The sequence below is a fragment of the Paroedura picta genome, chromosome 2 (genome assembly GCF_049243985.1).
Source record: "Paroedura picta isolate Pp20150507F chromosome 2, Ppicta_v3.0, whole genome shotgun sequence".
Taxonomy (NCBI): domain Eukaryota; kingdom Metazoa; phylum Chordata; class Lepidosauria; order Squamata; family Gekkonidae; genus Paroedura; species Paroedura picta.
The window spans coordinates 149,815,352-150,103,709 of record NC_135370.1 but is presented as its reverse complement, the minus strand read 5'-3'; the positions used below and the strand labels follow the sequence as shown (position 1 = coordinate 150,103,709).

The 288,358-nt window shown below is 44.5% G+C and overlaps 1 protein-coding gene and 1 long non-coding RNA gene across 10 annotated transcripts; one reads left to right on the top strand and one right to left on the bottom strand.

The window, feature by feature from the left end:
• Nucleotides 1-7,383: 7,383 nt before the first annotated feature.
• LOC143828822 (uncharacterized) lies at nucleotides 7,384-37,495 on the top strand. 2 transcript variants are annotated; one of them, XR_013227905.1, is made up of 3 exons: nucleotides 7,384-7,432; nucleotides 35,332-35,541; nucleotides 36,418-37,495. It is a non-coding gene; the product is annotated as an uncharacterized LOC143828822 (long non-coding RNA). The 2 variants fall into 2 exon arrangements; XR_013227906.1 differs by lacking the exon at nucleotides 7,384-7,432 and adding an exon at nucleotides 7,465-7,611.
• Nucleotides 37,496-54,767: 17,272 nt separating this feature from the next.
• ESRRB (estrogen related receptor beta) lies at nucleotides 54,768-271,577 on the bottom strand. 8 transcript variants are annotated; one of them, XM_077323305.1, is made up of 8 exons: nucleotides 271,287-271,577; nucleotides 262,082-262,653; nucleotides 113,136-113,545; nucleotides 94,842-94,958; nucleotides 75,710-75,820; nucleotides 72,990-73,151; nucleotides 61,643-61,912; nucleotides 54,768-59,282 (listed from the first exon to the last, which is right to left on the bottom strand). In XM_077323305.1, coding segments are annotated over exons 2-8 (1,317 nt in total). In that variant the 5' UTR covers nucleotides 262,084-262,653; nucleotides 271,287-271,577; the 3' UTR covers nucleotides 54,768-59,037. The 8 variants fall into 8 exon arrangements, with proteins under 8 accessions (XP_077179420.1, XP_077179419.1, XP_077179415.1 ...); XM_077323304.1 differs by lacking the exon at nucleotides 271,287-271,577 and adding an exon at nucleotides 266,136-266,191; XM_077323300.1 differs by lacking the exons at nucleotides 262,082-262,653; nucleotides 271,287-271,577 and adding exons at nucleotides 187,385-187,447; nucleotides 193,315-193,629.
• Nucleotides 271,578-288,358: the final 16,781 nt, after the last annotated feature.

The following is a 288,358-nucleotide window of genomic DNA, read 5'->3' as shown; positions in this document are numbered from 1 at the left end:
CAGTGTTAATGGCTGCTGTGCTTTTGGGTAGGGAGGAGTCATATGGCAGGGGTCTAGGGTAGGCCATGTCCCACCAGGGGTAGGGAACTCCTGTCCCAGCTCTCATTTCCTGCCACTGCTGCAACTGTCCCCAGAAAAAAATAATTTTTAAAAATTGCCATTGGGCCAAAGCACAATGTCACTTCTTGTTAAAACTCAGAAGTAGTGTCAATCCTTTCTAGAAATCACCATGAACACTCAGGTTTTACTATAGAGTTTCTGGCAATTCCTAGAGAGGTGTGGCATCATTTCAGGGTTTTGCTATTGCCTGTAATACTGGGACAACTTTAGATCATTTTTCCTAAATGATCTTTGGCAGGAGTCAGTTTCATAGCTGCTAGCCAAGGCTTTGTATGTAGAATGGTTTGAGCTTCTTTTACATTGAGTTCAGCAAACACTTGCTGCTGTTGCTTCTGGAAGGAGGCTTCATGATAAACTGGTTTCCTCTGCTCAGTTCTGTCCTTCTGATTTGACATGCCATTGCTCTTGCATCGTATTTCTCTTTGGTACTTCGGTACACAGAACAGCCATGGCTCAATCGCAGAGCATCTGTTTTGCATGCAGAAGATCCCCAGTTCAGTCCCCAGCATCTCCATTTGAAAGGATCAGGTAGAAGGTGATGTGAAAGACCACTGCTGAAGGCCCCACAGGGCACCTGACACTCACAGCACAGAATCCTAGAATCATAGAGTTGGAAGGGGCCACACAGGCCATCTAGTCCAACCCCCTGCTCTATGCAGGATCAGCCCTAAGCATCCTAAAGCATCCAAGAAAAGTGTGTATCCAACCTTTGTCTGAAGACCGCCAGTGAGGGGGAGCTCACCACCTCCTTAGGCAGCCTATTCCACTGCTGAACTACTCTGACTGTGAAAATCTTTTCCTGATATCTAGCCTATATCGTTGTACTTGTAATTTAAGCCCATTACTGCACGTTCTTTCCTCTGCAGCCAACGGAAATAGCATCCTGCCCTCCTCCAAGTGACAACCTTTCAAATACTTAAAGAGGGCTATCATGTCCCCTCTCCGCAGATCATATTGGCCTTGATTGGCCAGTGCTTGGATTCAGTACACAACAGCTTCAGGTGCTTATGAGTAGCCAAAAGGTCTGTCTGGGTTGTTAGCTAAGAAATCTAACTATTGTTTTTGTGATTCCGCTCTGGAGATGGAAACTTACCTGCCTCTAAATAGCACCTGTTCCAGGCACCATAGGGTGGGGAGGCAGCCTCTCCTGAGGGGAGAAGCCCTTACAAGCTGAAAATGTTGCTCATTGTGCTGCAAGGATGCTGGTCAAGATGACAACCAGCCTACGTCTGGCAACATGGAAAGGGGGTCGTGGAGGGAGGGGTCATTGGGCACTGTAAATTCCCTCTCCTTTCTAGCTGAGACCACAGCGGGAGCTAAGGCAGGGCCTTGCCACAGAAGAGACAAGCTCAAGGGTACCAGCAGCCCAAATACCAATAATTCTATCACTTGTGCTACTTCCTCATGCAGGTCTATAGAACTCCCCAATTCTACTGCTGACCCAAGCGTATCTTGTTCCATGTTGGCATGTTGGGATCCAGCCTCATAAGTTGCCTTTCCTCGTCTGCTGCCACCATGAAGCTCAGTTCCAGACACTGGAATCCCCCTCTTAAAATTAAAATGGCTTACCAAGGAACTGAAATTTCTCCACACTGTACAAGGCCTTCCACAAAGAAACAGCTCTCTTCATAAGAAATGTGCAGTGTACAGAGGAGATCTAAGATATGCCTAAATGCCACCTTTGTTTTGAGACTACATCAATGCACCCATCACCTTTTATGTACAAAGAATGTGCTTGCGAGTTTTAACATCAAATGGATCCATGCAAGCAAGACATCTGGAAGCAAGACATCCATGCAAGCAAGACATACACGATGGTTTCCTGAGTGCAAGGGATGCCGATGCACAATGCTGTCTGTGCGGCACCCATTCCCCACTTTGCGTTCTCTCAGTTGCTGCTGCGCCATGCAATATGGAGAAAAGGGGACATATTCTATTTTCCTTCCGGTTTGTATAATTATTGCCTTATCAGTCTTGAGTCCCCAAAGTCACCGATTCTAGTTTCATGGTACTCTAATAGTTCGAGACTATGTACAGACTGCAGAGAAAGGAAAACAGAGAGAAAAGAAGGGAGCTTGGGTGTGAAGCAAAACTGATAAATAAGGAAGTGGTTAAAGCAGAGAGATTCTCCCCTGATTAGAATTCATGAACTCCATTCTTACATTAAGTCTATGTATGACACCTGGCCTTTAATGTGAAGCTGCCTGGGAACATTAAAAATTAAAAGCAGAAGGTAGGATCCATCCATCTCGAGCGGCGCTGCTCCCCTCCTATCTGAGCTCTGCACAAAGCTATTACACATTGATAAATTATTTTGGGTAATAGCTGAGATATTACATTGTTTCTGAGTGAAGGTAAAATCTCTCCATGACATGGGCATTTATCAGCAGTGCATTTCATGCTATTTATTATGGCCGAGACGAGATCACAGCTATGGGCAGAGCTGGCACATCGGGCCGAACCCCTCCTCCGATGCCTCCCTTCCCTCTGTCAGCCGGATGATGGGATATTGATGGAGCTCATGACAACTTAATTATTAACTAAAGATATGCAGTTCACCTTTGCCAGGGGAGGGGGAAGGAAGAGGAGCACCGAATGTACTTTAAATATATGTATGCATGTGCCGCACACCATTCGGGGGTTTTCCTCCTTCAGCTCCTGCCCAACACTACTTGGGTATGCACTTCCCCGCATCCAGGACCTCAGGCTAACGTGGGTGTTAGGTATGTGTGCAAAGAACATGTTTTCCTTCTCACTTTCTGCAGTGCATCAGCTGAAGGCTAAAGAACTATTCTCAAGGCCTTTCTCTAGTCTAGGGGCATGCCCAACCACGCTGCCCCACCTCATTGAGAGTACAGGTCATGTACCTGAGTAAAGCACAAAGGCTCCCTAACCGATCCCCAGTGTTCATTAGGGAAGGAAGCCCCAAAGCAATAAGGATCTCAGTCTGAGCCCCTGGCCAGAAGGATTTGGGATGGAGACTAACCCTTCTGCTGGTGCCTCTCAGGGATTCGCCAGGGTGTTCCAAAGATGCTCTGACATATCCAGAGAGATGCCAGAAAACCCTGCAGGGGCCACACTGGTGCAACCACTGTGCAGGCATACAACTGGGCAGAATCTGGGGCATGCTGTGGGCAGAGGAGGATGGAGTTGGCTTTCTAATCCCCTCCGTATATTCCAGATGCCAGCAAAATGTTTGGCATTCTGTTTTGGCTTTTGAGCCATCAAGTCACAGCTGACTTCTGGCAACCCCATGAGGTTTCCAAGGCATGAGAGATGTTCAGGGGGAGTTTGCAAATGCCATTGCCTGCCTCTGCATCACAGCTCTGGCATTCCTTGGTGGTCTCTCATCCAGACCCTGATTGGGGCTGAGCCTCCTTAGTTCCCAAGCTCTACTAAAGAACATTTACAATTGGTGATGCTAAGATTTGTAGACCTCAGTATAGTGGATACTATACAAACATTTGCAGATTAAACTACATATTGCCATAGGATCAAGATTAGATCCGTCTGAAATATGATAAGAATGCATTTAAAGAGGACCTATTATTAAAGGTTAAAGTGTCTCTCCAGACATCCATGGACTACATGTTCTGGCAGGGGCTCATGGGAATTGTAGTTCATAGGTGTCTGTAGAGCCACCGTTTGGCCACCCCTGCTATATAGCCTAACGGCCACTAATTATCTGTACCCATGGAGAAACATTTCCTGCTAATATTCTGCTTGCCTGAATCTTTTAAATTCCACCTATACCTCTTCAGTGCTTTTTGCCATAACTGTTCATGCTTTTCCAAATCTTGCTAGCTATTGTCAAAAAAGTACTGGGAATGTGGTAGATAATAGGATAATATTTATCAGGAATCTGTCATCTTCTTAAGCAGTGAGACTCCAATAGGTAATTTGTGAGCTCCTGGGAGCTCACCAGTTGTATCAGAGTAGCTTGTATAAGTGTGCAGGCAAAGCCAAAAATTATTTTTCCCCAAAGTTGTCACACAAAGCATGCCTCTCTGAAGTCCCTCCCCCCAAAAAATCAAGAAAAAGATTGTTTTCTAAAGTAACAAGACTCGTGAGTACATAAGGATGGCAATAAAAAAGGCACTGTGCATCTATGATTAGATGCATAGAATACTTCAACGAAGTATTGAATAAAAAAAATTAGCAGGTTTCACGGGCCCTTTAAAACACTGAGAAAGGGGATTGGTTGCCAGGACTGATTGACAGGTGGAAGAGAGTTGCATGTAAAGCATGTTGCTCCCATCCACCATTTCCAGCAGGCAATGTGAAGTGTAAGAAGTGCAAAAAGGCAGCAGATGGAAGCTGGCATAATGCTATTTTTTTTATGTGCAGAAATGCCCCTAATTTAACCACTGAGTCAACATTTAACTATTCACCAGCTTTTGTCTGTAAGGATAACATTGCCAACACACACACACAAAAGGAAACAAGCCCATGCCATATATGATTAGAAAGTCAGGACAATATATTACTATTTATTTTCTACTTTTCTTCCATCATAATATTTCAGATGGTTTCTGATGGCTTTTAGGAAGTCTCCATATCCAGATAATGATTCAAAACTGCTGTACTAAGAATCCAGTCCTAAGAAACATTTTTCCTGGGAGTAAGGCTGCACTGAAGGAGGCCAGTGGGTGACATGATAGCTTTGTTTACTTACATAACAGGTAGACATGTTGAAGAGGGGGCCAACTTGTTTACTGCAGCTTTAGAGACAAGAACTAGGAGCAGTGGGCTCAAATTATGGGAAAGGAGGTTCCCCTTGAATAACAGAAAGCATTTTCTGATGGTGAGGGATGTTCGTAGATGGAATACACTGACTCATAGGGTGGTAGAGTCTCCTGCGTTGGGAGTTCTTAGGAGGAGATCGCATGAGCACCTGCCAGGACAGTTGTTGTTTTTTGAATACCCCAAAGGGGGGGGGGGCTGGACTGGATAGCCCTCTGTGATCTATTCCAGGTCTGGGTGATTCTGATTCTGAATATAATGTGGGGTGAATACTGCCAAAACAAAGCAAATAGGGGTAGTTGTGCATATCCAAGTGAACATGACTCAGTAGGGCTTCCTGCAGCACCTTTCCAAAGCAGCGTTATTTGCCCTGTCCTTGACCTGTGTCATGTGAAGAAAGAAACAGCAGTGCACATGCCCACCCATACACAGCCACACTCACCCAGTTAGGAGGGCTGAGGAGAAAGAATTAATGTCATGCACTCAGAGCTTATTTATTTATACCCCAATTTTCCTCTTAGACTCAGAAAGGTTGAGCAGCTTCCACCACTGCTAAGTAGAACCTGGTTCATATGGTTATCAGTAGTCAAGTGAGGGCAGTCTGTCCTTCCAGGGGAAGATCAAAATGGAGGAGGGTGATTCCTGGAGTGAGAAGGAGCTCCTTACGCTGGATTTCCTGGAAGCTCCATGGGAAAGAACCCAGCAGCAGCCTGAACTTCCAAGGGTCTGGAAAGATGGACTGATGCCCCCACCTCGCTGCCTCCTTCTGCTGCTACAACTGATTTATGGTATTACTCCAATAGTTTTAATTGTGAGTTGCTTTAATTTGATTAATGGCAAAATACCGAGGGAGTCATTTGTGGCGCAAAGACAGAATTAGAATATAAGAAACCAACAAATAAAAAGTGGGAAACTGGCAGGAAAGGCAATTCCATTTTTGGCTGTATCCACTGAAGCATTCATGCAAGAGTCAAATAAAATAGCCCCCTCCCACAACCTTTTTACTGTAATGATGGTGCCAGCCCTTTTCATCCACCCACCCTCCTTCCGATTCTGAATATATGTTGTGTGTGTGTGTGTTAACAGTGTGAGCAAGTCCCATGGGACACCCATCGAACATGGGGAGAAATGGACACGTTTAGTCTCTCAGAGAGCACAGCAGCAGTGAACACAGCAGAGGGTCCTGGGTCAAAAACCACCATAAATGCTTCCAAGGAAGTGTTTGGGGGGAAATGAGGGAGAGCCAACAGGATGTCAACAATTAAGCTATGCCAGGCTAGAAGACAATGATGCCACTTCCTGCGTGGCCTTTTCCATGATATGCAATGGCTGACCAGTAACACGATTCGAATGCACAGTGACCTGTAACAGTCGAATCTTCCCATTGTCCCTAAAGGTCCTGCTGAATATAATACTCTGATTTGTGTCTCCAGTTTAGTAAACCTGAGTTAAAATTCAATTAATTTCCCTTTCTTTCACCCTTCCTGGCACCACTTAATCAGTAGGCTTTTCTTCTAACAGGTTGCCCATCTCTCAAGTATTCCTTTATCCTCTATCCCTTCTTGAAAAGAACCCATTTTATGCTATCGGCCCCAAATAGTATAGCTGCCCTGGCTTTTGAGCCAGTAATGGGAGTCTCATTCTGGATACCAACTGAACTGCAACAAACTCCCAGCCCCCACTGGATCCCTCCTTCTTCCATCTGCTTTTTTTGCAGAATAGAAAGGGTCGTCTTTGCTCTCCCACTTGATCTGTCCATCCCTTAGCTTCCAAGCCTCCCTTGCACCACACAGAGAACTGGCACTTTGCTCCTCTCCGCTGTTTAAGAACTCACATCAAAAAGCCTGGACATATCTGTCCCAACAGAGTTCACTTCCCCTGTTCCCCCACATTCCTCCTTGGGGCTCAAAGAGTAACGTCTGTTCCAATTTGGAGCAGCTCCGCTGACAGCTTGATTGTTGTTGCTGCCTTAACTAGGATAAGGACAACAAAATAAAATAAAAGTCCAGTGGCACCTTTAAGACCAACAAAGCTCACGCCTTGAATAAATCCTTGTTGGTCTTAAAGGTGCCACTGGACTCTGATTTTGTTTTGTTGCGCTGCTTCAGACCAACACGGCTACCCACTTGAATCTCTCCCTAGGATAAGGACTGTTTCAGTGCTTTGGTTTAGTGCCGCTCACATTTGTTTAGGAGAAGTTTCTCCACCACCACTCTTATACCAAAATCCTCAATAAACTCTATATTCCTTTTAAATCAGGTCTCTTATTATCCTTTTCCTACTGAAAACTAGCTACACTTAGTCAGCTCTTGAAGTAAAAGATCCTGGTATTCTGCACTCTACATAAAAATGCAAACTAATTCCTCATAGGATAGGAATTGCCTGAAACACTAGAATACCAGAAACTCTATGGTAAAACTATAATTTACTGGAGTGAGTTTTAAAAAAATGTTTCTCCTGCCGGCTGCTTGATTGCCAATGAGCAAGGCCTGCTGGGAGCAAGAGATCTCCCCTCCTTAACAGGCACATGGCATCCCTAGATAAGGCCACCTTGCTGAACTCACTGCTGGTAAGACCCTGTGCATCCCTTGGATATTGGTGGCTTCACACTAGAAGGATTTAGATAAGTAATAATGGCTTCAGGTGGGAGAGTGCTACACGGTTGTGTTAAATGTTGGTCCACAAGGGGCTATCTGACTTCAGGGGTCTTCTGCCTTTTTACTAGACCTGGATTTGTGTACAAGCTAAGTAAGCTGTCGTTTATTTATTTTTTTAATTTATATATAATTTCCAGACTGCCCCTATTGGTGCAGCCATCTTGGGGTGGTTTACAACACTGTTAAAAACACAATATTTTACAATAGGGATGATGAGGGAGGCTGCTAAATATATTTTAACTGAATTTCAAGTTGTACACTCCTTTTTTGGTTGTCCTATGCAGCCTGTTAAACATAGACAAGTGATGTAGTTTAATTTGGCCCCGAGCACCTGTCTCTGCATTCCATTATAAAACAACAAATATTTTAAATAAATACACAGTGTGCCGCTTTGTTGCATCACAATGGGGGGGGGGCAGACTCCATTGAAACTCTGGTGTTTTGCTAAGAGATTCAAAAACAGTGAAGCTTACTGTAATGGTACGAAAGAAGAAGGGAGGGCTTTGCAAGGGAAGCTGAGGAGTTTCCATAAAGCCATTGCCTCAGCTCAGGGAGCCTGCTAAGGGGCAGTGGTCAGAGAGAAACAGAGGGAGAGAGAGAGATATCAAGTGTAGTAATCAGAATGAAAAATGGAGCTCCGGTTACTTTAAACAAGAGCTAATTTATCACAAGAACGAGTGGATAAGTAGCTGAGTTTCAGGCGTTCAGTAAGTTCCTCGTTCTGCTCCAAAAATTATTCCACCCCTGTCTCCATGCGCCCATAAATCATCCCCTTCTTCACTTCTGCTCCGATTACCAATTACGCCTGCCTACGACACGCTTTCCTCTGCCCAACACAATCTGATGGGGCCCCGCTTTTTAATTTTACAAATGCTTTCTGTTTCCCCTCCCCCAGTGTTCTTCTCGCCTTCTATTCTCAGCCCCTCCTCTTTTCTATTTCTATTTGGAGAAACAGAGGGCAATTTCCCCCAGTTCCTCCTATCCACTGAGAGCCAGTTACTTCCCCTCAATCTGGATTCCTTGGCTCCAAACTGGGCTAGATCTGAACGGTTTGTTGATGAAGGTTTGCTTCCTTCCTTACAAAGATGGGGCTTGTGCGGAAAAGCGAGCTAGAACAGCATATCGTATTGTTACTGAATGCTGTAATTACTTGGTTTATATATTTGCCCTGTTTCTAATGCTCGACTGAAATATAATTGCCATTTCTCCTAGAAGACTCTAAGAGCATAGGTGTGTTATTTTCTGCCCCCCTGACAATTCAGTGAGAGCATCAGGTCTCCTAGGAACTACATGATCCAGAATTCCTTGCTCCTGAGAGGCTCTTGTGAGCATATAAGTTTCATACATGTAAGGGACCTTGAGAATATAGCTTCCAAGGTGCCTAATAGCCTACTATCCTGGGACTTTGTCATTCTTGTGGTCCAGGAACCAGGTACGAATGGAGACTTCATTTAAAAGGTCCCTGCCACAGCCAAACTATTTCTGAAAGTAAGGCAAAGCTTATAGGAACATGGGGTGTGTGGACCTTGAGAGCTTGCTTTTAAGCCCCAGAATAATACTCCAGCCTGCAGCCCGGCATGAAACCTCCAGTGCATAAATGGTCTTTGACTCAAGCCAGTGATGGAGTGGTGTTCTAATTGATCATACAGTTATTGGAAATTGGCTTTAGTTCCAATATGCATTAAGAATGCTACTTGCTATGTTATCTACAGTGGAATACAGAATAGCTTGACTAGATAAACTAAAGGATTGTGCCAGAAGCAGCCTGCAGATAGCCCTGGTATACTTAGATTAAGATTCTGGGTCACTGTAACTTTACATCTTTGGTAGAATTAGGCTTGGGACAGGCTAGCACTAGAAGTAGAGGGTTGTTTAGAAGAAGAGTTGATTCTTATATGCCGCTTTTCTCTACTAGGAGTCTCAAAGCAGCTTACAGTCGCCTTCCCTTTCCTCTCCCCACAACAGACACCCTGTGAGGAAGTGAAGCTGAAAGAGCCCTGATATTACTGCTCGGTCAGAACAGTTTTATCAGTGCCGTGGCGAGCCCAAGGTCACCCAGCTGGCTGCATGTGAGGGAGAGCAGAATCAAACATGGCATGCCAGATTAGAAGTCCTCACTCCTAACCACTACACCAAGCTGCTATATATTTAGTATAAACTTGAAGGATGAGTCCTGACCTGGTGATACTGCCATGTCAGAGGTATATGATCAGGGCTCCAAGGCTGGCCTGGAGGAGTGGCATTATTGCATTAGTGCAGGTCTCTGAGTAATCCTATGAGGTAGACGTATACAATTTTATGCGAGCCTCTGTTCTGCACACAGGTTTTGATGGACATGAGTACCCTGTGACTTTTGTTTTTTTCTGGGGGTTTTAAAATAAGTTTTTCCAATCTGGCATTTGGATTTGGCTCAAATTGATTCTGATCAAATCCAAAAAATTTTGCATTTTTCCTCTGCACGTGCCTAGCTGACACCAGGGCAAATTTGTTCACTGCTAATTGTTTGTGCTATTTGTCTAAACAAAAACATTATTTTATATCTACTCTTTTGTATCATATGGTATAGTATAGTATGGTAAAGGAAGGTGTTTGTTTAATGCCTTTGGATGGTGCACAGCTGCCTACTCCAAGCCCCTAAAGCAAGGGTAGTCAAACTGCGGCCCTCCAGATGTCCATGGACTACAATTCTCATGGGAAGTGTAGTCCATGGACATCTGGAGGGCCGCAGTTTGACTACCCCTGCCCTAAAGTATACAGCAAGATCCATCTTTCTGAGTGAGAACTGAAGAAAAGTACTATGCAGTTTGATTACAACCAGATAATGAAAAATGCAATCAGAAACTTCAGTAAACTCTATGATGTATTAAGAAGAAGGAAAGGCTATGACAGTCCCTGTTCTAATAGCAAGAACGTCATTCTTCTCTTGGGATTGCTATAGCAAGAATCATCATTCAATCTGCCTCAATTTATTTCCAGGTAGGCAGAAATACAAAGCCACAGAGATGCCGTCAACTTAGAAAGACAAGCAAATATTGTTTTAGTGTGCTGGCATGGCCACAAGCATGGGCTGGATTGCGTGGGTTTGAAGATTAGAAGGTCAGAGTAGAAGAGTATAGGCCGAAAAGTACTCGAATTAACGTTGATTCAGCTTATCTGAACCAAACTGCCAATTCCCTGTGACTGAACAGACCAAATCAGGGTGGCTGAATCACAATTTGGCCATGATTTGGGCATTGAAATGCTCCCCAAGGCAGCCTTCAGCAATTGACTGGCTGTTGTACTGAGTGCTTGAATTTGTTGTTGTTGATCTTAATGCTGATGGTTTTATTATGAGAATCACTTTGAGAGTATGACAGAATAGCAGTGTCATGGCCCCGTCTCCAGAGGGTGCCTCTGCACCATTGCCTGAGCTCATTCTGCCAGCTCCCTCGGAGGAAGAAGCGGAGGAGCTGGAGCAAAGCAGCAGGGTGCTCTTAGAGAGGCAAGTCCCGATAGGGAGCCACAACCAGGTCCCAGCCAGACAAGCACCATGTCTGTAATGCACCAGCATTTCCTCAGCCTGCAACAACACCCCTGAACAGCCCAGACTCATCTCCATAGCGCAGGAGGGAATGCAGAAGGACAATATTGGCAACACTCAGGCAAAGTGCTCGGCTTAGACTACAGCAACAGGCTAGGTTGGGCTCAGGTAGGGCTCATTCATTGGAGGAAGGCTGAGTGCCAGGTGCAGCCACTTGGTGTGACAGCTCAGCTTGTTCTTAAGCACAGCAGATGTGCTTCCCAGTGTGGCTGCAACTTTGTGCACATGTCCACCCGTTGCCTTGACTGGTTTCCTGCTCCCTGACGCTTCGACGAAGCTCTGTTTGACTGATTCCCGGCTTGACCTTGGTAAAGATAAATGACAACTCTTTCAGTTCTCCTTTGGACTTTGTCAGCTAACAATTCCTGATAAGACCCGGACTGGACTTTTGACTACTCTCTGGTATGCGCTTTGAACTTGCTTGACTTGGTAACCGTGCTTGCTCTTGTACTAACCCTGCGTGTGCCCGGCTAGGGCAGCACAAGCAGCCTATGCATATCCTAAACACTATTTCGCTCCCTTATACATTTGGGAAACAGCCTCCTGGGAGGAGACTATCCAGAGCCCTGTCCATCGAGGTCCACCCTGATTGGCCCTCTCCCTCCAGCTCCCACCCTTGCCTGCTAGAAGTCTTGTGGATGCGGCCTCCATTGTCACTCACTAGGAGAGAGGCAGTGACAGGGCTCTGAGGCCCGTAGGTACGCTCCTGCTGGGAGGGAGCTTGGAGGGGAGGAACTTTGCAGCCTCCCTGTGGACCGCAAAGCCCTGTTGCTGCCGCCGGGGGGGGGGGGAGCTTCCCACTCTCTTTAGCACTGGAAGTGCTCTTGCCATGGTGAGAGTGCTTGCCGGGCCAAAGGGAGCCTCTCATGGCAGTGCCGCCAGCGGGGGGGGGGTTGCAGTCCCTTTTGCCCACAAAGCAGGCAAAGCGGTCACGGCCACCCTCTCACACCCTCCTGCCTGCCGCCCCTTTCAAAGCTTTTAGACTAGTTTTTAAAAATGGGCTTTTAGACTAGTTTTAATTTAATAGCATATAGATCTACCCATGGAAAAGATAGTATAAATGGTGCAGTCGTATTTCCAGTTCTAAATTTTAAAAAGTAAAATATTTATTTGCACACACAAAACAGATGCCAACTAGAAAACATAACCAAACCAAACCGTCTATAACCTCATCTTCGATATAAGAGATGATATGATAATATTATGGTAATATTGCAACCAGAAAAACAAAACAAAGAAAATACATAAACAAGCACAAGAAAAGGCATGAATAGATAAAAAGGAAGAAAAAAGGGGAGGAGGAATGTTCTTCCATCCAAGTTGGCTGAGACATTACACAACTTTAATTGGTTCTGTTTCTGAGAAATATTAACCTCTCTGCTTTATTCAAATTTTCAGGTAGAATAATAAAATCACAGAGTTGGAAGGAGCAATAAGGCCATCTAGTCCAAACCCCTGCTCAATGCAGGATCAGCCCTAAGCATCCACTGTATGTATCTGCTGCACTACTGTGAAAATCCCCCCCCACCGATATCTAGCCAGTCCCATTCTACACATAGTTTAAACCCAATATTGCAGGTCCTGTCTTCTGCTGCCAACAGGAATTGCTCCCTGCTCTCCTCCAAGTGACGAATACTTTCAAATACTTAAAGAGAGCAATCATGTCCCCTCTCAGCCTCCTCTTCTTCAGGCTGAACATTCCCCAGTCCCTGAGCCTTTCCTCATAGGGCTTGGTCCCCAGGCCCCGGATCATTCTTGTAGGTCTTCTCTGAACTCTCCCAATTTTGTCCATACCTCTCTTGAAGTGAGGGTTCCAGAATTGCACACAGTACTCCAGGTGGGGTCTGATCAATGCAGTATACAGTGGGACCATGATATCTTATGATATCGTGATGCCTGTTGATATAGCCCAAGACTGCATTTGCCTTTTTTACTGGCCACCACACTGTGTGCTCACATTAAGCTTACAGTCCACAAGTACCCCAAGATCTCATTCACACACACAGCTATCCAAAAGTGTATCATAAACAAAGAGGTTGTGGGGTGGAGGACTATCAAAATAGAAGGGAACTTCTGAATTTGACAAAAAATACTTGCAGTGATTATGTGGCTCTAGAAGAAGAGTTATTATTATTATTTATTATTATTTATTTGATTTTTATACTTCTGCTCCCATTAACTGGTTCAGGGCAGTTAACAAATAGCAAAATCCATACAATTTAAAATCTCCATAAACAGTTAAAACAATTTACAACATATAACAAATAGCAAATAGCAAATGGCGGCAACCTAATATGATCATCCCCCTATTCTGGACATCAGTCAGTGTAGATGAAATAATAACTGAAAACATAATATAAAATGGAATAAACTGAGCTGGAAGATGAAATTAGACCTCACTGCAGTTCAATAGGGCCTTAAGAGGTGGGGGGACCTGATGGGGCTCCTACCTGGCCTCAACCAAATGCCTGGTGGAAGAGCTCCATTTTGCAGGCCCTGAGGAACTCATAGAGTCCCAACAGGGCCCACAGCTCATTTGGAAGCTCATTCCAAAAGGCCATGACTGAAAAGGCCCTGGCCCTGGCCCTGGCCCTGGCCCTGGCCCTGGCCCTGGCCCTGGCCCTGGCCCTGGCCCTGGCCCTGGCCCTGGCCCTGGCCCTGGCCCTGGCCCTGGCCCTGGCCCTGGCCCTGGCCCTGGCCCTGGCCCTGGCCCTGGCCAAGGCCAGGCGGGCTTCCTGAGGCCCCAGGACCTTCAGCAGATTCATACCTGCAGAGCGAAGTGCTCTGCAGGGGGCATAAGGAGGCCATTGGTCCCAAAAATAAGCAGGGCCCAAGCCGCATAAAGCCTGAAAGGTCAAAACCAGAACCTTGAACTTGATCCGGGAGCAAATTAGCAGCCAATGAAGTTGTTTCAATAGTGGCTGCACATGAGCCCTGCAGGGAGACCTGCTAAGGACCCGTGCAGCCGCATTCTGCACCAATTGCAATTTCCGGGTCAGAGACAAGGGTAGACCCACATAGAGAGAGTTGCAGAAATCTAGCCTGGAAGTGACGGCTGCATGGATCACAGTGGCCAGGTGTTCTGGGGACAAATAGGGCGCTAGTAGCCGGGCTTGGTGTAGATGGAAAAACGCTGTCTGAGCTACCTTAGTGATCTGAGCCTTCATAGATAGGGAGGCGTCAAAGATCACACCCAAATTCCTGGCTTGAGGTACAGATGATAGTTGTACCCCATCCAGGCAGGGTTCTTATATGCCACTTTTCTCTACCCAAAGGAGACTCAAAGCAGCTTCCCTTTCCTCTCCCCACAACAGACACCCTGTGAGGTGGGTGAGGCTGAGAGAGCCCTGATATTACTGCTTAGTCAGAACAGCTTTATCAGGACTGTGGTGAGCCCAAGGTCACCCAGCCGGCTGCATGTGGTGGAAGAGCAGGGAATCAAACCCGGCTCACCAGATTAGAAGCCGCCACTCTTAACCACTACACCAAGTTGGTGCACAATTCTGGATTGCAGCCAATGGAGGTGACACTATTTATTCCCAAACACATCCCACTGATTTTTCCTTAAGTGCTACCATGGCAATTGGTAAGACACTACTAACTAACTCTGTACTTTCTGTAAACAAGCACTTAATATCCGTAATTAAAAGTTTGGCATTTGTCCCAGGGTTGAATTGCTAGGAGTTAATTCTCTTTCCCCCTTTCCTCACTCACCCAGGCAATTCTTCGGTTCTTTGTCTGGCTCGCCAAGCTTTGTTTACTGCTAATAACTGGAATAAACTAAATTAAGGAGGCGAGAGAGCAAAGAAGAAGAATTGGTTGGGCCCTGCTGAGGTGACCCACTACTGGCGATATCATCACAGCGAGAGACGAGCCCTTTCCATATCAAGAGATCTCCAGGCTGCGGTAATGTTTCTGCCACGTTTATTCTGTGTCTTGAAAACAAATCTCTGTAGGGAAGGTTATCTCAGGGGCTCTTTAACCAATCCCCTCATGTGTCCATCACAGCAGGAAACCAATTAGGCTGCCCCCTTTGCCTGCCTGAGCCTTGTTTGGAAGGGGAAAGAATCTGCTGCTGCATTTGGGTTGCGTACAGATGAGCCAAGCAAGATGCTTTTGAAGGAGACTCTGAAAGGATGACGCTGTTGTCTGGCCAACAGTGAGCAAAATCTGACACAAGCAATAAATACAGCATAAGATGGTGGACCCATCAGGAAGGTCTGAAGCAGCATCCTGGTTCTTGAAATGCCAGGGAATGATATAGCCATAGGGCAGGGGTAGTCAACATGTGGTCCTCCAGATGTCCATGGACTACAATTCCCATGTGCCCCTGCCTGTGTTTTCTGGCAGGGGCTCATGGGAATTGTAGTCCCTGTGAATTGTAGTCCATAGACATCTGGAGGACCACAGGTTGACTACCCCTGCCATAGGGGAATTTTTTTTTAAACTGATAGAATTCAGTAGACAAAATGATTGATAAATATGCTCCAGTTTCCCTGATCCTGCTGAAATCCATGCAACAAAAGTGAATATTCTTAGGAATGCTGAAGCAGCCATTGGATTGGCTCATGTCAGACTCAGTGGTTGCAAGCATGGAGCTGTTACTGAATGAGTTCAGCGTGTCTGTTTCATATGATCATGCCATTTTCTCCCACAATTATGTACCTGCCACTCAGCCCATCATCTGCCATCTCCAATTTCACAAGAGGCATAATTTAAAAAGTGGGGGAAAAATACATTTGAATTGAGACTTACTACTTAGATGTCTCTGGGCAGTTCTTGGTATTCTGGCATGTTCTGAAGAGCAGAGCTCAAACAGTCAACTTAAGTCCATGCAGCTTTTTAAAACTAGAGCTATTACACAGTTTATACTATTGGGTAATATTCTTAGTGTTGTTGCATAATAGCTCTAATGGGATTAAATTAAAAAGTATGCAGATCTCCTTTTCTGCTTCATTTAAAAGGAGAGAAGCAATATGAAACTGATTTCAGTAATTTCCTCTCCCAAGTTGGCTCCATAAAATAAGCTGTCACAGTGTAGGCACAAAGCTGATCAACATGATCTTCAAGGGCAATCAAAGTGATCCAATCACGTTATGTTTAATAAATAGGGTTAAACAAGGTGTGTTTGCTTGGTGATCATTTTGTCTTGAATTGCACAGAATGCCTAATTACTTGGGGATAGTGGTGGTTTTTGTTGTTGTAAAAGACCCTACAATATATGATGCTAAACCAACTTTTTTGACCTGTTGGATGACCTATAATGGTCTAGCAATAAGGGGAGTGGTTTCCTGTTGATTCTTTTGCACCACTCAGTAGACCATGTTATTCTTCTGGGTAGCCGTGTCTTAACGGAACAGTGTTAAAATATCTCTAGTACTTTCTCTAGGGTATATCTAAGTGCTAGAAAACATGGAAGTGATTATCAATATGGTGATTGTTTCCATGGCACCCAACAATGTCTGTCCTGGTGCTCACTTTTTACCCAAAGGGCTGTGATTTTCATCTACTTTTTAAGAATAGAGATATTAGATTTGTGTCTGCAGGGAGTGCCCATTCAGAAGCAGCTGCTTGTGTCATAAGAAGATGCTTGGTATAGAACCTTGTGACATTTCCTAGAACCTTCCAACAATCTATGATTAGACCCAGACCTCCATTCTAGCCATTTTTCATTGATTGCATCCATCTTGGTAGCCAGTTTATCATAGAGCCCATTGCTTGTTCTCAAAACTCCAGAATGGTCCATGTTCAACAAGGCTGAGGATTCCTGGCCTATGGGGTTCCTCAAAGTCCCATCTTGTCCTCATCAATATGAAATTGGGATAAGTTGGGATCACTCCTCTATTTCTCCTTTCTGTCTAATTCAGTACTAAACCAGGAGAGAAATGCTTTCTGAAGCTGTCTGTCCATGAGGTTGGGAGTTCGATCCCAGCAGCCGGCTCAAGGTTGACTCAGCCTTCCATCCTTCCGAGGTTGGTAAAATGAGTAGCCAGATTTCTGGGGAGTAAAACGGTAATGACTGGGGAAGGAAATGGCAAACCACCCTGTATTGAGTCTGCCATGAAAACGCTGGAGGGCGTCACCCCAAGGGTCAGACATGACCCGGTGCGTGCACAGGGGATACCTTTACCTTTAAGACTGGATGAGGTTGAACAAACAGAAACATAATCCAGCCAGAACAGATGTGGAACAGACTTGGAAGTACAGATTCCTGAAGCCCTGGAATATGACTTCTTGTGGTTAGGCTACATCTGAGAGAGCAAGCTCATATTTAGGGAATGCTTCTAGAATTGTCTCCGTCCCATAGGTTTCTGGAACCTGGACCTGAAATTCCAGAGGAGGGGGAAATCATCAGAGTCCCCTCCCTTTCATCTCAACAAGGATCCTCCTTGCAGGTTGCAGTAGCTGCATGAGACAGATATGGAGCAATCTATATATGAGTTAACATTGATCATGGGAATTAGGGTTGACCCCATCATACCTCCTGAAGCTCTCCCCCTCTTCCAGGATCTGCTCCCTGTGCTCACTGCTAATATTCCAAGGCACAGTAGGTGGCATACTCAAGAAAAAGCAAAAAGTAGAAGGTAGAATACTTGCTTGGCAACACAAGGCTCCCCTTTCTCTAGTCCTACGCAGGAGAAAGGATCCTGGACTTGACTGGTAACACCAAGATCAAATTTGCTAACGAGACAAGAAGAGGGGGAGGTTCTGGGTTAGCTGCAAATTCTTTGCTAGTGGCTTGGCGTGGACCCTGCCGCAGCAACATCTCCCGAAAGCAGATCTTTGTAGAATTGGCTGTCTAGCTGGACAGCTCCCTATCCTGAGCCTCGCTGGACAGCTCCTGTTCTTTAAGTGGTCCCTGCCCCTTTCATCAGACAGAGACTGGGAAGAAGACAAGGACCTGTCCACTGTCACATATGACTTGTTAACAGGAGAGTAGGTTGCTGTGACAATGTTTTTTTTATAAAGCTGCCTCTGAAGACATTTCAGGAGGTACAGTTGATTCAAAATACAGCAGTAAAAACATCTTTATCCACTGCACTGGCTTCCACATTACTTGGAAGCTCAATGGCAAGTGCTAGTTTTAAATGTTGAAGCTCTTATCTCTTTGGGTCCAAGAAATGACCACCTCAACCTCTGTGCTCCTGTCTCTTAGCCAAAATCATCAAAGAAGGTGTCGCTGTGGGAATTCTCACAGTCACAAATATGTTTAGTGGGGGCCCAGACAGAGATTGCTCCCTCCAGACTGTGGGATGACTTCCCCAGGAGAATCCTTAAGCTGCCTCATTGCATAGCCCACTCCAATATCTACCAAATATCTCTGTTTCAGAGGGCCCATTTTGTGGGCATTGTATCATTTTACCCATCAATTTAGTGATGGGAATAGCCCAGAGATTAATGGAGATTTTGTTAGCTGTATTAGATTTTGTTAGCTGTATTAGCTAGTTAGCTTGTTCCAGACTCAACTCAAAGCCCTGGTGGAAGAATGCCATTTTACAGGCCTTGCAGAACTTTAGTAGTTCTGTCAGGGCCTGGGTCTCAAGTGGCAGCTTGTTCCACCAGGTTGGGGCTATGGCCAAAAGAAGCCCTGGACCTGGTTGAGGCCAGATGCACTTCATTTGGGCTGGGGGACCACATGCTAGCATTTGAAGATCTTAAAGTTCTTCAGGGGGCATACTGGAAAAGGTGGCCCCTTAGATATGCAGGGCCCACCTCACATATGATCCCGAAGGTTAAAACCAAAGCCTTAAACTTGATCTGGAATTCAACTGGCAACCAATGCAGCTACTGGAGGGTGGGTCATATATGGGTCCTCCATGATGTCCTAGCTAAGACCCAGGCAGCTGCATTCTGTACCAGCTGCAGTTTCTGGGTCAAGGCTGAGGGTAGACCCATGTAGAACAACTTACAATAATTTAACCTTCACATGGATGACTGTGGCTAGGTTTTCCAGGGTCAGACAGGGCACTAGTAGCTTTGCCTGGTGAAGATGGAAGAATACCTGGCATACTACATTCATTTTCTGAGCCTCAATTTTAAGGGGGCATCACTCTCACATTCCTGATGGAGCACAAAGTTGTCAACTGCATTTTGTCAGGACAGGGGAGACACGCTTCCTCTTCTGGCCCTTTCCTCCATAGCCACAGAACCTCTGTCTTCTTGGGGTTGAGTTTCAGTTAGCTCTGCTAGAGCTATTCTGTCACAGCCTCCAGGCACCTGGTCAATGCATCTAGGGGTGTATCTGGCTGGCCACTCATTAGCAGGTGGATCTGAGTGTCATCCGCATACTGGTGACACCTGAGTCCATGCCTCCAGATCAGCTGAGCAAGAGGGTGCATGAAGATACTAAATAACAATGTGGAGAGAACCACACCCTGAGGCCTCCCACAAAGAAGCTCACAACAAAGTGATTGTTCCTCCCCAACTGCTACCCTCTGTCCTCAACCTTGGAGGAAGGAAACCAGTCACTGTAAGACTGTTTCCTGTATCCCCACATCAATGAGTAAATGAGCTAACAACACATGGTCAGTTATGTCCAATGCTGCCATGAAGTCTAACATGAGTGGCACTGACCCACCTCAGTTCAGATGTCTCTGGAGGTCATCCACCAGGGCAACCAAAGCCATTTCCACCCTGTAGCCAGGCCAAAATCTGGGTTGAGTCCAGAAGTGATGCTTCATCCAGGCATGCTTGTAGCTGATTCTCTTCTTTGTGTTCATTGTTGTGGTTTTATGGTGACCACACTTTCTGTATGCCATTTTATGTGACTGCAGAGAGAAAAGTATCACTTAACAATTCTGAATTCCATGAATTTATGGAGACAGTTTCAAGATGATAATGTGTGGAAGTGTGCAGTGCTTCTGTGGCAGAAAACTGACTTTGAAAAACGGAGTGCTTCTTCTTATCAGATTTCCTCCTGCACGTCACAGAATATCTGCCAGCATGAGTGAAAAAGAAATATTCACAAAGTTTTATTTAGGACTCTGATAAACTTGGAGCAGCTCAAATGTGTTTTGCAAAACTTTGAACTTACATTTGGCTAACCTGAGTGATTCTCCAGGAGTCTGAAATATGGGACGTTCTGTATTTGGATGTTTCAGATGACATGTGACACAATGCACTTCTGTGGATACTGTGGCTGGAGGGCACCATCAGGACTGCATGTTTTCAGTAATGGAACCAAAATATACTCAAGGAAACAAATTTGTGGGCATGGAGTTGGCATCCAAAGGACAATACGCCTGTTTTGAGTGTCTAAATAGGCTTTGGGCTTCCTATCAATACCATATTTCCTTAGCACTCAGGATATTTTCAAAGATGTTTGAGAGATCATTTGTGTGGGCATGTGTGTTTGTGCGTAACGCTCAATGTCCAGAATTCAGTCCTTGGCATCTGTAGTTAAAAGGGGATCAGAAAGCCAGTGATCTGGAAGACCTCTGCCTGAGACCCTGGAAAGCCAGTGCCAGGGTACACAATACTCTAGTGATCTTGATCGTTCAGTGGTCTGGCTCTGTATCAGGAAACCTCACTTTTCATGCAAGCCAGGGGCTGTGGTGCTAAAGTACAATGTCTCTCCTAAACACAAGAAAATGCCAGAAGTCCGAATTTTCTGTGGCACAGGGCTGCATGTGACACTGTCAAGCATGCTAAGATTATGGGGATCTCAGCAACCACACAGCACCATAAGGCCATTCTTGGCACATCCTGGAGCAGTTCATAGCTCAGTGCACCAGCAAGGCAACAGATCCCATGGCCGAGTGCCACTGAAGGGGAAGGAGGATTAGCCCTTTTGTTGGAGAGGATTGGGAAGTGGCAAGAGAGGCCTCGGTGCTGCTCCCACAGCATCCTGGTGGCACATGTCTGCTAAGTGGCCAGCAGCATTAGGCACTGAGCGACCTCATCATATATATGCCACCATGGTCTTTTGGCCCTAGAATCCTTGGTGCGCATCTGTCTATCAATGCCTCCTATAAAGGCCTGAGAGGGAATTATTTGGCTTTTTCCCTATGTATTACAGAATACTTTTTTCATTTTTTCTCATGAGAAAAAAATGAATGTTTGGGGAACACCAAAAGAAGAGCCTCCAATTAAACTCATTTTGGAATGAGTGAAATGCTCTTTAAGGCAAGGTTTTACTCATGCAAAAAGTTGGCTGTGAAGATTTTTATCTAAGACAATCTACAGAATAGATGCAGAATTTCCAACGCAGTGTCCGTTAAGCAGGTGGGACCAGTAGAGCTTCTGATTGACCATTTGAGACCCGCAGAGACTTCTAGGTATGCATACAGGTTAGGTATGCATAAAGTATTTTTAGACAGTACGTCATTTTTAAAAGCACCCTGTTGGGAGGGGGAGGTGGGATATAAATAAGGATCAAGACTTGAGACAGGGATAGACTGTCCATTCCTTCTTCTTTTCCTTGATTTTCCTTGAATGAAGGAATATAATGTGTGATCCAGGCAACTGTGGATATCCTGACCAACAAACTTAATGATGATGACAACTGAAAACAGTTTCCACCATCCAGAGAAGTTGCTGCTGTTCACATCTGGGACCATCCAGATCATACGTTGCATTTGTTTACCTGGGCATGTTTGTGGGGAGAGCCAGGGTGTGATCAGAAATGTTCTCTTTCCAGAAAGGAAGGGTTGTCTTTTTTATTGATGCTCTTTATTATTAATAGTACAAATTCTGGGAGGGTTTTTAAATCTAATTACATATGCCTGCTGTAAGTTTTTAAAATGAGATGCATTGTATAAATTAAAACATAAATCTTTATTTCTGACACGCAATGCTTTTGCAAAGAAGAAATAATTTGTTGGTGTGGTTTACCAACAAATCTCACAAATTAAATTTAATAGCCCATATTTATATTGGGTTTCTCTTTCAGGTTAAAGAAGACATAGAAATCAATTTTTTTTAAAGGCATTGCATCATTTTGTGCTCTAAAGTGAAACTCCCCAAACTAACTTTTGTTTAAGAGCAGCTTAACTGGGGCTCAGAAAAATGCCCTTTCTCGACTTGCCACACACAGTGTTTGGAGAGCAGGGGCTATGGTTCAGTGGCAGAGCACATTCCTTGCATGTAGAAAGACGGTCCCAATATCAATCCTTGGCCTTACCAGCTTAAAGGCTTTGGAAAAGACTGTTCTTTTCTTGAGCCCCTCGAGAGCTGCTGCCAATCAGAACAGACAGTACTCTCTATATAAGGCAGCTTCAGGTATTCATATATGTGCATGAATGCTTCTTTGTGGTCAGGGCTTCTTCTCCCTTTCTTCGCAATACCAGTGTAAGAGCAGCGGTCTTACTTTGCTGTGGGATGCTCATGCCCTTTCATTAGGAATTGTGAGCAGCACACTTAAATATTTGGAAAATATTTTTGCTGGTTTTGAGCGTTGGGAATTCTATTGCAACTATTTGGGGCCTGTGTATTCTAACACTGCTGCCACATTAACTGGTATTAGTATTAGTATTAGTATTAGTATTAGTATTAGTATTAGTATTAGTATTAGTATTAGTATTAGTATTAGTATTAGTATTAGTATTAGTATTAGTATTAGTATTAGTATTAGTATTAGTATTAGTATTAGTATTAGTATTAGTATTAGTATTAGTATTAGTATTAGAGAGCTAGTTTGGTGTAGTGGTTAGGAGTGCGGACTTCTAATCTGGCATGCCAGGTTCGATTCTGCGCTCCCTCACATGCAGCCAGCTGGGTGAACTTGGGCTCGCCACGGCACTGATAAAGCTGTTCTGACCGGGCAGGAATATCAGAGCTCTCTCAACCACCCACCACACAGGGTGTCTGTTGTGTGGAGAGGAATGGGAAGGCGACTGTAAGCCGCTTTGAGCCTCCTTCGGGTAGGGAAAAGCGGCATATAAGAACCAACTCTTCTTCTTCTTCTTCTATTAGTATTTATTGCCCAACACTCTCAGCAGAGCCAGCTTGTGGTGGGTTGCAAGATAAAAATTGACAAATACAATCCACTAAAAATCTAATTCAAAATAATAAAGTAGAATAAAATGACATACTTCCATTCAGCTGGGATGGGTAGGGAAAGCTGTATGACTTCCCTCTAGATTCCAACCTTCCTCTAAGTTGTATAATTTGCCTCTCTAACTAACCATCCTGGCTGATTTAGCCTGCCTGCCTACCCAACATCCAGATTTGAGCATGCTCACTAATACTACATGTACTACTTATTTATTTATCACACGGCATGTGTGGAGTGTAGCCAGGGGATCCTTAGTATGTCTGGCTGCCAGGCAAGAGACATTTGGAAGTGGTTTGCCATTGCCTGCCTCTGCGTCATGACCCTAGTGATCCATCCAAATACCAGCCAGGGTGAACCTTGCTTAGCTTCTTATGCAAACTGTATGGGCCATTGCACTGACCCTTGGGAACTGTAGTCCAGCAATTGGGGATTGGGGAATCAAACCTGGCTCACCAGATTAGACGTCCACACTCCTAACCTCTACACCAAGCAGGCAGTGAGATCATCCAAAATTAGATCTATAACAAATGTCTACCCCACCTTTCTCAAAGTGCATTTCTTCATTTCTTTCCTTTTATCCTCACAACCCATCTGTCTGAGTGGGTGTGGCTAACCCAAGACTAGCCAGCAAGTTACAGTGTCAGATTGGGGATTTGAACTTGGCTATTCCAGATCCTAATTGGACACTTGAACCGCTATACCACACAGGCTCCAATGGGCCAGAAAACCCCGTTGGTTTGAACACAGGAGAGGTTTTCTACTCTTTCTATCTGTGCAGCCTGCCCTCCCAGCTTCTTGTGAGTAAACGGTGGCAAATAGTAGAGACCAGTTCAAAAGCTAACCCGTGCTGAGAATCTGAATCAATACCCTTTATTTCTGGCACTTTTTGACCGGTGGCCACTTTTCAAGCACCTGCCTTTATTTTCTGATGAGTTATGCCTACCACAAACGAATCACCTTGGCTTCCATTGCAAAAACCATGGAGGCGGATGGTTTCTTGAAATAACATTGGCTAGGATGTTGCAATTCCATTCATTTTTAGCACTCTGAGTCCCAAAAGCTTCCTGGATAGGGAGGCCAAGGACGAGACCTCTCGTTTTATTTTCTGCTGTTATGCCTGCCACAACCAACCAACCTTAGGTTCCATTGCAAAGAGCATCTGAAGCTAATGTAGGCCAGGAGTTTCTGATTCTCTTCAGTTGTAGCCCTGCAACTTCCCAGTGTTGGTCCCAAAGCCTGAGGGGAAGTTTTGAGGCTCACAGCTTTATCTTCTGCTGAATTATGCATGCTATGAACAGGCCAGAAATGGAGGAAGGCATAGATCCAGAAGGTAGATCTCCCCTATCATGGTGGCACGGTAATGGTAAAAGGTATACCTGTTGAGTTTTTGCCTCTTCTGCAATCCTACAGGTACAGACCTTCTGTCTGGTAACAAGATGGCTCTAGAAGACCAGCATCGCAGGAAGGACAGATGGCTTAGCTCTGAGATGGCACTCTCCTCCTTCTGCTTTCCCTGTGATTTGTGCCTCCTGGGCCTTCTTGCAGGGCCTTGGACAGGCCACAGTTTCAGTGCTCTCCATCAGTAAAAGGGAGGGAACCTGTCGAGGCATTTCCCAGCTTGACTGGGAGTGTTAATTCATTCATGATCCCCCCTCAAGCCAATTCTGAGCAATGAATGATTCCATGGTGCTGCCAGACAGGAAGCTGAGTGTGGGGAAAGCAAGGGGTGAAGAAGGGGGCTTGCGCCTCTTTCCCATTTCCATCCGGCTGAGCCTTCTGCTCTGAATTCTACCAGCTCTGGTTCTGAAAACTCCTCAGACCCCCTTATCAGAATTCAGCATTGCAAGAGGCTGTTTTAATCCTCCCCATATCTCCCTTATTTTTCCCCCTTGCCAAGCTCGCTGGGCTGTAATGTTTCCCTCCACGTAATCCATCACAGACACAATGTCGCTTGTGCAAATTAAAATGCACCTCTGAATAATAAAAAGGGGGCCTCCCCCCCTCCCTTCCCAGCAGCAGTACCTAAACACAATCCATTTGTCTCAGGGCAGGCATTCCAAGAAGTTAACCCTGTGTGTGTTTCTCAGGAAGTGAGCCCTATGTTTTCTGTGGGATCAGTCATTGTTGACAGGAGATCTGGCCTGATGGGAGCAAATAATGCCCACCGCTCTTGCTCTCCCGGTCAGCTGAGTGATGTTGCTCCCATGTTGGTCACTTTGCCTTGGAGAGGGCTGCAGGTGTCTTGGCCATCTCTTCATTTCAGTAGATCTGTTAGCCCAAAACCAACACACCCGGTATCCTATGCAGACCTTCAGCCTGGATTTAGATGAAAAGTCTGGATACCTTCTAGCGCTGTAAAGGCCGATTCTGATGTCTGAAAGGTTTCATAGTGCTAAGCAGTTATATTTAGCTGATGAGTCACTTATTGGCTGCTAATAAAAGGTACAGTTATCACAGAACAAACAGTACAGGCTGTGTTGGCCAATATTCAGACCAGACACAGGAGAGAACAAGAGTACAGGGATTTTAAGAGTGATATCCATGGCATTTGGGGTGGATTAGCTTGGAGGAAAAAACTACAACTGCTGGAGGTCTGAAAGACATTAGAGTCAAACCTCCCTCTCCATAGCATCATTTGCATTCCATAATGTCCATAAATTTGGACATTTTAGGAAATCTGTTGCAAAACTTGTATATTTTTGTTCAATTTTACTCCGGTACTCGAAAGTGACTAGGACTCTTAATAGTGCTAGTTTTATTTATCAAACTTTTTTATGCACCTGCTTTTCTTCTGGACTTCCTAAGACCCAAGAGGGATGGAACTGTGGTTGCAAGAGGAAGGTACACTGGGGAATCCCTGGACAGCCAGGCAACTAATAAAGGAAACTCTTTTGTTCCCTGGAAACTGTGGTTCCTTGCCACCTGCTTCTAGTCCACTGCAGCAACCGGGCAAACAGTTACTTGAACCCTGCAGCCACCTCTCTCTATTCTGGGCACCGCTGAGCTGTGATACAGAAGATGTGTATCCATCACATTAAAGAAGGAAGGGGGTGATGAGAAACCTGGGTCTGCTCTTACCTTGCGTAGAGCAGGGGGTTGGACTAGATGGCCTGTATGGCCCCTTCCAACTCTATGATTCTAGGATTCTAGGATTCTAGGATTCTAGGATTCTAGGATTCTAATCTGGCGAGCCAGGTTTGATTCCCTGCTCCATCTTCACATGGAACCAGCTGGGTGACTTTGGGCTCACCACGGCACTGATAGAGCTGTTCTGATGGAACAGTAATATCAGGGCTCTCTCAGCCTCACCTCACAGCATGTCTGTTGTGGGGAGAGGAAAGTGAAGGGAAATGTAAGCCACTTTGAGACTCCCTGGTGGAGAAAAGCAGCATATAAAAACCAACTGTTGTTGTTGTTGTTGTTATTATTATTATTATTTTATTATATTAGCCACCCAAACCCAATTAAGTATAATCTGCACATTTGATCAACGTATCATCTCATCCAAATCATTAATTAAAATGTTAAACAAGATGAAGGTGAGCCATGGATTCTCCTGACAGGTTCCCTTTGGGTCCTATCAGCCAGCCAATTACAAATCCATTTGATTGTTTTATCCATCCCTTTTATCCATCCCTTTTTTATCCATCCCTTTTTTTTACTATCTCATACGAATATCATGGGGGATCTTATCAAAGGCCTTACTAAAATAAAGGTATACTATAGCCACTGCATTTCCTCCATCTACTGGACTAGTCTATCATTTTTAGAAAGTAGAGAGAAACCTAACTGTTAACTTTTGTCTGCAGTCATTCTGCTGTTCTGGAGTCAAACAGGAAGGAAGTGTACTCAAAGCAGTAGAAAGTGTCCAGTGAGCAAACCGGACATGGGAGGAGACTATTTGAAACCTTCCAGGAATTTCCTAATCTATCTATGCATATCTTGTCCAATGTCCTCTGCCGGATATTCTTTCCTATGTTGTTGAATCATGCACACTGCAGATCTAAAGGTGCCAGTTTCCATGTGCGACTTTGGAATCCCCTGAAATTACAACTCATCTCTGGGCAACAAAGATCAGTTCCCCTGGTGAAAATGTCCACGTAGAAGGTGGACTGCATGGAATTTTACCCCACTGAAGTTCACCCCCTCCCAAAATCCAGTTTTTTCCCAATCTGAAGCTGGCAACCCTATTTCCAAAGTTAGTCAGGGATGTTGCAAACTTTGAATTGAACTTACTGCTATACTGCTATACTGGGAAAGTTCTGTTCTAGTTTTGGAAAGTGGAATGCAGTTATAAATTCATAAAGAAGATTTTAATTATTCAGTACCAACCTGCAATAATATGGCATGGTATTGTTGAAATCCTGACTGTCCCAGGCACGGCCTGAGACAAGGGAAATGGAACGATGGAAAATGGAGAACTCTTGAGGCTTCTTTAAAGGTACTGGTGAGTTCCTCCAGCATCAGGGGTGGAGTGTGGCCATGGCCCAAGCTGTTCATCAGGGGAGTTTTGCTGGTATGACCATGAATGGGAAGAGCAAAAGACCAAGACCAGTGTAGTTTCCCATTATTCTTAATCATTAATGGAAATATAGAAATAGTGCAATTATTTCCAGAATTCTAATTAAGACTAATGAAGAGTAATGGATTTCTGTTCTATATGTCCAGCTGAAGGAAAATACACAGCTCTTTAATTTGCATTGGAAGTGGCGTTTGAGAGAGGCATAGTTCTACTCTGGAAACATTTCCTTGGATGTGTGGCTGCATTCTGCCGGTAGGCCCTTCTCTTGAGCTGCACAGCTCCTGGGGATCGTGTCCTTCTCCGTTCAGGGGACTGAAGCACCATGAGTCTGACTTCTGCAGTTGCAGCTTCTCATGGGCCCAGAGTAATATTAGGCTCTCTGGCCTCTCATCCTAATGGATTTCATTTTCAGAGAAATGAGATTTAAAATTTGGCTTACAAATAACAATATACCTTACTGAGGTCTTTGACATTGGAATGCATGATGGGGTATGGAAAACCCAATTAAAAACAAATCTTAAATACAATAGCAAAAAGTTGATGTTTGTTTTTTACAGAAAGATGTGAACATAAAATGTTTGGGGGAGAATTGGAAATCATTTTTGGATTTCTGATTTCCAAAGTGGGGGTGGGGAGCTGATGACGGTCTGGGCCATTGTGCTGGGGAAGGCAGATTTAACTCTTAGCCCACCCTGCATTGGTTCCTCAGCTGCTGTGGTAGCTCAGGAGCCAGACAGGCAACATAGAGGTCCCTGTTTCCCCACCCCATCCCATGGAACTTAAATGGGGAAGGATGTGTTGAATTGGGGAAAAGCTACTGGAAGAAGATTCAGCACCAGGGCAGCTGCTAAGAAGAGCCAAAAAGCACTTTGGGAGCTCATTAGCTGACCTTGGACCAGTCACACTAAGCTCGGCCTAAACTATTTGTTTCTTTAGACAATGTCAATATCTCCTCTCTAGGAAGCCAACTGGTCGCATGGTTTTTGCTGGGATAATTTGAAAGAAAGAAAGCACCTTGAACTCCTTGGAAAGACAAGATTTTTAAAAATGTAATAAACAGAAAGACCGCAAATGTTGTCAAGTGCTGTTCGGAGCTTTTCCAGCCTGGATTTTAGTCTTCTCCATCCATCTTCTCCAGGCAGCTATGAAAGGCTCCACTTGGCCCAAATCTGCATTTCCTACTGAAGAGAACCTATTCCAGTCAAAAAGAAGTCTCTGCACAGAGCATCTCTCTCTCCTTTTACATTCATAGGACTTCTGATGTGGAACACCTTGTGCAGACTACACGGGAAGGACTGTAAACACACGCCCTGAGCTGGACAGCCCCGGCAAGCCTGTCAGATTTCAGAAGCTCAGCAGGACTGACCCTTGCTAGTATTTGGATGGAAGACCTCCAAGGGTTTGGATGGAGGTCCTCCAAGGAATGCTTGGAGAGGCAGGAAATAGCAAGCCACCTCCAAACGTCCCTTGCCTGGCTGCCAGACAATCCTTGGCTCCCCTAGCTACACTACACACGTCATATGATAAATTAAAAAAATTATATTGTGAGCACTGTAGACTATTGACTGGAATATGTAGACACAGTGTGGCATACACCAAAGCAACAAATACAACAACCCTGGCTGTATCCATGAATGGCTAGATATGGTGTTATTGTTGCACCAAAGCCCAATTATTCTTGTGCAGTCCACATGGCATACTTGAATTGTAAATGATTGATACCATGCAATGGTAACACAGTGTCCAAAGCTGTGTGGATGCTCACACAGCATCTTAAAATGCCTTCTGAAATGAATGACTTCTGGATCACCTTCCTGTCCATCTGCTCTAGAGCCCTTCCTCTTGTACCCTGTTTATGCACAAGCTATCAGCCCAGCTCTGATTTGGCCCCTTGACTCCTATCCATCTCTCAGTCCACTGGCTTTATCATTCCAGCCCAATCCCATTGACAACAGGATTCCTGAGCAAGCAGCAGACCATATCTGATGAGTACAATAACCATCCAACTAGATGGGGATGATAAGACTGGGAGTCCAGCAGGTGCCTTCCTGGATCCCTGTTCCAATGGACTTCCAAAATTATTCATGGCTTTGGCTGATTTTTCCATGAATCACATCTTTGGCTTTCCATTGTGTAGAAGAAGATTTCTTTTTCTCTGAAATGGTCCTTCATTTTGTGCCATTTAACAACTGGGTTTTTTTTTTTTGCTGCCTCTCAAAGCCTATTTTCATTTAATATTCATGAGCTCTCCCATTTCATGCAAGCAGAGCAAGCTTTTAGTCTTGATATTCTATCCTCTCTTGTCTCCCCCATGTGCCTCCAAACCCCTCGCAGTAGGAAAGGAGGCAGACAGTGATCTCTTGATGGCCTTGGGTACAGGAGGGCCCCATAGCTAGGATCATTCCAGTCTTCTGCATATTTTTTTTTCCAGACCATGATACAACAGGCTCAAAAGTCTGCAATTTCCTAGAGTTTTTCTGGCCATCAGTTCTCTGCATGGATATTCCACAAACATTATGTCGTCTGTCCTAGCTGTGTAAGTAGAAATATATTTTAAAATAAATGGACAGACCCTTCTAAAGAGATAAAATCATAGAATCATAGAGTTGGAAGGGACCTCATGGGTCATCTAATCCAACCCCCTGCACTTTGCAGGACTCTCACAACCCTATCACTCATCCACTGTAACCTGCCACCCCCTTGAACCTTCACAGAATCAGCCTCTGTGTCAGATGGCTATCCAGCCTCTGTTTAAAAATTTCCCAAGATAGAGAACCCACCACCTCCCGAGGAAGCCTGTTCCGCTGAGAAACCGTTCTTCTGGCTGTTTAGACTAAATTTCTTTTGCATTAATTTCATCCCATTGGTTCTGGTCTGTCCCTCTGGGGCAAGAGAGAACAACTCTGCTCCATCCTCTACATCAGTGGTCCCCAACCCCTGGTCCGGGGACCAGTCCTGGTCCATAGATCAGTCGGTACCGGGCCGTGGCTCCTCCTCGTCCTCCTCCCCGGCTGCTGCCTCGGGGGCTGCCCTGCCACTCTGCTGCTGGCTCACCTTTGGTGCTCTCCAGTGGCCGCCATGGCTGGGGCTCCCCCTCGGCACGGCACTGAGCAGTTGCTCCTGGCAGTGCCCCCCAGCAGGCGGCAGGAAGTCAGGCACCACTGGGAAAGCAAGTGGAGCAGGGGCTCAGGCGGTGGCAATGGCAACGTCCCTCAGCAAAAGACTAACCCCCCTCCCCCCGGGCCTCGGTAAAATTGACAAGCGTTGACTGGTCCCCGGTGATAACAAGGTTGGGGGCCACTGCTCTACATGGCAGCCTTTTAAATCCTTGAAGATAGTTATCAGATCTCCTCTCCAGGCTAAAGAGACCAAGCTCCCCCAGCCTTTCCTCATACGTCTTGGTCTCCAAACCCCTCACCATCTTTGTTGCCCTCCTCTGGACACGCTCCAGTTTGTCTACATCCCTTTTCAACTGTGGTGCCCAAAACTGAACACAGTACTCCAAGTGAGGTCAAACCAGAGCAAACCTCCTGCGATCTGGACACTGTAGTTGTGTTTGCCACCCCTCCCAGTTTAGTATTGTCTGCAAATTTAATAAGTACCCCCTCTAATCCCTCATCCAAATCATTTATAAATATCTTGAACAACACAAGCCCCAGGACAGATCCTTGGAGCACTCTACTTGTCACTCTTCTCCAAGAAGATGCTGAAGCATTTACAAGTACCCTCTGGGTACTTGTCTGTCAACCAGTTATCCATCCACTTAACAGAATTAGGATCCATACTGCATTTTACCAACTTGTCAACAAGAATATCATGTGGAACCTTATCAAAAGCTTTACTGAAATCCAGATAAACTATATCCACAGCATTCCCCTGATTCAGCAAGGTAGTCACTTTCTCAAAAAAAGAGATAACTTTGGCTGATGTGGCTTGTTCTTGAGAAACCCACACTGAGTCTTAGAAATCACAGCTCTCAGTTTCAGCTGCTCAAGGACCAACTGTTTGATTATTTGTTCCAATATTTTTCCAGCTACTGATGTCAGGCTGATGGGTCAGTAGTTATCCGGATTTGAGGAGACCCCTAAGTAAAGAAGAAAGCGGTGCAATCTTACTACAGGGTTTACCTGTCAATGTCCTCTTCCTCTTGGTGGCCAACCAGATGCCTCCAAGGCATGAACAGCAATACTTACTGTTCCCCCTCCTGTGATATTCAGAGGGATGTTGTCTCTGAATCTAGAGATTCTGCTTCACCATTGTGGATAGGAATATGTTATCTCCCACCCAACTGCACCAACAGTCTGGCTAACTCTGATTCCCCAACACCTCAATAGCCTTTTCCCATGCTTTAAAAAAATCTGGCAATGTCTTTGGTCACCTCTACTTGCTTTGTGCTCACTTTCAAGAGCAAAAATAAAAACTGGACAAAAAAGGAAACAAAAAAAAACATGCTTCCCCTCCAATCACATTACAGACCAGCTTACCTTGTACATGTCCTTTATGCTAGAAATTCTAGAAGAATTTGACTCAGACTGCAAACAGAAGCTAATAGTTATCAAGGCGTAAGTACCACATATCCCAAGCCTGTGTATGTGGTAGCTGCATGTAAACTGTATGTGGGGCACATGCAGCCAGTCATATGTAATGTTCAGCCCACATCATGTGATGTATTTAACCACATCTGTGCCACCTGACATTGGTTGATGCTGCAGATCTGCCATGTGGATCTCTACTGGGTCCACACTGGAACATCTTGGAGGGCCCACATCCAGCCGGTGCTGAGGCAGCTGCATTGGCTGCCAATTGCTGCCTGGATCCAGTTCAAGGTTTTGGTTTTAACCTTCAAGGCCATACGCGGGTTGGGACCCACATACCTGAGGGACCGCCTACCGCTCTATGCCTTACGCTCTGCGGGTGAGAACCTGTTGGTTGTCCCCAGCCCGAAGGAAGCGTGCCTAGCCTCGACCAGGGCCAGGGCTTTTTCAGTCCTGGCCCCTACCTGGTGGAATGAGCTCCCGGGTGATCTGCGGGCCCTGCGGGATTTATCAGCTTTCCGCAGGGCCTGTAAAACGGAGCTCTTCCACCAGGTCTATGGTTGAGGATGGGGTCAGTGAATCAGGGACATCGCTCCCCGCCTAGGAGTTGGAGTGTACGCTACTCCCCTATCCTTTCCTCTTCACCTCTTTAATAATTGCGGGAGGGATGGGATTTTTAGCCGTCATGTTAGTAGATTGATGTTTTAATGGGAATTTTAATGGGGTTAGTTGTTGTGACCCGCCTCGAGCCTGTCGGGAGAGGCAGGAAATAAATCTAAAAATAATAATAAAATAATAATAATAATACTGGTTTGCCAGGCTTTGCTGTGTGGTGAGTTTCCCAGTGACAGGGTCATTTGTGTCTACTAGCCCATGAACACCATGGCAGAGTCATTGGCTTGTGGGTTGTGACCCAAAGTGACTTGACTTCTGAGCTGAAATGCAGCACTACCCTGGACCCATATCCCGTTATGTGCCAGCTTCATTGCTCTGACAGCATGAAGAATGCTGAGCTTTGTTCCTATTGCTGTTGCCATTCATCACCCTCTTGTAAAGCGAAAACCTTCTGCCTGCTCTCCCACTGGTTCAATGCTTTCTTCCCCTCACTCTGCCATTGAGGTGTTTCATTTCCACAAAGCAAATGTCCCTCCCCAATAGTTCCAAAGTGACTCGGAAGGGACCACTGCCCATTCTGCTTCGTGTGTGTCAATAACAGCAAAACCAGAACCCAGAATCCCAGAGATGTTCTGATGATTGTTCTTCTGTGCCAAAGCTTCATGAAACAGTTTTACCTGCACCCCCTGTTGCACTCGCTGCTCTGTCCCTCTCTTGCCCCCTTTTCCTTAAGAAAAGAGTCTTCAGCAATCCAATCAAAGTCTATTCTGTTGCATACAGATGCCCACTTGGCAAGCCTGGGACCACTACACATCAGGGAGCTCCCAACAGGAAGACCCAACACTGACATTGGTCCTCCTATACTGCTGAACTGAACACGCCTACAGTCATGTTATCAGTCTTTCAAGTTCATCATGGTCTGACTAGCAGCGACTTTTCAGGGTGGCCCATAGAGATCTCTGCAACTGGATCCATCCAAATGGGAGATGCTGGGGTGTGGCCCTGGGCTCCTCTGCAAGCAAAGCAGGTCCTCTATTGGAGAACCCCAGGCTCTCTTCAAGAGATAAATCCCAGAGAGTCAGGGTCATGTGTTCCTTCAAAGGCCCAGTTGTCCTCATCTTGAGTATCATGCCTCAGGCCACTCAACCATCTGTACTGCTACAAGGTGCTTCTCACAACCTGTTCGTTTCATTGATCAAGGTTCGGGGTTGAGTGCAGCCAGGAATTCTGCCAGTTAGTTGCGTCTTCCATTCCCCCAACCTGCCCTTCACTCCTGGGTCACTTCCTTTGAGAACCTCAAGTCAGTTCAGGCCCACGAGTCTCATCTTCTTGCTATTGTCATTCAGTTGCTGGCTGCAAAAGCCAGATGCATCTCTCAGATGGCCCATTAGTTCCTGGGGTATTTATTTGGATACAAGGGCCTTGTTTTAGTAAATAACTCTGCTTGGCATCATGGCCTTCCTTACATGGGAGGGCCCACTTTGTCACTTGGTTGCATGTAGCCATCACTCTATGAGACACATGAGAATATACTCAGGCTACGAGAGGGCTTCAATAAGGGTGGTACTTAGAAGGATAAATATAAAAATTGGGGGGCTCCAAGAGAGATATACTTGGGTATATTTTATAAATGTGGGAGCCTCCTCATTTATATTTTTACCACCTTTATAGCTCCCATTATTACATCATATGAGTATATTTAAATATTAGACCACCGAAGAAGACCCCAAGAGAGGTTGAAACACATTTGGGTTTTTGTCATTTGTCCATGTATCAATGTGCTTTGGATTTGCGCAGTACTGTGTGACTAATGTAGATGTTTTAAAATTGTATATGTGCACATGAATTAAAATAGATATTTGTATTTATATTATAAAATTATATATATATATATATATATATATATATATATGTATATGTATATGTATATGTATATGTATATGTATATGTATATGTATATGTATATGTATATGTATATGTATATGTATATGTATATGTATATGTATATGTATATATAATTTTATAATATAAAATAATATATAATGCTGCTCAGCCTTTTAGGTTCACAGCTTGTGTTATGCAGGTTGGGTGACTTTATTCCCTCTTTTGTTGTTCATTACTTGCTTGCATGTATTCATAAGTTTTGCATTTTTTCTTGCCATGAAGACTCTCCTCCTTGACTTGTCATTGCTTTTATTTATTTGGGTTATTTGTGTGGCCTCTTTGGCGGCCCACCAGAGGTGGCTTACAATGGAAACGATATAACAACATAAAAACAAGCCATCAAATGTAAGCCATGGTTTCCCTCTGATGGAGTCTGATGGTCCTGCTTTTCAGTTCTCTCAAAGCATCTACCAAAGAAAACGTGAAAGCCAGTAAACTCCTTTATGTGTGTACCTGCACTGAACTTTGAACATTAACACTGTTCCTTGGACATATCAGTCATGCAACACCATGATTTCCTATTGGCTGCTGCTACAGCAGGGTCATAAAACGGGTTTTCCCACAGTGGCAGCTGCTTGAAGACCTGTCTGTCTGATAACCATTTTATTCCACCTCTCAAGGCAGCCCTCAAGTCCCAAGAAGCACCAGGAATGTTTGTGATTGATTTCCAAGGATTAAATACCCTGGGCAAAAAGTGGATGCAGAGACGTACAGCGGGACAGAATTAGCCTGTCTTCATTGCAAGTGCCAGTTGAAAAAGTGTCTTTTGAAAGCATCTTTTGTCTTCTGAACCAGATGCCAACATCTCTCCTTTGCTTCTGGGGCTGCTGGTAACTGATTCTTATTACCCTTATTTATAGGATGCCGTAAACATTCTGAGCACTTTACAGACACATAAAAGACAAGATTCCTGCTCTCAAAGGAGATGACAGTGTAACTCAGACATATGAGATACATGCTGGACCATAATTCAAAGTGATGGGGGTTGATGGGGAATTCGTTGAATGGTGCCTCTGAATCCCACTGCATCTATGAAAGAGAGGAAACCAGGAACAATCCTATGAAAACCTGGAACAATCCCGACAAATGAATGTGTAGGCCAAAAGACAGGAAGCATCAAAAGCAATAAAGAATCAGTACAATAAAATTATTTTTAGGGCCTATTCTGGGTGAAAACGTAAGGAGGAGGAAAAGGGAACACACATGTAATAATAAACACATCCAGATGCTTGGATACCTTTGGGGATGTGTAGCAATTGTTGTCAATAGAGGGGAGTTTAGGATTAATAAAGATCAAGAGAACTTGAATTCAGTGAGATATGGTGGGCACTTGGCTGTATTCTTTTTATATATCTATAAATTTTAGGAAACTGTAATAGAATAGAGCAGGGATAGTCAAGCTGGGGTCCTCCAGATGTCCATGGACTACAATTCCCATGATCCCCTGCCATAATATGCTGGCAGGGGCTCATGGGAATTGTAGTCCATGGACATCTGGAGGACCCCAGCTTGACTACCCCTAGAATAGAGGGGATACAAAAAGGAGAAGGGGATTATAATGTCTACATATCAAGGATAAATATATATTGCAGTGTATATAAAACAGAAAAAAATATTTCTCCTCAACATCCCCTTCATTATTATTTTTAAGCCCTTATCTGTAAAATGCAATAGTCCTGAGTTCTATTGGTGTTGTATTTTTCAAGGTTATGGATTCAGTCTCTCTTGGTCAAAGGACATGTCTGCTGCCTGTTGCTAAACAGGAGCTACCTCCACACATCATTGGAGATTTCACTACGCCTTCATTGTGGGGACCCTTTGCAACTGAGCTGGCTCATCCACACAGGAAGATTCTGTTGTAAATGCTGTATCCAGTGATGCAACCATGGACTTCTTCAGCTCAAGAATGGTGAACCTGACAGAAAATGCTGGCAGTCATTGACAACATACGTCTGAAGCAAATTAGAAAGATCAGTTCCAACTTGGACTGCCCCAGTCTAGAAAGGGAGGTTTGTATGCAGAATGAGGCACATGATGTTGATGCAACACGGTGTGTGTGCATTACCATCACAATGTCTTTTTCAGCCCCACTAAGTTGGTGGGATGTGTCTCTGGTCCCCATCCAGGACCATTTGAGGTTGTGCTGGGCCTTCTCAGTATAACTAGAGCTGAACCAGAGCCAGTACTTAGAGGACACAAGACATAATGAAGAGGTATCAGTGTACACTGTAAAAACAATCAGCAGGATGCAGAGGCATTTAAAAGGCTGCCAGATAAGGAGTATCATGACTTTTCCTTCCCTTGTGATACAATTACGGCAGTGTGGAATGACTGTGTGAACAGCAGCCGACAGGGGTACCCCTGATGCTTTTAACCAGAAACTCCACCCCCCCACACCTTCCATGACCTTGTAAAATGTGTTTGCTGGGAGCAGGGGGAGGAATAAAGAAGCAGTGTGATCCTAAGCAGTAAGACCCTTCCATTGAAGTCAATAGGTCTAGAAAGGTGTAAGCTTTCCTAGAATGGCACTGGGAATTCACACAGTGGGGATTCCTTCAGAAGCAAAACATCTGAAGAGTTCCAGTAAGTCTAGTGGCATTTCTCAGAAGACAGGGTGGTGTTCTGGACAACTCTGGAGTTATATTAAGGCCAAATTTGGACTGAACTCAGGTTCACTTAAAGTAAACTAATCCAAAGAATTGCAGAGAAAATCCAAGACATTCTGATGACATTTTTCAGGGGTTACACACGTTTCTGGGGACCTATTTGGGTGGAAAGGCAAGTGTGGGAACATTTAAATAAAACATTGTCTTTAAAATGTTTCAAATGTCCTTGCAAGCTGTTTGCTTCCCTGACATACAATGCCACCTGCTCCTTCAGCATCATTTCTTTAACATTTGGGAACAGCAGTAACCTCGCTGCTCTTCTCCTGAATCACTGGACAATGGGTTTTGTGTTACTGGTCGGACAGGAATGCCACATGCTGGATTATGACATAATGATTAAGTACAGCTGGAGCACATTTTTCTCATTTGTACAGAAGGACCAGAATTATGAGTGATGTCAAAGCAGTGTGTGCGTGTGCATGTTTAAATACAGGATTCCTGCCTGCAGAGCAGAGGCTTTTTATTTCTCCCCTCCCACAACAGTAAAAAATGCCACCCAGAACTCCTGTTCTGGATAGCTCAGATCCTAACCATTTCCTCTGCTTCTGCAGCATGTCTTCCTGCCCAGTGCATATGTGGTGCTCTGTCCCCCAGTCCTCTTCTCTCATTGTGTGAGCAGAAAACACCTAGCATTGGATGAAGAAAGAGGCTCTGCAACAAAGCGCTACCGATGCAACAGAGAGCACATGATCATAGAATCATAGAGTTGGAAGGGGCCATAGAGGCCATCTAGTCCAACCCCTGCTCAACGCAGGATCAGCCCTAAGCATCCTAAAGCATCCAAGAAAAGTGTGTATCCAACCTTTGTGATAACTACTACTCAGGGTTGGAATGCAAGCCCATGTCTTCCAAGACTGTTAAAAGAAATCAAAGGTTGAATGAAAATGGCTCTTTCCATAAAAAAAGAAAAGAAAACATTTTATAATAGTTTAGAGTAATAAAGGACTGGAAAGGATGGTTGCCAAGCTGAAATTGCAGAACTAGAGTGAGACACACAGTTTGTGGAATTGGGTACATGGAAGAGGTGGCTTTATTAAGAGAATATTGATTAGCTCAGCAAATTGCAACCACATTCTTCCTTTCATTGGGAAACAAATTTGGTTGTCAGTTTCATTGTCACATGTGAGAGTTGCCTCTTATTTTTAAAGTTAATATTGTAACAAAGTGAATACATGTTTTTCAGTTGGGGGGGGGGAGTTCAGAACAAACTTTATCTGAAAGTGAAATGCTTTCATTGCATTTTTTAGGGCTGATTGGTCCTGATACAGAAAGAACCAAGAAGGACCACTGTAAGTCAATAGCACCGGCCTCCTTGCATTCAGGTTCTTTATTCTTCAAGCTCAGAAGTTGTGCCCCAAGACCTGTAATGGTTCCCCTTCCATGGAATGGAGAGACATAATAAACACAATATGAGGGAAGACCCAGAAGTTCAGCTCTGCTGTACCACCCAGAGCTCCCATCTTCAACTTCCCATCTTCCCCAGAATCAAAAGTATCACCTCAGCATTAAGGATGTTCTCAGTCGCTGACATTAACTGGATTAGGACAGCTAGGAGTGACTTACAAGGAAATCTCTTCCTAACCATAGGCATTTGCATGTAGTGATTGATGCCCATGTGTCCTCTAAACACATCTGCATTTTGCATTTTAAACAAAGCTATTGTAGCAGAACTTCTCCCTGTCAATCAGGGGAACAGACTCTGACTTTACATCTGCCTACCTTTCTGAAGGGATCTTCCTTCCCCTCCAAAAGAGACTGGATCAATTGTTTACTAGTGTAAAGGCTCAGAAGGAAGATGAAAGAAAATTGGTTTGAGGGGTTTCGTGGTTTAAATAAGATCCTGCAATATAAGTTTATGTGTGATCCATTTCTTGACCTGTTGGGCACTCACAGATGCATCTAGGGAAGGAGCATAAATATTTGACTTGGACATGATTAGATTACATGTTGGGTGGCAGTGGAAGAATACAAATGGCCTAATGGTGGTATGTCATTGCACAAAGTATGGTTTTTTTCAATAGGTAAATTTAGATCTTATAAACTTTTGCAGATCTTATAAACTTTTCTTTCTTAACAAAAACAGAAATAGAACCCAGAAACTCTTCATAATAAGACAACATTTCTGAGAACTCTGAAAAACCAATACCCCTTTACTTCCTTAAATTACAATCCAGAATTATTGTACTCCCCCAATGGACACATCTGAGGATCAGGAACTTTGGTTCTTTGGTATACTGAATGAGGTGCCATAGACATACCTACCTCCAGCTGAGCAGGAACTGTTCTTTCATTAGGTGATCTCATGCAGCTGGAGTCTCCAGGTACCAAGAGGACAAACGGGAGAACAAAAAGCCCTGGAATCACAGCCAAAACTTGTCAGCCCCATCTTAATAGTGAAGCCCTGATTCAGTTTAGAAGGGTGTAACTCTGCTTGGGACTGCATTTTAAGTCATTCAACTGCAATCCCCAGTCATGGGAGAATGACTTATGGAAGAAGTCAGGGGCACATTTCAAGGTCACCTGTGAAGAGGGAGAGTCAGGAGGAGGAGGAGGAGAAGGAAGAGGAGGAAGAAGAAGAGGAAGAAGAAGGTTGAGTTTTATACCCTGCTTTTCACTACCCGAAGGAGTCTCAAAGCAGCCTACAATCACCTACCCTTTCTCTCCTCAGAACAGGCACCCTGTTGGGTCTGAGAGAGCTCTGAGTACTGGGACTAGCCCAACGTCACCCAGTTGGCTTCATGTAGAGGATAAATTGGCTTCATGTAGAGGATAAATGCTCTTAACCGCTGTACCAAGCTGGAAGTATTATTCTCTGGGGTTTTTAACTATTATTCTGTGGGGTTTTTAAAAAATAATTTTCCAAAGTTGTCTTCTTAAAAAATGAGTGCGTACCTGGGCAGCATCACCCATCAAGGTGCCATGGCAGAATAGGGATTTGAACCTGAGACTTGCAGAGCCACCCTAACCACATTGGCTCTCAGCTCTACCTCTCCTTAAAAAATTCAGCAACAGCTGCAAATAAATTGTTTTCAAACTCTGGCCAAACACTGTGCAGAGAGGTTGTGAGCTACTTGGTAAAATGTGTGGGAATAGAGAACAGGTCTGTCGAAAGGCTTCTGTCTCTCAAGAATGGTGAATGCTGACAGGGCTAAATAATGATAATAGTAATTTGTATTGCATTATCCACAAAGCCGCACAGTGACAAAGCTCCAATAAAGGATGTGTCATGTCAAGCGACATTTATCATTTGTCCCTGATAGGCATTCCACTCACACATGATTCTTTGCCATGAAGCCAGAGTTTAATTTCCCCTGATGAAATTCACTGAGAGTTACTGGTGGAAGCCTCCCAGAAGCATTCCCTCTTCTCTTCATCGTTCCTCGCTTTGTCTGCCCAGTGGTGCCATCAGGGCTGGGCTTCAGGGCAGACACCTTGACTGAGCTCAAACCAGGGTGCAACTTCATGCTGGAAGTGCACATCATCAATATATTTTATTCTTTATATGGCCCAATCTGTGAAAATGTCAGTTCAGAAAATGAAGCCATGGATGACAGGTCTTTCTACCAATCTAAGAAAAGACAAAGCAGAAAAGTCTGAAAGTGAAACAAACAAACAAAATTGTTCAGTTAAAACTGAAACCATGGCTGATCTGTAGACTTTGGGGGTTGTCCTGGAGATGACGCTGAAGGAGTGAAATTATTGTATTCATCCAGGCATCTGAGCCAGCCCTGTGAGGTAGATGTATAAAACCCTATAGAATCATAGAGTTGGAAGGGGCCACACAGGCCATCTAATCCAACCCCCTGCTCAACGTAGGATCAGCCCAAAGCATCCTAAAGCGTCCAAGAAAAGTGTGTATCCAATCTTTGTTTGAAGACTGCCAGTAAGGGGGCCTGAAAGGCAACAGAAAACCTTCACCATGAACTCATCTCTGGAATGGAAGTGACAGCTTCATACCAGGATTAAAAGTATTGCTTTGTTCCAGTTCCACAATGTGCCCTGCACCTATAATCACTGTGCTGAGGTTTCCTTGTTTTCCTAGTCACTTTGGAAAGGATACAAGACTGTATTAAATAGAATCAGAATCACAGAATCATAGAGTTGGAAGGGGCCATACAGGCCATCTAATCCAACCCCCTGCTCAGCGCAGGATCAGCCCTAAGCATCCTAAAGCATCCAAGAAAAGTGTGTATCCAACCTTTGCTTGAAGACAGCCAGTGAGGGGGAGCTCACCATCTCCTTAGGCAGCCTATGTAACCCTTTAAACTTTGCATAGGAGCTTTGGACAGTTAGCCCTCCTGTGAATTTTTCTTTTTGCTGCAGCTAAAAAAAGAAATTAAACTGAGAAAAAGATTTTCTACCCTGGCGTGTTTTGGGGTAACGTCACGCTAGGCACGAATGGACCCTGTCTCAGCTGCAGGGCCATCAGTACTACCCTTCCACACGTACCCCTCTGCTGGAGGCCCTGTTTACAAGTACAGAGACTCCTATACTCTGTATCACTCTCTCCTGTCTCAGGCACATCTGGTAGGGAAGCAAACTCCTTCATGAAGGGCAACCAGACAGGACTGCTCAGCCCACTCACTGCTGCGGCTTCCTCAAGCGAGCCCCTCGGATCCTGCTCAGCCCAGTCCTATCTTATCAGCATCTGTTCCATCGGCACAAATAGTCAAGGCTATTGCTCTTCTGCTTCCCTCTCACCTTTGACAAGAATATTCTAAATCTGCCGGATAATCTTTTGTCACCAAGGACACAGCACCGAAAGAGAACTCCTGATGAATGACCAGGGGCAACGGGCAGGAAGAAGAGCCAGCCACCAGCACCTTACAGGGAGAGCATCTGGATCCCTTCTTCTGGTGTAGATGGTTTTATTAATCACACACAGGCCAGAGCCCTTAGGAGATTATTTTACTGGAAATTCAGAATCAAGGTAACTAATCAAACATCTATAACTATTCCTCTCCCCCCCCCCATTCTCAGAATTGATACCAGACAAGACTTGCTTCTTACGTAATCCCAGTCTGTGTGCTTGAAAGAAGCCTTTGACATCATCTGCAGAGGGAAGCATGCTTTGTCAAGGGAGAATGTGAGCTATTGACCGTATCATCCTATGCAGTGTCTTTGTATGGAAAGTAATGGTCTCAGAAGGATAAAACTATACTTAGGATTGCAGTGTAAGGCAGATCGAGCCTTCCATTGAAAGAAAACCTTCCCAATCTTCATAGTGTGTTGGGGGAGGAGAGTCGTCCTAGAAACCAAAAGCTTTTTTTTTTCCTAAGTGAAAGTTTCTGCATCCTATGGAATGTGTGCACATGCTGCTAGGCCCAGAGACGGACCATTTCAGTCAGATGATCGCAAATGTTAGCTTTGATGTCTGGGAAGAATTCTGAGGGAAGCTGGTGTGAAACGACCCTGCAATGAGCCACACTGCATTGCCCACTGTGCCGAATAACTTTTTTAAACGCCCTGCCCCCCCAAGGACTGTTGTCACTGGCCTCCGTGTGTGGCAGAGTTTTCCCATTTTCCAGTCAAGACTTGCAATGGCCCTCTGCCTTGGGCTCTGCAACATTCTGCGGTTTCAAAGACCAAGGATGGGGTAGCAGTTAAACTATGAGACAAGGATCTGGGAAACCCCAGTTCAAATAGCCTGCCATGGACGCTTGCTGGGTAACCTTGGGCCAGCCTTATACTCTCAGCCTGACTTGCCTTGCAGAGTTGTTGTGAGGATTAAACGAAGGAGAGGAAAACGATGTCAGCTGTTTTGAGTCCCCCACTGGGGAGAAAGGCAGGACAGAAATAAAAGTCAATAAATCAGCGCTCTTTCCCATTCTTCCTTAGGACCTCGGCCTTGCTAAGGTGCCCTTCGGGAACCTCCATCCTCTGTTCTCTTCACTATGGTGGGAAATAGTTACAGGATCCTGTACAAACTCACTGAGGCCCATTATGTACGGAGGGGAAGGTCCGCATTTGGGGTGGAATGGCGTTGCCTAAAATCCCCGATAACACACAGCACCGGCTGCAACCAGACACAGATTCGGTGCATGCCGCCGAAAAAGCCGCGTTAGCGAAACGTGCAAGAAAGCGCAGCTTCCGGGTGACCGGGGCGCAACCAGAAGCGGCGCTGGGGTCGCCACGTGCATAATCGGTTACTCTGAGTTTTGCCACCGTTGCGTCCCATCCCATGCATAAGTGGTTTGCTTCACGTCTTCCCCCTCCGCATTTTTCATGTGACCCAAAATCGCCGTTTTGGCGGCCGTGCATAATGGGCTTATAAGGGTATGATCATATTAGGAACATGCAGGTGGAAACTATTGATTTCTTGCCCCCCCCCCAAACGACTTATCATGTGAATTAATGCATGTTGGTGTTCCTTCCTCTATCTTGTCCCACATTCCTGAGGATGCTTTAATCGTGCTCATGCAGGTGGTTCCAGCTTGTTCCCAATCATTTGCTTCTATGTCATCCTGCAGAGGGAAAGTCCTTGAAGCAGCCTGCAATTACTAAACAATTCTCAGCCTGGAACTCCAGGGTCATAACCAGGTATACTGTCAGAATGAGCACCCGACTCTTCGCGCTTCCCAGGTTCCTTCTGAAAACTTTTCTTGGGTGCCACATTGCACAGTAGGTGGTCCATTGCCTCTATGAAGCCAAAGCGTAATGGAAACAAGACGGAAATGTGAAGAGCCATTTGAAAGCCTCGTATATTTTTCAATGAACTCATCAGTTCTCCCCTGCCGCTGTGACAGTTCTGACAGCATACATTACGCATAGCCATTCTGCCTCCCGACACACCAGCAGCCTGCTCTCCATTCTTCAGAAGCACCTGGAGTGAGCTACATCCCCTCTCATTGCTTACAGGATGACACTGAACCGAGACCTGAAAGGAACCAGAGACCACCCCGGATGGACCATCCGGTGCTGGGTGCAAGAAGCAGAACAAACAACCATGATGCACACTGCTACAGTGTGACCATAAACAGGGTTCCTCCACTACAAGCCCTTTGACTTCCCAAGGTTTAACTCTCCTTACAGCTGCTCTGTCCAAACCAGGATGGCCTTTGAACCTTCCATTGATAACTTGAAAGACTTCTCAGACTGCCAGCATTGGCTGCTTTGATTCTTTCCAGAATCAGCACTGTGGATGGAAACACAAGTTGCTTCCACAGGGATCTCCTCATGCCTGTGGGCTGCTTGGTCTAACTCCATCAGGGCTACCTCTATACCAAGGATTCTCCATATTTCAGCTACCAAACTGGGGCCTTTTTCATGTTTCCACATGACATGGCTGCCATTTGCACACAGATCATGAACAGCCTGTTCCTTCCACAAATGTAATGCTTTATTTTAATCTTACAAAAAACAAACAAACAAACAAACACACACACACACACACACAACAACAACAACCTGGTGTTTCCTGGGCAGGACGCTATGAACATCTTGTGACTGAAACGGCAGAATCATGAAAATGCTAGCCAGTTACTCTAGGGAATTGCCTGCTTTTTAAACTTAGGTTGTCAAGTTACCCAGAGTAACTTGTGTGTGAATACCCAGAGTTATTCATACTTGTGTTTTGTTTTGTTGTGTTTGTTTTTTAAAGAGAACCAACTACAGCCTGCCTTTTAGAAAAGGGTGGGGAGGGGATCTTGCAAATACATTTTTAAAAGATATTGTGTTATTTTTGTGCAGTGTTACTTTCAGTTTCACCTATATTCCCAAAAAGGAACTCCTAGGACCCCATGGGGTCACATGAGAAAACAGCAGAGAAAGGCTTTAATGCACATCAGTTGTGAAAAGACACCCACAACTACAAAGGGAGAGAAAACTGATTACTCCAGGTGGTGTAAAATCTTCATTGAAAGGGCAATTCCACACAGAACTGCATGAGCAACCAGACAACCAGGAACAATCATCCATGTCCACTGGTTAGAATGTCTGAATGCAAGCACTTGACCTGACTTGGGTTTGTCCAACTTTAAGGCATTTTGAATTTTTACCGCTTTTTGTCATTGTGTTCTTTGTGCTTTAGGTTACTGCTGGCTGCTGGTTTAGAGTATTTTTTGAAATGCGTATCCTTTAACATTCTTATGCCATTTGCTTGTTGTTTTGCTAATTTAGTGATATATAGGGCACCTTGAACATTATTTACAACAGAAAGGCAGGTTATAAATCTTCTAAATAAAAACGAAATCAATACGGTGTGTTTCTTTCCTAGTAACTGGGACTCTAAACTACGTTTAAATCCTGGGGGAGGAAAGGAGTGCAAAAATCTGAGAATATGCCAGCTTCTTGTTCACCACAAATAAACTCTGCTGTCTCCATTTGTTCTGTGTAGTATAAGGGAATAGGGCCTTCCATGCATATTAATGAGGCAGTTTGCATGTTGGGGCCTTCCCCCTCTGATAGCCACTCATGTTGTATTTCTGCTCTTGTCCCTCTTATGTCAGCAGCAGATGCCCTGCCAAGGCCACCCCTCTGCTCAGTCATTGAACTTCTTCCTTCTGCATCCCACCCTGGACAGAGGGGAATCACCACAGGGATTGACCAAGCATGGCCATGTGACCTCTCTATCAATAGGCCCCGACCAATAGGAAGTGGTCTGGGACCTGCCCAGAGTAGGTGATTTTGGGGGACAGGGAGAGACATTTTGTGCTAGCAGATTGCATTCTGTCTGTTGATGAGACTTCCAAGTCATTCCTGAATTGTTGGGAGAAAAGATGTTTGTGCAAGCGGGAAAGAGTGTTAAAACTGGAGAATACTTCTGTGGGGTTCTTTTATGTGGGCACATATCTAAACAGTTGATCTATGTGGCCTTGGGAGTTCACTGAAGAAGCAAGAATTCGGCAAAATGAAGTTTCAATCAGGTCTTCATGTGGACAATAGTGTGACATCTGAAATAAGAAATGTACAGCAATTTTGTAAAATGTACCTATTTTTCCTAAGCATTTGAATATTATATTTTAATAACATTTTTTATTTTTAATTTTGAGTTCATTATACAAAGCTTTTCTGGTTTGTTGTGCCCTTGTTGATTCCCTGCTCCCACCTGGGGACTGGCTCCCCTAGAGAACATACACCTTTTCTAATGTAGCTCCCATTCTGTGGCACAAGGTCCTTGAGCAGGCAAATGGGGCCCCTGGAAATCTTCATGTGGTGCTAACAAGACCATTTCATTTGCCAACACTTGGAACAGGATAAAGGCAGAAGGTACGTTATGGGGAGGCCATTTGGACTAAGCCAGTTAGGTAGATGGTTGGGGTGAAGGATACATCCGCCAAGCTTCACGCCAACTACCTCTGTTTCAATGTAAATTAAGACCCTCATCCCTCAGACCTTGTTGGACATTCATAACCCAGCTGTGAGCACCCTGAAGTGCTGATAATAGCTGCCAGTTGGTCAGAAGCCAATTGAAGGAATTCACCAGGGGATTCTTTCCTACCCAGTGAAATAGCTGCACACTGAAATTTCCAAAGGAGGAGAAGAAATTGTTTCTCTTTCCTCCCCTTGAAGCTGGGTGGGGGCAGAAGCAAAGCTTTTGATCTAGCCTGCATGAGAAAAGGTAGAGGAGAAACAGCTCCTTTCTGTCCTGCTGCTCTCTGCAGCCCAAGCCAATGGTTTGGGAAGCTACTCATTTTGCTGCTTTACATCAGCAACATTTGCAGGATGGGAAATCAGAACAACCTCCTTCCAGCTGATCACCTCAAAGTCAGCCTCTGATCCCACCCCTGGAAGAAATACTGCTGGGTACAGACCCCAAATCCCCCAGCAGGCAATCAGACACTGACTCTCAGCTGATTCCTCATAAGTTGGCAGTTGGTTTCAGATGCCTGCGAGTAGCTTGTTCCTGCCAGTGCACACAAACAGGTTGCAAACAGTCAAACAGCCCACTGATTTAACTGGCTGCCTGATCACCACTGGAAAACAGGAAGCATCACTAAGAGTCGGGATCTCCTGGAATTACAGCTCACTCCAAAGGTCAGTTCCCCTGGAGAAAATGGATGCTTTGGAGGGTAGATTTAGCAGGGCATTGTAGCCCATTAAGGTCTCTGTCCTCCGTAAGGTCCATCCCCTAATCGCCAGGAGTTTCCCACCCTGGATCTGGCAACCTTGCCCTGCCATCTCCAGCTGGTTGCTTGGAGGAGGGGGTGGCAACCCTAGCTAGGACAGACTGACCCTTTTGAGTTACCAGGGGACAGCTGCTCTGGAGGTGAACCTATGGCCACTGTCCTCACAGCCACAGCTTGTTTTAATGTGTTATAACATCCCGTGCACAGAATCACGTTTAGTGCAGGACAGATATTAAAATAATTCATTTGGAAAGCATTTTATTTGACGGTTTCCAGTTTTCTTTGTATGGATAGTCTGGAACATTCATGTTAGCACTGTTGCTGAAAATGAAACGAACTCTCTCAGAGGAGAAGCGGCCCGGGAGACAGCAAATGAAGTTAGGAGAATGAAAACATGTGGATGGGATGGTGAGCAGAGAGGAACAGCATGAACTGACATCCAGCAGGGCTTCATTTTGTACAAGAATTTGGTTTCTGGTTGGTACACCATGCATGCAAATTGGACTAAGAGTACGGGTAAGCTGAGGAGAAATGGCTGTGGGATAGCTCCACTACAATGGGCATGTGTGTTTGTGGGTAAGAGAGAGGGGGTTCATATCCTTTAGCGAAGCCTACTGGAAACCTGAAGGGTCCCTCAGAGCAGGGGTAGTCAACCTGTGGTCCACCAGATCTTCATGGACTACAATTCCCATGAGCCCCTGCCAGCACATTTGCTGGCAGGGGCTCATGGGAATTGTAGTCCATGGACATCTGGAGGACCACAGGTTCACTACCCCTGCCTCAGAGAATATTGGCAGGTGGTGTAGAGAGGCCTGTTGCCTCTGTTGAGGAAGATGTTTTCAGCTTTCAGCTTGATCTTGGTGAGTGAGACATCTTAAATTCTTGGGGAAAAAGCAGCTACACATGTTTTGATAAATAAATCTAGGTAGCAGCAGCTGTTTACTCATGGCATAACTGCTGGAGTCTCTTTGGATTATTCTCTTTACAAAGCTCCAAAGTCTTGGGCAGAGTCTGCACTTACTTTCTTTATTCCATTGTCAATCCTGTTGAATTCAGATCACTTTGAACTCGGGTCTTCCTCTCCCCCCCCCCTCCCCATTGAAACAGGATAGTGTTCTGCACGTGGTTAGGGTAGTTCAGAAGGGGGGGAGCCAAGCCTCTTTCTTTTTCTTGAAGGGTGGGAGGAGAGGAGCCAGGAAGGGAGCCTCTTTCTTTTCTTGGAGGGGTGGGGGGAGAAGATCGAAAAAGGCAGAGGAGGGAGGAAAAATCCAGGACCGACAGAAGTTGAGAGAAATTAGGGGCTTCCCCTTTAAGGCAAATTTGTCACATGACCAGGTGTAGCCTATCAGAGGTTCTCTACCATGGAGCTTGGTTTCCCAATCCGGATATTGAGCATTAAAAGCACTCTAAGATATCGCACAATAAAGGTAGGGTCACTCCGGATCAATCCTTCTTGCTGCAGAAGAAAAATTTAAATTGCCAAAAATCCAAACAGAAATCGCATTCTGTGTAGAGGGCAGGGACTGAATTGATATGGGGTTGGAATAAAAGCTCCGTGCGGTTTACACCTTGGACTAGACTGAAAAGTTCTGAAGAAGGCAGGAAAGGGAATAAAGTTTTCCAGGCTTAGCTCTGGGTGCTTGCTGTTCTCTGCCAGTTGTCTCATCCTATAATGCTCAGGAAACGCATAGGTGAATGAACAATTTCAAAATCATTTCCTAGGAATCATTTCACAATGGTTTTTCACCCTGCTACACATGGTCATACTTTCAATGGAATAGTTTGCATGTAAGTGGCTTTTATGCATGTTATTATATTTGGGCTAATGTGTGTGGTTTTAATCATATAAATGGTAATAACTGTTATTTGCAGAATTGACTGGCTTCAGTATGAAAATCAAAGTGAATTTACAACACTGGAAATTGAATTGTAGGAGGTGATATAATCTAGCATTAGATCATTTTTTCTGTCCAAAAGTAACATTCTTCATCCCAATATGATTATTAATAACCCACTCGTTTTAATTGACAGGCTGCGTAAATTATCGCACACACCACCAATCTCCTCATGAAAACAACGTCGATGTGATTTGGTTTTTAACTGGCCTGTTAAATATAGGAATTATTTAAGATCAGGCCCTGCCTTCTTTTAGCTGAAATACTTTTTCTCCGGCTCCCCTTCTCCTTATCTGACCACAGCTCTGCCCCTAGGATTCCATATTGGGGTCAGGTTTGAGAGTTATGATAAAGCTATTGAAAAAGCCGTGATCATTTCCTGAAATCAATGGTAGAAATGAATCTTAAGATGTGAAATAGAGTGATTGTGTTCAGCAATATCATCAGGGCCAGAAGGCCAGGGTCCACAGAGCAGAGGCTACAGTGGTGGGGGTAGAAAGTATCATGAAGTTGCAGTCAGCAAGACCAACAGAGGTGTTTTGCTATTGCCCCAGTCTTCCTTGGTAGTCTCCCAAGGACTAACTAGGGCCAACCTTGGCTTGCTCCCAAGAATTGGTGTATTTGGGCTAGCCAGGACTCAGAAGGGGCCCCAAAAGCAGGATATGGCTTTGCTTGAGGGGGAGGAGTAAATTGTTCAGCTCAGAGATGAAAATTACCTAACTGTACTGCAGTCTGGTGTTTGGCCTAAGGAAAATTTAAATAATAATAATATATTGTTATTGTTGTTTTTAAGATTTATTGCCCATCATATCCCCACAATAAAATCCCCATAACCATTACCGCCCTCATGGTGGCAAAAAATAACTGTAACTCCCACCCGCTCCCTTACCTCAGCTCAACACCCCCCCAACCGGTGCCTCGGCAGGAGGCTGTTAGTGTTGAGTTAGCCTGATCTGCCCTGGACGCAACCAAACACCTAGTGGAAGAGCTCTGTCTTGCAGGCCTCATGAAACTGTGAAAGCTCCAACAGGGCCCTCATCTCTTCCAGGACCAAAAAGAGGCAGGGGCCAGGACCAAAAAGACCCTGGCCCTAGTCAAGGTCAGGCGCACTTCCCACAGGCCAAGAATCACCAAAAGATTTGTACCCACAGAGCACAGGGCCCTGTGTGGGTCATAATGCAATAGGGGTCCCTCAGATATGTACGGCCCAGACCGCAGATGGCCTTAAAGGTCAATACTAAAACCTTGAACTGGACCCAGAACACAACTGGCAACCAATGCAGCTGCCTCAACACTGGCTGGATATGGGTCTTCCAAGGTGTTCTTGTGAGGACCCTCACAGCTGCATTCTGAACCAGGCACAATTTCCAGGTCAGTACAGGAGTAATGTTTCTTTTTGCTCTTCTCAGGCAGGATCTACCCACAAATCGCCAGCACCTTCCTAACCTATAGTTGGCAATCCTAGCTAGTAGTAACAACAGAATGTCAACCAACATGTAAATGTCTGTATCTGGAAAAGCAGGCTTCTGTTTCTGTCATGGTGGAGCCAGGTTCTTTGACAGAATGACAGGTGGGATGTAAAATTCAAAAAGCTGAGGATCACTGCCCTTGAAGATCCACACAAAGAACAGAAAAGTATCCTCTGTAGGTTTAAAAGAATGATTGTTTCAAAATATTTTTTTCTGAGCTCTTAGTTGATTTTTTCATTTCCAGGACAGAACAAAAGTTGGTAACATGCTGGGATGGGGTGATATGTTTGGGATAACTTTCGTTATTTAGAATAACTTTTATTTCTTAAAAGACTGGCAACCCCTGTTGGGAGTCAGTATTTAATTTTTAAAGTGAGAGAAGAAGAAGAAGAGTTGTTTCTTATATGCTGCTTTTCTCTACCCAAAGGAGTCTGAAAGCAGCTTACAATCACCTTCTCTTTCCTCTCCCCACAACAGACACCCTGTGAGGTAGGTGAGGCCCGAGAGAGTCCTGATATTACAGAACAGCTCTTTCAGTGCTGTGATGACCTCCTGATCACCCAGCTGGCTGCATGTGAAGGGACGGGGAATCAAATCCAGCTCACCAAATTAGAAGTTGTTGCTCTTAACTACAACATCAAACTGTCTGTGCTAGGATCAAGAGCTGCTTGAATCAAACTTAACAAAACCCACCTTCAGGAAAACCTGCCCCTAATGCCTCGGTGTAATGGTTAGGACTGGTGAGCTGGGTTTGAGTCCTCACTCCTCCACATGTAGCCAGTTGGGTAACCTTGGGCTAGTCAGAGTCCTGATAATGCTGTTCTCACATAGCAGTCCTGTCAGAGCTCTCTCAGCCTCACCTCACAGGGTGTTTATTGTGGGGAGAGGAAAGCAATTGTAAGCTGCTTTGAGATTCCTTCAAGTAGTGGGGTATAAAAAGTGGGGTATAAAAAGCAACTCTTCTTTCTGTGGGATGGGTGTCTGATACGCCACATCTGTTCAAAGATTTCTCTCCTTTTCTTCTTTTTAAAATTACACTTCTTAGAGAAGAAGAGTTCTGGTATTAAAATTAAACTCTTTGTCTAGTTTGAATTAAGCCATGTGGTTATAAGATTAATTGATAAAAGCAGTATAATTTCTCCAAGCAGTAAAATTAGGACTGAGCTAGGATAAAAGGGAAGAAAATTTCATGATGCATAATGACTTTAGACATTATTTTTACAACTATTGAGTTGTGAATGGTTTTGTGAAGACTTCATGTTCCTCTGGTTTTTCCTTTACTTGTAGGTATGGTTTCTTATGTTAAAATATTTCGGTCTTGTAGACTTAGCTTTGCTGTTACTCAAGAGGCTTCAACTGTTTATGGTTAAAACAGCTAATCAAGAAAAACGAAGAGCAAGTGCACAAAAAGGAAACCCACTTAACAAAATAGCCAGAAAATCCAGTGGTAGGTTGTCATAAGATTCAAAACCATTAAGTCATCCATCACAAAAACCAATGGAAAGACAAAATGAAAGATAACTTATGATATGGGATAAGAAAGTACATAGATCAACAAAATGTTCCTAAAAGTTCCAATTGATTCAAAGTATAAAATTTTTTTTTTGCTTGTCACCTAAATAAAGACCGTTTCTGCACAAGGAATCTGCTCCTGAACAGCCTCTGGTTGCTGGCAGGTTTTAGAGCCCCTTCCACATGACATTGCCTGCATCTGAAGGCTGTTCAGGACCTGGCTTGCATTTTGCCCAGATTTGCCTCAGGATGATGGAAACCACAAAAAGTGGATTTGCCACTTTATATCTCACATCCCATTGGTGAGCATGCAGTGAGCAATCAGAGGCAAGCCTGTATGGGGGGGGGGGGAAAGGCACAATAATCTCTGCAGCTTTGTCCCGCCCTCCCCTCTCCATTTCCTGTTCTGAGTAACTTTTTCTTTTAAATAGTGCAGTCTGCATTGCAGCACAACCACAAAGCTACATTGTCAAAGGGAAAATAAAATCTTCTGCAAAGTGTCCACAGTCTTTTAGGGATCAGGCAAAGCTCAGGCAAAACACAATCCTGTTTCTGTTTTTTGGAGGTGGGGACTGAGCTGGGAAGGGGGGGGGGAGCGGATAATCAAGCAGTGTTCTCTCAATCTTCCAGGTCTGAGCACTTTGTTTTTATGCCACCATTTACACAAAATGACTTTTTGGGCTCCAGGGACAATGTTCAGCATCTCAGAAATCCACCCAGATATAAATAAAGTCGAAAAGAACATGATTCCCAAAAAAGGGGAGAGATGCTGTATCATCCTGGCATTTCTCCATAGCAACATGGCAGTGTTGATTTTTATTAAAAATACATCTGTGTTGTGGCATTACCACATAGCAATGCAGAAGTGCCTTAAAAATAATTTTGGGGCTTGGGGGGGTGGGAATTTTCAGGTCACAAGATAACTGCTGTGCTGTGATTGGTGGCTTGGTGTGATTGACAAGCCAAGGAGCAGAAGGAGAAGTTGGTTTCACTTTCCCTTTCAGCTTTATCAAGAGGCAAAAAGCAGTGACAGGGCAGAGGGAAAATGCAGGAGGGCTCTCCTGTGAGGTTTACCATCTTGCATTTGTGGAAACAGTCAAAATGCCACCTAAATAAAGTCCTTTGAAACAGAGGAACTGGTTGAAACTAACTTGCTTTCAGTGGGACTTTGTCATGACTGTCTTTGCTGTATGCTGGGTGAGATGTCCAATGGAAGATCAGCTCCATTCTCCCGAAATGAAGCAACAAATCTATGGCAAAGAATATTGTGGCCTATAAGCAAAGCAAAATAAGACTGTTCTTGCCACTAAAAGAGGCTTTTAAAAGCTTGTCCAGTGCTCAGACACTACACATGAGCAGAAATTATTCTAGACAGAAAAAAGGACTGACAGATTATAGGGTTTCTTCCCAGAGATTTGGTACAAATGAAGGCAAAGGGTTCCAGCAAGCCTGAGATCATAATTTGTGGCAAAGTATCCCCAAAGTAACAAAGATTGACTCCAATTCTGAGCATATTCATGAAGAAAATGTTCAGAATAATGACAAATAATCATCATTTGCAGACATTAGCGATTAATAATTTACTCCCTGTGCAGTAAATTACTTGAGTAAACAATCTAGAGCTTCTGTACAACTTCCCCTTTTCTGTTTATAATTCTGCTGAATTTTGGCACGTCTAACAGCAGCAAAACATCCCTCCATTCCTCCCAATCTGGTTAGTGAGGGGTCTTCACTGACTCCTGTAGCATAGTCCATTAGTGAATGTTTATTTTTTAAAAGCAGCCCCAAGAAGAGTTCCAGCTGCAGGAAAAACAGCAGCACGTGCATCCACATGATACATATGCACACACACAAAAATGGAGATGGCCAATTTTGTCGTTTTCCAAAGGAGATCTTTCCTCAACTACCAAATTCACACAATGCTCCGCAAAGTTTGAAAAAGACAATGGTCTTCGATTCAGCTGATCTGCAGGAAACTTAAAAGATGCAGAAGCTTGGAAACCGCTCTCTGGGCAGCTTTTCCACTGAGGGTAGGGTCTGTCTCAGGGATCATCAAAGAGCTTTTGTCCATATTTGCAGACTAGAGCAAGCTGAAGATACACAGAAGTGCATCTCCAAACAACATCAAAGCATGGATTTGTCAGTTTTCCATTGCACACAAGGAAGGTCAGGTGTAAAGACAAAACATGAACTCTTTGTTTCCATGACAGGACAAGGACCCAATATTGCCGTGTTAACAAATCCATACTTTGAGTGGATACAAAGCATACTGGGTGAGGAACGATAGCAGATGTTTCGGGTGCCATGAGAAATGTTTGTGTTTAATCCAGCACTTTTGCTACTCATCGTGCACAGTAAAACGGACTTTACAATGTAAAGCAATGTGGGGAAAGATGCTTCAGAACCCCGAATAAATGTCAGCTCAACCAGTTTTGTTTTACATTGGTTTTATTTCTCATTTTGTTCGAAATGACCTGTACCACAAGAATACGATTTATTTAATTAGTTATGTAACAGTGTTTTGTTTCTTTTCAGGAGCGGATAATAGTTGAGTAGATACTGTTTACTTCACTCTCAGACTCTGGTATCCTGCATAGCTTGCACAGACTTTCCCAATCTTGTTGGCTTCCCTTGAAAACCATCAGCCCACAGGAACTGGGTGGGGAGCTTTGACCACTTCACTGGCTACAGCCTGTAGCTGCAGAGGAGTGCTTCTCTCACAGCTCTAGGCTAGCAGAATGGTCGGCTACTGACATTCTTAGGCCTTTCTCCTTTCGACGGCTTGCTGTGGCATGGTTTCAACATATGGTTTTTAGGAGATCCAGAAGACTAGTTATGAAAAGAAACTAACACTCCCCCTATTTGGCATGAACAATACTATTTGGTTGTGGTTTTACAGTTTCTTCACTTTGTTTTGAAATTGCAAAATAATGCCCAGTTTTCTCAGATACAACTGGGATGGACATCCCACCATGGAGCTGAGCTGATTCCCATCACCTTTTTTGTTTCTTTGCTTGTTTGGGGACTAAAGGCCAGAGGGTTCTGTTCCCAGTTAATAGGAGCAGCATCTGTTGTAACACGTGGAAGGGTTGCATTGTTAGACCACAGCCTTGGGTATGTATATGCAAAGCTTTGGGAGGAAGAAGGTACACTGTGGGTTACAAGCCCCCTTGAGAGGAGTGGGTTGATTCCCCTCATGCTTACATTCTAATAAAGGTGCATTACCTGCATGCCATGTTCTAAGCTCACCCTGGGGTTAGTTAATGTATAGGGGCTGGCCATGGAAGCTACAATTGTATGAGAACTTGCAGTACTCAGAAGCATTGTTGAGCTAGGAGTTTACTCCTTGCAAAGTCTTTGATCATTTTTTCTCTTTGATCATGTATTATTTATTATTGATCATTTCTACAATCATGTAATTGTTGCACAGCAAGAAAAAAAATTCTTTGCATACACAAGCAGACAAATATAACCTTCCAGTTCCAAATGCATGGAACTACAGCTGTTCCCAACTCATTAAACTGTTGCTAATCAGTGGCATCCCCTCAGCCTATAAATAATTGTCAAGTTTCTGCATTGGCAGATTGTTCTAAACCTCCCTAGGTATGTGTTCTAACAAGTTAATTCCAGACTTGCAATTCCCTTCACTGCCTCTACATGACAAGAGAGTATAACCCCCCCCTCCAAAAAAAAACAACCCCACAATTCTGGTCATCCTCAAATTCACTGAGGTTTATATGACCTAGACCCATTTGTTCCATTTGTTGGAGTGGTCCTGAAAGAGAGACAGGGACTGTTCCCCTCGACAGAACAGTGATACATGTAGTCATTTCAAAAAGCATCGTTGTCTGTGCAAAATAAATACCTTGATCTCTTGCTGAGGTGGGCCATCACCAGGTGAAACCTACCCCTATTGATCCTTGCTTCTGAGTTTCAAAGACTATCCACTAGTGGAGAAGATGAACTTTGGTCTGATCCAGCAGGGCAGCTCCTAGTATTAGTATTATTTTACAATCACAGACTCTTTTCAAAAACAAGTAAGAAGCTTCATGAAAGTGAGAATCAAACTATCAGTTTCTGTATCAGCCCCCGTTCCCTCCTGCTTACTACAACATTACCTTTCTTTTTGTTCCAAGGTGGTAAAGAAGGACAACTCGTTTCTGTAAATGCAAATAAGTTTGCTTCTCCCGAGAGGCTCCTGAAACTGCAGGCGTCCGCTCTTTCTTAGACCAGAGACAATTTGGCTTTGCAAAAGGATATCTGCCTATCATGCAGAGAACACTGCTGCGAGTAGGATAGGGAAGGGCATGCAAGATGTTTAGCCTGATAAAAAGTGAGTCTGCCAAAGTAAAGGGGGAACAGATCAGTATTTCCCCTCCATATGTGGGCAAGCAACAGAATGGGAGAAATTATAGGAAAGAGCTGGAGGGTTAAACAAACAAACAAACAAACAGAAGGGGAACTTATTACAGGTAACTGCCTAACCTCTAATTTAGACCCCAAATAGCTGCCGATGCCCAAGATGGCTACACAGTTAACAACCAGCATCTATTTCCATCCCATACCCCCCCCCCGCCCCCACCCAGAGAAGTGATTTATTCAGACAGGTGAGTCATGCTGTTTTTGGACTGGAGTTTGGAAAGAACAGCACAAGAAATGAGCTGAGACTGAAAGGGTGAGTTGCTGTTCACACTGACCCTGGGAAGGAAATGGGACAGAACACAGACCTCACGTATTCACCTATTCACCTGTGCTTTTTATTGCTTTGGCTCTGCTGGTTCTCTGTTGCCATGCCGTTTGACTTTCTAGGAGGAATTCATCTTGGCCAACACTTCCTCCACTTCAGGCCCCCCTTGGGTGCTGGGCAGTCCCAGGCTGTAAGTTCATTACCCTATCTGATCTCTATGACACTGCAAAAACAAAATACAGACATTTATTCCATGAATCATGTGACTGTGTGCATGGAGTGTTATCGGGGAGAGTGAACTGCCTTTGTCTCCTTTTTCTCCTTAAGCACTTTCAATGCACTTTCATTCCAAGTCAGTGTACTTTGGAGATCAGTTGCAAGTTGGTTTGCTGCTTCACAGTAAAATCCAATTGTAAAGTGAACTGAAAGTACATTATTCAGCACTGTGAAAGCACCCCTTGCCTATACAACAGACCTATGTTATGAGCTTGAACTATGCACAGAGAAATGATGCTTGAGCTCTAGTGGCAGTGGTGGAGTCCATAAGCCTTCCTGGAGGTCATATCCCATGACCTGGAAACACTATCTGCTGAGTTCAGCTCCAAGGGGAAGTGGAGTTCTAGCCGGGGAATGAATTCAGACTGCTGAGCAAGTGTGGCAGGATCGAAGTGAACGCATTTGACCATTCTCCTCTGTTGTGAGGGAAATGTTCTATGAGTTCTCTGAGGCATTCTCCTGTTTCCCATTTCTTGTGCCTTTGGGGCTAAAGCCTGGCATTCAGAGCTCAAATGAAGCCCTGGCTGGGGCTAGATCCAAGCAAATTACCCCCATATGAGAGCTGTTGACTCAGGAGAGGAAAGAAGAGGTGTTTAGGAAGCAATGATCCAATATCACCCCAAGTGGTGGGAGTGGGTGGGGTTGGTTCTTTTGATATGATACAAGCCCAACAGTCTTCTGAGGTGATTCTCTCCCGCACTCCCAAATCATTTAATATAAACAATATCTGGATTTAGATCTCGACACCCATTTGTTCCAGAAAGACTGGGAAATGGCCTCCTTTGGGGGTACCTTCTTGTTTGAACCCCTTCATGCCATGCAAGTTCTGCGACAAGTGGGAAAAGAAGGAAGGAGGTAGAGGGGTTTTAAATAGCACCACATATAGGAGGATGAGGGGATTATCAGGCAAACAGGACCCTTGGACAAAAATGTCAGCCTACCCACTCCCCTCTGCATGCTGTGTAGCAACCAGGCCTGCCTCCCAAGGATATAACTTCAGTTTCTGTAGCAGCCATTGGGAATGTTGTGATTGCACATGGGTGGGGGAATGGGGAAGCCAGGGGCAAAGACACTGTACAAGATCACAGGATATCATACATGGTTAGACCTGTCTTTCTCAATATGAAGCAGGCTCTCATTATGTACATGTTTCAAGAATGGTTTAAGCATAAGGGGCAGCCATTTTGGACTTAAAGAGATTCCACGATGTGCCTCTCCAGACCAGCAACCATCTCAAAGGCTTGCAGTTCACAGAGTGGTATGAAGCCCCAGAACCACTGACGCCTCTGTTTTATCTCCCCCCTCCAGCACCCCCATCCCATGAACACAATCAATTCTTATTTTTCACCATTTCCTGCTTGTCCCAGCTCCTCTAGGAAAAAGAAGGTAGGAAGAGAGAGGAATCAGCTGCCCTGGATAGTGCAATGAGCATCACTGTCCTGGGGCTCCAAATTTCCTTTGGCTCCCTCTACAAGTGCAAGAGCTTGTTCTGAAATTTTCCACAAAAAAGAAAAGAAAAAAGAGAGAGCAAGAGAGAAAGAGAGAGTGATGTTGATTAAAAGAGTTTCCCCTTCTGTACACAATAATCTTCAGACGGATGTACAGGCTGGCAGGCCACCAGATGGACGTTAAATAATTCTTCTGTAATAAATGATTGGAGATAAAAGCCAGCTGCCACCCCGGTTTGGTTTCCTCCACGGCTGCATCGCTGTTCTCAGTTTGCTTCCCGGGCCGTGTGGGCAGGGCTGGGCCTGTCAGACCTTGGCCTCCAGCATTTCTAGGAAGAGTTTGTGCATGGGGACCTTGCCCTGCAGTTTGATGCTGTAGAAATGCTGCACGGCCTTAGCAGCCGTCTGCCGCAAAAGGGGCAGGGTCAGCAGCAGCTTGCCCGCACGACGTGGCTCCTCATGACGTTGACTCAACTCATAATCCTGAAGAGCTTCATGGAGAAGGTCCTGGAGCTTCTGCACTGCCTCCATGTCTTCTATGTGCATTGAGTCTGCCCAAGGAGAAACAGAAGTAAGGAGCGTCCAGCAGGCAGGGAAATGAACACAGTGGGCGGGAACGCCATACTTTGTGAGCAGGGTCTTTTGTTTGCTCACAGCGCAGATTTATTCCAGACTAAAACCATTTAACTCAGTAGAAATAAGTGTGTAGAGCACTGTACTGTCAGTATTAATTTAGAGTCCCATGGCACCTTTTAAGATCAACAAAGTTTCATTTAAGGTATGAGCTTTTGTGTGCACGCACGCTTCCTCAATACAAGCGCGTATACCTCTGTTGGTTTTAAAGGTACCACTGGACTCTAAATTTGTTCTGCTGCTTAAGAACAGCACGGCTACCCACTTGAATCTATCTCTATGAACAAAAGACATTTAGGAAAAAATGGATATGTTATTCAGGGAATATGTTTTTGCATATTTTGGATGTAACAAAATCACTCACGGTGCAATTTGTGAGTTGTCCTATTCATCTTATTCTACTGCTAGATGAATGAATATTTACCCTTCATGCGGCCAAGTAGTAGAGCAAAGAGATCTTTGTTTTCTATATATTCTAAACCAAAGACCCATAGACCACATGCCATATTCTGGTGGACATGGATTGCCACTCCATGACCTATATGTGTTTTTATACACACTTGGGCATCCTTGAGAATTAAAAACATCATAAGTTTGGCTAAGTAGTGTTGGCTTATCTTTTCCTGGCGGACACATAATGCGTACCCTACCACATGGCTCCACATAGTCCTCTGTTCCTCTGCAATTTTGAAGGTCAAACGTGTGTAAAACTGCAAATGCAAGAGGTATGGTTCTTGGAGCCATTAGCTGGATGGCCCAGGCTAGCTTGAACCTGTTAGGTCTCAGAACCAGGTCAGCTCTGGTTAGTATTTGTAGGGGAGGCCAGTGTCACTAGGCAGAGGCAGGAAATGGGAAGCCACTTCTGAACACCTCTTTTCTATTTTGCAGAATGCAAGGGAGCTTTTAATGTAAATAAACAGCAATTATTTAAAAAAAACAGAAGACTACAAATTAAAATCAATTAGGGCTGCCGATACATTTTTTTAAACCCCCAAATTAATCAAATACAGTCCTAAATATAACAGTCTTCAACTACCTCACAAAAACTGAAAATGAGGGGGGCAGGCACACTTCCAGGGGGTGGGGGGTGGGCTGTTCCTTAATAAGCTGGGGAGGCTGCTATCAGAAAGGCTCTCTCTTGTGTACCCACCAAATGAACGTTTTGGGTCAATTGGCTAGTCCCTGTGCTCTTAATTCCCAGGCAGAAACACAGGAGAAGAGAGTCCTTCAGATATCCATGTAGGATTTTAAAAGACAAAGCAAAGAATCAGGGGAGGGGGCAGGGGTGCTTCAGAGCCCCATGTCTCAAACGCCAATGTTTACAGTTGTGCCCCTTAAATCTGGAATTTGTCTGCTTTGCAGATGGGGACGTGGCAATGGAAAGTGAAGCATACATCACTGTCCAATGCCTTTCCCAGCTTATTTCTGCACAGGGAAGATGCAGAACAACTCTTTATAGCAAAAGGCAGGATCCTAGGGACTCCCTTTCCCCCATGCTCTCTCACCGAGAATCGAGCCCCTTGATTTCTCAAGTAGTCAGAGGGATCTGAATTGTGGAAACTCTGTACAAAAACACACATCACTATGGGATTAATTTTGCTGTAATCCATCAGGGAGCTGGTGTCAATGGCATTGATAAATTGTTAATTACAAAATCAATGACTATGAATTTTTACAGCTGTTGGGAAGCCTCAGCTATAAAATTGAATCTAGGTGGCCCCTAGAGACTGTGAGTGATAGGAAGCAGGAGGATTTCTTTGCAAAGTAACCCTGTATTCTTCAAAAGCCTTCAGGATCAGACCCCAAATACAGCTTAGATTAAGGTCACTCCTCTTTTCCAAAAACTCTCTTGCAAAAAAAGGCTTTGTACATTCTAGAATAACTACCGCAAAGGTCTCACTACTGTTTCCCAAGTAGCATGATGCATAATCAGTACTCTGCAGTTTGGACCTCTGGAATATGGTGGATGAAGGATTCCAAACACTGTCACAGCAAGTGCCAGGTGAGGGCAGTGTTTGGGGAACAAACACATGATGCCACGTCTGAGTAATATTCTGCCTCCTCCAGTCCCTGGTCTTTACCCTGATTTACATCTGTGAAATGAATAGGGATTGGAATACAATAAAAAAAAGCTTTCCTCTTATTGTAATTATAATATATTGAGCTTTAAAAAAAATTCACGACAATATGTATAGTCATGTATTGTCTTTCTTACATCATTGGCTTTCTTGCCTATATTGCTTCATTATTGGTGCAGGCTCTGTCCCCCCCCCCTTACCTGAATTGGCAAGAGCCAAGGCCTTGAGTGTGACAAATTCTTCCTTCTCCACCTTCAGCTTCTTGTACCTGCGCACCAACTGCAGGATGGCCAGATAGAGCTCCAGCAGCCCTGTCAAACGAGAGTGTTCCTCATCCATGATGTAATCTTCAGCATACACCAATTTATCTTCATAGGGTAACGACCGGTACACAATACCCAGGATGAGGATCTCCATCCAGGCACTCTGCAACAGGCTCATCTGGTCCCCCAAGGAAAGATTAGAAAAACCTGGACGGACAAGAAAAGAGCAGATAAGTTTATATACCCAAGGAGAGGGGGTTGACACTGCCATCCCCAGATGTTGATGCTTAGAAAGATGGCAGAGACTGATGTTGGCACATTCTGTTATGGCAGGGATTCCCAACCAGAGTTCCAGGGAACCTGGGGTTATGTGAGAGCTCCCCAGGGGTTATGTGGCCTTTCCCAGATGTTTGGATGGCTGCTGGCATCACTAGATGTCACTGGAACCCACTTCCCCAGTTGCTCTACAGGCCTAGTGTCTTTCTCCACAATGGAAAAACAGTAAATGATTGCTCAGTTGATTGGCTGGCTCCCACATCTTATTTCTGTGCTCCCTTCTCTGAAGGGGCATGTCAACACTTGGGGGGGGGGGAGGTCCTCAAAGCCTGAAAAATATTCCAGGGATTCCTTCACAGTCAAAACATTGGAAAAGGCTGAGTTATGGCAATAATCTACCATGTTGAGACCTAGGTGTAAACTGCACGGAGCTTTTATTCCAACCCCAGATCGATTCAGCCCCTGCTCTCTACACAGAATGCGATTTCCGCTTGGATTTTGGACGATTTAAATTTTCCTTCTGCAGCAAGAAGGATTGATCCGAGTGACCCTACCTTTATTGTGCAATATCTCAGAGTGCTGTTAATCCTGAATATTCAGACTGGGAAAGAAAGCTCCGTGGTAGAGAACCTCCGATAGGCTACACCTGGTCATGTGACATGCTTGCCTTAAAGGAGAAGCCCCTAATTTCTCTCGACTTCTGTCAGTCCTGGATTTTTCCTCCCTCCTCTGCCTTTTTCGATCCTCTTCCCCTCCCCTCCAAGAAAAGAAAGAGGCTCCCTGCCTGGCTCCTCTCCCCCCACCCTTCAAGAAAAGAAAGAAAGAGGCTTGGCTCCCCCCCCCCCCCACCTTCTGAGCCTCCCTAACCACATGCAGAAGATTTTCCTGTTTCAATGGGGAGGAGGGGGGGGAGAGAAAGATCCGAGTTCAAAGCGATCTGAATTCAACAGGATTGACAATGGAATAAAGAAAGTAAGTGCAGACTCTGCCCTACTGACATAACCCAGTAAGCACAAACTGCAGATAAAACTGTTTCTCAAAAGACTCGCTGAAAAGCTTGGAAGGGCTTTTCAGCTACCTGACCCGAAGGCCAAGCAATATTTGGGTAAATGAGGCCACTATAAATATAGACACCCTGATCTCATCAGTATATTGTTAACATTTCATATCTCATCGATATCATTAATATCTCATATATTTCTGAATACAGTATTATTCACACCAATACCAGAAACAAAGAACTTGCAGAACTCAAGGCAGATTTGTGACTTGCTCAAAGGCAATATGCAGTAATCCCCTTGTCAGAGTAATATCAACATTTGGTGAAACTGAAATATGAAGTTACTAAACCTCATTCGCAACAAGCTGTATTCAACCTGAATTGCATAAAGGGGTCTTTTGGGGAGGTATCCTCTTGCAGGGTCATGCAAGGATTTTTCATTGCTTCCTACCAAGGAACGGCTAAAAGCCATTTTAGGCTTATGCGTATTTCATGCTAATTAGCATCCCGCAGCATTTCATTTGAGCTGTCCATTTACTTTATCTCTGCATTAACCATGTCTTGTGCCTCTAAACTGTGCTCGATGAGCCCCCGCCATCATCCCAGCAGTATTTTGCATCAGGGAGTCAAAAGGCAGCCTCATTTGATATATCAGCCATACCCAGCAGAGTTCTGCTACTGTAATTTTCGTTCCCATTGGACAAAGAAGACCCACCCCAACAGCAAGAGTGTGCCTTGCAGCAGCAGTCCTATGAATGATAATTGAGACTTGAGATGCTTTGTGAAAATTACCAAGAATCACAACATTCCTCAGGAGGGTAGCTGTGTTGGACTGAAGCAGCAGGACAAAGTTTGAGTCCTTTAGGACCAAAAGTTTTATTCAAGCTGTAAGCGTCCAGGGCATTGTTTTACAAAATTCCCCATGTAAGGGGGAAAAAAAGGAAGAACTGTCCACAATGAGAGAGAGAGAGAGAGAGAGAGAGAGAGAGAGAGAGAGAGAGAGAGAGAGAGAGAGAGAGAGAGAGAGAGAGAGAGAGAGAGAGAGCGTGTACACAGAAATGCCATTTGGAAAATGTGGTTAGTCCCAGGATTGTCCTAGGCTGTTGCAGTTCATAGAAATATTAGGGATCAAAGCCTAAATGCATGGGTTGGGATGTAGACTGAACATGCTGCAAGAGCCCCTTCTGCTTCCACTAGGCCTGACTCACTGTCTGGTATATGCAAACAAGGGAGAAACCTGAAATCTCTTGCTATAATGATGTCTTAAGAGATCCTTTGCCCTTTTTCTTCTTTGTGCTTGGTGGCTTCACCATTGCCCCGCAGTGCAGTCTAAGCTCATTAACCTTTGCCTCAAAGATGCTTCTGTCCCCCTAGCTGTGATTTATGCTCAATAGGATGCCTTTATTCCCAGAATCCTCTCTGTTGGCGTATGCTTACGCCTGCATCTGGGCCAAGGAAAACCAGCCTCTGCAAGGATCATTTGATTCCTCTTGTTATCAACTCAGCAATTAACAAAAGAGCCAGTGATTGCTGTATTGACTGCTTGGGAGTTCTATTTTTCTATCTGGGCTATCTCAGCCCAAGGAGGTGAGGGCAGAGGGATGGGTTAGTGGTATTTATTTATCACTACACCATGTTTTGTGTTTGTGTTGCCAGAGGAGGTAAGGGATGATAATGGCATGGCAGTCCTTGGACATCCAATTTCCCTTATCAGGCCACTGAATAGAAAAGAGGCCGCAGGCCACATTAATTAACAGATACCAATCAGCCATCATGTGTTGTGTGTGCGTGTGTGAGGTCTGATGGGTAGGAGGGAGGGATCGATAAAGCTTTGGGGAGGAGTGCCAGGAGAAATAAGAAGACAGCCAAAGAGGAGCTTTGGCCACTAGGGAGACAAAATCCACACTGGTTATGGCCAGCCTGCAAGTGGAAAGCAGCTAGTCTGGAAGCCACTCATCTCTAGTCTGTGGGCAACAAATTAAGGCTTGGCCCACCATAGGTTGGAACAACATTGACCTGCTATGCCTCTGTTACCTTGCAATTGTGACTTTGTATTTCTTTATCCATACGTTTACACTCAAAAAGACTGGGCTCTACTAAACTCAAGCCAATTCGTCTGAGCTTTAGAGTCTGCCATAGCAGAGAAAGGAGTCTCTCTTCTTCCCACACCATTTACTTCAGAACTGTTAGAAGCTGCATCCAAAAGAATCCAATACAGTTCAAACCAGGCATGCGTGTATAATTTGGAGCATGAAATCTAACACAGTGGGGTCTCCTCACATATTATGCTTTTCTAAGTGAACACCCAAGAATCTCAAGCTTACAGCCAAAAATGTACAAGGTGAATGCGTTAAACGCATACTTTGAGAACATGAACACTGTAGGGGAACATTCATCACAACTGGGGCCAGCTGCAGCTCCTTGGCAAGTTCACATGCAACAGCAAACCTGAGTTGGCAGACATGTAAGTTGAGAAGCAACCCACTGTCTGGTCCACAACCACGAAGGGTTCTGGTGTTTGTCAACTGCAGGTTACTTTCCTGCCGGTCCTATTTGGGAGGCGGCAGCAAACCTCTTTGTCAGAGTCAGTCTTGGCAACACCACATCCCTGGCATCCAACAAGCTACGATAAAGGGATTCTAAATGGGGTTGCCACTGCAAACAGTTTTTGCAGTGTGAGGAAATACACAATGGGTAACGATCTGTACTGAGATCATTTCTATTTAATTTAGTAATAAATTATCGGATGTTGCTAGAGACTAGTGAAGGAAGCCAAGCTTATGGCTGACACCCAGTTATTCAGGAAGGATAAAACCCAACGGAGGCTGTGAAGAACTCTGGAACCACAGTTACTTATGCAGAGGCTGTCATCACCAGGGGCAGAGGGGGGGGCACCTTGTGTTTTAGTTGTAAGCTGACAAAAAAGTGTCTATTCAGTATGCTGCAGCAGAAAAGGAGGCAAACTGAGGGAGCTTATGGTTATTGGTTCTTCTTTTCAAGAAATCCAAAAGTTGACCTGGGTCTCATGGGGAAAGGAGAATAAACCTTCTAGCCTCACAGAGTTTTGCTAACTGAAATACACAAAGGGCTTTCCCAGACATTTTTATTTATTTATTTTATATCCTGCCACTCTCAAGATTTGTCTCATGGAGGGTTGCAATAAGATTATAAAAACCCCACAAGATGAAAATGAAAACAATTTAAACCCCACAATTACTAAAAGAAATTCCCAGTGGCAGAAAAGACCCACAAGACCCTCCCTTCCCGCTCAATCCCCCCTCCCCAACAGCGCCTCAGGGAGGAATACTAAGGGTGCCTGTCTTATCAGATGGAACATAGATGCCATAACTATAGGAATATATATATAAATATATGTATATATGTATGGAGGGGAACTTTCTAAGCAGTTGATACACAAGCAATGGAATCAGTTTTGGACACAGTTTGTCTGCATGCCTGCCTTCCCTCTGTATTTTAATAGTTATGGAATCAGTTTATGCTTTCAGTAATGAGGATTCTTAAGGGAGAGTGAGGTTGAGGGTATTGTTGGTGGGGTCACAGTCCCCCCTCCCTGAAAATACTAACATATCAATATATAGCTAGAGGATTGTAACAATGCACTTATCAGCTTCTCTGAAGTGCCAGCTTTCATTTCTTTTAAAGTAAGTCTCTAATCCATTCTCTCAGGGAGATACATTTTTTTTTCTTATATCATCTCAGTGAGGGGAGGACATAAAGACTTACTTTTTAAAAATGTCAACTGGGAATACAGGGGACCTCCTAAACTCATTGTTACAATGCTCTAGGGATATTTCAATGCTGTTTTAAAAAATAAAAAGTAACTTCTCTTCAGGGTGGGGGGAGAGGAACCACCAGAGTCCAATACTCAAGAAGTGGGCTGGAGGGGTGTGGGAGTGGGTGGGATGAAGAAAACCAACAGAAACATTCTGCACAAGGTTAAAGCTGACTCATAACTGGCTTCCAGAAAAAGATCAGACTAAACATATGTCAAAAGAACCGGGGAATTGCTCGAGGGAAAGGGGGGGAAAACATAAGTGAAAGCCAAAGGTACAAAAATCATGGGATAAGCTGAAGTAAAATGGAGGCAGAAGTGATGCAGAAACCTCAAGCAGAAAAGACCAGAGAGAGAGACAGGTCTGTGCAGTTAGTAGTGCTTTGAAAGGGGGGAAAAGATTGGGTACCTTTCCAGTTAATGAAACTGCATTGGGTTCTAGTGTGACTTTTACTGTGGAGAATTATTTGGAACTTAAAACTACAGTGACAGGAACTGAAGTGCAACTATCTAAATCTGTGGCTGATCTCCTCAAAGAGAGCTGAAGAATGCGTAGAACAAAGCCACTACAATGACCAGGGAATACAACTTGCCATAAAGAATACTTATGAGACTAAATCTATTACATTTAAGGGGGTATTGCAACAAAGGGAGAACATGGCAGAGGGTTATAAAATGATGAAAGATGTTGAATGTAGATAGAGACGAAATAGTCTCCAGCTTGGTTCCAGTGATGTGTGAGCAGAAACACACACAGACTTTTAAGATCTTTTGCACTGTTAATGCTTCCCTTTATTTTATAGCACCCAGAAATGGCTTGCAAAATGTCTTGCACATGAGCAAATAGGGTCATAGAATCATAGACCCCAACCACCTGCTCAATGAAGGATCAGCCTAAAGCATCCAGGATCAGTATCTGTCCAGCTACTACTTAAAGACTGTCAGTGAGGGGGAGCTCACCACCTCCTTAAGCACTGCTGAACTACTCTGATTGTGAAAAAAAAAATCCTGCTATCTAGCCAGTACCGTTATATACATAGTTTAAACCCATCACTGCAGGTCCTATTCGGTGCAGCCAACAGGAACCGCTCCTGCCTACCTCTATGTGATAACCTTTCAAATACTTAAAGAAAGCTCACCACCTCTTCTTCTCCAGGCTGAACATGCCCAAGTCCCTCAGCCTTTGTTATAGGGCTTGGTCCCCAGGCCCCGGATCATCCTCATTGCTCTCCTCTGCACCCTCGCAATTTTGTCCAGCATTTTTTAAAAATGATGCCTCCTGAACTGCACACAGGACTCCAGGTGTGGTCTGACCAACACAGTATACAGTAACATCTTGTGATTTTGATGTAATGCCTCCGTTGATACACCTCAAGACCGCATTTGCCTTCTTTACTGCCACATGACACTGTCTGCTCATATTTAGCTTACAGTCCACATTTATACCAAGATTTCATTCACACACACTGCTACACAGATGTTTATCTGATCACTAACTATGACAAATTTTACTTTTCATCCAAGAGAAAGCTGTAGGTTCAGAACAAGCAATATGCACAGTTTGTGGCCACTCGCTTAAGTGGCTTTTTTACAAAGATTAAACAAACTGAAGATCAATCAATGGATGATTTCAGCCATAATCGCTAAAACTGTAGCTTCAACATGCAGAGACAGTATACTAGTAATGGGAGAAGCCTGGGTCAATTAAATAATAGGAGTTGGCTGTCCTTATCAGGCCCTATTTATGTGGGCAGCCTATGGTCATCCAATATGGTTGCTGGAGACAATAGCCTCAATTAGACTGACCTTTGGTTGAATTCAGAAAGACAGCTCTAATTGTTCTATGATTGGCAGGGCTATGTACAGAAACATTCTTAGTGGCTTCTAATCTGGCAGGCCGGGTTTGATTTCCCACTCTCCCACACACAGTCAGCTGAGTGACCCTGAGCTTACCAGAGCACTGATAAAGCTGTTCTGACTAAGCAGTAATATCACGGTGGGCACAAACCTGAAAAATGGAGGTTTGTGGGGGTTTCTGGGACAGGGGATGTCATGAACTTTGAACCCCAAACTTACACAACCCCCCCCCCTCCATGTTTGCAGGTCGGGCCGGTTTGCTGGGTTCGCCATGCAGTAGGCACTCTCCTGGTGTGCTAGAGATGCAAAATTCACTGTGACCCCCCCCCCCATGAATGCATCACCTCATTGTGGACATGCTTTCTGGATGTGAGACGCCCCTCTCTGATTTGCCCATGGGAGGTGGTCACCCACCTCCCCACCTCACACCTTTAGAGGGGGGTGGTCACCCACAGACCTTTCAAGAGCCAGGTTTGAGCCACCACTACTCCTCCATGTGCAGGCAGCTGGGGGCCTGGAGATTTTCAAGAATAAAAACTAACCCCAGGGGTGATGGGCACTCCTAACTCTCCTTTGCAGCCCCCTCAGTTGACAACTGTACTAGATTGAGAGCCAGTGTGGCATGCCATGGAAGCTTGCTGGGTGACACTCTTAGTTTAACCTGTGTCACAGCACAGTTTAAGAGAGGAGGGCAGAAATGATGTGATAATCTGCTTTGGGTCCCCATTGGGGAAGACCCATTTCACATTTGATGAGAGGCATTTTTTCCCTTCATGTTGTTGGCAACCCTACCTACGTGAGAGGACACGCAGTAATGGGTTTAAACTTCAAGTACAACGATATAGGCTAGATATCAGGAAAAAGTTTTTCACAGTCAGAGTAGTTCAGCAGTGGAATAGGCTGCCTAAGGAGGTGGTGAGCTCCCCCTCACTGGAAGTCTTCAAGCAAAGGTTGGATACACACTTATCTTGGATGCTTTAGGATGCTTTGGGCTGATCCTGCGTTGAGCAGGGGGTTGGACTAGATGGCCTGTATGGCCCCTTCCAACTCTATGATTCTATGATTCTATGGTACCCTCAAGCACATTCTTTGAGCTCCCCCACCACGCCCACAGAGACACAGAATAACATATGAGCTTCTCCTGGCAGGCTGTAAGCACTCCCTCGGAAATTGGTGGTATTTGTACCCCTGGATGAAGTGACTTCCTACTCTTTTTCAGACATTTGGCCGTAGGAGCTTCCAGGAGAGAGAGAGAGAGAGAGAGAGAGAGAGAGAGAGAGAGAGAGAGAGAGAGAGAGAGAGAGAGAACACACATAATTTGTGGCAAGTGGAGTTCATAATCGGTTAATTTATTATCATTTCTGCCATCCTGGAGGGCCATTAGCAGCGGTAATAAAGAGAGATGTAATTATAGGATCTGAGGCCACTCTAGATACAGCTGCTGTCACTCCACCGGCCATATTTCATCTTGTGTTGAGCTTTTCGTCTTCCCAGCAAGAAGTGCAGCTAAACAGCCACTCTGGGAGAGCCCCTGTCAACACCCCTCAACAGAAGTTTTCCTGAGAGAAGGCCTGGGAAGGTGGAAGCAAGGCACCCGTGATTAATGGACGGGGTGGGTGAGAAGGGTGAAGGAAACACTCTTATCCAGGATTGCAATCTAGCCAGGGAGGATATTAGGGGAATAATATTTGCTGAATGCACTATTAAAGCACTCTACTCCCAATTACAGGAGAGAAGCTTTAAGCTTTAATTTGCAGGCATATGCAACTGAGAGGGAAGGACCTGCCTTAGAACAAGGACCCTGCAAAGTTATCATTTTCATGTCTGAAGCTAATATCTAAATGTTGCAATTTTTATGCATTTACCCAACTCCATTCAGTACGTGGGACACACATATATTTGAGACCACAAACCATTTCTGAGTTAGCTAAGTTGCCCTTCATTACAGGTTTCCAAATAAATGGGTGATCAGAATTGCTGCATTAAGTCAACCAAACCTACAAGCTTATCCTCCAGATGCCATTAACAGAATGAACTGAACAATTTGGGTAAAATTTCAATTGTTTCCCAGATTTCATGAAAATAGAAGGAGAATGATGATGATGATGTATGAGAAGAGGCTGTATCTGAATATATACAAGTGAAAAGAAGTAGAAGGTGGGGAAAGACAGCACAATGGCACAAACCTACCATTTGCCAGTAGAAACTCAGCTCAAAGTACAATTCCAAGCAGAGTTCTACTCTTCTAAGCTCATGGGCACAACTATGTTTACTATAACATTGCCAAATAACCTCTTTTTCACAAGCTATCAGCAGAGTTGGTCCATCCATTACGTGCACCTAAGTTGCCTAGAATGTTAAGGATGAAGTGGTGCCAAAAACAAAACTATCTTTATCACATTTACTTGTGGTCTCAGGTATGCTGCTGCAAGTGGTAACCCTGGGTGGCATCCCTGACCTCTGGGGATGGCCTCCAGTGAACTTGGTCCTTCCCTCCCTTTCTCCCTGCATGCATTCATTCATTCATTCATTCATTCATTCATTCATTCATTCAGGGCCTGCATTAATTAATTAATAAATTAATTTATATTCCACTATTTCTCCAGAGGACTCATGGCGGTTACAAGATAAAACCATAAAACCCCGTAAAAGCCCATCTGATAACAATGCCTAAACATATTTTGGGCTCCCAACCCACACCTGGTGGGAGGTGTGGCATCATGAAAGACCACAATGAGACTGGCATGATAGGCAGCAGCTTCCCTGAAGCATAAGTGTGGAGCAGAGCAGGTAATGGTATTTCCATAGAGCAGGAGACAGCACAGTCATTCATGTAAGATGCCAAAAATATTTGAGCTGACCCATTAGAAGATGTAGTAAGTTCATTTCCATATTTGTCTTTCTGCTATAGGAGTCTAAAGGACAATGTTCTTTGTATAACTTATGTGGGCCAAACTGCATGGTACATTTTTAACAAGTATGGTCAAGGTGCACATTCAGGCCTTCAGTGAAGCAAAAAGTGTCCCCAGGATCTATTTAGTTCAGGAAAATGGAAAATGGATAGGTGCTCCTTCCTTAGCACTGCATTCTTGATCCTTGCTGAAACTGGAAAGAAAGTCACCCACAGCTGCCATGCAGCTGCAATGAAAGGGACCCAACCCGACTCATTAAAAACTTTATCATGAAATACTAGTTATGCTATAACTGACCTGGACTGAACTTGCACATACAAACCCAGTTCAATGGGATGCAAGAACACCTCAAGGGTTATATCACTCCAGTGTTGAAAGGTTGACATGTAACAATTTTCAAGCAGAAAAAATGTAATAGTCACCAGTCTTCCAAATATGATGTTGTGTTCTCTATGAGTAGTCTTGGCACCAGATTTAGAAACAAACAAACTGTGTATCTGAAGATTCATATTATCAGTCTCAATGATTAAATGATTACAGTATCAGCACTTCTGAATGATGCACAAATAGGGTAATGGGCTGTGTGGAAGAAAATTATCTCATATGAAATTGTTTGAATGTATTAGATGGGCATGAGAGCATGGAATCTCCACACAACCAAAAATGAAAAAGAAAAGGGAACGTGTGGTTGCACACTACAAATAAGTAACAAATGCATACAAAATGTTAGTGCTGAAAGGGCATCATCAAAATGGATATGACGGTACTTGTTGACTCTCCCCACAATCTAGTTCCCTGAATTGGCCACGTGGCACTAACTGTGTCCCCAATGAGTGAGGTAAGCCCTGATCAACCAGCCTTCTTTGAGAAGAGCACCGCCAAGACAAAGACGGGTGGAGAATTAGTATCTGAAGGCTGACCACCTTGTTGAACCATCTGCTTGACTGAATTTTTTCAAATAAAAACTGAAGCTACAACACAATCACAATAATCTCAGGATTCAGCCATTTACACAAACAAAATCAACAACATTGCTGGAATTCAGATGGAAAGCAAGCAATCCATGGAATGCTAGCACAAGTTCTCTTGTAACCTACATTTTTTATTGAAATCAGGGTCTCCTTGGGACCATTCTGTACATTTAAAAAGGCAGAAGGCAGCTTCTGTTCCTGATGCTTCTTGTAATGTATGAAAAGTCAACCCTTGCATTGGGAGGGGGGGAAAAGTGTGCAAATTCCCTTTACACGCTTCACAATCTGCATCAGAAAGCTGTAGTAAAAGCACACTTGCCCACCTACTTTGCTTCCGCAGAGACCCAGCATCCCTCAGGCAAGTATTCTCCAATACATTTCCATTAGTTTCCCTACCCCAAAACCCCCAGAGCCCATGGAAGCAAATTAATATAGCCGTCATCTTTGGCCAACATTACGACTGGTCCCTTCTTACCTGGAATGTGCTTTGCCCAGCCAATGATCACAACCAGCTCTCTGTCTGCCAAATCACAAAGCGTGGTCAGTGCTTTGATGTCACTCTCCGGCATAGTAGGATCTGGCATAGCATAAATCTTCTCTGGCTCTGCCACCAGCAAGTGGGAGACAATCTTAGTCACTGTGAATTCAAAAGCAGGAGTCAGTATGTACTTGCAATGAATCTGCGTGCTTGTAAAGTTACTTGGAACTTGTCCTTTGGAAACAATGGCCCTTTCTACTTAGATAATCTTTGTTCTCCTGCTTGCTTGCGGATCCTATCGCACATATTTGCGTGTGTTAATTACTGATGGACCTAGGTATCCGGTGCCAAGATATAAGTTTCCTATCTTGAAATTCTGCATATTGTAATTAATAATTGTTCTACAGGCTAATTAATACTGGTAGGAAGATCACATCTGGGTTCTTTCTGGATGAAATGAATGGAGCTCTCCTGGCGCTGGAGGGGAAAGCAGAAGAAAGAACGGCTAAAGCTCACACACACCCATGAGGAAATGCAGACGAATGAAGATGGATCTCATTCCCATTGTAAAGACTTCCCCAACTGCTTGAGTAAAATAGCTATTGTAGCATGTGAAATGACTCTGGGTGAACTTGCTCACTGCCACAGTCTGCCTTCGTCCCTCCCAGTCTGTCCACACAGTGGAAACTGTTCATCACTGGACAGGGATGGTCTGTGCACTCTGCACAAAGGGGATGGTCCTTCTGGAAAAGGTGCTCAGCTTTTCCAGGTATATCTCCTGCAACACTGGTTATCAAAGCAAGAAGAAGAAACCAGCTGGATCAGACCACAAGTTCCTCTAGCCCAGCATTCTGTGTCACACAGTGGCTTTCCAGTTTGTTTTGAGGACCAACCAAAACAGGGCAAAGAGGCCAAGGCCTTCCTCTGAATTTGACTCCTGATGTGGAAGTTCCCTTTAGTCATCCTAGCTAGTGCCACCAGGTGGACTGATCCTCCATCACAAAGTCTGAGTCCAGTGGCAACTTTAAAGCCAACAAAGTTTAAAGGTATAAGCTTTTGTGTCATGCACATTTCTTCAGATACACAAAAGCTTATACCTTGAATAAAACCGTGTTGGTCTTTAAGGTGTCACGGGACTCTAACTTTGTTCTGCTGCTTCAGACCAATACAGTTACCCTCCTGAATCTGAATCCATAAGAAGCAGCTTCCAGGTACATATCAGAATTAGGATTCACAAGTCCTAAATCAAGTTCTTTCAAAGAACAACTAAGAGCACATATTGAATTTTTAGGTGTACGTCTGTTCAGGGTAACGTATGAATGCAATGAACAGGTGTACCATATGCGTACAATATTCAGGGAGCCAGCGTTGACGGCAGCTCCTTTCTGAATTTGAATATGGTAGCAGGCCCACCTTGGTCTCTGAATAATATGCAGAATAACTTTCTAGTAGACAGATGGAGCAAGCAACATATGGGGAGGTGAGAACCTTTGATCACAAATAAAAGGCAGTTTGGTTCTCCCTGTGTAAAGTACACTGGATTCCAGGGGATTGTTTGGCTGTTTTGACAAAGGATTATCATTGGCTGTATTTGGTTGTGACACAGTCTACTGATGTAACAGAATTGATTTTTGCTATATATTCTCTGTCATGTAAGAAGATCATAGTCTGTGGAAGAGTGCTTGCACTCGAAAGCTTATGCCCTTAATAAATCTTTGCTGGCCTTAAAGGTGCTACTGGATGGGGTTGAGAGAACTTTGACAGAACTGCTATGTGAGAACAGCTCTAACAGGACTGTGATTAGACCAAGGTCACCCAGCTGGCTGTATGTGGAGGAATGGGGAATCAAGCCTGGCTTGCCAAATTAGAAACTGCATTCTTAATTATACACCAAGCTGGGGTATAATGCCTTCTAAGCCACCATTTTCTCCAGGGGAACTGATCTCTGTTGCCTGGAGATGAGCTGTAATTCCAGGGGATACCCAGATCCCACCTGGAGACTGGCATCCCTACCCTGCAAATATAATTATTTGCGCATCCATTGTTTTCTTATATTCTTTAAGATAATTTCTGCTGAAATTGTTACTTGGTTTCTCTGAAAATCTTTTTACAGAGGGGAGCGGGGAGGGGCTGTTAAGCACTACTCTCCTAGACAAGCCCCACCTAAGAGAGATTGGTCTCCTCTGTAGCTATTTGGAGAGAGAGGGAAATGCAGCACTGGGATAAAGGTCTCATCAATTTGGAGAAAGAGGGAGATACAGCAGCGTCATAAAGGACTTAACTTGGAGAGAGAGAGATGCAGTAGGGCAAAGGTCTTAATATACAGGAGCCGGGGTGCAGAGGACTAGAACTGGTCTGTTGGTGGTAGCAGGTATCTTTAAGGAACTGAGGAATGGCAGAAGAAGACCCTTGGTGTGGTCCAGTGGCTGCAGACTGACTGAACTTCCCCATTCTCCCACAGTAAGGTCTTACTACAGCACCCATAAACTATATATATGAACTTTTCCCTTTTTCCTCCCAACTTTTCCTTTCCTTGGGAGAATGTTTTTGAGGATAAACAGTTTAACCTCAGGAAACAATGTTCAAGCCATGCTGTATTAGTTAAGGCAGTTGAAAGTGTAATATATATTTTTTTCTCCTCCCAGGAGGCATATCAGGGGAAAGTACAACCCCAGCATGCTACAGGAAACAGAGCTTGCCCCAGCGCTGACACCTACATGGCTTTTTGGCTGGAGGGGGAATCTGTAAGCTCAGGTAAGTGCTGCTCTCAGAGTCCAGTCGTCTTTTGTACTTCTGTCGGCCCCCACGGACCCGATCCAGGCGGACCCCTGTAGGCAGAAGGAAAAGGAGATCCTAAGGAATTTGCATGTGTCCTTCGAAAAAAAATAATGTTGTGGTTATAATGGCTACAAACTAGGGTAGATGGAAACATTGCTATGCCACAGGAAGAAAAATAAACAGGTAAGAACTCCAGTTTCTGACAGCTCAGCCATGCAGCTGTGTCTGTAAATATGCGTGTGTGTGTATACACGCATGTATATACACATTCACATAAAATACACGTGTATACACATGGAACGGTTAAAGCACAGAAAGGAAGAAACAAAAGCAATCTGTTTAAACATTAACATTGCTTCATAACTTTCTGTTTTTATATTGTTTGTCGGGAAGGTCAATATATAAATCTAATGAATATTGTTAACAATAAATATTGTTAAGGATTTATTGATGAACAAGAGAGCACTCACACATAACAATCTAATACCCAGATAGACAGGCAAGCAGGCAGGCCTTCGGTAGTACTGAATAACAGACAAGTGCCCTCTAGTAGCCAATGTTATTAGAATAACCATAATCCCCCATGACTCTAAGGTCAGCCGTAAGATTCCTCTCTCTCTCTCCCCCCTTCCCTCTCTTGACTGAAGGCTTCAGCATCCACTGCCCTCTGGAATTACCGCCCCCCCGCCCCCTTTAACAGGAAACTCTTAAGAAAATGTTATTCAAGCTTACAGAAACATACCAAAGCCTCTTCAAAAAACCCCAAACATTTAGTCAGTCTGTTTCTAAAACAAACACTTACATGCTCAGAGCCTTTTGTCCATTAATACTTTAAGACTGCTCAAAGCAAACAGATTGCAAGTAGAGTAAAGATACTCCAGCTCTTTTCAGTGAATTAAATATAAACTGAAACAGCGCATTTGCCGTAAAAAGGCAGAAATAAAACTGAACAGGGATTGTGGTTGTAGTCCCAGAGCCTCATGGTCACAAATCCTACAGAGGTATGCTTAAGTTCAGAGAAGTCTGCGGGTTTAAGCATGCATTGCTGAGGTCTGGGTCATGGCCTGTGTGTTCAATGGAACATTCTTCATGATGCTCCAGCTTGCAGAGGAAGGGTAGTATTTGCCCCAAGAGGGGGGCTGCACATGTAGCCCATCAATATATATGCAGTACCTCCAGTGGGGAAAACAGTGCCCTGTAGCAATTGCATGTCAAAAACAACAGCACGGGGGCCATGCTAAAGCATCTCCTCCCCTTACAATGTGGTATTGATCCTAATTTAAGGTCCAGGCACTTGAAAAATTAAATTCTCCCATTCCTGACTTCTTGGCTGTTGGCATCAATGTCAGATCATGGGTACCCCCATCCTACACATTACAATTTGTAACCTATCATTTGGGTCTAAACAGGCTTGTGAATACAAATCATTCTGCTAGCATAATGTCAATGTAATGCTTCATTTAGATCAGGTTTTGTGCTTCTATGCTACAGCAACTGTTGGTATAATGATCATATGTATTTACAAACCTCTGCAGTGTATGTTCTAATGGGGGGTGGGGGGGATGGAAGGTGATTGGCTAGCTGCTGGATAGACAGGCAAGCCAGTTGGAGGAGGAGGAGGCATTCAGGGGCGGGACAGCTACCCTAAGTGGGTGTTAAGCACTGAGTGGCATTAATCCATGAGACGTGCTCCTCCTCCAAGGTCTTACCAGAAATATATTATGTGGAACAGATATGTGAATACATATAGAATGAAAGGTGGACCTATCCTGATCGTGTGAATACGGAACCTATGACAAAGTCTCATGGCTTCAAACAGTATTTCCTTCCAAAACTATACTTAGAACCTCCACTGTGCTGTGGTTACAGAGACCCAGCATTTATGACTGTACATCAAATTTCTGTGCCTTCCCAAAGGGGCAAGGATAGACCAATGACAGAACATCTGCTTTGAATATGCAGAATATCCCAGCAGGTAAGACATTGTAGGGTTGCTGCAATTTATAGTGGGCAGTACTAATCTTGGTAGACCAATGGTCTTCAGCAGCATAAGGCAGCTTTATATGTTTAAACCAATGGGACGGGTACTGATTTGCAACACAAGGTAGCCATTTATTATGAGAACCTGCAGGGAATGTTACATCCACACTGGTCAAGGCTGCAGTCAAGTGTTATATTATTTGCCATTATGACACATCCCAGGGAAATATTTATCAAATCCCCTGTCCTAAATCCCAAATTTGCAGTCCCAGGGCATTCGGATGGAGCAAAAGGAGAGTGGGAGGTGGGGAAGCTTGGAGGAAGGATTTTTGTTTTGATCAAAAGGACTTGAGCACTGTCCTCAGATCTTGGCTGGAAAGGTGGCTGCACAGGTATTAGGCCTCCTCAATCAGATTAGAGAAACACAAAGGACTTAAGTACATTGAGAGAGATAAACAAGAGAGAGAGAAGGAGAATCGCCCTCCATCCCTCTTTTCCTCGCTGAGTGGAAAGGACTGTTCGCCCAAGGACGTTAGCTTGTTAATTTCAAGCAAGATTCCGTTCTCCTCTTCGCCCTGTGTCCTGTATGACACTCCTTGAGGCAAGCACTTTAAATAAGGTCACCGTTGTTGTTTCACGAAGCGCTGCCATCATCAGTGCCTGAGATAAAGAGACAACACACAGACGGCCCCACCTGAAGAACATCCCACCCAACTGTGCAGTTGCTAATTTTAGAGCAATCACTGGGTGCTACAGAAGCACCTCTCGTCATTTGCCATTTATATGCTTAACGGCAGGACTTAAAAGAGACATCAAGGCATGTCCAAAAGAGTTTACAATCCAAGTACAAATGGCCAGATGTGGGATAAGGAACAACACGCAGTACATCCAGATAGCTGAGCAGAGACCTTCAGCTGACTCCTGAATTATTTCTTAAATATTGCTCCCCCTTTTTTTTTTGTAAAAGAATCATAAGAGAGAATACGAAAAATATGTTTATAGTATCAGCCTTTAAGAAAAGTGCTGCTCGGAACTGCAAGAATCCTACAAAGATACGTCTACAATTCCCGAGAACTTGGCTAGATCTTGAATTGCAAAACAGCATTCTACCAGTCAAATATTGCAGCTGGGAAGACCATAGCCTTGACCTCTCAGCAGCGTTCGACACAGTTGATCATGAGCTTTTAGCTCGCCGCCTCATCGATGCTGGAATACGAGGGACAGCCCTTCAATGGCTGATCTCCTTCCTCCAGGATCGTGGACAGAGGGTTGCAATAGGAGAGAAAACATCAGACCGCCAGCAACTTACCTCTCCCCTATCCTATTCAACATCTTCATGCGCCCTCTCGCACAACTGGTACGGAAGTTTGGGCTGGGTTGCCATCAATATGCAGATGACACCCAGCTCTTCCTCCTGATGGATGGCCGCCCTGACTCTCCCCCAGAAGCATTAGCCAGCTGCCTGGAAGCAGTGACGAGATGGCTCAAGCAGAGTCGCCTGAAGCTCAATCCTTCAAAGACGGAGGTCCTGTGGCTAGGTAGGAAGGGCCCATGCGAGGAAGCGTGCCTGCCTACCCTGGATGGCGTGCAGCTCTCTACGGCTCACTCCGCCAGGAACCTAGGCGTGATTCTGGACACCTCCCTCACAATGGAGGCCCAGATCACAAAGGTAGCACGGCTGGCATTCTACCATCTCCGCCAAGCCAAACTACTAGCGCCCTACCTGGCCCCGGAACACCTAGCCACAGTGATCCATGCGACGGTCACCTCTAGACTGGACTTTTGTAACTCGCTCTACGCAGGCCTGCCCTTAGCCCTGACCCGGAAACTACAACTAGTTCAAAATGCAGCAGCCAGGATCCTCACAGCAACACCGTGGAGGTCTCATATCCGGCCTATTCTCCATCAGCTGCAATGGTTACCAGTTGAATTCCGGATCAGACTAAAGGTTCTGGTAATTACCTTCAAGGCCATACACGGTCAGGGCCCAGTGTACCTGAGGGACCGCCTCCCCGCCTATGCCCCCAAAAGAGCTCTGCGCTCTACTGCCTCCAATCAGCTAAGGATCCCTGGCCCTAAAGAAGTCCGCCTGGTCTCGACCAGGGCCAGAGCATTCTCTGTTCTGGCCCCCACCTGGTGGAATGAGCTCCCAGAGGAGATCAGGGCCCTGACGGAGCTTAAACAGTTCCGCAGGGCCTGCAAAAAGGAGCTCCTCCACCAGGCATTTGGCCGAGACCAGACGTAATCAATCAGCGACCAAGGGCCCCTGCTCCCCCCCTCAGAATCCCATCAATAAGCCCTGGACCTGTTTGTATTACTATATTGTTTACTGTTATACTGTGTTGTTATTTGGTTACAATTATTAGTTATCAGTTATATATGTTCTACAGACTGTTTTATGTATTGTTTTCTGTTATAATGTAAACCGCCCTGAGCCTCCGGGGAGGGCGGTATAGAAGTATGATAAATAAATAAATAAATAAATAAATAAATAAATAAATAAATAAATAAATAAATAAATAAATAAATAAATAAATAAATAAATAAATAAATAAATAAATAAATGCAATTTTGTTGGCAGGGTCTCTGCTTTTTAGGATGCTTTTTAGGATGCTGTCTAGATTTGCCATAGCTTTCCTCCCCAGGAGCGTCTTTTAATTTCTTTGCTGCAGTCCCCATCTGCAGTGATCTTGGAGCCCAGGAAAATAAAATCTGTCACTATCTCCATTTCTTCCCCATCTATTTGCCAGGAATTGAGAGGGCCAGATGCCATGATCTTAGTTTTCTTGATGTTGATTTTCAAGCCAACTTTTACACTCTCCTCCTTCACCCGCATCAAGAGGTTCTTCAATCATATTTGGGTCTAAAAAGGACGTAATCTCAGTTTTGTTCACTATGCCAGAATTTCTGAACCAGCTGACAGAAATATAGTGCCCCTTTCTGCGTTAGGCTTATGGTTTTGCCTCAGAGGTTAAGAAACTGAACTTTATTAAATAGATGGATGTTATTAAATAAATGAAGTTTCAACAGATTAATGATAAGCAGGCTTTGTTACAGAGAGAGTTGTACTTTTTTCCTCTGGGAAAGCTTCATAGCCTTGAAGCAATCCCCTCGGGTGAATACAGTTGCCCTCAAGGCTAGAGAATGGTCCTCTCATTGACACGCCTCTCTTCCTTAGCCCAAATTCCCTCAGTTCTTGTGTACCACACTTCATTTCAGAGCTCCCCTGAATTCAGTCGCTACACCTGGGCACACCTAAGGATATGAAGGCTACCCCATGATGAAGCACAGCAGATGGTCCTCTGTCACCATCCTGTTTCTAGGGTTTAGAATCTGCAGCCTGCAGCCCTATCAGAGCTGCTCTCAAATAAGGACACTGGGTCACACATGTGCAGTGCAATACTCTCACCCCTGTGTGGACGGTAGGCCTGAGAGGCAGTGTTACTTACGCTGGTGCTAACGTTCTACCTCGCTTGCTGACCTTACCAGAGGGAGCAGAAATTACAATCATCACCTCTGTTTATTTTTCCTGTGGAAAATAAATTAGTCTTCATTTCAAGCCTGCCATATCCTCCTCTCTTGAATAAGGCTGTCAGTTTTCTAACCATCCTGCTGGTGCCACTCATGTTCCAGAAGTCCTTCAGAGAGGGCTGAGCCAAAACTGAGAGCACTTCACTTCCGCTGATCTGTTCGGAGCTCTCTGCATTTCTCCACTGTGGCCCTGCCAAGAGACATCTGTCCAACAAGCCTGAGATCAGATGTCCCTTCCCTGGCTTGATAACATCAGCCTCTGGGAGGTTTTTTCTTAATGGAAGTAAAATAATTCCAGCATTTTTTTTTAAATGCTGGATACAGGCCCAGTCTGTCGGAAGCAAAAATAGCCGCGTGTGCAGAGGAGGCAGTGCAAGCAATCAAGTTTCATTTCTTTTTTTCCTTTTCTGGAGGCTAAAAATATCTTTAAAAGCTCTGTGCAGCAAAGTCCTGGGCAGTAGGAAATGCATGCTGGTGTTGGCTGTCATACTGAATTTACTAGCTGAGCATCTTTTTTCTGTAGAATAGGACACCTGTCCTATTGTAAAAGGTAAAGGTATCCCCTGTGCAAGCACCGAGTCATGTCTGACCCTTGGGGTGACGCCCTCCAGCGTTTTCATGGCAGACTCAATACGGGGTGGTTTGCCAGTGCCTTCCCCAGTCATTACCATTTACCCCCCAGCAAGGAGGGTACTCATTTTACCGACATCGGAAGGATGGAAGGCTGAGTCAATCTTGAGCCGGCTGCTGGGATCAAACTCCCAGCCTCATGGACAGACAGTTTCAAACAGCATTTCTGCCGCTTACCACTCTGCGCCACAAAAGACTCTTGTCCTGTTGTACTATATGTGAACTCTGGGACACTGTGCTTCTTACATGTATGAATTTCTATGTGCATGCACTGTGTACGTGTGCCTGTGTTTTAGAGTTTTGTTCTGCATGATCCATTTAAGTGTTTCTCATCATGCTTCTCCCACTCACCCAGCCTCTACAGTAGCAGTTTGGGCTGCAGTTTATGACATCCTGAATATCTACATCCATGTCATAAAAAGAGAGAGAGAGCAGTGGTTTGTTGCTTCCACTACAAGGACATAATCCGAAAGCTACCTTCTCCCATACTTGATAATCCACTCGCAGTGCACTGTAGCATAGGAAAATCCAGTCGCAAGTTATTGTTACAGGGCACCGTAATGCATTAGCCAATGATGTCCAGAAGCAGCTACTAGTTTTATTACAGGGATGAATTGCTATGAATAGTTTCACAGGTCCAACTGCTTGGTTCTGCTGTCTTAGGAAAAACCTCCTGCTTGACTGTCCCTCTCTTGCCATCCCTCCAGATGTCCGTAGAGACACACACATAGAGGGAGAAATGTGTCAACGTTTGCTGTCTGCCTCCCACTGCATCACTTATTCTCACCATAGAGCCAGCTCTGTTATATCCTCAAGGTCCCATTCTGCTCCTACAGTCAGAAGCCTCAGTGCTATGCAGAGCTCTAGGAAAGCATTCTTCAGGAATCAGACTGGCTATTTCATTCATTCATTCATTCATTCATTCATTCATTCATCCATCCATCCATCCATTCATTCATTCATTCATTCATTCATTCATTCACACACCAAAAGAGAAAGAAGAGATGGGATTCCAGCTAGATCTCCCTACCAAAATGAAGAGGCCATGACACACATGAACACTTTTGAGCTCAGTCCCCAGCATCTCCAACCTAAAGGATCCTATGTTGAGAAAGACCTTGCTCTCTCTGCCTGAGACCTTGAAGACCTGCTGCCAGTCCAAGGAGACAATACAGGACAAGGCGGGCCAATGGCCACACTCAGAATAAGGCAGCTTGGAATGTCCATCACTTCTAGGTAGGATGCCAGTCTCCAGGTGGGGCCTGCAGTTTTCCCAGAATTACAACTCATCTGCACACAACAGAGATCATTTCCCCTGGGGGAAAACAGCTGCTTTGGAGGTGAACTTTATGGCATCACAACCCGGCTGAGACCACTTTCCTCCCCAAACCCCCTCTTCTAACCCAGTATCTCCAATTTCTCAATCTGGAGTTAGTAATCTTACTTCCAGGATTCACAAAACCTATCTGGAATGCTCTAAATTAAACACAGAGAACTGGGGGAAGACGCAGTGCAGCAACTCCGATGCTCAGCAGCACCAAAGATATGGTAATATGGGATCATTGTGGTCCAGTTCATGCACCACTATCATTTTTAAAGCAGTTTGTTTTTAAAAATACATGTGCATTTTAGTGAGAAATCTACCCCCATCCCCCTTTGTTCATGTCAATGCTGTGAAAAGTGATATTTCTGGCACGGGCTAGAGGCAGAATGCTCTATAAATACAAAGCCATTAAACCCCATGCAGCAGCAACCTAATCAGGGCCGCCTTTTAATTTCCTGACATGAGCTGGCCACTAACCCAATTACCCAGAATCCCTGGAGGAGTCCTCATCCTTCCCAGGAAGCACAAAGAGAAAGTGCAAGCATTTTGCATGGATGTCAGCAGAGCGTTCGCTGAAATCAAATATCTTTCAGAGAATACATGGAAGGAAAGCTGAGGAAGGGGGCAAGGGCGGTTGGAAAACGCTGGGGGAGGGGGTAGTTCCAGAATGGCTGTGCTCTGTTTGAAGACAGAAGAGAAAATTAAGGCAATTTTGGTTGTTCAGATGAATTATTTACTGTTTTAGTTCCTACGATCCTAGTTGGATCTGAGTGCTATCAAAGACAACTGGGTCTAGATTACTGCCTTGGCAATCCCCAGCTACGTGCTAAGAGCTCAGGGTGCCAGTTTTTTCTAGCAGTGCTCTTCCTCCTCTAACAGCAGGCAGTTATTAACCAGCAGAATATCTTCCTGGCATGGAGATGCATCTGCACTTGCCTAAATTCTGTTCATTAGGCAGGTATAAAAGACAGAGGAGGGTGGTCATCGGAAAGTGTGGACAATCATAATGGTGCCATTCTCTTCTCATAACAAAAGGCAAACGCTATACAAGGTTGAAAAGAGGAAGACACTTCTTTTAAACTATCATTCTTGCAGATGTGGTCCAGAATCCAAAAATGGAATAATATCTTACCATAATTTTGGGGAAATACTGGAAATCTACATTGTCTAATTTTGAAATCCAGAATTTATCACCACCTCTTTTTAAAAAAATTATAAAATCAGTAGGTGGCATATTGTCCTCCTTTCTCACAGAAACACTTCCTTTTATCACCAAAGCATGCAAGCAGAACATTCAGTCCTACAAACTCACATTCATATTACGTCTGAGTCTGACTACAACATTAAACATTAAAGAACCTGAGGATGTTCTGACATCAATTGGTATATAATACGATAAAAAGAGAAAACTGAATTTCTAGGAAGTTTTACATGTACTTCTTCAGAGCGTTAAAGTTCCACATGCTACACAGTTACCCCAATGAGAATTAGATATTCTATCAGGACCTCACAGATCACCCTGTTGACAAACTTTTACTTTTTGCCAAGGGAAAATATCACTAGGATAGTAAGAATGAAAAGCAAAGAAACAAGAGAATCTCATCTTGGTGTAGTGAGGAGTGCGTACTTCTAATCTGGCAAGCCGGGTTTGAGTCCATGCTCCCCCACATGCAGCCAGCTGGGTGACCTTGAGCTTGCCACAGCACTGATAAAGCTGTTCGAGCAGTAATATCAGGGCTTTCTCAGCCTCACCCCACAGGGTGTCTGTTGTGGGGAGAGGAAAGGGAAGGCGACTGCAAGCCACTTTGAGACTCCTTCGGGTAGAGAAAAGTGGCATATAAGAATCACTCTTCTTCAAAATGTGTGCCACCAGAGATTTCATATCCTTCAATATTTCACAGATGAAAATAGGAATTACCCCTGAACATGAATACCTATGTAGATCCAAAGGAGGAAATGACAGGAAGACTTGTAGGCAGAAACATATCAAGTGCAGCCAGACAAAAAAGAAAGAGACTGAATATTTGCAGTAGAGTATCTTTCCCAAAAAGAAGCAGTGCAGGATCGAAAGACGTGGAGACAGCTGAGCCACAGGATCGCCAAGAGTTGGACAGGACCGAATGGCTAACATCTTCTCAGCTGCTGCTTATCCCCGCCTCCTACCTTCTCTCATGCCCTGACCTTGACAAATTATGGTGCTCTGATATTCTGCTGATGAATATGGTTGAGACAGATCACATTGGGCAGGGAGGAAGCGAAGACTATGAGAAAATATACTGGGACAGAAATGTACTTATATTCCTACTCCATGATGCTTCCAACAATACTGTAGAAAGGGCTTGCATATATAATATAATAAATCCAAGCCAGGTCTTGGCAAGCCAGGAATGTTGCAAGTGAGAATGTTTTAGCTAATGGCAATATCTCCTTTGCTTTCAGCACTTTGTGTTCTGCATTCCTTGAAAAAGGCTCTTTTTATTTTTGCAGATTTCCCTGGGGTCATGCTATTATTCCCCAAGTTTGTACCTTCTTATCTTTCTGATCTTTGTCCTAAATATGAAATACTTCTAAAGACAACACAGTCTCCTCCTCCTCCCCCTCCCCCTCCAGCTCTTCACCACCTAATTCTGGTTCCCCCCCAAATTCTAGAAATGCAATACATGCTGACAAGGGGAGGGGGAGTCTTGCAGCACCTTACCAACTACCAAGTGGTTTCCTGAGCATGTTTGCCAGCTGACACTTCCATGGTAACCAGTCCCGCTTCATTAGATACGCAGAAGCCCTGACCCGCATAGCCCAGGCAAGCCTGATCCAGTCAGATCTTAGAAGTAGGGCTGACTCTAATATCTGGATAGGAGGGCCTCCAAGGATTTGAATGGAGTTCCTCCAAGGAATGCTATGGACCATGATACAGAGGCAGGCAATAACAAACCACCTCCAAACGTCCCTTGCCTGGCTGCCAGACAATCCTAGGATCTCCTGGCTACACTACACATGCCATACGATCAATAGAAATAGATTCATGAAGTGTGTTTTCAGCTGGAGATCCAATGAAGCAACTGGAAAGAGCACAGATGTTTCTGCCAGTGTTGTAAAGAAGCTCCTCCCTTATCAGTGATGGCGCTCAGAGGACCAAAGATGGGCAGGTCTTTAGGTTTGTGGGCAACATAAGAGCCTCACAGAGCCAGGGAGAGGGAATTTGTAGGCTCCCTCTCTCTACAAAGTGCAGTGAGGCTGCTCCTGGGGCAACAAACCACTGTATCCCCTTTCCATTTTGTTTACTACCCTTGTACACATATGTAGCCGTGCAGTTGCTTATGGGGCTGAAGGATCTGACAGGATCCTAAATTCTAATTCTAAATTCTTCTTTTAGAATTGCTGATGGTGGCTCTCCTAACTGAATTCCAGAAGACATGGACAATGTGTGGCTCAGGGAAAATGAAAAGAGTTCCCCTTTCAAAACAGAAAATGGCTGGCTACGTTTAGCCTTGGTGCAATGCCCAAAGTGTAGTGAACTGCAGCTGGACAGAGAAAGCAGGGGGAAAGTCCCACCTACTTCAAGAACAAAGCAATTTTATTTCAGCGCTATTGTTTGATCTACTGACATGGGTCCATGGGGTGCTATAAACACCCACCCAAAGAGGAAGGAAAGGCCAAAGTCCCCTGGCCCCCTTTATTTAGTTATCAAAAAACTACTCTAGAATTTCCTTCATGAACTCTCTTCTCTCTCTGCTTCCCCCGCCCTCCTAGTAATTTACTCATAGGTCCTTGCAAAACAGGTTCCCCCATGCAGCCCTCCTCAAAGAAAAGTCAATACCACAAAGCATCTCACACATTGCCACCTGCCTCTGTGCTTGCAAACTGCTCAAATTATCAAGGCGGCTAAGAAATTTTATTTGTTTGTTTATTTCTTGCCACTCCCCAAAGGCTCGTGGCAGGTTACAAATGTCAGCTAAAACCTAAAAATCCCATTAAAACCCCTGACATAAAATACAGCAATATCAACAGTATGCAATAAAAATACAGTGGAAATATCGTCCCATCCCTAACATCCCCAGCATTACCTTGGGGGGGAGGGGGGGAGAAGGGTGAGGGGGGAGCAGATGGAACTCACAAGCCACCACTCCTATAGGGGGGCCATGATCGTCCTTGCCGCCCAGCCTCAACCATAGACTTGGAGGAAGAGCTCCATTTTGCAGGCCCTGTGGAACGCTGAAAGCTCCTGCAGCTCCCCTGGGAGCTCATTCCATCAGGTCAGGGCCAGGACGGAATAGGCCCTGGCCCTGGTCAAGCCTAGGCGTGCTTCCCTGGGGATGGGAATGACCAACAAGTTAGAACCCGCAGAGCGCAAGGCCCTGCATGGGGAATAAGGTGTAGCAAGTTTCCTTTGCATTGGGCTACTTCAGAGGAAATGGACAAAACGATACTTTTCTGCACTGCTCTGTAAGGTCATAATTATAACAGACTGACCTCAGTCAGAGTATCATCAGAAATATGCAGAAATCAAGCAAAGTATTTACATTTAAAATGTGATCCCGCACATTATAGTTCCCAGTTGCACTTGACATTTCTTGACAGATAAAATGCTACTAAAATATGAAAGGACTGGATTACTCTATTCCCTCCTAACATGCATATGTTCCAGTACTGTCCAAGGTCAAATTCTCCTGGTCAAAGGATGGGACAAACTCTTTCCTTCTGAATGACTTTAGTTTCAGAATTATGAGCTATATAGTCTGTAAATCGGATAGTGGAATTATTCCTAGTCTGGGAAGACTGATTACATTTTTTAAACACCCTGTTTTAAAAAAAAACTCTGTATGCATATTGATAAAACATTACATCAGGTGTAGTGTTTAAGATTGTGGACTTCTAATCTGGCATGCCAGGGTCCATTCTGCACTCCCCCACATGCAGCCAGCTGGGTGACCTTGGGCTCGCCACGGCGCTGATAAAACTGTTCTGACTGAGCAGTGATATCAGCGCTCTCTCAGCCTCACCCACCCCACAGGGTGTCTGTTATGGGGAGAGGAAAGGGAAGGCGACTGTAAGCCGCTTTGAGCCTCCTTCGGGTAAAAAAAAGCGGCATATAAGAACCAACCCTTCTTCTTCTTCTAGATTCCAGGGTGAAAAGTACTCTGCCACATGGCAAGGATGAAAGTGTGCACATGTTTCTAGAAACTAGAGAATTCAGATTATTCCTAGCTCAATATTTTTTTTAACCCATTGGTACATAGAAGAAAAGTAGGTTTTTATATGCTGCCTTTTCTCTACCAAGAGGAGTCTAAAAGTGGCTTACAATCGTCTTCCCTTTCCTCTCCCTACAACAGACACTCTGTGAGGTGGGTGAGGCAGAGAGCCCTGATATCACTGATCGATCAGAACAGCTCTTAACAGGACTGTGACTAGCCCAAGGTCACTCAGCTGGCTGCATGTGGGGAAGTGGGGAATCAAATCCGGCTCACCAAATTAGAAGTCTGTGCTCCTAACCACTACCCCAAGCTGGCTCTCCTTTTGGGACAATAGTATCTTATGTCACAAAGGCAAATATGAATATCACTTTGTGATGATAAAGGTGATGGCCAACACAGAACTAGTATGATGCAACCTAAAATGGCCAGTGCAGACAGAAATATCAGACTTTTTATGTAGAGCTTTCCATTCACCTCATTCCTGGCCTCTTTCTTACGACAAAGAATGAGGATGTCAAAGCAACCAACTTGCAATAAGTCAGTGTTTGGTGGTGGGGAGGCGTAAATTCCAGTATGAAACCAATGCAATGAATTCGTATGCTCTCGGCCTACCCGGGGAGCAGCTCTTGGCTTTGCCTAGGTAGTTTTCCATGCTGTGTTCTATCCACATGTTGTAGTTTATCCCAGTGAGTTTCCACTCTGCAGTGTCACGACAGAAGAAACTGAGATGGCCCACTAGAGCACATGCATTCCCTTAGTTGCTCTCCATTGATCAGGGCTCTCTTAAGCAAAGTGGCCAGGATATCTGAGAAACCTATTGATTGCTTGCTCTGCTCCCTTCCTGCCTCTGTTTTTCATTCACTTTCTGCATTGCCATAACAAAACCCCCACTGCCGTGTGCATCACAGAGATAGTCTTTCATAGCCTTAAAGTATCCCTTTGGAGCCTGACTTTTTTCCCTTCAGTTCACCTGATGCATAAGCATCAACTGTCCTCATTTACCAAGGACAATCCCTATTCTCTGAGATGTCGCTGGTAAAGCACGATCCCTATTTTGCTTTTTGTGAGCTCTCGGGACATCTTTTTGAGTAGAAAGTTATGCAAATATTATAATTTGTTTTTCTTCCCTATCCTTTCCACCCTGCCCACCTTTACTGCAGACCTTGCTGGATCTGTTTGAGTTTCTCCTGTTCTATGGTGTCGGCCCCTATGGAATGGCAGACCGTCATTGGTCATTCTGTGAATAAATCTCACTCTCACTCCTCCATCTTCTGAACTTTACCTATAAAAATGTGTTTCGCCTTGTGAGACACAGCCTATTAAACATTAATTTCTTAAGGAAATTGTTATGTGCAGGTTATTAATGAGCCCTGCTTCAGAAACACATGCAGGAAAGACAATTGTAGTGTAAATGAATGTGCAACCCTCTAAACCAGGGGTAGTCGAACTGCAGCCCTCCAGATGTCATAGACTACAATTCCCGTCAGCCCCTGCCAGAATCTGCTGGCAGGGGCTCATGGGAATTGTAGTCCATGGACATTTGGAGGGCCGCAGTTTGACTACCCCTGCAGTCTAAGCCAATGGAGATCAGTGTTTCTGGCAAGCATAAATACCCAGATAAGGTGCAAGTAGTGTGCATAGGGAGTTTGTTTGTTTGTTTGTTTTGCTCTAACCTTCAGTGCGCAGGAAGAAGCATCTGTGCAGAACTGCACAGGCAGGAAGAAATCTAGCCTGAGTTTATATCACAGCCAAACCAATCGGATCTTTGCTGTCTCTACAAGTGTGTCACAAATTCCAGGTGATGCACCAGCAGTGGCACTCCTACCAGAGGCTAGGTCAGGTTCCGTGGCACTTCTCCCAAGATAGGCAAACTCAAATTCCTGGGTAAAAACTTGAAAGTTTCTTCAGGAGAGTACAAACAGTTACACAAGACAGAGCATAGCAGGGCCAGCCCATCCCATAGGCACTCTTAGGGGGTTGCCCAGGGCACTAGAGGTGGAGGGGGGGCATCAAACCAGCCCTGTTGCTGCTCCGCTCACCTGCAGTATTGGGGTCTGCTGCAGCAAGGCTTCTCCTTTCCCTCTTCCTCCACTGGAGGTGCAGGTAGGGTTGCCAATCTGCAGGTGGTGGCTGGAGAGTTTCTACTATTACAATTAAACTCCAGGCAACAGAGATCGTTTGGAGAAGTTGAATGCTTAGGAGGGTAGACTGTGAGGCATTGTAGACTTTGGAAGTCCCTCCTCTTCCCAAACCCTGCCCTCCCCAGGATCCACTCCCCCAACATCTCCAGCTATTTCTCAACAGGCAACTGGCAACCCTAGGGAAAGGGCCACTTCCTCCTTCCCTCCTCCCTCATTTGGGAGGGAAGAGCCATGGGCGGGCAGGGAGGCCCATTTCCAGTGCTTTTTCTGCCTCCCAATCTGCCCCAGTTAAGGCGCATGCAAGATTTTTCAAGGATGCCCAAAATCCTTGAGCTGGCCCTCAAGCTGGTGTTTCCTCTTGGATCCATGCCCTAAGGCCAAAGCCCATTTAGTCCTCTTTCAAGCAGCAGAAAATTGAAGAGCAAGAGAAAGAGAATGGAATGAGGAACTGCACTTCCTTCCATGGCCAGGTCTATCCAATATGTCTGTGCGAGTGGATGTGCATGCATACTCCTAGGAGAATGCGTGGAGATGGTAGGTGCCAGGGGGGATCTCCTTGCTCTCTTCCACAGATCCCTATTTTTACATAAGACTTGCCCGCTAGTTTTCTCCCCAGCATAATTAGGAGACACAGAAACCAATGGGCTGGAGGAATTGCTTTCTAATACATGGACTGAAAGCCTCATCTGCTTCAGCTGTGGCACCTCACCTGTGTTCTCGTTACATGGTGGTCTTCAGAGCCAGGTTAAAGGGAGTAGCATAATGAATAGTAGGCCAGTGTCAGCAGATGTGCATTATTTACTTTCTTATACAGTACAGAAAGAAGCCCTGGAGAACACCACTGGCCCAAATGCAGACATGGCATTTTTAGTTTCATGCTTTGCATTTTTGGCCATTGTTCTAATTTCTCAGCCTTTGGAGACAGAGTTCACACCTTGCAGACTTTGAAAGCAACAAGGAGAGGAAATTCACTGGGATGGCAAGAGATGGCTATGTGGTATGATGCAGTTTGAATATTAAGATTTTCAACTTAACAATTAATATGTAGTGATCCCTCCCAAAGAAAGATCTTCATTTGGATCTTCTGAAACTGACCTGGATATAGAACCAGAAAATGTGGAAGTGTGAACAATTCTTCACTGACTAGGTGATGAAGTAGATGAGCCAACAGAAATCACAGGAACCAGCAGTAGCAACCCCCTTATAAGTGAAAATCCCCAGTCGATTCTGCACTTTTGTGCAGAAAGTCAATTATAGATTTGTTCTTCAGAGGAACTGCTGACTCCTTGGAGACCAAACACTATAAAACTATTTTTTCTGCAATTTCCTAGATTTCATTGGGAGGAGGGGGGGGGGCAGCCATATTGATTAGATTCACATTGTTATTAAATTATTACTGCTATTCTTCTTGTTATTACTCTAGTAGTCTTTCTAACAGTAACAACAATTCTCAACTGTGGGGATAATTTTTGCAGCTTATTGTTAGCTAGAAGTTCTGGTGCATGCAAGGGTGCTCCCAAAATCAACAACTCCACCTCTCTGCCTCTCCCCAGTAATACCTCAGATGTGATGACAGCATGCCTGCTCTAATACATTGGCTGCCACTTGGGGGAAGGGGGAGGGTAGACATGGGCTGCAATCCAGTTCAGGATACAGTGTGGGGGGAGGGGAGCAGGGACAACACTCCGGATCAACAATGAAAATCAGGCATCCAGGTAAGAGGTATCTATTTACTAGACTAGGGAACTTTCTTCTGCCATTCTGGTACAAACCAGGGCACTGTACATTCAGTTGCAATGACTAGCACACAGAGCAGTTTAAAATGCAGATATCTTGAAGCAGAGATATGCATTCCGATATTTTCAAACCAAAATTATCTCAAAAATTTCATATTTTATTTTGGCTTGGAAATATCCAAAATAGAAGAGCTCCCAAATGTTTTGTGATTCCAAAATTCGCTCTCTACTGGTCTTATTAGAGGAAAGGGGAACTAGATTCCCTGAAATTTTGGTGCCAATTGATTAAACCACTCTGGAAAGCCAAATTAATTTCCCCATAGGAAATGATGGGCCAAAATTTCCCCCAAACCCAAAGGGACCCAAAATGATATCAACACTCTCCAAATTTTAGAAAAGGGATGATCATGTATCTTCTTAAACTGCAAACCCTATTCTGAAACCTAACAGCAAAATTTGCCTCGAATCAAAGGATCAAGACCTGGATCCTATCTTGTGGTTTGGTGATAAACTGGGGAAAGGGGAAAAAAGACTAAGAAATATAAAAGAATCTAAGGGCCCTGGGGGGATTCCAGGCTGTCTGCCCCTGGTCTGCAAAGGACAACACATCAGTAGATGACTGTTCCACCATCAAAGCAGGCTAGCATCTCTCACTAAATGTGTCATCAGTCTAATCTAAAGTAAGGTCATGGAGGGTCACAGGGCTGACCTCTCCAAGGTCAGGAGAGCTGCCACTGAGAAAGAAAGATTTAACCTCAGATAGGATCTGTCAATCAAAGGGCAAAGCAGGCTTTAGAATCCACAAGATGAACAGCACCAGTTCACAGCGCCTCAGAGGAAAAGCACTCTGTGCAGCTTCCAGTTCGCTTCTGGCTTTCACAGTGGCAGTCTGCCTGCTCTGGCTGGACTGCTCGGCAGTTTTTGTTTTCAGGGGATTAGATGGAGGCAGCTGTGCTTCCCAGAGTACATCGATGCAGAAAGTTACACGTGCTCCCTTCACTCCCCACCCATCCATTCCCTTCCTTCCAGTCTGGAGGAAACCTGCGGGAATGAAGCTCTGAAGCCAATCCATGAGAATGGGTTTAATTGACATCAAATTCTCAATGGCACACCTTGGATGGAAGAAAAGGGAGAAGAAGCAGGGGTAGTCAACCTGTGGTCCTCCAGATGTACTTGGACTACAATTCCATGAGCTGGCAATTGCTAGCAGGGGCTCATGGGAATTGTAGTCCATGTACATCTGGAGGACCACAGGTTGACTACACCTGAGCTAGAGCACAAGCCAAGCCCTGCTCAGACAACACAGAAGAGATCAATTGGTCGAGTGGGACAGGAGGCTGAGCGCCTGCCCAGGGAGAAAGGTTCTTTCCCACCAGACATTTATCTGACCACAGAACAATCAGACTAGGATCAAACTTCCTTTGCACTTGTGGCATGGCTAAGGCAATCGTCAACACTTCTGTGAACAAACCACACAATGTTCAGTGTACAGGTCTGGATCACCTTTTGTTGTGCGTGTGAGAATGCAGAACCTGTAGCGTATATTCTTTATAAAAGTGTTTATAAAATTAAATGTTCAGAATGCAGGGAAGGGAATCTGGGATTGTTTAATAAAACACCTTTTTAAAAAGCTGACTTTTGGGGAATGATGGGGTAGATGCCTTAAATAAAGCCAGTGACTGCAAGAAATAATGCTATTTCTTTTTCCTGTACAGAAATAATCTATGTGTAGGAAGAGGCCTGGTGTGGGGAAAAAGAGCTTTCCTGTGATCTGAGATGTTCAGAAGACTCAGCTTTTTAACATGCATCCCTGCAGTGAAGCATTTATGCATTTTTTCAGAATACAAGTTGCATGCCAGTTCCTGTAGGAGAAGAGTCTTGCATACAGCTGCCAAGAAAGAACTTTGGTTGCAGGGGAACTGGGCTACAAGAGCTCATCTACAATGCATATACCGTCTGGAGTTCTTCCTCCTCTGTGTACAAGCAGGGGGAACAAGGTCACAGTTCAGTAGTGACGCCCAGTATTACACTTTTGGGTTTCCCCTCTCAAATTAGTGTTTTGGCCAAATCCAGTGGCTTTAGCATTAACTTCTACACTGGCTTGTTATGTCTTGAACTCAAGAGAGTAAACGGTCATAAATGTACACTGCCAAGGCACTTTGCACAGAAAATTGTGAAGATATGCTGAACCGAATGAGCATGTGGTCCTTGGGAATCTTTCTAAGACTTGAATTTCCCAGCTTGACCAAAACATCATACCTGCCCAAAGAATCACAGGGTTCAACCTGGGCATGTCTCTTAGTGCAAATGGTGGGGAAACCATGGCTGATGATAATTCGTTTTGCCCACTTCATCATTTTTGTTTAAACTTGAAAGCGAATTGCACTTTAACATCAGATTGAGTGCCACTGTGCCATGCAAAACCCTTCTAGGACCTCTTCTTCCCCTTGAAGTATAATCTGGCCCTGGTCAAAAGTTTTGGGATTTTTAATCAGCTGTGGCCAAGTGACCAGAGGACATTGTCTGTCTCTCCTTACCTTCTTTCAGCATCCCCACTTTGAGGCATTTCATAAAGCGACATGCTTGACAGGACTTGCGCCTCCGTTTTGTGATTTCACACTCATTGGTAGCTGGACAGCTGTATTCAATGTTCCCTGCAAACACAAAGAACAGTAGTCACAAAGTCTTGCAACAAATAGAAGCAAGGACTGCCCCAGTGTGCTCAGAAGCCTACCTCTTGGATTCACAGAATACACCTGAAGCACTATCTACAAGCATGCTGTAGGCTTATTTACATTTTTGTCATGGAAATAAACAGAGCAACTGGGAAGCCCCATGAACTGCAACCAATGTGTTGGAACATCAAGTTGTAAACAAAAAAATATTTCTTATTTATTTATTTATGGCTGTATCCCACCAGGAAGCTCATGGTGGCCTACTCCCCTCCCTTTATTCTCACAACAGCTCCACCATACAAGTTAGGATGATGGATCATCTGAGATTTGGCTTCTGATCTCCTGCTGGGCTTCTGATCTCCCAGTCAGGTAGCCACTTGATCACAGACTTGTTGAGAAGCAGCAGATGGGGACGGGGAGTAATCAGAAGCCCAGCTGATTTCTCTTCTTTTCTCCCCACCCCTAGCCGTTGGCTTGGTCTGCAGAGTTAAAGGAGAGAAACATATCTACATTTCTCCTCTCCCTTTTGCAAGGGGGAGCTCAGAAGTATTGCTTCTGTCCACAGTTAGCTTGGAGGCAGTGAGGAGAGAAAAAAGCTCTTTCTACTACCCCTTTTGCTGTTTCAATGTGTAGCTAGTATACTGAGGGGGTGGGTTGAGAACCAAACTCTTCAATGATTCCCCTAATAAACTGAGAATTGGCTTCTGTCTATCAGGCACCAGTAAAATTTCTCAGCAGCTTTGAATTGCTCAGTTAATTTTTAAGTGTCAAAAAGGAAGTTCAGGTTAGCTGATGAAATTATGACTTACTTTATCTTAGTATCTAACCACTATAACTTGTTTTTTGAGTATGATAAGATGTGGGATCCACTGAGCTAGGATGAGAATTTGAATCTCCTTAGTTTCATAATTTTTGGTTATACCACAGTGGTTTGCAATGAAAACAAGATGGGAGTGTGCAAGCATCAAAAAGCTGCTCCTGGCCAGGAGGAAATGCCTCCAGCTTTAAAGACCAAGACAGGTAATTAATACATTAATTGATTTCTTTCAAGTTTCTCTGTCCTTCCCAGTCCCTAAGGCAAGCAGTGGGTGACATCACAGATATGCAGAAGACAGAGAGCACAGCCCAAACACCTACTTTAAAAGAACAAAAGGATGTAAGAACCTGCTTTAAAACAATCTGGTCTAGTTTAAATCTCATCACCCCCATACAAGGAAGTCTTCCAGGAGTTCTGTAACAGGAAGGCAATTATGTGGTAGTCAGAAATTGAACCCCTCTGCTTTAATACTACGATATTACCTCCCAATTATTACCTAAAATGCAAGTAAAGAAAGAGTCATGCTACGGAGAACCAACCTGAAGTTGGGAAAGCTGGAAGGTGCTTTCCCTTTGGTCCCCTGAGATGGCTTCTTTTGGTTTTTCTGGCTCTTGTGCAAGCTTTAATTACCATTTTAGGCTCAAATGCTAAAAGTTCATTCCTTCAAGATCTCCAAATTAATGCTATATTTGTTAAAAACCACTGAAAACTGAAACATGTAATGCCTGAAAATATGTGCAGATACTAAAATCCTCCCTAAACCTGGGCTGCCTTCCTTCCAGATCAGTTCTGTTTCCTTCCAGATCCATTGTTATTCCTGAAGGTCAGCAACCCAGCTGGCTGCATGGGAAGGAGGTCAGGAACCAACCCCACCTCTTGAGATCAGAGTCTACTACTCTCTAACCATTTCATCACACTGGATATTGGGGGGGGGGGGAGCCAGAACTCAGAAAGGTCACAGTGCAGGTGTATGTGCTAGCATCCATTGTATTCCTGTGTGAAACAGGCTTTGCCTCAAGTAAATACATAATGCATAAATAAGTGATCTGTGTAGTCTGGTGATCAGTTGGAATTCCAGGAGATCTCCAGCCCCTATTCAGAGGTCGGCAAACCTGATTTTGGGTCAGGAAACTGACGCAGAGAAAGGGTTAACCTCTCCCTCTCCTTTCTTCAAGCTGTAGCCCTGATTCGGATCCCCATATGTCTGCCATTTAAAAAGAGCCACTGGGAGCTCCTTGCAGGTATCCAGTTTTGCTTTAAGATACTGGCCTACAGACTGGGAAATCTCTGCTTTCGAGCTCTACAGTGCCAGGTACTCAGGAAACTGCCTGAGGCAAGCTCTATGACATTGCCAATACTGGGATGATAATACTGATTTCCTTTACAAGTCTGTTGTAAGCCCTAAAGGAAAACAATGTGTATTATTTATGTATACTTTAAAAACTTCACAAGCAATATAGAAACACTAAGTATTGTTGTTTTGAATAGAACACATTCCAAATGCCAGAGTCAGAGCCAGTTTGCTGAGGTTAATCTGGTGAGTGAAGTTTGATTCCCCACTTCTCCACGTGCAGTCAGCTGTGTGATCTTGGGCTATTCACAGTCCTGATAGTGCTGTTCTCATAGATCAGTCCTGTCAGAGATCTCTCAGCCCCACCAACCTCACAGGATGTCTGATATGGGGAGAGGAAGGAAAAGTGATTATAAACTGCTTTGACACTCCTTTGGACAGTTTAAAGTGAGGTATAAAACCAATTCTTCTTCAAATGCCACCCAAATGCATCTGTTTTATTTATTATTTAAATGTATATCCCACGTTTTTGAAAACTTTCAGTGGGCATATGCAGAGGAATGGATTGCCAAGGAATAGAGCATCTGTCTGATGGCAACAGAAGATTACACGGAGCAGCTGCAGTTTCCGTAATAGACCTCAAGGCTGCTTCTTGTGTGACTTTTTAAAAGATGCATGCACACTCCTGAGAGTCACACTAAAGTCTAAAGTTAAATGATGTCTACCATTTAATACTTACTTAGCACCAGCAGAGTGTTAAGATACTGCCTGGAACTGTCACATGATCCAGCCTTCCCAGAGCCAGGTGGACACACACCTGCTGTTTAGACTCAGATGTGCAATGATAAAGTAAATGCACCTAACAGATAACCGAGAGCTCCTCATTTGAATTGCAGCCATGGGCCAATTCCCCTTTGGGGAATTCAACCTGTTCCAGGACATGGAGGGTTACAAAAGTGCATCAATATAGCAGAAGCAGACAAAGCAAGTCCACCTTCCTGGCGGGGGTCAGGACAGATACCTTTTTAAAAAGACTTTGGGGGAAGGGATTAGCAGTGCAATTCTAAGCAAAGTTACACCCTTCTGAGCTAACTGTCAGTCAATGAGCTTGGAAGGTACAATTCTGTTTAGATGTAAGCTGTCAATATTCAACAGAATGCAGAAATCTCTCATTGAAAGATCTGATAGAAGCCTTTCTACTACACACACGTGAACATTTAAAAATGTAATACGTATTTTTTCTAAAACACCCCCTAGCCAGATGTTGCTTGCTAAGGTAGGTAAAACCTTTGGTTAGGTTACCAACAGGACTGGAACAGCAGCATCTATGTGTTGTTAGAGTTCGAGGTCATCTCTCTGTTTCTTTTTACCATTAAATCACGGCTGACTCCTTGTCGGGAACCCGCTTGCTAACTGAAAAACAGGGTGCCCCTTTGAAGAAAACGTCACGCCAGGCCTGGTGAACGATACAACAGGAACAAGCTTTATTTCAGCAACGTGGAGTCCGCTGGTATGGAGTAAGAGCTTCCACCGAACTCCAGGTGGAAGCTCCCTTTTATACAAAACCCACCTCCTTAGGCTGTATTGCCCCACCCAGTACTTGCGGAGGGAACATGCTGATACAATCATGACTCATGCACATATGCGAGGTTTTCCGGGGTTCCTGATGGCCCATTTTCCTGGAACAAAGGGCCATCTCCGGGCCCTTGTCAAAAGGTGGAGGGGGACATTGAGGTTCTTTAGCGGCCATTGCCACCTCAACGATCGGGTGGGGCGCCCAGCTGCCGGCTTGCCTATGATCACCATGCCCTACCTCCGTGATCGCGGGCGCCTCTGATGGCGGGGTTCGGTCCCGTTCCCAAACCACCAAGGACCGAACCACGACATTCTGCCCCCCCAAAGGTCCATTCTCCAACCCCCCGGGGCGGCCAGGATACCGCTTGTGGAAACGTTCAGTGAGTCGGGGCGCAAGGACGTCCGCTGCCCAGACCCATTCCCGGTCCCCCAAAGCGAAGTCCTTCCATTCCACGAGGTACTGCAACTTCCCCCTGTGGAGTCTAGAGTCCAGGATATCCGCCACCTCGTGGTGCTCCCCCCCCGGCAGGACCTCGGGCGCTGGCGGGGAAAACACGGGGTGCCAAACGTCACCGTCCGGAGTTTTTTTTAGAAGGCTCACGTGAAAGACGGGATGGATGTGCCGGAGGTTCTTGGGGAGCTTGAGCTTGACCGAAACTTCGTTGATCGGGGCCAAGACCTCGAAAGGCCCCAAAAACCGAGGGCCTAGCTTCTTGCTGGGCAAATTCAACCGTAGGTTCCGGGTGGAAAGGTAAACTCGATCCCCCGGTCGGATCTCCTCAGCTGGTCGTCTCTTCCGGTCGGCGTCCTCTTTCTGCGCTGCCTTGACTTTGTGGAGCTGCTCCTGCAGCGACTTCCAGCAGCTCCCGGCACGCTTCCCCCACTCGCGAAGGTCGGCCGATTCCCGGGCGGGGACCTCTCCAAGCTCCGGGAAGTGTCTCAGGTCTGTCCCGTAGACGACGGCAAAAGGCGACATCTCCGTGCTGCTGTGGTCTGCGTTGTTGTACGCGAACTCGGCCAGGGGGAGCAGGGGCACCCAGGTGTCTTGATGATAGGAACCGAAACACCGCAAGTACTGCTCCAGTACTTGATTAACCCGCTCGGTCTGCCCGTCCGTCTGGGGGTGGTAAGCGGAGCTCAGCCCTTGCTCGATGTCTAACAGGCGCAGGAAAGCTTGCCAAAACCGGGACACGAATTGTGAGCCCCGATCGGAAATCACCTTGTCCGGCAGCCCGTGCAGTCGGAACACGTGATCCAGGAACATCCGAGCCAACTGTGAAGCACTGGGGACACTGGCGCAAGGAATGAAATGGGCCTGTTTGGAAAATAGATCTACCACCACCCAGATCACCGTTTTCCCCTTGCTGGGAGGCAAGTCTGTTATAAAGTCCATGGAGATCACTGACCACGGCCGGGTCGGGACCTCGAGCGGGTGCAGCAGACCTTTCGGCTTGCCAACCCCCGGCTTGCAGGTCAGGCAGACAGGACAACCACTGACGTAAGCTTTTGTGTCCCGCCGCAGACTGGGCCACCAAAACCGCCGCCGGGCCAACTTCCAGGATTTTACGAAACCGAAGTGCCCGGCGGTCTTAGCATCGTGGCAGAGGCTGAGGGCTTCCCGTCGTAGCCCTTCCGGGACGTAGACAGCCTCCCCCCTCCGCCAGAGACCGGAGTCCAAAATCAAAGAGTCCCGGAGCTCAGCCAGCTCCTCGTCTGCCCCATGGGCTGCCACTAGGCGGTCTCGGAGCGGGGCGGTCGCCGGGTCGGGCTCCCATTCCTCCCTGGCCCGCCGCCTAGTGACGACCCCCCGTCCCAGCTGCTCCTCGCCAAACACGGACCTGGTGCAGGGAGCGTACCCCTCCCCATAATGCGGCAGACGGGAGAGGGCGTCCGCGAGGAAATTCTCTTTGCCGGGGATGTGACCAAGCTTGAAATTGTACCGCGAAAAGAACTCCGCCCACCTCATCTGCTTGGCGTTCAGGGATCGCGGTTGCCGGAGCGCCTCCAGATTCTTGTGATCTGTCCAGACCTCGAACGGCTCCTCTGTTTCCTCCAGCCAATGCCGCCATTCGGTGAGGGCGAACTTAATCGCAAACGCCTCCTTCTCCCAGGTAGACCAGTTCCGCTCCGTTTCGGCGAATTTTCGTGAGAGGTAGGCCGCCGGCCTCAGCTGTCCCGCCTTGTCTCGCTGCAGGAGAACCGCCCCGGCTGCTGCGTCGCTGGCGTCGACTTGTACCACCATCGGCTGGGTTGGGTCGACGTGCAGTAGCGTGGGCTCAGACGCGAAAGCTTGCTTGAGGGCCAGGAACGCTGCCTCCGATTTCTCATTCCAGCCGAGCGCTGCGCTGGGCCGCGTGGCGCGAGGACCTCTCCCCTTGGTACCTAGCAAGTCCGTGAGGGGAGCCACTACGGAGGAGTATCTGGGGATGAAGCCTCTAAAAAAGTTAGCAAACCCCAGGAAGCTTTGTAGCTGTTTCCGGGTGCGGGGCCTTTCCCAGGCCAGCACCGCCTGCACCTTCTCGGGGTCCATAGCTATGCCCTGGGCTGAGATGCGGTAGCCCAAATAGTCCAGGGAGGGACGGTGGAATTCGCACTTAGCCAGCTTCACGTATAGGTGGTTTGCCAGCAGGCGCTTTAACACCTCCCTCACCAGGGTCACGTGCTCTTGGGGATCTTGGCTGTAGATCAGGACGTCATCCAAATAAACCACCACCCCCTGAAACAGAAGGTCCTGCAACACCTCATTAATTAGACTCATGAAAACCCCAGGTGCCCCGCTTAAGCCGAACGGCATCACTTTAAATTCGAATTGTCCCAATTGACAGTTAAACGCTGTTTTCCACTCATCCCCCTCCCGGATGCGTACCCGGTAGTACGCCTCCCTTAGGTCCAGTTTAGTGAACAGAGTCCCTTTGCCCAGCCGGGCCAGCAAATCCGGGATCAGCGGGAGGGGGTAAGCGTTCCCCGCTGCGATGGCGTTGAGGCCCCGGTAGTCCTGGCACAGCCGTCGGGACCCATCCTTTTTCCGGACGAACAAGACTGGAGCTCCCATGGGACTGGAAGCGGGCCGGATGAAACCTCGGGCCAGATTTTTATCCAAAAACTCCCGGAAGTCCTTGAGCTCACCCTCACTCATCTTGTAGATGCGCCCTTTGGGTAGTACCGCCCCCTCTGGGATGTTGATAGCGCAGTCCGTGCGGCGGTGTGGGGGTAGCTCGTCCGCTTCCCGCTCGCTGAAAACGGCTGCGAGGTCTCGGTACTCTGGCGGGACCTCGGGCTCTGGTTTCTCCTGCTGCGCCGCCGCCGCTCCCCTGGGACGCGCCGCCGTCCTCTTGTGGCTGGAATTCTCGTGGGGGACCCGATGCCGTGCACCCACCGTCAAGTCGAACTTCAGGGTCCCCGCCCGCCAGTCCACCACGGGGTTGTGTTCCTTCAGCCAATCCAGGCCCAACACCGCCCGATATCCCGCTACGGGGACCTGGATCAGCCACCGCAGCTCTTGGTGGTCCCCTATGTGGATGGCGATAGGACCCACCTCTTCCCCGAAAGGTCCCCCCTGAATCGGGCTGCCGTCCATCTGGACGAAGACCAGGGGAACCTTCCGAATGCGCTTCGGTAGCCCCAAAGCCCGGGCTATCTGGGGGTGGACCATGCTGTGGTCGCATCCAGAGTCCAAAAGAGCCTCCCCCACCCAACTTAGTCCGTTCTCCGGGTTCCGGAGCTCTAAAATTACCACGTTCGGAGGTCGCGCCTCATGCTGCAGGGGTTTTCCCTCGCACCGCGGGACCTGCTGCCCGGCGCCGTCTACAGCAGGTCCTGGCCGTTTCCCGTCGCCTGGGCGCTTCCCGGTTCGTTGCGGAGGTCCTCCGCCCGGCGTGCCTGCTGGGGGCGTGTCGCACCTCCCCCCTGGGAGAGCCCGCGGTCCTCCCCCCCTTGCCGTTGGCACGCTGCTGCGAAATGTCCTGACCCCCCGCATTTCAGGCACAGACCTTCCCGGCGTCTCCTTTCCCGCTCGGGGTTCGGGGGTCGTTTGGGGCGAGAGTTGTCGGGGCCCGGTCTCGGCGCCTCGGCTGACCCGCCTCTGGCCTCCCGGGGGGGGTGCGGCGGCCCAACCCAGGCTGGCTTCCAGCTTGGCGACCACAAAACACCACCCCTCCAGTGTAGACAGATCTTCTTCCGTCCCCTTGATCACGGCCCATTCCCTGAGCTTCGGGTTAAGGCCCTCCCGGAAGTACTCGATTTGGGTCTCCTCGTTCCAGGAGAACACCTTGCCTGCTTCCCTCCGGAAAATGTCTATATAGTCCATAACCCCCCTAGTACCCTGTCGAAGTCCCTTGATCCGACTCTTTGCCTTGTCCTCAGCCTGGGGGTCCTGGAATCGTCGGCGGAGCGCGACCACGAAGTCCTGCAGGCCCCGAGTTGCCGGGTCGCCGCGCTCGGCCAACCCTAGGTACCACTGACCCGCCTTGCCCTGGAGACACGATGCCACCCCCCAGACCAAGTCCTCGGAGTCCTCATACCGGTCTCCATACCTCCGGGCATGCGTCAGCGCGTGGAGGAGGAACTGCGGGAGGTCGTCCGGCGTCCCGTCGAAACGCGCCTTAAGCTCTGGGGGGGAACGTTTTGGAGAGTAGTCCGACCCCCTCCGGATCCGGGATTCTCGGCGTCCGCCGTCTCGTCCTGCTCCGCTCCACCGGCTACCAACTTGCCCAACGACGCCGTGCCGCTCCCTGCCTTGCACGTCGCTCCTGCGTTGGTCCGGCTCTCGCCGCCCCGTCGGCTCACCCGCTCCCCCGAGATCCTCTGCTATCTCGCCTCTCCGCTGGCCGTCTCGCCTACTCGGGACTGAAAACTGCTCCGGGTCGGGGTCTGGGGCCCGCTCACCAGTACCGGGCTCGTCCTCGTCGCTGGAGACGTCCTCACTCGACGCGATCCCCTCCGCCGTTGTATTACCAGTCCCCCCGGGCCCGGCCCGAGCTTGCTCACGGGCTTCAGCTGCCTGCAAGCGCCTGGCCAAGTCCGCCATGGCCCGCCGCAGGTCCTCTAGGGATTCCTCAGGTCCTACCGGGCGAAGCGCCTGCCTCAGCTGGGTGTCCCAGGTTGGGGCCAACCCCCCAGACCTCGGCGCGCTCCCCGCCGTGCTTGGGAAACCCATGGCCCGGCGCCTTCCCTTGGCCGCCGCTGCCGAGGGTCTCGGGGTCCCGGACAGCTGCTCCTGGCCCCCCGATTTTCGGAGGAAATCTCCCGGGGACATTAAACTCATGTTCCCGGGGTTCGTGGGGGTCGAGACCGCCCCGTTGCTTGAAAACGCCATCTCTGGATCCGTCCCGATAAGCGCTCGGATGCGATGCCGACACTGGAGTTCGGTGGAAGCTCTTACGATGTCGGGAACCCGCTTGCTAACTGAAAAACAGGGTGCCCCTTTGAAGAAAACGTCACGCCAGGCCTGGTGAACGATACAACAGGAACAAGCTTTATTTCAGCAACGTGGAGTCCGCTGGTATGGAGTAAGAGCTTCCACCGAACTCCAGGTGGAAGCTCCCTTTTATACAAAACCCACCTCCTTAGGCTGTATTGCCCCACCCAGTACTTGCGGAGGGAACATGCTGATACAATCATGACTCATGCACATATGCGAGGTTTTCCGGGGTTCCTGATGGCCCATTTTCCTGGAACAAAGGGCCATCTCCGGGCCCTTGTCAAAAGGTGGAGGGGGACATTGAGGTTCTTTAGCGGCCATTGCCACCTCAACGATCGGGTGGGGCGCCCAGCTGCCGGCTTGCCTATGATCACCATGCCCTACCTCCGTGATCGCGGGCGCCTCTGATGGCGGGGTTCGGTCCCGTTCCCAAGCCACCAAGGACCGAACCACGACACTCCTGGGGTTTTGAAGGCAAGAGGCATTCAGAGGTGGTTTGCCATTGCCTGGGTCCACGTCACAACTCTGGTATTCCCATCCAAATACTGACCCTGCTTAGCTTCCAAGATCTGACGAGATGAAGCTAGTCTTGGCTATCCACATAGGGGGATTGTCTTCACAGGCAGGAGGTGTGCTAGGGAGTTCTCAGAGCCACTCTTGGCACTGGGAGCAGACTGGGAAGCTAAAATGACCAGGGTGAAAAAGCCAAGCTGAGGGGGTCCCTGCATCACCACACGCCATGCCGGAAGGAGCCTCTCAGCTCAAGCCCAGCAGCACCAGGTTGCAAGAGGGGGCACCAGGTGAGCTGGCACCAATCCTTGTTCCTGCTGAAAGGTATGAGTCAAGTGGCCCTGTGCCTCCAGACTGTACCCTTCTTGTGACAAGAACACATACACAACATGGTCTCTGCCCAGGGAGCCACAAGCTACATTGGACAAATAAGGAAGGGGAGGGAAAGTTGGCCAGGAACTTGTGAGGAGTCAGGTGGAAGAAGAAGCAAGGTCAGGAGAAGTTCCATCACAAAAATAATTCTGACATTGTGTGTTAACATGAACTGAAGGTACCACATAATACATTAGTGACTCTGTTTTAAGTGCAGATTGGGGGAAAGCTTGAATTGACCTGGCACTAGCAAGAGCCAAACTGGAGCGGGTCTTGCCAAGAGGCTGAATTCCAGCTAGGGATGCCAGTCCCCAGAAGAACTGGGGGATCTCCCAGAATTATAGGTCAACTCTGGCTAAAAGATTTGAGTGCCCTTGGGACAAAATGGCTGCTTTGGGAAGTGGACTCCGTGGTATTCTACAACACTCCCTGCCCCAAACCCCACCCACTCCTGGATCCATCCCCAAAGTCTCCAGGTATTCCCCACCCAGAGCTGGCAACCCTGATTCCAGCACTTCCCACTAGGAGACAGAGGAGCCCTCAAAACATGTGCTTTCTGTCTAGCTCCTTTTTATCCCACCCTCCTCCGCTCAGGGTGGCACGAATGGTTCTCTTCTCCCCACGTTTACCCCCTGCAATAGCCCTGTGAGGCAGATTAGGCCAAGAAAGACTGGCTGGTCCAAAAAAATCAGAGTCCAGTAACACTCAAAAGCTCACACCTTGAATAAATCTTTGTTGGTCTTAAAGGTGCTACTGGACTCTGATTTTATTGTGCTACTTCAGACCAACACGGCTGCTCATTTGAATCTGGCTGGTCCAAAGTCACACAGCAAGTTTCATGGAAAAGTGAAGACTTAAGCCTGGAGTCTTCCCTAGCCTAGAGCCACAGCTCTCGTACACACTCACTTTCATATCCCTCTGGGTACAAGGATGTTGCCTTTTAAAAAGCCACCCTTGTCTTTAAAAGAAAAGGAGATCACAGTGGTCTAGGTAGGAGATTTGGACTTGAATGTGGGTTAACCATTAGCGTCCAAAAGCTTACTAGAATGCCTTGAACAAATGACTCTATCCAGGATGGCCAACTTGCACACTGCAGAGCACATAGGTTGGATCAGGGGCCTTGACCCTGAATGACGGTGAGATGCAGATTCCTCTCATTTCCCACATTTGCAGAGCCCAATCCAGATAAGGAGCACAGTACACAAGGGGCTTCAGACTCCCTGCTACCCGTGCTATTTTCTCCCTATACCTGGTGGCTTAAAGTCAACATGTGACATCATTATGGTCTGCTCTTCCAGTCACTCTGCCATGCTGGCTGCTGCTGGAAGGGGCTGAGTTGGCACTCCCTGCAAGACACCCCCCCCCTCCATTAGACCCTCATCGCCAATGGGGCAGTTATCTTTCTTCACTGCCCTTTGGAATGAACGCAGCACCCCCCCACCCCACCCCCCCACGTGCTCTGATTCGAGACACCGGCAGTGTGCAGAAGCTCAGAGAGCCATACCAGCTGCTTCCATCCAGTAGACACCCTGGCACTGCACAACACCTGAATTTCAATAGCCGGGGAAGTATCAAATATCTCTAAAAGCTGGAAATTGAAATTGAAGCTTGATCTCTAGTTAATAAATGAACTGCAACTGCAGGGCATGTTCATCCTGCCAGCCAGATAACAAGGATCCCTCCCTTCTGAGTGGTGCATTCACAAGGCATGGGGTGTGTGTAAAATGACAGTATATTTGTTTATAAAGCTTCCTGCCTTTTTAGTTTTGATTCCTCACTTTCAAGGACTCAAATGCTAGGATGAAAAATCCATTGACCAGAGTGTTTCTGCAGATACAGAAGGATTTCTGTCCAGGGAGCAAAACCTCCTCACCTCTCTACTATACTGCAGCCCAAAATACCTCTCTTTGTGCTGTTTATGGGCAAATCCCCTGCATTTGAGGCAGCAAGAGATGGAAAGAGGTGAGAAAATCCCACCCTGCAGTCAGAGATCTCTTCATCCACAGAAACATTCTGCTGGAACCCAACAATGGTTTCAGACAACCTCAGATTTTAAAAAATCAGGTACAAATAATCAACCAGTGACATGATCTGATTTGCACATTGTTCTATTATCTTTTGCATCAAGTCACATTTGCTCCACAAGGATAATCAAACCCTGAGTAAAACAAACACTGTCATGAAGCATAACAAAAATAGAGTCCAGTAGCACCTTTAAGACCATCAAAGATTTATTTAAGGCGTGAGCTTTCAAACACTCCTGGTTTAAAGGTGTAGTCACTCAGGAAGGAATTGAGAACTATCCAGACTTCTAAAATCCTAATGCATCAGTTACTGGATGCCCCATTGTGTTGATTGTACTGTCTCACTGTGTGCAATCTGTCCTGATTCCCTGTGAGAAAGGCACACTATAAATATTGTAAATAAATAAATACAAGAGAGCAAAGGCAACATGACCAGATAGCATGGCATCTTGTGCTGCTGCATGATAGCGAGGGCAAAAACAACGCAATGGGTGCCAAGTAACCTTCATCTGCAAGGATGTCAAATTCAAGGACAAAGCATATAGAAAAAAAATGACCCAGTGCACCTCCATCAAGCAAGCAGCACTGCAAGATGGGCTACAGTCTTCAGAACTTCAGTGAAGTTCTCTGCTTGTGTTTGGGGTTTGCTTGTTTTTTCCTCCCCCCCCCCATCTCTCAATTTTGTTTATGGGTCCTGAGGCTGGCTGCCAGCAGAGCTGAGCCACTCACACAGCCTTGCAATTCCTGTAAGTGCCCTGTGATAAAGTGATGAGATTAACTCATCGGGATTCCAGCAGCCTTCCACCGGCTGGCAATCATGCTGCCGCTTGAGTCAACATGGACGAGAGGGGATCTGGCAGAGAGGGCTTGAAGAGCTCTGGGGCATCTCCCACAGCCAGAGGAAGGAGCTGCGCATGTCAATGAGCACCTGCAGCTGCATCCATGCATGCATGCATTCACATTCAGCCAAGTGCATGAAAATAAGCTTTGACATGGTATGCGTATTAAGTAGTCCCACTGGATTATGCAAGATGGAGCAAAATTATTGCTTCAATGAGTCTGCTGGGAGACTGAGCCAGGAGCCATGTGATTTGAGGCTGGGACGTAACCTAGAAAGTTATCCAAGACTATAAGCACAGAAGAGAACTGCAACATCAGCTCTAGAAACTGGCAAGCAGTATGAGACTGGAGCAAATAAGAAGAGGAAGAGATTGTTTTTATACCCCGCTTTTCACTGCCCAAAGGAGTCTCAGAGTGGCTTACAATCGCCCTCTCTTCCTCTCCCCACAACAGACACCCAAAGAAGTAAATGAGGCCGAGAGAGCTCTGAGAGAACTGTAACTGGCCAAGGTCACCCAGCTGGCTGCATGTGGAGGAGTGGGGAATCAAACCTGGTTCTCCAGATTAGAGACCATCGCTCATAACCATTACCCCAAGCTGGCTCCTTGGTCTTTTGTCAGATCAGCAAAGTGGAACTCCTGCCTGCTTCTCTGGCCCCAGAGCGCAGGGACCTGGGGTTCAAATGGAAACTCTGGGGATGTCCAGCACTGACCTTTTAAACAAGCTCCCCACCACTCCTGACGGCAGCTTGTTGCATGTAACCAAGCGCTATGGATGCATTCCTTTTATATCAGAAGCCAAGCCTATGGATTTAATTACTGGTGCTGTGAGGCTGCTGTTTGGGAATGTGCTGTCTTTTAGTAATTTTGAGTTGACAGTTCTTGATGCCTGCTATTGTTAGCCAGCTTGAGCACTTGGGTAGGTACAAGAGATGTGCACACAGTTTAAATAGACCCATGAGCCATCCACAAGAACTGCTCAGTCTACATGTCTTGGGGTATGTTACAGTCATTCACCATTGTGCAGTCTGTCACTGAATGGCATCTACACTTTAATCTTATTCTGTTAGGAACTGTAAAGGTGCATCTCATGTAAGAGGCTTCCTATCAATCACATCTGTGATCTGCTTTCCCAGGTTAGTGCTCCAATTCATGGCGGAAAGCGAGGGGGGTGTATAAAAGCTGGTACTTCTGTAAAGAGTTACAAATCTTCCTGAAATTAATATTTCAATGCCAAAGACTTTCTTCTTGGGTTAAGAAAAAACTAAAGTGATTTTGCACAAATACGTCCATTTATCATAAACAACTGAACCCTTTTTTCCTGCTAAATAAATCCAACTTTTCATGAGGCTGTTTTTGAACGTCTACAAACTTCATGACCTCCTCTTCCTCCCCCTCCTTTTACAAGAGCAACTAATATTTTTGAGAGTCTTTTGAGTGTTGGTTTTTACTAGCATTCAAACTTCGTAACATACCCAGTCTCACAAATGCATGGGTGCAGTTGTCTAAATGCAACAAGCATTGTGCAGGGCGCTGGAGTAGATGTCCTGTATGGCCTCTTCAAACTCTATGATCCTTTAAAAGCAGGCTTCAATAGTGAAGGAGAAATAGCCAGAAAGCAGCACAGAGCTGTAACCACTGCTCAGAATAAGTGCATCTCTTTGATTAACTGCATGATTTCTCATGAGAAAACCAGCAAGGGCAGCTCAGAGACAGTTCACAGGACAAGGTGCGGACTGTTCCTCTCCTCGCCCAAATTCAGCAGGGTACTGCATGAAAAACTGCTGGTGCAGACGCTGCCTAAGAACCTCCTTGTGTCTCCAAGGCAGGCTTTTTGAACTTGTAAATATAGTTAATGCACCATGCAATGTGGGTAACGGCTGTTTTAACTTGAATGATGGTCCCTACAAACGTGGCGATTTAATTTAGATGGCTTGGTGGATGCACACTTTGCTGTTCCCATGAACAGGTGCAGCGCTTAAGAGATGCAGCGATCCATCGCAAGCACAGAGCAGCAGTAGCACCCAAGCTCCCCTCCTCGGTGGTTGGGCACCTCCAGTGGGAGGACCTTTAGGCACGTGAAAAAGGCTAACCGGCAGATAGCAGGTCGAATGCCATTGTCGTGCAGACAGGTCAAATGAAAACCATTTCCCACAAAACTTATTTAGGGGCATTGACTGAATCCAAGTCGACTCCTTGGAAGAGGTTCTTACAGCGCAATCCTAAAAACTTCCAACTAGTCCTGAGACGAGAAGCTTTGTAGGGTCAGGACTGAGCAAAGGCTGCTGGACAACCACTAGCTAGGCTCAAGGAGCACGTCTAAAAAGATTTTGGATACTGCAGCAAGCGCCATCAGATCGTGGATGGCCCAAATATACTGTAGCTGTAAGAGGTGAGCAAAAGAGGGATCTTTTGCAACTGCAGAACTATTGCATTGCTAAAAGTCCAGGTGTCATGAAGAAGACAATCCATGCAGTGTGTCCCATCAGCTCTCCATGATGGGAAAATTAGTTTCAAAGAATAAACGTTTTATGCAGAACAACACATAAGTGTCATTTGCACAAGGTTCTATTTGAAGTCCTACATCTCTTCTCTTCTTACTGAGTATACTTTCTTTGTATTCCATTGATTTAATACCAGTCTTGGAAGCACTGGAGCAGTAGCTCCACTATTAGTAAAACTCTACACTGACAAATACATTGCTAAGTGTTCCTCCCACCCCCAGAAAATATAGCAGGAGAAAAACAGCCAGGAAGAAGCACGAGGGGGTTGGGGGGGGGGGGTTGGGTATGAGGATGCTGATTTGCATATCATAAAGAAACCCAATAAAAATCCACAAAATTAAATAGCATAATCATGCTCTCTAGAGGCTACGCAGGACTTTCTCCTGCAATGCTTGTTATGGTGTGTTTTTTTATTTAACATCCTAAACAGCAAAGAATAATTAAAACTAAGTGAACACGTGTGAGTTAAAGTACAAGCCTTCTTCATTCACTTCAAAGGAGTCAAGGAGGCTTTGGAGTCAATTCAATCTGCCTGCTTTTTCAGAGTAATACTCTTGGTCTTTTCTGTTTGCACAACTGTGCAGCCAGAAAACACCTACTATGTGTGCGTATTGAAGTTTGCATGCCAGTAACGTTTAGGCGGATAAGTCTTCATATGGGTGTGCCCTGGAAAAATGTATTGATTGGAAAACTGGTTAGTTAAATTTAGATTGCCAGTGTGAGTCTCATTTTGTGAGAAAAGAGAATTAGAAAAATTTGAAACACATTCAATGAATATTGATTAGCTATAATAAGTTGTATTGTAGTAACAGTGGAATAGTTGTTCTAGTAGCATTCACACAATGGTTTCAAATTCCCTGACGCTTTTAGTAGGCAGAATGCACAGTGTACAATCCTTACTTCATTCATTTTGAAAGCTATTCTAAGACTTAGGTCATTTTTCCTCCCATGTTACACAAGGGAAACTGAGCATGTCAGATAATGATCTGCTCAAGGCCTTCGAAGTAAGTCTAGAGTATTTAAGCTTACCTATCTTAGATCTAAGCCCTACCTCTATCTGCTGAACCACATTTGTGTGTGCCTGTGATGGCTCTATGCACAGGGGTCTGGCAACATCTTTACATACACTGCAAGTGAAAAGCAAAAGAAATTAGACACTTACTGACTTGGGAGGAAAGCGATTTCTGCCCAAACATAAAATAAATGTTGATTAAGGTGGAGTTTTATCAGATTAGACTGTGCTGTGCGCAAAGCAGATTTGAGGTCATACCAAGAGCTACTGGGACATGAAGTAAACAATGGTTGTTCTCTTTTTTAAAACATTAGCATCTACAATTCATCTCTGCTGGCCACCACTACTGATCAGTATACAGGGGCCCCTCGTAAGGTTCAATAAGATACAGTAGTGTTGGAAAAAACTGCTCTGCACCATTAAGATGATCAGACTAACAGAATTTAAAAGATCCATGGATCAGTTTTTAGACTGAAGTATGCCTTTAATCTCTTGCACTCTGCCATTATGCAAGAACAGATCCCCACCTAAGATCCTTGGAACAGCCTAGGGACAACTGTAAATATTGTCATCTTAGCAGGGACAAGCCACATAGTCCAACAAAATAGCTTGTGAACTCATTGGCATGGGTCACTTAGGGACTTTACAGAGCAGGCCTTTCCCAATCTCCTTCCTGCTGTTCCCTAGGCGCCACCACTGCCACCACTGTCCCCTTTTATGGAGTAGAACAGGGTAGTCAAACTGCAGCCCTTCAGATGTCCATGGACTACAATTCCCACAAGCCCCTGCCAGCGAATGACTACCCCAGGAGTAGAATTTCCAGTCAATCATCAGGAATAGCATGGAGATAAAGTGGAAGTCTTCAGTAAAAACTGAAAATCAATGGATATCACTTTTCCCTTTTCCACATATGAAAACCCCATTCTGTCAGAGGAACTGCATGGTTGAGTGCCTGGCACTCTTTTATTGTGCATCTCAGGAAGATTTTCCCTGAACTTTTCTCTGGATTTTCAGGGAAGGAATCTTTGTCACTTGGAGGAGGGCAGAGAGCTGTCCCTGTTGGCAGCAGAGGATAGAATCAGCAGTAATGACTTTAAACTAAGTGTAGAACAGTACTGGCTAAATATTTGGGGGGAGGGAGACTTTCACAATCACAGTAGTTCAGCAGTGGAATTGACTGCCCAAGTGGGTAGTGAGCTCCCCCTCACTGGTGGTCTTCAAGCAGTGGCTGGACAGATATTTATCCTGGATGCTTTAGGCTGATCCTGCCTTGAGCAAGAGGTAGGACTAGATGGCCTGTATGGCTCCTTCCAATTGTGACTCTATGATTCTAAATCCCATCTTTGTTCCCAGATGTAGGACAAATTGGATCTGAAGATAACTTCTGAATCCAGGCCTGCAAATGTTAACAAAAGCTTTATGCATCCTCAGCTGTAGATTGTGTATTCACCAGCACTCAGGCTTCAATGACGCACACACAAAATCCATTCCTGACTGACCCAAACCAGCTCCAGAATTTTGAATTCTCCCTTTCTTTTCATACCTCTACATCTGAAGAAGCAGGATGTAGCCTAGGACAGGTAACACGGGAACAAATCATTAGTCTTTTATGCTCCGCCAGACTCCTGTTTGATTTTTGCTGCAACAGATTAATACGGTTGCCGCTGTACAATTGTTTGGGGGCTAGGATTTTGTTGCCATATCATTTCTGATTAAAAAGCACAAAATCCTCCACCTGAACACCAGCGGAGACATTGGCCGCCTTGTTTGCATTGCTCTCCCAGGCCCCGTACCTTGAATGGTTCGCTTGAAGAAAGCTTTGCAGGCTTCACAGGAGGCCACTCCATAGTGATACCCGGAAGCAATGTCCCCACACACCAGGCACAGCCTCTTGGGGATGGCGTTGAGCATATACTCGCACTTGGTGGGCGAGTCCTCCATGATGGCGCTGGCACAGTCGTCATACCGCTTGCGGCAGGGCCCGCCTCCAATCCCTGCACCGTTGAACAGGGGTGGTGAGTCCAGGCCATTGGGGTGGCCCCCTAGAGCGATGCCATAACCGCCACTGGCGTCTGAAGAACCGCTTGGGCTGTGGTGGCTAATGGCGTCTATGCCGGAAGAAGGGCTGGATGGCTCAGTCTTGATGAAGGACCCGCAGCTGGAGGTGAGGTGTCGCTCATCCGCAGACATTCTGCTTAGCAGCCTGGGGGCAGAAAGCACAGGAGCCCATCAGCTGATAAACCAACACAACAGCGGGAACAGGACTTTTGGGATAATGCACCCGGGGCTAATATATTTATTCATTCATGCTTACATTCACTGCTAGCAGCACGTATCTCCAATCTAACCCAGAGAGCTCCTGTGTTGTTAACCATATTGAGTGACACGGGGAAGGACTGTAATAGTTTCAGATGAGGTAATGGATCCCCTGCTGCTGTTCCAGGCAAAAGAAGTTTCCTAATTCTTATGCAACAGCATAAATAAAAGACATCTCAGTTACATTTGGGTGTTGTTGTTTTTTTGTGACCCTTCTTAAGGAAGAAGAAGGAGAGGAGGTTTTTATACCCTGTTTTTCACAACAAAAATGAGCCTCAAAGTGGCTTATGATTGCCTTCCCTTCCTCTCCCTACAACAGTCTCCCTGTGACACAGATGGGGCTGAGCGACAGAACTGTTCTGCAAGAACAGTTTTTACAAGATTGTGACAGATTCAAGGTCACCCAGCTGGCTGCATGCAGAGGGGTGGGGAATCAAACCCAATCCTCCAGATTAGAGTCCACCACTCTTATGACACCAAATTGGCTCTTCACAGACTTTTCCCAGGAAGTTTATAATTGTTTATATTGGTCTCTTGACCAAAATATTTCTTTTTAGGTAGCTGACATCAGTGTGCTCAAAGATTAGGTAACTCAACATAATGCACAATGCAGTCCAGAGCAGTTTCTTCAGTCTAAACCCACTAATTTCAATTGGGGCTTATTATAGGATTGCACTCTAAAACCACTAGTTAGCTCAGGCAGATGGAGGCACACAACCAGAACAGTTGCAACAAAACCTTCAACCTAGGAGAAGAAAAGCAGGGTTTTTTTGTACACCACTTTTTACTATCCGAATATAGAAACATTATGAAAGAGGAGAGCAAGTTTTGGGGCTGAATTTTAGATTTTTTTTCTTTTATGGTCTTGCAGATTTCATGTTTTTTTAGTTCAGCAATACAACAAGCAAGAAAGGGACATTATAGAGATTTTGAATAGAGAAGAATTTCTATACTGTCATTCAACATTAAGGGGGGAAAACTGGTTTGGGTCCTAGATTGTAGTTCCAGTGTTTTCTGTTGCCAGAACAAGTTTTATAACAAGTTTTCTGTTGCCAGAGGAGAGGGTGGAGATTACCTCCTTCCACTACAGATCCCTAAATCCCCAGCACTCTTCTTAAGAGTCCCTTGACTCCCAAGAACAAAGTTTCAGAGAGCTCTGTTGGCTGCAGCAGCCCAACTAGCTGGCTTAACCCTGGCTCATCAATATTTGGATGGGAGATCATCAAAGAGTGGAGTTGTTACATGGAGGAAGGTGATGGCAAGCCACCTCTACCTGTTTCCTACTCAAAAGGCCCTGTGGTTGGGGTAGCCATGAGTCAGTTGAGACTCAACAGAACTGGAAAGGAAATGCTGTTACTTCTTCTCTTCTTCATCATGCAAGTAGGAAAATCCTGCTCTGTGGGCTTCAGCCATACTTGGTGGCCATACCAATGAAAAGGTAGTTGATCCAGAACAAATCAAAGAAAGTACTTCTTCAAAATGTATTAGTCAATGGAATTCACCATCATAACATGTGGTTATGTCTCAGTAGCTTTTTAAAGGGAGGGTGAGATTATTTGTGGCTATCCTCCATGTCTAACTCTGAGGCCCACTCTGCACACACTGGATAATGCACTTTCAGTGTGCTTTTGCAGCTGGATTTTCCTGTGCAGAACAGGACAATCATCTTCGAAAGTGCATTGAAAGCACATTAACGTGTGCAGAATGGTCCCGAGTATTGGATGCTGGGATGGGAAGTGCTGTTAGCTTTCACACCCTGCACATGAGCTTCCTAGAAGCACCTGGTTAGCGACATTTAAGAACAGGATGATGGACTAGCTAGACTCCTCATCTTTGAACATTTCACCTGTTAAATTTCCCCCATTTCAATAAGAATCTCATGTAAAAAAAAAAAACAGCAGAACAAATTTGTTTGGCTGACTCTATTCAAAGTTACTGCAAATGTACAAAAGGTCCGGATCGCTTGTGTTCCCTTTCATATTCCACAAAACACAATACAGTAAAAACCAGAGATACTTTAAATATGGGCAACGTGTTCTTCTTTGTCCCTGCACAAAGAGAAAGCATTTTGCTTGGCTCCAGTTACTTTCTTAGGAATGTGAAAGGGAATGCATGTGATCTAATTCTGCTGTGAACTGGCAAGGGAAACTCTGTTACTATTTCTGGGCCCGGTAACAGGCTTAGAGATTCCAAACAATGTGTTCTTTTAATCTTTTTTTCTGTTATAGGTCATATCCTATAATCCCTTTAGTATCTTCATTGCCCTTTTCTGGGTTCTCTCCAGATTGTTTTATGTGTTCCCTGTGGTGAGATGTCCAGAGGAGAATGTGCAATGTGAAATGCAGTAGGGCCAGAACAAGAAACTGAGAATTCTTTTTTAAACATGAAACCTGAACACTTTATTTACAAACAGATATTCCATTCCCCATGACTCTATCAACGATGCACCACCCTGCCCAGTTAGTTTATCCCCTTGCCATCCATGCAGTCCGGAATTGCTGCCATCTGTTCACCCAGTCTTTAACTAGAGACATTAAACTGTATCACTTGGGTTTGGACCTCATAAGCTCCTGCCATGTCCCTCCCTACTCGAGGTGAAATGCCAGTCACCTTCCTTCACAATTCCTCTAAGAAAACTTTTCAAAATAGCAGTGAAAAGACTCACAATAATAGCATGCAAAACAAAAACAAAGGACAACATGCATATTTGTACATCATTAATTTTAGCGAAGAACTCAGATAACATCACTGGTAAACTATTTCATTTCAGTGTACTTGTGTACTAGCTTTTTAAAAATCTAAGTTATGATGGTAATTTTCAGTTTAGAATACAGTTGCACTGCCAGGCTGTCCAGGAAATACAATATTACAGTTTCTTGGGGCTGTTATCCCTTTATTTTTTCTTCTTTCCCTTCCATTTCCATCTTGTCAGATCACTTCATATTCTTTGGCATTCAGTCACAATATGACTGAATCAATAGTTAATGATCTGTTGGGAGAGACAATAAAGTACCGTTTTTCACTTTGTAATCAAAGCCACTGCTCATTATTGTCTTATGACCTTATTAAAATAATAAAATGTTAAAATATTAGCAGCTTTGACTGCAAAGTGAGGAGTATTTAATTGTCCTCCGAACTGATTCTCACATGCCATAGGAACTGAAAGGAATTAATGAGGGTGTAAAACAAATGAACAAAATAAAAACTGCAGGAAGAAGCATACTATTTGCTGAACAAGATTAGTTTCCAAATAAACGCATAATAGTCTCTTGTCTGTTTGGGATGGTCACCGCTGGATTTTTATGTGGAATACAGCACTGCATAAAATGCTAAGCAGAACTAAAGCTTTGCAATTGTCTACATAAGAGAACTGAAAAAGCCACACAGAAATCTCAAGACATGAAACAGTTTAATGTTGCTTGATAGCCATTCTGCTCCTCATACAGAGAACCCTCCAAAGAACCTCTAAAGAAGTCTCTCTCAGCTTTTTTACCATTGGGAAACCCCTGAAACATTCTTCAGGCTTCAAGAAACTCCAGACGTGATGCTACCCGCAGAATATGGTTGGGAAGCATAGCTCTGTACATGTCCACCCGGGGTCCCGCCCCTTCCCAATTATCCAGGCCCTTCATTGGCCATTTTGGGGTGGGTGGGTGAGTCAACATGACCATATATGGTTATATCACCCAATAAATACTTAAAACATTTTAAAAACATATTAACAATTAATTAACTCCCACCCATTTGGAAACCCTTCCAGGGCCATCAGGAAACCCCAGGGTTTCACCAAACCCTGGTTGAGAAAGCCTGCTCTAAAGGGCTCATCCATATTTAAGCAGTCTTTCCTTTAACATGTCTCTCTGTGTTTGAGGTTGCTCCCCACCCTTTTTTTATCTTTTGTATTCTAACATTGCCCTTCTTCAAAAATGGCTGTACATAAACCTTGTAAACAGCAAATGTCCATTTTTCCATGGCTGATGGTTCATCAAAAATCTCCAGAAGTGTTATCTGTATCAACAAGACATTAATCCATGTACCCATTGTGCAAACAATAAGTGTACGGTTTAAGTTTTTAAAAGTTGCTCATAGATCTTGGCATGCAAAGTTCTCCAACTATTGTCTGTTCTGTCCTGGTGCACCAAAGGAAAACTGTGACACATCACAGCCTGCCAAGATCTGCTGTGACATCAGAACACATCAGCCAATGGCAGGCTGAGATCTAAGGAGAAACTGTATAGAAAGAATTAAAGCACAGTTCCTTTTCTAGCAGTTATTAATGCATATCCTATACACTGTTTGTAATGAGGAACTCACACTGGGTCCTACAGATTCTTGCTATACAACATTCCAGTCAGTGAGAGATTTTTAGTATGGTTTTTAAGCCTTTGATCCAATTCACAGATCTTGTATCCAAGCCCTAACAAGATTTACATAGCTTCATGATAAACCTGTAAATAAAGTCCCCCAGTATATCTGTTGTGTTCCTTTAGCCATTGATAATCTAATTGTACCATCTGTACTGGCTACAGTTGGCTATATCCTTTTCATAAAAACATCAGTTCAAATTTTTCACAACGCAGTTTGCTTTCATGTTCCCAACACAGACATGTCTTCAAAAATCCTCTGATTTTGTCTTAGAATTATCTGAAGACATCAGGATCTTGTCCTTCAAAATATGCTCAGCAGAGAGACTACCTGCCCTGCAAAGCTTATTTACATGTAACTGAACTTAAATGGCACATCATTTTGTGAATCATAGCAGATGTCAAAAGACAGTCAGTAGTTAAAAGCTATATTCTTACCCTGAATTTGATTTTGCAGTCCAGTGTGGAAACATAGACCCAGTCCTTCAAACATACTTAGTGATCAAGATAGATCTCTGCAAACAAGTTTGGATTTCTTGTTTCTGTCCCATTATCATTTTTAAAGTCTTTGTAGGAATTCCACTGTGCCAATTGCTCCTTGGTCCAACCATTTCCAAAGCCTGTGTTTCCAGGCAACATTTTCACCCTCCTTCTAAACTAAAAATGTGATTCTTCAAAACGGATCACTCAATACCGTAGTGCAGGGATAGTGCAAACACTAGCAGGGGCTCATGGGAATTGTAGTCCATGGACATCTGGAGGACCACAGGTTGACTACCCCTGCTGTAGTGGGATTCAGCAACTGCACCAGAGGGCATCAGGAAATAGCAGCAGCCCCACACAAACACCTGGCTGCTGAGTGGAAAGGAGCATTTGTACTAACCAGATGTCAACGGCACCTTTGCCAACTGCTGCTATCTGTGCAACTGCACAGTGCTACGTGAGCATCCCTGGCACCTGAATTGTCACCTCTTAGTGCCTTCTGGTAGGACACCAAATACTTCTTCTTCATCAACAATGATCAGCAGTAGAAGTAACTCTAATTCTCCCAGCAAACCATTACAGGAGTCGTCCCTGACTGAGAGAGAAAAAAATGCCTTTCCTGGCCCACTGTTTTGCAAGGTCACATGCCTGCCTTTCCTAAATGTTGGACTCCCCCCCCCCCCTACACACCAATGACAAACCATGGTCAGATGAACCATGTTCTGAGATATCACCCAATGAATTCCACGTTAATATAATATCTTTTAATGTGCTAAAGCTATCTCCAGAGTGAATCAGAATGAACCCATCTAACATTGCCTAGCTTCCCAGGGACATTATCGTAGAGGTGTCCAAAACAAACTCATTTGGAAATTCATCACATTAGAATCCCCACTGTGCTAGCAGATATATATGATATCACATTTCATTAAGGATGAAAAGACCAAACATCCTCTTTCCAGCGTGATTCTCTTTCCTTTTTGGCCATCAAGTTACAGCTGATTTATGATGACCCTCTGGGGCAAGGGCAGTCAAACTGTGGCCCACCAGACGTCCATGAACTACAATTCCCATGAGCCCCTGCCAGTGAACGCAAATGGAATTGTAGTCCATGGACATCTGGAGGGCTGCAGTTTCATAGAATCATAGGATCATAGAATCATAGAATCATAGAGTTGGAAGGGGCCATACAGGCCATCTAGTCCAACCCCCTGCTCAACGCAGGATTAGCCCTAAGCATCCTAAAGCATCCTAGAAAAGTGTGTATCCAACCTTTGCTTGAAGACTTCCAGTGAGGGGGAGCTCACCACCTCCTTAGGTAGCCTATTCCACTGCTGAACTACTCTGACTGTGAAAAACTTTTTCCTGATATCTTGCCTATATCGTTGTACTTGAAGTTTAAACCCATTACTGCGTGTCCTATCCTCTGCAGCCAGCAGAAACAGCATCCTGCCCTCCTCCAAGTGACAACCTTTCAAATACTTAAAGAGGGCTATCAACCCTCTCAACCTCCTTTTCTCCAGGCTGAACATTCCCAAGTCCCTCAACCTATCTTCATAGGGCTTGGTCCCTTGGCCCCAGATCATCTTCGTCGCTCTCCTCTGTACCCTTTCAATTTTATCGACATCCTTCTTGAAGTGAGGCCTCCAGAACTGCACACAGTACTCCAGGTGTGGTCTGACCAGTGCCGTATACAATGGGACTATGACATCTTGTGATTTTGATGTGATGCCTCTGTTGATACAGCCCAAAATGGCATTTGCCTTTTTTACCGCTGCATCACACTGCCTGCTCATGTTTAGTTTACAATCCACAAGTACCCCAAGGTCTCGTTCACACACAGTGCTACCTAGAAGCGTATCCCCCATCCAGTAGGCATGCTTTTCATTTTTCTGACCCAGATACACTTATCTTTATTAAATTGCATCTTGTTCTCCCTGGTGGCTTGCCATTGCCTGCCTCTGCATCCTGCCCCTGGCATTCCTAGGAGGTCTCCCACCCACATATTGACTAGGGCCAACCCTGCTTAGCTCCTGAGATCTGATAAGACCAGATCTCAGGGCTAGCTAATCCTGTCCAATACAATTTACTGCCTTCAGATTTACTGCCCTTCAAAGATTTTTACAAAGAATATGCTGGAGGAAATATCTTGGTATTATTAAAGACAAACTTTTAAAAACGTAAGTCATACAGAGGTGTATGTCAGTTTACTACTTATTTGGTTAACACTCTCATGTTCAAGTTCTCTAAAGCAGTGGCCCCCAACCCGCGGGCCATGGCCCGGTACCGGGCCGCGAAGGCCTTGCGCCAGGCCACGGCTCCCTCTCCCCGCCCCTCCCCGCAGTAAAAAACTTCCCCAGGCTGCAAGCTTGCGGCCCGGGAATCTTCTTACTGCGGGAGGGGGGGAGAGGGAATCAGGGCCATGCATGCGCACATGCGCCATGCGCAGCCAAAATTGTGCATGCACAAAAGTGCCGCGTATGCGCAATTTCAGCCGTGCATGGTGCATGTGTGCATGCGCGGCCCGGCCACACATGCGCAATGCGCGGGCGCGCATGCACGGCATGCGTGGGCGAGCAGTTGCCCTGCCGGTCCCCAGCCTCAAAAAGGTTGGGGACCACTGTTCTAAAGCTTCTCATCAGCCCTGAGGACTAGAAACCATTTCTAACATTAATTTTGGTATTCTCAAGATTCTAATATGATCTTACCACAGGCTGTACAAGTGCTTTTCAGTGGTAGCTCCCAAACTTCGGCTCAAGCATTATCTACACACTAGATGAGCATATGAAGCTGCTGGTCTAACCAGGTCAGAATCTCCTCTTTGGACTGGCTGTGGGTCTCCAGAGTCTCCAGAAAGAGTCTTTCACATCACCTGCCAGGTGATCCTGATATCTGGAAATGCCAGAGACTGAATCTGGTGCTTGCGGTGGCTCTTTCGGCAACATGAAAAGCCCTACTCAAAACACATGCTTTCCCAATTCAGCATAAAAACCTTAATACAATAGCCAATTTCCACTGTAATGCATTTTTACAAGTACATATGTTGTACATTAAGAGCCTCTAGTGGCGCAGGGTGGTAGGGCAGCAGACATGCTGTCTTAAACTCTGGGGAGTTCAACCCCAACAGCCGGCTCAAGGTTGACTCAGCCTTCCATCCTTCCAAGGTCGGTAAAATGAGTACCCAGCTTGCTGGGGGGGTAAACGGTAATGACTGGGGAAGGCACTGGCAAACCACCCCGTATTGAGTCTGCCATGAAAACGCTAGAGGGCGTCACCCCAAGGGTCAGACATGACTCGGTGCTTGCACAGGGGATACCTTTACCTTTTTATCTTGTACATTAATACCTTCATAGAACCTTAATGATTTTATATAGAATCTATATTATCCTATGTAGATTATTTCAAGCAAAGGACATCGGATGTGGTTTGAGCAATCATGCATGGGAACATTTTCAAAGGTGCATCCTGTGGTCTTGTCTCCAAACACCACATACATTTTAAACTGACTGGAAAACACAATGAAGAAAACTGAAAGCGATGCTTGGATCAGGTAAAATAAGTACAAATGGAATGTTTAAAAATTGATTGACAGCATTTCCCCTGCAAGAACATGCACCGATAAGGCATGGAAGACCATTCTGCCTTCACTGTGTGACAGTGGGTCACAGCAACTAAAAGGAACATAGAAAATAAAGTAGATATGAGGAAAATGCTGAACCCTGAAAACAAGCACGTGAGATTTAAAATCAGACAATATTCTCTCAGGTAAAAATGTAAAGGAATGCTACATTGTTTGAAATGTTTCTTTGAAGCCAGCATGGTGTAGCAATTAAACTAGCACCAGAGAGGCCTTGTTTCAAATCTTTCCTCTGCCATGAAACTCACTGGTTGATCTTGGGTCAGTCATGCTACTCTCAGCCCAAACTTCTCTCGGGAGTGTTCCAGGGATAAAATGGAGGAGAGGTGAAATGTCCTTGAGATTCTTGGAGGAAGGACAGAAGAGAAACAGAATAAATAAATGAGTATTCAATAGGATTCTATGCCAGGGATTTCCACAGAATACAGGACAGATTCCATATGCAGAAATATATAATAAAATACAAAGATCCAATTAAATAAAGATTAAAATAAGTTACAAGTCATACAAACTATCTACAATTCAGTCCATTGGGAGGTGCAGAAATGGATGGACAAGAGACATTAAATGATTCCCTCCCAAAAAAACAACCCTAAAATGACATGGGTGGAGCTAATCTAAACAACAACTTCCTCTTGGTCCACTTCACACATGACCTTTTCCTGAAATGGAGCTGCTCTTCAATGAAGAAATATTATACACAATTATGGAGCTGAAAAAACCATCACTGGATCCATGGGATCCTGCCAGATACCAGCCAGTCTCACATCTTCAGCTACCCTTGTACTTTTAGACCTGTCAGCCACGTTAGACATGGCTGACCATGAGCTGTTAGCCCACCGCCTTGCCAGGACGGGGATTTGGGGAACAGCCTTACAGTGGCTGCTCTCCTTTCTCCAGAACCAGACAAAGAGAGTGGCTGTAGGGGGAAGAGTTGTCTCGCCCCTTTGGGTTCCCTTGTGGGGTGTCACAGGGGGAAATACTCTCCCCCATGCCTTTCAACATTTATATACACCTTCTGGCATTGCTGGTCAGAGTTTTTGGCTGGGGTGACAACCAGCTCTATCTCCTGATGGATGGCCAGCCGGATCCTCCCCCGCCAAAGAAAAAAAACTTGCCACTTGTTTAGAAGCAGTTTCTGGATGGCTCAGGCAGAGTCACCTGAAACACAACCCTTCCAAGACAGAGATCCTGTGGCTGGGTAGAAGGAGGCAGGACCAGGAAGTGTACCTCCCCTCCCTGGACAAGGTGCAGCTTGTGGTTGTGCCCACTGCCAGGAATTTGGGAGTGATCTTTGATGCCTCCCTGTCTAAGGAGGCTCAGATCACTAGAGTAGCCCAGGTGACATTTTTCCACTTGTGTCAGGTCAGGCTACTAGCACCCTACCTGTCCCCAGAACATTTGGCCACAGTGATCCATGCAATTGTCACCTCCAGACTAGACTTCTGTAACTCGCTCTACATGGGCCTTCCCTGGACTTTGTCCTAGAAACCTATTATTGTATTTTATTCTGTTTTATTTAGGGGATTTTATGTAAACCACCATGAGCCAGCTTGGTCGGGGAGTGGCGGTTAATAAATCTAAATATAATAAATATATAAACAGACATTAAAGTAGATTTCTTTAAATGTAAGAAAATTGTTGTGTGTGGCATGTTTATGTGCTTAAGGGCTCTGCCTACAAAGGTGAGCAAAAGCATGGGGAAGGATGGATAATTTGCTGATTTACTTCCTACAGCTCAACAGCAGCAGCTGAGTTCCAACTGGGCTAAGTTTGCCTTCCTCTAACTGCAGATACTATAAAACTTGGGAATGTCAAAAGGCATGAACTGAGAAGAAAGAACCAATGGGATAAGCCAGAAATTGATTTCTAACTCACTTAAGACACATTGTTATTTTTGCTTTATCAATACTGTATTTTTTGAAAAGCGTAAGAAAAGCCCTTCTGGATCAGACTAGTACTTCATCTAGTCCAGTATCTGTTTCACATAAAGGTCAAAAAATTGCTTCTGAAGACAAAAAGACCAAGGCCTTTGCCTGATGTTGACTTCTAGCCCTGATATCCAGAGGTTTATTGCAAATGAATGCAGAGTTTCCCTTTTGTCATTATGGCTAGAAAGCAGTGATGAGTTTATCCTCCATTTTAAATTGTAAATAGCATTGGTCCCCTCATGGAGAAAGTGGTATATAAATGTCCTTGCTGACCATACAGCTTGGGATGAACTGGAATGGCAAGCAGAACAGATTTCACTCTCTTTAAGGTGGAGATAAATATTTGCTTCCCAATATGGGGATTTTGGTTCAGCACATAAGATCTTTCATTATCATAACAAAAATGTCAATGTATTTTAACAGTAAAAACAAAAACGGTCAGAGACCAGTCCGTACACTGCAGGCGGGCAGTCTTACACTTAGTGAAATAAATCCATTCCGGAATAAAGGAAGGTGGCCAGAAAATTAAAGGCATAGGGCATTTCCATGTGGCTTTCATGCAGGAAATGGGATTCAGATGTGGTGTTTTGACTCCTGTTTCTGCTGCACTAGAAGATCTGTAGGAAATCAGTCCCGGTAGTCAAAATGAGCAGCAGAATAAAATAAGATACTTTCAGGACCTTGGACAGCTCCCCCCATGGCAAACCCATCGAACGTTCTGTGACTAGGAAGTGGCCACTTGTCTCGCTGCACTTTTTATGATTTTCTTCTGTTTACTTAAGAATCAATTAATTCAATTGATTATGCATTATTGGAAATTCAGGCTATTGCTTAATTGCTTTGCAGAAAGCTTGTTTAATTGCAGATCAATTAGCAAGACCTGTTAAAGCCACAATTGTTAAAATTAGTATTTTCTGAAAACATGTCCCCTCTGGGCAGAACTTACTCAGTCAAATGCCTAGTGGAGAATGTTTTGGAATGAGAACCCTTTTTTATTTCACTTCACCATCCTGTGATTATCTGAAAATTAAGGAGGGACTTCTCTGTCACTCTTGAGTTAAACATTCCATGTACAGAACAGGTGCACTTAGAGACAAAGAAAATATAAAACACTTTGAACTGCTATATTAAAGAACTGTTTTAAGTTTGCTCAAAGTCTTGCGCAAGCCTCGTGAATTCTTCTGGCCATTTTTGTTTGAATAGCTGGGCCCTCTGCCATCTCTATAGCTTTTGAAATACCACTCTGCTCCAAAAGCCACTTGCCAACAGTACAGGCATCTGCAGTTTGAAATAAGCAAAGCAAATGCCATTGCAGGGTATGGAGCTAGTTGCAGGTTTCTCTGGACCCTGGGTTTCAACTGATTTTGTCCCTTGGGTTATTTTTTCATTGCCGTATTTGAATTGCTCACTGAAGAGAAGATCATCGTTGATCTGGCTTAACGTTCTGCTTTGCAGTGGCTGGCCTGATGCTTTAAGGCAGTGGTCCCCAACTTTTTTATCACTGGGGACCGGTCAACGCTTGACAATTTTACTGAGGCCCGGGGGGAGGGTAGTCTTTTGCCGAGGGATGTCACCACTGCTGCCTGAGCCCCTGCTCCACTTGCTTTCCTGCCGGTGCCCCTGACTTTCCACCACCCACTGGGGGGCACTGCCAGCAGCAGCTGCGCAGTACCATGCCAAGGGGGAGCCCCAGCCATGGTGGCCACTGGAGAGCATCAAAGGTGAACTGGCAGCAGAGTGGCAGGGCAGCCCCTGAGGCAGCAGCCGGGGAGGAGGATGAGGAGGAGCCGCGGCCCGGTACCAACTGATCCACGGACCGCTACCGGTCCCCGAACCGGGGGTTGGAGACCACTGCTTTAAGGAAGCCTACAAGCAGGGACTTTGTCACAAATTTAGCAACCACATCTATTAGTTCTAAAAATGTCATAATCTCAGGGCCAGAATGACAACATAGAACTCTATTTATTCTGTCTGCAGCGCTGGCAAAAGGTAGCAAGTTATGAGTAGAACATCTCAATAACAAATCTGGTGGAAACTGGAAAGCATTTTGACCAAGACACTACAGATACTGGGGTCGTGATGGCTTCTATCCAATTAAGTGTTTCCATGGGCAAGGCAATCAGTACCAATGAATCTCTCTTCCCCACTCATGCTGCAGCTCCCAGATGCCCCCTGAAATTCTGTTTATGGGGGTCCACTATCCCCCCAGGAGAAATGTTGGGAGCAGCCACAGAATGAGGCAAGGTGAAGTAGTCACGATCTGCAGACAAATACCTTTCCACCCATGGAAATGCTCTCCTGGGTATAAGCCACTGTGAGATCTTCATCATGTCAAATCCCCACACTTCTAGCACAAGTATTGAAAGTTTCTGCTATATTTAAAAAGATATAAATTTTATACAAATAGTTTGGCTTGACCTATACAATGTTTTTCTATCTATCTATCTGCCTGCCTATAGAGCCTCTTGTGGCGCTGAGTGGTAAGGCAGCTGTCTGAAAGCTTTGCCCATGAGGATGGGAGTTCAATCCCAGCAGCTGGCTCAAGGTTGACTCAGCCTTCCATCCTTCCGAGGTCGGTAAAATGAGTACCCAGCTTGCTGGGGGATAAACGGTAATGACTGGGGAAGGCACTGGCAAACCACCCCGTATTGAGTCTGCCATGAAAACGCTAGAGGGCGTCACCCCAAGGGCCAGACATGACTCGGTGCTTGCACAGGGGATACCTTTACCTTTACTTTATCTGCCTGCCTGCCCACCCGCCCACCCGTCCGTCCATCCATCCATCACCTATCATCTATCTCCTTTATACATTGGCTCAGGGTGGTGTATAACATGAAATTAAAAAATATAAGAATAGTTAATAACATGAGATCTTTGTGTTTGGGCCTGGGAGCATTTTGGACTAGTGCTGTCCCTGTCAATAGGTCAATTACCAGCTTGGCAGAAAAGCAAGTTACAATCACCTTTCTTTCCTCTCCCCACAACAGACACCCTGTGAGGTAGATGAGGCTGAGAGAGCTCTGCAAGAATTGTGACTGGCCCAAGGTCACCCAGTTGACTGCATGTGGAAGAGTGGGGAATTAACCCCAGTTCTCAAGATTAGAGACTGCCACTCTTAACCACTACACCACGCTGGTTGTCAGGGAGGAGGAAGAGGAGGAGGAAGCATTCCAAGAGCATTTCTCAGTGTTCAGACATATATGATCCCAACAGCCAAGGTGAGCTGGCATTATTATCCCATATTACCAATGGTTGGCTAAAGCTGAGAGACAGTGGCATGTCTACAGAATTCGTGGCTAGACTAAGGTAAAGTTTGAATGGAGGACTTCCCAGTCCATTCTCTTTACCAAAGCTATTATCCAGCTGAAAATTATCAGGCCATTGTAGAGTTCACCACTAAAAGCGATGAAAAGCTACATCCAGAAGGTTTGGGTTGTTAGTAAACATCGTGATCTTTTTCATAGCTCAAATTCTGGGCCAGATATCTTTTCCCATCTTAATTTGTCTCCTATCCCATACGATGTATGCATCTACTCTATTTTGCACTGTAGACATTTTACTTTTTGTCCTACCATTAGGAACGAAAAGCTTGTAATAAATGCAAATAAATGCAAAAAAATTTGGTAGAGTTCAACTGTAAGCAACTGAAGTGCCCTGTCAACCCAAAATCTCTCTGACCTGAGTAGTCTGTCTAGAGACAGGGCTCCAGGGGGCAGTCTTGCTGGCAGCCTGAAGAGAAATGGGTTAGATTAGGTCTATTGATGTGGAAGTTGGCTGAGACCCAGTTCTTCCAAATGAATCGAATAAATTGATTTTTTTTCCTATGGAGGAGGTAGGGAGACTCAATTCCAAGCTTGCCTATGAGGGGGTGGGGATAATGCAGACCTAAGAACAGGCTTGAGAACAAAATATATTCAGTAGGTTGTTTTTTTTTTAAAAAAAGAACAGCAACACTTGATTCTTGTGATCCATCATGTAACCTGATTTCAGTAACATGTCACTCTCTCAAGTCCTACTGCATTGTAGTCTATCTCCATATTTGTTTTAAACAATTAAGAAGACTTTCCAAACTAACTTGTATGTCTTGCTTTTAATCATTCTACCACACACCGTGACAGTTTTCCTTCACTTTTAATATCTCACATTTGCGAACATAAATTCCATTTGCAACGATGAGCCAACACTAAGTTCTGATGACTGAAAAATGCCATAACTAGAGTGTTAGACTTGGACCTGGTAATTCTGGGTTCAGATGCTCCACTCTGCCATGAAGCTGGATGACCTTAGGGATGGGCATTGCCTGGGAAAATATGGTTTGGACTGTGATTCATGGCACACCCACAAACCGAACCATGGACCATCACGGACAAAACCCCAAACTGAACTGGTTTGGGAAGTTCATGATGCAGTTGAACAGCCCCCCTAGTGTACTAGAGACACAAGACTTGCATCAGATCTCTGCTCCTCTGACACCTTCCAAGTTTGGTGGGGAGTGGGTTTACAGGGTTATGCCTAAATTATGCCTCCACAAAGAATGTGCCCTCAAGAAAGTGCTTTCTCGGGTAATGAGGTACAGGTTCAGGAGTGTATTAAATGGTCCACCAATACGCTAGAAACACCAAACTCACAGCACATCTCCACCTGATTCTCCTATACTTGCTCTCCAAGGATTTGACTTATGGGGTCCAAGTTATGCCCCCACCCAAATAAAGTGTCCCCACACTCCATTGTTTCCATTAGAGGGGGGGGGGAACAGCACACACACAAAAAAGCAGAAGTCCAGCAGAACAGAAATAGAACCAAAGTCCCAGAGAAGCCCTCTAGTAGAAACTGAAGGTGGGGGGCATTTTTGCCAATCCAGCAGATCCAGGGCAATCTGTTCTGAGACCACCTGAGACCCAAACTTAAACCAGTGTGTAATGACACATGTAGACATAGTAGCTCAAAAGCTTTGCGAGGTAGGTAGATATGATGTGTAGAAGCCCTGAGAAGCAGTTGGATGTGGTGGGTCAAAAGCCCTGAGAAGAAAGTAGATGAGTTGGCTCAAAAGCCTTGAGTCCACCTCTGACACCCAAACCTCAAAGTGTGCAATGACATATGCAGCTGTGGTGGCTAGAAGCACTGTGAAGGAAGTAGACATGGCGGGTCAATGCCCTGAGACAGAAGCATGCAATGAAATTTGTAGACATAGTGGTTCCAGGTCCCAAGTCCACTCGTGACACCAAAACACAAACCAGTGTGCAACAACATATGTTGATGGGAACTCCTAAAGTACCCCCAGAGCAGCAGGAAGGGTGCAGTGAATGTGAGTTGAGGCACCCACTAGCTAGGGTGGAACCAGATAGGCACACTCACTGGTGGAGGTATTTTACTTGATTCTGCACCTGTACTGGAGTGCACCCATTCCATTGTAAGGAATACTTGTACTGGGTGGAAAAATGGAAACACACGTGAAGGTGACAGGACCACCCATCAAGTCTAAAAAGACAGACTAGGCAGGACTAAAAAGATTATTTTTTATTATATTTATATACCACCCTCCCCGGAGGCTCAGGGCGGTTTACATAGAACATAAGAACAATACATGAAACTAGGCATCTCCAGAGTTTTTAAGAGGGCTCCCACAAGTAGCCCCATGGCAGCTTGGAGGGTATAATGAATGTGGGTCTCACTAGCTAGGGCAGAAACAGACAGGTGCAGAGCACACCCACTGATGGGGGTGTTTTATTTTACTCAGTACCTGGGTCCATAGCATGCCCATCCATTGTGGTGAATACTTCTAATCTGCAGATAAATGGAAAGAAGTATGAAGCTACCAAGGCCACCCTTCAAGTTTAAAATGACTAGTTATAAAGGACAGACCAGGCATCCCCAGAGTTTCAGTGGGGGCTCCCCATATGATGCTACAGCAACTAGATGGACATCCCAGCCAGACACTATGAGGGAAGAAGCAAGTCCAAAATGCTCCCAGGCCCAAACACAAAGATCTCGTGGCTACAGACTCCCCCCCCCCCCGCACATCCCCAGCCAGGGAAATTTCTGGACCATTAGTCACAATCATCTATTGTGATCATGAATTGTACAAATGCAATGGAAAGGGATCGTCAAACAGGCACCTGCTTGTACAGGCAAGAGATTGTAGCGGTAGATCTTTGCTGAGGCAGATGTTTCATGAGGTAACATTGTGCTATGTTTGTTGGTTCACGAGGTAGGCATTTTGTTATGAGGTAGATATTGGTTCTCTCTGTCTCTCAAGACAAAGTTTGTCTCTTCCAGACACTAATCCTGCCAATCCTCCTATATGGATCAGAGACATGGACTTTACTAAAGCCTGACATAAACAAATATGAGACCTTCCAAATGTGATGCCTGTAGCAGATTCTGGGTGTCTCTAAGTAATCATAATTGAAATTGGACAATTTGAACAAAATGTGACAACCAGCCGCAAATTAAAGAAAAAATCCAAAAGCTCAGAATGAACACCAGCAGACTACCTCATAAACTCATCTGGTGAGAATGACCAACTGAATGGAAGATCAATGACTGGTGCCAAAGACTGGCTTAAACAGATCAAGGAAGACCTTAGAATCCAGCGATTGACAATCCATGTGGCCAAAACTACTGCCACCAATCACCAAGAGTGGAAATGAATTATAAACAAGGCAAAAAATTCAGCAGCGCCTACAGCTGCATATTGACTGAGAGGACAACATGAGCCACCAAACACCACCTAAAGGATTAAAAGAAGAAGAAAGAAGATACTGGTTCAAGAGGTAAGTTTTGTTTATGAGATAGATGTTGTTCGTGCTGTCAATGAGGCAAACTCAATTCACCTGGCAGAGGTGGCCAGCTTCCCAACAAAGTGCCAAGGGTGCAACCCATGGGCTACATGTTGGATCATTCAGAGAGGAGAAGGAATAAGGGGAGGGGAGACAATACTGGGAGGCCTGGATCTTACTCCAGCAGGTCCAGAGCAGGATGGCCCAGCAGGGGAAGATTCCTGAGACCTCTCCCTTGCCCTTTTGGGTGGCACTTTTGGCATGCCTTGGAGGGTGGCCTGCCATGGAGGCCCAACACCAGCACCGAAGCATGGGGAGGCTTTCTTGGAGGGGCCTCCTGCTCCCCCTCCACTTGTACCTATTGAGAGGGAGTGGGCCTCTTTCTCTTCCCTCTGCCTTCCAATCCTTCATAAGCAACAAAGTAGAGTCCACCATCTACAGGTGCCTACAAAGAACAGAGGAAGACGGATGTTAGATGTTTATGCCCCTGAAGACATAGCTGTGGCACACTTGGCACTCTGCCACACAGGGGTCACTGGGGAGGGTGCAGAAATGTTTCCACAGGTTGGAAATGGGACCCCATGATTTGAGGAGGTGGGACTAGGAACAGCTACTTTCTTGCACTGGGCTGGGAGATGCCAGAGGGGAGGTTGCTTGGGACAGCAGGAGGGAGTTGGGACCTGGGAGGGATCCCCCAATCTCTGAACCACTGCTGCCAGAGGATTCTTCTCCAAACTGCTGGTGTCTGGAAGTTGCTAATGCCTCTGTTTCTTCTTGGGAAAGCCCCAAGGGCAGAGCAGGGGACGAAGGCTCCAAGACCCCTAATGGGGCAGGGCTCAGTGGGTGATGGATTTCATGCCTGGGGACAGGGGCACTGGTTCTCTGTGAGGGGAGGCCTTTTCACTTCCATGATAATCAGCTTTTCCACCCTCTTTCACCCACATGGTGTTAACTGAGCATTTGTGTTCTGCATGAGCACAGAAACAAGATGCCAATCTGATCCTTAATTCCACAAACCTCCCGATCCCTGATGGCAAACAGCAGAGTAGATCATTAAAAGGAGGGAGGGGGAAAAATATAAAAACACCCAATAGCTAAGTCCCTGTGCTTGGTGTGAGCCAGATTCCCAGTTCCAGAAAACTCCCAAATCCTCACACCAGACAACAGAACAGATCACTAACATGAGAGGTGGGAGGGGAAGGCACAAAAGCTAAACCCCTGTGCTCCAAGTCAGAGCCCAGAGGCCACTGAACCCTGATCCTAAACCCCACAAACAGAGAACAGATCAAGTGAACAGAATGCAAAGCAATGAATCAACTCTACTAACGCCATGCCTCTTTTTCACTTTATCAGCCAACAAAGGGGGGGGGGGGCTCACTCAATATGCAGCCTTTTGAGCCCATAGAACACAATGGGAACTCTGTTGTTGGCAGCCAGCAGTGCCCGTTAAGCTGTTGAAGGTTCTGATTGGAGTTTCCAAGGTGGGAAAACTCTGCCCCACTGTTGCCTTGGAGTTTCACAAACACTTTAATTGATCAATGCCTGTCTGTCTCCGCTCACAAACCATGCTAAATGAAAATTCATGACAGTAGAGCCGCCACAAGTGTCACTTCATGGACAACGAACCGAACCGACCAAAGATTGTAACAAACTTTGATTTGTGAGCTAGTTTGTGATCTACATCATGAGGTTGTGCTAATAAAATGGGTGGAGGGTAGAAGCCCTATATGACCCTCTAAGCTCCTTGGAGGGAGGGAGGGAGGGAGGGAGGGAGGGAGGGAGGGAGGGAGGGATGATTCAGGATGCCTTCTCTCTGACTTTGTTTGCCCTCAGTGGCATTGCCGTGAAGCTAAAGTATGACCTGATACATAGCATGGTGATGCTATTCTGCTCAGACCCATGATCTCACTTTTGCTGGTGGGCAGCCAGGTGATAAGAAAAAAAGAAGACATGGTAATTTGAAAGAACAGCACAAGAACCAAAAAAGAGAAACAGCATCAGTGAACAGGAAGGATAAAGACAAACATTCACATATTGTGGGATCCCTCCTACAAAAACAAAAACCACAAGAATTTAAATGGGCAATCACTTGGAATAGACTAGGAATTGAACACTGTCTGTATCTGTCAAATTAATGAAAACCAGCTGGGTTCTGGATGACAGACTCTAATGGACTACAATTCCCATGAACCCCTGCCAGCATTTGCCAGCATCTGGAGGGCCACAGTCTGACTACCCCTGTATTATGGCATGGAAAATAGTTATAAGCATTTAATTCTTTCCAACTAGACCACATTAGTTAATTCATTTATACTTTGCCTTTCTCCCCAATGGGGACCCAAAGTGGCTTAAATCATTCTCTGATCCCCCTTGTTATCCTCACAACAACCCTGTGAGGCTGAGAACACATGACTGGCCAAAGGTCACCCAGTGAGCTTCCATGGCATAAGCGGAGATTCAAACCTGAGTCACCCAGATACTAGTCCAACACTCTTAACCACTGCAACACACTGGCTCATTACCCACGAGTTTCTCAAAATTAAAACTGAAAAGGCTGAAAAATATAAACGGAGTGCTTGACTTGAGATCTGATGTATCTGACACCAAACAAATGCCACAATTATGCACAGAGAGAGAGAGAAAAGAAGCAACAAAGAGCTATAGATGAAAAACAAAAGCTGATCCTGCATTGAGCAGGGGGTTGGACTAGATGGCCTGTATGGCCCCTTGCAACTCTATGGTTCTAAAGTCAAGTGACAAAGTATTTTGTGAATATTCACTGAAAACAGGGAATGGAGCCTGAAAGGCAACAGCAACCTTCACCACGAGATCATCTCTGGAGTGGGAATGACAGCTTCATACCAGGATTAAAAGTATTGCTTTGTTCCAGCCCCGTGATGTGCACTGCACCTATAATCACTGTGCTGAGGTTTCCTTGTTTTCCTAGCCACTTTGGAAAGGATACAAGACTGTATTAAATAGAGAAGGTGCATAACCCCCTCTTCTGACCTACTTGTTCAAACATACCCTATATAAGCCTAGTTTTTCAGCACCTTTTTTCGCACTGAAAAAGCCCTCCTCGGCTTATACGTGGGTGTATACAGTAACTGATATAACGGCCTGCTCCAGCCAGCCAATCGTTACTCTGGCAGCTTGTAGGACATCAACAGTTTGACTGAGGGACTCTGATCTATTTTTTCCCTTTTTCCTTCACTTTTTCCTCTCCTTAATCACTTCTTCCAAACTATTCTTTTGGATTTTGTGGGTGAAAAGCAGGGTACAAAACCCAGCAGCTATTCATCCTCTTTTTTTAAAAAATAATTTTATTATTTATTATTATATAAAGCATTTACAGAAAAAGCTATTCATCCTCTTGACTCTTCTGTATTTGTGGGGGGGGGGAGACTGGATGGGAGATCCTGCAATGATGGAGCATTTCCCACCTTCAGCTTATATGTGAGTCACTAGGTTTGCCCAGATTTTGTGGCAAAATTAGGTACCTCGGCTTATATGCAGGTCGGCTTATATGCTAGTGCTATATGCAGGTCGGCTTATATGCTAGTGCTATATGGTACCTTCAGAACACTTGTGCACGTCTGAAGGTATTCTAAAGCATGGCTTCCCACTGTCGTTCCAAATGCCACTTAGGTGCTCTGTCATTCCAAATGCCACTTATGCTTGCCTGATTTGGTCATACCTGAGAAGCTAAGCAGGGTCACCCATCCCCAGCTAGTCCTTGGATGGGAGGACACCACAGAGGTCCAGGAAGGCAATGGCAAACCCCCTCTGTTCATCTCACCTCTTGCCCTGATAATCCTGTGGGGTCGCCATAAGTCGACTGCTGCTTGACAGCACTTTACACACACGCACAGACAAAATGCAATGCAAAGGTTACTTTTCATTAAGAGTATAACATAGAGGGCAACACAACATATCCACCCCATATTCTAGCTTCCAGCTACCTGAAATTCACCTCGTAAGGGAGACCAGTTCATTTACCCCCTATTTGAAACTTATTTTCTGTCTGAGGTATGTGATTTTGGTCAGCCTGGCCTTAAGAACAAGATGCTGAAGAAGGCACATAAGGACTTCACCGTTAACCTGATACTAGCTGACTAAATACTGAAAATCCCTTTTAACTGCTTTTTGTAGAGCCCATCAAGAAGTTCTCCTGCACAAGCCTCACTGAAAGGCACTATTAATCTGTTGCCTGGAACCCATGCATTTTAATGGAGCTCAAGCAAGATAATTTCCTAGTCATCTGTGCTCACAGTTTACCCTGGAATACGATACCAGTGGCTATAGTGAAGCACTACTTCAGCTCCCCCAGATTCAGTCCAGGGTGCTAAATAAAATTACCTCAAATGGGAAGCATGACTAAAAAGGAGCATGACCACCTACCTACTAGCTGCCCCTGCCTTCCCCCCCCCCCAAAAAAAAAAATCAACCAAGGCAATGTAAGGAACAGCACACCACAAGCTGAGAGCTGATGCACTTCAGAAAAGTACCTGCAGAGCAAATAGATTCAAGTAACTCAAGCAAGGAAACTAAGCCACAACTTTGCTCCGGGAAAAGCCAAAAACTCATAATAGTCACAAGCCAACTCGGGGGAAATTCTGTTCCTCGACTGCAATATGGAGATGAGATTCTTAGCATGAGTAAAACACATCCACTCAGCCACCTCCATATTAACTATACAGGGAATAAATCAATACCTCCCAATATCTGTTCTCTCCTTATGGCAGGCCTTGATGCCCCAGAGGGAAGGAAAGCAACAAACCTTTCCTGACCTCTGAGAGCCATCGGACTACAAAACACCAGGGCATAAATGCTTCGATCTCCATTCTGTGTATTTTATTCATATCCCACCTGTCTACATAATGCAGACAGAAAGACTCTTATATTATTCTTCCTCCAAGGGAGCTGGCAGAATGAGCTCAGGCAGTGGTGCAGAGGCACCCTCTGGAGACGGGGCCATGACACCCTCTTTAATTTTATCCTCACAACAACTCTTTGAGGTAGGTTAGGCTGAGAGAGCCTGCCTGGCCCAAGGTCACTCAGCCAGCTCCCATGGCAGAGCAAGAATTTAAATTCCCATGTCCCAAATCATCATCCAACACTCTCACTACTTTAGCACACTGACTTTCAAGGGAGTTCCTTGGTGCCAATGGTTAAAGTATGACCACTCCGGAATTTTACACTTGAAATAGTTTAAACCCATTTAATTTGGAATTTCCAAACTGTTTGTCAACAGCAGTGGTTTGCAAGCATGGGCTCTTGCCTTTACCAACTTCTTTAACCCAGCAGAATCCTTTCATCTGTCTCTGATATACTTGTGGAGCGCTGCCATATCCCTTTCGAGGCTTCCTTTTCCAACCTGTGCCATCCCTTGAACTGTGCTCCTGAGTTTTCATTCCTGTGATCGCCACAGTACCTATCCTTTGCACCTGTTCTAGCTTGAATGCAAGATGGGTATCCAAAGTGGCACTGAACAAAGTATGCTAGATGTAGTCTACAGTAAAAAGGGTATCAATTAAATTTGGCACTGAGATTTTACCTACAGTGAAATCTGAAGCTATGCTGGGGAGATTTCAAGGGAAGGGCAAAAGAGTTTTACTAAGGTGTGTGACATTTGAGGGAGGGGGTGTTTCTGCACATGTTTCTGCACATCTCTATGTATCTCCCACAGTTTCAAAGATTATACAATTCTCTTTGCAGCCATGGCACACTGGCAATTCACAGCCATTTTTACAATCCACCAACTAATTCCACTTGCGTAGCTGGAAATCCACTGGTGAATGGTACCGTTCTCTTTTATCCCCTCTGTGGCAAAGCTTCTCTAAAACACTGCTCAGTGGCACAAAAGTTCTGAAACAGAACGAAATAATGCTCATCTCACTACATACCTTTTCAGGCACGTTTATCACTTGATTTTTAAGTTCTTTCCCCTTAATACAGTCGGCCTCATATTGTGCCATTCTTCACAGAAACTAAATTAGGCCCAATCAGCAGAGCTGAAAGTCAGTGCTGGCTACACAGGGAGTTCAGTGCATATGACTACTGGCTGCATCGCAAAGCAGCTCTGGGATTGCGCAGCTGAAGATGTATGAGGAAAGCTGAGATGAGATGCACAAGAAAAATTATGTCGAGGGACAGAGCAGAAAATAAGTGGAGCAAAGCAGTAAGGAACTCAGAGCTAAGGACGAGGAAGTTTATACTGGAAATAAAATGGAAACGCCTAGCAACTATTCTTGCCACAACAAGAACCGAACAGAGATAGGAAGATCAAGGTAGTCATGGGGAAGTTTGGTGAAAAGACTGTAATAATGAAGGTATGAAGAGGGGGAAACTGATCCAGGTCACTGTGGGAATAACTGCGTAAGGATTTCACTGTTCTTCCTTTCTGGTACAAGATGCCCCCTTTTCCCCACCACATCCCAGCAGGAAAGTTGAGGAAGAGGAGAAGAAGGAAGGAAGGAAGGAAGGAAGGAAGGAAGGAAGGAAGGAAGGAAGGAAGGAAGGAAGGAAGGAAGGAAGGAAGGAAGGAAGGGTGAGTGAGTGAGTGAGTGAGTGAGTGAGTGAGTGAGTGAGTGAGTGAGTGAGTGAAAATCTGTCATGAACATCATGAAAGTTTTGCTGGTCCCATCCTAAAGCTGGTCCCTTAAATGGTCAGCCCAAGGCATGAACCAAGACTAGGGAATGCAACCAGTAAGGAAAGAATGTAATCATTCAATATTCCATTGGAAAAATATATTTTAGCCATAGGATGCAGGCATGGATGAGTTTGTCAGTGTAGGCAGAAGAAGGCTCAAGGATAAAAAAAAACATTAAAGAACTCAAGCTTTGATACGTTGAATTTCAGCTGCCAACAATATAGCATCTAAGTTAAGATTTCTAAAAGTGATTTAGGTTTCCAAAACTGGACAAGCTAAGAAAAGATATGATAGGATAATAATCATCTTCGTAGATGGGAAAGCAAAAGCCATGCAATTTGATATGTACGGAGGGAAAGGGAGACATTTCCTGGGAAGGGGTGATAAAATAATATTTGGGGGGGGGGGCAGGGAGGAGCAGTTTGATCACACAAATTCCATGTATCTGGCATACCTAAAAAACTCTTAGCACTATCTGAAGCTCATTGATATATATGGGCTAAGACTGGAGTAACACTGCCTAGGATTGCACAGTTTAAGCCCTCTGCAAGAAACAAAGTCTTTAAAAGGTTACCAGAATATACATGCTGTAACGCTGTTGTGTCTGCCACCAACAATGAAGAGTATTTACAACCCATCACAAGGTTAGATACGGTAGGCCAAAAAAAAAAAATCCTTAATGGATATCCTTGCTGAATGGCACCCCAAACCTGAGCCCTGGAGATAAAACGGAAACATTTCCTGCATATGATTTTACACATACATCTAGAATTGGATTCGATGGGCTATTTAGGGGATGTTTGTTTTCCTGTTGCTAAATGTGGCCGTGAACGTGCTGCCCTTGGCGAGAGCTGTCATGCCTCTCGCAAGGAAAGGAGAAAGGGGGGGGGAAGGTGTTTTGGAGACTCCCGCCACCCCGCACACCCCAGCCTCCTCTCCTGCCCTCCCCTGCCGTGTGTGTTCCGCTTGCCCTTGGAATGCTATCACTTATTATCACACTGACTTCTCCAGATGGGGCATTTTGGCTATTGATCTGATAAATAAACAGCCTGCTCGCTCGATCAAAATGTTATTTTGCATTTCAATTACTGTTCACTAATGCAACCTTCATCCCACAAGAGCGCTGCTGGCAATGACACTCGACCTGGCACAGGCCTTGCGAGGGAACTCGGCGGCAGGCCTAGCGCAGGCCCCTAACGGGATTACCACCCTCCCTTACGGGCACCGAAAGGAGAGGGAGTCAGGGACATGGAACTGTGGCAGATGTGGGCAGGAAGGATAACATGCCTGAGCCACCCATGGGCCAGAATCAAGCAAGAGATCGCGCACAGAGCCAAAGTCTGGCCAAGCATTCAGCTAACTGGAGAGCCTTTCCGATCCCTGATGAGCAGTACTGAAGCTGGACTTAGCCCAGTTGGTTACGACATTCAGCAGTTCAATGAAACAGGGAATGGAAATCAGTCTTCGGTCATGGACCAGGGGAGCTTCTAGGTCCCAGGTTCCATCCCAGCATCCACAGCGGTAAGGCTCATGCAGGAGGTGATGTGAAAGAGCTCCACCTGAGACCCTGGAGGGCCAAGGCCAGTCGGATGCTGATGGACCAAGAGCTTGAGTGTGTACCAGGCAGCTTCATGTGTTCTACTTCTTGGCTGTTGCTTCTTTATTGCTCTCTTGTTATTTGGGCTTGGAAGTACGGCAGGATTTTGTAATTATGCTTTTTGTTTATTAACCTCTCCGAACATTGCCAGAGCCTGTGCTGCTTGCTTAAGGGCCACAGTTTCTGAAAGGAAGCTTCAGTATGGGGAGACATACCTCTATCTATCATTATCAGATGAGCGGCAAGGGTGGTGGGGGCTGGAATCAGTCCCCAGATCCTTGCTGCTGTTTCGCAGACTGACTATGGGGAAATGGGAGGGGGGGATTGGCATCATGCCAGTGTATGATGTCACTTCTGATGCAAAACGGGGGGAAATGAGTGAATCCTAGATCATCCCCGTGACGTAATGTGGACGCTTCCACTTTTCTGCCTGAGGTGACATCACACATCACTGCAAAACTGATGAGACTGTCCTTCTCAGAAGTGGGAGGCAGAGCTGAGGTCATCACATCCTACAATACTACAAAATAGTATTATTTTATCACACGGATATGGCTTACAAACAATTACAAGAACTCATCATTAAATCAACAAAGCCACTACAACAGCAATGAAAAATACCGAAATAAAACACTGGCAAGCCCTGAAAAGCTACATTCCCCCCCCCAACACACACACACACACACAAAATCTGAAAGTCATCAAGGCTGTACACTTGCAGAGATACATGAATGTTGTTTATTCCTGTGCCCTCCCTAGAACTGAGATGCTGCTAGTGAGTTAGGGAGTGGTAGTTTCCCTATTCATCTCTCATGCTATAAAACTGGCCCCTCTTTTCCAAACGTCCCCTGCCTTTTTGTGAGGTCATGCCTTTGCTTTGTGAAACCACAACAAGAGAAGATGCACTTGAGTTTGAGAGTGAAGCTTGTTAAATAACTACAACCTTGAAGCCATGGGGGAGAGACTGATGCTTACTCAAGGACAGTCCTGAGGATACTGTAATTAGGGTGCATCAAAGGGGAGAGCTATTTGATTACTATCTTTAGACTGTAGTCCCACGTGCATAACATGGAGAGAGAAATATAGAAGTTTCATGCTCCTGAAACATGGCCTGATATCAGAAGCCTCTGAGGTTTACATCCTATCTTAATTTCCTTTTATTAAAAAAAAATCCGGCATATAAATAGAATATTAGCTGCAAACAATAACTGACAAGTCAGTTAATAAAATATACAGATTAAGATGTCTTTTGAAGGAAAGCATGGTAAACAATTTCCTGGACAGAAGCAAAAATACTTCGGCAGTTTAATGCATTTTCAGAACAGCCCAGAGATTGCAATCGTTCCTTGACCAACAATAAAAGTTCCATCTTCAGCACCTTCCTTTTGCCCATTATGTTGGATCCACACTAGGAAACTTTCTTTAAGGACCCTGCTCTCCTCCAGAAGCTGCCAGAGATATCTCTTTACTGCCAGGAATTTGGCACGCAACAAAACCATTTCCCCTGTGGGTGAATGTGAGTGACCAAACCATTTACGCTGCGGAGTGTAAAATTTAACATAACAACAGCAATGAAAATGCTGCCCTACCCAATCTTGTTCCCCACAAAAACCCCAGGTTGCCATTTTACCAAAAACCAAAGGAAAACAAAACACACTGTAAGCTCTACCTCTTGCATAACTATGGATACTACCTGAACAGAAAAGCAAAAGTATATCGCCCTATTGACATGTTATAATGAAAATCAGTACAATTCATGTATAGTGCACACTTGATTTTAATATGGGTTGATTAATTTTCATGTTGCATTTAAAACATGCACAGTTGAATGTATGGCACAAACCCCACTTTTATCCAGGTTCCAATTGGTTACAACTGCAAAGTGAACACACACTGGATTGTTCTTACAAACCGATGTTTGCATTGTAAAATGTATATAGCATTTTTAACTGCAGAATAGAATGAATGTTCAGTCCCATATCTACAGGTTTGTTCACCTTGCTATGGGACCTTTGCATATTTTTCAGTTACTCTAAGAACTGAAAGTTTTTGGGTTGGGGTGGGGAATGCATAAGTAATATTTCATTTACTACCACTGCAAATCATAGAATCATAGAATTGGAAGGAACCTCCAGCGTCATCTAGTCCAACTCCCTGCAGAATGCAGGAAAGTCACAACTACCTACCCACCACTGTGACCACAATTCCATGCCCAGGTGATACCCCCCCCCAAAAAAAAAACACAGAACTTATGATTCTACTGGCCATGATGCTACAGAAGAACATAAATACCAAAAATATTGTTTCTGACACCAGACTGAAATCTGCCTACCCCACCCATTTTAGGAAGGGTACTGTTTCTGATTATTTAAAATCAAGATTTATAACTAAAACCTCTATCTTTCCTGCAGGCCAACATAACCTCTGCCTGCTTAACAAAGCTGAGAAATTGCTGGCAAGTTAAGAGTTTAAAAATAAACAAAGCCATAGGAAATTGTCACATTATATAAATGAAATGCTCAGTATAATACACTGAAGTGAACGAGATCAATGTGATGTGTGAAGACAGAGAATCTATAAACTCACATCCATCGACCTCCACTACTGCACAGATTCCAACAGTAGGCGCCTCTCATGCGATCTGTGTCTTGAGCCCAACTTTTCAAGTCTAAAACTAGTCCTACAAGCACATTTAGCCTAATTGTTTTTACTGTTTTCTATCTACTTTAGAATCTCTCTCTGCACTTTATTCTAATTTAGTGGGAGCCTGGTAAGAACATGTAAACTGCATGTAGTTTTTCAGGGTTTCAGTGAAGCCAGTGTAAATAGAGTTCCCAAGTCTGGTTTGGGGAATTGCTGGAGATCTGAAAGTGGTGCCTAGAAGAGCAGAGTTTGTGGAGGGGAGAGAGCTCAGTGTGGATGAGATGTCACTTGAGGACTTCTTTTCTCCAAGACTCTATGGTTTTGATGGAGGGATAGAAGCTGATCGATCCAGTCTAGCATCTCTTGGACATATGAAATCATTGTTCTGTGGATTCTAACTCTTTATGTCACTAAGCTCTCCCCAGTTCCTGCAGCACTCTTTACATCCTTGCACAACACAAATTGATTGTAACCGCACTAAAGTTCCGATGTTGCATGGCTAGACCTCCAGAAATGTAATTTTTGAATGAGTATGGAAGGGGACTCAATTCAACCTGAGATGGGGTGGAAGAATTTCTTAGTCTCCAGAGATGCTACAGACCCCCTAGAGTTGCCAGCCTCCAGGTGGGATCTGGGGATTCCCCAGGAATATGCTCATGTCCAGACTACAGAGATCAGTTCCTCTGGAGAAAATGGATTATTTGCAGAGTGAACTGAGGGGTGGCATTGGACCCCACTAAGGTCCCTGCCCCTCAAGTTCCATCCACAGATCTCCAGGGGTTTCCCAACCTGGATCTCAGAATCCTACCCCGTCCTGTTCCCTATCAGTGACTGGGGGGACCTGACAGTCCTAGGCACAAAACAGTAATTATTCATGGGAACATTCTACATGGCACACTAAACAACAAAAGTGGCCCAAGCTGAGTAATGGGAACAAAGGAGATGTACTTTTTTTTCCTGCAGAGCTGTCCTTTGAAAACTGAGAACATGAGATTTCCCTACAACTGTTGTTTGGATAATGCACATACACAAGCCCTCTGTGGACATCATACTGGCATTTCATTCATGCTGAGTGGGAGCCCACTAGCCACATGTCTCCGGAACACAATTCACACAGTGGTGCTCCCAACACTCTTGCTCTGAATGAATGGAATGCCAGTGCAATATTTGTACATGGCTACACATACACACATACATACTCTTGCTCTCTCTCATGCATGCACAAACACCACCACATTACATTGCAGGAGAACTGGATTATCTGCAAGAACTAATATATGTGCATTTCCTGGAAACAAAACAGTGGCCTGAAGCGATGCTCCTAAGGCCATTTCCCTGGAAATGAATGAACGCTAGGATTTGGGGCAAAAGGTCTGGGTTTAAATCATGCTTACAATTTGTGCTGTATTTCTTAGAGCAGATACAATGGAGTCACACTGATAGAATGTACCCTACAGATCAATCTTATTTTTCTTCCATTACCCTTTTCCTTTTCCTGTCTCCAAGTGTCCATTACACATCTTACCAGATGACTCTGACCCCCCCTCCTTCCTTCCCAGGCTTTCACAGTGGCTACACCTTTGGAATCATCTATTTCAGACACAGTTTGCACTTGAATTCTATGCTGTTCTGACCTCATTGACAGCACACTGATTCAGCACTTCAGGTTTCTATTTTGCAACTGCATTGGGTACAAAAGAAGACAATCTGGAAGTTCCAAACTGCTCCAATTCATATAATTCAAACTCTAACTAAATGACCTTATATGAATCTTAAAAATTACAGAGAGCTATGTACACTGTAACTTTAACTCATATGAAATTCTGCATATGCATATTTTTTAAGGAAGAAAAAGCTAGTGCTTCAAATTCCACCTTACTCTGCATGACCAAGAAGTAGAAGCCAGAAAGAGTCTGTGCAGGTTCTACGACTGTGGTTACCATATGTAGTGAAAATGTTTAATCTCATCCCGAAGGTTGCTAGTCACTCAAGCGCTGCCCTTGGCAATTTTGCTACAGTGAGAGCAAAATCCTGCCCATCACTCCTGGCATTAGGAGGTCTGGTCTTCACTACCAGTGACTGCCCGCCATGAAGAGTCAGTGTGTTTGCACAGTGTTCAGTACTATAAGGGGTGTTTTGCTGGTGTTACCCAAAAGGCAGTTATAAAATTAGAAAGCACAAACCTGTTTTTTAAAAGCAGAGTTCTAATCTTCTCACAGAATCGCTGGATATTTTACACTGGCTTTGTGCTATGCAATAATTGTTCTTCTGATGTCTGCTCAGAAACCCTGGCCTCATATTGACTAGAAAATATTGACCTGGATATTTTACCCACTTTGATGTGTGATTGACTGAAATCTCTTCTACATTTTCTTGTGAATGTGATACCGCCAGCTAGGTTACCTCCTACACATATCACTGAACTGACTTTTTAAGACAAGTCTATTTAGAAAGCTCAGAATTCCACTATTTATATTATCATTGTATTTTATAGAGCACTTGTAGAGCAATGTAAACAATGTAGTGTTTAAATTGATACACTGCTTCATCCAAACTCCTTGATGCCAGCACACTGCTGCTTTTAGTGTGATTCTGTCACCACTAGCTTGTATCCAACACCCACTCCACTGAGGAAGAATAAATAAATGAAAGACTTCATACTAAGGTGCAGAGAGCGTAACAACTACATCAAAGTTAAAGGAAACTTCAACCCACCAATCACAGCATGGTGTGCATACCTAGATGAAGCTTCAGACTTTAACCCATTCCAGTCTGGCTTCAGACCGAGCCATGGGGTGGAGACCCTAACGGATGACCTCCAGCACCAGCTGGATCAGGGCAGCACTGTTTGTGATGTTAGATCTCGCTGCAGTGTTTGACATGGTAGACCATGGGCTTCTGGCTCACTGCCTTGCCAATATGGGGATATGGGAGACAGCCCTACAATGGTTGATCTTCTTCCTCCATGGTTGCAGACAGAGGGTTGCAGTGGGGGATGCTCAATCATACTCCTTCCAGCTCCCATGTGGAGTTCTTCAGAGCACGGTTCTATCCCTTATTCTACTTCACATCTTTATGTGCCCAGCTGGTCCAGAGACTTGGGCTTGGGTATCTTCAACATGATAAGAACACCCAGCTGTCTTCTGATGGACAGCCACCTGGATTCACCCCCAGAGACATTTGCCAGCTGTTTGGAAGCAGTGTTGGTATGGATCAAACAGAACCAAACCTCAGAGGTAAGTGGAAGGAGGAGGGGGTAGTCAGAGGTAGGGGACAGAAGGCGATTGGCTGGCTGCTGAACAAACAGGCAAGCTGGTTGGATGAGGAGGAACTCAGGGGCAGGACAGCTGCCCTGAGTAGGTGTTAAAGCGCTGAGTGGCACTTAAGCCATGAAACCAGTTTATCCTTCTAGGCCTTACCAGAAATATTAAGTGGATCAGATTGTTTTGCCATTTAATGCTAGTACATTGTGTATATTTGAATGTTGTGAACCACTGAATCAGCAGCACAGAAAGGGGTGGTATAGAAATTTAATTATAAATCAAATAAATCGCACCCCCTTGACAGGCAATGATGAAAGCAGCCAACTGCTGCACTGCCCCACCCCAAAGGACAGCATGCAGCCACCCACATGAAGAGTACAACAAGGTAGTAACAAAGTAAACACAGCATCCTCCACTGTAAGGAGAACAGGGAGGCAAGCAACAAAAGACATGGGATGAATGTCCATCCCGGAGCTCCACAGACGTAGGTTTCAGCCTCTTATTGCAAGCATGTTCCCTTTTTACAGCGTGGGGAAGAAAAAGAAGAAGAAGAGTTGGTTCTTATATGCCGCTTTTCCCTACCCGAAGGAGTCTCAAAGCGGCTTACAATTGCCTTCCCATTCCTCTCCCCACAACAGACACCCTGTGGGGTGGGTGAGGCTGAGAGAGCCCTGATATCACTGCTTGGTCAGAACAGTTTTATCAGCCTGAGGTCACCCAGCTGGCTGCATGTGGGGGAGCGCAGAATCGAACCCGGCATGCCAGATTACAAGTCCACACTCCTAACCACTACACCAAACTGGCTACACCAAACTGGAAGAAATGGCTGGGATGCAAGGGTTCAGATCGTGGGGTGCAAAGGGTTAAGGAGCACGAGTGTTTTGCAAGGCAAGGGGGACACAAATGAGATCCAAAGCCACACAATCACAGGAATAATTCCTATCTTCTTGCCAATAGCTCACCAGAGAAAGGCACTATGGGAGCAGACTTGAAGCTCAAGTTCAGATCCCTCCCAGAAGTTGCCTGCCAGCAAACGCAAAACATTGTCAATGGCCAATGACTAGCCATTCAACAGCCAATGAAAAAGCAGAACAGGATCCGAACCCATAACCACACAGCCAACAGAGCACACAAGGACAAAACACAGGATAGGATGTTAGGAATCTCCCAGCAGCTCTGGCACTGATGCCAGTGTTATATACAGAGCAGACAAATGTGAAGTGAAATACACAGCATTGCATGTTGTTGTCACATGCAAGGGTACTAATGAGTCATTTAATAGGATATGATTTACTAACTGACGCTATTTACCCCAAGGCTGTGAAAAACGTCACAATTCCACACATTAAGCCTCCATTAAACAGGCAGGGCATTTTTCTCCAGGGCCGTTGGCAACTCTAATCACATACCTTAGTTCTTCAATTCACGCTTTGTATATGAACAGCAACCTGTGGAAGAAGTCCCAGGCACCGCTGAGGTTTTGCACATCGAGCACAATCACTTCAGACGGACTGGTGATGCCGGCCTTTCTCAACCTTTTAACTGTGCAGGAACCTCTGAAATATTTTTCAGGCTTCCAGGAGCCCCAGAACTGGCCTGGGAGTGGTCAGCTGGCCACATTTCCCTGCCATGCCCAATGAAGACTGAAGGGGGGGGACAAAGGAGGTGGTTTGAGGAGGGAATAGATGTCCAGGCTTCCCTGCCTTTCCAGGAACTATAGCCACACGAGAATGCCGCCCCCAGGACAGAGGAAGCAGCCAGTTCCCTGCTTCCATGGCAATGCCAGGAATAGGTTGTGGCAGAGTCTATTAAGGCAGGATACAAGGGGAAGGCCAGGGAGCCCCTGGGGAATTCCCATTCAGCCCCAGGGCACCCTTGTTGGGAATGCCTGGACTATGCTTATATACGCCGAACATTTTGGTCAGCAACCCCATATTCACTATCCTAGCAGTCAGTTCATGGCTGCCACCTGCTCCCATTCACCCCAACCTATGGGAAGCCGGCAGTAGCCAGGGACAGGCCTGTGTGAATGCTGAACTAACCCTGCTCCCACCCAAGAAAGAGAACAGAAACTGATCCCAGTCTGTCAAGCCCCAAAGAAAGAGAGACACCGCTGTGAGGCAATCCACGTATTTATTGACTGGGAATCGGTACAGTGTTTTGAAAGCAAGGCACATGAATGGGTTGCCAATTCTCTAGTTCCATGAAGGCTCCTGAGCCACTGAGAACAGCAGAATCACAGACAGAGCTGCCTCCATCACTGCATGCTCATGACAAACAACTCTCTGTAAAATGGCTTGCAAAGGTGCAGGACCCAAGTTAAATCAAGTGAGCTGGCAACTCCACAACACTGCACACTGGCCACCACAGTTGGATGTGTTAACAAGCTCAGCTGATGATTGCTACTATATTGTGAATGAAGTCCGTCCTGGCCTCTACCCTTGTTGGAAGGCTGCCTGCAAAGAAACACACAGTAATGAATAACGTTCCACAGTAACAGCACAGAGCAATTTTGAGCTCTTGCAAATCTTCCCAACAATTCTCCCACTTGGATGATTTCCAGGAAGCAGGATGCAGCAGGATGTGGTAACCAGAACGGTAGAGCCTCTTGTGGTGCAGAGTGGTAAGGCAGCCATCTGAAAGCTTTGCCCATGAGGCTGGGAGTTCAATCCCAGCAGCCGGCTCAAGGTTGACTCAGCCTTCCATCCTTCCGAGGTCGGTAAAATGAGTACCCAGCTTGCTGGGGGGTAAACGGTCATGACTGGGGAAGACACTGGCAAACCACCCCGTATTGAGTCTGCCATGAAAACGCTGGAGGGCGTCACCCCAAGGGTCAGACATGACCCGGTGCTTGCACAGGGGATACCTTTACCTTTACCTAACCAGAACGGTACATAGTATTCCAAATGAGGCTGCACCAAAGCCTAATACAGGGACATTATGATACTGGCTGATTTGTTTTCACTTCCCTTCCTAATAATCCCCAGCATAGCATTTGACTTTTTAATTGAAGTCGCACACTGAGTCAGCATTGTCAGTGAGCTACTAGCCATGACACCAAGATCTCTCTCCTGATGAGTTATCACCAGCTCAGACCCCATCAACGTATATATAGAGTTGGGACTTTTGCTTCCAATGTGCATTACTTTGCACTTGTTCATGCTGAACCTCATCTGCCACACTGATGCCCACTTGTCCACCCTCCATAGATCCCACTGCAGTGACTCAGTCCTCCCTGGTATCACCACCTTGAAAACCTTAGTCTCAACTGTAAACTGGGGCACTTCACTGCTTAAAAGAAGTTTTTTAAAAAAATATTGGACCTTCTAACAAGCCCTGTGGTACCCTGCCACTTACTACCTTCCACTGTGAAAAATGGCCATTTATACTCACTCTCTGTTTCCTGCTCATTAACCAGTGTTTAATCCACAAGAGGACTATTCCCCTTATCCACTTCTAGGGAGTTGCATCAATATGGTATCTCTGCTGCCAGCTGGGGCTACTCCACAGGACTCTGATCCTTAAAACAGGCATTATTAATGTGCATCCACAGAAACACAGAAACAGAGTTGGAAGGGACCCCAAGGGCCAACTAGTTCAACACACAAAGCAGGAATTGCACAGCCACTTCCCACACGCACAAAATTCCCCCAATGATCCCTGCTATATGCTCAGAGGAAGGTAAAACAACTCCACTCCATCCTCTATAAGACAGCCCATCAAATGCATAAATGCCCTTGTCCTTGATCCGGAAACTTCAGCTAGTGCAAAATGCAGCTGCTAGGGTCCTCACTGCCACACCTTGGAGGGCCCACATCCAGCCGGTGCTGAGGCAGCTGCACTGGTTGCTAATTGCTGTCCGGATCCGGTTCAAGGTTTTGGTTTTAACCTTTAAGGCTTTACACGGGTTGGGACCCACATACCTGAGAGACCGCCTGTCACCCTATGTGCCCCGCAGGGCTCTACGCTCTGTGGGAGAATACCTACTGATCGTGCCCAGCCCCAGAGAAGCGCGCCTAGCCTCAACCAGGGCCAGGGCTTTCTCTGTCCTGGCCCCCACCTGGTGGAATGAGCTCCCGGGTAAGCTGCGGGCCCTGCGGGAGCTGTCAGCATTCCGCAGGGCCTGTAAAACGGAGCTCTTCCGCCAGGTCTATGGTTGAGGCTGGGATTGGCAAGGAAAAACATTGCCCCCCTCGGGGGTTTGAAGGAGTCATCATCACCCTCCATCCCCCAATGCCCTTGTTCAGGTAGGGGAGACTGGTATTTTCCGCCGTGTTGGGTATTTTTAGTCTTTTAACGGGTTTTAATGGGAGATTACTTTGGCCACCTCATGAGAAGGAAGGACTCCCTGGAGAAGAGCCTAATGCTGGGAGCGATCGAGGGCAAAAGAAGAAGGGGATGACAGAGAATGAGGTGGTTGGATGGAGTCACTGAAGCAGTTGGTGCAAACTTAAATGGACTCCGGAGAATGGTAGAGGACAGGAAGGCCTGGAGGATCATTGTCCATGGGGTCGCGATGGGTCGGACATGACTTCGCACATAAGAACAACAAATGGGAGATTTTAAGACTATTGTTACCCGCCACGAGCCTGTAGGGAGTGGCGGGAAATAAATAAATAAATATAATAATAGTAATAATAGTAATAATAGTAATAATAGTAATAATAGTAATAGTAATAAAGCATTAGTCTTGTTCACTGTAAAGAAGCTGGAAGCCAATCAGGCCTGCTTTGTTCTCTACTGATAGTGCAGGTTACAGCACCATAATATAACAGGGATTATCCAGTGCAATGCTGTTTGCATTATCTGCAAGGGGATGCCCCCTTCCTGCAGCATTCATACTTACTGGTAGCAGCTGTTAAGGAGGAAGGGCTGTTGGGCAAATGCACCAAGTGGGCAGAGGGATGCAGCGGCAGTGTGATGCAGCGGTAAAAAAGGCAAATGCCATTTTGGGCTTGTTGAGCAGGGGGTTGGACTAGATGGCCTGTATGGCCCCTTCCAACTCTATGATTCTATGATTCTAGGGAGGCATGAGAAAGAAGTTGCAGGAGTCACACCTTGGGGCAGGATACCTCACTTGCTCACCTGTGTGAGGTGCATTCTCGAGTCACCCACTGGGAGGCTCCCCTTTGGGGTCTGTGTCCTAAGTGAAGGATCTGAGCAGAGCAGTGTTAGACATAGGCTACTCCAACAGTGTTCCCATCTTTGCTGTTTATATGTGCCTCATGTGTATTCTAAGTAGGCCCAACAGGAGGCCATAGCGATATGACCCTGTACTGCTCTGCATTATCTTTTTCCAAATGAGGCCACGTCACAGATCTACACAAAGGTATTACAGAACTGGCTGTTTTATTTTCAATCCCATCCCCAATAATCCCCAGTTTTTGTCTGCTGACATGTCAACATTTCCATCAAACTACCCATTACAACCTTGAGATCTCTTCTTCTCGATTGCTGCCAGTTCAGACTCCATTAGCACATTTTTTTAATGCTCCAATGTTCATTATTTCACATTTAACAACACTGAATTTCATTTGCCATGTTGTTGCTCATTCACCCACTTTGGAGAGATCCCCTTGGAACTTTACTGAATCAGCAATGGTTTTCAGTATTGTTTTTAATCAGCCGTATCTTCGCTATTTTCCAGTTCTCAGTAGAGATAGGTTTGCCAGCTTCTGGGTTCAGGGGTAGGCTGTATACCACATTGGTCAGGCTGCACCCGGAGTACTGTGTGCCGTTCTGAAGGCCTCACTTCAAAAAGGATGTGGATAAAATTGAAAGGGCTCAGAGGATAGTGATGAGGATGATCCGGGGCCTGGGGACCAAACCCCATGAGGAAAGGTTGAGAGACTTGGGAATGTTCAGCCTGGAGAAGAGGAAGTTGAGAGGGGACATGATTGCTGTCTTTAAGTATAGAAAAGTTGTCACTTAGAGGAGGGCAGTGAGTGGTTCCTGTTGGCAGCAGAGGATAGGACCCACAGTAATGGCTTTAAACTACATGTAGAACAGTACCAACGAGATAGGGGGGGGGGATTCATAGAGTAGTTCATCAGTGGAATCAGCTGCCTAAGGAGGTAGTGAACTCCTTCTCACTGGTGATCTCCAAGCAGCAGCTGGACAGATACTTATCCTGGATCCTTGATTATGATCCTGCATTGAGCAGGGGGTTGGACTAATGGCCTGTATGGCCCCTTCCAACTCTATGATACTATGGTTCTATTATGGGGCATCACATAATGCCATTACATCACTTCTGGTCATATGTTCTGTGAAACTTGCAATTTCCCAGAAAGCTATAGTTTCACCACAGAGATTTGGAGGGTTGCTAGAACATCATGGCATGACCAGAAGAGACATCACAACATTGCCACAAAAGCACCCATCTCAATTTTTCTCCAGCTGCTGACTGGGAAACAGCAAAAAAACTGGGGACCAAGGTCACTACAGCAGGAGAGCTGTTAAGCCAAAGAAGGGGAGGCAATTTTAACAAATAGGCCTTGATCTACCACCAATAGTTAGTTAGTTAGTTAGTTAGTTAGTTAGTTAGTTAGTTAGTTTTTAGATTTATATACCGCCCTCCCCGAAGGCTCAGGGCGGTTTACATTAAACTAATCAACAATACATGAAACAGTCTTCGTTAAAACATACAGTAATTAATAACAGTATAACAGTATAACAATATAATAAATAGTATAACGATGCAACACTGCAATACCACAACAGGTCCAGAGCGCTCTGGTGGAGTTCTGGGAGGAAGGGGGGGAGCGGGGGGAGCATATACTCTTGGCACGGCTCATTTCTATGCCACTGCCACAGTTACACTGCCCCAGCATGGGCATAGCATGGCTTGGCACTGTTGTATTTCCAGATACTCTGATGGTGTGCTTAGTCACCACCCTAAACCATTTGGCAGCAGGGGGCTTTAGAGTACAAGCCAAACAAAGTTATACCCTTCTAAGCCCATTGACTAAGGTATTTGAGGCGGTGCCCATAGTGTATCACTGAGCTCAAATCCTTCAGGATAAAGACGCTGACCCTGCTTAGCTTCTGAGATTTGACAAGACTGGGTTAGCCTGGGCTATCCAGGTCAGAGCAAAACTTCAATGGTAACATTAAAAGTCTGATAAACCCCATAAAAATACCTGTTAATACTAAACTACAATGTAGCAATGTAGTCTGCTTTAGGATGCTTAGGGCTGATCCTGTGTTGAGCAGGGGGTTGGACTAGATGGCCTGTATGGCCCCTTCCAACTCTATGATTCTATGATTCTATGATTCTAGCACAATACAATAAAATTGATACCTGCTGGACCTCAGCCTTTTGAAACATTCCAAATTAAAACAGAGCATTTCTACTATAAAAGAATGTTCAGGCACGGGTCAGTCCCTAAGGAGTGGGAACTGCATGGCTGCTCTTGTGGGAAAGCATGGTCTACAAATAGGATAAAGAAGGTGACCTTAGAAGATCACACTGGGATACAAGGAACAAGTTGGTCTCTAAGATGTAAAGCCCAAGCAATCAGGCCATTTTGATGGAATGTTTCTAGTTATGCCTGAAAGGTGCCAATGAAACACTAGTTATGTCAGTTATGGTGACACAGGAAGAGGCCGGGGAACCCCAGTTCCTGTGACAGGACAGCGCCAGTGTGTGTAGCATCACTAATAAAATTAATTGCTAATAAAATAAAACACTTGTTGAATAAGATCTTAGTTTCATTTTTGTTATGTGCAATATGCTAAGTATGCTTATACTAAATACAGCAGCTTGGTGTAGTGGATAGAGGTGCCAACTTCTAATCTGGTGAGCTGGGTTTGATTCCGCGCTCTCCCACATGCAGCCAGCTGGGTGACCTTGGGCTCACCACAGCACTGATAAAGTTGTTCTTACCGAGCAATGATATCAAGGCTCTCTCAGCCTCACCCACCTCACAGGGTGTCTGTTGTGGGGAGAGGAAAGGGAAGGTGACTGTAAGCCACTTTGAGACTCCTTTGGGTAGAGAAAGGCGGCATATAAGAACCAACTCTTCTTTTTCTTCTTCTTCTTCTCTGTGTAAATATTCAAAGCAAACCATCTGTTTAATCACGACCACAAACTCTGACAAGACTGCAAAGAAAATCTTTTCAGGATGGCTCACCAGTTGGAGGATGGTGTGTGTTCCTTGCAAGAATTTTATTTATTTGCCATCAAACTGCATTTTCTGTATGGTGACCTCGTAGGGTTTTCAAGGCAAGAGATGTTCAAAGGTGGTTTGCCATTGCCTGCCTCCACATGCTGTCACAACCTTGGTATTCCTTAAAGGCCTCCCATCCAAATATTAGCCAGGGATGAGCCAAGACCTGATAAGACTGGGCTAGCACAGCCTACCCAGACAAGGGCTGCACGGAAATACAACCAAATGTTCCATAGAGGCAAATGTCAGTAAAGTGAATGCTACCAGTCCCAGCACAGGCTGATTGGGGAAGTAATAGCTCACCATACAGGTTACTTGTTTAAAAGAAATGAATCAGTTTGCACTCTGCCAATGTTCAAAAGATACCTCTTTCTGGAAGAACATGTCCCCAAGGTCAACCTTCAGCTAGGAATTAGACTGTCCAGAAGAAGGATCTCTAGCACTGCTGAGCTTGTGAGCATTTCTCAGGACCTCCAATGAGGGAGACGAAGGCTATGAATGGAGAAGAGATGCTTTGTGGAAGAAGGAAATTGGTGCTAGGAAACCCACTGATGGCACCACACCTCCCATGCATACAATCCTGGTGATCACGGGACTAGATGAATTTCACTTGCTATGTAATTGAATGAGTGGACTAAAAAAGAAAAGGGTCTTCTTGAAGCTCTGATCAGAATCAGTTAAACAAGACAGAAGAAGCTATAGGGAAGTATGGGCTGGATCCAGGCTAAGTTTTCCATGACAGAAGTGAAGACGCAATTTCTATCAATATCCCCTTTCCTGCTGGAATCTCTTGATTTGCCCCTTATGCCATTTCTGAGGGTTCCCACTCCTTCAGGGGCAGCATTTCAGGGAAATTAATGGGCTTCACTTCTGTTCCAATGACAGAAGTGCTTTCTAAAACAAAATCAGAGTCCAGTGGCACCTTTAAGACCAACAAAGGAGTGAGTTTTCGAGTGCAAGCACACTTCCTTCTGTTAGTGGAAAACTTAAGTCTGCATTACAATCCTGTGTCAGGTAAAATTACAGAACCAGAAAACATAATTTTATACCAGCTAAAGAAGAGGTAAAACTGCCAGGATAAAGAAAAGTCCCACATGACTTCCCTCTGAAACTATTTTTCAAATTACAAGTAGGTTTTTTCCTTCTTATGAAACTGATAGCTTCTTTGGTCACTCTTTACCATATAAGAGCCTAAATTGGGAATATATGTAACAAGGGGGGAGGCACTTCTGCCTGGCTTTGATTTACTAAAGCAGACTAGATTCCTGCCACAGGATTCAAGAAAAACTGGAGCAAATAAGAGCTTTTCAGAAGGATTAAAATGGAATATTTGCACAAGCTTCTAGTGACAGCAAAAAGGAATCTTACTCTGTGTGGGGGTAGGTGGGTGTTATAAGGCTGGAGGGCTGAATTCCCCAATCAATGACTAATAATTTAGATTCCTGTCCAGCTAAGTAAATTTCTTATCCTACTGACTGAACGGAGATGCCTGCAGGGGGCCATTTCACCACAAGATGTTTGGTACATTTTAGTCCCCTTTACAGGAAACGAAGTACCCAGCTTGCTGGGGGGTTAACGGTAATGACTGGGAAAGGCACTATCAAACCACCCCATATTGAGTCTGCCATGAAAACGCTAGAGGGCGTCACCCCAAGGATCAGACATGACCCGGTGCTTGCACAGGGGGATACCTTTACCTTACAGGAAACGAAGCAAATTTGGATCAATTTAGCATGTTGACCAAAAAATCCAAGATTCAAAACTGCTGAATTCTGCTAAAATATTCATAGAATCAGTGTTGGAAGGTACCTCCAGGATCATCTAGTCCAACCTCCTGCAGAATGCAGGAAATTCACAATTACTTGCCCATCCACAGTGACCCCAATTCCATACCCAGATGATACCCCCCCCCCAAAAAAAAACACCAGGATCCCTGGCAATTCTGGCTTGGAGAAAATTCTCCTCCCGCGCCCAAAATGGTGACTGGCATTTTCCTGGACATTCAAGAAAGGCCCACAAGAGCCAAGCTCAGACACAGTCCCTTCTGCCCACCCACTTAGAATCGGCTTAAATTCACAGAATCAGCATTTCTGTCAGATGGCTATCTAGACTCTGCTTAAAAACCTGCAAGGAAAGAGAACCCACCCACCTCCCAATGAAGCCTGTTCTACTGAAGAACCACTCAGCCAGGAACTTCTTCCGGATGTTAAACCGAAAATTCTTTTAAATTAATTTCATCCCGTTGGTTCTGATCCTACCCTCCGGGGCAACAGAAAACAACTCTATGTCAGGGGTAGTCAACCTGTGGTCCTCCAGATGTCCATGGACTACAATTCCCATGAGCCCCTGCCAGCATTTGCTGGCAGGGGCTCATGGGAATTGAAGTCCCTGGACATCTGGAGGACCACAGGTTGACTACCCCTGCTCTAGGTGACAGCCTTCAAGTACTTGAAGATGGTTATCACATCACCTATTAGTTGTCTTCTCTCCAGGCTAAGCAGTCCAAGCTCTCTCAACCTTTACTCATACGTCTTGGTCTCCAAATCCCTCACCCTTTTCATTGCCCTCCTCTGGATGCACTCCAATTTGTCTACATCCTTCTTCAATTGTAGTGCACAAAACTGACCACAATATTCTAAGGACTACATCTTGGTAGTGTATTTGATGGCTAATTTCAAGACAGAAGTACCGGCAATCCAAGATTATCTTGAACTCACTTTATCAGATGATTCCTGATCCTGGATCAGTGCAAGAGGTTACAGTTACTCAGTGGTCAACGGAATCAATTCTACACGATTTCAGTTCCTAGTTTTGAGAATTTGTCCTTCAACATAAAAATCATTCCTGCTGTACATATTCTCCATTCCATGGACGGTGGGGGCTTCTTCCCCACCCACCCCAGCCCCAGAATATTAAAGCAGATACAAGTTACTGAGAAGGAAGGTGTGAGGTTTTGAGGTGTAGAGTATCCTGTCAGATCATAGTTTATTTTAATCAATCGACTCAAAAAATAGCAGTAGGGAGTAATTATTAATAATCAAAGAAAATTGGATTATTTCTCTGCAGTGCAGTGCTGATTGGTTAGGGAATATAGGTGCAGAACTAAAATTCATTGGTGCAATCCATTGACGCAAAAGAGCTGACTGCTGCAGTTTGTGGGGGAAGGTGGAAACAAGAAAATTCACTAAACATGGGCATGATGTTATTTTAGTTTCGGGTGTTCACCACCAACTCCTATCCTGCAGCCAAGCATGGTCACTGGGAAGACAGGGGACTGATTCTAGACTGCCTTGTAAAATTTGAAATTGCTATTGTATTTACATTGAAAATAATACAATTCATATGAATCACTGCTGGTTTACATCAGTTCAGGGGTTTTGTTTTTTAAGGCGTGGTAATACAAATGATAAAACAAAAACGACAGAATAGTAAACTTGTGAGCCAGTAAACTAAGCCTTCAGATATCGACAGTAGGTAAAACAAGGGACTCTTTGGGGTGGGGGTGGGGGGTCATATAAGAAAAACCTAGCCACACTTATCCACGCGATGGTCACCTACAAGTTAGATTACTGTAACTTGCTGTACGTGGGTCTACCCTTAACCTTGACCCAGAAACCACAGCTGATACAAAAGGCAGCTGCTCAGGTCCTCACCAGGACACCGGAGGGCCCATATATAACCTACCCTCCAACAGCTGCATTGGTTAGGATTGAATTCCAGATAAAGTTTAAGGTGTTGGTTCTAACCTTTAAGGCCATAAGCAATCTGGGCTCTGCATATCTAAGGGGCCACCTCTTCTAGTATACCCCTAGAAGAACTTTAAGGTCTTCTAATATCAACATATTGGTGGTCTCTGGCCCAAAGGAAGTGTGTCTGGCCTCAGCATGGTCCAGGGCCTTCTCGGCTATGGCCCCATCCTGGTGGAATGACCTGCCAGTCAAGATCTGGGCCCTGACAGATCTACTTAAGTTCTGCAAGGCCTGACACCCTTCCAGCAGGCCTTCAGTTGAGGTCAGAAAAAACCAGCATCCAATAAAATCTACGGGCCCCCCTCCATTCATTTCCAGGTTTCCCTCCACCAAGTTAGAACCTGATTAAAATATCTTACCATCCATGAAACTGACCAGGATGCAGTTTGATGAAGTGATGAGCAGAAGCACTCTAACTTTTAATAATGTTTTTAACTGTGATTTTATAAATGATGCACATATGACACATGCTGGAAGAGGAGGAGGAGGAAGAAGAGGAGGAGGAGGAAGAAGAAATTTAAAAACAAGCTGTACAATATGCAAATATTTCTTGCAGAATTTAAGATGCAATTATTATGATGACGGCAAAGCAGGAGTAAAAGTAAAACCGGGATAGAAACCACATTACATGATCCAGCAACAAATAAGTGAAACTATAAGTCATTAACCCACAAATAGTCTGTTTGCAATATGCAGAAGAGCACTGTAGGGCAGGGGACAGTGTTTGTAAAGGAAAACATGACAAAGTTTCTTTAGGAGATAAATTGAGCCTCTCCATACAAACAGCTCTCCAACTGTTATTCCTTTTCTCTTTTGTAAAAGACTCCCTTCCCATGAAGACAGATTTTTATTGGAGCTGGCTTTACTTCTGCATTGTAACATAACCTTGCAGGAGAGGACCTTTTGATTGGAAAGGCTCTTAGAGGACAGATGCTCCTCCACTGAAGGTCTCAAATACAAGAGTTATCCTGCAGCCCTTTAAACCAGCAAAATTAACTCTACCCCTCCCAAGATTAATGCACTGCCATTTCATCAACATTTCATTTTTGTCTGTTTTGATGGATATGAGAGCACATTCTCTGGTGCGCTTCCCAGGTTCTTTTGTTCCTAAAAATGCTGCCCCCTGCAGCAGCAAGCACTGTGCCCATTATGTGTTGGCAGAATAAGTTCACAGCTGCTGCTGTGAAACTTTTGCTTTCTACATTGCCTCCCCAAATGGCAATATTTTGGGAGTGTTACCATGACATTATCACCCTACTTCACTGTGTCCTTTCCCAACTCTGGGGTGAAAATTCCTGGAGATTTGGGGTGTCCCCTGGGGAAGCCAGGATTCAGAGAGGCAGGACCTCAGCAGGGTATAATGCCATAGAGTCTACCATCCAAAGCAAACCATTTTCTCCAGGTGAACTGATCTTTGCAGTTTGGAGATCAATTGTAATTCCAGGAGACCTCCTGGTCCCACTTGGAGGTTGGCAACCCAATTCCAAAACCTGCTTGGGTACAATCTTTCTGAAAAGATCAAAGCAGGTTTGCCTACCATTTGGATTAAAGCCCCCCACCCATATCATGTTCCCTCTGTATCCTCTTGAGCTTAACACTCCTCACCCTATGCCACCTGCAGAGCCTTTGCTGGGTTTTTAAAAAAAATATTGGTACCTGCTATACTGCCATAATACCGTAGTAATTCAGCTAATATCAGGTTAACAAAAATCCCTCCAACATTGCAGGAGGGCAGGAGGGGGAGAGACCAGAGGCATAAAGGGACACCACGGAAAGCAAAGCACAGAGAATGCCCTTGTACAAAGGTTCCATGGTCATCAGGAACGCTTCTGGATTCCTTAAAGCAGGGGTAGTCAACCTGTGGTCCTCCAGATGTTCATGGACTACAATTCCCATGTGCCCCTGCCAGCTTTTGCTGGAATTGTACTCCATCAACATCTGGAGGACCACAGGTTGACTACCCCTGCCTCAAAGCACAAAGGGCACAACAGAAAATCTTCACTGTACAGATGCAATCTTTGTGGAGGTTCCCCCCATCCCACCCCACCCCGACTGCCATTAATATTCTCAGGGCACTACACTTTTCATTTGTGTACTTTCCACTTGCATACAGCTTTAAAAGAGAACACAGAATAAAAGGAAGGGGGGGAGAGACAGACTGCACAAAAAGTATCCTTAATTAATTTAACAATCAGAAGGATCAACAGAACTGAGTGCTCTCCCTGTACAGTGGAGCAAGGCAGGAACACAATTACCAGCTTCCATTCACATTTTCCTCAACAACAGCACAGCCAAGAAAGTATTTAAAGACCCAAGGAAGCCCCACTCCCCCCGCAATGTTTGTGGTGGAACCTCAATATGGTTCCTAATTAAAGTTTTGCTTAGGGAAAGCTATATAGGCCAGAGTGTACATATCTGTGTGTGGGTGTGCACTCATGTGAACACGAACACAAAGAGGAAAAAATGCTGTCAGCACAGTCCATTGACCATTCTTCATCTCCTGGGGTACACAGGGTTAATCCTGCTTGTAGGTTCACTTTGCTAGCCATTTGTTTGTGCTAGACTGGCAATCAATCAAGCTTCCTCGTTTATTTTCTTCTTTTTTTCCTCCCTGGGACCCACTGCAGGACTATCACGCCCAGGGATCTTGGTTTAATTCTGCAGTTCTCTATCAAGCAGACCTCCCCCACCCTAGCTCCCCCACGTGGACCCTCCCTAAGGGGGCCTCCGGAGCTTGTTTTGCTAATGTATTCTCAAACCAAATTAGGGGCTCTGACTCTCAGTGAAGTTCGTGAGTTAGTTGCCACGATGCACTGAATTAAAGATACCATCTTGGACTCAAATCAGATTAGAGCCCACACACACATACACATGCAAAAGCCCAGTCTCTAATCAATTTTATAAAGGGCCATCAGCAGAGATACACTAATGGTATTGAGCAAAGATCTTTAAACTAAGTCTGCATGAGAACTGCAGAGATAAAACATACACCGTAATAAAGAGAGAGCTCTTTGCTGTACCCATCCCGCTGAGATGCTGATACACTCTGCCATCGTGACACAGGGACATCCTTCTGACCAGCCTGACAGCGCAGTTGACCCTCAGCCTCCCTCTCCCACCACCACAGCAAGACACATGCATACTGTTGTCCTTCAGGGAGGCCCCCGGGATGAGCCACGCAGACTGAACCAGGATTCCACACATCACGCCGATTCACAATTGCTCTGACTGGGCCAGTAAAACAAGAACCAAAAAACCAACAACAAAAAAATAGAACTTAGTTTTCTTTTTGCTTTTTAGCCTCCCCGGATGTTTACAATGCAGTATGCAGTAAGGAAAAATTCCTAAATATGAATGTCCAAGAATTGCTTTTAAGGGATTTATTCATTTATTTATCATATGTTTGTGCTAGACTCTCAGCTCAATTCCCAAGAGCCTCAGTTCTGAGGTAACACTTTAACACTGAAAATATTCATCTGGACTGTAGTCCATAGCCAGAAAAACAAAAATCTTTCAAAATGGAGTCGATGAGCACTAAAATGGTCATGCTGTAACTTTAAACTAAGTTACATGGACATGCTGTAACTGAAAATAAGCTGGTACTGGGAACTGACTCGGCAGAAAGGAAGTGTACAAATATCATATATAAAGTGCAATCTTGTAAGTTATACAAACTGTAGTTTTGTGAGGATGCTTTTTAAATGAAATTCCCTTAAATGACTACCATGGTCAGAGTTCAGTGTGGGGAAGAAAGTCATGACAATTATATTGGTTTTGAAATAGTTTAAGCGTTCAACAGCTTACCCTATATTACAACTTTAAACTTACTGAAAATTAAATAAATTGTTGGATTTTCCTTTCAGTTTGGGGGAAATGGCAGTATTGTGAATGCACTATTATAGAGGAGCTTTGCCTAAAGCAGGGATAGTCAAACTGCGGCCCTCCAGATGTCCATGGACTACAATTCCCAGAAGCCCCTGCCAGCATTCGCTGGCAGGGGCTTCTGGGAATTGTGGTCCATGGACATCTGGAGGGCCGCAGTTTGATTACCCCTGGCCTAAAGGGTGGCTTATTTGGCCATATGAAAACAAATTATTGCCAACTCTGGGTTGGAAAATTCCTGTAGATTTGGGAGTGGAGCTGGGAGAGGGTGGAGTCTGGAGAATGGAGGAACGAAGGGGGTACAATACCATATAATCCACCCACTAAAGCAGAGTCCATCCTCCAGAGCACAGCTGAGGCCTATATCAGCAGATCTGAGCTGGCCTCCCGCGTCTCCATCTTCCTGCCACCAGAGGTCAACTGGGGATACGAATTTGGTGTGATTATCTAGGCAGACCCCCAACTGAGGTTTTACTGGTTAACGTGTTTTATCTTATTTAATAATAGGAAAGTAACTCTGAGTAGATTTTAATCTTTCATGTCTGGTTATATATGTCAGAAAACAACTTGAGACTGTGACTAAAAAGGGGCAGTTTACTGTAGAAGCCACACCACAAAACGGGGGACTTCCAGATCCTCGCTTGGACTTCAGTTGGAACTAACTTTTTGGATCTTTCCCTGAACTATTTTTTGTATTACACTTTTATTATTGTACACATATTTACAGTATGGAATACAATGGGCGCTAGGACCCAGGGGACACCAGGAGGTGCAGATCTCTGTATGTTTCTCTCTCTCCCTCTCCCTGCGTGTCTTGGTGTGCCTCACAGCAGTAGGCATTGCAGGCAAGCAGGGCTCGTTCTTAGGAGGGAAGGAGGGCTGGTGTGCAGTTTGGGGCAGGTCTCACTGTGTCTCTCTCTCCCTCCATCACAGCAGGGGCGGCTCTCTCCGTGTTTCTGTCAGCAGTTTGAGGCAGCTCTCTCTGTTTCTCTCTCTGCCTCCTTCACAGCAGGAGCAATAGGAGTGAAAGAGAGCTCGTGTTTGGATTGGCAGGGCTCTGTGTGTCTCTGTCTCTGGCGAGGAACGTGGCTAGCATCCAGGGAAGAAGGGAGGGAGCTGTAGGGGCAGGGCCAATCAGGGTGCAGCTAGTGTTGCTGGTTGCACCCTGATTGGCTCTATTCCAACTTGGACAGCCGGACACGTTCCATCCCCCAGGCTCTTTCACAAATATATAGAGGAGTAAACATAGATGGATAAGGATTACTCATGATTGTCTTTATGATGCTTTATAAATAACTATTTTGCACTTTATTTACTGTCATTTGAGAGCCACTATTACACAGCCCCCATTTTATTCTTGGTGTTTTCCATTTCTATGACCACCAGTTTTGTTTGTTTGTTGTAGTCTCACCTGAAAGTTGGCAATCCAATTTTGTCACAGATTAGTATAAAGGGAAGACACTTATTGCAGATGTGTATCCCTGCAGATTTTAAATTTTAAACTGGCCAAGGAACCCTTGGAGCAAAGGATCTGTACTAATCTGTTTTCTCAAGTTGAATTTTCTCCCCAAAACAAACTGTGCAGATATAAGGTGAAAGCAAAACTGAAGCATGAAAAGTCAGTGCAAAGAGTGAGGAAAGAGGGACAAGGGTTTTATTTCTGATTCCACTACATTTGAAGAGTTTGTTCCTATGTAAAAACTGGATTAAGTGGAGTGGGTTTGTCTCCTGCAGTCAAGTTCTGTCCCCTCTGTGCCAGTTTCAGCACTCCTGCTGTACAGCAGTTTCACACCAACCATGCATCCAAGATGATGCAGACTTCAGTGCAATTAACCTTTCCTGCCTAACAAAATGGTTTTATTGTCTGTGGTAGATGGTAGAAGTGAGAAGCCCTTTGGCTCCTGAAGATTCTCATGCATGGGTTATCATGGCCAAACAGTCTCGGTTATATTTTGCACATTGTGCCCAACTAATGCCAGCCAGAAAGGAGAAAGCTCTGCCAACTCCAGCTTCCTATTATGATGCTTGTATGGATCCCAAGGGAGGAGAAGGAGATAAAGGTGAAAGTTTACAGGAACATACCTCTGCTGGGAAGAATATACTACAGAAAATGGGCATGCTGAGGATGGGGCAGATGTTGCCCAGAAGTGTATATAACCATGTTCACAGTAGAGAATCAAATTATTGCAGAATGTGTTACCAAAAAGTTTTCTTCCACTTTATCTGTTCTCATGATCTGTTGGCCACATTTGACAAAGTCAGCCATGAGCTCTTAGCCCAATGCCTTGCCAGGACTGTGATATGTGGGACAGCCCTTCAGTTGTTGTTCTCCTTCCTACAGAATGAACACAGGTGGTCACAGTGGAGGAAGAGGGCCAAGGGCCAAGCCCTATGAATCTGGGGCCAAGGGACCAAGCCCTATGAAGATAGGTTGAGGGACTTGGGAATGTTCAGCCTGGAGAAAAGGAGGTTGAGAGGGGACATGATAGCCCTCTTTAAGTATTTGAAAGGTTGTCACTTAGAGGAGGGCAGGATGCTGTTTCTCCTGGCTGCAGAGGAGAGGACACGCAGTAATGGGTTTAAACTTCAAGTACAACGATATAGGCTAGATATCAGGAAAAAGTTTTTCACAGTCAGAGTAGTTCAGCAGTGGAATAGGCTGCCTAAGGAGGTAGTGAGCTCCCCCTCACTGGCAGTCTTCAAGCAAAGGTTGGATACACACTTTTCTTGGATGCTTTAGGATGCTTAGGGCTGATCCTGCGTTGAGCAGGGGGTGGGACTAGATGGCCTGTATGGCCCCTTCCAACTCTATGATTCTATGATTCTATGATTCTATGAAGAGTTCAGATCCCACGTGGAGTCCCACAAGGGCGGTCCTCTCCCCAACACTTTTCAACATCTTTATGTGCTCTCTGGCCCATCTGGTCTGGCCAACCTTCTTGGAGCCACCGCAACTTCGGTGGCAATGGCAGCAGATGCACGGGCAGGCAGCGGGCACATACGAGGGCGCATGAGCCCACGTGTGCAGGCGCACAACAATCAAGCTGGTGCAGAGGCAGAGAGTTGCATGGCTCCGCCACCACTTCCGAAGTTGGGGTCACGATTCAGGGAGGAAATGACCACAGGGAAGTGCCTCTCCCTCCCTGGCTGTTGTGCCTGGCCTCCTCGCCTGCCGCTGCCGCCACCTCTATGAGACAGAGAGAAAGGGCAACCGGGAGGAGCAGGGAGGGAGGACAGCCAAAGCGCAGGCACCACGCTGCCTCCCCGTCTACAGCGCCTACAGGCTGCAGCGGAGACAGTTGGTTCTGGGACACTCAGTGCCTCTTGCTTGTGCCCCTGAGTCAGCTGGGGCTCCTCGAGGGCATGGGAGGCGGCAGGCGCTCCTTTCCTCCTTCCCCGTCCTGGCGAATGGTTGCTACCATGCATTCGTTGGGGCAACTATTCACTCAGGCGGTGGGCACACCGCCAGGCCACTTGCACCAGCAGCAGCAGCGAGCTCTGGCCGAGCACAGATGGGAGGGGAGTGAAGGGAAGGGTGGGTATCCATTTGGGGAGGAAAGGAGACGACTGGGGCGGGGAGGTCTACCTCTGCTCCCCCGCCACTACCATGGCGGCCAGCAACAGGGCGACCCCATGGAATTGGCCAAGCAACCCCAAATGGTATTGCTCAATCAGAGAGCTCTCTGGGGAATGTATTCAGATAGGCGGTCTCTCAGATGTTATTTCACAAAGAGGAATAGGGAAGTTGGAATGAGGAAATTAAGCCTTTTCTATAAAAATCAGTTTTGAAGTTTTTAGATATGGGATATTCATAGGTTTATCTTTCAGATGTTAAGATTTCTTTTAAACTGAGAGGTTTCATTAGTGTGCTTATCCACAAAAACACCTGTTTTTCTTCTTCTTAGCTTTTTATCTATTGAATTTCTCTGAACTTCTATGGCTTATATAATGTGAGCATTTTTTCCTAGTACCTCCAAATTTCCTTCCTAAAAGAACCAGTATCCCATTGAGGAGTCTGAAGCATTTTCTCACACATACAAGTCTGAGAAAATACACACTTCGGATTTTCCCTTTCTAACTGGGCAAGAATTCTCCTTCTTTCCTTAGAAATATTCTCCTTCCAATTTGGCCTGAATTAGTAGTTAACACTTCACTGCCCAAATTCCCACTGCCAAATATCTACCCTAGTTGTCCCTAACTAGTGTTTCTCCTCAGAGCGGATGGTTAGCTAAACACAGACTCACACATTCTCGGCCATTCAGAGTGCTTGGAGCAGCCTGTTACTCCAGCCCTATCTGCCTTGTGAGGATTTTTAACCTTTCACTTTCTATTGCCTTTCCTTCCTTCCTTCCTTCCTTCCTTCCTTCCTTCCTTCCTTCCTTCCTTCCTTCCTTCCTTCCTTCCTTCCTTCCTTCCTTCCTTCCTTCCTTCCTTCCTTCCTTCCTTTGCTTATATACCACCCCTCACTGTGATGTCTCAGGGTGTTGTAAATTAATCTAAATTTAGCACTTGGTAACTGACTTTCAAAGAGCCTCTTGTGGCACATAGTGGTGAGGCAGCAGACATGCAGTCTGAAAGCTTTGCCCATGAGGCTGGGAGTTTGATCCTAGCAGCCGGCACAAGGTTGACTCAGCGTTCCATCCTTCCGAGGTCGGTAAAATGAGTAGCCAGCTTGCTGGCGGGGGGGGGGGGGGGTAAATGGTAATGATTGGGGAAGGCACTGGCAAACCACCCCGTATTGAGTCTGCCATGAAAACGCTAGAGGGCGTCACCCCAAGGGTCAGACATGACCCAGTGCTTGCATAGAGAATACCTTTACCTTTACCTTTAACTGACTTTCAAAGTACAGTCTGTCATACAGAAGACATGGTCATTTGAAAATTGACATAATTAAGGAGGGGTCTGCCAAAAATCAGTGGAAAACAATGTTATGGTCCCAAATGTATTTCCTGGCTCAATTTAAGGTGCTGGTACAGATCTTTATAGCCCTATATGGCTTAGAGCCAGAATACCTGAAGGACCGCCAAATTCCTTGTGAACCGATGAGATCAGTCATCTTCAGAGGTCCTTCTTCAGGTGCCCCCACCATCTGAGGATAGGCAAGTAGCAACCAGAACCAGAATAGTAACTTGGACTAGAAGGCCCAGCTTAAAATCCCCATTCTTCCACAAAGCTCACTGGTGACTTTGGCCAGCCACCTTTGTTCAGTTTAATCTTCCGCACAGGAGAACTATATTTGTTGCCTTAAGCTCCTCGGACAAGGGGGGGGGAGATAGAAATTATAGGCAGTTTTCAAAAGGCCCCCAAATGTTCACTTAAGTTATTTGCAATTCTCACTAGAACTTCCATGCTGAGGATTTTCTTCATTTCTGTTTTCCCTGATGTTCCATGCTGAATTCAACAGCAGCATCACAATTGAGTTGGTTTTCCACTAAATTCTAATTGCCAGCATTAAATATTCAATATAGCACATTTTATCTCTTGCCTGCACATTATACTGAGATCACAACATTGTCAGCAAAAGCAAAATGGATTTGTACCCAATGCTTAGTAACATATAATATGCAACCCTTTATGCTCTGAGAAGCAGCTAGCCTCAAAAATGGCTAAGAAGACAGACACATCGCCACTGAAAAAATTCAAATGCAGTATTGCAGTTTCATCAAATCTCAAAACCTGTTCTGAAATTTCTGTTGACCATTCCAGAATAGCCATACCTTCAGCAAATCAGCTTATGAATCACAGTCCATTGAGTAATCTCATATTATCTGCATACTCTCAACACTGCAACCTTTTGCAACAATATGCATGCTTTTAGCATTCCAGCTCTTTCAAATATAACCATCTTTGTGAGTACCTGCTGTTTATGCACTCTTAAGACCATGATGAAACTACCTTGATTTCTTTTGTAATTGGCTGAGCTTATTAGGAGGGGAAAAGAAACAAGGTGCAAGATAAAGCAGTTTTATTAGATCTGCTAGATCCCTATATGCTTTGTCAAGAAATCATACATAGAAACTTCTCTGGCTCCCTCTTGGGACAAATGAATCTTAAACTTATTAAACCCTTTAAAAATAAGCACCTATCATAGAAACATATTATTAATATTATTATCATTAAATTAATTGCCCACCACTTCCAAAAACGGCTCATGGCAAGTTACAGATGTCCATTAAAAACCCCAATAAAAACCCATTAAAACAAACAATAAAAGCACAATAGAAAACAGCAACAAAATGACAAAATTACCTCCTCAACTTCCCCTTCCCATCCCTATCTCAAGGGGGAAGAAAAGAGGGTCAAGATGACACTGACCACTGCAGGGGGAGGGGGCGCTGATCTTCCTCACTACCCCCAGCCTCAACCATAGACCTGATGGAAGAGGTTTTGCAGGCCCTGCAGAATGCCAAAAGTTCCTGCAGGGCCCGCAGCTCACCCAGGAGCTCATTCCACCAGGTCAGGGCCAGGACCAAAAGGCCCTGGCCCTGGTAGAGACCAGGCATGCTTCCCTGAGGCCAGAGAGTTGGAGGGGGCCATACAGGTCATCTAGTCAATGCAGGACCAGCATAAAGCCTCCTAAAGTGTAGGAATGCTAGATTAATTTTATTAGAGTTTATTTAATTATAATGACTTAAAAATTCATAATTTTGACTGATCAAACAAAAGCTTTTGAGATGACATTTCAAAAAGAAGCTCATAGATCAAACATCAAAATAAACTTCCTTTCCCATATTCCTGCTTTTTGTCCTTGAAACTGCAAAGGAAAAAAAGGTGGGGAGGAGTCTTCTGGCATCTTCAAGTCTAATGAATTTATTGTGGTAGGTAGGTAGAGCCCACTTTCTCAGATGCATGAACTTCTATGATTTATTAGCCTTTAAGATACTGCAAGACTCTCTGGCCACCCTTGCTCTTCCCACATCTCTCATCCTCCTCCACATGGAGCTTGAATTAATATCTCCCAGTGTCATCAGCTTCCAGTTCTCTATGATGTCTGAACTTACAGGTGCCTCAGGAAACTGGAGTTTGCTTGCCTCCATTCAGAGTGTGATAACCAAACTGCAGTTAAATGCTGTGCTTACAGGAGAAAACACACACTGGGTTGCAAAGGTGCTTTCATTCAGATATCATGGCCTCATTAAACCATGAAGTGCCTAGTCAAGTCTTCATCTTCCATATAAAGGGAAAAATAATGATTCAGAGAGGTGGGTCACATGAGTACACAGGACAAATCAATATCTCAAAGCAGCTGAAGAGTCCTGTGGAATCAGAAGTTCAGGCGTCTGAAAAAGTGAGTTATGACTCATCAAAGTTAATGCCACAAATAAACTGAACAGTCTTTTCAGACGCCACTTGAACCTTTTTTGTTTGTTTTGGCTGCAAGCAACTAAAAAGGTTACCCCACTGTGATTTACTTATTTATTTAATTGATTTATAGCCCCCCCCACTCCCAGTCAAGCCAGCTTGTGGTGAATAACACAATAAAATCCCTACAATAAAATTCCCCATAAAACAGTGAAAAAAACCTCCTTCCCTGCCCCCACCCAAGAGCCTCCTGCCTTGGGGAACAGTTGGAAGGGGGGGTAGTTATTCTAGTTCCTTTGGAGGGGCGTCCCAATTCCTAACCCCCCTGACCTCAACCAAAGACCTGGTAGAAGAGCTCCATCTTGCATGTAGGTCTAGCAATGGTCCCTCAGAGGATCCCCTATCCACAGTGGGAATCTCGTTCATCCATTCATGCGCGTCACTAATTAGATGACTTCTTCACTTTGACATTCAGAGCATTGGGCAGAAATGTGCCAGGCGAGAGCACACAGATGCAATCGAAGTAGCAAAGAATTCTTGTTTCGCCACTTTTGCCACCATTTCATAAGCATGCAGTAGGATGTTCTTGCAGCTTCGTTGTGAGTCTTCCTCCATACTCGCTCTCGCCATCTCACTGGCCTTTTCCTCTCCCGTAGCTCCGTGGTAGTGGTTAGGAGTGCGGACTCCTAATCTGGGATGCCGGGTTCGATTCTGCGCTCCCCCACATGCAGCCAGCTGGGTGACCTTGGGCTCGCCACGGCACTGATAAAGCTGTTCTGACCGGGCAGTGATATCAGCGCTCTCTCAGCCTCACCCACCCCACAGGGAGTCTGTTGTGGGGAGAGGAATGGGAAGGCGACTATAAGCCACTTTGAGCATCCTTCAGGTAGGGAAAAGCAGCATATAAGAACCAACTCTTCTTCTTCTTCTTCTTCTAATTTAATACGAATATAAGTAAAAATAAATTTGCTTGCCTTGTTTCCTAGTTACATATTCCGTTGTTTCTTTCAAAAGAAATTATATGGCCTGTCTACATAGGAAGGCTTTTGTCAGTAAATTATGTAAATTATTATATGTTTATACTTTTTATTCTGTCTTGGAGATGCTAGAGGACTGAGAAAAATAATATGTATTTGACCGTCTACTGTATTCAAATGGGTGTGTTTACTATTATTGGGATGGCAAGAGCTGAGATGCAAGTTTAACTTTTTTTTCTGAGGAAGGCAAAATGAATAATGAGAAGTACGTGCATACCTACTATGACCTTGCCATAGGTCTGCCTGACATAGACAAAATGAACTCAGATAGCAGTGAGATTCGCAGCTCTGTCCTATGCATGTTGACTTCCAAGTTAAATCCTTCCTCGTTCAATCAGATTGATTTCCAAATACAGGTGCATTGCTGCCTTAGATAACCAAAGTTTAGATATTAGGGGTTATTTTATAGCTGAAGAAGTTGTGGACTGAGAATTGGGGGGGGGGGTAATTTGCTATATGCTTGTGGCGCAGAGTGGTAAGGCAGCCGTCTGAAAGCTTTGCCCATGAGGCTGGGAGTTCAATCCCAGCAGCCGGCTCAAGGTTGACTCAGCCTTCCATCCTTCCGAGGTCGGTAAAATGAGGACCCAGCTTACTTGCTGGGGGGTAAACGGTAATGACTGGGGAAGGCACTGGCAAACCACCCCGTATTGAGTCGGCCAAGAAAACGCTGGAGGGCGTCACCCCAAGAGTCAGACATGACTCGGTGCTTGCACAGGGGATACCTTTACCTTTACCTTATTGTCAGCTAGCAATGAAAAAGCCTCACATACATGAACACTAAACCCAAACCATTTTAAAAACTACCATAGGCCATTAAACAATGATGTAGATTAATTAGTTCTCATATTTCATTTATAAAATCTGAACTGGCCTGTACTGAGACCCTGAAAGTTTCTAAGAGCTTGTCAAGATGGGAGGGGGGCCTATTGTCATACTATTCCCTTGGGTACGTTTGTTTCGCAAACCTTCTTGCCTCTAACGTTACAGGATAGCAAGTTCCATCCCTTCCCTGAAAAAAGAAGTATGGGGACTATTGTAATGCAAGTGATGGAAAGGCCTTATGTAACCTAGAGAGGCTATACCGCATCGTTCCGAATGCCGGAAACAAATGACTGATGAATTCTATAATGTGCTTTCACTGTTATTAATTTTACTGAGTGCTGCTGTTTGGTGCCTCCTGGAAACAGAACGGCCCTTTTGGACACACAACGATATTAGCTGGACTCTGAAAGCTATGAGGCTGGAAACAAACATTCTGTCCCTGCTTGCTGAATAATCAAGTAAATGTAGACGTACACAAAACTGAACATGCTCCTTTTAATACTCTGAGAGTTTCCATGCTACACATGTTAGATAATGCTCTTTCAATGTGCTTTTGCAGTTGGATTCTCTCGTGCGGAACAGGAAAAATCTACTTCTAAAGTGCATTGAAAGTACATTACCCAACATGTTCAGAATGGGAGTCATCAGGAGCTAAATGTTCATTTGAGCCTCCCTGCTCCTTCTTACTCCACCCCGTGTCATTTTTCCTCACAGTTTGAAAATGGATAGGCACACGGTCTTTTTGGAAACAAATCAACATTTGACACCAGAATTCAATACAGCAGTGTTTTAAGAAGCTAGGGGGTCAATTGAAAGCAGTTCTACCTAGAAGTCAGTCCCATTTTATTCAATGGGGTTTAATCCTAAGAAAGTGTTTTTAAGATTTCAGCCTATGGTGACAGAGTTATCAGCAAAGTTATTGGGCTGCTTAGGGTATATGAGAGGGAAGACAGAAAGGAATTAATTAACGGTGTGGTGGTTAAATGCATAGGTCAAACCTGGCAATAAGAGCAGCTCCTGCACAGAAGACAATGCCCCAGTAAAGTTCCCAAAGAACTGGAATCCCCCCTGGTTCTGGGATTATATTTTCATTAATCAAAAATGATTAGGGAACAAAAATGATCAGATAATTTCAAACACTGAAACATAATCCCATATGTCAGTATTGAAGTTACATCCCCCTATGTGTAATGCCAGGTATGATGACCCCATTGCTCCCATAAAAGGGACTTCAAGGTATCTGTGGAGCAACCCCCATATTTATTAGCCTCCACAGCTGCTGCATTTTCATATTTTGTTCCAGCTATTTGACCACATAATCTTTGCTAATACAAACTTCCCTTCAGAAACCAGCACCTGTCAAACATTACTTGGACACTGAATAATCAGAAACAATTCCTAGGTTTTATTTAGCTACTTTAAAATGATCTTTCAACAAAGAAAGGCCCATTCCGCACAAGGTTTAATGTGGCAAATTGGTTTCGGACAGAAAAAACGGAATTTTAAATAGTGGAATTCGGCGTAACGCATACCTGCCTTTGTAGTGGAATTCAGTTGCGTTTCAATCGTTTCCCACAGGTTTCCGGTCTCAGCAAAAATCACTAGAAAGGAAGCTATTTTTTTCCGTTCTTTGTCCCACCCCTGGCCGTCAATCAAGTGAGCAGCCAATGGGCGGTTGTTACCATGCTCCAGAAAAGCCCCCTTGCCTTTAAGAACAGGTTTTTTAAAAAAAGAAAAACACACGTGGCAACAAATATGCCTTGATTCCTTGCTTCCTCCTAACGTAGAGACCCATCTAGCTGGCAGCTGGTGTGTGAGCTGCCGATTCATCGTTGCCACACTCCCCCAAGTGAAAAAAAATCCCCCCTATCCCATGCACGGGCGCGATTTTCAGCCAAAAATAAAGGGAACTTGCAAATGGGGCTGTGTTGTGCTTGGTGACTTGAGGCGAGCTTTAAAGCAGCTCTGTGGAGGGACTGCAGCCAGAGAAGCCTCGCTGGGTGAATGAAGGCTCGCCTGTTCGTTGCTCTCCACTCGCTCCAAGAAAAAAAAATGGCGATCACTTTGCCGGAAGTTCAGAGGAGAGAGCCAGGGGGAGGGACTTTGCTGAAACCACAACAATGTTAACGCACAGGTCTTTTTCGCTAGTGTTGCAGATTGCTTGCAAGAGAGTAGCGCTTTTCGGAGGGTGAATCCACTTTTTGGGATTTCCCTAGAAGCGCTTCAATGAATCACTTTTAGCGGGACTGTTTCAGGAGTGTGGCAGATTGTGTACGACGTCGTGCATAACTGCATATTAGTAGCGATTACAATTTGCCACACTCCTGCAACATTGAACTTGTGCGGAATGGACCCAAAACATAGACCGAAATTGGATTTGGAGGCACCACGGATGGATCCTTCCCCAGCAACTGCCTAGGTCTCCAAAAGAAAAGTTGTTTTATACTTTCATAATAAATATGCAGAGATGGTTATCCTGAAATAAGCTCTGTCTACATCTACATGGAATTATTTTGTGTATCAGAACATACCTTTCATGAACGTTACATTGTTTCCTCGTGGAACATAAATTCCATGTACCAGAGATCTAGATCTTGTGTTACCATAGATCCCATGATCTAACGCAGATGAATTAAGAGTTCTTAATCTTGTGAGAGATGGATGATAATTTTAAAACTCTGAGTCCCCCCAATTCACAGGTCAGTGTGAATTTCAAGTGAATTCCACAGTTGTTTGATAGACAGGCTAATCAGAGGTTCAGTCAAATTTAAGGGGTAACTATTTTAAATAAAACTGAACATATAAACAGGTTCTTTTGACAACCATGACCCCAAGCTGACTGATGTAGCCTGCAGCCTGCACACAATCACCTAAAGGAATGTGTGGAGTCAGTCACATACTTACATGGACACACTGACACATTCCCCACTCAAAAACATGATCTTGATCACCTCCCCAAATCAAGACACTAGTTCATAAAGGTGCTTCTATGCAAGGCTACCCTGTATGTTATCCCAGCTATGACCTGGCAGATACTTATACAAGGGTCACAGAGAATCTGATCTAAAGTTCCTCCTCCCCCCCCCCCCGGAAAAAAACAAGTCTTGATTTCATCTATTTTTGTTACCTCACTCCCCCATACTTTGGTGATAAACCAACATTAGCAGCTTTTCTTCTTGCTGTACTAGGGTATCTGGAAAAGGACGGGGTCCCAGATTAATGTTTTCACAGGCTCAAGGATTTCCCACCCATGGAGCATGATTTTCTCAAATACCCCATCTCACAGCAGATCAAAATTGAGATGCAGCAGCAGGAAGAAAGGCAGGAAAACCATACTCTATGGATGGATATTCTTGCACTCGTGGGAAAAGGCTAGCTTAGATCCATTGCGGTATCTCTGTGCTTCATATTATCAGTTTTAACAAAACTGCACTGATCATGGGGATACAAAGGGCCCCACTTCTTTGGAACATCTGTTCAGGTCCCAGGTCTTAGCTTCTGATCAATACAACTCGATCATGGTAACCACACAGCAAACAAAATGGAGCTTTGGAACTGGGAAACAGAACTCTTTTATGATGCCCACAGCAGTGCTTCAAAACCATGCTTCTAATAATGAATTCCTGCGCAAGTTCCAACAAAGTTCTACAATGTATTCCAAAAGGCACCTTCAGCTACTTACATGTACATCTCTCAGTGCCACTTTCAGGATCATCAAAGAAATAGTGGGCAGCCAAGAATTTGTAACACCATAATTATAGAATCATAGAGTTGGAAGGGACCATACAGGCCATTTAGTCCAACCCCCGCTCAATGCAGGATTAGCCTAAAGCAGGGGTAGTCAACCTGTGGTCCTCCAGATGTTCATGGACTACAATTCCCATGAGACCCTGCCAGCAAATGGGAATTGTAGTCCATAAACATCTGGAGGACCACAGGTTGACTACCCCTGGCCTAAAGCATCCAGAATAAGTATCTGTCCAGCCACTGCTTAAAGACCACCCGTGAGGAAATGCTCACCACTTTCTTAGATGAGGGCAGTGAGCTGTTCCAGTTGGCAGAAGAGGATAGGACCTGCAGAAATGGCCTTAAACTATATGGAGAACTATACCAGCTAGATATCAGGGGGAAAATTCACAGTCAGAGTAGCTCAGCAATGCCCTCATCTAAGTGACATCCTTTCCAATACTTAAAGACAAGCAATCATGTCCCCCTCAACCTTCTCTTCTCCAGTCTGAACATTTCCAAGTCCCTCAGCTTTTCCTCATAGGGCTTGGCCCCCAGGCCCCAGATCATCCTTGTAGCTCTCCTCTGCACCCTTTCCATTTTGTCCACATCCTTTTTTGAAGTGAGGCCTCCAGAACTGCACAGTTCTCCAGGTGGGGCCTAACCAATGTGGAATACAGCAGGATTATGACTAAGAACCATCAAACACTGAAAACTGCCATGTTGCGCTATAAAGGACGAAGTAGATGGGGTAAACAGGGTGTTGTGCTGCCAAGCCTCACCTCAGTCCTCAGAACTGACCTGGCTGTCACTTTCACATTGTGACAAAGCAAGCACAGCACATTCCTTATATCTGACTGAAAGCCCAATACTAGTATAATGGCTCTGGATTGTAAGTGATGTGCTGAATTAAAATAAATTCTAAAACAGAAATATGTATTTATTTATTTATTTATTATATTTATATACCACCCTTCCCGAAGGCTCAGGGCGGTTTACATAAAACGTAGAAAACAATACAAGAAACAATCCATAATTTATAGATAACCATAACACTCATACTATCAACACTGATAATTGTAACAATGGTCACAGTGCAACTGGTCCAGGAGCAGAATGCATTGATGGATTTCTGGGAGGGAGGGAGGGAGCAGGGGCCCAGCAGATGTTGTTTATACCCAGTCTCAACCAAATGCCTGGCAGAAGAGCTCCCTGAAAGGGGTTAATTTTAGCTGAAGATCAGTGGGCAGTACTACATATTCTGGGTCAGCTATGATCTTTAACCGCTCCTGCGGTTATAAAATAAAGCCCTAAGGGCTATTGGGGAGGAGTTAGGGCAGGCTCTGTCCATGATAAAAACTCAGAGGGGCGAATCAGGAGCCGCAAAGCAGCTCCTGATTCATCCCTCCAAATGCCACTCAAGGGCCAAGCGGCCAATCGGGAGGCACACGAAGTGCCTTCCTATTGGCCCCTCACCAGGACAGACCAAAATTCCATTCACCCAGCCCAGTCTGGCTGCCAGTCTGATCCTGACCACTGCAGGGAGAGGAGGTCAGTAGGGCTGCCAAGGGGGATGAGAACAGAGGTTGTGCCAGCCCTTTTTGCCCCAAGACAATTGTATTTTGCCCCAAGGCAATTGTATTCTTGGATACAATGGGCATTGCCCCTAGTTAAGAATATTTGTTTTCTCAGTATTCCTTCCTTCATACCCTTCCATCCATGATCCATCCATCTCTCTTAATTTTATGTTCTTCCAAGCACATACAGGACCTTTCCTTAAAGTTAGGCAATATGCATGAATTTACCCACCCGCTAAACAACCATAACTCTTGAATTAAGCACAACAAAATCAAAGTACAGTGGCACCTTTAAGACCAACAAAGATTTATTCAAGGCGTGAGCTTTCGAGTGCAAGCACTCTTCCTCAGACTATTGAATTAAGATATTCATTTCTCACAACCTCAAACTGGGGCAATGACACTCCATTCACCTTGGTACAATTCTTTTTAATGTATTCCCTAGTAATAAGTAAACTGACATGTTTCAAAAAAGTGTGAGCCAGTTTTGTGAGAATATTTAATCTTCAGTCATTCTCTCAGGGTTCATTTCTGAATCCACTGTTCCACTCTTCCAACAGTGTGGCAGTTAATAAGATATACTACTTCAATGAAGAATTCACCATGTATTCAAATTCTTATTCTTTTTGAGACCTACATTCAGGAGTGACTATCGGCTTTCAGTAATCATTTCACCAGTGCCTGACTCTTCTTTTAGCACCATGCATATTGTCAAAAGCATTGACAGCTTTCCCTTCTTCCACCTGTTATTTTATCTTATTCATATGCTGTTAATTTTCAGCAAAGAAGAACTGAACTGAAGTTTCCTGCTACAGGGGTAACAATTCAAAATCGAAGCAGCACATAGCTCACCTGGCTCAGAATCTCCTTTCCACTGTCCATTTCATGTGAGGGGCACAGTCTGACAGTACTACAGCAAACACTATGGATTTGAAGCCTCCCTGTTATGAATGGGACCTTCTTCTCAAGTAAGGGATTCTCCATTTGAAGATTTAGGTACCATTCATTTTCCACTGATGTCAGAGAATGGTGCTCTCAATATAAAAGGAATGCTGGGAACCATGGGACCCATGTGGACAAAAGGCATACAGGACAGGGGTTGCAGTAAGAAGAAGAATCAAGCAATATTGAGTATAAAAGTTAGTAGGATCCAACTTTCATGGAAATATTATAACAGGTACAACATAACGTAGCCTACTCTACTTTTAAAGGGACATTACAGTAGGCAAGCTGGGATCAAACGTATTCCATCTCTAGACCAACATCCTATTTTCAGCAAGGACAGTCCAATGCCACAGGGAAGGTCAAGAGCAGAGCCCATCATGGGCAACAGCCCTCACCTGCTAACTTCTAGCACTTATGGGGTTTTTTTCTTAATGTGTAAATCTGCATTTGCTTATCTCAGTTGCTCTTTTTTAAAAAAAAATAATATTATTTGCAGCTTCAGCGAGTTCACACTTCATCTCCTCTCACACCTCATTTGGCATTTTTGTCCTCTGTGCTTTTTGGCAATGCAAACTACTCCCTAGTTACTACTTGTAGAGCTCCTTCCAACACACTCCAAATTACTCCCAAAGGAATGAGGGAATTCTTTCATGCATTGGAAGCGTGAAATCTGAACTCAGAAAGAAGCAGCTGGTGATCTGAGTCAATAAATGCACCTGGCAGACTTTTGCAAAGTCACTATCTTGGGCTTCCTATACTGGCATAAGAAATCAGCCAAAGGGAGCCTCCTGAGCCACATCTAGCCACGGATGGCTTTTCCTACCCCCCCCCCACCCGCTTGGGCCAATGTTACCAGCCTAACACCAGATCAATGGAAAGAAAGAGGCTAGAATACCAAGTGTTGATATCTTCATGTGTGGGATGTTGAGACTTTGAGACATCTTTTTCTCAAAGTGGCCTTCCAGAAAAAGTACTTGCCCCTAATTTAAAGGGCTGTATTTGTTTGTTTAACTCATTAGTAATCAATCTTTTAAAAATGACATGTTGATTACAGGTGAAAATCAGTAAGTGTGGATGTTCTTTTAACTCTCCTCTTATTCCCACACATTATTATTTAATATTAATTACATTCTTTATTATCATCACATGCTTCATGAAGACTAGAAAGCTGGAATTGACAGGATTCAGCCCACACCTCCATAGAAAAGCCTACAGTATATTGCTGGCCCTCCAGTGGAACTAGCCACTGTGTGAGACAGGATGGACCCCTGGATTGATCTAGCAGGGTTCTACTTTATTCAGACTACAAGCTTTTACCCATACTAATCCGTGTTCTGCTGTGACTGTGGGGTGAAACTTCTAATGTTGGTTTCTCATTGCATTTTTTATTGTTAATGTTAAAATGACATTTACTTCTGTGGCATCAGAATTCACATACATTACAGTTATAGCCCTTGACAATATCCTCAGATTTAGGTGCTACAGCACCAAAAGACACATGCAGCGTAACAACTTCAACTTGAGGTCCATCAACCCTACTCCTCCTCTTGCTCCTTTGCTTTATTTTGCCAATTTATTCATAACTCTTAGATTGATATGCTTTTAGGAAACATGGGTCTGGGGAAAATCATTGAGACTAAAGGTAAAGGTGTAAAAGCAGATTTGGGTGTTGCTTTTTCCCTTTATTCATACCTTATTGAGATAGACAAGATAGAAAGGGGATATCTTCAGAATATGAAATTTAAGCCAATTTGAATTTCAGTCTCATGACACTTCAAACGCTGTGTGGGTGGACTCTTATTTTAAACTCTTCTACACTCATGTCCTCAGAGAATAAGCAAAGCATAGTATCAACGGTAGCATCCCTCAAGCTGTTTAAAATAAAGATCCTTCCAATAGATTTGCAGAACAGAAGAAGTCAAGACTTAAGGATGAGAATGTTATTTTGCTGGATCTCAGCAATGCAGTATTTCAGTCAGATTACTGTCCATAATATTTTGCAATATTAGCACGAAAAACACTTTATAGGTCACATACTTTTAGGTATGTTAACAGACTCAAAAGCACCTGTTATTTTAACCCAGAGGCAGAATATAACATAGATTTTCCTTAGAATAGTAAAGTTCTGTTGTAAAGAAACGGGTTTTTGTCACAATTGATTTCCCATTGTGAGAAGTATCAAACTCAACACCCTATTAGGACCGGCAATATGTAATTGAATGGAGAGGTATGGTCACTGGCACACAGAAGAAATCTACATAGCTGCAACTGCATTGTGAGTAACCGTAACAGATTTTCCAGCTCCTCATGGGAACATTGCAAATTCCAATCTCTTATGTATGAGTAAATTTCTTGTGGCTGTAGCAACTACTTTGAATTCAGTATGCCAGGCATTTTTGCTAAGGATTGGAAATCAGGGAACATACAATGCAATAGTGATAGAATTTTCACCACACAACGTACCCTAAGATTACCTGGTTTTCAGGTAAATGCACTCTATTTGTCTCCCTGCACATTTTTGCTTTCATTATTTAAATGTGGCATACTAAAATTTCCTGTCATGATTTTAATGGGGGGAGGGATTAAGCCTCATTGTTTTCATTTTCAACATTTTCAACAAAATGTTTCGTTCTGTAGGGGAGGAAAGAATTACAAAGAGATATTTCAGGCTCTTTTGAGGCTCTTAAGCAACTGGAAACTTTCATGAGAAGAAAAATGTAATTAAAATTTCTTAAGTGACTCAGCAACAATATGAAAATACTAGAAGTATTTAATAGCTTTTCAAGAGAAAAGTTAAGAAAAACTGTAGGAAGACAACAGCATACTCCAGAACCAATTTGTGAGGTAGGAAATTCAAATGTTATGAAATGTTATAGCCACAGGTTCTATGCTGCTAGGGGGAAAAATTTTTTTTGTTATAGCAGACTTTGTCGTGAAATTTCTAAAATATTAGCATGCCAGTCATTCACATATGAAGTTTTTTTTCCCTACCTAACAAACAGTCATTTGAAATGCTAAAGCAAAAATTCTGGTTCTTATGTTACAGCAGCATCCATCCCCTTGATTTAGTTCATCCTCTTCCAAAATACTTTTTTTGGGGTTGGCTTCAAAAATTATAAGAATGGGACATAAATGTATTTAAATATAGCCTTACACAATTATGAAACGGCATGAGCCAGGCAAAGTTTTATTAAGTCACTTTGGTTTCAACCAGATAAATTTAATCATGTGCAATCATAAACATATTTACTCCAGTGTAAGCCTGCTAAAATCAATGAGCTTAGACTGGAATAACCGTTTTTAGGGTTGCAGTGTAAATCTATTGAGCTCGACACCCCTCCCCCCCAAATGATCACACGCAGCGAATAACTTTCATTCTAAAAGGGCTATACTTTTCTGGAGAGCAATTAGTATTTTCCTAGAATTGTAAACTAGTTTAAGAAAAGACTGACAACAGACAATATATACAGATCAATCAATGTAAGCTAGCAGTACTTACCTAGTATTATTTAGGAATATAATAAAATAATTTAATCAACAGAAATATTAAGTAGCAAAACATGTTGTTAATTCAGCCCATATTTATGCAATTCAGAAACAGAACAGTCAGTAGGGCAGGACACCTGACAGAAACTGAGTGCTCAAATTAGAGGGAAAGCCAGTTATGCCCCTAGAATGTGACATGGCTAAAAACACACACACAAAGAGAAAGATCTTGTCATTCAGCCACGCTCCACATGGAGCTAAGATATCACATTGTTATAAGTAGAAACGTTCAGAGCAGAAAAATTTATCAGGTTGTCTACTTTATTAAAAAACAGTAATATGTGGATTGAATGAAGAATATAAGGAATAAAGGCTAAAAAAAATATTTAACATGTTAATAAAAAATTGGGAAAAGGCAAGTATGATGGAGGGCTAACAGACCAAACTGGAAGAATGAAACCTTTACACAATAGGATAACTTGAATTGAGAAATAATTTGCCTCAAAGAGCGGGACGAAGCCAAAATGTTAATAATACCAAAATGAATCTAGATAGATGACAAAATACTCCTTCTGTACATGCATGATTGCTAAGTGGTCATAGTCAAGGCTCCTATTTGCAATTGCTTCTCCCAGGCAAGCTGAGAGTGCTCCACTTCCAGAAATAGAGCAGAACCCTGGAATGGCCCAGAGAAACCAGTAACGAGAACCTCGTTTGTATTCACCTCGGGCATTATGATTTTGTGCCTGAGACGGGGGTTAGACAATCAAGGACATATGACAAAAGAACTGGCATTGTACCTTTCAAACCACAATGTAATTGCATTAACACTTAGGATTACATCTGTAAAAGAAAACACTGCAAGCGATCCTTCCCTGCAACTCAAGGCATCCTTCTGCTGGCCAGTGGGGGCGGGGAGGGGGGACGACGACAAAACTCTTGTGTTGCTGAGTGTCAACCAAGCCCTGTAGGGGGCTGTAGAGTTCTACATTTGCATTCTGTGGCTGTTGCAGCACCCAGAGTGGAAAAGCGAAGGAAACTATGCTGTGGAGTTTCTAAAGCAGCGGCTGGCCTGTGCCTGCCAAAACAACAATGGGGGAGTTGGACCCTTCTAACTCCGCTGAAGTTAATCGGCTTAGAATGGTGTGATGCTGTTAGGATGGCATTGATAATCATGGCATTCTTCTACCAGGCCTATGGGTGAGACGAGGGCTGTTCAAAGCTTTACAGGCCTCCCTCCATCTCCTCCTTCTCAGCTCCCCCCCTCCCAATTTATTATGTCATCTCCATTAGGGGTAACCAGCAGAAGGAGTTAAGAGGGCATGGGGGCAGGGATGGGTTTTTTAAAATGTCTTTTAGTACTGCTTTATTGTGTATATGGTTGTATTACTGTGAACTGCCCCAAGTCCACATGGGGAGGGCAGTATAGAAATTTACTAATAATCACAACATGTCCGGGAAGGAATGTCCGAGAGGGGCGATATATAAATCCCTAAATAAAAAATAAATGTCTTTGCCCAGTACCTCTTATATTTTTAAAAAAACAAGCTTATTTCACACTGCACTAAACACATACCTAGATAGAGTAACGCTGAGCAAAGGCAGCTTCCTTTATGGCATCTTTATACGAGTCCACCTTGTTTGTCATTGAAACATACAAACACACATACCTGCATTGTTCTTCAAGCAAACATCAGAATGACTGAGCAATCCATTTCAACAACGGACTTCATTCCTTCTCTTTGCATTGCCCATATCAGTTATCTGAATGGGGGGGGGGATGCATTATATGAACTTTCAATTTTCTTTTTTAAACCATAATTTTTTTTCTTGCTTTTGGAACATCCACCGTGATATGTTCCATCTTAACAGGCCTTCTAACTCAGCATCCCTTGTGAAAATGCCTCAGTCTTTAAAAACAGCTATTGCAGAAGCAGATTCCATGAAGAATTTGTGCCATCCCCAAGACCATCATTCTGCCAGCCTTCTCAGTCTACACCATGTTATCCTCGATGCCTCAAAAAAAAAAAGAAGAAGAAGAACAAGCAGTACCTCGAAACTGCCTCCATTATCCTCCCATCCTAACTCCCAGACTGCCCTAACTCAGGCTATAATGCTCCCATAATTTGCAAATTTATGCCAACAGGAAGAAATGGGATACAGGTTGATGTATAATCATAGCATTATTATGGCTGCAATGTCATTCAGTAAAATTAACTTTAAAAAAACCTTTTGATCAATTAAAACAGTGCCCCTGATGAAAGACATTGGTGGGAGGTGCCAGCTTTTTAAAAAAATATTTTACTTCCTCTCCCATACAAAAAGACCTGCCATTTCAGAGAAGCACTTATTTATACCCTGCCCTTCTCCCTAAAGGCAATATCATTCTCCCCTCTTCTATTCTATCCTCATCACAACCCTGTAAGATCGGTTAGGCTGAGAGGCAGTGTCCGGCCCACAGTCACACAATAGTGCAGTCCCATTATTAACAGATGGCAAAGCAAGTGACAAAAATCACCAAAGATTTCCTTCATTACATGACAGTACGAATGAAAACCAGTGGCAAAGCAGAGAGGAGAGAAAAATAGTGTATAGCCTACTATATGTATAATTTCCTTCAATATTCCATTCATTGCACTGTAATGTGACTATTTCACCAGCCGCCTAGATAGTTTATGATGTAAGTTGTTACATTAGCTCCTACAAACATGCTCTAGACCAGTAGTTCTCAACCTGGGGGTCGAGACCCCTTTGGGGGTCGAATGACCCTTTCATAGGGGTTGCATCAGGGCAAGCAGCTTGGTCGGGGGGGGTGCCATCCACATAACAGCCTTGCGGGGTTGATTGAGATAGAGCGTTCGTCTGTCTGGAGCAGCAGAAAAGAACGATATTGGCATGGTGGGATAAGAGGCTGAATTGAACTGAGAAACCCTGGGGGGGAAAACAATTTGTATACAATCATGAACAACTGATCTTCATGCCATTGGTCATTTTTGGTTTAATTTCTGTGAAAGAATACTTGCATAATTTTATGGTTGGGGGGGTCACCACACAATGAGGAACTATATTAAAGGGTCACAGCATTAGGAAGGCCGAGAACCACTGTTTTAGGCGTTTACAGTGTTCGTGCTTTTGATTCTTATCTTTTCTAATTTCATAATTCAGAATATGTGGTGCCTCTGTCTTTGTAGAGACCAAACAGAAGGGTCACAATATAGGTTGACATCCTAACCATACCTTTTCAGAGTCTGCCCTGGTATGGCATTAGCTAAACAAGACATAAAACTCAAGGGATGGTTTTATGATCTCATACATGGAACAGACTAAAGTGAGAGACTAGAGATGAAGGTTATGGGAAACCATAAATGCTTCACCACCTTGGGAGATCATAAACCTGACTATAAGCAAATTAATAGAGTAAGCAGTAACAGTCCAGCAATAAAAGACTAGGAACTTGGTCAGACACACAGGAACAGAATTATAGAATAATAGAGTCGGAAGGAATTTCTCAGGTCATCTAGTCCAACCCTCTGCACTATGCAGGACACTCAAAAACCTATCAGTCATCCACTGTAATCTGCCACCCCCTTGAGCCTTCACAGAATCAGCCTCTCTGGCAGATGACTATCCAGCCTCTGTTTAAAAATTTCCAAAGACAGAGAACCCACTACCTCCCAAGGAAGCCTGTTCCAATGAGAACAATTTGGTCAGTCTCTGGTGTAATGAGGAAAATGGACCCTTGCCTGAGGATGCTCTGTTTTTTTCCCCTTTTTTAAGCCTTGGTTACCTCTAACCTCCTCAGGGCAGGAAGAAATGAAAATATTTTTAATCGTGGGGATGGTCAAACTTTAGAAACTGTTCTTTGCTTTTTCTGTTGTTATTACTAGGTAGTGACACCTCCAGGACCAGAGACATCATGGAATACGTTGTGCCATGTATGGATCAGAAAACATGATTAGTTCATCCAAATTTCTCAAAGGATTTTAACAGGCATTTAAAATGTAAGTCGATGTGAAAAGATCTATTAGCTAATAAAGCCACAGGAGCAAGGATGACACTTGTACAAATACATTTTCTTACAATTGCTGCACCTTCAAATTGCTTTCAAATGAAGTGAATTATCTCTAAAGGGTCTGGGAACTTGTAAAAGGCTTGAGCCGTGTGACCTTTTTAATCCATCCAATATTAGGCTCGTTAGTCATCAGGATAACAACCGTATTTTGCACATAACATACTGTTATCTGATAAACTAGAGAGACCCAGTACAATATCTAGAAGTCCAACAACATCAGCACCAAGATATATAACTGCCTCGGTATAGAAACCTCTCTTCTAATCCTTCTTAAACTCAACAAGACTGATTGGTTTTTATTATTCATGAATTAATTTTTAAGTCTTGGGCCAGCAGGGGAATTGAATCTATAACATTTCGCACAGATTGAAGTAAAGAAGCTTCAGGTCGACAGAAAAAGAACAGCTAGAAGAACAGCTGATTCTTTTATTCTTCAATCATCAATTAAAGAGTTTTTTAATTCTATATTCCCTAAATTATTTCATGAGAATTGAAGATAAAATGAAAGGGAGGGAGAGAAAAAAAGGGAGGATTGCAGATATTACAAACATTATCTTAAGGGTTTCTTTTAATGCAAACATCTCTGTCCTTAATCATAAGTTCCTTGGAGTCGAACAGAATTTACTATCCACAGGATTGCTTCCTCAAATATATATGTATTGAACACAAAAGTAATTGATCATGCTGTAACATTGTTTGTCCCTCAATGCAGATAAGTAACTTGAACTCTAAGGCAAATGGAAAAATGGACAGAGACTAACATTTTGGGGGCATGGTTCTTTCAGCATTATAATTCTCAGGATGAAAATTACAAAAATCAGAGAAAATAATTTGTTTGCTGTTGGCTTCATTAGAATTAAAAAGAGAAACTTTGGTATGATAAAGTACATTTAAAAGCAATCATTCTAAATGCTCTTTCCACCAGGAAGGATTGTGGGTATGAAAGATGCATATGCAGTTTTCCAAACCAACATAAATACTGAATGTACAGCATATTCACATAAACACACATATCCTTTTTTTAAAAAAACCCTCATGGTTTCTTTAAAGGTCAAAAATAAATCCAAACAAAATATCAAAAGTTTAAAAATTCTGGATTGATATCACCCTCAATCTTCTTATTTCATTCTTAACAAAAGTGAACTGTGATTTGTCAATGTTTTGCACTTGTGGCATCTCTTGATCTTCTTGCATTTGAACAGTATTTTTAAAACCTCCAGAAAACTTCTCAAGCAATGCTACCTACTCTCCATCTCTATTTACTGGATCCACCAGGAAACCATTCATGCCTCATATTTACACACTAAACCACACTGCATTTTGGTTGTATTTTACATACCCATCTTTTATTATCCACAGCCATTGGCTAACAGCCACATTTTAAGGGAGATTAAATTTAATCCTAGTCCTACAAACTGATATACTTTAAGATATACACATGCACAAATTGTACAGATACAGCTTTAACATGTACATCCACACAAGATGTAAATGGATACATATATATATATATATATATATATACGTACTTATTTTGTGAATAACCCACACTGATTTACTTATATCTTGATTCTCACATACATAGACTACTTGTAAGCATAGCCAATACAGGATCTCAGAGCAGATATTCACTGATATCAGTCTCTTGGTGTGTTACAAAGAATTACAGGTGTTACAAAAACTTATGAGTGTGGTTTTTAATAGCCTATGGTGGAAGGAAAGTACAAGAATAAACACACTTATTCGAATTTAAGCCATCTGCTGTAGTTTGGAAATGTAAATCAATATGCAAACATATCAGTCCCAACTGCTGTCATTCAAATGGGTACCTTTACACATGCTAAATAATGCAGTTTCAATCTACTTCAGTGACTGTTTGCAAGTGGATTTTTGCCATTTCACACAGTAAAACCTGGTTGCAAAGTGCATTGGAAGCTGATTGAAAGTGTGTTAGTGTGTGTGAAAGTGCCCTATGTCTTTCTCCAACCCTGAGGAAAGCCCCCTAAGGTGTTGAAGTAAACGCCCTTTAAAGAAAAATGCTATTAAGACATCAGATCAGGGAGCCTATCTTGGGATTACTTTCCAGGGCTGAAAGGCAGTTTGGACTGTAGCAACACATTTTTCCCTTTGCTTCTGGTCCCAGGTTAAACTGCACTGCAGACTACACTCAATTGTCCACCAATCACAACGCATAATAAGCCAGTTAGTTGCAGAGGGGTCTCTTCCCTTTGGATAACGCTTGGCTGCAAAAGAGACCTATATGCCAAATTGACTACTGAAGTGTGATAGTTAATGGGCATTAAGGTTTCAGGTTTCCCAGGAATGGCTGTTCAGCATCTTACAGCAGTACAAAATGCCCCTGCACCACCACCACCCAAGCTACCAAAAAACCCCAAATAGCATATAAATAGAAACACTTGAGAAGTTGAATGAAGCAGTAAGAGGAGAAGGTATGGGGGGGGGGGAATGCCCAGAAAGGAAGAATGTGCAGGGAAGTGGGTTACAAGCAGTACACTGAATGAAGATTCACTAAACTACCTGACATCATTCTCATGTATCAAACACCAGATGTGAACCCAGAAATCCAAAAACAAAGATATCATAACTCAGAAACCATTTTGTTTTCAAATTCTGAGGGTGAAAAAACAATCTAAAACAATTCCCCCCAGAAGTACAGCTAGTAACCACCTCATAAAAATGTGAATCCAAACTCTACAAATGAACCCTCTGCCCTACACTATCTACACACATGATAATCAGTTAAAACGATCAAGTATCGCTAACAGGGTTTAATGTAAATCTGCATTTCAAAAGGAAAAAACTTTTTTGTATTAAAAAACATCTTAGCCACCCAGTCGCAAAACTTATTTTTACATGCACTATCAGCTTTACAGTCCTACGAAGTATACTGGAGAAAGAAATCTACATACTTGATCTTGTGAGCACACTTAATAAGCGTTACAAAATTTATTTTAGAAATACACTGAGAAACTACTGAACATTGTGTTCAATACTCCTTGTAGCTTTACAAAGGGGAAACAACAGCTATCCTATGCAAAATCAAACCATAAAAGTAAGCTGCTTTAAAACATATTTCTGCTCAAGAAGACAGGAGGCAATGAAACCTCCAGAACTGTTCAAAGGCAGTGCCGCTTCTATAGGAAGGTGCTGTAAAGTTGAAGGACAAAAAGAGAAAAATAACAAAAGGATTTTTCAGAAAAGGAATCTCCCCCCTAAACAGTCACAGTTCAGCATAAGGTTCTTTAAAAACAGCTAAAGTATATATGGCAAACTTAGAAGAAACGTAAACTTAGAAGAAACGTAAGAGCATGCCTCCTTTGTTAATGTACAGGATGTTCCCAGCCAAAAGTCCCAAACACTGTTTAACCGTTACACTGTTGTAAGGCACAGATGCATATTTGAAAAGCATAGACAAATGGTGCTGCTTGTATAAGAAAGGAACATGGGGTAAGACACAAGGATCTGTCCAGAGTTCTGTGGTCTGCCTACAATCCTAACACAGAAGAGTTTTCCCTTCCTCCCAGCCACCCAACAAACATGATGTAATGAAATAATTATGGAGAAACCCTAGAAATCAACGCCTCACCGGCAATGCAGAATCGGACAAGACACGCCGCCTCTCTCTATGCTCAATCCATTCCCTTTCACGCTAAAAAACAAAACAAAAACAGCTTTGTCATGGCATGTTACTGCAACTTAAATACTGCATACATAAGGGAGCAGAAGAGAACCTCTAGCATGATGAAATTTGCATGTAAACCAAACGACAGCACCCCAGACATACGCACAATCAGAAGTTTGTGAATTTAGCATAAATGGGTTCTATTATTTTCAGAATAATCATGAGTTGCTTTTGCGATCTGCCTGTGGAAAATACAATGCCGTAGTTAACAGTCATGCCTTCTGGGGTGCCTGTGTACACCAAGCAGTTCACCAAACTAATAGTTAAAAGCATTTTATTTTCCATAACGGGAGAAATGAAATTATTTCTTTAAAAGCAACCAAAGCAAAGAGGGCAGTAGCAAAAGGAGCATGGTCATCACTGCAAGGCAGAAATCTAGAAGCAGCAATCATTCTCCGACAAAAATGCAGACAATAATGCAGCTGAAACACTTTGTGTATCTGACAAAGTGGGTTCTAGCTCATGAAAACTCATGCCACAATACATTTTCTAGGCTTTACGGTACCACAAGACTCTGTCAGATAGTTAAACAGCACATACCATTCCTGCATGACTTACACAGGGTCATATGTTGCGGAATGAAAGTTGCAGGTCCTTATTCCCTCAGAGTTTCTTTGCTAATTACATTTGCAATGAAAAATAACAATATATTAGTGGATCATGTGTTTCACTGCAGGCAGGCATAATTTCCTAACAGAATGTCAGCCACCTCTTGCAATGCAGTGCAGAAATGTTTTTCAACAGACGAAATTACCTGCGCCTCAGCTGAAAGTGTCACTTTGTAGGCAGCTTTTCTAATGGGAAGATGCGGGAAAGAGCTTAAGAGAGCACGCTACTACAACAAAGGTAGGAGAATGAACACTTAAGAACTTCTTGAAGCGACCTTTCCATAAGCAGAGAGGTTTTCTCTCCGTGCTAATTACAGTCAGTCACCAACAGTCTTGCAGTTTCATCCTGAACATGTAAAATACAGTGATTCCAATTTCATTTTTTAAGTACTTAAAAGAGGAAGAACTGGAGATTTTGTTGGGGTTACACGCTGTGAGTTTGGGTTATGTAGACATAGATGTACTTCTAAACAAATATCCGGTAACATAATTAATACCTTATAATGCCCTTGCCACTAATTACAATGGCAGTGTGAGACCCCTATGCTGTGTGTTTTGCACCTTACAGATGTACAAACTATTTGTATGTGTATATATATATATATATATATATATATATATATATATATATATATATATATATATATATATATATATATATACACACACACACACACATATACACACACATAAATGACACCAAACTCATTTTAAGATAGTAGAAGAGGCACCATTTAATTCTATAAGCAAAACAGTTCCTATGGGCATTTCTCTTCCCCAAAGCACAGAACAGAATATGCATATCAAGAACATGTTCAGCTTAACATGCTGTTGGCATTTCGTTCCCTAATTTAAAGCATCCTGATTTAAACATGCTTACAAGACATCGATCATCACTGCGCTAGAGAACCTTCTTTCCATAGCAGGTTAAATGTACAATCTTTCCATTCCTCCTCATCTCAATTATTTAAAGTGATTGTATCCAGAATGGAAATATTTCAGGACTGGGGAAAGAGGCATATGATATTTAATCCATCCAATAATAAAAAGGTGTTGATCTGTAGACACATCACAAATCATGATAGGAGAGAGATGAATATGGGAAGGGATCAGAAAATTAGGACCAGAGCAACATTTTCTCCTGGGGGGGGGGGAGGCTGTGTTATGAAACTTTCTCTGATACAATTCCTCCAAAGCTTCTTCTCTCTCAGGCTAAATGCAATATCTATTGATTACTTCTAATCAATACAACGAAAAGATCCCTGTCCAGTTTTTTTATCTAAAAAATAATAAATTGATCTTTTCATAATTTTCCAATAATTGACATGGAAAAAGTAGACTCAAAAGGTTAAAAATGTCTTTTAGCATTCAAAGCTATCCAAGCTCTTGGTAAAAGGAACCAGATACACAATAGGAAACCTATTCAGGAAAGTCAGCTAAATCCTTTCCTTGGCATTAAAGCCTCTTTTGGAATTGGTCTTCCAGTAACAAAACACACACAAACACAGAGAGCTTCCAAGAGGACTCCGAGCACTTACAGCTTCATTCAGCCTTTCTGTTTAGAATTTCTTCCCTGTCACAGAACTAAAAAAGAACAGTTCCCTATTCTAGATTTCCAGGAGTGCCTAGAACTCAAGCATTTATTCCAACCTTTCTGACAATGATTTCTCTTTCATTACCCTAAGTGAAGCGCTCAGAAACCGTCACAATTCTTTGGTCTGTGAATAAGGCTCAACATAAGAAACGGCAAAATAAATTAATTTCTAATTCCCTGAGTTTATTATAGTTTCGAATAACAAGTAGAATCATACTGTATCACTCTGTATCTAGGTCTCTCTGCGCTCACAAATGAAAGTATTTGTTTTTCACTTTTTCACAACTGTTTAAACATTTGTGCATTTCTGGTGCCAACATCTCATGTATTTTTCTTTCACTAGAGAGAAAGCATTTTTAACAGGCATACATGATAGTCACACAATTCTTCTGTGACTATTGATTAGGAATAGCAAAGGGTATCTTCCTGCAGTCCTAATCAACATATGTAGCTGAAAGGAAACATCTGGGAATGAGATATTAATGTTAAAGAAGAAAAAGTACTGACTTCACTTGAAGGGATATTCTATAGATTTAAAAACTCAAACACAGACAAGATACATAAGCATAAATATAAAGGGATAGCACACATTTATGCACACATACAGATCTATATTATGCGATCACTGTATGCAGATGTGCATTGGCAGTCTGCTTTTACTAATTTTATGCACTTCACCTGTCTCAACCTGCAAGATAAATGGTTCCACATATTTGCCTGCTGAATCTTGCTCTTACAAAAGGCTTCCATTTGGATCTTGTTGCTCATGCTATGGATAGGAAAACTTTTAGCCACCACAAATAATGACTCCAAAAATTATCAACAAACATCACATTAACAAACAGGCATAGAACTAAACATTCAGGGCCACTTTAAGGCAAGGTTCTGAGGATCAGAGGATGGCAGTGGCCATCACCTCTTTTCAGTTCTTTGCTGAAGTGTTCACATCACTTGAACAGTCAAGAAAGGATAGGGGAAAGACCTTTTCCTACCCTAGAAAAGATAAAATCCAGGAAACCATGCCCCTGAGTTCACCCAGACCCTGCTTAGCATTCCTAGATGATCTGAAATCAGTACTATGTACATCTTTCTTCTCAGTTTTAAAACCTGCACAGATAACTTCTTTGCCTTTCACTACCATCCTCCCTCAGTATTACATCCCATAGGAGTGTTTGGAACACCTAAAAGGCACCAGCCTTCAACTGCTGCCACCCTCTCCATTTAATAACAAATCAGCTTTGCAAAGGTGGGGAGGGAGAGTTGGTTCCAGACATTACAAAATCATACATATTTTGCTGTTTAAAAGATTGTACAGAAAAAAGGGGGGTTAATTGTGCAATTTATCTAAATGACCCATGATCATTCTGAGAAACTGTGAAGGATAATACATGTAGGGAAGAAAATAATTTTTAAAAGCCTTTAATTGCACAAATTATTTAAATGACTACTGCCCTTAATAGGGATTTAGGACAGAAGATCCTTGGCCATCAATAGTTAATAAAAACAATCTCATTCTGTCGGTATAATTTTTAAAAATGTTACATGCACTAAATAAATAACTATATAGCTGTAGCTGGCTTTGACTTATCCCATACGATGCAACGGAGTGTCAATGAAAGTTGAAACAGGGCAGTCAAACAATTTCTGTGTCTCTTTCACCCCATCCTTTATCCATCCATCTACTGTTCAAAAGAGAGTTTAAGATTTTTGTAATGTTCTAAATACTTTTTAAAATAAGTAAAATCAATTCAAATTTTTGTAACTCAAAATATTTTAGGATAGAAAAAGATATTTTAGTAAAATCACAAGTTTAGTACCTGTAAGGAAAACTACCTCCAGTCACTTATTTTGTACTAAGACTTCCATAGGCACTTCCTTCTGATCTATTTTTTTTCTTTAATTAGAAACCAAGTTAACAGTGAAGCAAAGAGAATTACATTAGGTACACCACTGTTGCTGGCCTGTTAGCACTATTAAATTATACAAGCCATTCAAAAAAGAGTCAGATACGTGCTTCAACATTTGGTTATTTTTGTGTTTTGAATTGTTCCACAAGTAAGTTGTATGATCAAGAGGGAAAAGTTCAGAGGAAAAAGCAATGAGTGCATTATTTCTAAAGGAGATAATGTTTCGCTCTTTGATTCAATTTTTAGTAAAATACCAAACGTTATATGACTCCTTATTTACTCTTAATCCACCATTTGATGAAAACTGTAAATAAAAATTGAAAGTGAGACTTTTATCTCCTGTTTTGACAGAAACCAGAGAGCTTCTGAAAACAAAACCCAATGTAGATTAGATTTGCAGAATCTTTTTTTTTTTTTTGCATTAAAAGGGCCAACATAAAATGGGATGACAAATGACAAGGGATGACAGCTAATCAGAAAAAAGAGGAAGGTCAAAAGAAAAAGAGTAGAAAATTGTGGGGTTTTTTTTCATTTTAAATCCTACTAAGGTGTTACTATTAAAACTACACCAGATCTTTCAGGGGTGTTGATAGGGTCAGATGACACTATAAAGAATATCCATGCAGAGAGTTTGGTTGAGAAACTGTTTTATCAAAGAGAAGGAAGCATGCATTACACTAGCAAGAGTAGACACAAAATGGCCAGCAAATTCCACCCACTTTCCAAAGTTCCATGCAAGAATCAACCTTTGTTTACCAATATAATTTCATGCTGAGCATCGCTATTGAACACTTCCGCCATTACACCATACAAAGAAATAGAATGTCAGCAGGTGCTGTTCCATCTGATGTCCATCCCAGCTTGGGATACTTGCTCAAATGATCCTCACACTGCATGGAGTATGAGCCTCTAGAGCTGGCTTCCCTGGTGGCAAATCCCTGAGGGAGAGCCCTGTCTACTGCAGCCAACATAACAAAGATGCCACTTCAAAGATGAGCAAACGCACATGGGACAAGCTTTCACAAGAGCTCTAGGTGTCAATTACGCTCTGTTAGTCTTCAGGGTTCCACAAGATTATTTTGGTTTTCCCTGTATGGATTTCAGATGGCATATCTTTTTTAAAAGATCTATCTATCTATATCTGTCTATCTCCTATCTATCTATATTCTATATAAAATATTAAACGGTTGGTATTTATGCATCTCCAAGTTAACAAATCCAGGTCAAAATTGCTGAGAACAAAAAAAGAACACCAAGCTTTTGAATGCAAAAAAAAAAAACCTTTTGAATCAACATGCACACATTGGAAAGAAAGTTACATGATTTCTAATTAAAGTGGTCCAAACTAAGTGGCATCTGTGAGAAACCGCCTTCCCCTGCAGCCCACTACCTGGGCACCACACCTGTTCTAAATGAGGATATTCATCCTTCCTGTATTTAAGGAAGAGCAAGCTATTTACACCTCAGTGCATAGGATTTCTCCTTTCCCCCCCCCTCCCCAAATTTTTGCACATCTCCTGCCGGAGAGCCGTGGCATTGGTGGTAGATCATGTCTTCACATAAAAGGAAAAAGCAAAAAGTTTGAGCAAAAAGTCCTTTCCCAGCCGCACGATACGACCTCACTCGGATGCTACCCTTTGATTTCCATTGACAGGCCGAACAAATAAAAATAAAACAATAACAAAAAGTCACATTCATAAAGAAGCAAGCAACGAGGGCACCTACTGGTTGTGGTAGCTGAGGGAGTCTGAGATGCAAAGTTCGGACATGTCCATCAGTTCTGTTTTAGCATCCCCAGTTGTCAAGAGAAAAGCAACTAGATCACGCTGAGGCGAAAGAGAGCAAAGGGAAAGAAAGCGGGCCGGTCACTAAAGAAACCGACCCAGGGAGAAGGCAAAAGACACCGGGGGTGGGGGGGGGGGGGGAGGAGAAGCGAAGAGGACAGAAAGAAAGAGAGCGAGCGAGAGAGACATAAGCACAGCCACACGCTCCCACTCATCCAATCACACTGAGGCAAGCGGAGAGGAGCAAGACAGCTGAGGCGTCCCAGGCGCGAGAGATTTAGGCGCCGCCAACCCCCCACTGTAGCTTTAAGACGCCGAGGCTGATAAATATGGCCCCGCCGCTATTGGCTACCTCTCAGGGGTTGGACTTGAAGTGACAGAGCAAGCGGGCGGGGGGAAGCGGAGTGCGCGCGGGCCAGGGGCCAAGCAAGTGCCAGCAACAGCCCTCCACACGTGGCCAGGCAGCGGCAGCGAAGGGAGCGCGGCGCCTCCAGAGCCGGACGGGACCGCGAGCGGCGCGCGAGCGAGCGAGGGAGGGAGCCGGCGACGTCTCCTCCGCAGAGGCTCCCGTGCGCGAGTGGGTTGAAGAGCCGTCAGGAGGACCCCGCCGCGGGTGGGTCGCGTGGTTTGCGGGGCGATTGTTTGCCCGGTGGTTTCGAGGCGCGCTAAAAAGTCTGCGCGCCGCGTCCGATGCCAGCGCGGAGGGTCTGGCGGGGGTGGGGAGGGGGAACGGGAGGGCCGTCGGCTGGAGGTGGCGAGGCGAGGATCCCGAGGGGAAGCCGGCGGAGTAAACAGGGCAGGGGCGGTGCGTGAAAGCGCGGCGGGGGGGGGGGGGGGTGCAGCATTGGCGTTACGCTACACCGTGGTCCACTCTGGGTCACAGTTGGGACGTTTCTCATCCCCCCGCCCCCCCCCCCCCGGCTTGGGAAGCCGCATCCTAGCCGGCGTATTACGGCTGCCGGACGAGGAGCTGAAGAGCTCGGCAACTTTTTGGAAATAATTGGCCCAAGCGGTCTCCTAGCCTCACCCCCTCCTCTCCCTTTATCCTCGCCTACTACCCTCCATAGGAGTAAAGGAAAGTTTACAGATTTGGCTTCTTTATCCTTAAGGGGAAGTGTGAGATACAGGAATTTGATATTGTTGTGAATCTGTTCAAAGGGTGCATAAACAGTTATAGCAAGGAGCATGCTACATATTTGCCATTGGCTGCCTCTCAGTTTTATCCCCTCTTGATTTCAATGGGTGAGTTAAGCACATTTAACTTTTCTGTGCCCTGAAAATCAACCTTCAAGTGCTTTGGTTTACCACACCAACGGTTGCAAAGCTTATGACATGAAATACGGTGATAAGTACATATACAGAGACAGGCCTGCCCTGAAAATAGTTCTGGCAAAAGAGTTGATGGCTGTGGAATGACTCTCACAATGATGTACAACTGAACAAATTTCATCACAATGGATAAGCCTCGCAACTTGCACAATTCATGTATGTGCTGCCTCCAGAAACCTGATTGAGGTGGCTCACAAGTAAAAACCAATACATTAAAATAACAAAAAACAACTACTGTGAATTGCCAATATTAAAACAAGCCATAAAACAGTATTAAGTCCAACATGGTACAAGTAACACAACCCTCAAACTGGAAGTGGTCCTTCATAACTGTTTTAAATGATGGAACACTTTGACTCAAAAGCCTGGGTAAAGGAAATGTTTTGGCCTGGCACTTAAAAGCCTCAGGGAAGAGAGCGTTCCAAAGGCAGGTGCCACCACTGAAAAAGCCATATCTTTGGTTGCCACCTGCTCCATCTATGAGGTCAGAGAATAGGGCTGTGGAAATGGATCCTTATTGGTGGCTGGATAGTATGAGAGGAGGCAAACCTTCAAGCCACCTGGCCTGAAGCCATTGAGGGCATTAAAAGTTAGAACCAACACTTGGAATTGTGCCTGGAAACAAACAGGCAGCCAGTGCAGATCTTTCAGCACAGGAATGATACGATCCCTGTATCCAGCCCCCTGACAATAACTGGCTCCTGTATTGTGGACCAGCTGAGGTTTCCAACCAGTTTTCACTCACTGCATGTAAACCATATTACAATGGCAATTCCAGCTGCTTTCTTTATGTGGCCTCAGCTCACTCAGTACTTCCTGTGCAGGTGAGGAACATTGCAAAGGAACATTTTTGCACAGGCTTCCATAGAAATGGTTCCAAAAGCCATCCCTTAGGTGGAAAATGCAGTGTCAGAGGTGACCCTCTGGTAAACCCATTTTGACCACTCCCCTGATATACAATTTTAGTCAAATCAGATGGAGACTAAAGAACAGAAATGGCCATATTCCATTCAGAGTTGCCTGTGATTTAGTTCATTTCCTACCGGCTCCATTTTTAAACCAAACTTGTGGAAACTGAAGCTAATGATCAGAAATGCTATTTTTTAAAAAACACGAAGAATGTGCTTGTCATCTTCCACCCAAACCAAATGGGAAGCAATGACCAGGTATCTGTTGGTTCTACAGGAGCTCAAGGTGAAGAATTGGCTAAAGCAAAAGGCTTCAGATGGTGTGAATCATTCCAGATTTGTTTAAGTTAATTGGTTTATTTAATTTTATATCCACTGAGGATGAGGCTCTTACACACTACAAAGGAAAGTCCTGGGTCACTACGCTGAGGCAAGCAATGGCAAACTACCTCTGAACATCTCTTGCCTTGAATATCCAATGGAGTTCCTACAAGTCAGCTGTGACTTGTCAGCACTTTCCACCTCTAGTGGACCAACCTCACTTTGTCACAATATCTCATTGTCATGGTAAAAGCAAAGGTACAAAGAGCATGTATATGTTGGAAAAACGTATCTAAAAAGTCAAAAACTGAGTATTTACTGGCTTGAAAATCTGAGCTAGGTTGCACAAGGCAGGAAGCAGCAGAATGTGGGAGAAACGGGGGGGTTGGTAGAGAAATACATTACTGAGTAGCTCTTATATAAGATGATAGCAAAAAGACTAAGATAACTTAAGAATATGGTACACTCTTGATTATGTGACCATAGTCTGTGATGTGGAACTCAAGACAATATTAGAGTACAGGGCAAAATACCAACCAGATATCCATCTTTCTCTATATGAATTGTACTTTAGCTCATAAAGAGAAATGTGCCATGTCTTTATGTTTAAAGAGCCTCATAGAAGTGAACAAATACCATTGTATTAGAAAATGGTTTGCATACTACAATATTTTTTAAAAAGCAAGAGTTTGTTAATTGCTGTTCCTTATTAATCCAACAATTTCTTCCTATGCTGAATTCACCAGACAAACTATCAGGAGGATATTAAATATATTTGAACACTACTGTTGATCAGAGGACCTTATGAGAAAGTATTGGCCAACAGAATGTGGCCCACAGAATGCATGTTTTTTTAAAAAAGGGTATTAGGCCAGTTCTGTAGCAAATCATATCACATTTGGACCACTGTAATAAAACATGCTGCTTTCTAAATTTTCTTATACCTTTGAGTTTGAGCCTAGTAAAATTTAAATATTTCTTCAAAAGTACCTTGTATTCAGATAATCGTTTAAAATCAATTTACTGCACTTCTTACAACCTTCTTTGCTGCACTTCTTGTTCACCTAAAGGACATGAGTTTTTAATATATAAAATATAAAGCAACAGTTCTATGATATATATTACTTTGTTTGCGTTGTATCTGAATTATATGCTAAATAAACATATATAAAATAATAAAATGTATGATCTTCATGTATGCTAAATTATCACAAAGGCAAAAAAGCATAACATTTTACTGATAAGGTAAAGTCACCCATGTGAGGAGAATATTCTAAAATGGCCACCACTGTTAGATTGAAATTTATTCAGGTGCACAAAAAGGTTTAGTGCCATAAAGCCTAGCCAAAACATTTTTAAAGATAGTCAGATTTTATGTTTCCTAATTGTAGATGACTTTAATAAAATATTTTCCCATATGCAGGATTAGTAAGGGCATCATATATGTTTCTGTGCCTCTTTCTGGGATAGAATGAATTAAAAGCGGGTCAGTTTTGGTGTGTATTACAGCGCATGGGGAAAATACGAAATACGCAAAACTAATGATTAGTGCTACATAAATGGATGGAAATGTGAAGCTGAATGAATCATTGCCAAGCTCAGAGACCTGGAAACGATGTAAGAAAAGTTGTAAGAAAAGATGGAACAAGGGAAAGGGGCACTTTCAGTTCATCATTTCAGTTTATTGGTGTGACGAATAGATTGGCCAGACAAAAAAGAGAACAATATTGTTCCATCCTAAATATTCTGTAAATTACACAAATGGTGGAGAAGTTCCTAGATGTCCTGGATGACAGTTGTGAGGATCTTTATGCATATGATTCTTACGATAAATCCCCCATGTAGTCTGGTGATAATTATGTACTGTGAGCTCCATGCTTAGAACTTAAATCCCAGACACACATGAGCCTGATTTGGATTAGAGCTACAGGGAAGCCCCTCCCCCCCATGTCATTTCAGGTTGACAGAATAGTACAGAGGGAAAGTTTAAGACAGTTCTTCCCACATGTTATGGTCTCCATTTGAATTGAATCTCCACATGCCTGGGAATTAAGTTCCAGGCACAGAACTCCCAATGCACATATCTGATTGACTGGATGTGTGAATCAGTGACTGCATGAATGTTTCTCTGTGCATGAATTCATGTGTACTGGAGAGCCTGTGCATCCAAAACTGACGGCAGGTAATTGGAAACAGTTGTCGTTGAACCCATCTTAGATACCAATTCCTAAAGTAAATAAAGTTGGGGACCAAAATGTCTGTCTAAATAACCAATCTATAATTCTATAGTAGTTGTATAAAATGTTAACAATTGTCATAGATTTGACTCAGATTGGACATATTTGTCTGCAACAATACAGTAACTTCTTACTCTCCAGGATATTTCAGAACACTTTCATATATATTGTCATATCAATATTTAAAGCTGTAGTTTGGAATGGGAATTAGAAGGACTTACTTTGAGGGACAGATCAAGAGAAGTTTAGTCAGCTTCCAGGATGTTATGACTTAATCCCAACCTAGTGAGCTGCTATGGACAAGGTGTGTTCTAAACAGCGAATAGAGGATGCAATTGTCAATCAATATCAGCTTAATTGATGGGCCTTTTCTTGGTACAAATACTAAGAACCAGACTTCCTACTTATGACTGGTCAACAAACCTTGTTGTATTTTGACCTTGTGTTTCAATAGTTTCTAACTCAAGCCATTGTCTGAAGGGTTTCTGAGAACCCTCTACAACTTCATAAAGAAGATCATCTGAGTGTGGGTGGGCAATAGCAGAACAATTGTTTTAGTCTCTTGGTTTAGGATGCTTTGGACTGATCCTGCGTTGAGCAGGGGGTTGGACTAGATGGCCTGTTGGCCCTTTCCAACTCTAGGCTTCTAGGATTAGGGAGACATATTGCTGTTGGACTTCATGGGCCAGGTTTGGAAGCTAAGCAGGGTTATCCCCGGTTAGCACTTGGGAGGGAGACAATTGTAGAAATTCAGGGTTGCTATGCAGGATCAGCCTATTACAAACCACCTTTGTTTAACTCTTACTTTGAATACCCTAAAGGGTCACTATAAGTTGACTGTGACTTGATGTTTCTTTCTACCACCATGACAATGGGCCAATGCCCAAGTCCCAGTAGTACAAAGAAGCCAACCACAAAGCACAACCATTAATAACATCAGAAGGAGTGCACACCCTGCTTCAGTAAATGGGGAAGCCCCACATGTCCATCAAGGCCCCACACTTTCAAAGAATCACAGGACTGAGGATTTTGCTATTGAACGAAGGGTTCCTGCCATGGTCTCTTCCAGCATTATTGCATATCTAGTTCTCCAGAAAGCAACCTCCCACAGTATATCTGCACAGCAATCTGTAAGGATTCACCCTACTACAACAACAAAATGTGCCCCACTGTTTTCATGCTCTTGTGCCCCATTGCTGAACCTGCAGGAACAGATGTTGAATTTTAAGACAGGTGCTGCTTTCCAATATATGAAGTTTTTAATTTGGGGTTTTAACTTTTATCAGGACCTAGTAGAGTGAGCCAGGGAGCCACCTGATTGGCTGGCACAGACTTCATGGGGTCTAATTAACTGATAACAGTAACACAATGAAGGTTTGTGCTCAGATAATGGACTCCTGCTGACAGAGAAATGCCCATGTAAAAAAGAAAGGAGGATTTCTGAAAAGGCTCGACAGGACCATTATTGATACAAAAATTAATAATACTTTATAGTCAGTGTAAAAGGACAAATGAAACTTTTCATTTTTCCAGAGTAGCCACTTCCATCTTTAAAGAGGCCACTAATATAGACTCTGCTACAGTTATCATCAAAAACATCCCTGAGTCAGAAAGCAAGAATTTCAGTGACGTGTTTTGTAACTTTAAAGGTATCCCCTATGCAAGCACTGGATCATGTCTGACCCTTGGGGTGACGCCCTCTAGCGTTTTCATGGCAGACTCAATACGGGGCAGTTTGCCAGTGCCTTCCCCAGTCATTACCGTTTGTAGCTTTAGAGCCTTCCAAAACTGGCCCTTGACAAAAGTGTAATGTGGTACAGCAAAACCACTGATCCAGCACTGCACTTGACAAGGAGAAAGCAATGGTCTTCCTTCATCATGTAGACAGGTAGAGGACCACCATAGTTTCCACTTGGGATCATGAGAGTTCTGGTAATTGCATGATCTGAATGAGTGCATCCAACCCTGGGATGAAAAACTTCTTGTAAAGATGTGCATTCACATGCACTTTGTCACTCAACTTTCAAAATGCTTTTGATAGTCCATGTCCAAGCAACCAAATTAACAGCTTTTTAAAATTCTTAAATGTATCTTAGCGTGGAGGTCCATTGCTTAATGGTTGCAACATGAGGCAATGACTTTCATATGCGAAACAGCCACAACGGATCAAGCAGCTCCAACAGAACTCACATAGCACATCCCCCCCCCAATAACTCAAAAAACTTTTAAATGGAAGTGCCTTACACGTTCATCTCCGAGGTACAAACATACACCTTTCTATCCTTGGAATCCCTTTGACCTTCCTCACTGCATCAAGCTCCGTCTTGCAACAGCAACACCTCGTGTGTCCCCTCCCTCCTTGAGATGTACCTTGCAAGAAAGAAAATAACTGCTGGGATTTAGCCATGTATGTTTCAGCCTCCCCATTCTCGCCTGTCCCATTAGCCATCAACGAAGAGACACACTTTGCAGCAAATTCTGCTAAAATAAGAGAAATGGAAGCTCTGCTAGAGAATGCACAAAGAATAAAGCCAAATCCTGGCTTTGGCACTGGGAAAGTCCAGAAAGCTAATCTGAACAAATTAGATCTCCATTTAATTAACTGATCACACTAATTAATCAGACAATGCTTTCTGCTCTAATGCAGCTGTATAAGTAGGGGGAAAGACCAGAGATTTTTGGAATTGGAGCAAAACTTCCCTGTGTCAAAACAAAACTAGTTGAGCTGTTGAAGGCAGAGCAAGCTTGGGGAGCTGGGTTGACAACATTTATTTATGCCTTAGTTTTTTATCCCACCTATCCCACCAGAGTGGTTTACAAAGAGTTAAAACCACAGTTGAACACATACAATAAATATCATAAAATAATTAAAACCCATTCCCACCCAACCTACCCAATATGGTGACCATCTAAAAGAAGTGAGTGTCAGAATCGTTAATAAGAGGTCAAAGGCCCAAGAAGAAAGAAATGCCTACATGGGCAAGGTGTCCCCTCCCTCAAATTTTTTGTATTTGCCCAATACAGTGTTGTTTTCTGCTTTTGTGAAACAAAAAAGCAAGCCATGCAGCACGCACCTTCTGTTCCTCTCCCTAATCCGAAAAACTTCCTTGTTTCTCAAAAGCAGCCTGTTCCCTCTTAAGGAAAACATCAAACAATTCTAGGGTTTATTGAAGAAACTCTTACAGCCTATTGTGTAGTCATATCTGCATCAGGCTAGCAATACATTGCAATGTTTAAAGAAAAGGACTTGTGCATCACCCCTTGCCTCCCTCCTCCATGTCACACTAGGCACAAAATGAACATTTGGTAAAATATATTCCTAGCTATCAGGTACAACTATGTTCTGAGACAGGCCTCTAGCCCTGTACACATTGCTCACATCAATAACAGGAATGTGAAAAGTCTCCACATCAAAAACCTTGGTTGTCTGAATGAGTGATTTTCCCATCCCACAGAAAGAATGATGGCACCCAAGAAAGGCTAAGGCCTGTTCAGTCCTTTTATTACCTAAAGTAGACATCTAAATATATGATGGGGGAATTAGCAATTCTAGGACACTTACTGAGCAAGAGGACTAACCAGCAAGATTCTTCCACTTATGTATCGAGTGGGTGAGGGGTGGGGATCCTAGTCAGGAATCTCAGGCACAGGCAAACTCTGAAATTAACCACAGTGATTTTTATTGAGGAACAAAATGAAATTCCTTCGCACATATTCATGCTATTTAAGCTAACCAAGAATACAAGAAGAAAAGAGAAGACTTGAGATGGTAGTGAAAGAGGATTGACATTTTGGGTCAGAAAATGGTTGATACCTACCTTCTAATGTGTAGATGTCCATGAAAAGAGAAACAGCAAGACAAACTACTGCCATAGCTGGATACATGTTGTGGACAAGACTGGGTCCAGTGTGGCATTTATATTCCCAAAAATGTTTCCTAAGACCAGGTTTGTGTGGTTAGCATCTAAAATGTGATTGAATTAATTACCTGTATGAAATAAAGAAGCAGGACGAGCTAATCGTTTTAGCAAGCAGGTAAGAAAGAAACTTTGATTGAGTTAAAGGGAAACCTCTGGAATGAGGTAATTCAGAAGGCATTTTCTCAGGCAGATGCAACATTAGTATTCATACCTGAATATGTCTGGGTGTGACAGAGCCACTATGCTAAAATGGGCCTGACGATCCAGCACACATGGATGGGGAAAAGAGTGGAGTAGATAACTTAATCAGGGAAGAAATTAGAAAAAGTATGGTTCCACCTGCTGGGGGCTATCTGAGAGAACTATCACACTTCCAAGGACTGAAGATTCCTTTGTTTGAGGCATTGCTGATCAGGCCCCCTTTGCAATTAAGTACATTATTCTGTGATAGCCGGAATCCTCTTGCTGGGAGTTAATATTACACTAGAGCAAGTAAGGCCCATCTCTGGCACACAAACATGCCTGCATAAGCTCCCTGGCCCAGCCATACGTGTACCAGATATATCTGGTACACGTATCATATCTGGCCCAGCCATTAAGGTGTACCAGATATAATATGTGTGAGAGAGGGAAGAGTGAGAGAGAGGGAAGATGGGAAGATGGAGGGAGGTCTGGATAAGAGATTAAGCCAGTTTTTCTACTGGCCTCAACCATAAGCTTGGCTCTATTTTGCAAGCCTTGTGGAACTTTCTGAAGAGTTTGAAAAGTGAAAGAGGTTACCCCCTCCCCAAGAAAAATACTAAATGAAGAAAGGGAGGGAGCTGAAAGTACATGATGAGGAAAGAGAAAAATTGGGGGGGGACTACAAAGAGACCTACGGTAATGCATGGGGGGACCCTATTTACATGTTACAGCAACTCATACATTTTGCATGTGTACATCAGTAAGAAGGAGCCAAATCATTTATTTTACAAATGAAATTGGAAACAGTAGTTGGATGAACACAGGGTTTCAGTCATATCCCACTGTGCATATGTGGAATGTAACATGCAAATTACTCAATGTACATATAAAGAGAAATCAGATGTACAGTGTAGATGGATTGCATGTGCATTCACTGTAACTTGTGAGGAGGGCTACAGAAGAATGTTAAGAGATTTTTTTTAATGAGGTGTTCAAGAGATGGGATCATAAAAAGTTTTATGTAGTAGGGAGAAAGGGGAGTAACAGAGAGGAATTCAGAGACAATTGTGGTGCCGAGAAAGAACACCGTGCAGGTAGAAAAAAGGGTTGACAGAAGGGATTACACTGAGTTTCAACTGTAAAAAAGAGTTTGCACCAATTAATATAACAACAGAGTTAATAAAGTTAATGAAAAATGAAAGTGGCTCTCAGAGTGATTTTAGTGGGGGAATCTTAATCCAGGAGCACCTGAACACTCTTTGAGCCTGTCTCCTGAGGGAGGCTGAATGGCATATGTGACTGGAGAGCCCATTCGCCTGCCAACAGCTATTATCTCAGTATTATCCACAAGAAGGAACAACACGAAGTGCAGAGAGAAAGCATAATGACTGGACAAAAATAAAGGAAATCCTAAACTGGGCAATTTGTACCTCACTTTGGGGTAAGTTTCTTCTTCCATATAGTGGAAGGGGCAAGCAGGGGATCTGCTTAATTTTCACCAATAGGGAAGAACTGGTTGATAAGGTCAAAGTTGTGGGCACATTTGGTAGTAGTGATTTTGGGGAAGAGAAAAGCTGCATATAGTCATACATACAGGCAGGACTTCAGGAGAGCAAATTTTAACACACTTAAAGTTATGTTGGGTAGAATCCCATGGTTAGAAAAACTTAAGGAGATGGAAGTAAAAAAAAATAGTTTCTTAAAAGTGAAATACTGAAGGCACAATTGTAGACAATTCTCTTGAGAAGGAAAACCGGGAGGAATCTAAAGAAACCGCGATGGCTCCATAAACAGCTTTCAAAAGAACTGTATAATAAAAAAGACTAATTTAGGAAATGGAAAGAAGACCTTATAACCAAGGAGGAATATGAAAAAATAACCAAGGCTTATAGGGAGAGTGTTAGAAAAGTTAAAGTTCAGGATGAGTTTAGGCAAGCAAGAAATGCTAAAAACAACACAAAAAAGGATTACTTAGTTATATTCAAAGTAAGAAAAAAAATAGGGACATTGTAAGACCGTTGTTGGGACCAGAAAGTGACAGTGAAACTAGTGATGAAGAGAGGTATGAACTGCTCAATTCCTATTTCTCCTTAGTCTTCTCTTATGATGGGAATCATGCTCAATTGGCAAAATCATTTCACGTGATGAGGGATGGTAGTTGTGGCTTAGGATCATTGTAGGGTTAGTCCACCTAGTTTCATTAAACAAAACCAGATCCTCTGGGCCAGATGAATTGCATCCAAGGGTACTAAAAGAACTTGCAGATGTAATTTCTCAGTCTCTGTCCATTATTTTTGGCAATTCTTGGAGAACAGGTGAAGTGCCAGAAGGTGTGCAAATAACTGTCCCCATCTTAAAGAAGGGGAAAAACGAAGATCCAAGTAACTACTAACCCATCCTCTTGATGTCTGTAGCTGGCAAAATTTTATAACAAATCATCAAACAATCAATCCTTGAGCAGCTATAGCAGATGGCTGTAATTACTAAGAGTCAGCATGGCTTTCTCAAGAACAAGTCATGTCAGACTAACCTTATCTCTTTTTTTGAGAAAGTTACTACCTTGCTAGATCAGAAGAATGCTGTAGACATTGTTTACCTTAATTTCAATAAGGCTTTTGATAAGGTTCCGCATGATAGTCTTATTAGCAAGTTGGTAAAATGTGGTATGGATCTATTACATTAGATGGATTGAGGTTGACAGTTTGCACCCAAAGAGTGCTTGTAAATGGTTTGTCATCTTCTTGGAGAGGAGTGACGAGTGGAGTGCCTCAAGGATCTGACCTGGGCCCTGTGTTGTTCAACATATTGATAAATTATTTTGATGAAGAACTAGAGGGGGTGCTTATTAAATTTGCAGATGACACTATACTGGGAGGGGTAGCAAACACACCAAAAAATAGAATCAGAATACAAGATTATCTTGACAAGCTAGAAAACTGAACTAAAATGAATTTCAGTAGTGATAAATGTCAAGTTCTTTAGTTAGGTAGGAAAAATCACATGCATCACTATAGGATAGGCAGAGATCCCTTCCAACTCTATGTTTCCTTCAGATTCTCTTCAGCCATCTTTCTCCCTTTCTACTTTAATTTGATCTGCTGCATAAGTGTACACAGGCCTATACCTTTTCTACATCCAAAGTACTGTGTTAGCTCTGGAAAGGGTAGGTGCCATAAACATACATTTACTTGATAAGGACATCATACTTTTTCTGTCCCTAAAAGGAGTGGCTCATGGAGTAGAGTGTAGGAAATAAAACCATGAAGAGATAGAGGCAGCACTCTTACCAGCAGGAGAAATGGTGGCACAGGTATCCCCTACACCCCACACACAAGCCACCACTGGTCCTTAAGGTATAGCGATTCGGCAGACATTCAGGTATAGACAACACAACACTATGAGGGGCATGTGGCTTCTTTCCACTCGAACTGTCCAGCCATCAGATATATTGATGGAAGTGTTCAGAAGCAAACAAGATTCTCAATAACTCTTTGTCACAATCTAAGACCAGTCCCTGATTTAGATGAATATGCTGCTGCCAAAGGTTGCCAGTGGTCATCATGTTTCTGCAGAATTACTGGTCCTAACCCTGGCTGTGACGGACTGGGTGAAATGTTGATGGGCCTATCTTAGAGCATAAAATTTTAATACAAGCACTTGAGGAAGTTGTTCTTTGACAGCAGTCTATCATTCTTCCTTGTGTGCATCCCAGTGACTTTCATTTTTATTTTCTAAAATTTTCCTCAGCAGAGCTGCTTTGGTTTGGTACGTTCAATATAAATTTCTGTTCCCCCCCCAAAAAAAAATGCCTTTCAACAATCTCAGCTTTCTTGCTGTCAGATTTAACCCCTGCAGTGGAGTTTATATCTCCTACCACTGTCAACCTGATAACCTTCACATACATAATTTGCCTGTTCCATTTTAGACTTACAGTTCCTGTGGTCTCTAGCACTTAAAAAAAAAATTAGATCCTACGTTGATTCCCCCAAAACAAAAGAAATTCAACATCCTTACATTGCTGCTATCTATGATTATGTTCTTCTTTGGTGGAGCCCCAGATTATAAACATAGATGTATTCACGCCCATAGATGCATACACTCTCCACAAAACTGTGCAAAGTTTTGTGATATGTTTTGGGAGCATAAACTATGCCAGAAGAAAACGGAAGTCATCTGTACCTTCCAAATGGAGTGTTAAATGTATATCATTCAGAATTTTCTGCTGTGCACTTCAGCTGCCAAAATCCTAAGGAAGCATCCAAGTTGCTGAAGAATTTGGCACTGGCAACTTGGACTGTGATTTCTTCTCTCATTGGTAGTCAGAAATGTTCTCTTTCAATAGCTTTGCTGAGGTTTCCAAATATATATGCAACAGCCCACTATGTCCTTCTAAAATGGCTGAAGAGAGATCTCATTCACTCATTAAAAGCTGATTGTTCCACAGTGACCCATGAGTTCTGCTGTGATGTTGTCATGGAAAGCAAATGGCAGTTTACTGTAAAGACAATTTACTGGAAGGACCTGCTTATTTATCTGTACCCCCCCCCCACTGGGCAAGTGATCCATTTCACCTAACACATTCTAATTTTCCATAATGGCAGCCTTATATCCCCCATCAACCCAACATTACTTTGGGGCTTTCTCTGCATTTTGATGGAGTCTCAGATTACACATAGCCCAGGTAATATGGTGTCATATAATCCCATGTAACTAATTGGGACTGCAGAGCTGTAATCTCTGCTTCAATGTAGACAATGTAATAGTTTGAGATCAAGATCCACCTGCTGCAGCATCCTAGCCTCTAGAAAAGAAGACAAAATCCTCCTGCTCCTACCCCACCCTGCCAATGTTTAAAGCTAAATGTGCTGGTCTTTGCAAAAGTAGTGGGCCTATACAAGCAATAGGATTGTGCAGTGAGGACTTCAATGGCCCATTCCTACCCAGTAAACATGAAACTGCCATAAGGAGTCTATCAAGTTTAGCTGACTTCAGCTCCTAAGGTGGCCTCTTACATCTATTCCTTAGAGGGGAAGGAGGTTGAATCTGGGACCTTGTGCATACAAAGCAAATAATCACCGAGCCATATCTCACCACTAGGCCACACCTCCATCACTGTCATGCAGCATGGCACCTAGTCCTACAATAGCACTGCTGCACCTTACTGGAAGAAGGAAGCAGCGGCTTCCTTCAAAGGTGGATCCAAGCATGTCAATTCAGCACTGGGGCATCACACTGGGGCTGGGCCCCTTTTCACCAAGCAAAAAGCACGTTAGTAACAGGACCAAGACAACAGGAGCATCAACGCATCATCCCATCCCCTCTTCTCTGAAGAGAAAAAGCAAGATTTTGTCTCTTCCCCTCCTCCTTTGTGCTCCTGGTCAAGAGATGACAGACTCAGAAATTGACTTTACACTTCTGCCCCCTGTACTTTAATGACTAAGCAATTTTGTGACTGATTAATTTTTCTTTTCCCTTCTTTTTTTTAACCTTTTATCGTAAAATAATGGCCAGCGTCCCAGCAAGCTGACAGAATGACTGGCAGAAATTTCATTTGGTATAATATACATGAGACCCTGGAATCTATGCCAAGCAAACCTGATTGTACTGGTTGATAACCCTGCTGGTGGTGAACAAAGGGGAACAAAGTGGGTTGAAGAGGCCCTGGATTTATTTTTGTCCAGTTCCTGTCCCCCCCATCCCACATTATTGTCCTACGGAATACTCTCAAAGGAAAGGAAAAGTATTAATGAAAACATGGCAGAATTGTGGAAATAATGCATGCACACACACACAGAGCAAAACAGGTGGAAAACGGGCTTGCCTGCTACCTGATCACCTTAATTTTGTGCCAGGTAAAATGGACAGAGACAGTTGTAAAGAAGGCAAGGGCACAAGGACAGGCTGCAGTATGGCTACAAAGAAGTGGCAGTGAACATTCCTTTCCAAATGAATTGGGGAATATATTGTTTAAAATTTTTAAATGTTTAGATTAATTTCTTTGGGTAATGAAATCAAATGGGCACAGCAAAGAATAAATGTGCTCATTTAGTTTCTGACCCTGCATCTTTTATCCTCCCCGTCTCCCTCCTGTGTCTTTCCCTACTGCCTTCTTTTACCCTCCCCATAGTTGTTCATACAGGCACAGGGCGGCTGAGCCAGGCCATCACATGGGCAGGGAAATGCCTCCTCCAAACACACACCTCTCCCACCAACCACTCTGAGGACCACATTCCCCTGGGCACGTCGGAAACAGTGCTCAAGATGCTAAGAGTGACAGGAAGAAAGTGGGATTTCTTCCTGAGCGTGGGAACCATCTTGTACTTATACCGAGAAGTGGGAAAGCAAAGCAAATACATGAATCCATTCCTTGTACACATACAGAGAAACCATGCTGTACCATGCCTTCTCAAAGTGGGCACAAACAGGTATGTTGGCAAATATCAGGCTTGACAATCTTTATGTAGATGATGAGTTATTTCCTACAATGATAGTGTTTTCTGTGTAGTAAAGAAATTGTGTATAAGTCAGACTGCGTGTGGCCCTTCACTGCACTTCCTCCAGTAAGCAAAGTATATTTTCTCAAGGTGGAGCCCATAAAACTGCACATGAAGTTCAAGGCTTTTTGTGCTTGTAGTAACAAAGATTTAAAACAAGCATCATTTAGGATAGTAAGGACACCATAGACATGTACTTGGACAATGAGATTTGTGTTTTCTATACATGTCCTGCTATGTCCCTAGCACTGTTTACTTTTCTTTGCCCACTGCAATGGATGCAGAGCTGTGCTGTGCATCAACCACAATGACTCCATTGGACTGTGGAGCTGGGCCACTCACAGAGCAACAGTAGTGGCTGGAGGAGGCCTGTGCATTGAGGTAAGACAGCAGCATCCTTGGCTGGCCAGGGTGGGAGAGGTGTGGTGATGCCCGCTGAGGTGAGTGCTGCAGGTGGGGGCAGGGCTCGCACATGTGCATGCAGCGGGGCTGTCAGCAAGGGCATCATTCCGGGGTTGCGGGGGATACAACATCCAGGTGGCTCAGAGGGATGCAGACGGAGACCTGGGTGCTGCAGTGGACTAGAACTCCAGAGTTGCCTTAGCACATGGCCTGCTTGAGCAGGGCACCGCCTGGGGCAGGAGGAGTCAGCACCAGGTAGGTGGACTGGGTGGAAACAAGAGGAGGCTGGAGGCCCAGGAGGAAGTGCAGCGCTAAACTGGCCATCCTGATTCTGGTGCACTCCCAAACCTTGCAAGAGTTCCCCCTCACTCTCATCCCCCACTTCCATAGTTACTTCCATTGCACTGCTGTGCTGTGCATGCCCCATAAGATGTTTTCACATCAATACAACTTCATTGGTTTTAAAAGTGCCACTGGATTCAAATTTGTTTTGTAATGACAATATACAAAGAAAATGACATTTAAAAGGGTACTTCTGACCAAGCCTAGCTACCAGGAAGGTCTAAGATCTGTCATCAGTTACTCAAGATCCCACTCTACCCCCAAGCTCATATTGTCTGTTGCAACAAGCCCTGAGTTCTTGCCCCACCTTATTTGTTTCCTAATACACCCTCATGTTCAAAGCAATGGAATAGTTTTATATATGATGCTGCTGCACCAAGGCAAGGTGGAGTTCCACCCCCAGCCCCCCACAAAGTGTGTATCAGCATTCTGAAAGTGGAGGCAGCATCAAAAGAGGAAAATGCAAAGCGTCAATTGGGATTAAGCTACTTGCAGTGAAGATGCTTTCCGTTGAATTGAAGGTCAAGCATTGGAGGCATGTGAAAATGTAATGGAAGTGCCACCCCAATGCAAATGAGGGAGAGGAATGAACAATTATTGAGCCATTAACTTGTCATCTTGAAACATTCTTGTGAAGGAATAGATTCACAAGCCCCTCCTGTTCCTTCTAATTAGTCCCAGGGAGTTTGGAAAAACCCATGGTCATCCCAGGCTCAGAAACATTGCCAGTTTTCTCAGCAACATTGCCACTGTAGTTACAAATATACTGGGCAACTCCTGCTTCCACCACAGGCCCTACTAGTATCTCCTGCTAAATGTAGTTTCACATCTAGCATTGTGCACCTCCACTGCCACTCAAAGGGGAAATCTGTTGCAACTTCACTGCTTTGAGTTATCTTGCCCTAGGGAGGGTGAGTTTACCCACTGCCCCTCCCCATTACCACACTTCAGTTAGCAAGGCCAAATAGGCATGATGCATTTCCAAGGATCAAGCTCAGAGCATTCAAAATATAAGGCAATTTAATAAATGAGGAAAACGAATACACAGGCATTTAGCTTGAGCAAGAGTACCCACAGTCCCTTTTCCATACACTCAGAAGTTAAAGTGGTGTCTCAGTCAGAAAGGCGAGCGTTACTAGTTGCTGTAGTTGAAAGTTCAGCATTACTTTCATTCTCATGGCAGGGACTTCTCCTTGGTGTCCCTTGCCATGCAGACAAGATGAAGCCCCTAGCTAAATACTTAATCTAGCATGGCATGTGTCTTCCTGGTCAGAAGCTGTAGAAGACAGCGTTTCTTCTTTGTGTCCTGAGCATTTATAAACCGACTTAGGAGGACCCACCCCCAACCCCCAGGTCATTCAAATCTCCCTGTCCCATGAGGAAGAGAACAGTCTAGCAATCTGACTGTTTCCCTCTGTCCCTGGACACCAGCCTCCAACACTGTGTGGGGAGGTAGGCCATTGTGCTGCTTCTGCCAAAATTGTTAGCACAACCAAGAGACTGAAGTCTCCACTTGGAAGCTGATGGCTCCTTCCCCCAACACCTTCCTTTCTCCTGAGAACACACAGTGCAGTCCCAGAGACTGTTGCAGCATAGCGTAAATAAAGTAGTAGCATTCTTTAAGATATTTGAAGAAGGAAGTATAGATTGCTTTCCTATTGGTTTAGAGTTAGTGCAGTGGTGAGTAAGCATGCATTGATTGATTCTACATTTTTATAATGTGAAACTTGCTATCAATACCAAGACAAATAGCATGACACTGTCAGCATCTTGGAACTTCCTTAGGAACAGAAACTTTCCTTCACCACTTTCAATCAGTAAAGAAAAAAAGAAAATGCAGATTTGTAGTAATACTATTTATTTATCATTAGAATATAATCCCAGTTCCTTAAGATCAGATCTCAAGGGCCTCTAAAGGTACACTGTGTATATAAGATTCATACAAACACACAGCATTGGATGTGCAATAAATGGGTTTATGTCCTGCTTGGTTCTGAATGGCCTCAGCTGTGCATCTAGGAAAGAGCAACCAGAGTGACCAGGCAGTCATCTGTTCTGGGAATGCAGCAAGCTTGAGGAATACGGCAAACTGCGCCGTCTAAATAAATAATACCGAGAAGGGACTGGAGGGGCTCCGAACCCTTCATTCTATTCCCAGATCTATCATTGACTAAATGAGCAGTTTAGGACAAGTCATTTAACCTCTCAGTGCCTTCGCGGAGGGAAATGAGCATTTTAATGCTGCCCTCACAGCACACGGTGAGGGTTAATTAATTAATACTTGTAGAGTGAGTAAAGCTGTCTCTGAGTGACGGGTGATGATATATGGTGCATGCTGCAATACCCTGGAGAGAGAAACAGGCACTGTGCAAGAGCCCTGCTCTGCAGTCCCTGGATGCTGGTCGGGCTACGTCGGTGTCTCGCAGCTGCACCGAACAGCTTCCGTGGCACTGAGATGCCAAACTCAATGCGGCCCCAAAAGGCCATCAAAGAAACCAGAACCCCCGGGGAGGGGGAGGGGAAGGGGGAGGGGGAGGGCCACCACAAAAGAGCGGCAGGCAATGGGGAGCACACACTGTGTCAAGAATGATCAAGATAGATACTTCTAGGTCCAGCTCCCAATGTCGAGACCAGAACTAAGACAGCTCAGGTAGGCTTAACCCAGGAAGGGCAATCCCACCAGCACAAGCAAGCTAAATTGTCCCTTGCAGAGAGAGACACCAAGGAAACAGTGCAGAAAGCCACCCTCTGGACCACCGATACAGTGCCTGAAGAGGATGTGAAGGGGCAGCTCTTCTGTCCTCCCCAGCAGTCCCTAGAGTTGCCCCAGCAGCTGCTGCTCCACAGCAAAGGCTCCTCGACAGCTGCTTTGGGCAGCCAAGTGTCTTTGGCCAGCCACACCCTGGAGCAAGCTTTCCATTTCCTACCAATGAAACTGCTACTCTGTTCAAGCCAGCCAAGGATTTGCTGCTGCTGTTGTTACAAAAGGGAGAAATAGAGCAAGCGAGACCTCCCTCCCCAAAGCTGCCACTGTGGTTCCAGAAAGAGGAAGAAGAACGAGGGGATCATGATGAGGGCGACTTTAGTTCAAAAGCCATTTTTAAGGCAAGCTGGTCACCCAGGACCACTCACCGCTCCTTGGGCTGATTGAGAAAGACAGAAGAGATTATTTATTTATAGAGCTCTTTTTTTCTCCTCCAGGGGCGACCCTTTCTGCTTGGAAAGGTTTGGGGATGGATAGAGAGCAGGCAGGGGGGGGGGCTTGAAATCCTCTCAATTTCCTCAGCCGGGGTCTCCAGGAGGTTAGAGCAGTTCATGCCCAGAATGTTCATCATGCCATACAGAATGTACGGAATTCTCAGGGGCAGGAAAAGGCTACGGGGAGCATCAAGGGCCCCCCTGAGAGACAACTACGTGCCGCTTACACGTAGAGTGGGCCGAGGACTTCGCATTAAGTTCCCTCAGGGAGACCAGCTTGGCTGCAAGGACTTTTGGCCTTGTGCTTTGGGTTTGTTTGTTTTTGTTGGGTTTTTTTACTTTCCGAGATAAGTTTCTCAAGGAATTGGACAATTGCGGAACAGGCTGAAGAGGGAGAGGATGGTAGTGGAAGTCAAGTACATTCAGGACAGGGTAATTCATATCAGACTGTACTTTTAGGGCAGAATTTTGGATTTACCTATTCTTGCTATCTAGAAAGCACCGCCAGAAACAGTGGCTGCATATACTGAACCTGCTTTTCTCTAGACACTGCAGAAGTACCCAGTTTCCCAGTGAGCCCCAAAGTGAGAAGAAGATCGCTCCAAAGCAGAGGACAGCCTCAACCACAGCCAGAGAGAACTGCTTGTGGAACAAAGGTATAGGATCCAAGCCTTCATCTGCACCGAGGCCAGATTTAGTATTCCACACCTGTATTTGTACCCAAGCCATATTTAATATTCCCACACATGCGTCGTGCATTTATCTGGGAGAGAAACATAAGAAGATGAAAAGTTTCATTTTCCCTTTGAAATTTCTGATATTCTCTTTGCAACTGCTTATCATTTCTTCAGAAGGCAGGCACAAGAGAAGATATTATCCAGATACACGTATCCCTTTCTCAAGTGAGAAATCCTGTGCCACTTGCATAAGTGATATATTTAAAAAAAAAAAAAGCTTGTCTATTCAGCTCATTTCAAGGCGACCGAGTCTACAACCCCCTTAACATTAGGGTGCCGTGGGTCCAACTGACTACAATAGTACGATACTGTCATTGGGTACACAAAGCATGACCAAAAACCTCCAGGAGTCCCATCCTTCAAACCAAGCATAAAAAGGGCATGAAAGTTAACACTTAAGAGAGGCTCGGTCGTTAAGCCGAGTGAATGTGAACAAAAAAAAAAAAAACTGGACTATCCTTTTCTCTTGATCTCCAGGGGAAAGATTAGAATCAGACTTTACAGGACCAGGGAGAGCTCCCATGCAACCAGCATGGTCCTGACCTACACTTCTGAGCAAGCTTGAGGGCTGGCAGATGACAGCACGTTTTGATTCAATGTAATTCATTTATACCCCACATTTCTCTCAAAGGAAGAAATTCTTTTCCTCTCCTCCACTTGATTCTCACAACAACCCTGTGGGTTAGAGGTTAGGCTAAAAGAGTGTGACTCTCCCAAGGTCCCCCAACGAGCTTCCACAGCACGAGTAGGGATTTGTCCAGATACCTGTCTGACACTCTTAACTGCTACGGCACCCTGGCTCTCCAGTATGTAAGATTTGGTGTGTTTTTCCTTGGGACACAAGAAACACCCTGCCTGGCCCACGGGCAGTGCGTTCTTTAAAAGAGTGACATGCTTAGAAGGATGCAGCTCTGCTCAGGAGGGCATAGTAGAACCCATTAGATTATTATGTCCTGCCCTCCCCACTGCTAAATAGATCCTGAATTATGTTAGGGAAGATAGGAAAGGAGGGCCAGTCTGGAAAAGAGGCAGTAACTGAGTGTGTCAGAAAGAGGCACTTAAACATAAGAACAGAAAGAGTCCGGTTTCAGGTGGTGGTGATTTCCAAGCTTCTCAGGTAAGAAACTGCAAGGAGAAAGGAATATTTATTCACTTACTGTAAAGGGATGTGGGGCGGGGGGTCAAACATTTTTGTCTGCACAGCTACCCTGGGAGGTAGGTTAGACTGACAACTATTGGCTCCAAATTACTTAGTGAGCTTCATGGCTCTGAAGGGATTGGAACCCAAGCCCTAGTTTGAAATTGCATCCATTACACCAGTTATTCTCAAGCTTTCTGAAACGGGATCTATTTAGAGCCATAGACCACTAGAGCTGGAAATACCAGCTCCAAATACGCACCAAATACGATCGTATTTTCCCTCTCCATAAACACCAGAAGTGTAAATCACTTTATATTGAACAAGTTTATAATTTAAATCTCATGTTAAGTATTTACAGACATATGACATTATTGAACAACAGGCTATTAATTCCATGGCCATTTGACATGTATTCAAAAGAAAGATTTAGCCTGAAAGCCCTGAATATCTCTTTTTCCATCCCATACCATTCCTCCTGGGTTCAAGGCCTGCCTGCAAGGTCCTTCCCTAGAGTTTGAGAACCACTGCATTACACAAGCACCGTCGACTCTCTTGCCTCGGAGGGACGGGCTAGAACCAATGGGATGAAATTAATTCAAAAGAAATTCCATTTAAACATCTGGAAGAAGTTCCTGACAGAGCGGTTTCTCAGTGGAACAGGCTTCCTCGGGAGGTGGTGGATTCTCCATCTTTAAACAGAGGCTGGATAACCATCTGATGGAGAGGCTGATTCTGTGAAGGTTCAGGGAGGTGGCAGGTTACAGTGGATGAGCGATAGGGTTGTGAGTGTCCTGCTTAGTGCAGGCAGTTGGACTAGATGACCCATGAGGTCCCTTCCAACTCTATGATTCTATGATTCCATGGCATGAACGGACCTAGAAGAGAGCAACTCTGCCCGGGAGTGTGCCCTTAATTCCTTTTAAGGAAATCATTTGCTCAAAATGCAGGCAGGTGGGTTAAGGGCTCTGAAAAAGAAAAGAAGCCTTCAGATTGCACTTGGGCACTCCATCAGCTCAGGTAAGCCCTACACACAGCATCCTTTCCAGGTAACAAAAGTAACGGCAAGCAGCAGCAACTTAATTTTCAACCTGATCTCCTGGTGAAAGTCCTGTGCTGGTGGGATCGGAGTTTGTGTAACACACAAGGGCAGTCTAAAGCAAGGCTGTTAAGAGACAGTGCCGCTGTTTAAAGCTTTGCGGCAACTTTGAATAGGATTCGATGGACTCCTTCAGCTTCTGCAGTCCTCTGTCCCCATCCACTCCAGGGGCCATAGCAATGGGACCGTACTGCGTGAATCCCTGCTTTGAGTACAAGTCTGTCCCAAGGGAGAAAGGTGCCTCTGCTCGTTTGTGTTTTGTGCACACCTCAGCAGCCTTCAGCGTCAGATCCGCTGTCAAGGGCAGCTTCATAAAGAGCACAGGACAACAGTCAAGCCCCAAGGCCACAATTACAATGCCCAAATCCAGAAGAAACAGCTTCTCATCAGATGGAGCTTGCAGAAAACTTTCCCTTGCCCATAACCTTTGCCTGCTAAATCCAGCAAGGACATCAGGGTCAGAAGAAGAAGACCAAGCCCCACTAAGGCAGCTATTCCCTCCCATCGCTGCAGCCACCTCGTCCGGACCCCATTCCAACTGCTTAGCCACCATCCGCCAAGAACCAGAACTGGAGAAATAGGATCAGTGATTTCAGACGTTAATCTGTAACTGCAAAATAAAGTACCACTGGGCTCCCATTTTAAATGGGATCAAACAGGACTTGCATGCTTGGCAAATGCACAAAACAGATGATGCAATCCGTTCCACTCCGGCCTGCCTCCCCCGACCAGGATGTGGCTGTAGCTGGTGAAACATGTTAACTAATGAAGATTGAGGCAGCCAGGCAAAGACTATCCCCTCAGCCTATTTAATCCACTTAAGGGAAGGAGAAGGGAAACCTGAGCTGAATTCCTGCACACTCTGCAATGGACAGCCCTGCTTTCAGCATATGTGAGAAGAATGACAATCAGAGGGGTGTCATTGGTGGCATCAGACCCTACTGGGGCCCGTGGTGTGGGCAGACAGACTGAAGAAACAAAGTTCCTTAGGAAATAGAGCCTGGGTTTCTGGACCTGCTTTTGTGTAGGAATCGGCATGAATCCCACCAAGTGCAAGTTCATTACACGTATGTGACGTTATCACACACACAATGATCTAGGGAGGATTCATTCAAATTGCATTCTGTGTGGCGTTAAACCCAGAAGTTCTTACAGGTTTCCTAAAATAACTTCTGGGCATGGATCTGCTTCTTAAAACCTCAGGGTACTAATCGTCTCTTGCCCTTTACGCACATTTCTGAAGAAATATAGGAAGCTAAGACAAGGTCTTCAAATGAAGGTTAAGTATGAAACAGGGAGGGATGTGCCCCACAGACTTCCTTATCTAGTTTCTTACCTTCCAGATTCCACTTCATCCGCTCGGCCTGGATAAGCAACCCCCAGGAACAGCAGTGCTGTTTTCGAATTCAAAAGTCAGCTGAAACTAACCTGGACACACTCTAGCCTGCATTGCTGGATCTGAGCCTTGCCTGGCGCAGAGAAATGTGGGGGTGTCCTTGACCACTAGAGGGAGCTCCCCCTCTCAAAGACGAAGTCAATGTCACACAGCTCGATCGCAAGTCACGAAACAGCGGAGACAGTTAAGAAAACCCTTATTTCCAGCAGTTGGAGAAATATGAGCAGAGAAAAATTAGAATATGAATAATAAATAAATTCGGTCATCTATGTCTCCCCATCCCCAGCTGCACCCCTCGCGCGCTGCAGTCCTGCCTCTCCCGTTTGTCCTTTGCAGTCTGCCTGCCTGTCTGCTCCATCAGGTGACTTCCAAATCTCTTTAATTATTTCCACCTCGATCTGGAATCCAAAACAACAAACAAGCGTTTTGGCCTAGGCAGACCCTGTTAAAAGAGAGCAAGAGAGCCCCCTCCATTAAAGAATACCCACCCAACCCCAAACTCTGAAAAGCCACTCAAAGGCCCCACAGACGAAGGGACAAACGCTGCCCCATCTGAGTGGCAAGAAGCCCCCTGGGACGGAAGCTTTTTAAAGGGTCAATTCCTTGTCAGAAGAGCATCCTGAAGACTGGCAGTGCCTCCTGTGATACTTTCATTTGCAAATGTGGGAGCAGAGCAGGCAGGCATCCTGGGACAAGACGCAGGTCTACAAAGCAGCACCCAGCAGGAGGAACTCCCTCCGCTACCATGCCGGAAGGAACCCTGCTTCTTGCCAGCCAGCTGCCAGACTGTTTGTGGAGCTTCGAGGGCTGATCACACCATGGTCTGGAACTGCACTGGGCCAGTCCTGTTTTATATATGGCATGAAATACTTCCTGACCCTCTCTCCTCGTTTTTTGCTGTCAAATGGTAGGGGATGTCGCTGCACCATCTCAGTTTTGTGCCTAGTGATTCAACAATACTGCATTTTCCCAAGAAGGCCTTTTAAGACCATTTCAAGTGTTTGCCCAGGTATCACTTCAATTCAAACTCGCCAAGGGGGCTAATGTGTACAGAGCTGGGAGCAGGGAAGACCGTATTTCTTAAATGGAAGCTGCTTTCAGAATTAGATACCCTGATCCTACTTTTTGACCACAAGGTTAACCTCCATATTTTCAACATAGTCTCACAATCTTGGGTTTTGCACTGTACTGCATGCAAGAGGAACTGGCAAAGGGAGCACCCATTCTTGTAAGCTCATACACTGAAAACTTTCTTGGGTTCTAAGGTGCTCCTAGACAGGACTGTAGATGTTCTGGGGTAGACCAACATGGCCACCCTCCTGCAACTACTCAGACTGGCAGCTGCTTCCCACTGATTCTGTCTCCTAGGGAGAGTTCTTCATCTTCACCTATCACTGGATCCCCCCCCCCTTTTAGCTGCAGAGACCAGGGATTGAACTTCAGGTCTTGTACGTGTGAAGGAAATGCTCTACCCCTAGCCACTTCCTCTCCTTGGGACATATGAGACTTGAAACTGGGAGAGCCAAGAGCAGCTTTATTTCTGGCCTTTTAAGTAGAAATATGAGCTGCCCTGGTACTGTAGCAAGAGACCCTTCTCTTCTCACACAGAATGCCTACTACCCTCTTAAACCTCTCTCTCAGGTTATGGGTCACATGTAGCTCAAGACGTCCCACTCACCAGCCTTCTTGCCTCTTTTAAAATACACAGAGAGCCATGAGCATTTTGCCCCTCAGGTCCTCTCTCTCACTCCCAGAGGTATCCACAGACAGGGTAGCCCAGCCTCCTTTAATTTATTATTTATTTATATTTATATACCGCCCTCCCCCGAAGGCTCAGGGCGGTTTACAGGGAACAGGAAATAGGTACAGATAACATGTGACAACAGCAATAACAATACAGCAATAATAACTCCAACATGATAACAGCAGTAATAATAAGAGAGAACTGCAAAGGAGCCTCAGCTCAACTCTTACTGGGACCCAGTGCGTTGGGCAGATTAGTGGCGGTCCTAATAGGAGGAGGGGGGGGCCTGAGGGCCAATTGGAAGTGATAGTCCGGGTCAACCTCAACCCAATGCCTGGCGGAGGAGCTCCCTTTTGCAGGCCCTGCAGAACTGTTTGGGTTCCGTCAGGGCCCTGATCTCCTCTGGGCACTCATTCCACCAGGTGGGGGCCAGAATGGAAAAAGGTCTGGCCCTGGTTGAGGCCAAGCGGGCTTCCTTGGGGCCAGGGACCACCAGGAGGTTGGAGGTAGTAGAGCGCAAGGCTCTTTGAGGGGTGTAGGCGGAGAGGTGATCCCTCAGGTATACTGGGCCCGGACCGCGTATGGCCTTAAAGGTGATAACCAAAACCTTAACCCTGATAACAGCCTAATAACAAGAACTCACACAGATTTATTGGGGCTGCAGCTCAAACATTCTTTCATTCACACGCTGGCACCATTTATTCATACCCTATAATATACGTATAGACCAAGATACTAATTGTGTATGTGAGGGGTCTTTCCCTTAGACACGCAGCCTATAGAGTTCAACAAAATGAGAAGTTAACTCTCGTTTATGGTCTGAACTTAACACTCAGGAAAGAAAAGTATAAGTAACAACATTTCACTTCCATGGAACTTTTGCACTGAGTTTCTATCCTTGTCAATGATCCTTTCGTTTCAGGCTGACTATTTGCAGCCTGCTCCGAGCAGCTCTTCTGCCCTGTTGCGCTCAGTCAGGCATCCTCCTCCCCCACCCCCTCAAATCCCCACATGGCCAGCTCCTAACTGTAACTGCTCCTTGCCAACCATCTCTCCGGACAATTCATCAGCTCTCACTGGTTGCTCTTAGAAAGAGGCGGAACCTAACCTGCCTGTCACAGCGTGCTGATGATAGTGGAACGTGCCGTCAAATCGCAGCTGACCTGTGGTGACCCTGTAGGGATTTCAAGGCCAGAGATGTTGAGACATGCCCCCCCCCATATCCCTATTATTTGCCTTACTGGAAAATATACAGGAATCATTGGGAGGGCAGGGAATAGGGCAGGAAAACATGAAGCGCCTCATGCCATGCCCCTGTGAGAATCACAGGCTGCTGCAGCTGCCAGTTATCTTTTTAAAACCACAGGAGGTCAGTTCAGAGACCACCCCAGGTATCTTCTAGTCTGGTCCTCGGTGACAACAATTATTATTGTTGTGATTATTATTTATTGGATTTCTGTACTGCCTCCTGAGCCAGCCCAGGGTAATAGACATCTTGCAATTAATAGTAACAATTTAATTACAATAAACATAAATATTAACCATTAAAATATAAATCATACAAGCAGATTAACAGAATCTAGAAAACAGTAGCAGCATCCATTTGTAATCCTACTACCCTGAGAACTTTTCCAGGCTGGTGTCTCTATGGGGTGCTTTTGTTGGGAGGGCTCGTAGATGTTATAGGTCACTGGCCTCAACCAAAGGCTGGGTGGAAGAGCTCTTTCTTGCAGGAACTGTGTCAGCTCCAACAGGGCCCAAATCAACTCTGGGAGCTCATGCCACCAAGTGGGAGCCCGGACTGAGAATGTCCTAGAACTGGTTCAGGCCAGGCATACTTCACTGGGGCCAGAGAACACCGACTGGTTGGAATTTGCAAATAAATAACCAAACAAGATTATTACTAGGGCTGTATGCCAAAGGCACAAATCTTTTAAATAAAATGTTTATTCTACTTCTCCCAACATTTGGGAGGGTGGCATATGAATCTAATTATTATTAATAATAATAATTCTCAAGGTGGCTCATCCCAAAACACTAGAACAGAACTATTCTTCCAAGTAACTGGTTATCATGAACAACACTACTACTAAACTACTGCTAAACTACTACTACAACAACTGCAGTAGTTGCCACAAAATTTATTTTTTAAAAAACCTTACAGCCAAAACCCTTTACAATTACCATATTGCTTTCAATGTACTCTTGCACATATGCACGAGTAGGTTTTAGAACTGCTAAAACTGTTGCCCCTCTGACTACTCAAGCCACTCCCTGTCCCAATTCAGATATCTGAAAAGGCACCCTGTCTGGAACCCAGATTTGAACAGAGTGAGGCCATCAAAAATCCCCTCCCTTTTCTGCTTGGCTCTCCTGACTTGGTTGTGCATCAGTGTGGAGGTGGCGTGCCATTAACTCATGACGCGGTTCAGAACACATGGATCAGTGATGCATCCAGCTCAGAGATGTGTGCTTTTATAGAAATGCTTTGAACTAGGAATAGAGTAAGAAGGTGACAAGCCAACTTCAGAACTAGAAGTTTGAATTCACCGTTCTCAACTTGTAGTTTTTCATCTAAAAAGCCAGGGGTAGTCAAACTGCGGCCCTCCAGATGTCCATGGACTACAATCCCCATGAGCCCCTGCCAGCAAACGCTGGCAGGGGCTCATGGGGATTGTAGTCCATGGAAATCTGGAGGGCCGCAGTTTGACTACCCCTGTAAAAAGCTAAAACTCATATCCTGTGAATGTTACCATCTCACCCATCGAAACCCCGATAAGCAGACATGCAAATACTCAAAAACCTGACAACCGAACATTCATTCTTTCGACAAATGTATATTCTTCTCCACCCCCTCCATTATTGCTCTGAATTATACACCTCCAGGTTTGCAACATATTCTCTCGTTCTTGGGTCTCACACTATTGCATGCAGTAGGAGTCCTTCAGAACAAATAAACAGAATATGATCTCCAAACAAAGTCCAGCACTGTCATCAAAGCAAAGTATCTGGGTCTCAGCTGAGTGTCCCTATGCTGGCTGGCTGACTGAGGTTCTGTGGAAAGCCAGTTAAGGGTACCAGAATGTCACCCTATGCAATTAGTTGATAAGCATCTCTGTGGGACAGGGCTGAGGCCCAGTGGTTATTAGACACATGAGCAGATTAAGCAATTAATTGATATGTGTCTGTGTAGGAGAAAAGATGTACTGGGCTCAAATATGCTACATTAAGTGCATCGTTAAAGACTTTGAATAAAAGGTGAAGTTAACACTGCTTGCGTTATGTTGCAAATACATTATACAAACCGTATTTACTATAGGTCAAGCTCTCTAAGAGAACACAATGTAGTGTTCACCGAACATGTTACAATCTTAGCCACAGGGATGGAGATGATAGATTCAAACAACATACTACTCTTTCTATGAGGGGGCTTTGGAGCCTTGCAGCCATATTACATCTGCAAGTTCCCAGTTGCAATTCCTGTGTAAAAGTGCAGCAAGGGCCTGGTTAGATCAAGGACCAGGGCTTATGCCTAAATTCACAGAATCAGCATTTCTGTTAGCCTCTGCTTAAAACGTCCAAGGAAGGAGAACCCACCACCTTCTGAGGAAGCCTGTCCCACAGAGGAACCGCTCTAACTGCCAGGAACTTCCTCGAAAATTCTTTTGAATTAATTTGATCTCATTGGTTCTGGTCCTCCACTCTGGAGCAACAGAAAACAACTCCAGTTTGTCTACGTCCTTTTTCAACCGTGCTGCTCAAAACTGAATGCAGTATTCTTAGAACTACATCATTGCAGTTTATTTGATGGTTAATTTCTGCACATGTTAGATAATGTATTTTCAAAGCCCTTTAGGAGTGGATTTTCCTGTTCTGGACCCATTCCACACACATAGGATAATGCACTTTCAATGTGCTTTGGCAGCTGAATTTTCCTGTGCAGAACAGGAAAATCTACTTCTAAAGTGCATTGAAAGTGTATTATCTATTGTGTGCAGACTCGGCCATGAACAGGAAAATCCACCTGCAAAAGCACATTGAAAGTGCATTATCCAATGCGTGCAGAATATTGGCCTCCAAACACTCACCATTTTCATTGCCCTCCTCTGGACATGCTCCAGTTTGTCTACATCCTTCTTCAGTTGTGGTGCCCAAAACTGAACACAGTATCCCAAGTGAGGTCTAACCAGAGCAGAGTAAAGCGGTACCATCACCTCACGCAATCTGGACCCTATACGTTATATATAACATATCAACATTATATGTAACATATTTCCCCAGTGGCCAAATACACTAAATTGCTGGAGGCTGGCATCTTCAGAGGCAGGACAAAGTAATATGGGAACCCCCCCCCCCCATGCCGGAGTGTCCTTTGTCAAAGTGTCCAGTTTCACAAGTGGGCAGAGACACAAGATATGGGTGCTTGTGTAGAGTTGCCATCTGCTATTACAATTGATCTCTCAGCAACCAAGATCAGTTATGCTGGAAAAAATGGCTGCTTTGGAGTTTGGACTCTCGGGCCTTATGCACTGCCAAGGACCCGCTCCTCCCCAAACCCTGTCCAGGCTCCACCACCAAAATCTTCAGGTGTTTCCCAAGCCAAATCTGGCAACCCACTGCCATCTTTTGCACTACACCATCATCACCACAACCGGCATGGTAGAGAGCCAGCTTTGGGTTAAGGGCAGCAGCTTCTAATCTGGAGAACTGGATTTGATTCTCCACTCCTCCACATGCATCCTGCTGGGTGACCTTGAGCTAGTCATAATTTTCTTAGTGCTGATCTTGTAGGGCACTTCTATTAGAGCTCTCTCCACCCCACCTACCTCACAGGGTGTCTGTTGTGAAGAGCGAAGGGAAAGGTATTTGTATGCCGCTTTGGGTAGTAAAAAGCAGGGTGCCAAAACCCAGCTTTTCTTCCTCTCACCATTGGTGCCAGTGGCATGGCTACTGGGTCTGGACTTTGTTTGCTCATGGATGGCTGTAGCCCTCTGGGTTTGTGGCCCTGGCCACCACCAGGAATATTTATTTATTTAAAACATTTTTGTCCCTCTTTCCACCTAATCAGAGTCCACAAGGCAACAAACATTTAAAAACATTAAACATTTAAACAATTCAAATATAGTTAAAAATATAATTTTCAAAAAAATCTTGTAAGTTAAATGGCCAGTTTGTTTGCCCCTGCCTTCCTTGAAAGACTAAATGGAATCACCCATATTTTATTCTACTTAAAATACTTATAGCCTTGAGAATGACAGACTGCTGCAAAGTTCCGTTTTCCATGTTGCAGAGCAGTAGGAGATTCTCTGCAGTATTTTCATTATACAAATGCATGGTAGAACCCACTGACACTGCCATTGCAAGCTGTGATTGTTGGCAACGTGTGTGTATGTGCCTGTGTGCCTGTACAAAGTCAGCTGCAGTGCCACCATACTTTCCACAGGGCTGCAATTTGTATGAAGGAGGAGTCCTATGACAGAAGCTCCTGAGAGCTTTTTTAGTCTCGTGCCACTAAATTGAAAAATATGCAGGGGAGGTACAGCTGCATAATCACACTAATTTCCTGCCCTTCTTTTCAAATTTGCATGGTTTTCTCTTTGTGATTCTCTAATTTGAACCTGGACGCTACTCATGATCTTGGACATTTTTTAGAAGAAGAGTTGGTTCTTATATGACGCTTTTCCCTATCCAAAGTGGCTTACAGTCACCTTCCCATTCCTCTCCTGTCCTTTAAAGACCGTCCTGTGCAGAATCCACTCTGTCCTCCAAACAGATCGATCCAAAGTGAGTTTTAAGTTCGGCAGTTTGCAGAAGGTGCTCAGCCACCATTTTAATGTTAGGCTTCCGGAGACTGCCAAAATTATTCTGCCAAAAAACTTTTTCCTCTAAAACAATAAAGGGAAAATATATTTCAGTGCTTTATATCTCATGTCATTTTCATTACACATTGATGATTCCCCCCCCCCTTTATTTTGTTTGCATGCAGCATGGAAATCCCCCCTTCTAGCCAGAGCTCCTTTTAAACTCTCCCATCATTTATTATTCAGAAATCTGAGACTAGCGATAGACTCATATCATTAAACTCAGGCCATTTGCTTTAAAAGTAAAAAAAAAATTAAATGAGGAGGAAAAGGAAGAAGAGTTGATTTATACCCCGCTTTTCACTACTTAAAGGAGTCTCAAAGCTTCCCAATTGCCTTCCCTTCCTCTCCCCACAACAAACACCCTGTGAGGTAGGTGCGGCTGAGAGAGCTCTGGCAAGACTACTCTATGAGAACAGCCCTATTAGGACTGTGATGAGCCCGAGGTCACCCAGCTGGCTGCAATGTGGAGGAGCTCACCAAATTAGAAGCTGCCACTTTTAACCACCAGACCAAGCTGACTCTCCATTTAACAATGGAGGTTATGTACCAATGAAGTGAGAAGAATGATGGAAGGTGCAGAGTGGATGAAATGACCTCAATGTGGGCACAGAAATTACCTTTGAGGGGCAGCAAGAGGGGGGGTGGGAAATCCAAGGGTATTTGTACACTTTTAAATTGCCTTCAGCTTGTAAGTGAAACAAGGGGGAAATCAGCACAAAATAACTCTCAGAAAACCCAGACAAACTCTTTGCTGAAGCAAGGCAAATCAATGCAGAACGACCCTCCCTCCCCCCCCCCAAAGAACCCTGACAGACATGCATAGTGAAAATGAGGGGAAACACCCAAGCATAATCAATTTATCATCTGGGGCGGAGGCTTAGCTATTAATTGTATTAAGCTTGCATTGTTTGCTGGCTGCCACCAGATGCCCAGATGATAAACAAGGGCTTCCTTTTCACAAGATATCTCTAAAAGGAGAAAACAAGGGGAGCTGGGAGCTGGGAGCTGGGAGCTGGGAAGGGAGGGGCTGAAAACTCAATGACAGCATTTGTCTGTGTGTGTGTTTGCACAAGAGTGTGAGAGTGTATGCCTCTGGATGATGTTATTCACAGGCAATGACCAAGAGTAAATAAAACAGTAGGACTTGATTCATGAGGGCTGACAGGAAATCTATAGCATGTAGACTCTATAATCTGTGTAGCAAAATGGAAGAACAACAGTCCAGTTAACTGGGTCCTTGCTGTTCCTGGGCACATCCTTCAGTTTCTGCTCTTTGCAGATCATCCAGCACTCCAGCGGAGACAGGGGAAAGCCTTGACTCACCCTGCAATCCTTCTTCTAAACTAGGAGAAGCAGCAATGAAGACCCTTAAGAACCAGGTGTCTCTAGATCCAGAATATAGCTGAGCTTGAGTTTCTGAACAGTATGCTGCCTACAGTTTCACCCCTAATCTTCTTCCTTCTTCCAGCTGGGTGACCTTGGACTAGCCACAGCACTGATAAAACTGTTCTGACCGAGCAGTAATATCAGGGCTCTTTCAGCCTCACTCACCTCACAGGGTGTCTGTTGTGGGGAGAGGAAAGGGAAGGCGACTGTAAGCCACTTTGAGACTCCTTCGGGTAGAGAAAAGCGGCATATAAAAACCATCTCTTCTTCTTCAGCAATATCAGAGCTCTCTCAGCCTCACCTTCCACACAGGGTACAAAAGTAGGATACAAAAAAACAAGTCTTCTTTTCAAATGCTTTGGGGCTAAAAAGGCCTTTTGCGGATGGTGTTTAACAGATAACTACATTTTTGAAAGATTCAAATGGGCATCCGTGTTGGTCTGAAGTAGCACAATAAAATCAGAGTCCAGTAGCACCTTTAAGACCAACAAAGATTTATTCAGGGTGTGAGTGCAAGCACTCAAAAGCTCACACTTTGAATAAATCTTTGTTGGTCTTAAAGGTGCTACTGGACTCTGATTTTATTGTACACTTTTGATTTTTTTTGCATTTTATATGGAAACCATCTGAAGATATATATCATAGCAGGTTAAATTAAGGGGAGGGGGAGGCTCAGAGCATCTGCTTGGCATGTAGAAGGTCCCAGAATCAATCCCAGGTGTCTCCCGTTAAGGATTAGGTTGGAGGTGATGTGAAAGATCTTGACTTGAGACCCTGGACAGCTACTAGGAGTCTGGGTAGAAAAAAACGACTTTGAAGGACTACTGCTCTGATTCCATATAAGGAACCTTCATGTGTAAGCAAAACCCCACCTTTACTTAGGAGTTTCCACCCAGGGGTAGTGATGTTAGAAACAAGGAAGAAATTAATGTTGCTTCAACTGTAAAGAAAAGAAATTACTTTAAAAGGTGCATTTTTTTCAGATCTTCCTTTCACGTTTGAAATGCAAATGAGAAATATAATAATTAAACAAATACTCATTTGTATTGATTGCCTCGCCCCTTGTTTTAAGTGAATTATCCAACTTTTTACATTTCTGAAACACTGCATCCATATATCCAGTCATTGCAGTCTTGAGTCACCGCTCAGGAGGAGAGAGAGTTCATGACATCTCCAGCTCTAGCCAATCAGAGCTATGCACAGCCAACTTTCTTCACAAACCTGTAGAACTGTCATTTTCCTATCCTAATTCAAGGGAGAAGATGGCACTTTAAAACATAATCTGTTGAGTGCATTTCCCCCATGGGCTTACCACTTATTTTACTTATATAATGGTATACATTTATAGATGTCCTGATACCTGTTTAGAATGGCACACCAGATGTAAATGAAGCAAGTGTATAGAACCTGCTGCTTCCCTTTTAAAGTTATGCAGGCAGAACAAGCAGCAAAGCATCAAGGGTGCACACTGGGAGAGTGGAGTTGAGGTTAGGAAGGGACCATAGTAAGGAGTAGTGCCGTGCCATCCACCTTCCAAAGTAGCCATTTTCTCCAGGGTGGGTGGGTGGGTGGGTGGGTGGACAGATGGATGGGCAAGTGGATAGATGGGTGGATGGACGGGTAGGTGGGTGAATGGATGGATGGACATATGGATGGACAGACAGACGGGTGGGTGTCTGGATGAGTGATTTATGTAGTCTGGAGATCAGTTGTAATTTCAGGAGATCTCCAACCCTGGAGGCTGGCAATGCCACCTACCCTCCATCAGTCGTCTAATCCACATGTAAAGGTGTCTCTAGCTGTGGCCCTCACCACAGCCTCCAGCATTTACTTTCGTCTGTCCTGAATCTACTACCCATCAACTTAATTAGATGTCACCAAATTATAGTATGTTGTTGGGGGCAGAAAAAGTCCTGTCCACTCTCTCCACCCTGTGCCTACTTCTATTAATTCTATAAACCTCTATCATGCAAGAAGCTTGTGTCCACAGAATGTGGATGGATTGAAGAAAGCAGGACAGAGGGAGCCCTGTGTTGAACTGTGGACAGGGCAACCAGTTCCAAAGGACAAGGCTCCTCCTACAGAGGACAGAATTTCAGCAAGTGGAGCTTTTCTCACTTGTAAATGAGAATCTATGTTTGCTAGAGTTCCTACCAACACAACTATTAAATAAGAATGAAATTGTCATCCTTTGCATCTGGCCACTGTACGGTGGCTTTTAAAGAAGGAACAGCCAGGAGAAAAACGTGGCTGAGATCAGAAGAAGAAGAAGAGTTGGTTCTTATATGCCGCTTTTCCCTACCCGAAGGAGGCTCAAAGCGGCTTACAGTCGCCTTCCCATTCCTCTCCCCACAACAGACACCCTGTGGGGTGGGTGAGGCTGAGAGAGCGCTGATATCACTGCCCAGTCAGAACAGTTTTATCAGCACCGTGGCGAGCCCAAGGTCACCCAGCTGGCTGCATGTGGGGGAGTGCAGAATCGAACCTGGCATGCCAGATTAGAAGTCCGCACTCCTACCCACTACACCAAACTGGCTCTCAGACAGCATCTAGTGACAGGATAGGCTGTGAGCAGATGGATGAAGCTTGAGAAACCACCCTTTCATGTCTCTAGCAGTCTTCTGTACCCTTAAAGTTAGTTTTGAAAGGGAAATTCAGCCCAATCTGGCAGCCTGGTATAGTGATTAAGAGTGGCAGCCTCTAAATGAGCCCCCACCAATTCCACATGCGGCCAACTGGGTGACCTTGGGCTAGTCACAGTCATGTTAGTACTGTTCTCACAGAGCAGTTCTGTCAGAACTCTCAACCCCACCTGCCTCACAAGGTGTTTGTTGAAAGAACATGAAGGGAAGGTGATTGTAAGCTGCATTGAGAATCCTCTGGCTAGTGAAAAGCATAGTACAAAACCAGCACTTCTTGGGAAAGATGGGGAAAGGCAAAGATGATTAAATTCTAGGCAACTTGCTAGATATATACAGTTTTGCCCATGCTTACAGAAGTGAGGTAGGTGGCAATCAGACAGAGTTTTTTCAGTGGTGGTCCCTTGTATTTGGAAAGTCTTAATGCTTACCTGGTACCTTACATTCTTTTAGCTCCAAAGTCAAAACATTCCCTTTTACCCAGGCTTTTAACTAAAATGTTGTAGTTAGCTTCTGGCTTGGGAACTCTTTTATCAATTCTGCTTTAAGCTGTGTTTCATGTTGCTTTTATGCTCTGGCTTGGTTTTAATGCAGTGTTTTAATGGTTTTGGGAGTATACTAGGCTCAGCAGTTCTCTGGAGAGCCATGTTTAAATTTTCCAAATGAATAAATACAAGGGCTCTATCCAGGCTGGACCTCAAAACTTTTAGTGAACTTTGCCTGAAATAAATGGGTTTACTATTGGAAGGAATGAACTTTGCATTTAATGCCAGCAAAAAAATTGGAGTCTCAGGGGAAGGGAGAAGAGAGCATTAGGGTTGCCAGGTTTCCCAGGAATTCAGTGGGGGGTGGGGGGTAGAGTTCCCAGAGCCAAGCTGAGAAAATCCTGGAGATTTGCAGATGGAGCCTGGGGAAGGACAGAGACTTCAGTGGGGTACATAGAGTCCACTCTCCAAAGCAGGGGAACAGATTGCTGTAGTCTGGCAGGGAGCTGTAATTCCAGAGTCCCCAGGTCCCAACTGCAGGCTGGCATCCCTAGTTAGTCTGGGGTAGAAAGGATGCTTCCCTCCCTTCCCTTGTTCTACTCCTGATGATGTCCTCTTGTTACCCAGAATGCTACTCTCCAGTTCCTTCCTTCCAGCCACTTTCCTTCTCCATCGCTCTTCCTCTTTTCCGCCACGAGGGCTGGACATGCTTTCTACAGTTTCTCTCTGTCTGAACTCAGACAGCCACTAGATGCGTTTAATCTGCCTTTCCCATCTACTACGGAGTTTTCTCACAATAAGGAACTTCCATTTCTTTTCTAAGAACAAGTAATCCCACTGTGCAGGGAGGTAGTCTGCTTTCACTTACAAACTTACAAACTCACAAAACCAGAAAGCAAGGCAACCCTTGGGCCTGACCAGACTGCAGCGACTTCAGGCAGATCCCCTCAGAAGAGTAACCCTTGGCAGGTAGCAGCATCAACACTAAGCTTGGCTTCCCAAAACCTCAGCTTCCTTCCTCAGCTGTCCTGGTCCTCAGTGTGTGCTAGGAAAGAACTCTTGTCTCTGCCCTTTGACATATAGCAGAGCCAAATTCCAATAGGGGAGGGGGTTGTCGGGGGGGTCTCTGGGAAGGAGGGGGATCAGCACGGCCTCATCTAGGGTTGCCAGGGTTTCCTTGGCTAGAGTTGCCATCGCCGGGTTGGGAAACTCCGTGAGATTTGTGGCCAGAGCCTGGGGAGGAGAAGGACCTCAGTGGGGCACAATGCCACTGAATCTTCCAAAGCAACCATTGTTTCCAAGAGAACTGATTTCTGTGGTCTGGAGATGAACTGTAATGCCAGGGAATCCCCAGAGCCAGTTTGGTGCAATTGTTAAGTGCAGTGATTACTAATCTGGAGAGCCAGATTTGATTCCCTGCTCCTCCACATGTGGGTGGGTGACCCTTGGACTTATTACAGTCCTGTCAGAAGCTGTTCTCACAGAGCTGTTTCTCTCAGCCTTCCCTACCTCACAGAGTGTCTGTTGTGGGGAGAGGAAGGGAAGGGGGTTGTAAACTGCTTTGGCAGTGAAAAGTGGGGTATAAAAAACTCTTCTTCTTCTTGAGACTGGCATCCCTAGCCTCTTCCCATCATGCAAGCTGCATATCACACACACACAGACCCAGCTAGAGAAGGACAAAGCAGCTGATGAAAATGTCAGCTGACTTTTCATCCGTGCCTCAGTCAGTGGAAAGGCTTGGGCCAAACCAGGCAAGCTCACATCGTTTTCAGCTGTAAGACTCTAACGTTATCAAATGCAGTGGTGGCTGAATAGTTCCACAAAGTTCACCAGTCCACTTATATCTGACCAAGTTCTGATGGTTTTGAACATACTTTTCTCATAGGAAAGAAAAGAGTTGAATATGTAGACTTCCTCTGTAACTTACAGTATTTGCTGGTGTATAAGACTACTTTCCCCCCCCCTGAAAAACATGCCTCCAAGTGGGGGGGTCGTCTTATACGCCGGGTGCCCTTCAGTTAGGATAGACATAGATGGTGCCAGTGGGATATAGTGGCCCATAGTACTGTATTTTGAGTGGAAATGTTGGGGGGTCGTCTTATATGCCGGCAAATGGTATTTAACACTAGCAGAAAAGCCCATTATTCAAAAAATACAATGGGCCTTATCTTCTCCCGCCCCCTATTCAGGCAGCTCCACCGAGACCTGGCGAGGCTGCTGTGGGGCTGCTTGGGCGGGCGTAGGCTCTGGCGGGGGCTTCATGCCTCCCTTCCTGCAAGAGGAATACAGTATCAAGAGAATGCTCATGAATTTCCACCCAAGAGCTGGAGAAGCCTTCACTTTTGCAGGGCAAGGATATTCTGGGTGTTACTGTCCTTTCAGACACCCCCCCCCCTCCCACCTCACAACCCCACTACTTGTTATCTGTCAGTAAACAGTAATTAAAGATGGGGCCTGTTTGATAAAGCTCCTGCCCGCCCTCACATGGTGTGCCCTCTCGGACGTGTCTAATTAAAATCCTGATGAGAAGATGAAGAAATCCCAGCAGCCGGGCATCTGTAGACTTTCCCCGCACTCAGTCTCTTCATTACCAGCAACGAGGCAGAGAGATATAAAGGACCCCAGGAAACACTCTGACAGACCAATCGATATGGTGTTTTGTGAAATGTGATGGCCCTTTCCAGGCGGCTTCTTAACTACAGGGGATAAAGAGGATGCCAGAGTGTGGGACAGGTCCAGAATCCCAGTAATCCTGTTCAACAGTGCCTGAGTCTAGGAGTCTGAGTTCAAAACACCGGGATTCAAAAGCATTCAGGGCATATTTCAAAAGTCAAAGTTTACCCTGATTTAGAGCATTTTCTATTTCTCTTCCAGCATAAGTCATGGAAGCGTATTTCTGATGCTGATCTACACCGATCTTATTTAGCCCTTCATTTGTAACTCATCTTATCCATTTGGTGCCTTTTAATAACTGTGAAACAGCCTTGGGGGATGAATGGACCAGCCTCTCCAGGGCCAATCAGGGTGCAGCCAGCTGCACCCTCATTGGCCCTGCTCCTACAGCTCCCACCCTCCCTGTCTGAGTTGGAATAGGGCCAATCAGGGTGCAGCCAGCCCCCCCACCACCACCACCACCACAACCACCACCACCACCACCACAACCACCACCCTCACCCTCAGCACTTCCTGGCGGCCTGGAAAGCGACCGGGAAGCTCACGGGGAAGACCCTTTCAAAGCCCATTCTTATGAATGGGCTTTGAAGCTAGTATATATATAAGATTGCCAAGCTCCTAGTGGGTCTTAGAGTTTCCCCAGGATTACAGCTGAGCTCCACACTTCAGTGATCTGTTCCCTGGAAGAGCCACCGAGACTAAAAAAAATGGAAATCCTAGAAAGGCTACAAAGAGTCCCCTCTTTTTTTTGGTCTGAGCATGCACAATAACGCACACAATTTAAAAAATAAAGAAAAGTCACAAACGCAAATACATCTGTCTTTTGATTCCTGTGGTACTCCATTCACCCTAGTGGGGGGGAGGGTGTTTTGTGTTAATGTGTGCTCAATCACCATGCAGACATGAAGACAAAGCATGTCGGCCACCATACTCAACTATTTATCTGCATGAAAGTTACAAAGTGCCCCGTTGTACCCTAAATCATGAAAGTAAAGTGTGTTTAGGTGCTGGAGGAGGGGTGGTGAGTCAGGGCAGGGGATGTGGAGTCCTCGTTTTTTACTTTTAACATTCTGGAGCATTCCCAGAAACTGGGTGCAAATTATTGCACATTCATGTTGTAACACAATCGTAATAAAAAAATTATTCATTTATTTCATTACATGTGTATACCGCCCTCCCCTAAGGCTCAGGAGGGGGAGGGGGAGGGGGAGGGCGGGCGGAGAGGCAGAGAGTAGTAGGCACTGCTGAGGTAGGAATGGAGGAGGAAACAGGCTCAGACCACGAGCTTTCTGATTGGATAACTGCAAACTGCCTTCCAAGGGGAGGATTTTCTGAGGATTCACAAAGAGGGTGGCAAACAAGGATTGATTCAGATCTGCTCCTTAAGATCTCAATTTGTGTGCAAAAGGTTTGTTATTCCACAGGACTTTAGAAAAGCCACTGTTTTGCGGTTGTGGAAATAATCAATGACTTCCATTTGTCCCATGATATATCATAGAGACTCCATGGTACACTGTAAAGACTGTCAAATCGCTACCCACAAAGATACGAAAAGCTAGTGCAGCCTTTATCAACTTTTTTACCATTGAGAAACCCCTGAAACATTCTTTTGGCTTCAAAAACCCCAGAAGTGGCACAATTGAGCAGAATATGATTGGGAAACATAGCTGTGTATGTACCCACTTGGGGGCCCCGCCCTTTCCCACCCCCCACAAAGCAAGGACATAAGCCTGATTACCAAATGTAGATGAATTAGATCTGCAAAAGTAATTTTGAATTTTTTTTTTACAAATATGTATTAAATAAAGCGCATCAATTCAACATATTAAGAACATGATCATCATAATTTTAAAACAACGCATTTCTAAAAGTACATGAAATAGACCAACAGAATGGACCAAACGCGTTTCGATCCCAAGGGGCCTTACTCAGTGGTCATATTATTGTGAGGAATGCACATGTATAAAATCAAAAGGCTTGCTGGATGGCAAAGAAAAAATCTGTTAAGTGCTACTCGAACTAGTCTTTCTAAGGTATCTGATTTGGAGCCCACCTTCCAGAATATGTACTATCTGAGGCCACCATTCTCTGCTTTTGCCCAGCTCTAAATCAAAAGTGCATTCCTACTGAGGAAGACCCCTTGGGGTCAAAACATGTTTGTTCCATTCTGTTGTTCTATTTCATGTGTAGTTAGAAAAGTGTTTTTTTTTAATTAAGATGACCATGTTTTTAATATGTTGAATTAGTGCACTTTATTTAATAAACCAGGGTCCAAGCTCATTGCATTCAGGAATACAAGTGATAGGTGGGGGGGGGTGGAGTGGAAGAGCTCTGAAGACAGCCTCCCCCTCCCCCCAGGACCCGGAAAGGCTGCAGGTATCTGTTAGGGAACTCACTGGCAGGGGCAGTTTTCATGCAGCAGGGATCTGCAGCCTCTGAGCCTCAGAGGAAAGTGGAAGGAGGAGGGAGTGGTCAGGGGTAAGGGACAGAAGGGGATTGGCTGGCCGCTGGACAGACGGCAAGCCGGTTGGAGGAGGAGGCACTCAGGAGTGGGACAGACACCCTGAGTAGGTGTTAAGCGCTGAGTGGCACATAAGCCATGAGACACACTCCTCCACCTAGGCCTTACCAGAAATATATTATAAGGAACAGATATTTGTTTTAAAAAATTAAAATTACTTTTGCAGCTCAACCTTTGAGTTCCTGACTTTTCTGGTTAGGTTGGGTTTGTTTCCCTTTTTGTTTTTGAATTGATTAGTTAAATCTGTCATAATTCCAATAGCCACTTATGGCTGTGAAAGCTGGACAATGAAAAAATCAGACAAGAGAAGAATCGATTCATTTGAACTCTGGTGTTGGAGAAGGCTTTTGCGGGTTCCATGGACAACAAAAGTCATGAACAAGGAAATACTACAGCACATAAAGCCTGATCTTTCACTGGTAGGCAAAATCACGAAACTCCGGCTCACTTATTTTGGCCATACCATGTGATCCAACCCAACGGAGAAAGTAATTATGATAGGATTGGTCAGTGGAAAAAGGAAACCAGGCTGACATAGGGCACAGTGGTTGGATGCATTCGGGATGGACACCAGCAAGAAAGCTGCATGCTGAGAGTCTGCATGGGACGCAGGAGGAAGTTATTTGAAAAATACCACAAAGTTCCTAATGCTGACTACACATCTCCTCCAATGCTCTCTTATGCCGTGGGATCATGCACGCTACAGATCTTGCAAATTCCTACAATTTACTAGGTGATGTTATTGCTAGCTGTTTTCAAAGCTGACTTCAATAGCTGCATTTGCCCATTTCCAAACATCAAGGCTCTGTTAAAGGGCCAGGATTTTTTTTTGCCAGGTTGTTGGCAACCCTTTCTTTGTGCTACAATGGAGGAGAGGGCTTGCCAGGCAACGCAAGGACTCAGCTGTCAGACACAGACTCATCAGATGCCCAGGCAAGGACTGAGATCGACATCTGGCACTGCTGTTGCCAGCCTCCGTCATCAGAACCCCGCTCCTCGCTTTTCCTTACGAGTTGCAATCATGGGGATCACTGCAGCGAGCACTACTCCAAGACTGGTTGACAAGGATAGGTGGCCAGAATGCAGCTTCTAATCTCCAGATGGAAGAGCCAGGCAGCAAGCTACGACCAACGGAGCGCGTGATGGGAAGATCATGACATCATAGCCATGTGGCAAAAGGAGGCATCAGGCCTTCTGAACCTGCCTGTGCTGGAAAGGAATTCTCTCCGCTTGCTGTCCTGTTGCTTCCCTCAGTTTAACTCCTCCACCCCCCAAAAAAAACAGCCAAAAATGATGGTTTAGTAGATCTAGGTCTAGGCTAGCCAGATCTAGCTTACCACAGTTCTGTTTGTGTGTGTGTGTGTGTGTGTAATATCATCTATATATTATTTTTAATTCTATACTCAGTGATTCCATGATTTGTCAGGGAATTGTTATGCAGAGGAATATACACCACAAGGGCCTAGGTCCACCTGCATATTTAGGATTGCCAAACTCCAGGTGGTTTCAGCACCACCACTGCCCTCCCCCCCAGCAGGAGGCACTGAAGGGCCAGTATCAGAATATTGATGGTGTTGAGCTCTCAGTCTTGTCCCCAGACCTGCATTTGATGGAATGACACGCGGCTGCCACTGATCATAAATAGAAGTAATTTGATTAGCTTCCCCTAACTAGTGATAAGATCCTGACAAACCCTTTTTAATCCATTTCTGGAGCAAGATGAAATTGTTTCATTGGGAAAGCAGCCCCCTCCCCTTCCCTGGAGAGCTGCCTCTAAGCTGTTTTAGTGGGAGGTAAAAATATGCCAGTCATTAATGAGGGAAGAATTACAGAGACTGTACTGCAGTCAGAAAAGAGGAGCCCCGAGGCAGCTGGGAAAGGAAACCCGCCCTTCAATCAGAGGCAGGCTCCAAGAGCACCGAATCAGAAGCAAAACTCTCAGTGACGTATCAAGACAAATGTCTGATCCACAGAAGCACACAGACATGTGCATACGGGTGTGAAAGGTGTGTTAATTCAAATGATTACAGCAATCTGTATTGTCATTTTAAAATGACATTAAAATTTAACGGAATCCATTTGGGTGGGGGGTGGGCTGTCAAGCAGCAGCCAACTCGTGGTGGCAACCTCCGAGGCTTGTCAGGCAAGAGTCATTGGTGGCCTGCCCCTACCTCCCTTTGCGTAGCAACCGTGGTCTCCCTTGGTGGGCTCCCATCCAGGTGCTAAGCAGGGCTGGTGCTGTTTAGCTTCCGAGATCTGATGAGACCATTTGGGTGAGGGCAGGCCTGTTTTAGTTCAGCACAAATCTCCCTCCATGTGGGGCACAACATAAATAATAAACGTCTATGTAACCTTTTAAAAGTATCCACAAGCATTATCACAGCAGCGCTCACAGCAAACCTGCAAGTTGGACCAGTACATTACCCCCAAATTGCTGGTGGACAAGATGGGCTGATTTGAGTTAAGCCATCGACTGAGTCAGAGTTGAGGTTAAGATTTGAGCCAAGGACCTTCTGGCTCACGGCTCACACTTTTTGCCTCCCTGCTTATTTCACTTCAAAGCCTTTCTCCAGTGTGTACATTCATATAAATATCAATAAATGTTCTAGTGAAGCCTTTTCTACCCTGGCATGTGCAGGGTGGATTTTCCCCACTCTGAATGGGAACAGACCGTCCCTTTCACAATTGGAACTCCTTCCAGCAACTGCACGCATAACTTCATATTAAAAGCCTATCAATAAAATCACGAGAAAACGATACAAAGAACACAGCCTCAGCCTAGCCTTTAGTCTTTGCTGTTTTTCTATCAAGTCTGGATTAGAGAACTTCGTGGTGACCCAATAAGATCAAAGCAGGGTTGTCCAGTGGATATACTTTGGGGTTGCCAGTCACTAGCATGGATGGATCAGTTTCCTTACTGGGTCTCAGCTTAGTTTCAGCTCATTTTGCTCATGTAGAAGAAATTTAACAAGAATGAAGTAATGGACTAAGGGTAGGGTTACCAACTCCCAGGTGAGTCCTGGAGTTTGCTCAGAATTCCAGCTTATTTTCAGACTATAGAGATCAGTTACCTGTAGCTTAGGAGGGTGGAGTATCTTGCATCACATCCCTGTTGAATTGCTTCCCTTTCCCATACTCCATACTTTCCAGACACTGCCCCCAAATCTGCAGGAATTCCCAATACCAGAGTTGGTTAGGCCTTATTTAGGGTTTACCAGGTTTGGGGCAGGGATGCTGAAGTCCCTACTAGTGCATCGGGACAGAAAAAGGGTACCCAACTATTTCACTCATGCATATTGCCAATGTTCTTTGATACATGTTGAAACATGATGGTCTCTTTTCCTAGCTTTATAGTCATTAAACAGAGCTCCCTCTGATTTTAATCCTGGGATTCCTCCAAATCTGGCTGAGCAGTGTTGTATTTCAAGGAAGGCCATCAATATTCTGCAACAGCAGCAACAAGACTTCTCTGGATCCATGGCTGATGACTTGGACATTAATTTCAAGCTCTGAATCAGCACTCTTCAACAAATGATTTAAGTAACATGAGGTAAACCAGATTTAATGAGGAACAAACAATCCAGTCAAGAAATTAACCAATGTAAGACTTAAAACAAAACTCACATTTACAGGCCACATGATTTAGAGGTGCATTCAGATGGCTGATCTGAGATTCAGGGCCTTTTCGCACAGGGATCTTTGTTGCAAATTGTTTGCGGAATGAAAAATCGCCATTTAAAATAGTGGAATTCGTCGTTATGCATACCTGCCTTTGTAGTGGAATCAGTTGCGTTTTTTAGCGTTTCCCACAGGCTTCCGGTCTCGGCAGAAATCGCTAGAAAGGAAGCGCTATTGCCAAGCTCGTCCCGCCCCTGGCCATCAAGCAGCCAATGGGCAGCCGTTAGCATGCTCCCAAACAGCCCCTTTCCCTTTAAGAAAGGTTTAAAAAAAAAAAAAAACGACCCATAGCAACGAATCTAGGTAGATTCGTTGCTACGGAGAGACCCATCCAGCTGCCTAATGTGAGCTGTCGTTTGATTGTATGATCGTTTGCACGCTGCCTCGAGTGATAAAAAAAAAATCCCCCCCCCTCTCACGGGCCCGATTTTCGGCTGAATTTATTTGTAAAAAATAAAGGGACTTTATTTCAGCAAACGGGCTTTTCAGTGGTTTGTGCTTAGTGACTAAAGGTGAAGGACTGAAGCCAGGGAAGCCTCTAAACAGAAAGAGGCTCGCCGGTGCGTTTATCCCCACTCGCTCGGAGAAAAAAAAATGGCGATTGCTTCGCCGGAAGTTTGGAGGAGAGAGCCAGGGGGAGGGACTTTGAAGAACCAGCAACAATGGTAACGCACAGGTCTTTAGCGCTACTGTTGCAGATTGGTTGCAGGAGTGTATCGCTATCCGGAGGGTAAATCCACTTTTCTGGATTCCCCTGAAAGCGCCACAACGAAGCGCTTTTTGCTGATTGGTTTCAGGATTGTTGCAGATTGTCTACGACGTCGTGGGTTATGGCAAATTAGTAGCGTTTCCAAATAGCAACCATTGTGCTACTTTGAAGCCGTGCGAAATGGCCCTCAGAGATTCTTATGCTTCCTGTGGTTACATTTCAGGTCTCCAAAGAAAGGGGAAAAGAATGAATCTGAATGTCAAAAATCAAGCCTATCTTATACAGGCATCACTAATTAGAAAATGAACAGAGAGAGATACTTGGCAGTCACCTTTTGAACGAAAACAGAAAACAGCTTTGGCTAAGTGAGCAGATCAACATTCTGTGCATAATTAGGTCACCAACCTCAAGAAGAAGAAGAAGAAGAAGAAGAAGAAGAAGAAGAAGAAGAAGAAGAAGAAGAAGAAGAGTTGGTTCTTATATGCCACTTTTCTCTAGCTAAAGGAGTCTCAAAGTGGCTTATAGTCACTTTCCCTTTCCTCTCCCCACAACAGACACCCTGTGAGGTGGGTGAGGCTGAGAGAGCCCTGATATCACTGCTCCATCAGAACAGTTTTATCAGTGCTGTGGGGAGCCTAAGGTCACCCAGCTGGCTGCATGTGGGGAAGTGCAGAATCTAACCTGTCATGCCAGATTAGCAGTCCGCACTCCTATGGTCATCCTCTGGCGGTGATCCCACATTTTTATCACTCATTGAGTAAAGAAGTATTTACCTTGAGTTCTAGTATTTTTGGAGAGGAAAAAAAATTATTTCTGTCTACTCTTTCTGTCCCTCTATCATGTTCCTCCGTAGCTGTCTATTTGCTAAAATTAAAAGTCCCAGATTCCTCAGCTTTTCCCCATCGGAAAGGTGCTCCAACTCCTTAATCTTTTTGGTTGGCCTTTTCTGTACTTGTTCCAGTTCAGAAATGTTATCTTTGAGAAAGAGTGACCCAAACTGCACACAATCCATATGAGATGTATAAAGGAGTATTATAATATCTGCAAATATCCCTATTGGCATATTCTTGAAGTTGAGGTTTTTTTGTTCCAACATGCATCACCTTACCCTTGCCTACTCTGAATGTCATTTGCCACATTGTGGAGATCCTCCTGGAGCTCTTTATGGTCATTGTTGACTTTTTCCATCCTGAATAACTTTGTGTCGACTCTGCAAACTTGGCCATTACACTGCTCTTCCCCACTTCCATGTCATATTTTATGAAGAAATAAAATAGCACAAGCCCCAATACCAATCTTGGAGAGACCCCACAGCTTACTTCCTTCCCTTGCAAGCAAGCAGATACCAATTCCAATTTATCAGCTAGGGGAGGATGGGGAATTGGTACAGCCTTGTCTGTGGTTCAGTATAATCTGAAAAGAATCCAGTTCAAGAAGAAGAGTTGGTTCTTATATGCCACTTTTTTCTCTACCCGAAGGAGTCTCAAAGTGGCTTACAACTGCCTTCCCTTTCCTCTCCCCACCACAGACACCCTGTGAGGTAGGTAAGGCTGAGAGAGCCCTGATATTACCACTCGGACAGAACAGCTTTATCAGTGCTGTGGTGAGTCCAAGGTCGCCCAGCTGATTACACGTGGGGGAGCGGAGAACCAAACGCGGTGCGTCAGATTAGAAGTTTGCACTCTTAATCACTTCACCAAGCTGGCTCCCAGAGGACAGTTCTCCACTCCTGCCTCAGCTTTGCCCATCCAACCTGTCAGAACCTTAGATAAATTCTTGCACAAATGTAGTCTAATTAGATCTCTAGTCACACCCTAGATCTCCGCCACAATTTTTTCCGGTGATTTTCTCCCAGTCACCCACTGGCACTTACGAAAGCTCCAACAACTGGGAAGATATTTGTACATTAATTTGGATCGTTTACAAGTACATTTCCCCATGGAATAAGACCCATTCATACTGGAAAGAAAATGAATACATATCTGCACATCCTTGATGATGGGGATGGTTCGGTACCTGCTGTGGTCTGGGAATTCACTGGGTTGACAGAACATGGCGGATTCCTGAAACATGGCGGATTCCAGATTCCATGTAGTTGTATCCGAGAGCACAGTTTCCCCCCCCCCCAGCACCAGAGGTGCAAAATGCGTCACACTCAACAGCTCTACACACAGGGCTGCTTCATCGTAAATGACTCCTCATTCTGGTTAGTTATGATTAAAAATGCTCATCTTCCAGCGAGGCCTTGGAGTGGAACCCAGCTGGAAATTGAATCATTAATATTCCCTCGCCTGTCCATTGCTGCGATTTCTTACCTTTTCACAAGCAATTGCTACTGGCGCAACAGTTTATGCGCTGAGATGAAAGGGAAGCAAGGAGGCTTGAGATCCTAACTGTCCACCCATGATCCTTTTCATCAGTTCCCCGCCAGGTGTGCCAACATCTGACATACTGGCTAGGCAGCAACACTAATCTCTGTCCTGATGTTCTTCATCATTTTGCACTTGTTCCTAATTTGTTTGTGAATGAAATCTCCAAGTCCCCAGCACAATCAGCAAGCATTATCCCCAGCCACAGGGCAAGCAGAGAAATGCCTGCAGAAAGGAGGAAGTCCAGATACATGAGACAATGAGCTGGAAAGTGGCACAAAAATGTTTTGAATAAATAAATTGAAAGAAGCAAAACACAATTTCCTTTTGCACTTGCACTTTACATTTACCATTTGAGAATTTAGTTGTTGTGGGCACACTCCAAGTAGGGCCACTCACTGGAGAACTCGCACAAAGAGACGGCATATAAGAGGATCCCAAAACCTTATTTCTACTTTACAGAATAAGTACAAATTCCTGTTTTCTAGCAGTTGTGAAAAGGAAATTCTGCAGAGGAAGAATTGTACATAACTAAGTGTACATAAGGGCAAATATCAAACATGAGAAGTCTCTTAGCAAGAACAATCTGCACTTACATCATGACCCACAGTATCAGCAACTGCAGAGGGATTAGAGTACTGTAAGATAATTAAAAATATGTCTGCCACCTCAACTGTTTCTGCACTGGAAACTTGACTGCTCTGCCTCCTGTGCAGGAGCACAAATCCGGGGTGGGTGTGGTGCACTGGGCAAAATGTTCCCCCGTGCAGGAGCAGGAAGAGGCGGGGCAACCTGCCCCAGCTCAAACGCCAGCCTGCAGCCTGGCACAAAGCCTCCAGTGCAGAAACGGCAAGTCTACTTTAGAGCTAGCCAGTGTCATGTAGTAGCTGGCCTGTTGGGCTTGGACTGGGGAGACCTGCTTTAAAATTATCACTCAGCCACAAACCTTACCAAGACTCTTTCCACACATGTTGGATAATGCACTTTCCATGCACTGCTGAAGTAGATTTTCCTGTTTTGCAAGGAAAATCCAGCAGCAAAAGCACATTAAAAGCGCACTATCCAAAGTGTGCATAGAGACCTTGTGCCCTGCTAGTAACTCTTTCTTAGCCTTACCTTCCTTACAGCACTTTAGTAAGGACTGAGAAAAATTGTGTACACGATACTCTGGGAAGATCAGGGTAGAAAGAGAGAGAGAGAGAGAGAGAGAGCGTGAGAGCCAGCATAGTGTATAAAGGTTAGAACATTGGACTAAGATCTTGCAGCTCCAAGTTCAGTTTGCCCAACTGGCCAGGTCACCTTGCACTAGTTATTCACTCTCTCACTGTAACCTGCCTCGCATGGCTGCTGTGAGGATAAAGTCAAGAAAGGATAACCATTTCAAAGTTCTGATTTTCCCAGTTCTTTTATTCTGCTTATCAGATTATCATCGTATCAGTTGCATTGATTTACAGGGTGTAATCCACCTTGGCTCTCGACAAGAAAGACAGACTACGAATAAAATAAAAGTATGCCACTCTAAGCTCCTTTAAGGAAGAATGGGATATAGTTCAATATAGTGAGTGTAACGTGTGATCCCCTACTGTCTCTCAGTGTTAACACTGAATGTCACCTAATCTATTTATTAAATTATTTATATGTGGCCTATGCCGCCAATCATGGCAGCTCAAAACAACTCACAAAAACACTTGACCTTCAAGTCATAGACATGTTTTTATATATATAAAAGAAGAACACAGCTATGCAACTTATCCTCAAAATAGCAAACATGCTTATGAAGTTAACCAGAATGGAGGTTACAATGATATTGCATTCCTTATAAAAGGTGGACAATATAGTGGCCCATCACACCTAATCTCGTATAGACATCCCATAATGCCTGAGCTGCCACTGAAAAAGAGCAGGCCTGTGTCTGAAAAGACAACTCAAAGGGGGGACTCACACAAGGGGCAGCCATGGGAAGATGTAAGGTGACAAGCTGGTTCATTTAAAAAAAATTAAAAGTCATAAAAACAGCACTTTAGAGACGAAGGTATCATTTCTCAGACTTGAGATTTAACTAGGAGAAAAGGGAGCAGGAGTCTTTGGTTGCTGTTTTCACTCTCAGCGATGCTGGTTTTGACTTGGCTACATCTGTCTGTAGCATCAGCACTGTAGATTTTCTCCATTAGCTTCCCATGCACTTGTCCACTTCTAGTAGAACTCTTATAAAATTATCCTCAAAAAGCAGTAGCAATTTAAAGCAGCTGAAGACCTGACCAGCGTTTCTGAAAAGTGCCTTAGTAAAACTACAAATAACACCGTCTGTTCGATGTATTTTAAATACTGGACTTGTCCTAATGACCCTAGCTGTATGGCACCAAGTCACAAGTGGCTTATAGCAACCTGACCCCATCCTGGGGTTTTCAAGGCAAGAGATGAGCAGAGGTGGTTTGCCATCGCCTGCCTCTACACAGCAGCCCTAATCTTCTTTGATGGTCTCCCATCCAAGCACTAAACACAGCCATTCTTGCTTGGCTTCCAAGGTCTAGACAAGAGCAGGCCAGTCTGGGCTATTCAGGCTTCTCCTTCCCATCTAGAATGAGAAAAGATGGGAGCCTAACAGTGACAAGGCCATACAAGCGAAGAGCACAGAATGTCTCTAGGGCATCTCTCCCCAAGGACTCTTCTCCTTCGCCAGCCTCCAGTACCTGAATGGAGCTGCCTAAAACACACAGCACAGACAGAAGGAAGGAGGGAGGTCTGGAGCCCTTGCTGATATAATCGTACACACACACTTCAGTTGGGGGGCCGCTCCGTGTTGAAACCACCCCAGCGGCAATCACCTTCGTTTTGTTTGGCTCACTCAGATCCCACCAGCATTAGGAAACGGGGGCCACAATTTCCTTAGATGAAGTGAGGTAGTCTAACGCCACAGAGCAGATACATAGCTATGGCAGCAGACTGGCCAGTCCACTTCTGCCCGATCACAGCCTAAATGCAGTTTTCCCTCAGCGAAACCTCAAGTTCATTACCTTGCTGTTACTAGGTCAACTGTATTTTTACCCATGCACAAGACATAGTAGGACCGGACTGAAATTAAAACTCTGGATGTTGGTCATTCACCAGCATTGTGGGGTATTTTACAGTGGAAGGGGAGGGACTCACCTGGAACACTCTCCCCTCTTCAGCTAATTATTCCCATTCTGCTTGAACCCTGGCTGTGCGCCCACTTCCGCATGTCCTCAGCTAGCACCGGCTGGCTCAGTTCTACCACTCTGGCCCTCCCCCCTCCCTCCCCAAGGACAAGCAAAGTTATTACAATAATGAATTAGCCAGGCTGCTTACCGCTGCCAGTGGCGAAGGCAATTATCCCACTCTGTGTCCCCAGCCACTGCTCCGCTCCCTCATAAAGAGAGGCTTTTGGGGCTGCTTTGTGCTTTGATTGGAAATGAAGAGATTGCTAATTAGGGAACCCCTGCTGGGACCAGACTGGCAGGAACAATGGCGAAATGGACAGAGCCACGCGTCCATTTCCAGATGAGGGGGGGTGAGAGGAATGTGCATGCCTCTGTAATGTAGTGCATCCGTGCACACACGCCATAAACAATAGGGGAGACAATTTTATAGAGCTTTTCACCTTTTAAAGCATGCTAATTTGTTTATGGGGAAGCTATAATTTGCAATGTGTTTGCATAGGTCAATGCCTATTGTTTCTGCACATAATGCATACATACACAGAGTCAGCTTGAGTCTCATTCCCTTGAAATACATGCCTACACAGCTCAATTTCTATCCCTACCACTCCCACTAGATAGCATTTCTCAATCTAGTTTTTCAATGGAAAGCTCATAGGGCTTATTATGCACAGAATCCTGCACAATATGCCCCACCAGCTGTTTTTCCTTTTGCGTGATTCCCCCCCCCCCAAGTCTCTCAACAAGCATTTGCTGTTCTCCCCCACCCCCCACAAGGGGTGGCTTGCTTGGGAGTGAGCAAGTCCTGCAGGTATATGGCTGTCTTTGGAGAGGGGAGGGAAGAGGGCTTGATGCTCCAGCCAGTCCTGGAGAAGGGAATGCGAAGGTGGGAGGAGATGAGAGGTAAAACAATTTAAATACTTTCCCTGTAGTCTTGGATCGATCCTAGCTCCTAGGATCCATTTTTGATACTTTTGTTTGCTGTGGGCTTTTTTTAAACCCAGATTGCAAAGAATTAAAGCAAATTAAAAGGTTACAGGTTAGTACAAGGTAGTTTAGAAGGGAAGAAACAGCAACAGAATTGCATTACTGCTTCCTAAATCCCCAGTTTTATTGATCCATCAGAGACCCATGACTCTCAACTGGCCACATGCTGCAGAGCCATCTCAACAGCAATGACTGCACTAAACACAAACATACTTTTCCCCAAAAAACAAAAAAATCACTTGAGTTCCAGGAAACCACAATGTCCCTGCTACAGAGGCACAATCTGGGTGAAGGCAGATGGACCCCACGAAGCAAAGGAGAACTACTTGCACATGTCTGGCTACTGTCTTTCTTTCATCAGTAAGCATCCCCCACCCTCCAAAATGGCCTGAGAGAAGAAGTGCATTCTCTGGGTAAGTTCAGGAAAATGTGCAAGACTACTTCCGTTTATCAGCTATTGGAAGCTGGTCTTATTGACAGAGCTCTTCTGACACATCGGAGATGGTTTGTACTGGACTAATGTTTGTACAGATATTGAACTTGGATTGACAGTGACTGTGTTGGTTTGCAACTCAATTGTTTTGGTTTTTGTGGGTTGCTGTGTTTTTGAAGGTTTTCTTGTAAAAGAATGGTCATGGAGGAAATCCAGAAAGCCATTTCATCTACTTGCTCTTGAATGCAAAAGGTCTCCAGGTCAATCCCCGATACCTCCAGTTAAAAGTGGAGGTGATGTAAAAGGTAGCAGATGATGTGAAAGGTCTCTCCCTGAAATGTTGGGGATTCAATGTCAGTCTGAAGCGACAATGGACCGATGGCCTGATTCAGTATAAGGCAGCATCATGTGTACCAAGAGAATGAGTTGTTGTGTTTCATACTTAATTTTTTTCTGCACAGTCACTTTTTGAGTTCCGAAACCACAACCAGGTATGGTCTAATCCAATAATACTGTCAGACCTTAACAGTTCAGGCTGCTTTCTACTGCCAGGACCAGTTTTGAGGCAAGTAAACCCCATCACAGCCACACTTTAACAAGAACAGGATCCAGCTTATTATTATTATTATTATTATTATTATTATTATTATTATTATTATTATTATTATTATTATTTAATTTATTACCCACCACTCCCAAGTAGGTTTGTGATGGGTTACAGATGCCCCATTAAAACCCTATTAAAATGGACAAATATACAAATACAATAGACCAACAACCCAACAACAAGGTGGAAAACCCCCCTCTGCCCCCAAACCCTACCCCTACCTCTAGAGGGAGGAGGCAGGCGAGACGAAATAATCAAGTTGCAGCTTGACATCAGGGGGGCACCATCGATCTTCCCTCACTGCCCCAGCCTCAACCGTAAACCTGGCGGAAGAGCTCCATTTTGCAGGCCCTGCGGAGTGCTGAAAGGTCCCGCATCTAGATTTAAACTAGAGCAAGCCCTAGGAACTTGCTTGATTTTTTAAAAACCCAGAAATCTTATACCCTGGCTGGAAGAGCAGCAGAGGCATACCTAAGGGACAGCTTGAGGAAGGCCCTTGAAGGGGATCCTTGAAGCAAGTGCCCTGCTGTGCCCAGCTAGACATCTTTCCTTCTAGATTTAAAATGTAGTTATGACTGCAGCCACTAGGGCACTGGGAAGTCTGAGCATAGCAAAAGGCACTCTAGGATCAGCTACATTTCCCTTTCTCCAAGACTGAAGACTGAAAAAAACTTCCTTACCAACAACCAAGCCAGGATGCTGATAGCAGCTACAGTAATTGCCAGCCTGCCAGACATTCTCTCCAAGAGTCTTGCCTTTCTCTCTTCCTTTCCTTGCACCCAGCTCAGCCAGATCTTGCAAAGTAGTAGTTAGGATGTTGCAGGAAGATAAACCAACCTTTCTCTCCCTCTTTTCCATGTTTCTCATTCATTTCTGTCTCCCTTCTAATTTCTCTGTGTCTCCGCCTGCACCAGTGGTTCTCAACCTAGGGGTTGGGACCCCTTTAGGGGTTGAATGACCCTTTCACAGGGGTAGTGGCAGGGCAAGAAGCTTGGCTGGGAGGGGCGCCATCCACACAACAGCCTTGTGGGATAGATCATGATAAAGCGTTCATCTGTCTGGAGCAGTAGAGAAGAGCGAGATCGGCATGGTGAGACAAGAGGCAGAACTGAACTGAGAAACCCCCGGGGGGGGGGACAATTTATATCCAATCATGAACAATGGATCTTCACGCCATTGGTCAGTTTCAGTTTAATTTCTGTGAAAGAACACTTGCATCATTTTATGGTTGGGGGTCAGCACACCATGAGGAACTGTATTAAAGGGTCATGGCATTAGGAAGGTTGAGAACCACTGCTCTACACCCTTTATTTCATGTCATTGTCTTAAGACCTTCTCATTCCTATCCTGCTTGATGACGTAATGTATTTAAAAGAAGTATAGTAGCCATTATGAACAGAAGGCACAGGATTTTCTGGGCACTGTACATTACACTAGTTCCGCTGGGCTTCCAATCCTCCCCTTGCTTAAACTATGATTCTATGCTTGACATCTGTAGGCATTGCCACAATGATACTGGCTTTGCTGGGCACTTTGCATTTCACTGTTTCTGCTGGACTTCCAACCACCCCTGCTTGGACTGTGATTCTGTGCTTGACATCAGAAGCATTGCTGCAATGGCATTGGGTTGTGCTGGGCACTCTGTGATTGCACTGCCACTGCTAGATACTCTGTACATTTCACTGGTTCTGCTGGGCTTGCAAAAAAGCCCCCCTTCAGTATCTACTGCAGAAATTCTCTGGTTTGACTTTAATCCTTTGGAAACAACTGGGAATGGGGCCACCTTCTTTGCGAGGGTCATGTGTTTCTTAAAATTTAGTCTGGTAAAGACTGAGATCCTCTATTTTGTGATGCTTTGGCTAGTGTTAGTAAAAAAAAATTAATACAAAGGCAGACATCTGGCTTTCAAAAATGCCTTCAAGATGCTTGGGATGATCAAGATGGAGAACAAAAGCCCGCCCAAATGCCTTCTCAGAACACTGTTATTATTACTGTGTTGCCATCAAGTCGCAGCTGACTTATGGTGACCCTGTAGGCTTTTCAAGGCAAAAGAAATTTGGTGGTGGTTTGCCATGGCCTGCCTCTACAGAGGCTCTGCTTAGTTTCTGAGATCTGACCAGACTATCCTGGAGCTATCCAGGTCAGGGCTTGACTGATAGTAATATGACTGGCCCAAGGTCCCCTAGCACAATGCCTTGGTATGAGCGGGGATCCAAACTTGGATTTCCCAGATCCTAATTCAACATTCAACATTTGAAACACCACACTGGCTCTCATGACAAAACTGTGCGTTGGAATTTGATTTTTTTTACTAGCATTATTATATATTTGAAGGTAAATAAAATAAATTCCCATTGTCTATGTTTCTTTTCTGGCCATTGAAACAACCCCTTTAAGACAAAACTTTGTGTCCATAATATATACTTTCTGTCTGTCTAGAGTCATTATAAAAGCTACCAAAAAAAAATCCCTACTACATTTATTAAAGCCTAAAATTGCAAGGCCTTCTCTAGTATGTAGTTATGTGGAGCCAGTATGGTGTAGTAGTAAGAGCTGTGGACCCTAATCTGGGGGACCAGGTTGGATTCCTCATTGCTCCACATGAAGCCTGCTGGGCCCCCTGGGCCAGGCACAGTTCTCTCAGTTCTCTCTCAGCCCCACCTAGTGTTGGGGAAGAGTCACTGCAAGGCAAAGATGCAGGTGGGCAACCAGGCTGCTGCAGTACCAGTTAAGCAGCAGGTTATACTGATGATATGCTTTGATAATGTAGTACTCCTAGTATAGCAAGAGAGGGTAGTTGCTCCAGGCCTAAAGAGTACGGGGCGATTGCTACAGGCTTTTGCTTCCATCAAGTTTTTACAACAACATTGGAAAGCATAAGTCTGTATCAACCATCCCAGTTAGGTAGTCCTAGAGATGTGAAAGCCCAGGGATAAATTCTTTGGGGGGGGACAGGGGGGCACCCCTAAGGCAATTTTTCTTATGAACCATCTGCTTATGAAATATTTTCTCTTTTCAAATGAATGAGATGCTTTTAAAGAATCAGTGAGCATGCTGTAGATACATGCAGCTCTTAAATCCAAGGGGTTTTTTGTACTTAGGATATAGGGTACGCAATTCCAGGGTGGAAAATTTCTGGAGATTTGTGGGTGGAGTCTAGGGAGGGCAGGATCTCAGAAGCAATGCCAGAGTCCATCTTCCAAATTTTCTTTGGAAGACATTTTCTTCAGGGGATTTGATGTCTGTAATCTGGAGATCCATTGTGATATACCCACAGATTGTATAACAAGTAGCTTATTTGCTGGAGGGCAAAAGGACCGGAAGCTGGAGGGGCAGAAACTGAGCCAAAGCCTTAGAGCAAAACTCTGAATGTTCCATTGAGAACTGAGCTTTGTCCAACCAGACAGCAAAAATGAAGGTACATGTGTAAAGGTAGCACAGGGTGCATCAGATTGCCTCCGTTTCTCTCAAATATTGGGCATATTTGCAGTTTTGCTTATAGATAACTAAGGCATTTATAACTTTAAAATGCCATGGATATGTCAAATATTGAAGCAAATTATATATTGTGCATATTAAACAGTTAAAGCTGTATAATTAGTTTAGGTATGATAGGAATATAAGTATTTGCACCGAAAGCCAGCATGGAATAGTGGTTAAGAGCAGCTGCTTCTAATCTGGTGAGACAGGTTTGATCCCTGCTCCTCCACCAGCTGAGTGACTTTGGGCTAGTCACAGGGCTGTTCTCACAGAGCAGTTTCTCTCAGAGCTCTCTCAGCCTCACCTACCTCACAGGATGTCTGTTGCCAAGAAAGGGAAAACTCCTTTAAGTAGTGAAAAGTGGGAAACAAAAACCAACTCTTCATATTTCAGTTTTTCCCAATATTTCTGGGTTTTCCCTATTAAATGGGGCATGTAATGTATGGCTTCAATATTTCTGGAAACTTTACATCTCTAGATGAGGGGTAACTATGTCACCTTGCCCTATGGACATTCCATGATTAAATGCCTATAAATTCTGCAGGTTGGAAAGAAGCTTTGGGCTTTTAAAAAAGTGAACACTTGCTGTGATTTTATTGTTTGGTAAAACATGTGAACACATGGAGCTGCCACACTAAATTGACAGGCCATTGTTTCATCTGGCTCAGCACTCTGGCTGGCAACAGCTCCCTTGCTGAAGGTTTTTCTTAATTCTTCTGAGATCATTTCACCCGGGAATGTCAGGGACTGAATCTGGGACCATCTGCAGGCAAGCCACATAAATATTAACCTGACAGGTAGGATGGTAACCGTGTACCTCTCTTTTATAAATTCATCAGGTGATCCAAAGTGGGAAAGAGATGCCTTATTTGCAGGATGGTACCACCCTAGATCCTAGAGCACACATTCAACCAGCTCTCCAAGCTGCTCTCAGGCTCCAGAATGAGGACTGAATCAGGTTCAAGGTGTTGGTTCTCACCTTTAATGCCCTAAAGGCCTGGGACCTTAGTATCTGTGAGACCACCTCCTCCCAAGAAGTTTAAGATCCAGTGAGTAAAACCTGCTCAAGCTCCCCAGCTCCCAAGAGCTCAAACTGGCCTCAGCCACTGCCTGGTAGAATGCTCTGCCTAAGAGTGAAGTGGCGATGAATGAATGAATGAATGACTTGAATGAATGAATGAACTAACGAGATCAGGGTCCTGCAGGATCTAAAACGGGTCTGTAAGACACAGCTGTTCCACCAGGCCTAAGGCTTAGGTCAAGAAATAACATCAAAATTCTGGCCTTCCTACCTAAAGTGCCCAACATACATGCAAACACCTACCACCAACAATGTACCTTATGTGCCCCCTCTCTCTCTAAAGAGAAAGAGGCATCTTGTCTGAAATAGTGAGATTTACTTTTAATGCTTTACTTTCACTATCTTACTTTTCTTAGACTCCTTTTCTTAGCATCTTGTCATGCTGATACATGCTTTTGTAACCTTGTGTTGTGTTAATGTAATGGACTCTACATTGTGCCTTGAACACAGCTGGAAACTACAGCTTGCTCAAGTAGCCCACCTGGCATGAACTAAAGCCTGTGCCTTTTCCATTGTAGTTCTTCTTTGTGGAAAGGGTTCCCTGAGGAGGGGAGAGACAGAAGCACCATCTTTAGAAATCTTCAGGAGCCTCTCCAAGACCCTTTTATTTGCCAAGGCTTTTAATGGGGCATAGACTGCAGAAACCGTTGCAGGGAGAATATCTAGGCATTTTATTTGGCATGCTTTAAATTGTGATGTTTTTACTGGTTGATTTGTAAGCCACCTTGAGCCATAAGGAAAGCAAAAACTGAGAAGGCATCTTGGAAAGCTATGCAAACAGAAGTGCTTTTGCCCCCTGGAGCTACTGGAGAAGTTACTGAAATATAGAAGGTGCTCATGGGACACAAGAGTCCTGCTGACCACGCAGGAAAGTGACATAAAGATCAAAAGGAAGCTAGTCCTCAGGGCCTGGAAATCTGTCCAAGTAAAGTTTCCCCCTCCTTGCCTGCACATCCTTCTCCTAGTCTTCTGACTTCCTCAGGTCTTTTTAAGCAGTATTGATAGGAAGTAGCTTCCAAAGGGCAACTGTCTGCCGCAGGACTACCACCAAAAACAGCATCCCTGCATCTACTCTTCTTCTTTCCTCTGTAGTGTTTAATAAGGCAATGCAAGGGACATGGCATCGGCCTGCTGGGAGTTTTCCTGCCTCTGTTCCATTTCATAGCTGCTGTAGGGAAAGTGTGTGTGTGGGGGGGGGGCGTTCACACAAGGATACCCTATCCCACATTTAGCTTGGCTAAACACTACAAAGGTGAGCAGAGGGAGGAGACACAAGCCTGCCATTAGGGTGATGTTTCAGCTTTAGCTAGAACAGAAAATAAATTAGGGCAAGTTATTCAGCAATGGGCAACAGGCATACACATACCTAACTTACTTCTGTCCAGTTGGTAGCTGCCCTAATACTTAGACCATTTCTGCATGGAGAGGTAAAATGCAAGTGGCTTCCTGCTTGCAAACGCAGGATGGTAAACCTCAAATTTGCAGACCTCTTCACACGGAGATCCCTCCTGCATTTTCCCTCTGCTCCATTTTTTGCTTCCCGATGAAGCTGCAAGGGAAAGCAAAATGAACTTATCACTCTGCTCTTTGGCTTATCAATCACAGCACAGTGCTGCTATGGAGAAACACCAGAACAATACAGAATCCCCCCTTTGGGGGGGGATTCATGTTCTTTTGGACTTTATTTCTGTCTGTGTGCATTTCTGAGATGCTGAGCATGGTCCCTGGAGCCCAAAAGGTAATTTTGTGTTCATGGTTTGCTTAAAAACAGGTGCTAGCAGTGGACAACACTGCAGAGACTATCGCGCCTTTCACCCTCCATACAGGCTTGCCCCGGTTGCTCACTGATGAGACACCCGATTGAGAGTGGTAAATCCAGTTTTGGCTATTTCCTTCATCCCGAGTTAAAAATGGCCAAAACTCGACCCAGCTCCTTGACAGCCTCAAGATGCAGGCAACATCATGTCAAGGGGGCTGTAAAAACCACCAACATTCAAAGGTTGTCCAGGGGCAGATTCCTCATGTGGAAACGGTTTTAAGACCATCTGGAGTGGATCCCTTCAAAAAGCATCCTAAATGGTAGAAAGTCTAGAGCCAGATTTGGTAGCTGGGGGCCATGCTACTAATGTACTAACAAACACATAATTCCTGTAGTGTTCATTCTCTGATTTGGCCAATTTTCCATTCCAGTAATAACCTTTCAGAAAATGAAAGCATGATCTCACCTGAAAGGGAGGCATTCTAGTAGGAAATGTTCTTTTATTTTGTTTTCAAAGGAAATATCAGATTTTTAAATACTCAGCCTGAGCATTTCTTAAGACAAATGCCACCACTACTGCCCCATGTGGTGGTACCTTTACAATATATATTCCTAGCAATTGAGTGCATATGCTGTTACACAGGTAAAAACCACACTTTTACTAGGCTGTAGTAGAGGAAGTGATGCAGCTTCACAAGGAGAACCCAGCATTTCTTGAAAGCCAGAAAGAAGTTGAATAAGTCGTGATAAGAAAAATAATGTGTGTGTCTTATACCTTTCTGTAAATGCTTTACATAATAACAAACAATAAAAGTACTGAAATTCAAAAAAACAAAAAGAATGTGGAGTCCATCTTGGGGTGAGACAGCAGTCTCCACACTCTTCTGAGATTTGTTGAGAGTCTCCTATGAGACCTGCTAAGACGTTGGATGCTCTTATAATGGCAACGGAAAGACAAGGAGGAAGATACCAATTCAGAATGCTCATTGGATGCTACGATGTACACATTTAATACTGAACTATGTAATGTTTCATTGCAGGAAGGGCCTTTTCTGTCAAAACAGTGGCAGAAGGATTTTGCATAAGCCCTCCTTAGGAGAATGGTGGGCACCAGACACTGAGGGTGGGTGAGGAATAGCAGCTGTCTAATGGCACAGCTAATGAGGTGGACACTCTTTAAAGCTATCTTGGTTTACTTGTTGTGCACCTTTCTGCAGAATTCCTCACCTTCCCTTCCCTCTGGCAAAATCATGGGATTGGCCATTGAGGGCTGAGCAGGAACTTTGGGGGTCCCTATCAAACAAAGGTGGATAATGTTTGTTTTAACCTGTTCATATTTTTGTCACCATGTTGGGTTTCATATTTAAACAAACTTGATCATTAGGGATTTGCTAGGCCCTGACTTGGTTGGCAGGATTTGTGCAGGGTTTTGCATTGCTTGCTGACATGGTGACCTTGTAGGGTTTCCAAGACAAGAGATGTTCAGAGATGGCTTGCCATTGGCTACTTTTGCATAGTGACCAAGGATTCCCTTGGTGGTCTCCCATCCAAATGCTGACTAGATGGCCCCAGCAGGGGGAGACTGGGGTGGACAAATTTCCAAAAGCCCAAGTCAGCTGGAGAGACCCTGAAGCTGACATCATGCAGTCTTCATGAAATGCATTTTTTAAAATTTAAAAATCGAATGCAGTTCTGCCTGCATCCATGAGCAGGGCAAGGAAGGCAGAGTACAGCAAAGTGCTGGGCCTTTCTGAAAAGTTTACCACAAGATAGAGGGAAGCTGTTCGTTGATCAGCAAACCCGTCTTTTCCTACTTTTCTCTAACTCTTTTCCACATCTCCTCTCTCCTCTCTTCCTTTCATAATCTGCAGTTCATCTAGCCCCACTTTTCATTTTCCCCACCCCCACCCTCTGTTTTTTTGGTGTCAGTGGCTCCTTATCCATCCTGGTTGGCAAATTAGAATGTATATAAAAGCAGGATAGGAGTAAATCTTTGTTAATATCATGGACAGAAAGGAGTTAATCTTTACCCATAATCCATCCATTAAAGTAATAACAGTATGCTCTACTCCCACCACCCTTAACATGCATGATAACAAATGATTATCTGCCTCAGTGATAAAAAACAAGGAACAGGTTAGAATTTATTTCTTTACTTCGCATCCCACCTTTATTCCCAAAGAAGACCCAAAGCAGCTTACACGGTTCTCCCCATCTCTGTTTTTTCTTGCAGCAACCCTGTGAAATAGATCAGGCAGAGTGCATGCGACTGGCCCAGGAAGTCACCCAGCAACCGTCCAAGGAAGAGTGGGAATTCAAACCTGGGTTTCTCAGGTCCTACACAATCTTCGCTTTCATTTCTATATTATTTATTATAGATGCCAGGTAAGCAATTTGGCTTTGTTACAATATTTGGTTCGGATCAAATGGAAGGGGTCGCAGATAGAGTCTTCATCTGGGGACCCATGGTGGTATTCTGCAGCCCTGCTGACCAGGGCCAACCCTGCTTAGCTTCTGAGATCTGATGAAATCAGGCTAGCCTGGTCTATCCAGGTCAGGAAAGGTTAGGTGCCCATCATCTAATTAAACTCGTGAGCACCTTGAGGCATCTGAGGATGAGGGGAGGCACCCAAACCAGTCACTGATGGCTGAACAATCCAAGGGTGTTGTGCTTCAGTAGCCAAACCTTTGCACTATATAGTGAGAGGATGGATTAGATGGGCAACACCTCTCTGGAAATGTTTGGTGCAGACACGGAAAAGGAATTAATGTCCTGTGGTCACGTTGGGCTCAGAGTCATTTTGGGATAGCCCAGATGCTGGGAAACCAAAAGGGGCAGCCTTTTAGAGAAACTACACTTGTGGGGCGGGAGGGAGTTTAATTATTTACAGAATTCAGGTTGCAATTTATAAACCCTAGTTTAACTCATGTACTTTGTCATCCGTTCAGGGTAGGGAGATGTTCTGGTAAGCCGTAACTTCTCTCATTTCACAGGGTGTGTAAATAGAAGCACAGTTTCCTTTGAGCACAATGCAATGGTATCCAACCACCCCAAAATTTAGACTATACTCCCAGAATTAACCTTACTTTTAAAAGGAAATAGATCCTACTTCAGAATCTGAGCACTATCATGACCAGTATGGAAAAGACAGAGTGCCTCAGGATGTATTCATAGGCCTTCTTGACATTAAATTCATCCTCTCAGCTCATGGTCGCCCTCACTCAACAAACAAAGAAGTAGCCACGTCACTCGTCCAGCATACAAGAAAACAGAATTACATTCTCCTGAGCTCTCATGTCCACTGATCGCTGAAGACTCCAGGCTCACTCTCATTCATGCTCATGCTGATTAGATTGTATGAGACCAAAGCAAGGATTACAGTCATTATCTTCTATCAGAAAGACTACTAACTAGTAGGTTTCTTTTACCCAGGTTATTCTGCTAATTTTAAAGAAAGAATTTGCTCCAAAAACTGCTATCAAAATTCTCTGTTCCAAGTTTAATATTAAATAGATAACCTCTGAATTTTCTCAGCTATTTTCCATATATTGGATATCTACATTTAACACACAAATATATATATTTGATTTCAGCATTTGATCTCTTTACAGATTTTAAACGGCATTTGATAAGTCACATGCAATAGTATTTAGTGGAATATAGTCGATAGGTATATCACCACTGATTCAAACTGCTTACCTTCCGGAAGTACTTTTCACTGCTAATATATGTAGCATTTCTGCAAAGTTTTCTTGCCTCCCACCAGCAACCTACTTTGCCTGTTGCTACTGTAAATGGTAGTGAGAGGGGGGGGAAATTTAAACCTATTGCTGGCGCATATGCCATGAGAGGGTAGCTCTAAGAGTTGCCAGATGTTCTGTGTTTTTACCATAGAGTTTCTGGCAATTTCTAAAGTTCTATGGTTTTACCATAGAGTTTCCAGAGCCAGCTTGGCGTAATGGTTAAGAGCGGCAGCTTCTAATCTGGTGAGCCGGGTTTGATTCCCTGCCCTTCTGCATACAGCCACCTGGGTGAACTTGGGCCAATCACAACCCTGATATTTCTGATCTGACTGAGCAGTCCTGTCAAGAGTTTTCTCAGCCTCACCTACCTCACAGGGTGTCTTGTGGGGAGAGGAAGGGAAAGCGACTGTAAGCCACTTTGAGACTCCTTTGGGCAGGGAAAAGCGGGGTATAAAATCAGTTCTTCTTCTAAAGTTACTATGTCTCTAGGTTTTCTTCGAACGTGACTTCATGACACACACAATGCTGTGTGTCAGCCCATGTCCCTTCCCCCCACTGGAGCAACCCAATGTCATGTTCCCACAATTCACTCAGAAAAGTGCTGGGCATCTCTATAGCCCTTACAAACTGAGGATGTGTTATAGAAGTACACAGTGTCCCTGGAAGTAGGAGAATCAGAAATGGTAGTCAAGCTGTATCTCATCTGTTTTTCCACCAAAGTGCTACATAAGCTTCTAAAGAATCCAGAGTTCCAGAAAATAGTTCCAGAAAATCACTAATATTTCATATTTGACAGGATTTGTAGCTGATATGTAAAGGGATGGATGATTACCATTCTATAGTTTCTGATAGATAACATGAAATTATAATACTATCTGAAATACTATCTGATGCAATGATAATTAGTTGGCAGCTTATGAGATTTCATTTCTAAAGCCTTGCAAAATCAGAACAGTCAAGATATGCCGACATATGTAAAGCATTTGCACTGAGAGTCAGCAGCCAACTGAGTACTAGCCTTCGGTGGCAACGTCAAAGGCAGGGGTAGTCAAACTGCAGCCCTCCAGATGTCCATTCACTGGCAGGGGCTCCTGGGAATTGTAGTCCACGGACATCTGGAGGGCCGCAGTTTGACTACCCCTGGTCAAGGGTGACGTCCTCCCCCTCTGTGCCCTGTTGCTGCTTGTCCTGGGCAGATGTTTGGCCGCTGTGTGGAACAGATGGATCACTGGCCTGATCCAGCAGGGCCCTTTTTATATTCTTACAGTTAAACATGTTTTGCAAACTGTACGTTCTAATTTTGCTTACTACAAATATTGTTTGTTCTCTATCCCAGAAAGGATTGGAATCTCTCCTCCTAGAGGCCAATGCCCATGGCTAAGGATAGTAAGAAACGTCCATTAGACAACACAGAGAAATAGGGATGCCAACCTCCAGGTGGGACCTGGGGATCACCTGGAATTAGAGTTTTCCTCCAGACTACAAAGATCTGTTCCCCCAAAGAAAATGGATGCTTTGGAGAATTGAGTCTCTAGCACTGAGGCCCCTGTCCTCCCCAGGCTCGTTCTCCAAATCTACAGGAACTTCCCAGCCTGGATCTAATAACCCTGCCCCCCATCCCCAAGGCTCCTGGCAGCCCTGCAGAGAAGGCCAGTCATTTGATTGCTCTGATATGTCCACAGAGTGTAACCAACATTCCAAAATTACCAGCAGCACAGAACCAGCCCATAGTAGCACATTCTGTGAAGACAGAACCATGTGCTGGTGTTGGAGTTGGAAAATGATATTGCTAAAAAATAATAATAAACTGGCCAATTAAGCCTTTTAAAAGTCAGTTTGGTGTAGTGCAGGGGTAGTCAAACTGCGGCCCTCCAGATGTCCATGGACTACAATTCCCAGAAGCCCCTGCCAGCAAATTCTGGCAGGGGCTTCTGGGAATTGTAGTCCATGGACATCTGGAGGGCCGCAGTTTGACTACCCCTGGTGTAGTGGTTAGGAGTGCGGACTTCTAATTTGGCATGCCAGGTTCGATTCTGCGCTCCCCCACATGCAACCAGTTGGGTGACCTTGGGCTCGCTACAGCACTGATAAAACTGTTCTGACCAAGCAGTAATATCAGGGCTCTCTCAGCCTCACCCACACCACAGGGTGTCGGTTGTGGGGAGAGGAAAGGGAAGGCAAATGTAAGCCGCTTTGAGACTCCTTTGGGTAGGGAAAAGCGGCATATAACAACTAACTCTTCTTCTTCTTCAGTAATATCAGGGCTCTCTCAGCCTCACCCACACCACAGGGTGTCTCTTGTGGGGAGAGGAAAGGGAAGGTGACTGTAAGCCGCTTTGAGCCTCTTACGGGTAGGGAAAAGCGGCATATAAGAACCCACTCTTCTTCTTCTTCTTCCAAAAAGCATCAAAGCTCTCAGAAGAGCAGCTCCCCTTCTCAAGTATTCATAAAGCCCACCACTGAAATGTGGATTTCTTGGCAGCTTCTACCAAGGTCTCAGTACAACCTAAGCCATGCTTCTAGGCCTGCGTACAAGAGAGCTGATCTGAAACATCATTTCACTTTTACGTTTCTCACTGCAGTTTCCATTTTAACATAGCAAGATGATTATTCTCCCTCACCCTTACACACCCCCTTACAGAACTGAAGTTGTACAGCAGTTGAAAATGCTGATGGCTTAACTGGTTTCATTTTTTTTCCATAGCAGCCCTGAGGGGTTTTAACTCTTTCCACTGCGCTGAGATCCTGCTTTTGGAGTTCAATGTTTAACTCGCGCTAGGAGACTCATAAATATTCGGAGTCACTCTCTCCCTCTCTGTTTGATTAGGAAATGAGCCTTTAACTCAATGTAATCCCCAAGCCATTAACAAAAAAGCCCTCAACAGCTCCACTATTAGAATTTCACTTCTAACCCACAGAGGATTGAATTAGATTAACATAACTACCAGCAATCTGAGTTTATTTTCTGTGCCAGAAAGAAATGTGTTTTCTGGAAAGCAGTTGGGGGGGGGGGGGGGAGCAAGCATAAGAATAATGAAATGTAAAAATTGAGAGATGATAAAGGGACAGAATGACAGAGGTGAAGAAATAACAGGGAGAAAGGTAAAATAGCTGCAACATCTTATGTATTTGTGGTCACTGCTTAATTTTATATAGGCCTTCACGGTTTATAACAGTTTAAATAATACTAGTTGTTCCTTTCCACATTCCAGGTGTTTAATTCATCCTCCCAGACAGGTATCACTTCTCCATTTCATAAAACTGTATAGTAAACTTGGCATATGTATAATACACGATCTCCGTGAGATGGTATAACAAAACGGGGGGGGGGGGGCGGTGAACATTTGTAATTCAGAAGAGTAAACAGATGAGGGGATCTCTTCCCCCCCCCCCAATCACTAGCAACCCAATTAAATCTGCATTTGAAAAATCAGGTTAGATATGATGGTAGTGACAGGTACCTAACTCCACATAATATAACTTTTTAGTAAAATAAGAATAAAATAACACTACTGTGCTTTCCTACACGACATCAGAGTTTTTCTAGACTTTAGCCCATTAAAAAAGTGGGCAATTGGGACTCTGCATTGTTTATTCAAGCACCAAATAGGACAGCTGATATTTGACCTCTCCCCTACCCTCACCAAAGACACAACAAAGACTACCGGCTGAAGGTGAGGAACAACAGAACATACACATAAAGAGGGCAATCCTAAACAGCTCTATTCAGAATTCAGTGGGTCTTACTCCCAAGAAAGGATTCTTTTGGATCACCCTGACAAACACAAAGCTAGAGGAAATTTAACACCTTTGCAAACATAGCCACAAAACAGACCACAATCATTAAGCTTGTAGGTGTGGGGGAGAGTAATTTTGAGAAAATTTGCTCAAGAATCCTGACCCTGCAGAACTGTTTATTAATCACAAATTATTGCAGGTATATGCACACTGACATCTTACAACTTCATAGAATTATTATGGGAAAGAAGCCAGGGTTATAATTCCCCACTTGTCAAATACAAATATGTAAAAATATTAAAGCATTTGATCTACCTATACAGACTATGGTCTGTTTTCAACAGTGAAAAATTAGTCCATTTAATCCTGCTTCTGTTCACAAAACTGCAAAACAAAATATAACAAATATGGAGAAAATGACATTTTTAAAAACACACAAAAATTACTTCTAAATAACACCACATAACTTTTTAATTGAATAAATATTTTTATCAAGATCACTGGGTTCTGTACATTTTTTACAAATACATCTTGAATTTTAATGATCATCTGAAACTTTTGATTTTATGTTTAATCTGGATTTAAGTTTTTCTGTTGTGCCATCACATGTAGTGTCTTGTACTGGATGTTACAAAGTTCAGAAGAGTAAGACTGGAAGAATAGAAATATACATACAAGGTACACATTTTTAAGAATGAGGTTTATCCTGAACAAAAGAAAATAATAATCAATTATATACATTTGCACCAAAAGATGGCTTATTAAGCAATCTCCTCAACTATTCACACATGTCATAACTTTTTATTCAAACCAGCTCTGTCTTGAATGTAATGAACACAGTTTAGACAACACATATTTGAAAATTGTGATTCATTTTGTTCAATTAAAATTATCAAACGTAATATGTTCTCTCAACTGAAATTTAGGAAATCAAATCTATTTTTGAGATTATGCTGAGGCTTTTTTTTAAACAAAGGGCCAAATATTGCAATCTTTATGATACGTAAATACTTTGTTTAAAAAGTTTTTAAAGTAACCTCACTAAATTTAGTAAAGACAGTAGCACGTTTCTGGAGGTACAGTGTAATATCTTGACTATACATTGTCAGTTTGCTAAAATTAAACCAACAAATCAATTTAAAGTTATTACCCATTTTCTTTATGGTTTTATAACATAAGATCCTCTGCATTTTCTCCTTCACAGAAGACAAGCTACAAAAGGGCATTTGAGCGTGTTGGATGCCTTAAAACAAGCTTTTAGCCTTTAACTATAAAAACATTACACTGATACCGACACTGATGTCACTACAGGGTCTTCCTGAAGTCATGTGGGTTCCTTTGGTCTTAGTGAACGTTCTATGCTCATCATACTTTTTTTTTTTAAGTGAGGCAGTTTCAAAGCTCAAACCTAATGCACCAAGTAATGTTCCTTTTCACATGTACATATTAGAGTACATCCATGCCAAAGTTGGAAGAGAGAGTTTTGAGATGTGAAATTATTTCAAAAGAATGTTTGCATTGCTGAACTTTGCCAGTTTCCAGCCTTTGTAGCTGTGCTGGGGAAATATCACCTGTCCTTGACAAACCCTTAAACTGAGTGATGACCTTTTGGAGCACCGATAACCATAACTATTTCCATTCCCCCAAACAATCCTACTTGTCACAAACTTTTTGCTTGTTTGCTCCAAGATGAAAAAGACATCGGACTCATGATAACAAAAAATTAGTTCATTAATGTTAAAACCTCTAAATGGTTTGCTTGCCTGTAAGTCACCTTGATGTTCTGTTAGAAAATGTGAAAATAGACTTTAATTTTTCCTTCTTTCAGTCTTGTTTAGGTTATGCACCCATAATTTCTAGTTCAGATAAAAAGGCTGATGTGGGGGAGAGCACTGGATCCCGAAAGAAAAGGGCGGAAATTAGGTACTCACATGCTTCAGGTTGAGAGATGAACCTCCGGACCAGGGTAGGATTTCCGCTGCCCCTCAGGTGTCTGTAATTGCTGATTAAATACCTTTTTGTTCTGCCAGCACCAGCCGAGAGTCCCCTCTGCGTCTCTGTCTTTCTTTGTGACTAAGGACACAGTACTCTGAGTCCCAACCTATAAATAGATTCCAGCTCCGTGATTGATATAACAGGCAGTTGACAAGGGGGGGGGGTGAAATAAGCAGGTCTTAGGCAAAGCAGCAAACGCTGGGCTTTCAACTCCACACTGCATCCAGGGAGGAGCCCCCCACAGTCACCCGTGGGCACAGCAAAGGAAAAGTGCTTAGCAATTACTTCCCCAGCAACATTGCCAGAACTTCAGGCAAGGAAAGCAAATGGAACAAGAACATTAAAAAGAACTCCAAATGTAAACAGTCTTGCCAAGCCCTCCGATGTTGTTTAAGTCAACTTCCAGAATTGTGCATGGTGGCTCTTGAAAGTCCTTCTTCCCGGAGCCACACAGAGAGTGAAGCCTGAATCGTCCTGCTGTAAGCAGCCAGTCTTCTTTGAAAAAGAGCTGAAACAGAGGACAAGAGTCTGCCTTTGTCAAAGCACCAGTTGATCAGGAGCTACCCCGCGTGCACCTAAGTATTGCTAAAGTTTTCCCCTAATAAAGGATTTCTAAGCATTTTTCAGGAGCATTGGCTTCACGTTCCTCTTCATTGGGGAGCTCCTAGAGATTTGATTTTGGGTTTTAAAGACATCTTGGAATACCAGGAAAACCCCTGAGATCCAGACAGAGGAGACTGTGCTAAGGGAGGACAGATACTACGGGGACTAGTTATGAATGACTAAACTTGGGTGGGGGTGGGGGGAATCCTGTCCTGCTGTCTCTTCTGGAAACACTGGAGACAGTCACGGCTATGTTGAACAGATCTTTTCCATTTCTAATTATTATAATTATATTCAAGTTGTATGCTCAGGTTTCACAAAAACTGTATTTGTTGGCAATAGTATTAAGGCTGGCTTTTCTGGCTCTGAAAAGCTTAATATTAAAATGAGAGCTCATAAGAATATATTGTGGGCACATCTAGATTGTTCACTTAAACTAGTCTGAAAGTGATTTAATGGTTGCAGTTCCCATCATAAAACTTTAGCCTTTTCACAAAGCTATAGGTTCCTGAAGAAGACCATAACAAAGTCTGTAGGAAGTTGACCCATTGTGATTAATTTTGGTCAGTTTGTTCTTCACAAAGTCATATTCATGGCAAGTCAACTTGCACGAACTTTCCACAGACTTTCAAGCTGCTTGTGGAGGTTCATGCCAGTTTGTGAATGGAGACATTCTAAACAGGCTGTCTCTGCTCAATATAAATGTTTACACAACTTCAAGGAAACAACTTGGACAGCATGTAGAGGAGCATCTGGGGGAGGTCCCCTGTGATTCTGATGTCTCCACCTTGCACATGATGCATTCCTGAACTTTTGTCATTTTGATAGGTGCAGATTCAGAAAGTGTAGAATGGATTTTGGTCAAGCTAAAGACCCCAGACTCACAGTAGACTTCTCCCAGATGCTTTTCTACATGCCTCCCCCCCCCAAAAAAAATTTGATTACTCAAGCATACACGGGATTCATTCTATACACTCCTGAATTTGTGCCTATCAAAAGGACTGCAGCGGTCCTAAATAGAACAGATCTTGTACTAGCTAAACACATCAAATTTGCAGGGGATCTCTGAGTGACTCTCCTCTATGCCCTCCAGGTGTTGTGAGGATTGGATTTCCTGCGTCTGAATTATGCCCCCCCCCAAAAAAAAGAAGTTGCCCCAGAATATTGTTTCCTGGGGAAATGACTGAGATAGTCGGATCTTAGGTGTAAAAAAATACATTTCCCACATTTTGCAACAACCCCAGTTTGGATTGGGACCATGGAATGGGGGAAGAAGAGATTTCTGCCTTCTGTCTCTGTGACCTTTTCCTGACCTCAAATGACCCCACTATGTTATTTTCCCTCTCAGAGAATCGGTGTACAAATTGTAATATGTAGTTTGATCCTAAGGTCCAGGGAATATAGAAAGACACAAAGGAGGAAAATGAGCCTTACTGGTGAACATACTGGGACAATCTTCCACTCAGTTACAAGTATTAATTTAAATTGTACTGATGGGTGCATCAAAATAGGAAATAGTCACGCAGAGATGAAAATGGGGAGCAACTTGCAACACCCCCATTCTCATATCAGTGCCTGAGCCACACGTGGTCATCACAGTTACACCTGGCTGAAGGCACCGCTACACCTGAGGTCTGCTTTATTATTCTACTAGAGGCAAAGCCCATTGTGCCCAGGAATACAGTGGATGCTAGGATGCACACCTAGGATGCACATCTGCACGGTGGCCTTCCTGGGGGCTGGCTACATGACAAGAGCTCCTGCCCACCCCTGGACTCTTAAGGCCCCACCTCAAAACCTCAAGGAACATTCTTGACCCAGCGGTCACCAACCTCCAGCTGAGGCCTGTAAATCTCCTAGAATTGGACTAGAGAGACCAAGTCCCCAGGGGGAAACGGCTGCTTTAGAGGGGGACTCTGTCTACAATGGCAACTCATCTCCAGGCTCTGGGAGATGAAAGGGAGGGGGGGAACTCTGTGGCAGAGAGGTCGCAGAATGGGAGAGGTTGGGACCTGGGGATTTGCTGCCCTTGCAGGCCATTTCCAGGCAAAAGCAATCAGTCCCCCTGGAGAAAAGCCCTGGCTTTGGATCCCATGGAGGTGCAGGGATGCCAGGCTCAAGTAATTCATTAACTTGTCACAGTTTCTTCCTTCAATGAAAATATTTAATTGATAGTAAAATTTGCTTAAAGAACTGAAAGCCTTTCAGTCCATACTTTCTTCAGTTCAATTCAATATCAAATTAAATAGAGTTGTCTGTTACAATCAAACATGAAAACATTGGTTGGCAAAGAACTTACAGAGGGTTTCTCAATTACTGCCTCTATGTCAGCTTTTCTCAACTTTTTTACCATTGAGAAAACTCTGAAATATTCTTCAGACTTTGAGAAACCCCAGAAGTTTCTGGGATCTCCAGGTCCCAGCTGGAAGCTAGCATCCCCACAACTGGTCAGGGATGCCAGCCTCCAGGTGGGACCTGGAGAACCCACAAAATAAAAGCTCTTCTCCAGACTGCAGAGATCAGTTCCCCTGGAGGAAAGGGCTGCTCGGGATGGGGACATAGGGCCATGTTGCACTCCCCGTCTATACACACAAACACACAAAGAGAGAGAACACTGAAGACAGGAGCATTCTTCCCTTCTCAAATTGCAAGCCTTATTAACCACACAATCACCTCTCCATGTAGGAAATACCTGAGTGTCTCCCTCCTTGAATTGCTCTGAGAAGCCATTTTCAGAAGATCCAAATTTAAAGGGAAAGAATCCCATAACAGTCAATGAGCAAGTCAAAGAAGACTTAGTCTATCCCCCTGCAACAGTTTCTTCTGCCTGTGGTCTAGCTACATCTCTTTAAGGCAATTTGTAGAGCTTGGTGTAGTGGTTAAGAACAGAAGCTTCTAATGTGTAAACTGGATTTGATTCCCTGCTCCTCCACATGCTGTGTGACCTTGGGCTAGTCATAGTCCTGTTAGAAACTGTTCTCACAGAGCAGTTTCTCTCAGAGCTCTCTCAGCCTCACCTACCTCACAGGATATTAGTTGTGGGGAGAGGATGGAAGTCTAATATAAGTCACTCTGAGACTCCTTTGGGCAGTGAAAAGTAGAGTATAAAAACCAACTCTTCTTCTACTAGGGAGGTGCTACTGGAAAACAGTACCCCTCCCTTCTATAAGTCCCCATAGCCTCATGGTGGTTCTGTGCCCTGTCTGCACTTTCCCCAACTTTCATGCCATTGGCAGAGGCTTTTCTTGGCTGTCCTGGGTCCCAGAGGGCTGGCAGGGGAGCACTTCTGGACTTCCCATAGCCCCCCTTCCAGATGGCGCACAGAGTCTTCATCAGGAGGTGGCTCACTCCCTTCCTTCTTCAAAATGAGAGGCCAGGGCAACTTACTGGCAGTAGGGCATGCTCTGAGGCCAGCTCCTCTTTCACCCAGCAAACTTCTGAAACTACCAGAATGCTAGAGTTGGAGAGCTGATTCCTTATTAGCCTTTCCTGCTGAGAGCTCCCACCTGATTCGGGCTAAACTATCCTGGCTGAGAGCCATGACTTACTCATGAGTACACATTCCCAGGATAGAGGCTTTTCCTGGCTGTCATCATGCAATCTGGCCTGATTGGCAGAGTGCAATTTAAACTGACTGGCCCTCACTCATGAGTAAACATTCCCTGAGTATTTTCTGGATGTCTGCATGCAATTCGACCTGATTGGCCCTCATTAGCAGAGTGCAATTTGAACTGATTGGTTCATTTGCAGAGGACTCTCTCCCTATTGGCGGCATACCCCAAGGGAGGTCCAATCAGGCAGGGAGTGTGTTGGCTGCACACAAGTTCAACTTTATAATATTTAGTGATTTTATGACAGTGTATCCTCTGTTGTCAGAACAATGATGGGTTTTTTTGGTTAAAAGCTATATTTGAAAAATTATAATTGTTTTGTGATATGTTATCATCTATCCTATCTACCTGTCTATCTAAGCAGCTGCAGCTTGTGAAACAGCATCCTGTCTACCCATAGTGCTCATGTATGTGCATTTATATGCAAGAGCACTAGAGACAATGTGCACCCAGTCCACAGGCAGAGGTTTAATTTCCAGTTACTTTGAACTCTAGTGCAAATGTTCCCGAAGCATCCACAGTAAACAAAAAATATGGACAAAATAGTCACCGCTTCTACAGTGTGCAAGTCAACAAGACTCTTATCACTGTGAGTGAATGATGAGAAAAGATGCACATGGAACACAGAAGAAAGAAGGGACATGGGACCAAACATCTCTCCAGCAAAGCAGAAGCACAGCAGGGAGCCTAGAGCATTCCACAGCCCAGGATAAGGCCTAAGCATGTGCAAGTAAATGCATTTGAAATCATGTTTTCTTCTTTCCAGAGTTATTTACTTTTGTTCACCAATCCCAGTTGAGGGGGGAAAACAGTGGGACTGGGTTGGTTAATGGTAACGGAGGGAAGGAGAGAGAATAGCAGTTCTTCCAGCTCACTGGCTTCCACTTCTCCTAACCAAGGGGGAATTACCAGTAGGCAAAAGAAAGAAAAATATAATGCCTAAGCAAATCCCCAGACCTTCTCGTAAACCTTTACCCTTCATCAACAGTCCTTAAAATACAAACAAGATTTACTTCACAAAGCAGGGTGGAAAATCCAACATCCTTGCAGGGAACCCCTTGGCAACTTAGCTCAGGACTTCAAAGCCACCACAATAATCATGGAAGTTTCCCAGGTTTCTGTGAGTCCAACACATGAAGTCATATGCTCATTTAGCTCCTCTGTATCGTGGTCTGTTGGTGTCCTCATGAAGGGTGTCTGTTGTGGGGAGGGGAAAGGGAAGGCGACTGTAAGCTGCTTTGAGCCTCCTTCAGGTAGAGAAAAGCGGCCTATTAGAACCAACTCTTCTTCCTCTTCTTCCTCCTTAGGGAGAGATGGTATAAGCTAATGCAATGATCAAGCGTATTTTGCCCTTTTCTGAGGCCTCCTTGCCCTGGGCAGATGATCTGATGGATGCTTCCCAGTCCTCTAGCTTACTCAAGAGATGTTTGGTGTACGTTTTGGAAAATATATCCAGCAGGCTACTTGAGTGATAATTGCTGGGAACCTGTTTATTCCCATTTTTACATAATGGGCCCACAATGCTGTTTCCACCCTTATGGGAGCACCCCTGTTGTGTTGATTTGGGTGAATAGCTCCACCAAAATGGGGGCCCATCAGTCACGGAAGTATTTGAGTAGTTCTGGAGAAATTGTGTCTTCAAAAATCTAAAAAGGTCAACAAAAGAGAAATGGAAAGCCTACACAGGGTGGAAAACATCTTTAAAAATAGAGTACCAGTATTTATTAATCAAGTTAAAAAATTAAGGCTTTTAGCATAGCCTCAATAAAATCAATAAATGCATACTAATGCTTTCACTGGCCAGACACGTGACCAGAAGGCAATTGTAAGCCGCGTTATGACTCCTTCAACCAGTGAAGAGAGTGGCATAAAAACCTCTTCTTCATCATCTTCTTCTTCATCTTCATCTTCATCATCAGAACAGTAAGGAGCATTCCATTTTCATGGTTGTGTGCCTTACTTGCTCAACAAACAAGTTGGACTAGATGACCCAGGAGGTCCCTTCCATCTCTGTTATTCTATGATCTCATTTCTTTTATCTGATAAGATGGTCCAAGGAGTAGAGGTTAATTCACAAATAGCCAAGGTCTCATATCCACAAGCTAAACTTCAGTCTGGGCTAGAGCTGTTTGCCACTCACAAGTTGTCCAACCTTTAAAGAAATAGTCTGTAAGGCACGGTTTTATAGAGCCAGAGATAACCCAACTGGCCTTAGGTATCACATGGTGAGGCCCTAGAAACCGGTCCACTCTGCCTTTTCTAGTTCAGCTGTAAAGCTCTGCACCCCACATGAGTGTCTCACACTCATGCACAGCTTGTTGGCAAGGTCTGAGCTAACTGCTATCAGGAATTGATTATCTATTTGCCCATTATTCTCTTAATGGGGACATATTTATTGTACGCCAAATGTTTCCCATGCAATTCAATCTCAAGTGAATACAAACAAAGTCAAATTGCTGTTTTCCCCTATTTATCTCTGGAACCTGTTAACCATTTTCATTATGGTTACATTCTATAACCCGTCACGAGCCTTATTGGGAATGGCAGGTAAGAAATTATCAAATAATAATAATAATAATAATAATAATAATAATAATAATAATAATAATAATAATAATAATAATAATATGCTGTATGTTAATTTACTCTCACACTCTGCCTATAAGTATGGACTGATTACTTCCATTCCATGACATATCTGAGGAAGTGTGCGTACACACAAAAGCTCATGCCTTGAATAAAACTTTTTTGGTCTTGAAGGTCCCACTGAACTCTCAATTTCTTCTGCTGCCTCAAACAAACATGGCTACCCACATGAATTTACACTCACAGCAGTTTAAGTCTGCATATCCCTAAATAAGCATTGGAAAATCAAGATACACATGTCTCCTGGTATCACACACAGCTTGCTCTCGGTCTCAGCCCTAATTCCTCAACTTTTAGTGATGGGATTTATGTCCAAGCGTTAACCTCTCTTGAAGGTTTACTATGGATGTGGCCTTTTTGGTTGGTATGTAGTTTATCTGCTTTTTCTTAGATTGTGTTTACATATATATTTTTTTATCTTTTGGCATTGCTTGTACAGTGTAAATGGTATTACTTTAATTGATGTTTGCTGTATGCAGCCCTGAATAAGTATTCATAGGAAAATTGGATAGAAATGTTTGTATAAATAATCTGCTGGAACCACATCCTACACGACTCCAGTTTTGTATATTCTTCCCCTGGTCTTCTTAAGCCTACTGTCCTCTCCCTTCTGATTCTCTTATCTGCCAGAATTTAGATTGTAAGGGACTGGGATCTATCTTGGGGCATAATGCTATGCTGTTAAGTGTGGGATCCATTGATGCTGGTATACAAACAAACCATGCTGTAGATCTTCTGGAAGAAAGGAACCAGAGGCTCATAAAAGATGTTCTCCTTTACCCTATGACTGATCACACTCTTCCGATTCAGTCTCCTATTTTAGGACTTTGTTGTAAAAGTGCCTCTTTGTTCCAACTTGAAATCTCTGGACATCAAGGAGACAGGATGGAAAGGGAAGAAAAGGAGATAGAAAAGCTGCCATATTGATGAATCATAGACAACAGACTAGGAGATAAAAATCACTACGACGTCGTTATTAACAAAAACCAAACAGCTCACCTATAGATCGGCAAATTCTAATATATTTTCCTTTGAGTCTCCAGTCTCCAGCTGTAGACAAGCCACCTCTCTCAATGGTTGTTGGTTGTTTCTCTGACTCTTCAAAAGCATCTTACATTTGTGAGGGGAAGTCCAATCACCCAAAATTATCCTCCATTGTGTATCTCCTTCACTGGTATTTTGTCCAAACAACCAAGCAGCTAGCTAAAGCTGCTCTATGCAAGGGGAAAGTTTTTGTTAACATGCATGTGTGTCTATATGAGCAAGAAAGTTTTAGTACAGTTTCTTTAGCAGTTCTCATAGTATTCCAGAAGAATGAAAAAATACCACATTTGCCTATGTAGCCTCAGGTACAAGGATACAGAAAGCTCAGAGGAAGCTTAAAAGTATGTCCGGAAGGAAAAGCTGAAGCTTTCCTTTGGACTGAGCTAGGGGAAATCAAGCTGGAAGTATTAAGAGATTTAATATTCTCAGTGTGCACCATTCGAATACACAGGTCAAAATCATGAAGCTGTTTGTTGCATCCAGACACTGGATGCTTTGGTTTGGGAGACATTTCAGGTTCTCAACTTTCTTACTCATCTATATCCGTCCATTTTTATCCTGCCCTTCCTGCAAGGAGCTCTGGATGACTGAATGATTCTCCTCTCCCCCATTTCAGCCTCAATGCCCCTTTGAGGTTGGTTCGGCTGAGAGAAAGCAACTGGCCTCAGCTCACACAATGATAGTCATGGCTGTAGGGGGATTTGAAGCCAGCGGTTTCTAGAGACAGAACTCTTGGGGGGTGAACAGATTAATTGGGAGGGGAGATTTTGGGGGTGGGGATCTGAACTGAAACATTTAAGAAAATGTAAATAATTACTTTCTAATTGAATCTAAATTTCTTTTACAGCTTCAACAAAATAAAATATACCATTTATAGTGTATTATGAAAGATTGTAGTATTTGGCATACAGACAAAATTATAAATGCCTTTGTTTTCTACAAGCAAAATTACAAATTTACACAATACTACTTGACGGGTAGGGAAAAAGTAAACACTAAAAACACTAATTTGCCAGGAAGCAAACAAAAATGGACAGAAACTTCTACAGTTTCATAAACTCATCATAACTAGAAGAACATTTGGATGCCAAATTAAACTATGAAATTGTTGAACTCTTAATCTACGCATTACATTATAGCAAGTTAATTGTGAACAAAATTAGTCACATTTAAATAATAAATGAATCCTTGAAAAATATTGCATATATCAACAGTGTACACAGGAATTATCACTTACCAGTGGTAGAATTTTACATAAAATCTTCTTAGCATACATTTTGAGTAACTCCTTTTTAAAAAAAAATCACTTATTCTAAAAGAAAACATATTTCATATCAATTTGTTTTGCCTACTGTTTTTGTCCTGGAGAAAGTATTGGGGGGGGGGGAATCCTAGGAGGAAAACTTTCCATTTCTTCCTGGGATCATAAGAACTCCAGGAGTCCCACGTTTTAGCCTACATGGGGCTTCAATTCCTTCCCCGCAGGATATTCCACTCCAACATTCAATAAATAGCTATGCTATTAACTATGCCGTTGCTTTCATAGTCACCCATGATTCCTTCTGGGTACAGATATCTCATCGCCCTTTGGTTCTAGTTTCCTAAACAAAAATTGCATTTAATTTTGTTTTGCTTTTCAACAAATGTTGACATACTAATGTTGCAATTATAAACCAGCAATTCCAGTCCTTACCTTTCTTGTACGGTGGCCCACAAAGCCCAAATTAACTGGCCCCATGCAAACTATGATCTTGGCACCCGTTTCAGCAATCCATTTTCTACAGTGCCTAAGCAGATGTTTTTGAGTAACAAAGGGCACAGCTGCCCACAATATGAACCCAAGCAATTGGCATTCCAAAGCACACAGGCTTTGCAGAAGGGGGTTACATTCCAGTCTCTGACCACCCTCTTCTCCATTTCTCCCTCTAATCCCCCCTAAGACTCTATGGCACTCACAGTGCAATTCTAAACAGAGTTACGGCCTTCTGAGACCATTGATTTCAATGGAATTAGGTATGGCTCTGTTTAGGACGATGCCGTCACTCTAGTAACCATCAGAACACATTTTACTTGATCAACATCTACATGCTGTGAAGAAAAAATATCAACTGATGTATGACATGGAAGATACTGCGTCCAAGATCAGGTCTTAGTTTCCCAAATGCACAAGAGGACAATTCCAAAAACAACTCTTGCAAGTCAAAGGACGGTTGAGAACAGTATGGCATGCAGGGCACTGGGTTCAGCTACTCTAGCAAATGGAAATCTCAGTGGATTTGAGTGGATGTGTGCCTCCCGTTCTTGCAAGGATACCTTTGTCTCCATCTCATCTATATCATCAGAACACCACCACCTTATGTACTAGAGGGTGCTGGGAACACAGTGGAGGAGGCAGGAAAAAATGTTGGGGCTTATTAATGATGTGACTGATGTATCCTCGACAAGAATCCACTGCCAATGACAGAACTTCATTGAAATCAATAGAACTATTCGTTCTGGATACAAAGGATCTTAGAATCATAGAATCATAGAGTTGGAAGGGGCCATACAGGCCATCTAGTCCAACCCCCTGCTCAACGCAGGATTAGCCCTAAGCATCCTAAAGCATCCAAGAAAAGTGTGTATCCAACCTTTGCTTGAAGACTTCCAGTGAGGGGGCGCTCACCACCTCCTTAGGCAGCCTATTCCACTGCTGAACTACTCTGACTGTGAAAAACTTTTTCCTGATATCTAGCCTATATCGTTGTACTTGAAGTTTAAACCCATTACTGCGTGTCCTCTCCTCTGCAGCCAGCAGAAACAGCATCCTGCCCTCCTCCAAGTGACAACCTTTCAAATACTTAAAGAGGGCTATCATGTCCCCTCTCAACCTCCTTTTCTCCAGGCTGAACATTCCCAAGTCCCTCAACCTATCTTCATAGGGCTTGGTCCCTTGGCCCCAGATCATCTTCGTCGCTCTCCTCTGTACCCTTTCAATTTTATCGACGTCCTTCTTGAAGTGAGGCCTCCAGAACTGCACACAGTACTCCAGGTGTGGTCTGACCAGTGCCGTATACAATGGGACTATGACATCTTGTGATTTTGATGTGATGCCTCTGTTGATACAGCCCAAAATGGCATTTGCCTATTAACACGGCTCTTTCCAATGTGTTTCAATTATTTTTGATTTAGGAGGAAAAAATATGTAGATTGAGGAGGGGTAAACTCAACAAAGGGTAAACTCAAACAATTGTTTTCTAAGGAGTAACTTTACCAAAGTGTGCATGAATCCACTTGGTAAGTTTTTTTCTCAATTTCCAAGTAGAGAAGATAATTTTATTACACATCCACTCCTGACCAGAACTCCAGAGAAGCAGAGGAGTGGTGAAGGATTCCTCAGCAGTTGGCAGGATATTATGCATAACTAACCTACCAAGGTGTACACTGTAGTAAATTACCACTTTGGTAAATGATCATCAAAATATTATATTAACCAAGAGATAAGCTCCGTCTCAGTCCAGTTCCCAGGCGGCCCCCTCACGCTCTTCAGAAGAGGGACAATTCATCTCTTTCTGAAGTGACAGTGACTTTCATCCATCCTATCTGAGCTATGAGGTCTCGGGTGCAGAAAATCACACTAGGGATGCAATGCCTCTAGTAGCCTCTGAGTCCAAGTAATGCTGGAATTTTCCAGGCTCCTTCCTGGATAAGACCAGATGGCTTGTCTGGCAGCATTTTTTCCTGGCTGCTGCCCAAATAAAAAGACCAACTGTAGGTGGGGGCATGGCTCATGAGATCTCCAGCAAAAGCAAGGCGAGGCAGCAAAACCTGAAATAAGGGAGAGGAGGCCTTCCATTTAGTATATCTTCTGTTTTCTCAAAATCCTAAAAAACTAAAAGTTCATTGCTACACATAAGCTGACCTTATTCATTGAAACTCTTCTTTCAAACCATCTTCTAGCGCTTTGGCTCCATTTCTCAAAAACAAACAGAACGTTGCCCACAAAGGGGAGGGGGCTTGAAATGCGTATCCATAAAGGTTTATGACTGCAATCCATGGCTGTCCTCAGTTCCTCCTGCTTTATGAATGTTGTTTTCCCCTTGCAGCTGTGCTTTAAGTAATTGACAGGGCAATCCTAAACAGAGTTACAGCCTTCTAAACCCAAGGACTTTAATGGGCTCGGGAAGGTGTAATTCTCTTTAGGATTGCACTGTTAGGCAGGCATTGTCTTGAAACTGAATCAGTCTAGTTTAACAATAGTCACGTGTGCACCTTTGCCTGCGCTTACACCAGTTGCTGCCACACACCAATCCAGGCGAAGGCACGTGTAGAATACTTAACTTCCTACAAGTGTTTCTCAGATGGGTTTAAGGTCAAGCTCAGAAAGGGAATCTGGTTTCATGTTCTCAGTAACCTTGGAGATGTGGGGAACAGAAAAAGAATGTGTCTTGGGTAGATTTTTTGTTGTTTTTACTGTTTTAAGCAAACACCCCTGTTATAATAACGTAAATGTAAACTCTGATAACAAGGGGAAAGGTGAGGAAATAAAGGGATTTATAGTTAAACCAATGTTAATGCCAAAGCAAATAAGGGGGAAATAATGAGCAACCAGATTTTCTTTGAATGTTTAAGGACAAATGCCCTTGGAAGAAATAACAAAACCCTCTGCGTTGAGCCATGATGTGGAATTCCAATTCAAAAACCTCTGAATAAAATGGAGGTTAAGAAGCTGGATCTCCTACTAAGAACAAGCTTGGGATGTTTCCAGGACTAAGCCAGCATGGTGTAGTGGTTAAGAATGGCAGCCTCTAATCTGGCAGAGCAGGTTTAATTCCCCATTCCTCCACATGCAGCCACCTGGGTGACCTTGGACCAGTCGGAGTCCTCAGAGCTCTCTCAGCCTCAACTATCTCACAGGGTGTCTGTTGTGGGGAGAGGAAGGGAAAGGTGTTTGTAAGCCACTTAGGGACTCCTTCAGGTAGTGTAAAGTGGAATATAAAAATGAACTTACTAGAGTACCATGACACGCTATTACATGATAAGTTCACCTACAGACCGTGAGGTTCTACCTGAGCACATCACCCCCTGACATTGCCCTGCTGTCTCAGCATGAGTGACTTTTTCAGATTTCAGCCACTTATTGGCCCACTTGCCTGCATGATGACAGTCTAATCATTGCCTGTTTTGCTTCTAGAGTGCCAACATATGGATTTCCAAGAGAGAACCATAAACAAGAAGCTTGCAGGACAATGGCATCTTGCTTGCAGAACTTCTCACATAAACCTTTTCAGAATTCACAGGGACAGTAAATACTTTTATTAGGACCAAGCAATGTTTAAAAAAATAATAACACAACAGTATCCAATCTTCTGTATTACACAGAACTCTTGTGTAATTTAGAGCAGCCGTCTTGTAGCTGGAAAAATATCTGGTCAATGGATACAACCAGTGGGTGGCAGAGAGGCAGATATGACCTGTGCAGGAGAGGCAGCAAACCTATTCACACATGGCAGAGCTGCTCATATTTATAGTACCGTCCTTTTTCTGGTTGACACATAGTCACCAGACTCTTGGTACTGCAAAGAACAAGGTCATTTGAACGTTACTGACCCACCCCCTTCACACACACAGTTTCAGAGCTATCTAAAAATCATGTTAAATAGGCATATATGCTCAAGAGAACACACTCTAGGCCAGGAATGTTCCAGATTACCTCCTTGTTAACAAGGCAGTTGCTGAGGGTAGTTTTGCACCTTCATCCATATTACAGACTTTGGTCATGCCATTCCCTATGATTTTCTTCCATTTTCAGCACTGTGATCTGTTTCCAAAATACTCAGAACAGAAGACATAGAGGGATCCTATGCACAAAGCCCAGATTCAATAACCAAAGGGGATGAAAGTGTTTGGATGAAGATCATTGCCCCCACGCCAGCAAGCAGGCATAGGAATGTTATTAACAGAAGTATTACAAACTGCACATACTGGACGTTTTCTCTGGATTGTGACATTTCTAATAGATCCTGGGAACAGTTCTTCTGAAGAATCTCCAAGGCTGCTTCCTAAAGGGAGTCATGGCCTTCCACTGTGATGGAAATGCTGCAGATCAATATTCCAACACTAGCCGTTTGCAGGGTTGTCCAAATCTGACTCAGGTTTTGGAAGAGACTAGCTTTCCAGCTAGAATGCTACCGTGTTTTGAGAGTCATTGTGGAACAGCAGCAAAATGCCTGGACTTTGACTGGGACCCTGCCACTGGGTAATCTTGAGCCAGTCACTTTCAGCCAAACCTATCACATAAAGTTTGTCTGAAGGCAAGCTAGGCATAAACATCTGGAAAAAATAACACTCTCAAGGCCCCTTTCATTCAAAATGTGGGAGGTATTCTTTCAAGAATTGCAGAAAGTAAATGTATGCCCCTTAGGGAAAACACTCCATTGGGAACAGGGATAGTCCTATTCAAAAAACAGAGCAGATGAAAGCTGTGATGCCTGAAATCATTTATATATTGCAGATGTCGCCATCGAACCAATGGCAATAATTCCAGCATGACAGACTCCTCTGCAGGGCAAGTTACGTTCCCAGTTATTGGGAGCAATAATAACCCACCAGCAGCCTAACATTTGAATGGGGTCAGCTGCAATTCAGTTTATGTTCTTGTAGTCTTGCTATTTATTTTATTTGTTTTTAAACTTATCGGCTGCCCCTCTCCAAACAATGTCCCCTCTCCAAACAATGGCTTACACCATTGACATTGCTTTTGGAAGAGCAGCTGGTGATGTTTTCTCCTACAAAAAAAGTATCTCTCCTCTAGGGTTGACAGCTTCAGGTTGGAAAACCTCTGGAGATTTTGTGGGTGGAGCCTGCAGAAGCTGGGGTTTGGGGAGGGGAGGAATGTGCCATACAGTCCACCATTTGTGTGGCCATTTTCTCCAGGAGAACTGATCCCTGTTGCTTGGAGATGAGCTGTAATTCCAACTGTAGAGAAAGAATTCGCAGAATAGATCTCTCTCCCTTCCCACTGCAGCTTCCTGCCTGCCAAAAACCAGAAGCCATGAATCAGTGGACAATCAGGAACAGAATGGAATTCGGCATGTGGGCTGCAGCAAGAGGGAAGCATCAGTAGAAGTCCTCATGAGTTTCTTTGCCTGAAAAAGGCCAAATCATATCTGTGTTGTTTTCATTAATCTCAGGAGGTGTCAAGGCAGGGAAGGCTGTATGCAGTGGTCCCCAACCCCCGATCTGGAGACCGGTACCGGTCAGTTGGTACCGGGCTGCAGCTCCTCCTCGTCCTCCTCCCTGGCTGCTGCCACAGGGGCTGCCCTGCCACTCTGCCGCCGGCTCACCTTTGGTGCTCTCCAGCGGCCGCCATGGCTGGGGCTCCCCCTCAGCATGGCACTGCGCAGCTGCTGCTGGCAGTGCCCCCCAGCGGGCAGTGGGGAGACAGGGGCACCGGCAGGAAAGCAAGTGGAGCAGGGGCTCAGGCAGCGGTGATGTCCCTCGGCAAAAGACTACCCACTCCGGGACTCAGTAAAATTGTCAAGCATTGACCGGTCCCCAGTGATAAAAAGGTTGGGGACCACTGGCTGTATGGACCAGTCAATATAGAACACCAGCAATATTCATTTATTCAGTCTGGAGTTTCACCAGTGTCAATACATTGCAATGGTTAAATAAATATGACCTAGCACATATTTTACAAGCCAGTGCAGGAAACATATAAAATGTAAATAGGAGGTTCATATATCTCAACTGATGTTCTAAACTTATGGGGATGCTTGGTGAATATGGCACCCAAAAGCTATATTTGGTCATTGCTTTCTAGCACATAACCACTGGATAGGAGGAGGAGGATGAGGAGGAGGAAGAGGAGGAGAAGGAAGGTGAAGAAGGTGAAGAAGGAGAAGAAGAAATTATATGCTGGTTTTCCCTACCGAAGGAGTCTCAAAGCGGCTTACATTCGCCTTCCCTTTCCTCTCCTCCCTGTGAGGTGGGTGAGGCTGAGAGAACCCTGATATTACTGCTCAGCCAGAACACCTTTATCAGTGCTGTGGCCAGCCCAAGGTCACCCAGCTGGCTGCATTGTGGAGGGGGAGCGGGGAATCAAACCTGGCTCACCCAATTAGAAGTTCACACTCCTAACCACTACACCAAGCTGGCTCTTGGAGATGCACATCTCCTTTGCAAATTGTATAGCTAATGCAGCAAACAGCAGTGTGACACACATATAACAGCAGCAAATATAATTCCCACATAACACCTGAATCGGCCCTAAGATGTCCTCATTTGAAGGGCGACAAATGTACAATTTCCCAGCAGTTTGCTCATGCACTCCAAATCCCTCTCTTTGCTCCGAGAAGGGCAAGCCAGCTGCCCTGCAATCCCTCTGCTGCCTGAGGTTAAAGCCAGGAGTGCAACAACGTTCGCATGAATACACCTCTTTGGAGATCATCGCACGCTGGCTGTGCCTTCAGCCTAGGACCGTTTCCTTCGCAGCTGGCATCAGAGGCCAGCCCTTCTGGCTCCCTTCTAAGGACACTCACACAAAGAGGAACTGACCTGGAGTCTAGCTGGCTCTGAAGACTGTGCTCACACATCCTGCCCTGCATGAAAAGGGGTTGCACCCTCTCCTGGGGTTCTACCCTAGGAAGGCGCACATGGAAGCAAGCTGTGCTGGCACAGGGACGAAACTAAGGCTTGCTTCAGAAGTTCTGTTTTGGGGGGAGGGGGTTGGAAATAGAGATTCTGATTATTGCTTAGATGAATTAGTGATCGTTTCAGGTGACTACAAATGCTTGCTGCGAAAACACCTTTCTATGCTTCCCATTGTCAACTGTTTCCTCTCTGTGCCTTTCCTCCATCGTGAGCCATTAAGACAAGCAAGACTTCTTCCCTTCCTGCTTTAGTCTTCTAACAATCTCTTTCGAGATCTGCTCTCACTTCCGCCCCTCCCTCCCCTCCCTCATCTTCCCTGCTCCCCTCTCTGTTTCTTCCTCCTTTTATTTTGACCCACAAGCACATTCTCTCGCATGTGGAAGGCAGTGGGAGGTAACCTAATTAATAGTCATTTGATAGACTAACCCTCCCTGTTGTCCCACTGGCAATACGACAATCTGCTCTGCAGTCAGAGAAATATATCTGCGCTCATTAATAAGAACTCGGGGAATTCTGTGGTCGCAAGAAGCTGGGGGTCCCTTCTAGATGCACAGTTTTCATGCAGAGCTAACAATAGCACTTCACAGCTCGACAGGCCTAAGCAGGTGTCAATTAAGACTTGCCCTGTTTATACCTGCCCATGTTTCTAAAATCTGCCTTTGAAATAGATAGATTAATAGCAGGAGAGCTTGTTCTTTGTACCCCGCTTTTCATTACCCAAAGGAGTTTCAAAGTAGCTTCCAATCACCTTCCCTTCCTTTCTGCACAACAGTCACTCTGTGAGGTAGGTGAGGCTGAGAGAGCTCTGACAGGACTTTAATGAAAAATGCACCGTGATAAAGGGGGAGGGAACCCTAATACTCTCTTCACCCTTTCCCCCCCCCAACCTGCAAAAGTCCTACTGCAAACACATTGCCTTTGTAATCAATTTGTAATCCGTTTTGCTCACCTGCTGCTGGCCTGGGCAGTTTGCTGGCCCCGTTGCCATGTTCTAGCACATCCATGCGGCCATTCCATTTTGCATTTCTAGTTCTATTGCATTGTTTGTTCGCCTTGTTCGTTGTATATCTTATACTGTACTTCACATTGTTGCTCTTACTGTTGTTCAGTTTGTGCTCCTGGCCCTATTGCATTGTTCATTCAATGTCCTGATATTTATTATTACAGTTATTTTCTTGTTTCATCCTCTGTAATCTGCCTTGCGTCTCAACGAGAAAAGGGAACAACAAACCAACAAATAAATACACTTGGTCACAAGATGGCTGAAAAGAAGAGTTGATCACTACATAGTTTCCGTTGGCTGCAGAGGAAAGGACGCACAGTAATGGGTTTAAACTACAAGTTTAGGCTAGATATCGGGGGGGGGGGAATTCACAGTCAGAGTAGTTCAGCAGTGGAATAGGCTGCCTAAGGAGGTGGTGAGCAGTCTTCAAGCAAAGGTTGGATACACACTTTTCTTGGATGCTTTAGGATGCTTTGGGCTAATCCTGCGTTGAGCAGGGGGTTGGACTAGATGGCCTGTATGGCCCCTTCCAACTCTATGGTTCTATGATTTGATTCTATGATTCTATAGTTTGAGTCCAGTGGCACCTTTAAGACCAACCATTCAAGATATGAGTTTCCATGTGCTTGCACAGGAAACCTTATACCGTGAATGAAACATTGTTGGACAATTTCCACAAGGAGGTAGACAATGCACAGGACCTCCTGCTTGTAAGCGTGCGATGGTAAGCCGCGCCTTTGGCAACTTCCTGACAGGAGACTCCTTCTGCCTTATCCCACCGTCTTGTTGCTTCGTTTTGCTTCTCAACAAGGTGGAGGAGAAGCCGGAAGCATAGACAACCAACCCGCTGGTTCCTGCCCCCCCCCCCACACACAGACCTCCCGCTTCTCAGGTTGTCAATCAATCAAATAAATCTATCCCCTCACAGTGGTGGTTTTGGGGGACTCAAACATTCCCCCGCCCCGAGTCCCAAAATCAGTGTTTTAAAAAAATTAGACTTCCACATTGCTACAGTTTAAAAATCTCCAAAGATGGAGAACCCACCACCTCCCGAGGAAGCCTGTTCCACTGATAAACCACTCTAACGTATGCTGGCCATGGTGATTGGACCCCAAGGATTGTGTGTTCACAAAACAGAATAAAACGTGTTACAGAACATGGATGCAATGCTAATAGAGAGAGTCTGCTTCATAACATGCAGCCTCTATCAGAGGATAACTAGCTCCCAGAGGAGATCAGGGCCCTGACAGAGCTTGAACAAAAGGGAGCTCCTCCACCAAGCATTTGGTTGAGATCGACCTGTATCTCCACTTACCAAGGGCCCTCCTCCTGAGCCCCCCTCCTAGAGCACCCAGCATAATTCCACCCAACCCACTGGGATATCAGTATGAGTTAATTTAATGTTTTCCACATTCTTCTACTGTTCCAGTAAAATAAATAAATAAATAAATAAATAAATAAATAAATAAATAAATAAAATATCCATGCAGCCCCTATCCATTGCAACTAATGGCCATGGTGCAATGCTTGTGCAATATCCAGCAATAGATATCCATGTTGCCTCTATCAGGGCTTGAAGCCCAGGCCAGACTCTGTGGCACTCTGGGCCCCTTATCTTCCCTCCCTCACTCCTTCATGCTTGTGCTCTGCTCACATGCCCGCAAGAGCCAGCTCTTGGAGTAATTTCCTTTACCACCTTTCCATCGCAGACAATCATATCTGTGGATAACGTAGTTTGTATTTGAAGAAAGAAACATTCTTTGGTTTAGTCACTAGCTGGCACCATCATTAGTTTACTGTAGTGGTTAGGAGCTGACTTCTAATCTGGTGATCTGGGTTTGATTCCCCACTCCTCTACACGCAGCCAGCTGGGTGACCTTGGGCTCACCAGGGCACTGATAGAGCTGTTCTGACCGAGCAGTAATATCAGGGCTCTCTCAGCCTCACCTACCTCACAGGGTGCCTGTTGTGAGGAGAGGAAAGGGAAGGTGATTGTAAGCCACTTTGAGACTCCTTTGGGTAGAGAAAAGTGGCATATAAGAATCAACTTTTCTTCTTGTTCTTCTTCTTCTTCTTGAGATCATCTAATAGAAAGAGATCTCCAACCACTACCTGGAGGTTAGCAACTCTATTTCAGAGTGCTTAATGTTTATTTTATACTGTTTTTGTGCCTTACATTGTTTTTCATGATTTTGTTTTGTTATTGTAATATGCCCTTTTACTTATAGGTCAGGATTAGGCTACTCACTGAGGTCTTGCTCTCATTCATGCTACAGATGGTCAAAAAGAGCTAGAATCCAGTAGTACCTTAAAGACCAACAACATTTGTGGCAGGGGATGAGTTTTCATTAGTCACTAATGAGCAGTGACTCACAAAAGCTCATGTGTCCTTCCACAGTTTTGGTTAGTCTTTAAGGTGTTACTGGACTCTTGTCTCTTCTACAGCTACAGAAAGACTGCCCGTCTTGATGTGGCCAACCAAGATCTCAGAATGAGAAGATAATCCCAATGCTTCACAGCAGCTCTCCACAGATCCAGACCATCTATGCTCATGACCATTATTTCCCCCCTGACAATAAGGTTGCCAATCTGGTTTGGGAAATTTCTGGGGATTTTGAAGATGGAGCCCAGGAAGGGCTAGTTTGGAGAGAAGAGGGAACTCAGAGGGGTATAATGTCATAAAGTCCACCCTCTAAAACAGCCGTGTTCTCCTGGAGAATTGACCTTTGTGTTCTGGAGGTCAAGTATAATTCTAAGAGACTTTCAGATCCCATCAGAAGGCTGGCAACCCTACCTGGCAGAGAATACCTTGATCCCCCTGCTGTGCATTCAGATCTCTAGAGTGTCCAACCAATGGGAGGCTATAGATTCATTGGGGGACGTGAGGGAAATGAATTTAAAAACAGACAATAACAACAGAAAAAAATCTTTAGCTAGGGCTCAGACATTAATATAACTAGGTGGTTAAGAATCAAAGAACCTATAGAGAGGGAGGATTAGGTACGGTATCCTGTGATAAGCAGGTTACCTCAGAGAACTGGTGTTTGTGTGACTTTTGAGGGAACTGAGGGGGCAGTCCTCAGAAAAAAGCTAACAATATTTCAAGAATCTGTGATTTCTGGGCTTTGTGGGCCATTTGTAGTGAAATTCATCCAACTCAGCATGGTATAGTGGTTAAAGAATGGTGGACTCTAATCTGGAGAAACAGGTTTGATTCCCCACTCCTCCACAAGCAGCCAGCTGAGTGACCTTGAGCTAGTCACACCTCAAAGTAGTTCTTGCAGAACAGTTCTCTTAGGGCTCTCTCAGCCCCACCTATCTCTTAGGGTGTCTGTTGTGGGGAGAGGAAGGGAAAGGCATTTGTAAGCATTTTTCTATCTCCACCAGGCCAGGCTACTAGCACCCTACCTGTCCCCGGAGCACTTGGCCACAGTGATCCATGCAACAGTCACCTCCAGACTAGACTTCTGTAACTCACTCTACATGGGCCTTCCCTTAGCTTTGATGCACAAATTACAGTTGGTACAAATGTGGCTGCTAGGGTCCTCACGAGATCATCTTGGAGGACCCATATCCAGCTGGTGCTGAGGCAGCTGCATTGGGTACAAGATCAAGTTCAAGGTTTTGGTACTTACCTTTAAGGCCATCTGTGGTCTGGGCCCTACATATCTGAGGGACCACTTGTTTCCTTACGCCCCTCACAGGGCTTTTCGCTCTGCAAGTTTGAATCTGCTGGTGGTCCCTAGTCCTTGGAGGCACGCCTGGCCTTGACCAGGGCCAGGGCCTTTTCAATCTTGGCCCTGACCTGGTGAAATTAGCTCCCAGAAGAGCTGAGGGCTTGACAGAGCTACCACAGTTCCACAGGGCATGAAAGACAGAGCTCTTCCACCGAGCATTTGGTTGAGGCCAGGCTAAGGAAGATTGGGGTCTAGAAGCCCCTAGACTAGAGGCCCTCCAGATGCCGGACCACCTAGGTAGGAGAGGCCTCCCCCAAAGTGGGTGGTTGTGTACTGGATTTATAATGTCACTTGCCAACATCGGAGTGTAAAATCACACTACCAAGCAAGATCCAAGTGTCCCCCACACCCCTTCCAGTATTTCCCATCCGCAGTGCCTGGCCCTTCTCAGCAGCATCCTGGCTCCTGACTCCTGCTTCCCTGGTTTACATTCCCCTGCTTGCTTCCCACGCCGATGCTGCTCTCCTCCTCCCCGGCTCCATCTGTGTACCTCATCTCCATACACAATGTATTTATCACATGATGAAGCCTTTCATCTACCACATAAGGCTGTGTCCACAATGAATGGTGAAAAGACCGAGGGAAGGAATTAAGGGAGAATTTAGAGGAAGGTAAGAGAGAAAGATGGAGACAGAGGAGTAGGTATAGGAAGGGGAGAGAGAGGGGCCATAAATTCCCTTCTAATTCCAAATAATTCCGATTACACGGATGAGTAGTTTTCAATCAGAAAGATAATCTCAAAGATAGATGGCAGGATAATTGCTCGTCGGCGCGACGTAAATATTGTGTCGTTTCTATTAATCTCAGCGAATCGGGTGTCAGAGTTGTCACTCATTCATCAAAACAAATTAAAAAAAACATATTAAAAAGAGAGAGATGCCAGGAGGAGGGGGAGATGTGTATCCAACCAACAGTGAGAGGGCCTAGCACTCAGTAATGAAAGTCGCTTACATGCTATTTGTATTTTTTATTTTAGAAAAGCCCGAGACAACCAAGGCTGTAGGTCTTTATTAACCTTCCTGTTGGAATAGAAACAGCTACTGCTACATGCAAAAGAAAGTAATAAGCCATTGTTGCAGGCGGGAGGTTGCTACAAGTGGGAAAGGGATGGGGTAAAAAGCAGATACTAGCACTTCCAATAAAGGAATCGTGTGTACAGGTGCCTCCCTCTCAGGATACAAGTCTTCTCGAGACCTCTGGAAATATTCCAATAACCGGGTAGGATACAGTGAAATAAAGGGTGCTCTTATACAGCTTCATGGGAAACAGCTCTATCAATCCTCTTTCACATGAGGAATTTCCTGTGGCTCAGCACCTGTTGGGGATCGCAGCTAATTCTGCCGGGTTCGGGGCAATCCCAGACCTGGCACGACTCAAGCCCTCAGTTTGCCCACGGCAAAGGAATGTGCAACATCCACATTCCCTTTTTTTCCTGTGGGACTCAACAAGGTGTAAGTCAGGCCAGGTCCGTGTGTCTGTGCAATTTTCGGCCTGTCCCCAGTCAGGGCATTGCTCCTACCCCCCCCCCCCCCGAGTGTCACTTCTGTTACCCACCCTCACAACCTTTTTTAAAAAAAAAACTATACTTGATCTTAGCTAAAAGGCTGAGAAGCCAAGTCTGATCACGTTACAATGCAATCCCAAAGTAAGAAAATAGCAAATGTCCCCCCACACACACACACACACACACACAGGTTTGGCTTTCTTGATTTGAGTGAGATAGGGGATGGTCGGGGGGGCATGATAAAAGAGCCCATTTTTATTTCCTGTGTGTGTCTTGTGATGGTTTTGTGTTACAACACAATCTGGTAATTGTGTTCTTTAAATAATTATTTTGGACTTGGAGGGGGGCACTCCAATGGCTCTGGTGGTGTTTGGGGACTACTTGCCATGTCACAACGATTGACACATAATAAAAATGGCAGGAAGTTTCCATTTCCGGTCCATCAGCAGTCTTGTGCAGCTGCACAGATCCAGGGCAAGACGGGGGGTGAAGCAGGCCAATGGCTCCCATGTGGCAGTGGGAAGAATTGTGGCGACCAGCCCCAGATAAAAAACCAGGCCAGAATAAGGGGCTGGCTGCTGCGTGTGACGGTATGCTGGGCTAGATGGACCATTGGTCTGATCCAGCAGGGCTCTTCTTCTTATGTTCTAGGACAGCGGTTCTCAACTGCTCTGATGCCACGACCCCAACTGCAGCGGCGGCGAGGTTGGCGTCGGCGTGCATATACACATGGGCAATGTGTGTGTATGTGCATGTGCACAAGAGCACAACAGGTGGGCAGCGTGGAGGTGGCTAGTGGATTCAAGGAGCCATACAGCTGGCAGTGGGTTTGACACCAGGTTTCCCATGTCCGCTGTTCCTTATGCTAATACAAGCAGGAGACCACTGCCCTCCTGGGCCCCAGTCCTCGAGGAGGCCCTATTTTTCCTCTCCCCCCGCCCCGTCCTTGTCTCCATCCTTTCCAAAAGGAAGGCACCTGCTACCCTGTACTGGATCCCAGAGAGGCGCTGCCGTGGCAGCTGCTGCAGGAGCCCTGGGCAGGAAGCTGTGCTCACTAGTAGGGCCGTCAAATAAAATGGATCCAGATGCCACTGCCGGCGGGCTCGGGGCCTGCAGCGTCAGACAGCTTGGGCCTGGCATGCAGCTTGTAGTTCTGGCTGTTGTTGGCGTCCCAGTACTTGGCGCTAGCCACACGGTAGCACAGGGTGAATTCGAGCAGGGTGGTGCCGGCGCCAACAGGCAGCGAAGCGTTCGGTGAGGCCGTTGTTGTGGGCGGACGGTGGTGGCAGCATGTGCCCATGTGCAGGCAGCTTTCACGCATGGATGCAGACACACAACAGTCAGGGCAGCGTGGAGGCGGCCATTGCAATGGCTCTGCAGCCGCCGGCCGCCTACCGCCGCCACTTGCCACTCACTACCGCTGCCTGCCGCTGCTGCTGCCGCTGGTCGCTGCCACTGTCGGATGCCGCCTGCCGCCGTCCCCAGCTGCTGCTGTGGCAACCAACCTGGGGACCCCACAGAAGGTGCCAGGTGACCCCAAATGGGGTCACAACCCCTAGGTTGAGAGCCACTGTTCTAGGAAAAGGATAAGAAGTGTAAATGAGATAGGACGTGGCTAGTCTCCACTGTGGCATGACATAAAGACGGAGGTCCTGTGGCTAGGTAGGAAGGGCCCATGCGAGGAAGCGCGCCTGCCTACCCTGGATGGCGTGCAGCTCTCTACGGCTCACTCCGCCAGGAACCTAGGCGTGATTCTGGACGCCTCCCTCACAATGGAGGCCCAGATCACAAAGGTAGCGCGGCTGGCATTCTACCATCTCCGCCAAGCCAAACTACTAGCGCCCTACCTGGCCCCGGAACACTTAGCCACAGTGATCCATGCAACGGTCACCTCTAGACTAGACTTTTGTAACTCGCTCTACGCAGGCCTGCCCTCAGCCCTGACCCGGAAACTACAACTGGTTCAAAATGCAGCAGCCAGGATCCTCACAGCAACACCGTGGAGGTCTCATATCCGGCCTATTCTCCACCAGCTGCAATGGTTACCAGTTGAATTCCGGATCAGACTAAAGGTTCTGGTTATTACCTTCAAGGCCATACGCGGTCAGGGCCCAGTGTACCTGAGGGACCACCTCCCCGCCTATGCCCCCAAAAGAGCTCTGCGCTCTACTACCACCAACCAGCTAAGGATCCCTGGCCCTAAAGAAGTCCGTCTGGTCTCGACCAGGGCCAGAGCATTCTCTGTTCTGGCCCCTACCTGGTGGAACGAGCTCCCAGAAGAGATCAGGGCCCTGACGGAGCTTAAACAGTTCCGCAGGGCCTGCAAAAAGGAGCTCCTCCACCAGGCATTTGGCTGAGACCAGACGTAATCAACAGCGACCAAGGGCCCCTGCTCCCCCCCCACCCCCCCTCAGAATTCAATAAATAAACCACCCCCCTCAGAATCCCAGCAATAAGCCCTGGACCTGTTTGTAGTACTATATTGTTATACCGTTATATTGTGCTGTTATTTTTGGTTACAATTATTAGTTATCAGTTATACATGTTACAGACTGTTTTATGTATTGTTCTCTGTTATGATGTAAACCGCCCTGAGCCTCCGGGGAGGGCGGTATATAAGTATGATAAATAAATAAATAAATAAATAAATAAATAAATAAATAAATAAATAAATAAATAAATAAATAAATAAATAAATAAATAAATAAATAAATAAATAAATAAATAAATAAATAAATAAATAAATAAAAGGGTGAGGAAATTCCAAGGCAGTTGCATTCCAAAGCCATTCAGGAACAAAAGATTCTAGGGACAGCAGAGAAGAACAGACCCAAAAGAAAATGGGGGAAATCCCATTGGTGGTTTCTATGGCCCAATTTAAATATGATCCTAACAAGCACCGGCGTGACATTACACGGACCTTCTGGGGGCTCAGATTAATGCCCTGACAGGAAAATGACATAATAAATCTGCACACTGTCACTTTTCATACCATTTCGGCTTCTACTCCCTCAGTGCTGTCGAACCCTCACCCTGAAATGAGGCTCTTTGCCACACTGACCACTGGCATTTGCTTGCTTACTGCACAAGCCCGAATTCCAGGAGAGATTAGGTGTGTGTGGGGGGGGGGGAGGGTGTTAATTATTGATCTATCTCACCTGTTTCAAGGCTATGTTCCCTGAAGGCTTTGCATTTCACTAAAAGTTCCACAGTAACTAAACTTGTTGTGCATTGCTCTACCCTCTCCACCTACACCCCTTCATTTTCTCACCAGACTACTACAGCTGGATGAAGCAGTACCAGATCCTTCTGTGCCAAGCCAGGTATTAACCTCACAGTGGATTATTGGCCTGGGGTTGGATCTGATTTCCATCACTGGGATGGAACTTCCTGGCCTTTCGATTCCTCGGGGTGAAGAGCCCAGCATTGTA

Excerpts from the sequence above, each read along its gene's own strand:
- ESRRB (XM_077323300.1), bottom strand. The coding sequence starts at position 193,364 with ATGGACATGTCCGAACTTTGCATCTCAGACTCCCTCAGCTACCACAAC. Across the intron at positions 113,546-187,384 it reads TGTCCGATTCTGCATTGCCG|GCTGCTAAGCAGAATGTCTG; the intron begins GTGAGGCGTTGA and ends TTCTGCCCCCAG. Across the intron at positions 73,152-75,709 it reads CCCTCCAGCCAAAAAGCCAT|TGACTAAGATTGTCTCCCAC; the intron begins GTAGGTGTCAGC and ends TTGAATTCACAG.